The following is a 254,416-nucleotide window of genomic DNA, read 5'->3' on the forward strand; positions in this document are numbered from 1 at the left end:
AGGTCTCCTCTGGTTGATTCTTATTCTCATACAGTTTGAGCAGCTCTGCTATGGATGACCTTGGGCAATTAATTAACCTCTCTGAGTCTGATGTTCATCTGTAAAAGAAGGCAATTATAGCTAGGAGACCCTTAGATTCCCTTCAAGTACTCAAATGCCAACAAATCCAAGCAGAGTTTGATTTTTAAAAGTAACACTCTCATAGAAAATGCATTGAACTTTTAGCCCTCCTTATGCATGAACATTCTGCCTCCTGCAAACTTGACTTCCATCCATAACTGGCCATTAAAGTTATGGTTGAAGGGAGACATCTGATAGCCTAAATGTAAAAGGCATTCTTGTTAATATGTCAGTTCTGCACCTTAAGGCTAAAGCAATTTAGAGGTGCCTCAGGGTGATGTGCAAATGTGCTAGACTGGTGAAGTTGGAAAAGGAATGTGGATGAGACCTGCAAGGACTATTATCGGTTTTATCATTTAGAGAATTGCCCCTCGACAGAGAATGAAAGACTCCAGGTTAGCTGGTGTAATTTATGGCAATACTTCATTTAGATCCAGCCATCAGCAAGATAGTGAGGGTCGGGGGTCAGAGGAAGACCTGGGATTAATGTAAGATGAAAGTTTTAAGGTTGAACACCGAATTGTCATCCATCACCTTTATAAGAATCACCTGACGCCCCAGGCCCCCTCCTACACTGAAGTTTCCCAAATGATTGCAAACCCCAAAGGCCTTGAATGGTGATGGGCACCTAGAGTTTGGTATAAATAACTGCAAGTCTAAGTTCACCATCAAAAGATGTGCTCATTCTTACCCCCTCAGGGTTGGTTACCATCCACGAGCACGGCCTCACGTCCACTCACCAGCCTTCCAGACTCTCTCCCTGAAGGCTTGGCCGTTTTGTTTTTTTGTTTTGTTTCATTTGGGCAGACAACACCTCTCTACCTGCAGGCCAGGCACATCAGCAATGTGGGGACAGGGATGTAGGCAGAGGCCAGATCTGGGAGACACTTTTAATTACAACAAGGATTTGGGACTTTATCCTCAGGGCAATGGTGATCTGTCAAAGGACTTTACACAAGGCAGCGCAAAGAACACTCTGGCTAAAATATGGAGACTTGAAGAAAAATTCAGCTGGAAGACCAGTTAAGAGATCTCCAGCTTCTAGCCCAGGGCTTTTATAAAACAATGTGCTTCCTTTTGATGACCACACCCCCTCAGGGGTTGAGTTAAGCATCACACAACAGAAAGCCCATAAAAGGGTGGCTTAAACAAGGTTTGTTTCTTGCATAACTAGAAATGCAATAGCAAATGTTTGGGGGTTTGGTTTATTGGCTTGAGGATGTCAGGATGAAGTCATGGTGGGTACCTGGTTACTGTCCTCATGGCCACAAGGTATTCCAAACGGAAGCATCCTTCTACATGCCAGATAAGCAAATAAGTAAAGGAAAGTTGAAAAGTAGATACTGGGCAGCCACGGCCACTTTTAAAGGATCCTTCATAAGAGTTCAGCCAACAATTTCTGCTTGTATTAAAGTTGTCCCAAACTGTATCACATGGCCATTCCCAGTCACTGGGGAAAATGGGGCATGCAGCTAATACTCGGAGCAAACCCCCATAGTTCCGTAATAAGTAAGGAAGGGAAAATGGATGTTGGGGAAGCAATTAGCAGACTGCACCCAATCTATGTCTACGATAAAATGGTCAGATGAGATGGAGCAGCAAACCCACTAATTACAGAGAGAGAAAAACTCATAACAGTGATAATAATTCTGATACTGCCTCTGTTTGCAGAGCATTTGTACTTTTCAAAATACATTTTGTGAATTCAATTCCCCCGTTTAATATACTTAATAAAAGAATGGAGTATAAAGATACTGATGTTTCACTAAGCAGAAATAAGCCAAGAAAAACTGAAAACATGATGAATTGGAATGGCAGAGAAAACAACTCGTCACAGAGACTTAAATTGCTTCCTCAACACAAATTCTGTTGTTCTGGGCTTTGACTTACATTTGTAGTTGGTCATGTTTTCCTGAAGTGAAGGTATTTGGGGTCATTTAAAGAAATAACCAAGCCCTGGCTGGTGTAGCTCAGTGGATTGAGCGCGGGCCTGTGAACCAGACAATCGCGGTTCGATTCCCAGTCAGGGCACATGCCTGGGTTGCAGACCAGTTCCCTGCAGGCCAGTTCCTAGCAGGGGACGCACGAAAGGCAACCATACATTGATGTTTCTCTCCTTCTCTCCTTCCCTTCCCCTCTAAAGATAAATAAATAAAGTATTTAAAAAAAAGAAAAAAAAAGAAATAACCAAAGAGGTAATAAAGGGTAAAGGGAGTCAAATATATGGTAACACCAGATGGTTTGACTTTGGGGGGTGGGCACACAATGCGCTACACAGATCACGTACAATAGAAATGTACACTTGAGTCCTGACTCCTGTGGCTAGATTAGAGCATCATGCCATAGACCAGAAGTTTGTGGGTTCAGTCCTCGGTTGGGGTGTATGTGGGAGGCAACCAATTGGCATTTATCTCTCACACTGACATTCTCTCTCTCTCTCTCTCTCTCTCTCTCTCTCTCCCACCACTTCCTCTCTGTCTAAAAGTGATGAAAAAATGTCCGCTGGTGAGGATTAAAAACAAGAAATGTACACTTGAAACCTATGCAACCTTATTAACCAGTGTCACCCCAATAAACTTAATAAAATAAAAAAAAGAAAGGACTGAAGGCTTTGTGGTGCAGGAGGGCAGGAGAGACGAGGGTGGGTTCAGATCTGACCCGTCATTCCAGACTCCTGGGAAATGGGCAAGCTAGTGCTCCTTTGAGCCTCAGTTTCCCTTTTGCCAAACCCTGGTAACATGTACCTGCCTCCCAGGCTTCAAAACAGTTCCTGCCTCCGTGTATATTAAGTCTAGTGCTTGTGAATTCTCTCCTCACTGCGCTTCTGCTGTGGACTGGACCCCAGGGAGAATATTAGGGTAGCAGAGTCTCAGAGAAGCCAGGGTCAAATTCCAGGTGGCGTGGGCAGACAGGGTGGTTACGTAACCTGAAGCCCAAGCGTGGCTGCTTGGGTGTGAAGTGAGGAGGTTGGAGCTATACTCCACACACCGCAGAGTGATTGGAGCACAGCAGGGGCCAGAAAGAGAAGTGTCCTGACCCCAGCAGCCTCCTGGGGCAGAGAAGCACCGACCGGCTGCAGGGAAAGAGAGAAGGGTGGGAAAAAAGCCCCCAAAAGAGAAGGCCTCTGGCTTTTATTTTCTCATGGAATGGCATGTTTGAAGTGTTACCAAAGTCTACATTAACTAAAATAGTCTCTTTCCCTGGAAAGGGCCCTTGGGACATGCGGTTGCCACAGTGTCTCGCGGCTCCTGAGCAGAGCGTCCCCAGGGCCTGAGGGATTGGCCTGCAGGGCAGCCCCTCTGTGCATCTTCACGCTCTGGGTCCGAGGCACTTTCTCTAAACCACTGGGGCCTTGCTGCCCCCATCACATGCCTGTAGCTCTTGAAAGAGAATTAACTGGCCCGGCCCCTGCTGAGCTTGGTGGAGCTGCTCCAGTTGCAGGGAGAAGACAGAGGAGGCCCCTGGTGTGTCTCCAGCAGTTGGCGCCAGGCCGGGCAGGAGAATGGAACATTCTTTTACCAAACTTCAGGCCAGGCTCTGAAGATGAAAAACAGCAGAACCTGGGTCCTTTCTCAAGGATTCCACAGTCAAACTGGGGCAGGGGGTGCCAGGGGTCACTTAGGCAGAAAGAGGAGGTGGGGTGTGTAGTGAGAAATGCCAGCCTGAAGTATCAGGCTGGTGATGCTGCCCAAAAGCACAGAGGAGGGACAGAGCTCGGCATGGTCTGGTGGCTGGGACAATGTGACTAGGAGCCCATTTTTAGAAAGGTCTGCAGGGAGTCGATGGCACATTTTGACCAGTGATCGGGTAGGTAAAGACATTGATTAATGTTGGTAACAGCAGGGCAGAGACAGAATGAGAGAGAAGAGTTGCCTGGAGTGAGGAGGGTGCTCTGGTGAGTAACGTCAGAGTCCCAGGGAATCAGGAGGGACCTCGAGGACCCTCTGCCGGCCAGCACGGCGGGCATCAGACGGGAGCTCCTCAAGGGATGTCCACGACAAACCTATTTCCATTTCACAGATGGGCAAACGGAGGCACTGACTCCTTGCACATGGTTCCAGTTTGCCGATCCAGGGCAGCGCGCGGTCTCAAAGTCTACAAGCGAGGCAGAGCTTAATGGCAGAAGTCATAGTTGTCCCTGGAATTCCTGCCAGGTTGGTGAATATCTTGAGTGTTTTTTAAAAGGTTATACCTGGGGCTGTGCATTTTACTGTGTCTTAATTGGGGGGACCCTGGAAGATAAATTTGTTTAATTCCCCAGAATTTAAGAATCTTTACTTAGTCCCCTTCCTAAGTCACCTCTTTCTTCAACTCTAGTCTGAAGCAGATGTGTTTAGAAAGTATTAGTGATATTTGCTGGAAAACCTAATCACTTCCTAACATTTGTATTCATTTCTTTGAGCTGTCGGTTTATTTCTGGATATTAATTTTAATCCGCTCCTAATTTTAATTAGAGGTAGGATTTAACAGTGTTGAGTTTTTCTACTTCTTCTCCAAGGAAAGAGCATCAACTTCAGCCATCCAGGATTTAAAGTATCTTTACTTGGGGACGAAACAACAGTAAGTGGGGATTAACATTTGGATAGGGAATCTGGGAGTGCATTCTCCGTGCCTTTTGAAATTAATTAAAAATATTTTAAGATTTTCTAGTAGGTTATTTAGTTAAATGACTCTGAAGTAATGACGTAGTATAAGCTAAGCTTCAATATAAGTCCGAGGCATTCGAGTGTTTTTTAGGATCTGGTTCTGTCCTACCTTAATGGTCATTAACTCATTTCTCCTCCTCTCCTCTCTGGTGTAGCCCCCCACCACCGGCCTTCCCTCCCAATGCACTTGGAACAGAGCTCCCCCCCACTCACACCCTCCTTACCCACCCGCACCTCAGTCCCTCTGGTTAAAGCCCCTCTCTATGCCCTTACACAACTGGAAATCCCTGCGCGTTATTCAAGACATCCTCTTCTTGGCAACACCTTCGGTGAATCTCCCAGACAGAATTTACAACCTCTCTTCTATCATTTCTACCCTTCAAGCCACAATATTTACAGGGAGGCCTTGGATTTGGGCAGACTTGCCTGTCTCCTTTTCCAGATGATAAGCTTTTCAAGGTATCGTTTGCCTCTGCTTTCATCCCCAGTCTCAGCACGGTGTTCGGTGTTCAGAAATCGTGCTGACTCAAACACCTGGACTTGGCTCCCCCTTCTAGACACCGAAAGCCAACTCTTCTCAATCGCCCAGTAGATTATACTTTCAATTTGTCAACAGTATGGGCCGAATTCAGTCTTATGTTGGGGATTGATTTAGTACAGTTATTAAATGCCAACAGAAAGAAAGGGCAGAAAACTCTATCGATTTATAGCTTGGAGTGTACAATTTTCTGTTTTAAGGTGCACCATCGATACCAAGAACTGGAATGAAATAACAATGAAATGGTCTAATTAAACTGTGAGCCATGTTGCAGAATATTCTCTGCACTAGGAGTTTTCCCACTTTTTGCTGTGAAGGAATCAAAAGTGAGAACTTGGATGAGAAAAAGCCCCACTGTTTGCTTTCTTCTTTGGCTTCTGATTGCACCTGGGGGCCAGCCTGTCATGCACAGACAGGACAAAGTATACTTTAGACATGTAGTGAGAACTAGATCTAATCATAGGCTAAGAGGGCTTTTGCAAGCTCAGAGATATAACAAACATATCTAAAGTTTACTCCAACAGCAAAATTCCAATGAGAACCCTCATCACCAGTTTTTTTTTTTTTTGCAAACCTAGGATTTTATAAGACTTACTGTCAAAATTAGTCTCTAGACTCATAAGCATCTTTTTCACTTTCCCTATTCTCCATGGTGTTGTCCTTTACAGCATCACAGGTCACACACACCCACACACACACGAGTCCAGGTTCACTCCCGGGTCTGTTACATGTCCTAAGCTAGGTGACAGCTGGCCAGCAGCTCACCTCTCCCAGATTCTCATCACGCAATAGCTCACAGCAAGCACCTTGTGCAGTACCTCCCAGGTAGAATGTGGTACCTCCCAGGTAGAATGTGGTACCTCCCAGGTAGAATGTGGTACCTGCCGGGTAGAATGTGGTACCTCCCAGGTAGAATGTGGTACCTCCCGGGTAGAATGTGGTACCTGCCGGGTAGAATGTGGTTAAGAGAGGCCAGGTCCTTTCTCCCTCCAGCCTTCCCTTCCCCTTCCTCCCCTGAAAGGGAATCAATGTGAACTTTCCTGCTGAAGCTCTCAGTTCTAAGGAATGCCATATTCCGATTTATCTTTCCATCCCCTGTGAATTGAGAAGCCAGGTAACCAAATTTAATCTGTATAGGAGAAAAGGAAAAACAAAGTTAATGAAAACAACGGGAGAAAATTACCAGAAATTTAAAGTTGTATACCCAGAATAAGGCCAAGTGTCAGGAGAGTAGAGATGAGGCCACATTTAACAGCTATCATCTTATATAAATCAAACATTCATTCAACAAATATTATTGCTTAGCCTCCTGAGCCCTGGCTAATATACTGGGCTCTGTGGATTCAAAGATGAATAAAGAGAGAGGCACCCTCTCTGCAGCCCAAGAACTAACATCTTAGTATGGGGACCAGGCCCCCAAGTTTAGTAATCCTGCATCTTCCCACTGCTATAGTGAAGCAGCCACCCAAGTGGGACAGGAAGACAGGGGAGCACCGAAGGTCCTGTGTCTCTCAGCTGTGTTAGGGAGAAGCAGGCGAGCGTAATCAGAGAATGCTTTGCTGAGAAGCCCCTGGGGACGGGCCTTGGGAGACAGCCTGGACCAGGACCTGAAGGGAGTGACCATCACAGGGAGTAATCCACAGGGTCCAGGCTAGGGCAGGACTTCAGAGCAAGACCTGGTCCGTGTTTCAGAACTGTAATATGCAGAGTGCTGACCCTTGCGTTTTTATAAAATCTTTATAAAATCTCTATGGATAGCTGTATTGCCATTTTCTATAACTTTAGTACACAGTATGTTCTCATTACCTAAAAATAACATGAGTGTAGTGAAAGATGTCATTCTTCAAAGTGACTGCCGTCTAGCGCCCGTGAGTAAGCCTCCTGGGGAAGGAGATCCATCCTGGAAATGAGGGCAGAAGGCGTCAGAGGGTGGGAGGGGACAAAGATCTGTGGGTGGCTGAAATAAATACAAAAACCCTGCTGCTTCCAGCTTTGTAGTGAGAGAGATTTCAAACCTATCTTTCCTCAACGTTTTGTCATTTAAATAACATGTTCTGGAAATAATGTCTTTGTTATGATTTCTTGCTTTGCATGCCCTCATTTGTCTGTTCATTCATTTACTGGAAAGAAGAGAGCATTGATTAAGTGCCCACTGAGTACCAGGCACAGTGGGAAGACATTTTCATATGTTTCATTGTATTTAATGTTTCCCAAAGCCCTTTGAGGTAAATGTTGCCTTCTCCATGTTACAGATAATGAGACTGTGACTCAGAGTTCATGTTCTCTGTCAAAGTCACAGGACTGGTCAGTCTTGGTCTTCAATGACCATTCCTTCCTAGGCTGCCATGTTCGTTCAAGTGGGTTGTGAGGGGCATCCTGCAGGGCTGGGCACTGTGACAGCCCAATGTCACCCCTGTGTGACAACCACAGGCTGGTATGAAGTGCCACGCAGGATCCTTTTACACCAATGGTCATCTTCACAACAATCGCGGTTGTGTTAATTTATGGCACAAAAGTACTGGCGAAGCAACTCTGTATACTCAAAAGTCCATAGATCCACAGTAGTCATTCATTTGTTGTGGACATTTGTCTTGTTCTCATAAAAAAAAAACCATCTATGTGCAAAAACAAAGCGTAACAGCTATTTCAGGGTGTTAGTTAACAGAATCCAATCACTTGGGGTTTCATTCTATAGCTCCCGCTCATTTACCTTACCCAGAATAGCTGAAAACACAGGAAACAGCAAGTAAATCTTCAAAGCCTCCAGAATACCCTTCCGAAAGTTCACGCTCTGAAGCAAATCATCTGTAGGGCTGGCTTATGTCTCCCCTCAGTCCCTTTACTGATTTCCCACTGACTCTTGACTTAGGAAGGGTTCCAGCGTGCTTGGTTATGGATTGACCAGCCCACAGCACGGGTGGGGTGTCAGGTTAAGGGATCTCAGAGGTGCAGAAGCAGGAAGTGATGGTGGAAATAAGAGTGATGAGAAGACAGACAGACAAGACACCAGGAAGCCTGGCATCTGGCTGGCTTTCTCCTGAAGGCGACATCCACCCAGACAATGGGCCGGAGGGATTCACCGTAGAGGAGGAGTTGACCAAATCCAGCCTGAGCCTGTTTGTGCAGATAAATTTACATATTGGGTCAGGAACCAAACCCTTGATCACGGCTGCTTTCATGCTGCTGTGGAAAGGTGAAGTAGTTGTGAAAGAGACCCAGCGGCCGGTAAAGCCTCGACTATTTATTCTGCGGCTCTCGACTGAAAAGGCAGGCCCACTCTAGAATCGTCAGTGTTACAGGGGTCCCCCAGCACCAGGTGAAGCTCAGCTCCATGAGTCCCCCCAGGCCGTAACTGGGGCAGCAGTGGGGTCATCTCATACCCATGGTATTCACAACATCATTCGCTGAGCAAAGATTCCCCCAGTACAGTTAAGTCCTTAAAAACATATGGCTGCTTCAAGCAGTAACCTTCCCTTACAGGAAAACTGCCGTAAGCAATGCCAAGGGGCCTCTCCGCCTGGCAGGTTCTCTCAGAGGCCTGCGTGGCACACGGCTGCATGTCCTCTGGGGCTCTGCACAGATGCCACTGCCTCACGGGGCCCTGCCCTGCCCCTCACCCAGGTAGCCACACTGTGTCCCCATTCCCCTCACTCTGCTGTATTTTCCTTCAAGGGACCGAATACCAGCTCCCCCTGTGTTATGAAGCCTTTGTGTATACCAGCTCCCTCTCCCCCGGATCCAGGATCCCCAGGGCAGGGCCTTGTCCCCGTCCTCACTACGACACCCCAGACCCCAGGGAATTATGCCCTGTGCCCAGGACGTACGGTTGATTGAAGGGACCAGTGAATGGAGTCAGACAATGACATGAAGCAGATGAGATGTCACCTTCTTCTTACTAAGTCAGGAGGTTTGGAAAGGAAAAAAGTGTTTCTAATTAAAACATGAACTACATGTTGGATTCTATGATAAGCTTAGAAGTCTAATGAGACCATAGGGAAAAATTTTTTCTTCTATTCTACAGTGAGACCGTGAGACACAGTGGCAAATGCATGGGGCGCCAGAGGTCGGGCTTCAAATCCCAGGTCTGCTTTTAAATATTTGGCTGTTTTATGTATAAAATATTTTAATACATGCACATGTATATATACATATTTTATACAAACTTATTGTATAATATATATTTCTGTAATTATATACATATATGTCTGCTTTATATATACACATGTATAGATATGTTCAAATATTTTATATATAAATATATACATATGAAAATATACTTACATATATAATGTGATTACAACTAGCATAAGGGTTATTACGAAGGAAAAGGATTTGACATTTGTATACATAAAATACATGTCTATATGTAAATACTGTATATGTAAAATGTCCAAATGATATATGTGTATACAGCATGGTTACAATCAGTTATCACAGGTGATAGCGATCAAAGACAACAAGTGGGACGTTGCTGGCCCTCTGAGCGCCTGGTGGCGGGTTTGCTCCTGCGGCCGTGGGGGGGCTGCCTGCTGCACGAGTGAGACATTGCTGCTCAGACCTGCCTCCGCAGCATTTCTTGAGTCCTCAGTTCCTCACTTTTCATTTTGAAAGTGAAAATGAGAACCGAGTGTCACCTCCCTGGCCAGCCCTCCTTGGGTCACTGTCTCCCGCATTGGGCCGGGCAGGCCACTGTCCTCCACGGGAATTCCAGGAGGTCTCTAGACAAGGGCTGCACACTGTTCACTGTTCTCCTCAGTCCCGCCCGTTGCCAGAGCTGGACTGGAGGCCACCCGGTACCAGCTGCCCCATTAAATAAAACCGGCTCTATGCCTTCAGTGGCCAGCGGCCCAGTGTCTAAAATGGGCTGGTCACCCCCCACCTGGGACCGTGGCTGCAGTCAGAGGACACGGACCTTCAGATCAAGGGGGGGTATTTGTTTCCTATCCTCATCCCTCTGCCAAACAGAATGGTCAGTCTCAAAGGTTTTAGAAAAAAATATCTTTCAGCATAAAAGGCAAATCTTGTGCTCTAATCAAGATAACTGCCAAGTCTTTCTTTTTTCGAATGCCACAGTGAAAAGGCGTGCTGTGAAAAGGGTGCTCTGGGAGAAGGAACGAGAAGTGAAGGAATGCTCTCACCCAGACACTACCTCACTGTGGCAAGAGAAACAGAATCAAATCAAATCGAGTGAAACACTGGCTTTTCGCCACGCGGAAGGACTAGCTGGCTCAGCAGACAAAGAGCCCTTCTGAGGTTTGAAGGACTTCTAATTACGACAAATAAGTGTGGCCTCAGACAAATGTCCATCCCTAAGATTTACAACCTCCAGCTGTTTGGAGAATTTTAGTTCTTCAGTAGGATCCTTCTGGCTGATCTAGTCAATTCTTGTTTGTCCACAGTGCTGAGAAAATGGGCAGTGTCTAGTCTATTAATTAATTCAGGTCAGTAATGATGAATACAACTGGACATGGTTTCAAATCCTGGGTCTGCCACTTCACAGCTGTGTGACCTTGGACACGATCTTGACCTCTCTAAGCTCCATGTCATCATTTGTAAAATGTGCAAGATGCTGCCTAGACGTCAGGCTGGCAGGGAAAGGTAAGTAAGAACCTATTTTCAAGGTGCCTAGAACAGCATGGCTTGGAGTGATGCCATTACATTCCACGACCTCCACACATCACACCTAAGGCACATGTAGGGAAACAGTTTAGGACCATAACTTGAGAGGCTAAGGCAAATGTGATGCAAATTGAGATGCTTGATTAGCATGAGGAAGAGAAGACTTAAAAGACACATGAAAACCATTTTCAAATAAGGGCTGTTAGGTAGGAGAAGGATTGGACTTGTTTGAGCAGCAGAAAAAGAAGAAAAGATTATCAATTATAGGAGACATACTTTAATTGATAATTGGGTTCATGGAATATTAATGACAAGTACCTAGGGAAGTCATCTCTACAGTTGTCGCTGTTACATTTAAGTCTAGTTCATTTTCAGTCAGTGTTCATGTATGGTGTGAGGCAGGGAACACAGTTCCATTCTCCTGCATGTATATATTCACATGTCCCAGAACATTTGTTGGGAAGATTTATTCCTTATTCACTGAATGGTCTTGTCAAAAATCAATTGGTAATAAATACCAGGGTTTATTTTTGTATTCTTGATTCTTTTTCATTGTTCTATATATCTTTTCTTAGGCCGGTGCCTTGCTGTCTTGATTATTGTAGATTTGTAGGAAGTTTTAAAGTCAAAACATGTGGGTTCCTCAGTTTTATTGTTCTTTTGCAGGATTGTTTTGGCTAACCTGGTTTTCTTGCATTTCCATGTAAAGTTCATTATCAGTTCATCAGTTCCTTTAAAGAAACCCTCTGGGGTTTTGACAGGGATTATTACTGGATCCATCAATCAATTTTGGAAGTATTGTCATCATAACAGAATTATTTTCTGATACACAACCATAGACTTTTTCCCCTTTATTTAGATCCTTCATTTTTTAAATATTATTATATAGCTTTACAAGTCTTTTATTTCTTGTATTAAATTAATTCCTAATTATTTTAATTTTTGATGCTACTATAATTGTTTGGTTTTTTAATTTAATTGGAATTTTCTTAAATATAATTGGAATTGTTTTCTTAATTTCATTTTCACATTGTTCCATACTAGTGTATAGACATGCAATTTCTAGTTTTGTATCTTTTGTATCTTGGAAAGACATTGCCAGAGGAGACAGAAATCTCAATGATGGGTCGGAGGAGACAGGTGAGAGGAACAGCACACCCAAGGACTCGAGGCAAAAGCGAGTTTTGCTCTGCCCTCCCTGCAGTGTTACGCCGTCTTTATGGTTTTACAGGGAAAGACCATGGCACACAGAAGCAAATTACTTCCTTAACAATGGGCTGGAACAGTGAGGGAGAAATCCTGTGGTCTGAGTCAATGTATTGTCCTCAGGACAATGTCTTTCGATTCTAGTAAAAACTAAAGAAATCAATGATTTTTTGTTCAATCCGTGCTTCTTGTTTCGCTCAGTTTCAGTATTATTCTCCTCAAGCCACTTCTGCTGTTGTTCCGCAGGGATCTCATTCCATTTTCAATTTTAACACCACTCTCGTTTTCAAAATCATTCATGCAGCGCACAGAAAGAGAAATGTAGGCTGCCTGAGTCAGCCTGAAAACGTAATTACCCAGCACAACCCCACCTGTAAGTGACCCTGTGACACTCTAACACTTTGCACACCCCTCCCCTTGTAGCCCTTTGCACATGTGTCACAGCTATTGGTCCACATACCTGTCCCAGAAAAGCCCTGCAGCAAAAGGAGCTCACCTTTTACAGTGCTGTGTCCCTCAAGCATCCAGCACAATGTCCGGCCCATCATACGCACTTAGAAGATGTTTTCCAAGTTTGTGTGCAAAAGAAGTTCCTTTTGAGAGTCTCCTTTATCCTTTCTGAGTCTGAAAATGGCCTTACAAATATAGCTGCTTGGGTATACATTTTCTAGGCAGTTCTTCTGATGTTTCTTTGGGGAAATAATTTTGCCAAAAGCCAACAGAGTTATTGAGCACCTGCTATGTGGAAGACTGCCATATGTTATGGGGCACACAGAGAACAGAGCATTCTGATCTTGCTGGGGGAATGATTTACTTAGGTGACAAAAATAAGCACAACGTTAACCAAGTACTTACTACGTGCCAGGCATGGTGCTTTGATTAATGTAACTCATGCAATCCTTGCAACGAACTCCTGAGGCAGCCACAGGCAGTGTCCTCTTCAGCAGGTCAGGGGACAACACACAGGTGGACTAAGTAGCTTGCACAAGCTCTCCCAACTCATCAATGGCCAAGATCAGATCCCAGACAATCTGACTCCAGAACACATTCACTTAAAACCCAGTGCTCGCCTCTACACATACAAGGCTTCCAGTCACCACTGACAGGTAAAGTTTTCATTTCCCCAGTGATTTAGGAGAGCAGGTGACCACCATAGGCTGAGGTATTCAGTGAAAGACTCAAAGGGATGGCAGATTTGAATTGGCTGCAGAAACATGAGCCAAAATTAAAAATGAAGGCAGGGAACTCTAGGTAAGAGGGAAGTATGAGCAACACTGTAGAGGCAGTGAGGGCTGCAGCCATTCTGAATAGTAACACTTAATAGTGACCAACGCACTGTCCAGGCAATAAAAACCGAGTAAGACAAACTCCATGCTCTCCTAGGTCTTATACAATCAATAAATTAAAAAACAAATATTTATATGGGCTATAAAAAAATAGTAAAAGGGACCAAAAAGGACAAAAAAGATATTGCTGTTTCAAATAACACATGAAAGAAAAAACCTTTCTGAGAAGGTGACCGTTCGCCAGACACCCAAAGGAAAAAGAAGGAGGAACGTGTGGAAACCTAGGGATGAGCAATTTCCAGGAAAGAGGAAGAGAAAATCCAAGAGGTCTTGAGGCAGAATAGTCCCACTGAGTTTGAGGAAAGTAAGGAGGCCAGTCTGGCTGGAGTGGAACAAGTGAAGAGGAAAGAGGTCGGAAGTAAGACCCAACAGATAGCCAGGACCAGGTAGACCAACCAAAGGCTTGGCATTTTCTTCTGCCCTAGACTTTCCAGCAGCTTTCTGTCTGACTCATGAGGGCAACAAGGAAGATCTTCTATCTTATAAAGATCCCTCTGGCTGAAGTCTCCTTGGAACTAGGAGAAATGAGCAGGTAACAAGGAACAGTGGGGGAGAAATCATCTTAACATAGATGTTAACGTACAGAAGCAGTGAGGCTTGAAGGTGGAGAAAGTAGGTAGGGGCTGGTCCTGGTTGCCACTCTGGCCAATTTTGGCTTTGACCTTACAGTTATCAGACAGTATACCAAATACAGATTCACTGCTTGTACTTCCGGTCTCAAATGTCTTCCTGTTCTATGAATACCATGAGCACTGGTGATTTCCAGAATACATTTTGAAAGTATATACAACTAGATGAGACACAGGAAACCAGAGAAGCTCAGAACTAGCGAGGATATAGCCATTACCGATCCTGGAGCAGGTAAGATACATTCCAGACAATTTTAGTGTAATGATAGCAGACACCTTCCTTCCGAGCACTTTCCGTAGGTGAGGCATGCTGAAGGTTGCTGGTGTTGTATTATCTCACTGAATCTGTGCAAGACCCCAGACAACCTTGACATCACAGGTGTGGAACCTGAGACAGGAAGGGGCAGATAACATAGCCACGGCCACACAGCTAAGAAGGGGAAAGTCTGGAAGTGTGTTCACTAATATTTTATAGTCTTCTTAAATCTCTCTGTACACTAGTATAAACACTTACATTCAAGTTACTTAACCCAAGGGTTTTGGACAATTCCTGTCAATTCCTAAGAAATTGTGTGTAATAGATGAACTAACAATTTCTCTGTAACATGTAAACTGAAAACCTGTGTTAGGGTTTTGAAGAGAAAGGGTGGAGAGAAGGTGGGTTTATTGAGACACAGAGGAGACCTAAAAGAATGGAAGACCTGCATCCCTCAGTCCTTAGTGACAGTGAACCAAATTGTAAAGTCAAATGTAGAGTTTTTAAAGATAAGACAAAAAAATTAAATGCACAGTTTCCTTTACAGGAGCTTTATAAACATCCAAATAATTACTCAAAAGGAAGTTCAGTGAAGACTTAATCTTTATTCCTCACTGTCCAGACAGGAACTAAGAATGACTTGCCCAAGGTCCCACACCTGGTGAGTCTTAAACTGTGTGAACCTCAGGTGCTCCTCCATTGTCCTGGGATTTATTTTATCACCCAACTCTGAATTCCATAGCTGATTACCAGCATAGCCACTGTGAGAGGAAGAGCCAGATTCCCCATGGTAGCTTTCCTTCAAAAACCCACATTTCACTAAAGAAAACAGGATTCCTTCTAAGTTGTGTTTAGCTTTGTGGGCTAGAGATTTTTTTCTATCAAATGTGGCTACCTCAGACTTTCCATAGATGTCAGACATAAGATTAATTCCTTCACACTAATTATACAGTATATAAGCCAGGAGCAAGGTGTCCAAGGACTTTCTCTTGGTAACATATTTTATCCATCAGTTTAATGTCATTTAGTAGAAGAGACATCAAGGCTGAGGGGTCAGCCACCCCTTCCATACTTTCGGTGACCAAAATGATTCCCACTGATGAAGCTCATCTTAAGTGGATAGTGATGAATTCCGACCACCTGGACACTTAGTACGTATCCTGTCAGATATAATTGGCAAAAGCACTTTGTTTTCTAAACTAGTTCAAAGGGGGGAAAATTAGTTGTAGATGACTTTGCAAAACTGAGTGCAAGTTAAATTCAACAATAACAAAGATAGTTCTACCTTGTTCCTTTTCAAGCAGGGAGTAGAGAAGGAAACCAACTAATTCAACAAAAATAAGATGGAAGATTCTTAGAGCTTTCCTTCAGATTGAAGGAAAAGGTCGTGAAGAATGAAATTGATGAGATAAGGGAGCCACGCTGGCCTCGCATCCTTATATCATAGCTCCTCTAGCTCCCTTCTTATCATCCCCTATGTCTCCATCTGCCTGCCTACCCTCTGTCCATTTCCTGGCCATATCCATCCATCATCCACCATCATCATCTATCTATAAACTATGTTGCAGGTATCTACCCATCTATCTCTCCCTTCTTATTTTTTTTAATTTTTCTTTATTTTACCCTGAGCGCTATGGCATCTGTCAGTCACTGTATTACAAGAAATATCACAGTTAATGAAGTAAAGACCTGCCCTCAGTTAGTTTACTAACTGGAAAGTCTGACAAGTGACTATAATGACAATTCAGTGAGATAAATGCCACAAAGAAGGTTAGCACAGGTTCTCCGGGCAGTTTGAGGGATGGAGCCTGAATGAGCTCAGTGAATGGATAGGAATTAAACCATTGAGCAAGGAGGAAAAGAACGTCCCAAGATGTGCCGATATACAGAGAAGTCAAACTCGGGTCAATCCGGGAAGGGGCATGTAGGACCAACCTGTCTTCGGTTCCACTTTGAAGTTGTTCTTCAACACGGTCCACTAGTGTGACTGGAACTCTGCCCAGAGCACCTGCTATCAAAGGTAAATACTGCAGTGGGGTTGAATTCGTGTTCCCAGAAATCGGTGCCCGCTGATGTCATGTAAAACACTGTCAGTTTACATTATAAACACCTGTGTTGGGATGCCATTTGACACTATCTGGAAAACAAGTGCCTGGTAAGAGAGGAACTGGTGAGGAACAGAAGGAAAGATAACAGGGAACAGAGGAAGCATGCCCAACTCCCTGCTGTGCTGTGCACATTCCTTATCGCTGCTTGGAGAGTTTGCTTTTCCAGAAGCCCTGCTGTTATCCCAGGTGAAAACAGTTCAGCATCTCCATTGTTATCCACGTAGGATTAAGAATCCGGCTTCCACACCCACACATCAGTATCACACACTTTCCTCTTCGGATTCAGTCTTTTAAACACGGCTTATTAAAAGTTGCTTTAATTGGCATTTTGTTAGAAAGTTAACGTAAACTTACCAAAAAGAGCTAGTGAGAGAAGCAGATAAGAACCAGGGGAAAGAAGTGTTCTAACTGCACAAATTTTTCTTTTAGCCAAGCTCCTTTGCAAAGGCAGTCTTACGAATTGAGGCTCCCTGACTAGTCTTGGGGGTCTTGTGTCTCCGGCTGTCTCCATTCTTCCTTGAGGGATCTCTTTCACTCCTTGAAGGATCTTTCACTCCTGGTCTGGTCTTCTGTTCATGGATTGTTGGCGACAACACTCTCCTAGTCGCCCACCCAGTTCTGCTGATGCTGCAACACCGTGTAATTCTCCTGCCACACACAACCTCAGTAGGTTCGGCTCTTTTCTGTTTACCCCTTTGCCAAGAAGCTACGTTTTCCTGTGTGTCCTTTGAGAAGAGCTCGTAAGTCCTACATTGGAGAGGTTTCACTACAATAGACTTGCATTCCTTTCACAGCCCAAAGATTGTGCCATTGCCTATCTTGTGCCCGCTATCAAAGGTAAATTATAGAGACTCACCTCCAAGAAGTTTATTGTCCAGTGGGCAAGATAGATGAAAGGAAATTACAATAAAATTCAGTATATGCAATGTTAAAGATCTCCATGGAGACAAGGAGAAAGTGATAGAGTCCAGAGAAGAACCGAAAGAACTTTTCAGTTCCCCCTATCCAAAACATGGAAACTTCGTATGTCGCGAAATGATAGTAATCTTGCGTGTTACTGGACTTGTCCAAGGTCTCTCTAATATTCCTTTTATTTACATTCTCTTCATTTGCATACTATCTTTACGTAATATTCATGTGATTACCTTTCTCCTGAAGCCACTAAGAAGTCATTGAATATTTAGATAAAAATCTGCTTAATTTTCCTTTTTCTCTTGCGCAAGCTAGATTTCTCTTTCAGTTCTGCCTGTCACTGTTACTGACCTGTGTCTTGCTCCTTCACAAGCCTACACACCTGCTCTTCCCAGTGAGGCCCCCGATGAGGATGCGTGACTCACAGACTGCAAGAGGCCATCAAACACAGTGACTCACAGCAGCCACCACCCAGGGACCACTTAGCAAAGACTAATGCTCTTAAGAAAGCCTCGTATCAACTCCCCAAAGTTGGGGTTCTTCTCTTCATTTTGCAGTTGAGAAGTAGATGCTCAGAGAGCCCCCAACCCTTCATCACGGTCACTCGCTGATGAGAGCTGAGGCCCAGGTAGGGTCCTCAAAACCAGAGCACAGAGTCTAGCTTACAAAATGGTACGTGCAGGAATGGCCCTGGCACTACTTCAATCCCTCCTTCCTGGTTCAATTGTGAGAGTCCCAGCTGCAGCGAGGAGGGAGAGGCAGAGGGCAGGAGGCAGGTGGAACAGACAGAAGGGACAACCCTGAGTTCCCACCCCGCAGCCAGAAGGGCTGGCCTGTCGTCTGTGCTCCCCACCAGGCTCTGCACTAACCTCATCCGACACCTCAGGGCTGCTCAGCCTCTCAGGGAGTAGCCAGCTCCGTTCCACATCTCAGAGACCCAGTGCCTCTGAAGCACTTTGCCCCTGCCTGTGCCCCTTTGCCCTGCAAGGCGGCAGGCAACACACTAGCTGAAAGTACTGTGGGTCAGGTCGGCTTGTTTGGTTGCAAGGGAGTTTCTGCCCGAGTTTGGAAAACAGAGTTTTCTTGTCACTTACAAGGCCAGCTGCCCACGTGGTGGCCCAGCACTGGTGCCAGCTTCAGCCTCTTTCTCTTCCCCTTTTCATCAGGACTGAGAACTAGATTACTCTCCCCAGCCCCTGGGCCCAAGGCCTTATTAATCACCCTTGACTCTCATGATCCCAAGTGTTTTCAACAACTAAGTCCCAAACTCTCCTCTCCCTGTTTCTTTCCTTCCTCAGACAGAAGCTGCTGCTAAAGGCAGGCATGAAGCTTGGGCCCAGCTCCCTGATGTGTGGCCCAGTTCATGCCACTATCTTGCCACCTGCTCATTCTAAGCATTTCTTCCCTCTAGGTTCCTATCGCTCTGTCTTTTCCCTCGAGCTGGTTTAGTATCTTGCCCACGTCGATCCTGATGCTAACAAAAGACAGAACCAGGACCCAACACCCCACAGCCTGTGAGTCAAGTCTCAACATAGAGGGTATCCCTGGTGACCGGGACCCCAGCAACCTGCCCAGTCTCCTCTCTTACCATCACCTGCTACACCTGTGGTGAGCTGAGACCACCAGGCTGCTGGGCCTTCCCTAAGCAGGCCATTCTGTCCATCCACTCTCCAGAGACACTTCTCGAAATGGTCTGTGCTCTACTCAGTAAACTCCTGTTCATCCGTCAGGTCTAGAGCAGACATGACCTCCTCGAATAAGGTGAACTCTGCTTGCCCACCTGCCTGCCTGGGAGCGAGGATGGGTGCCTGTCCTCCGTCCACACGGAGTCTGTACTGTCCCTGCTCTTTTCAAGAATTGCTGTCATTCTACTTGCCTATCCCTGAGTGCCATCCCATTCCTCTTGCTCATTCCGGGACGATGAAATGACAGCCCCGGGGGCCCTCCTGGTTGTCAGGCATCCTTCATGGATCGTGGCGGTTTTCCTGCCGAGCCCACCCAGGTCTCAGAACCTTTTGTAAAGTGGCTCTCCAGGCAACCAGTATGAAATGGAAGATGGACCTCTGATCATCAAAAGGTTCCAGGAGAACAGGAGAAGGCGAGGCTCATCCTAGGAGAAGGCATTGGCCCTGTACATAACAAAAGGTCAGCATCCAGACCTGAGACAGAATGCTAGGGAAGGAAGGAAGGAAGGAAGGAAGGAAGGAAGGAAGGAAGGAAGGAAGGAAGGAAGGAAGGAAGGAAGGAAGGAAGGAAGGAAGGAAGGAAGGAAAGAAGGAAGGAAGGAAGGAAGGAAATGAAATTGCTCTAGGAAGGAAGAGTCCTGCCCCTCGGGTGGGAGGAGGCTGGACCCCCCTGAGCTCAGTCTTCACAAACATGAACAAAGAGCAGCATGGGGACATGTAAGTGTTTGATGTCAACAGCAGGTGTGTGTGGCCCCTCCTGGGCGCTGCTCACCTGCTTGGCCCTGATCCCGGGAACCCTGGCTCCTGTAAGCCACTCCACATCCTTGTGAAGAACCAGCGAGGACTTCAGCCCAATTCAGCTTTCCTAGACCACTGCACCCATGTACGGACAGACCAAGATCCTTGCAGGGAAGCCAGAAAGCAGGGAGCTGTCTGAATAATCACTCACATGGAACACCTTGACAGTGAAGACAATCCGATGGGTGTCTTTGTGGTGGCAGCTGGGACGTGACCATCATCTGGAAGATGTGCGGTGATCTCCCCGCGCCAGCCATTCAACCATACCTCCCGCTGAGCTGTGGCATTTTTAATGGTGAGTCCATCAAAGTTCTCTTTTGTTAAGCTTACCTCAGCTATGAAAAGGACAAAATTGTCGACGGAAGGGCCCCCCATACAAGGGGACCTGAACAGAGAGGAGGTAAAGAGTGGGCTGAGTGATAGCAGGATTCTCTCTCCTGATGGCTCAACACTATTGCTTTGCTACAAGGTCCCAAGAGGTGACACTTGGGCACAAACCCAAACAGTGGGGCCGAGGGACTGCCGGGAGACTGATAGCAACGTATGCAGAAAGAAGGCCAGGCCTCGGCATCCTCAAAAGTCCGGGGCTTGGAGATGAGTTCCTTAACTTCTCTGACCTCTAGTTAAGCCAGTTCCAAAACCAGGGGAAGGCTGTCCCTTCCAGGGTTGGTGGAGGGCAGAAAAGACACGGTGCCTCCACACCCCCCGCAGGGCGGCCCCAGGGTGGATGCCCGTGATGTGGCAGTCTGTCTCCTTCCCTCCTCGGCACTCCTAGGAAAAGAAGGAAAAGAGTGTGTTTATCTGGTGGCCTAGTCGTGAGGGCTGCTGACTCACTTTAAGGATGCACTTTGAGGAAGTAAGCATGGCCCGTGTGCGTCCGGGCGGACTGTTTAGGAGCACAGCACCCGTGTACGGTGGACACTCGGAATGTCCTCTCTCTGAGGCCCGGGACACACTAGTCACTCTCTGCATGTGTCTAGCCCCGAGCTCCTCAACAACACAAAGCTAATTTATTCTGAAAAGTGAGGAAAGCATCTCTGAACAAATGCAGCAGACGCTGGTAAAGAGCCCCCGTGAATTTCAGACCCGGCAGGAAAACGCAAGTGACAGGGTGCCTGGCACATGGCAGACACTCAGAATGAAGGAGGGAATGAACGGCTCTTTCAAAAACACGGGGATGCAGTCCAGGCAGCAGACAAGAATAGTAATCATAGGCGGTGAGATGTCATCATTAATTGATTGTGCTGGGAACTTTGAGACAACCACACCTAACCTGGACAAAATGGGGCATATTCGAATCCCCATTTCACAGATAAGAAGACTGAGGCCCAGAGAGATTGGTTTCCTAGGTTACACAGTGTCACATAATGAAGCAAGGATCTGATGTCTCCAAAGCCACTTTTCTTAAGGCTAGCCCCAACCAGGACCAATGGGGACGTCCTCCAAATGACAGGGAAGGGGACAAGGTGAGCTGTTGTCAGCAGCGTCCGGGGTGGAGGTGGCCTGGAGGATGTAATCCTGGGGGTGATGGGCTCCTGCCATGGGGGAGGTTCGAGCACCCCAAGACAGGCAGCCGTGGAGCCAGGCGGCGGTGGCAGCCACCTGGAGGGCAGGGGGCGGGTAGCACACCTGCTTTCCAGGCAGGGCCACAGACAGGCCAGGGCCACAGACAAGGCCAGGGCCTCAGCCACAGGTAAAAGGGACCCCCGGCATATCATTTTTCCCTTCTCTGTGGGGCCCTCGCCGGTTTTCTGAACCTTGGGTCATGCTTGGAAACCTCCCACACAAGGCATCTCATAAAACGAAGTGTGGCAGCATTTCCCATCTGCATCACTCCCGCCAGGAGGTAGTGGCGTAGATGATTCACATTATCCTTTTCAGGGTCCTGTCGGTGAAAATGTATCAGCAGATCTAATTGTCTGACACTTCGAGGAAGTGATGTTTCAGAAATAGAAACCCACTGAGAGAGGGGGGAGGAACACCTGACCTGCTTCGCTTCCTGTGGCTACTCACTTTAAAGATAAGCCTAATTTTTTTTTGGCCTCAGGTTGCTGGTGTATTTATATATCTATTTCTAATGTGCAAGACATCTGCTCCAGGTTCGCAAATCATCGGTTCTCACCTCTTCCATCTGTCCTCCGAAACTACCGTCTTCCTTTGACTGTCATGGAATTTCAGAAGCAAGGGGGATTTCAAGGGCACGTAGTCCCCACTCAGAGCTCAGATCCTTTCCTTGCATTTTACCCAAATTCAACCAAAGCCATTCAGGGACCATGGGATACCCCCACCCTCACTCCTCCCGCCGCAGGCCTGTGCTAAGCTGGCTGGAGTCACCTCTGCTTAGAAACCAGCAGGGAACTCACTTGTCACCAGAAGCCTCCAAGCCCTGGCCAGGCCCCCCTACCTCAGGGCCTTTGCACGTGCTGCTGCCTCTCTCTACTCCCCTTGCCTGGTTAAATCCAGGTATGGGTCCACAAGGGCCAACTTAAATATTCAAAACTGCTGTTATTAAAAAACAAAAGTACATACACTCAGGAGTAAATTCTATTGAAATGAAGGTAACAGAGTCTCATTTGTTTTGACAAACAAAATTTGTCATTTCCTGATCATTTCTCCACACGGCCCTACTTGCTGTGCTCTTTTGCTCAGCTGTACTGAGATGTAACTGACACACAACACTGTAAACTGGATGTGCTCAGCGTGGTGGTTTGGTACCCTCGTGTACTGTGAAATGACAACCACCGTAGTGAGCATTAGTGCCTCCACCCTGTCACAGGGTGACTGTCTCTTTTTTGTCCCGAGAACGTGTACAATCTAGTCTCTTAGCAACGTGCAGGTATGTAATACAGTCTTATTAACTATGATCACCATGTTGTACTTTAGCTCCCCAAATGTCTTCATCTCGTAACTGGAAATTTGTACCTTCTGACCCGCATCTCCCCATTTCCTCCATCCCCCTGTCCCTGGTATCCACTATCAACTCTCCATCTCTCTGAGTTCAATTTTTCTAGGCTTCACGTATGAGTGAGAGAACTGAAATCTACGTGCATAAGAGCAGGTCCATGTGGCAGAAACACTATACAGTGACCGCTGCTGTCCTTGTGTTTCCGACTCCTCATTCATACATGGCACACTGAGCTCCTGGAATCAGACACAGAGAGAACATTTATGCCTCCCAGCTGGTTCCCTCCCTGACCCCTCCTGCCACAGTGCCGCTGTTAAACCTTCAGCAGCACACCACAGCTTCAAAATGACCCCCATCCTCACTTCCCAGGGATTTCTTTTCTAGGTGCCTGTCTAGGGCAGAGGCTCAGGTGGTGGGATTCCATAGCCCTGAATTCCTTTCCCGAAAAATCTTCTTTTGCAACTGCACGCTAACAGTGAGCGGCACTCCGAACTCCATAGGACCCACCCTCGATGGGAACAGAGTTCTTGCTGGGCTGTGCACACAGCAATGATCTCCTAACTAGAAAACAGTGCCCAGCTCTAAAGAAGTTCTCAGTAAGTAACTATAGGATGAACCTCAGACCCAGATGATTTGAAATGCTTAACCTCAGTTGAAATCTTCAGCCCCATTGAAGGGACGACAGTAATGTATTATCCTAACACATCAAGGAGAGTTCCTCTTAGGAGGAAATGACTTCTTGTCAAAGTAACTCTGATGAACTCGCTGGGGTTAAAAGGAATGTCTGTGGACTGGGCATTAGCAGGAAATAAAGCGCACGGGTTGTGGCTCATCCCCTGGGGGACAGGAGAGGACTGGATGGCCCCAGGGCAGGAGGCTGGAGGACCAGGAGCTGGGAAGTCCCAGGTAGTTGGTGGCCGGAGAGTATTTAAGAAAAGAGATGCCTGATATTTCATTTGGAGCTTTTGTAAATGTGAGATGGACGGTTGTTGACTCTGGCCTTCCACCCTAACCAACTCTCAGTGAGATCCCTGCCCGCAGGTGCCATAGTGTCCAACGGGTGAAAGGAAGGGCCACATGGCATGTTTGAACCAGTGCCACAGTATGAGGCAGACTGTCAGAGAATTCATAAACCCACATGACAGAACATATGCAGGAGATGGAAACGAAAAGCACTGTAATCCAGGAAGGCGGGATCTAGGAAGATCTTGCTGGTTCTAGACTTCCAGGTCATCAGGGTTATGAGGCTTTGGGTGGTTTGTTTTGTTATTGGGGCTTTTCCTCAGATCCTAAGGGGCTGAAAGACTGGGGACTATTTAGCTTAGAAGTGCTTCCATTTCTAAACCTAGAAACCAGAATATACTTCCTGGGTGGCTGAAAGTTCTCTTGAGCAAGAGGAAAGGAATAGGTTGGAACCAGACAAACCTGTATTCAAATACAAGGCTAAAAAGATATGATCCCAGTTCAAGGTCATTACACCCCTCCAGCAAGAGCCAGTGAAGGCTGAATTTAATGAAGGAGGTAGGAGCAGATTTTAGATACATTTTGAAAATAGTACCACTGATAGGACTTGTTGATGGAGGATGAGGAGAACAGAGGAATCACAAAGTGACTCTCCAACTTCTGGGTAGGGTACCTGGGAGGATGGTGGTATCATTTAGGGAAAGAGGGGGAAGGTGTGGGAGCACCCTGGTCTAGCAGAAATCAGACCTGGATGACGTAGATAAGGATTGCTGTGTGTGGCAAAAAGCATGACTCCGCAGAATAAGTCATTGCTGTATGAAGAGCTCAAACTCGAATATGCTTAGTACACAATCAATGGAGAATAATGTCATGTGTACAGGTGGAAAGTATGAGAGAGGACACCAGGGGCTGCAGGGGAAAATCTGTAGCAATTAGTTGGAAGAAGTTCCTGCTAACCAAGGTGGAACCTGGACATCTTGCTTTTGGCCACAAGGTCAAAATATTTCTCAGCACTAAGGTCAACTATACAATGCATTTATACGTCATATTAAGAGACACGCACATCAGGGTAAAATTATTTCGCTGACGTTTCTTCTCCCTACTGAACACCTGATTTGAAACGAGTGGCTTATATTCTCTCACACACACTTTGGCAAACACTGGTTTGCAGGAGACCAGATTGGCTTCCTGTGGAAAATGCATCGGGGTTTCTAACATCCTCGCTCCTGACATTTAGAGCTAGATGACTCTTTGCTGTACAAAGCTGTCCCATGCATGGTGGGATGTTCAACAGCATCCCAGTCCCTACTCACGTGATGCCAGAGCCCTGCCCAGCTGTGACAACCCGACATTGTCAATGTCCTTTGGGAGGCAAGCTCTGTTGAGAGCCACTGAGCTAAACCCACGAGATGAGAAGGACTTGAGGGATGTCACCACAAGTTTCTAACCCTGTGACCTGGGGCAGGGGTCCCCAGCTGAAGGGGTCCCGGTTTCCCCATTGCTGAAGCAGGAATGGCCTGAGTAGGTATACCATGGGGCTACAGGAGGACCCAGGGAGGCGGTCCATGTGAAAGGCTGAGAACCACATCTCGCACAGGGTAAGAATTTGATCAGATCTGGGCCTCTTGTTAGTTGTCTGTCCCATGGTGTCTGTTTGTGTGTATAGAATCTTGGGTGCAGCAAGTTGAATGAAGCCCACCTCTTGGATCTTGGTACAATATCAGCACCAGTTTAGACGAGGCCAGAAGCTCCCTCCCTTCCTTGTGTCCCTCATTCCTCCTCACCCCTCCCTTCCCTTATAGAAGAACAGCGGTCTCTGTCATTAAGTATTTCTGCACATGCGCATGCCTTTCAGTTAAATAAATTCCATTGAACCATCGACCTCATTTTCTCCAATTTTTGAACCTGAGACAGTGTGTTGACGCCTACCCGTGCGTAGCTCCACTTCAGGGGTCCTCAACCTTGAGCAAACATCAGAATCTCAAGGTGGCCTTGTTAGAGGGGTTGTCACGCCCCTCCCCCAGATTTTCTGGCACATTAGGACTGGGATGGAGCCTAGGAATTTTCATTTTCTACAAGTTCACAAGTGGTGCTCAACTTCTGATCCTGCTACCACAGTCTGAGAACTGCCGCAGCTGCCCTTCCCTCCAGCTGCTTCCTAACATGTCACTGTTTGCACCCTCAGAATCTGGCCCATTCATTCTCCGAACAGTGGGTGACCTGGTATTCTCTACTCCCCTGACCCCACAAACAATGCGGCAGCTTGGATGGAAGTGGAGAGCACAGAGCTCAGTGAAATAAGCCAGGCAGTGAAAGACAAATACAGTATGATCTCACCTATAAGTGGAACTTAATCAACAAAAGAAATAAGCAAGCAAACTATAACCAGAGACAGTAAAATTAACAAACTGACAGTAACCAGAGGGAAGGTGGGAGAGGGTAATGGGGGCAGGGGGAAGGTTTTTCAGGAACTTGTGTAACGGACACGTGGATAAAACCAAAGGGGGGTAGGATCAAGGGTGGGGAGTGTGGATGGCTGGAGTTGTTGGGAGTATGGGGGGCAGGCAGGGGTAGTGGAGACAACCATACCTGAACAACAATAAAAAATATAAATATAAATAAATACATAAAATAGTGCTGCAGTCAGCATCCTCCTGCCCCTGTCCCCACACCCATGGGCTGTGACTTTCCCTGGGTCTATGGCACTGCCAGCCCATGAAGAGCACGATGCTTTAGCACCATGGGTCCTGCCTGATCACGCTGGGGAGTGGCTGAGCCTGGCTCCCCCTCCACCACCGGTGCACAATTAACTTTATCCCCATTTAACAGAGGAGGAGCTGTGAGACAGCGTGTTGATTAAGCGGACTCCCCACCCCCACCATTGCACAGCTAGGGAGTGAGGCCTCCCTGCAAACCCTAGTCTGGCTACACTCTGCTGCCTACTCACCAGGCAGACTCACAACAGCTCTGGGCTGCACCTCAGAATTCTCCAAAACTCACGGCCTGACCTTTGGTGTTCAGCTCACCTGTGAAGTGTGCCTTCTTACCCTCCCTAGACCTCCCTGTCTGAAGCTGGCAAAAGAAGCAATCATTTGATTGAGAATCTTGCCAGTCCAAGGTAAAGCGACCTGGCCTTTATGAGCTCCACACAAGATTAGGTTGCATCCCTCAGCCTGGTCAAATTCCAATCTTTTCATGGCATGAAGGTCAGGAGCTGTGACACATTCCCCGTCCCTGCTCAGGAGAGCCTCAGACTTCAGCCTTGACCTCCACAGACACGGGGCTGGGACAGGGCTGGGTCTGAGGAAACAGCTCCAGACCCGACCTGATGCTCCTCAGACCCCTGCTGCAGGCGGCTGGCTGGTCCATTGCCCAGCACCTTACAGACATCACTCTCTACTCTGTGCGGCTCCCAGAGTCAGGAAAGCATCTCCACGGAAGTGGGCCATTTGGTGTTTGCCCCCCACCCCCACTAGGCAATGCCACATAATGTCATTTCCCAGTGGAAAATAAAGCTCCGCGTGGGTGATCTGAGGTCACGTGGCTTGGAAGAGCTGGAGCTAGAGTTCTGAGGTGGGCAAGTCCATCCCCCTCTTTCTTCCTCCGCAACATCTCCAGGCTCCAGCTTTCTCCTGCACAGGGTGAGAAGGTTGGAGAACTTGTTGCTGTTTAATCTTTAATGATTTACAATTGAAATCTTTGTTACACCATCTACAAATCAAATTGTGTCTCCCAAAACCCATACATGGAAGTTCCTCAGATGGCGACCTTCCTTGGAGGTAAAATTTTTGCCGATGCATCTGGTGAGGATGAGGTCATACTAGAACAGGTGTCCTTCTACCAGGGGGAAATTGGAACACAGACACACACCCAGCACCACACAGCAGAAGGCACAAGCTCCCACAGGTGCCAGCAAACCGCCAGGAGCCCGAGAGAGGCCTCCAAGCCTCCAGCACTGCCCACAGCCCGAGGCCAGACCTCTGGTCTGCAGAATGAGGAGAGAATACAGCTCTGTTGCTGTAAGTCCCCAGTTCACGCCACTTCCTTATGGCAGCCCCAGGAAACTAACACACGCCCTAATATGTATTCACAGTACCCAGTTGGTAGGCCCCTTAATTTTAATTCTAGTTCCTATATGTTTCAGTGTCTCTTTAGCTAGCAGTGGGGGCGGGGGCCACGGAGGAAGTGAGGGTAAAGCTTTCTCTTTCTACAGCTGCAGACTAAGCAAGAGAGAGACATCTCCATGACCTCCATGAGAGATGCATGTATATAGTATATAAACCTTTATACAGTTTCCTTCCCAATTATGCTGAAAGCAGCACCCTCAGCCCCTTCATCTGCTGTTCTGAAATAACTCACAGAGAATCCTGCACTCTAATCCCAGGGTAAATGCATATATCCTATCCAAACACAAAAATGACCAACGCCATACCAACCCCCTGCTCCCTCTCTCGGTCCCTGGCCTCTGGGGCTTTCTCAGACCCCTCCACGAGCACTAGAATTTCAGTGAACATGAATTAATGCGGTGTGACTGGAAGAAATGCAAGAAGCCCAGGAATTCCGTGATTTCCAAACAGGCTGTTCCGACAAACATTTATTATGTGCTGTGTACCAGTAAGTAATATATTGGTGACAGGCATGGTTTATTATTAGCAGCATTATTACTGTACAAGAGTCCAAAAGCTGGGAATACTAAAATGAACAAGAAACAGACTCTGCATTGACTGAAAAAGGAAATGAACAGAAACACAGAGAAGATTTCTCATAACACAAAAGGAGCCAGCACATCCTGGGTGCCACCTGGTCCCAGGTAGTTTTCTGGACACTTTCCATGTGTTATCTCTCTCAACCCCCATCTCGGTTCTGAGACATGATCCTATTTGTGTCTATGAAGTCACAGGAGAAAGAGATTGTGAGAGGTTAACGAGCTTCCCCGAGTTAAGACTATCAGTAAGTGGGAAACGTGGGATTCAATCTGCTTGTTTGATCTCTCAGTATCCTGATACACCCTCCCCACATATGATTGGAACCAGTAACAATTCGTAGAATTAAGTGCTATGGGAACAGAGAGAGATAGCTGTTCACTCCCCCACCGTGGACTAACCGGAAGACACCAAAGCCACAGAAGAGTGGGGCTTTAGGTTTACAAGTGGGGGAAGGACAGTCCCACTCAGGAAACACATGCAGAGAAGGTGGAAAACATAAGGAGCCTCACCAGACTAGCAGGGGACCGGTGGGGAAGGAAGTGGGGCCATGTTATGAGAGCCTAGTGATCCCTGGTAGGGGCTTTGTCCTGGGGCTAAGTGAAATCTGTCCTGCTGGTGGAAACCGGAGGGAGGTAGGGACAGCTGGAGGGGTGGGCTGGGATGGGGGCAAAAGGCAGAAGACTGTACATGAACAACAATTCAAAGTAAATAAATAAATAAATAATGGAGAGGGGAAAAAAAAAGAAATCTGTCCTGCTGAGCATATGATCTTACTCACCCCTCTACGCAGAATTGGTGAATTGCTCCCCTTTCCTGTGCTGTACCTACCTTATTTCCTGGGCTGTCAGAAGGCTAATAGTTTGACACCCAGCTCTTAAAAAATGTTTTCTTTGTGTAGTTAATGAACAGGTATAAAATTAATGGCATACATATTCATATGTTTATGCCAAGCAACATGGCTGGGCTTGGGGATAGCATAGGCCCTTATCAATAATACTGGATGATTGGTTGGATGTTTGGCTGGTTGGTTGGGTTTGTTGTTTGGGTTGGTTGGGCTGGTAGTATATTTGCTTGATGAAATGTATAATGAATTACCGTGAACTCCCTAAATTCAGAGGCCATTTCATGCTCACTCTTCCATCGCCCCAGTGCTTAGGACCATACCTCATACACAGTAATGACAGTTGGTCTCGATAATTACTGTCTGAATGCAAGATAAGATGGACAAGTGAGTGAAATGTTTATAAATGAATGAGTGCATGAGAATATAAATGAATGGGAGGACTGAGTGCATGCACAACTGAATGAATAAACAAATTTCCATCCCATCCTTATCTTTCCCTTCAGGGTGTGGGGATTTTTACTGTACAAGCCACATTCTCATACTTCTTTCAACCCTTTTCCCCTCAAACGCGATCCAGAAGGAGCCCGTACTTCCAGAGAGAGGAATATGTCCATTGGTTCTTTTCATTTTTTTCACTGAACTTTATAAATTTGACATTACTGTAGAATCACATGCAGCTCTAAAAAACAAAGAACTGTAGTCTACTCAGTTCCTGCCAGTGGCACTGTCTTCTAAAACTGTCGTAAACCATCACAGTCAGGATGTGGACATTGACAGAGCCCAGACACAGGACATTCATCACTGCTGGGACCCCTCCTGTCACCCTTTTACAGAGACTCCCCCTCCCTGCCACCCTCAATCTCCTGCCGCTCACAGGTTCACCATTTCTATAATTTGCTCATTTCAAGAATGGTAAATAAATGGAATCATATAATAAGTAAGCTTTGGGAATTTTTTTTTACTCAATATTATTCTCTGGCCCCTCATCCAAGTTGTTGTGTGTATCAGTAATTGATTCCTTTGTGTTGCTGAGTAGCATTTGATCGCATGGATGCACCACAGGTGGTTTAATCGGTCACCCATCGAAGGGCATTTGTGCTGTTTCCAGTTGCTTTGGGTGGGGAGCGTTGACTATTACAGATAATAGCCTGTATTTGTACATGTTTATATATAAACCTAAGTTTTTATTCCCCTGGGATAAACGCACAGGAGTGCAATTGTTAGATGTTAGTGTTTTAGGAAAGTGAAGAACAGTTTTCAAAACACCCGTGCTGTTTACGTTTCCATGCGTGTGTGAGCCGGTGAGGAAGTGGAGAAACAGGATCACTCGTGCATGGCTGGTGAGATGTGACATCATACGGGGACAGTATACAGTCGCTGTGCCGTCCAGTAGCCCCTTGCAGTAGGCATGCAGTGATGTCTTACCGAGATTCTAGTTCGCATTTTTCTACTAGCTAATGATCATGAACATCTATTTTTTCACACGCTTATTGCCATCTGCGGACCCTCATCTGTGAAATGCCTGTATTTCTTACTAGCCCACTTTCTAACTAAACCTTTTTCTGATTGAGTTTCAGAGTTCTTTAAACAGTCTAGATGGTGGGTCTTTGTCAGACATGTGGTTTGCAAAACTTTCCTCTTGCCTGTAGTTTGTCTTTCATCTTTTTCACAGAATGTCACAGAGCAAAAGTTTTCCATTTTGATGAAGTTCTATTCACCAGTTTTTCTTCTTATTAATTATGCTTTGGGGTTTTTAAAATATTTTTTAACTTTCACTTTTTTATTACAATTGACATTTAATATTAATTTGTATTGGTTTCAGATGTTCAGCATAGGGTTAGACACTCATATACTTTACAAATTGTTCCCCCTGATATTTCCAGTATCCACCTGGCACCATACAGGGTTATTACAATATTATTGACAATGACGTTACCATAGTATTCCTTATGTTGTATTTTACATCCCTGTGACTATTTTATAACTAACAATTTGTACTTCTGAATCCCTAAACTTCTTTACTCAGTCCCCATCCCCACACCTCACCTTCCGGCAACTCTCAGTGTTCTCTATACCTATGAGTCTCTCTCTGTTTTTTGTTTGTTTGTTTGTTTGTTTGTTTGTTTGTTTGTTCATCTCATTCTTTAGGTTCCACATATAAGTGAAATCATACAGTGTTTGTCTTTCTCTTTCTGGCTTATTTCATTCAGCATAATACCTTCTACGTGCATCCATACTGTCACAAAAGCTAAGATTTCATTCTTTTTTTATAGTCCAGTAGCATCCCACTGTGCACATGTACCACAGTTTTCTTATCCGCTTACATGTTGATGGGCACTTGGGTTGCTTCCATGGCTTGGCTATTGTCAATAATCCTTAGGTATAAATCTAAGAAAACATGTACAGAATTTGTATGCTAAAAGCCACAAAATGCTGGTGAAAAAATGAAAAACTATCAAAATAAGCGTAGAGACATATTTGGTTCATGGATTAGAAGACTCATTGTAATTGTGAAGATATCAATTCTCTCTTCAATTTCCTTAATTCTTAACAGGGCATTTCAAATGATCTATGATACCTTGAGTGAGTGGTGGTATTTTGCATTTTTTGAGAAATTGTTCCATTTCGTCCAGGTTGGTAAAGTAATGTGTATACAGTTGTACATAGTATTTCCTTATTATCCCTTGAAGGTCTTCAGGGTCTGTCGTGACATTCCTTCTCTCCTTCCTGATAAGGGTAATTTATGTATTCTCTCTTTTTTCTTGGTTAGTGTTTCTAGAGGTTTGTAGATTTTATTGATCTCTTAAAAGAAACAGTTCTTTATTTCATTGATTTTTCTCTAATATGTCTGTTTTTCACTTCATTGATTTCTGCTTTTCTCTATTATTTCCTTCCTCCTGTTTCCATCAGGCTTAGTCTGTTTTTTGTTTGTTTGCTTATTTGTTTAGGCTCTTAAGGTTGGAGCTTAGGTTAGTGATTTGGTATTTTCCTTTCTAATGCCTGCAGTTAATGCTATCAATTTCCCTCTCAGCTGTGTTTTAGCCATGTCCTGCAAAGTCTAAATATCATACTAACATTTTTATCCAATTCAATGCATTTCTTTTGTCTCCCTTGAGACATTTCCTTTGTTTAGAAGTACATTGTTCAATTTGCAAGAGTTTGGAGCTATTCCTGTTATCTTTGTTGATAATCTCCAGTTAAATTCACATTCATCAGGGAACATATGATATATGATTTCAACTCTTAATTCATTGCTGTTTGTTTTAAAGTCCATATGTGTTTCATGAGCAAGCACTTGAACAGAATGTGTATTCTGCTACTGCTGGGTGGAGTGTCTTATAAATGCTTATTCAATTCTTTTAAGTGATTGTGTTGTCAAGTTTGTCTATGTCCTGGATGATTTTCTGTCTGGTTGTTCTTTTGGTTGTCAAAGAAGATGTTGACGTTTCCAGCTATAAATATTGATTTGCCCATTTTCCCCTTCAGTTCTATCAATTTGGGCTCATGTATTTTGCAGCTCTGTTTTTGGCTCATATACATTTAGGATTTCTGTCTTCTTAGTGGGTTGGCCCTTTTATCTATGTTCCTTTATGTCTGGTAACTTCATCTGGTATTAACATAGTCACCCCTGCTTTTCTTTGATCAGTATTTGTGAAGAAATTAAATTTAAAAATATACTTTTTCATCATATCATGGTATTTGAAGTTTTTTGTGGACAGTATAGTTGAGCCCCACTCATGAAATGAGCTTTTTTGTCTTCTCCACTAATGTCTGTCTAGATCAAATGTAAATTTGACCATCTACATAATGCAGTTATGTATGTTTGGGCTCATAAAGTGCTGTCTTATTTTTCATTGTTGCTTTCTGTTTGTTCTAATTGCATTTCTGTCTTCTTCTTCCTACCTTCTCGGGGGTTATTAGAACATTTTTTTTAGAATTGCATTTTGATTTAGCCACAACATATTTGAGTGTATCCCTCTGAATAGCCTTCCCGGCTGTTGCCCTGGTATTAACATTCAATACGTAAAACTTTCCACAGTCTACCGGTGCTGTCATTCGACCAGTGAAGGAAAGGGAAGAAACCTTTTCTTCTTTTCCATTTCTCTGCCAAACCTCATATATGACTGTTTTAAGTATTTCCTCCACATATGTTTAGAACAGAGTTACAATTTTTGCTTCAACCATCAAACATAATTTAGAAAATGTAAGAGAAAAAGGAAAGGCTGTTCTGCTTGTGTGCATTTTGGCTTACTGTGTTCTTTTGTCCTTCATGGTGTTCCAAGGTTACTTCTATTCACATTTCCATTCTGGTTAAAAAAAAAGCTGTTCCAGCTGTTTGTTACAGCAGGAATGCTAGGGGAAAATTCTGTTTTTCTTCACCTAAATGTGTCTTGATTTCCCCTGCATTCCTAAAGGATAGTTTTATTATGTATGGTATTTTGGTGTTATTGTTCTTTTTCATTTTTTCCAGCAATTAAAAAATGTACCCATGTCTCCAGGGTCACTGTGATTTCTGATAGGTGATCCCCTACCATTCAAACTGCCTCTCCCCTGTGAGGAACTAATATAATAGGTCATTTCTTCCTTGCTATTTTTGATATATTTTCTTTCTTCTCAGTTTTCTGAAGTTTGAATATGTTGTGTCTTGGTGTATCTTTTTTGGGGTTTATTCTATTTAGATTCACTCAGCTTCTTGAGTATGTAGGTTTATGTCTTTTACACTATTTGGGAGGTTGTCAATAATTATTTCTTTGACTATTTTTTCAGCCCTTCCCTCTTTCTCTTCTCTTTCTGGGAGATCTCATGGCGAAAGTGTTCTCACAGGTCTCTGGGGCTCCCTTTGTTTGTTTTTTTGGTTTACCTTCTTCACATTGTTCAGATGGAATAATTTCTATGGTTCTACTTCCGTTTCGTTGACTCTTTGCTCTTCCCCTTCTATTCTTCTATTGACCTCGTCCATTCGGGTCCTTATTAAGCTTACTGTATTTTCAGTTCTAAGATTTCCATTTGGTTCTTCATACATCATTCATTTCTTAACCAAGACTTTGCATTTCTTTGCTAAGATTCTTATTGTCTTCATTCATTTCAAGCATCTTCTTAACTGCTCACTGAAGCGTTTTTATCTGGGCTCTTTAAAATCTTTGTCAGATGACTCTAATATCTGTCATCTTGCTGATGGCATTTATTGATTGTCTTTTCCTCGTTAACAGGAACTTTTCTGCTTCCTGGTATAATGAGTGGTATTCACATTGAAAATTTACATTCTGGGTATTAGAAAACTCTGGATCTTATTGAAATCTGGTGTTTTAACTGGCTTCCTCTGACATCATCTGACAAGGGAGAGAGAGGTGCTACCTCAGCGCCCCCAGGGTGGTGTGTGTAGGTATCTAGCTTCCTTACTTGGCCTTGATGAACTCAGGCCAGGTGCTCCTTGTCATTGTAGGTGAGGGTGGGAGTTCTCTTCCCCTCTAAGCCCCATGCACAACTTCTGTATTTGGGGAGAGGGTAGGACTATCTCATTACAACTCCCCAGGAAGCCTCCTTTCACACCACCCCTATGTGGGGTAGGGAGAAAGCCCTCATTACTGTCCAGTGAGGTTGGAAATCTGGAATTGCTGTCCAATGAGTTTGGAAGCCTGTTATGAGAAAAGAGCCCATTACTGCCTGACCTGGCCAAACATTCCCGCCCCACCTTCTCTGACACCATCCAGCAGGGGGTTTGAAGACCCTCATTGTACCTGAGAGCGTGAATGTTCAGGCTCCCCGCTCAGCCCTGGTTGGTGTGGGTGGGCCCCAGTTTTTTCTAGGGTGTTCAGCTATAATAAAGCAGTTATTTTCTAGACATTTATGTCCTGCTAGCCTTCCCCTTTCCTGTTGCCCTGAGAGAAGAGGGCAGGCTTTGTTGGGGCATTTTTATTTTTGCCTATTGGTGTTTCTGTGTAGCCGACTTCCTCAGCTCCAAGTCTGGGACGTATAAAGCAGAAAAACGAACTTGGGAAACTTAATACTTTGCTGTTCTTTCCATCCAAAGGTCCCTAGGAAGTCTGCCATCTTCTTCCCACATTTTGGTGTCCTTAACGTAAAGTCTGGGGTGTTTAGTTGGACATAGTGGAAAAAATAGATCATAGTAAATCTCTGGCATTTTCCCGGAAGCACAAGTCTCAAGGTGTTCTACATGATTCTCCTGTAGAAATATGAAACTGCTCACATTTATTCTGGGCCTCAACTGAGATATGTCAGTATTTCTTATTAAACCATGTACTTGACTTTACCAGAATTCTAAACCTCAAAGCCAAAAATGTTGGAGGAAAGGGATGGGGGGAAATAAAATCATAAAAATTTGCCTGAGCCAGAGAGTGTTAATATTGCCACATAAAAAAAAAAAAAAAGAAGAAGAAATCTCTTGGGAATTGATTCTGACAGAAACTGCTTATTTTTAATTTAATATTGCTGAAGCCTCAATTCAGCAGCACACACTCAAATCCCAATTTTAAAAATAATAATCTTGCATGCTCAACTTTTGGTTAGATATCATTAAAAAAAAAAAAAAAAAACCTTCCTACCTTTTCAAGCAGCAGCAACTCAGAAAAAGAACTCCCCTCTTCTTGATGACTCAGGTCCTACCTGTGAGCTGCTGGGGCAGCTCTCTCTGCACCGGGCACTGTGAGCACCTCACCCCGGTTCCCAGGCAGCCTTCCCACCTCCCTTACTCCTGCCTCTCAGGTCTGGAGACTGGACATGAGATCGTTGCGTGAGGAGTATGCCCCACCACACGGCGAGCAGGGAACATGACTCAGTGGTTTTGATCATCTTTGTAGTGCCACTAAAGTGATATGAACTTCATTTAATGTTCTTAGTTACCCTCTGGGGGGCTGCAACTGCCAAACAGAAGTTAAAGGAGAGGAAAGCAGGAAAGAAGAAGAGTAATCCAGCATTATTTGGACAATGGCGGGTGCCCTGTGACCTGGTTGGAAGTCAGTTTGTGGAGTGCTGCGATGAGCCAGACGGGGCACAGAGCCGTTATTTTGAGTATGCCCCACTTTGCAGAGTCAGGGTAACAAATATTCTCCACAATTTTCAAATGAGAGAACCGAGCCAGGAAGTTAAGTGCATTGCCTGAGGTCCCACGCGTTGCAGACAATGTCGCTGAATTAAACTTGGTTCTGCTCTTCTCCTTTCCATTAGGGTGATGTGGGTGGGGATGCAGGGCCACGAGGTCCCCTGAAGCAGACAGACGAGAAAACCCCATGTGAGATGTGACCTCGATACCTCAGAGACTGCTTCTCCGGCCCTGCTGGGCACAGGGTTTCCAATTGGTGGGTCTGAGAAACGGGCTTGTGGTTCTGTTTCTAACAAGGCCCTAGGCCTTTCCGATGTCGCTGGTCCTGGCCCACCAACTACATTTTAAATAGCAACGATCTAAAAGATCCATTCTGATAATATGCAAAGAAAAAAACTATGGATTTGCTTTTTAATTGAAGGTATTTCAGACAACTCGTTGTTGCTGTTGTTTTATTCTATTTCAAAATGCAATGTAGTCATAGTACACTTTAGCTGTTTCATTACTGATACTGAAACTGAATGGAAATGTTGGTTTACAGAAGGGGAGAAAACCATTTAATTCATAAATGAATGAAAAGGAAGATGTCTGAATATAGGAAGAAGACCTAATTTCTTACTTATTACTAGTAGTTTCCAATATTCTTTAGCTACATTGACTGTAATTCCTAAATCAAATGTCAGAACATATGATTTGATGGTTTAAAAAAAGAATTAAAAATAAAATTAGGATTTTTTAACTGGGCTGTTTTCCACTGAGATCTGGACCACCTCACTGTTAAAATCATGGAATAAGTATGAAATAAACCACATACACACACGGAACTATGAACATGTTATCTAAAAGGCTGTAGATTAAAAGGGATCTAAGGACCTAAGGATGTTTATTTATATACCAGCTGCCATCCTGATTTTTGAATCTGTAATTGCATAAATCAAAACAATAGTCCCCTGCATACTGATCTAAAAGAAAATATTTAACCATTTGAACAACATTTACATAGTTATGCTCCAAACAGTTCCATTTTCCTTGGTCCCACCTCTAGTCTCTCTTAAGTAACACAAAATATGGCAGTTGAATTCACAGTCTTGCTTTACTATTTAAAAAGTGTATGTTTATTTTAAAAAGCATATTCTGAACCTTGATTTTGAGTCTCGGCTCTTTCTCACCCTCTGTGGGGGTCACAGTGGGCAGAGCCTCCAGACCAGGATGGGCTCTAGTGACCATCAGATCTTTCCCTTCCCTCAAACTTCCTCCCACCAACACTCCCCACTTCCCCCAGCCCAGGTCCAGAGTCTCAGGGGAAGAAGAACAGGAGAGGGTGACGGGAAAGGTTATGTTTGGCCTATGGTGTTGTGAGCTGGGAGTCTGGGCTTGGCAGTTGTAAAAACGGTTATGAAGTGTCCAAAAGAGGGACCACCTCAGAGATCCCCCTGACTGCCCCCTTGTTGGGTGGGCTCTCCCTGCAGCTCTCTGATATGGGCAGTACCATCATCTTCCTCTGACCCCCTCCACCTTCTCCTTCACCCTCTGGGTGCCATCCTGGTCAGGCAAGAAGATGACTCCTCATCAGCTCTGCCTCACTCACGGCTCTCACTTTCTATGGAAAACACTTACCCACCCCCTCTTCCCCCCAGAGACATTCTTAGAGTAAGGGACACCTGACACAGCTGCACTCTCTCACCCCTTCATCTTTGAGCTGCCAACCCGCTCATCCTTGTTGGGGAAGACTTGCAGAATGGCTGTGACCACCCCTGACCAGGTCTGAAGTGAGAAGCAGGCACCTCCTCCCTCTCTGGAAGGAATTAGGGTCTCAGAGCACTGCAAGATATTGTCCAAAAATACATACTCAAAAAACCTCTCCTGTCTCCACTCTGCTGGCCCTTTTTGATACCCTCAATGTGGGGGAGACATCTAACTAGCTCTTATCAACCACTTTGAACTTTCTGCGTGTGATCTAGCACCTCCTTTGAATCTGGATAGCCAGGTCTCCTGGTGTCTGGGCCGACATTCTGTCCAATACAGTAACGGAGCTCCCAGAATCCCCCAGGGTGTTTCTGAAATTTCCCCCAACTTGAAATCTGCTTTTCATGGAGATCACAGGATAATTGGGAAGGCTTCTTGTCCATACAGAATCCTGGCATCGGAAGGAGATTCCAAAACCACCCACTTCAGTTCCTTCTTTTGGTCGAGAAGATGATCTGGGGCCAAAAAGTTTCCCGATAAAGTCACGTCACCCGGCCTGGGTGGCAGCACTGGCCCGAAGCCAGTGGCCCCGACTGGCAGGCTCCTCCACCACTCAAGGGCCAAGAAAGAGTCAAAGGGTTCCACGTTCAATTTTTTTAACTGAATGAGAATAAAAATAGCTTTTCTTTTCTAAGCAGAACTAAACCAGTCTTTTGAAACAGAAAGACTCAGTGGAGAAAATCCAAGCCCTCTGTGTTTCCGAGACTCTCTGTTCCGATATTCTCCGAGACATTTGTTTTATGGGTGAATATCTACTTTTCTGTTTCAGATGGTTTGGAACCTGTGCACTGGGAAACGATGTTCTGTGACTCAGCAGTCTCAGGCTGAACGGTCTATGAGGTTACAGGCCCAGGTCAGAGTGCACTTGCTTTGCTCAAAGACACCAGTGGCTTGTGCCTGCGTGGGTGCCAGGTCCCACAGTGTCTTCAAGAAGCAGCTCAGTGCCCTCTCCGCCCCTAAAGCCCACATCAGCACCGCAAAGCAGTTAAGAGCAGGGATGCTTTAGTGTTCAAGACTCGCCCACTAGTTCACGCCTTTAGGGAGAGAAGAGTATATTGCTGACAAGTTCTGAATCTTCGCTTTGATGAAAGTCTAGGAACTTCACACTCTGAGTGAGAAAGGCACCCACGAGGCCAAGCCAGGCCCTTGGGCTCCGTCACTCATCTCACACTGATGGCCACAGACCGCAAGCCCAGGGGAGCATTCTCATCGCATCCGGTTTCACGGTCTAAGCCACAGGCTCTCCTGCCTGTCTCTTCTGTGCTGCTCTCTCGTGGAATCATTCCTTTGGCTTTTATGAAGAAGGCAATATGTGAAGCAGACCACACAGAAAGTTGGTAAGACAGTTTTGAGCTTAAAGTGTGATGCAGACATAATAACCTAGGGCGGTGGCTCACCCCTCTAGTGTCCAGGTGGCACCGAGGACATTCAGGAGAGAGACAGGACTCTGGCTTTGGGGGTGAACGCAACCCAGCTCCAGTTCCAAAGATGATGCGACTTGAATTCCTCAGTCAGGGTCCCTCACCTGTAAAGCCACAGTGTCCCAGACCATAAAATGGGGACCAGGGCAGTGACTGCATCCAGTTAACACTTTCAGATTAGCTGGCACAGTGCCGGGCACACAATCGGTGCCTGACAAATGTGAGCCCTGTGGTTAGGAAGGACTATGATAGGAAGGACTGGGAAGGACTGTGAGCATGTGCCCAAGAGAAAACACGCAGAAAAGGCTGGTGTCCACTCATTCCCCGGTGAGTGTTCTCTCAGCTCACTTTCATCCTCTGTGTTTTAACTGTGAGCAGCCTCACTTTGCCCCTGAAGTGTTAGGTGTTAAGGTGAGGGACGCATAAGGCTGCCGATGGAATTCAGGAGGCTAAGCGGTTGACCCTATAGAAAGGAGACTATCTGAGTGGGCCCCACGTCATCACCAGGGTCCTTAAATGTGGCAGAGGGGGCAGGAGAGAGGGTTGGAGGGACCCAATGTTACTGGATTTGAAGATGGAAGGAGAGGCCTCGGGCCAGGTATGTGGGTGTCCCTGGAAGTCAAAAAGGCAAGGAGGTGAATTCTTTCCTAGGGCCTCCAACAGGAACTCAGCCCGGCCCACACTTGAATTTGAGCCCAGTGAGAATCAGGGTGGACTTCTGACCCACAGAAACTGAAGGTAAAATATTGTGTTGTTTAAGCCACACATTTCTGGCACTTTGTTACAGCATCAAATAGAAAAGTGATGCTGTGTCTAAGGGCAACTAGTCTTTCCCAGGGTCACACCCATTGGGGAAGGACAGATGGACCTTAACCGTGTGAACACGTGTCCTGTTCCTTCCTTCTCACCTGCCGTAGAAGGAGCTTCAGCCTCGTCTCCTCGCCTCCCACCTGCCAGCACAGGTGGTCCCCAGGGGCCGCTCTACACCAGCTCATCCAGAAATGCTTATTGTGAAACGAGGCCCAGGCACACTCTTCCGACTTTCTCCTGCCTTCACCGATACCTACTCCAAAGGCACTGCCCTCTTTGCTCCATGAAGGCACTTCCCCTGTGTCCACGCCCTGCACTTGGACCAGACCATCCTGGCCCCTCTTCCCATAGATGTCACACGACCACACTTGTCCCACCGAGGCATTGCAGCCTGTGATGCCCCCAAGGGAAATGCTGCTCTGTCCAGTCTTTGAACCACTATAGCCCAGTCCTTCTTCACTAAGCCATTCATCCAGCCTGCAATGGACTCAGGTCCAGAACAAATGTGTGTGGCAAATACCACCGTCTGATGTAGGATGCTCCGCTTCCTGAAAAAATACATCTATAGATCAAGTATATACGCCTGATCCCCACTTCCATCCAGAGGAGTTTACTAGTTGTGCCCACCATTCTTCATGGGACTAAGGGGTCTTGAGTGCAGGAGACATTTGGGGCTGAATTAAAGAGAAATAAGAGACAAAGCCAGCAAGGACCAGGTTGGCTTGGATTGATATTGACTATAATCCCACCATATCTCAGGCATTTTAACAGACATTTTAGATAATTGCGTCATTTATTTTTTCCTGTTCAGGGCTCTGAGCTTCAGAGAATTCACACTCTCACAATGGCACAACCAAGAAGCAGCGTCAGGCACCTGGAGGCTCAACTCCGTGGGTACAGGTGCTCCTCCTGCACCAGCCACCCTGGGCAGAGATGCCACACCCTAGAGCCAGGGGCCAATGTGCTGTCCTGGCAGCCCCACCCAGCCCCACCTGGGGGCAGGTGCACACCTCCTCCTGCAAATGGTTGATGAGAGGAGAGGGAGGGAGGGGCGTTAGGGCAGCACCGTCCCCAGGGACTCAGGGTAGACAGCTGACATTAGCCAAAGAGGAAAAAATCACTTTTAAAATATCATAAGAAAAGTTAAACTTGCAGTTCTATCATTTCATATTTTAAAAAATCAAGCAGGAAAATAAAAATGATTCCAAGTTATTTTATTCTGAATTTATTTTTGGTGGCAATAACAACAAAATAGCTCTTTTGCATGAGTCATCTCACGAAACAGAAACAGGACTTCCTGAAATGGCTGCAGAGCTTGAAGAAAGCCACTGTTTGACATGAGAAAGGTGGGCTGCAACGAGCAGTGGGGTCTCCCTGCCCCCCCAGTGCTCTCCCCCTCGCCTCTAGCTGTCTCCCTGTTCTCCCTGCACATCCTGTTCAAGCTGTCACTTGGCGGGGGCGGGGGGGTCTGGCCCACTTGAAATGAGCGCCCGTCAGGTGGCCTCAAAGCACATTGCCATTTCTTCGTTGCAGGTCCTGCAAGTGCACTGATTAACCCACACGGTTCACGTGTCAGGCGCGTAGGACACAACCAAGTGCAGACCCAGACACGCCCCTCCTCCCTGGGAACTTACCATCTGAGGCGGGGCTGGAGGGCTTCTGTGTGCCATGTCAGCCAGTTATTCTAAAAAACACAGAATTCCGGAAAACACATGGCCCAAAGGCAAGACTGATGGGCTCCCGCCTCGGAGGACAAACGCAAATGGTGCTTAGCCATTAAAAAAAAAACACCCAAACACCTGTTTCCCACCAGTCATTGTCTATTTTGTTCATCCTGTTTTCACTCTACGCATGTCCCCCATTTGCTGGACCCAGTGCTGGGCACATAGTAGGTGCTCGACGAGTGATGATTGAAACATTTAATGAAGTGGAAAGTGGCCCCTTCTGACCTGTGATTAGTGGTGTCTTTAATGCCCATGGCTACTGGTTCAAAGCTAAGTGCAACAGATGACCAAAGATGAGCATTAGGACTGTCATCACTGACAATCCTGCGAAACGCAGGCCACCTCTCGTCCCTGAGGTGGATTTCAAACATAATGGTGCGTTCTCCTCTGGGATCAGGCTCTGTCGATGTCACCTCTGTGTGGGATGGGCTTTTCTCTCCCTCCAGCTGGCCAACCAGCCCTGTCCCACTGATCACTGGCTAAGACAATGTCAAAGGGCAGCAGAGCGAAGCATATGGACAGGACAGCCAGGCCCCTGGGTTCAGATCTCAGAGCACTCATGCTACTCACCTTTCTGTGCCTCAGTTTCCTCATCTGTAAAATGGGGACAATAGGAATCCACCTCACAGAGCTAATACATATGAAGCCCTTGTTACAATGGCCCCTGGCAAGTGGTACGTCAATGTTTACTATAATAGACCCGCTCCTGAAGATTACCACATTCATTGCTGAGCCCTTACACACGTCTCAAATTTTCACTCACCAAGCATCATGTCTGTTTATCAGCCTCCCACCTCACAGTCAGCTCCGGGAGAGCAGGAACTGGGATTTGTCTGTCCTTCTAGCATTTACCAGAGACCTGGCACAAACCGGACATTCAGTAAAGGTTTGTGGTAGTGACAGAATGTTCTCATAGGACCTGACACTGAGGGCCAGGACATACACACTTGATATAGACCATTCAGCTGCTCTGGTTAGGAGAGCGGCCAGGCGAAGAGCGGCGTTAAGGAGACTTTGGTTTGTAACCACAGGCAATAGAGGCAACTGAAATATACAACGTCTGCTTGCGACATCTCTGGCCCCATGTTAAGCATTTCCTCGTCAAATCATGACAAAGAAGTGAAACAGTTGTATCTTACTCATGGCCAGGAAAGCTGGCCGGGGACAGCCCCGTGGATGCCTTAATAGAAGAAGTGAAGGACTGAACTGAGGGCTCGGAGGAAGTTCAGCTGGGCCAAGGGTACCGCTGCTAAGACCTTGCAGACCGCAGGGAGGATCGCCATGTTCCAGCAAGCTGAGATCATCCCGGTTTGCTGGGGAGTTTGAAGCAGCAAGAGAGCTGAAGGGTTTAATTTCTAAATCCAAAGCCTCCGCGTAATTGTATAGACATCATTGCATATATTCTGCGAATATACTGCATAGTCCCCTTTGCCCCTGTTCACACAAAACCCTATTTCCTTTACTTTATGAAAGACAGATTTGCCCAGGTAAGTTTCCCCGCCCACGCTTGCTGCTTTACCTGCTCACGTGAGAACCTGAAGTCTGTTAAGAGCCAAGGCAACCGGGGAAGGGGTGAGGCTCACAGCCTGCGGCCTGAGCCCCAGCTTGACCCCTGCATTCAAGCTGCGAGGTTCACAGCCCTTTTCGCTCCTCTGAGTCTCCAGCTTCCTCACCTGTCAAATTAAACGCAGTGCCCACCTCACAAGTCAGCTTCCAAGGTTCAAAGGAGGTAATGAGCGCTACATTTTTATAGACTGAGAAGCACTGTGAACGTATAATAGAAACCCACCTAAGTCTCTCGTGTAAAATAATGGAAAACCCCTGTAAGGGTCCCCCCCCACGGACATTTGTGGGGCTCGGAGTCCTCTTCAGGCCCCGCACACGGAGATCCTTCTAACCACAGTGACCGTCAGCGCCCGGGAGCACAGCCACATCAACACCCGGGCACGCACTGAACAGTGGCCATGTCCAAGGCGTCACACAGGCCTTCTCATGTCATCGCTGCTGGAATTCTCACTTTCCTCAACCCCAAAGTCGGCACCTCTGCCTCCTTCTCGTGCCTAAACTTTCATAACTGGACGTCTCCTGTTTGCCAAACCTGTTTCTTCTCTAATCCCTGTTGCACTGTAAGCATGAGTGCGTTAGTTAGGGCTCTTCGAAGATAGGTAGGTAGACGGTAGATGTTAGATAGATGATAGATGATAGATAGACAGAGAATTAGCTCACGTGATTAGGAAGGCCAAGAAGAGTCCCAGGACTGTCTGTCAGCAAGAGGGAGACTCAGAGAGTCAGTGCGTCATTCCAGTCAAGTCCAAAGGCCTGAGGAACAGGAGCACATTTGAAGAATGGAAAACCAACTGGCCTCCGCAGGCGACCTGGAGGGTACAGACCCAGGCTTGTCCTTGCTCGGTGATCCACCAGCCGTGGATCCAGAAGGGACCTGAAACTTGACTTCTTTGAGTCTCAAAATTACCCTGAAGGGTTGGTACCTGACAGACTCAGAGCAAATGAAGAAAATTTTCAGGAAAAGAATCTGAAAATGGTTAAGTGACTCTACCTATACTATAATAGTATTATCCCTATTTGCCTTAAAGAGAGGGAAGTTGTTTTGGTTTCCTTCTCCTTCCTCCCATGAAAAACAAAACTAAAAAGAGACAGACAGAAAGAGTGGAAGAGAGAGGTTAACAGCCAAGGCCCTTACTCCATGTTGGGTGTTAAACTTGGCTTCCTTCCTCCCGTCTACTATTCTGAGTCCTGCCAGTCCCACTGTCTCCCCCACAGATTACTTGTTAATGAAGGGCTCCTTAGTGCTGTGGGTGCTGTTTTCTTTTTCCCTAATCTGATTCTCACTGCAAGACCTACATTCAGCCGATGTGAGGACAGATGGGGCCCTTTGCCCTGCCAATTTAGCGACCCTGGCAAGGATTCAGCCCCTGTGAGGAGAGGGAGAGATCTTGCCCACATGGTTTAAAAATATTACAGTGTTTTTAACCTCCGGGAAAAAATGTTTGGCAAACAACTGATAGCAGATTTGTGTGTGTGAATGATGTCACATTTCTGGCCAGATCTGTCTAAACAGGGCTCTGCTCAAGAGAAATGGCTCACGATGGCTGCCATTGAAATGCAGGATCGGGAGACAGATAGTGCTGGTCTGGAAAGAGATTTGCTTAAGAGTCTGAACTTGCACCACTGTCTTGGTTCTTCTCTCCCCTCCCGAGCACGGCGGCTCACTTCGCCTTGGTGGGGTTCCACATCCTCATTTGAGAATCAGAGGCTGAGGGCACAGCCAGGGCCATGCCCCTTGTGCTGGTGGTGCACCGTGCGCTCTTGGTATGGCCATGACTTCCAAGACGAGAAACGACTCCAGCCACCCTCAGGAATTTGTACTTTAGCAGATCTGTATACCTCCAAGTTCATCCCTCTCTTGGGACTCTGTCACGGGGTTACCTCTACTCAGAAATCTCTTCCCTCAAGATATACACCTGGCTGGGGCCTTTCCATCTACCACCAGCATGGTAAGAAGTTGGTGACTCTGAGAATCCGGTGACTCTGCTTTTCCGAATGGTTGATAGTACTAATGGCATCGACTGGGAAGCATCATTGTGATGATTAAATCATGCACTTACACAAAATGCCTAGAATAATGTCTGGCATATACTGAGGCCCTTCTGGGGAAAAAGTGTGAGCTGAGCAATGAACTTGTATTTAATGGATACTTACTCACTGGTAAACCAGCTATCACTTCTGTGAATAAAGAATTAAAGTATACCAAGGAAGCAGAGCAGAAATTTTAGGGAAAAGCCCTGCCTGCAATTTACCTATCACCACCCAGAGATTCCCAGAGGACTTGGTATGAATGCAAAAAAACTTGGCCAGGACATATGTCCAACATCAAGAGCCAAGCTCAGAAAGATGGCCCTGTCCCTCGGACCAGCTTTACACGGAGTCCTGGGCTTACCCATGTTGGGGTCTGGCTTGCTGTGGAAGGTATTAGTGCAATTGGGCTGGCCATTGGCCGGCCCCTGAAGAAGCTTCCTAGAGAGAATGAACCTCTACGCGAACAACCCCACCTGCGATAGTTCCCCAGACACGACCAGATGTGTTTGAATGCCAGCTGGGTTTACGTTAGCTTTTCCCCAGAAAGCTACTTCTTGGGAGTCACAGAGTTGACCGCCTGGTGGCACGGGCCCCACTGAAACGGAGCACATCTGAAATCCAGCAGAGGGCACAACTTCGGCTCATGCCCAACTTCCCCTTTCAGATGGAAAGGGCTCTCGTGATGCAGAGGAGACCACAGCTGATGGGGGAGGCTCAGACAGGTTTCCTGAAGGAGCCAGAGATGAGGTCAGAAGGATAAAGCAATTAGTGTGAGGTGAGCACTCTCAGGGGGCCTGGAGTCACACTGCCCAAGGCGCCACAGAAACAGGTGCTCCACTACAATCGATCAGAAATGCAGGTGCTAATGAGCCCACCTTTCCACCCAGGAGCTCTGCTTTCAGGCAACTGGCAAAGAAAAAATTAAATACGTGGACTTTGGTCCATTGCAGGAGACATTCCCCTCAAATAGGAATCTATAAAACAGACAACATGCCCACCAGGGTGGGGGGCAGACAGTCCCCCAGTTCATTCTGCAGTGTAAGGATGTGAACTTGAACAGTGCAACCCTGGCCTCAATTCCATCCCAGGATGAGCTGAGCATTGGGAGCCTGACCTTGGGAGTCACATCCACCGAAAGGATGAAGCCAAGTGCCACATGGTGTCATAACACTTCCTGAGGTCAGCAATTTTTTTTATCACCTAAATTTGTTTTGTTCAAAAAAACTGCAAAAGAAAACTGAGGAGAGAGCAAGAATAGCAGGAAAGTGGTAACATTAGGGCAGGCTTTGCCATCTCTTTTTTTCTCCTCCAACACATTGTCTCAGTTTTAAAGAGAAAGGAATTAAATTGAAAATCACATCCGTTTCTGCATACAATGTTTGCTCACAAGAAGTCGGTTCCTCTGGGGTGGGGAAGGGCCTGGGTGACGGGTGGGTACTCCCGGGACCTCTCTTTACTGTTTCTGCCATCTCAGGTGAGTCAATAATTATTTCAAAATAAAAATGTTTTAAGAATAAGAAAATAATGTTTAAAGTGTGGATAAAAATATTAGTTTCTCCTCCCGAGCATTACATCCATAAAAGTTGAAAAAACATTTAGAGATCTGTTTGAATGGGTTCCAGGCAGCTGACCTGCAGTTACGCCTGTAGCTCCGTGTCTGCCTGCACATGCAGGATAAGGTGGTCAATCGTGCGCTTGGAAAATGCTGTGAGGTTGGCGGGGCCACACTTCTTTGTGCAGGTGAGAAACGAGAGACTCGGTTACCTTAGATGACCTGCGACCACTCACTCACGAGCGAGGCCGGTGTCACCGAGAAACCTGACCCCCTCTCCACATGGCCCTCAAGAGCTGCCCCAGGACCCCAGTCCTACTTCAACATGAATGGGCCTTAAAAGTCATGCTCTTTATTTTCCTGGTGTTTTGTTTTTTCCTGTCATTCTTCACGCAACCTACCCAAAGGCTTCCTGTGAGTGGACCAGCCAGAAAGTGAAAACTCAGCAGCCTCACTGTGTCAGGCGCTGACCCAGAAATATCCCATCCGGGCCCAGGCAGCTTGGCACGCAGCTTTGTTCACACATGTGGTGCATCGCTGACCATCCGCTAGTACCTGGGGGTCCCAGAGCATGCTCCAGGGCAGGTGAGGGGGGGCCTGGGGAAAACCAAGGGAACTGAGGTTAATTAGGCACCAGGAACCATATGGACACGTCTGCAGGAGATAAGCGATTGAACCCTCATAGTCACTCCTCCAAGTAAGCATCCTCATTTCCATTTTATGAAGGAAACTCAGAACCGTCAAGTCCTTTGCCCAAAGCCAGGCAGCCTTTCAGTGGTACGTCTGGGTAATTTCGACCTGGCTGTCAAAACACCAACCCCTCTGGATTTTCCCAATACCCTGGAGTAGGACGCAGGGCCTCTGGACCCCATAAACTGTGCAGGCAGGGCATGGAGCGCAGAGAGCAAGAGATAAGAACTCAGGAAGCAATTAACACAAAATGAATTGTCACCCAAAGGGATGATTAATAGACTGTGAAATATAGGACAGGCAGGAAGAGGACAATGTGGGCTGGACTTGTGGGCGGCTGGGCTCAGACTAAGGGGAGCATAGCCTGTCTTTGTAGATATTTGGTGTCATGCTCTCCCTTGTTCTCTCCACATTCCAGCTGACTTTCGAGCTGGTGAGCTTCACTGTCTTCCATCCGGGCATCTAGACAGATGACCCCTCTGGCCTTGAACGTTCTTCCTAACGCTATCTTTAGTCCTCCCTCCTCTCTTCCTTCTCTTCCTCCCTTCCCTCCTCCTCCCCCTCTTCTTCTTTCCCTCCCTCTCCCCTCCCCTTTTCCTCTCTTTCAGTCCAGTGAAAGGCAGCTCATCATAAAGGCCTCTCAAGGCAAGTCTTTCCCGAACCCTCAGAGTGGAACATACTTCCTCTCGTGCACTGTGGGTCCTCTTCCTTCCTGTCTCGGAGCACACATCATTCTGAGCATTTCCTAGTGCCTTTCTACTCCTCTAGAGTATGCACTCTGCCAGGGTCGGGTCCAGGCTTTGCTTGCTCCCCTCTGTATCCCCACATCCAGACCAGCACCCGACAGGTGGCGGGTAGGGGACATCAATAACTGTTCCAGAGGAGTGAATGTCTGACCAAATGCTCATCATTGCATTTATCGCATATTATAGTTCTGTTGTTATTTGTGAAGTCCCTTCATTTATTTTTCCTCCCCTAGACTTTAGGCTCCATGAGGACAAGGATTAGGTGTCTTTCACCTAATTGTACTTTCAGCACCTAATAGAGTGCTTGGTACTTAATAAATATTCAATAGATAATTAATTAATTAATTAATTAATTCCAGGGAAAAAGCTGTAAACATTACCTACACTATTAACCACATTCTCATGATACCAAACTATCTGCATTTCTTCTTTGGTAACACACAGGGTTGTCATCCCATGAGGCCTGGGTCGCATTGCAGTCCAGCCACTACGTAGATGCCAACTTGGGTATTAGACCACTTGCCAACAAAGGCTACCACAGCTCCCTTCCTGGAATCCACCCCTTGAGTGAGCTCCCACATTCACACTGGACTTGGCTGTGGGATTTCTTTCAGCTAGTGGGATTGTAGCAAGCCAGATGTAAGCAGAGACTGGACAAGGCTGGTGCACTGGGGTTTTCCTCTCGGGCTGTGTCCGAAGCCCCCAGCCTGTCATATGAATGAGCCCGGTCTAGCCTGCTGGATGGTGAAAAGCCATGCTGGCTGACTTCCTGCCAATCAACAGACACATGAATCTGCCACTCTCAGGTCACCAGCTGCCTGTCAACCCACAGCAGACACCAGACGACCAGGTCCCATAATAGGCTGAACTGTGCCCCACCAACACCACCGAACTAAAACACCAGCTCCTCAGAGTGTTGCCCCAGTGGAGATAGGGTCTTTAAAGGGGTGCTCACGTTAAAATAAGGTCATTGGAGGGGCCCCAACCCAAGGTGACTGTTTCCTTCAAAGAGAGTGGACACAGACACAAGGAAAATGCCACATAAAGGTGAAGAGTACCATGTACCAGCCAGGAGAGACCTGGAACAGATCCTTCCTCAGAAGGAACCAATTCTGCCAACACCTGGATTCGGACTCCTACCCACCAAAACTCTGAGACGGGACATTTCTAGGGTTTGAGCCACGACTCTGCAAAACTTCATCGTGGGACCCAGGAAACCAACATAGGTCCAGGTCCGTGAACCACGCAACAGTGAACCGCACAATAGTGAACTAAGGAAAATGATGAGCTGAAGTTTTAAGCCCCTACTGCAGCCAAAGCTAATCGACAAAGTGGGTACATCACTTGAACCTCTCTAGGCGATCCACTGTTTCAAAATGGGATCAGGCATGTTATCCTCTCGTGATCATTGCTAAGTGTTAGTGAGATGAGGCCCGCGTACGGCTGGGCACAGTGCCGGGCACGCAGTTCACGTGCGATGAGTGCCACGCTGGTGTTACTGGGAGAGTGCAGGTTCGGTCAAAACCCAAGTTATTTACCCAGGAAAATAGAAACCTCTGCCCTTGAATGTAAGTGATATTGGTGTTTATCGTGGAATCCAACATCAGTTGATGTAAAACCAGAGTGTCAAGTGGCAAGGACCGGAGGGGGACCACAGGCACCTGCGAGGACTCGTGCCAGCCCCAGTGAACTGGGTGAAGGAGGACAGGAATCACACGGAGCTCCTGACAGATGAAACATCGCAGCATGTCTTTATTTACATGATGTTCATTTCTTGGAGTATCTCTAATACGTATATATCATGTCTCCATCACAGAATGGAAATTAGTTGAAAAAGAAACCAACACTTGCCCAAGATCACATCACTAATAATTAATACAGCAGGAACGACAGCCAGACCTCTCTCATCCCCGTCCCCACGTTCTCCTCGTAACACCTGATGGATCTGGTCCATGTGTCTTGGCTGGGCTCAGGAAGCCATTGGCAAGGTCAAGTCACAAGATAATTTGTGTTCTGTGTGCCTGCGAAATGAGTCCAGCAAAGCCCACCTTTTGTGTGTGAATGTTATTCAGCAGACTGTGTTGGGGTGTTCTGAAAATTGCAAAGTGCCCCATGAGGATACTGTGTGTCTTTAAGGACATCCCTCAGGTTGGGAGCCCTCGGCCTCCTGCAGCTTCACTGCATTTCAAGGCACGAGGAGGAAGTCCTACCCCAACATGGGTCACACCAGCAAAGGTCTGTGGCTGCTCTGCACAGGAAACCAAACCCACAGCCGACCTAGGAGGAGCCTCCTGCTGACAGACACAGCTCCGCACTGAGAATAACTCAGCCCATCGGCGGACCGGCGAGCAGCTCCCGGAGCCTCTCCGCGATGCCGGCACAGCTGCCCCGGCAGGAGACCATCACCTCAGCCTGGGGCCTCTTGCACTCGCCACACTGTTCAGGTAAACCAGGTAGGCCAGCTCCATCTGAGTGGCCACCTCACCATCACCAACGGTCATTAGGAAAGAGCTGCCCCCAAGTAAAACGGATTTTTCTAGCGTGGAATGCTACGCTTCTTCTAAAGCCTCCACCAGCATTAAAAAAGCCAGCTTCCTTAATGCGGTGTTTAGCGGTCCTTCATTCCGCTGGGAAAAAGGACTCTAGATATCTACGCGTAAAACATGAAAAGACGAAATGCTTTCAATTTTCTTTCTCAGGAGCCGGGGCTCCCTGGCTGATTGCCACAAAAACCCGGAGGCCAGCCTGGGTGCCGGCTTTCTTCTCTGACCTTTATGCGACAGCCCCCTAAAGGGCAGCCTCCACTCCAGTAGGTCATTGAAAGTAGATGTTAACTCCTGGAGTCCCCATGGATATATAAATATTTTTTTAACTTTTCCGAATTGAGATGCTTTTCTTTCTGCTTTGGTGTGATTTTCGAATCACGCAGACCAGGCAAGGTGCCCGAGGTGAGAAAAGTTGGGGTAAAATGCTCACCTCCAAGCATGCCAGGAGGTATCCCTGCCAGGTTGCTCTTGGCAAGAACAAACAATAAACTAGAGTGAGACAGGAAAGAGAAGGAGTGTCATCAAAGTGTCTGTAATTTATAGGCCCACACTGGCCATGAAACTGATGAGTGTGGGTAAACGTATGAAGATTTTATTTTAGTAATCTCGTTAGAGAACAGTAATATTCCCACAGCCTCGTAGAACTGACAGAACCTTTGGACGCAGCTTCTTAGTCAATGATCTTAACAACGTAATGGCATTGGCAGGGCAGTATTGGCTCATTTAAAAGATGTTGAAGCTGAGGCTCAGACAAATAGTGGGTAAACATCATCATGGAGAAATGGAAAGAGAGGAGGCTTTGTGGTCAGTTGACACCAAATGCAAAAGTCGTGTGTGACTTCATGTGTGTCTTGGGCTCAGTAGCTGAGACCTCTCCTAGCTTCGGCTTGCTGTTGGCGGTGTACTGTGATTTGAAACTGGGTAGATTTGGTGGCTTGCTATGAGGATGAGAGTGAGGGACTGTATGCACACGCAGTGTCTGACAAGGAAGAGACCCTCGGGAAATGGATCGATGGTGGCCGTGCAGGGTTGTTGCCAAGGTCACACAGTGAGTAGCACAGCTGGAACTAGAAGCGCCTTTTCACGAATACCGCTGCACAAAGCAGGGACGCCCACCATCCCAGGCACCTGCCGAGGCCCACCAAGACCTAAGTTCTGGAGCTGCTCCAGGCCGAGCGCCCCACCCTGGTATGAAAGAGATAGAATGGCCAAAGAGATTCAGTTGTTGAGTAAAGGCAGGTCCTTGAATCTCAATTAGGTTTAAGATCTTGAACAGATTGAACTAAAATTTCTAGTAACTTTGCCAAGTAAGTTATCAATAAGACTGAGACAGGATATATTGGTTCCATATGAGCACTTAATAAAGAAAAAGAACCATGAATAACAAACTGTGGGGAGCAGCCAACATGGAAATGAGTAATACGTTCCATATCCCAGTGTCTAGCTATGATTCAGTGCACTGTTAATGATAGTATCTCTTATCATGTTTAGCACAATTATCATCAGCTTTTTTTACCTTCAGACAGACCACCATGAGATTCTTCGGCCTTTTGCTCCTTGTAAAGAATTTTGATCTAAAGAAGTCTTATTTTGAGGTGATTCTCAGAAGTATAACCTCATCGTTTTTATATTTATTTTAATATATTATCTATCAAAGCCTTGGTAGTATCTTACAACTCCCCAAATGTACCAATCCTCTGAAGATATTAAGATTTAATGACAATCGATAAAAATTTCTTTAGAATACTCCTCGTCAATTCCATACCCCCAGGGTTCTTCACGTGGCAGTGGCGCTGAGAAACTAACTGTTCAGTAAGTGCCTGGTGAACTGTACTTGCATAACAGCTTCAAGTTCACAGAGCACTTTCACTTCCATGACCTCATTTGGTGTTCACAGGAGGATGCTGGTGTCCCGGCATCAGAACACAGACACTAAGACTCAGGCTGTGGGATTCAGCGTTCCTGGGCTGAAAGACCTGCCTCCCACACAGCTTGCTAGGGGCTTCTTAAAAGAATCAAAGAAAGGACAAAGGAAGAGTTAATTATTGGGGGGAGTTCAATTCAGGAATTAAATTCTGAAGGTACAAATTAGGTGTTGAGCTCATCCGAATCCATACTGTGCGTTTGTTCCCAACACAGATTTGGCTCAAGAGGACTCTCACTGAACAAAATGATGAAATTATTTAATACTGAAAAATATGAGTCACTTGGATTGCTGCGTTACAGTGGAGTCTAAATTAAACAGGATGTCCTACATAGGCTCCTGGCATTATTCAGTAAAGGGCATTATTATTAGTAGTATTAATTAGTAGTATTCTTAGCCCAGTCTTACTCCAGTCTTGGTTAGATTCCCTGGCTTTTCACTCCCTGTCTTTGGACTTGAAGTTTCTCTCAAACTTTTTTGAGACCCTTTTTGATCCTGAAAGAGCTCCTGGGAAAGTGACTAGTATACAACAGGTGCCTAGTAAGTGTTTAGAGAAGGACAGTGCCTCCACCCCTGGGCCTGCCCTGTGGGCCCCGCCCATGGACGCAGGGGGGGCCTGGGAGCTGTGGCACCTGCGGGTCTCAGTCCCTGAGTCAGACTTCGTTTCCTCCTATCTTTCTTTTTCTAAACTGTGGCTCCGTACTCCCCCCCAGGCATGAGTCTGTCAGTGGAGCATCCATCACAGGTGGGGGATGGTGGGATTCTAGGCTGGCAGTGCCCACCCCCCAGCTGAAAGGAGGGGTGCGGTAACGAGGTAAACTTTATAATAGAGGAAACGTGTCATGAGGCTCTTGATCATCTCTTTTTTTTGTTACAGTCCCATTTTATCTGAACAGTAAAACAAATTTAATGATAGGAGAACAAAAAAAGCAAGAAAGGAAAGAGGGGGAGGAAAATCAGGGAAGAAAGGAGAAAGGGTAGAGGAAAAAAAGGAAGGTAAAGAAGCAGAAAGAGCAAATGAGAAAAGTTGAGGAAAAAGAGACTATTTACTACAAAATGGAATGAAAAAGGTAGAGAAAAAATTCTCACCCCAGAAGGGAACTGTTTCTGCAAAACAGAAATAGCTTTTGAAAACAAGAAGCACCAGGAGTACGAAATTCTGAAACTATCTATACACCGGTTCATTAGCGTCCTTTCAAAATAATTTAAAGATGAAAAGCAAATGCACTTTGCTTTGAGAGACTTAAGGAAATTTACTTGTTACCAAGATAGTTGAAAGTTTTTTATTAAAAAATATATATGCCAATATATAATAGCAGAAAAATGAGGAGAGCAATCTCCCTTATTCCTCAAAAAAATCTATAATAACAATCCATTTGACTTTAAATGCCTCCACTTATTGGAAATCCAATAAAATTAAGTGTTATATTTAATTCAATTTAGCTGATTGCCCTGACCAGGGTATGGAGTTAGAAATCCAATCAGCATACATCTTTTTCCAAGTAGAAGCATCCCTAAAATGTAACTTTCTCATTTTTATATGAAAACAGGAGAAAATTACATAAAATTGAGAGCAAATTAATTAAGAGCTGCATCTGAGAAATCTTGGTTTGAACATGTTTACTCAAGGTTCGTGCATGCTATTCCCTCTCTCTCTCTCTTCACATCCCCAAACCCTCTCCCCCAAATACGAATACATTACTCCCTCCCTTGAGTCCGGATCACATCCACCACTCTGGATACACTAGATGTGAAGGTGCCGAAAGAGTCAGATGTATGCTTTATGTATTTTATATTCAGTCCTTTTCTTGTTTTCCTGTTTTAATGAGGAAAAGCATCAAGCCCTAATTTGGACCTTCTCCTCCAGCCTTGACCCAGTTTGAGCGGCACAGCCGCATCTGACCCTCCCGGCTGATTTTTGTATCCTCTCCAGCGATCCACACCCGTCTCTATTTGGGCACATCATCATTATTAAAAGAAGGGTGCTTAAATTTTGACGCAGACAGAGGCCAGCATTTTTATAAGCTTTATCTTCAAGGAATAAGTGAGAAATGTTTGGGAACAAAAATATTTCTTTACTGTATAAGCATTGTTTTTCCTTCATGAAATATTAATTTTGGATCTGGTGAAATGCGGCAGAAATATGGATGAACCCATGTCCCTGTGTGAGCTCCCTCAGTAGCACCAGGGAACCCCCACTGGAGAACAAGGCTTCCCCAGGACAGTGGGGACCATGCTGTGTGGGTCACCCCAGTTGTTTAACGCATTTATACCATAAGGGTACTAATTATCTTCGGATTAAGATCTGCACCCAAATGCAATCTATTTATAAAACATATCTTGGCTCTGAGCACATTCGCTGAGACCCCCAGGCGGATTTTGAGCTCAGAAGCAGGCATCCTGGCTTCATGCCCAAGTTTAATGCACATCTTTTGGAAATCTGAAAGATGCTCCCAATCTGAATAGTCTCGTTTCCTTTATTTTCATTTTCCGAAATGTTTATGTGTTTTGACCATCACATCTATTGTCTTTGCAAAACACCTTTCCACCCCAAAGTACTCAGTGAGCTACTCAAATGTAATCAATAGGACCATCCCTTCCGAACAGTGGAATTATTTGGCTAAAATGGGTGGTTGGGGCAGGAACCCCTTGACTGTCGGGACTGCAGCTGTGCTGTGCGCCTCTTTCCCACGGCCCCCTTCTCCCTGGAGGGGAGTGGTGAGGCTGACGGGGAGGCAGTGCAGGACAGAGCAGTGTTTCTCAAACTGGGGTTCGTTTTGGATGCCCAACAATCTCCAGCTCCTCCGGGGTCCAGAAATCCCACGGGAACTCGGTTACTAAAATGACAGCACAGATTTCTTAGTCAAACAAAGTTAATTATGAGCATCTTCCAGCTCTCCAGCCCGTGCTGTAGAACCTGGTACACAGTCAGGCAGCTTGCTTCCCAGTTGGCGTTTATGTTTGATTTGCAGGTGGTGTCTAAGTTGTAACCGTGTTGGCATTTTCCCTCACCAGAGGAATAAACCGGCGTCATGAAAAAAGGCAGCCTCCCCCTGTGGACTCGCCAGGGCCCAGGGCATCCTCTGGTCGGGTCCCTCTCTGACCACGGGCCCCTGAAGGCAGGACTCAGTCTCTTCTTGAGACCCCCAGGGGCAGAGCCAGTGCTGGACAGATTAGCACGGTGTGCACCAAGTGCCCTGCTGTGACTGACCGATGGCACTTGAATGTCACTTCAACAGCAAAAGCCACCCTTACACCCTATTTCTGTGGTGAATTAGGAAGAAAAGCTGAAATGAATGCCCTGGTTCCTCCAGAGAGTGAAGGAGCAAACCATGGCAAGATTTTCCCTGTTGACTGGGGCACAGCAGCCTCTTGGGGTCCCTGAGCCAAGGCCACGACAGAAAGCACCCCACAGAGCCCTTTGATCTTAGATTTCCATTCAGGACGAGCTTCATGGTTATCTGTTACCCTCCCCAAGAATGAGAAAACGTCCGTGAGTGGAACCACAGAGGCGGGGACAACAAGCGCTGACGCTCTGCCGGCCACTCCCTTCTGCCTTCCTGCCCATTAAAATACCTGCCCGCTCTCAGAAGCATCTTAGACATTTGGCGCTGAGCAGAGGGCTGTGCACTGGGCCAGTGTCATGCATTCCGTCCTGCCGCCAACGCCGCTGGGCTGACTCACACTCTGACGTGGGTCCCTGAGACCCTGTAACTCTGCGTTTTAGATGCCAGAGAACTCTGGGCTTCTAGAGGAGGTTTTCAACTTCTTTCTGTATAATGGACTGCTCCCATCGCCCAAAAGATATTGGTAAAATATCCTTTTAGAACTTATATTAAAATTTCAAACTGCAAGCTGCTTGAGCACTCATGTTCCAGATCAAATGATTCACGAAGGTTTCAGTTAGCAACTCCCTCCCACCGCGCACCCCACACCCCCACCCCCTTCCACCCGCCTGTCCTATGTGCCAGTGCTTGGCAAGCTTCCTGCATTTGCACTCTGTGAGGAAATTAGAGAAAACAATAAAAAAGAAACATAACACATTTCCAACTTTTGAAGATCATTTTTGTCACCAAATATGAATAGATTGTGGTTTCCTTAAATGGAAGCTTTCTATGGAATCTTTGAGCTGGAAGAGACCTATTGGGACCAACTAGCTCATTTTCCAGGTGAAAAACTGAGGCCCAGAGCATTGTGATGCCTCGTACAAGGCCACCCAGAGGCGGACAGGGACAGGGACAGGGCCAGAAAGCAGCTGCCCTGGCCACCTCCCCAGGCCTCTGACCCAAGGCAGTAAGCCTTGGAGGGGACTGTGCTACCCCCTGTGGTTCCTTCACTCTGGACATGAGAGCTGGCCGAGAGCCAAGCATACGGGGGGCCCTTGGTGAGCACAGACCTACTTCACCCCAATTGAAGCTGCTTCCGCACTGCTGATTAATGCTGTCAAAGGCAGGGCAGGACTATGGGACATTTAAGTGATGGAGGCTCCTAAAGTGAGGAAGGCAAAGGAAAATTTGTCCTGTGTCCCCATAAGCTAGTAATGGAACCTCTGTAACTCCTGATATCCAGAGACCCCATCAGTGACCCTAGACACCCAAATACACCGGGACTGGTGTTGAAACTGCACACTTTACTTTGTCATACACGGAGTTATATATCCCTATTTCCATGTCACTTTATAGTTTGTAAGACATTTCCATGCACGTCAGCTTACTTCACACTTAATACCATAAGAGAAAGATGGATGCTACCATTTATAAACGAGGGGAGGCCAAGTGTTCCTACGAAGTCACACAGCTAGTTAGTGACAGCAGCAGCATTGAACAGAGTCCCTCAACTTCCAGTCCAGAACGCCTCCAGGATTTGACGTGCATTGTTCGTGGTGTATTGACGGAGGCTCAGGTCCTCTTCTCCAGCACCACGGAGGGACAGCTTCCCAAGGAGGCCGTGAACTAGATGCTGCACACACCTTCCAGAGAACCCCGAAGCTGCCTCCCCTTTTCCTGCGTCATTCACCCACCTAGTGGCACACGACAGAGGATGTGGGTGTGGGGTCATGCGCAGCATGTCTGAGGACCTGGAGCTCAGTCCTAGTTCCTTAATAACTTTCCTGCAGTTACTGGTCCAAGATCACTGGGCTCAAATCCAAATCTCAGCCCTTGGCATGCATGGTCTTTGACGAGGGGAATCCAGTGGACCTCCCCAAATTCCTTTCCCTTCTCTACCAACATCCAAGCTGCTGTCCTCTGGGGTCTCACCGAGCTGTGTATGGCCCCTCAGGCCATACTGTGCTTTCAAACACCTTCACACCATTGCGTGTGGCGTTTGTTCCATTTGTCCAAATGCCTTCCCTAATTCTAAGCCTAAAAAAACAGAGTTACTCTGCGAGAACCAACTCAAGTACTATTTCCTCTGGAAAGACTTCCCTGGCTCTGTGAGGCAGAGCTGGGATTCCTTCTGTCTTGCTTTACACACACTGGTTTTTACAAAGAAGGTTGAGTACAGCCACCATGGAGGGATGCAGGGGCTGTGTTACACTGAGTTTCAGGAGTGCCGTAAGGGCAGGGACCGTGTTTTATTGGGCACAACATTTGCACAAAGCAAGTGTTCAGTAGGCTGCGTTTGGATGAATGGATGCATGGATAGACGGATGGCAGAATAAACTGGAAATGCCTGAAGCTCATTGGGGTGCAATACAGTGACTGGCTAAGAAACGGAGCTTCTGAATCTGGTGAAGCTGGGTTGCTGGTGCAGATGGGTGCTCTTGGGCACGTAGTTTAACCTCCATGGGCTTCATTCTCTTTAACTGCAAGGTCTGCTCTGTACCCCACTGCCCTCAGCTGGGAGCCCAGATGGCTGGATGGATAGAAACCATGTCCATGGATTCCTACCCCTGGCTGCCTGTTGAGTTTAGCTAACAGGGGACAGCAGCAGGAGACTCAGGGCAGGAGGGGCGTGAAAAGCGATTTTTATCCTGCCCACTGCCCATGGCAGCTCCCTGCCTCAGGTCCTGCAGCTGAAGCCACAGCCCTCTTCCCATGTGCCTGTCTGTCTCCGGGTCCCACCAGCTACACACAGACCCGGGCATGGTAGCATCACCACCAGGCACTTCCCTGTGCTTTGGGGTTCCCTTTGCCCTGTCCACACCTTTTAAACGGGCTCATTGAACTTCTCAAGTTATCTAATTTGGGAGTGTCATCTGTGTTTTGCCTGAACCCCAACTGATACAGTGGGCAATATCCTTTATACCTCCCAGGGTCTTTGTGTCCATAACATATGATTGTTGATGTAATGCCCTTGCCAACTACTCCCAGGGTCTCTGCGGCTGACGTACCAATACATGAGAAATGGGGCTAACGACCTCCCCCGGGTGGGTGAATACAAGCCCCAAATAAAACGCTGCATCCTATGGGAAACGGTATATAAATGCAACTCCCAATCAATATTTCATGGCAAAGTTACACCGTAAAAGGCAAAACGCTCCTTCTCCCACAGGCTCACAGATGCCCCAGAGCAGAGCCCGCCAAGCCGAGGCAGACGTTCCCGGGGTGCCCAGGGGAGGCACGCGATTGCACGCCTGGGACCGCCGGGCCCAGGACGCGTCCGCACCACTCCCCCGGGCAGACGGGATGACTGCTGACAGAAAGGGGACAGCCTGTCAGGGAAGAAGTCCCCGCCCCCACCCCGCTCCCGAAATAAACCAATTACCAACCTGGATTGATTTGCTTTCTGCCGGCTCCTCCAAGCCGACACCTGTATCCCATTTTAACGAGAATCAACAGTAGCACGTTCACCAGAATTAAAACGTGGTGTGTGAGGCCCCCTAACAGGTCTGCTGTTGTCTCCACAGGCTGAGTCGAAGGTCCCTCTCACGTGCCCGGTGCCAAGAGCTATGAACAAGCAGTAAGTACCTCTGCGTGGCTGTGAGCCCGAACCTCCCCCATCCCAGAATATGAACTAAGGAAGGATGCCAAGGTATCCCCCGGCCCACGGGAAGGTCATGGCCAGTGCCCAGGTCGAGCCTGACAGGCGTGGTTGAGGATGCGTGCGTCAGGGTTCGGTGCATACCTTTCCCGGTCACAGCGAGGTTTTTGTGCGCGGGCCACTTGTTGCCCAGCACAGGTGTGTGGTGGGGGCAGGGACGAGGGGCCCCAGAAATACCCTCTGTCGCTTCACCCCCTACCCCGTGGGAAGGTAGAGCTAAAAGAAGAGAGGTTCGCACACTTGTTCCCACAGCAGAGAACCTGGAATCGGCTTCCTCCTTGGGGACCCTCAGAGTGGTGACGTGGTCAGTTGAAGATTTCCAAGTGTGTATGCGATCCGGCCAAAAACCCATTCCTTCCCGCTGTCTATGATTGTAGTGATACATATGACCAGACCTCCAAATTGTGAGAAATATTAATAATGAAAAGAAGACCTTTCAACTGAGAAAAACTGGTGCACTCATTTTATTTTGAAATCAATCTGCTTATCTATTGATCTGCTTGATTTTGCCAACGGGAAGGATAGCTCAGTTGCTCGCCTCGGTGGAACAAGAGAGGCAGAGGGCACGTGCGAGACAGAACACAAGTTTCCGAGTCCGGCAGAGCTGGGGCCATCCCTGCTCCGTCACTTTGGGGTTGGACCACATTCGGAAGTTACCTAACTAACCCTCTGGATACTGGAGAGGTTGCTTTACCCTCCCTCCGGAAATCAGGATCTGCCCTGGGCGAGGAGGGCCACCTGGTGTCCAGGGAGATCCCAGGCCCAGAGGGAGCTGAGGGGCAGCACAGGGCACCCAGCCAATGCCTGGGTCTCACAGGTGGGCACTGGGCACAGAGGCGGTGGGTGTCCAGCGTGACAAGGAGGCAGCAGCATCAGGGCTGTGTCAGCAATGAACTTGGCACCTCTGTTATAAAGAGGAATGAGATCCAGCCCTGGCCTCCAAGAGTGTGTGCTGTATGTGAAGCAAATCTGTTAAGTATCCTGTAAAGAGACGAGAAAGCTTCCCAAAAGCTAAGGAATCCGATGTCATTGGTGCTGTATGACCTCTGAAGTTAGCAGGCCCCTTTACATTCCCTCTGCCTGCAGATCCACTGAAACCCAGAAGCCTGGCTCCACTCCTCTGGCACATGCATCCAGTGTAAGGGGGACAGATGGAGATGCGCGAGGTCCCATTAACCCTCAGGGCCGGGTCAGCGGGTGGGGCATCTCTTCATCACTCCGGACAGACCTGATAAGAACCGTGGTGCTGCAGTCCTGAGGGTTCTGGAAGAGCCCGCTTCTGGGCCTTTCCAGGAAGCAGGTGCCCTTCACCAGCCAGGCTGCTTCCTGACTGGGGACCCACGGCAGAGCTAGCGCCCCCCAAAGTGTCCATGGTGAAATGCGTGGAAAAGGTCTAACAGGAAACCATACAGGTTTTAGGTCGCTTTTCCTCTATCTTTGTGTAATACTTTAAAATTTCAGGACTTTGAAAATTCCTACTGTTTCCAGTCACTCACCCAATAATACTCTTATGTTATAAGCATCTCCCCATATTATTAAATCTCCTTCAAAGTCCCCGGGTTTGAAGGCTCGTCCTTAAATAAGCTTCATGATCCCTTATCCATAATTCTAACATCCAAAGGCTCCAAAATACTGAAAGCTTTTTGTAGCTAATTTGCAGCAAAACTTGACCCGTAATGATGTGAGGTTGTGTATGCTGTTTATGTGTCCTATGTAGTGTGACTGTCCACACGTTTCACCACAGAAACGTTAGCATGGTTGGTGACCGAGCGTTGCTCCGGAACACACGGGGCATACTAACTACATGGTACTCCATACATGCACGGTATTGCTTTTCTAAGGCCCAGAATGTCCTGGATCCCCGGCCCTGTGGAAGTTGGATAGAGAATGGCGGGCCTGCATTTCATCCAGTGGCTTATTTTATCTTGACCTTGGTGTTGGACAATGCTGTTGTGACCTATAAAGTTTTATGACGCAGTTTTATCACCAAGATTAAACGTAATACTCTCCACCCTACAAGTAGTGAAGGACACTGTGTCATCAGGGTACCCCGCAGGCCGTGCTACGTGTCCCGTGTAGCATGATCACACTGGGATGTGTCAACCAAAGTATCTGATGATGACCTAGTATTTCTTTTCTGGCATCAGGGAACTGGTCTTTCATATTTGGTTGTTTTGGAACAAGTTTGGATGGTAAAGAAAACATAATAAAATAGAATTGGGGAGCTGGGAGAGCTTCAGCGGCACGGAGTTCGTGCTTCCCTGCGTGGTTGTGACCCTCCCCACACCCAGTGCGGGAGACAGAACTGAGGCCCTCCTTGAAAACCCCGACCACGGGCTCACGACCTTCTGAGACAGGGAGTTAGGAACGTGTACCTTCCCCTCTCGGTTTCAAGTTGGTGGTAACCATGGACCCTACCCATTTTGCTAAGTGAAAAATAAGGAGACTTCCCTGAAACACTTTCACACTCGAATTCAGTGTCTAGTTATGAAAATGGAAGAGGAAAAACAACAAGATAGTTTCCAGGCCAGGCACTCTGCCTGGGAATTGGTGCCGCGCTGTCTCCCTGCTCGGCGCCCACACTCTCTTCCCTTGTCACCACACGAGACCCCGCCTTGGGGTGACACTGTCTCACATTCAGAGCCACATCTCTCTGACTCCCAAAGCCATGTCTGGTCCCATATTGACCTGCTTCACGATGACTAAAACACCATCCATGTGTACTTCTCATCAGAGAGGCATCTCCGATCTGAATGACTGTTTTGTTCATGCCAGGCCTGGTTCCTCTGTGACAAATCCACTTGGTTGCTGGGCAGGGTGGGGATTAGCCCTCCTCAGAAGGGCCCAGCTCAGTGTCTGGCACACAAGAGAAACCCAATAAACACTACCTTCAACATGTCTGCATGACCAGACTCCTTGTAAACGTGGGTCATTATTTTCCTTCATAATATATGTGAACCACCACTGCCTTGGACTCACGGAGTGTGACTTCAGTTTGATTTGCAGCAATTAAAAAGTATAAATACCATGGAATCTTGGGGAGACGAGAAGCACAGATTTTGGCATCCTGAGATCAGAGGCTCGCTCCCAGCAGAGTTGTCCATGTGCCTACCTCCCAAGTTACCCAGAAGTCATTATGAACCAGCTCTGAGTGAGTCCAAGCAGGCCTGTCCTCGGGTACTATCAAAGTCCCCTTGCTAGTCTCGGCCCCGTGGTTGGCTGGTCATTAAAAAGCAACAAGCTGAGAGAAAACGTAGCCGAGACACAGGGCGAACACTGGCAGGGCTGCAGACGTGGCCAGGGTACCTCTGCACAGCTGCAGGTGTGCTCAGCCCGGGGAACTCAGGCAGAGGGGTGGCCATGAGGGAGGGGCAGTTTTAAAATAGCCCTCCTTCTCTCTCTGCAGCAGAACTGCCAGTGGGGGGGTGCAACTAGCTGGCTTCACTCACCTGCTCCTTGGGAAACTTCCCACTGCAAACCTCATCTCCTGTTGGCTGTCCACAAGGTTGGACTTTTCATAATTATGGCCTTTCACAATGTCACAAAGAATAAGGAAGACTGTGACTTCCTTTAGCGCTTGAGTTTGTTACCATACATTTAATTCATTGTAGAAATTTAAAACATAGAAAAAATATACAGTGAACAACTACCACTAATCAAAGCACTGAAAAGCAGTCAACATTATAGGATGTTTCCTCTTTACAATTTCTTATCCAACTGGTACCTCCTATTTTGTCTTCAACTTGAACACATCATAAGTATTTTCCAATGTTACACAAGTCATTTCTCTAGCCGTGCAGTCTCCCATCATTTAGGCATCTCCTGTTTTATGTTCTTCCACTGCTCGGATGCAACACAACCCCTGAAATAATTTGACAAGTTCACTAATACAGGCATGCCTAAATGTTAAGGTGCTGTGTTTTATTACCTGGTAAGAGGTAACACCAAGCACCCTAGGGAATCTTTCTCACAAACCAAACCAGTGCTTGGAGAACCCAGCCCACAATGCCAATTCATGAGGGTAGCATCATATTTGATGATGCAAATGAGCAGAGAAATTGGAAATGGGGTCTAATGTGTATGGTTGGGGGTCCCCACGAGGGCTGTTCTACCTCCCGTGTACCCCACTCTCTCCCACTATAGAATATAAGAAGAGTTGATGTCATGAAAACCTTTGGTCATGTCCCAATACACCTGAAACCAAAAGGTGAAAAGATGCCAAAAGTTTGGGATGGATATAATTTGGGACCACAGTCAGGAAGTCCTGGACACTGTAGCCCTTGGGAAGAGAAGAGGAAATTTCCTGGAGGCCCATCTGCCTGGAATTTCAGAATTCCAAGTGTAGAACACAAGGTTACACACAGGAGCCAAGGAGATGTGGTCCCAAGCTAAATACTCAGCCGCCAACTCCTGGTCCTCTCCTGGACAGTTCTCCATCCTGGCCTTCCATTCTTCTCCATTCTTTTTGGGGGGAATGTCTTTTTAAGATACATATTTCAAGAGCTCGAAAAGAACTGTGTTAGTTAACCCAAGAAGGAAGGTATTAAAGTCCAACATTTGTTTAACTCCCTTGGCAAGGACGCCACATACTCGGTGTTGATGGCCATGAGCTTGAGGGTGATCCAATGAGAATTGCAGCTCGGCCGCTTACCAGCTGCGACATATTAGGCACTTATTTAGCTTCTCTGGGCTTCATTCCCCATCCCTATAAAATGGAAATCATCATAGCAATCATCTCAGAAAGTCACTGAGAAGATGCAGTGAGGACAAGAACAGTGTCTTTAGCTCCATGTCCGGCACCCAGGTAGCTCTGCGCAAGTGTTGGGGCAGAGCACGCCCTCTAAAAATGGCACAATGATGCCCCCCATCCCAATGCTCAGTGCCCTGGGACCTGGACATTCCCCATTTGGAGGAGAGTCTATTTCTCCACCTCCATGAGTTTGACCAATGGAACACGACAGAAGGGACACTGTGGCAAGTCTGGGCAGAGGCTGTAGCAACCAGGCAGCTCTGCTTCCTGCCTTGGGAAGCCAGTTTCCACCAGACTTATGCTGTGACCTCCATGCTGTGAGAAGCCCAAGGCACGTGGAGAAGCCCAGGAGACTTTCTCCTCGTGGGGAGACAAGGAAGCTGAAGGGCACCAGGCACCAGATGGGCGGGTCAAGAGCCATCTGGGCATTCATCCCCGTCCAGCTTGGAGACAACCATTGGAATGCAATAGCACTGGAGAACCTTAGAAGGACCAATCCAGATGAAAACCAGGAGAGATCAAAATAAACAGTTGTTCCCGAACCAGTGTTTTGGAGTAGTACATTGTTCAACAAAAGACAACTAAAGCCAATACTGTCTGCGATTTTTATCATCATCTCAGTTATTATTTTTTACAGGATTTTTGCCATCAGGTAGTCAGTAAACAAATTAAAGGCTCTTATGACTTGATATTCCACCTTGAAAAACATTCGTTGTAGATGAGAATGGCAATAAAGAAAGAACTAAAAGTGGGCAAGCAGGAGGATCATCGGGGGATAATCAGGGCACTAATCCGGGCTACTTTGTTCCAAGTGTGAGCAACTCGCTAAGGGGAACCAGAGGAGTGAGTGTTTCTTCTCCTTGGGGACAAATCTTGGGGAAGGGCATGGTGGTCTTAAAAAAGACAGCTTCTCAAGGGAGGTGACAGCTGAGCTGAGCTGAGCTGAGCTGAGCTCGGGGAACGATGACATGTTCCCAAGGAGCAAATGGAGGGGGAGAGCAGGAACAGACTTCCTTAAGGAATCACTGCAGCTGGAAAGACTGTCAGGACTCATGTGAAGGGTAGCACCAAACTGGCTGATAACTTGAATTTTGTGGCTTAAAAACTGAAGACATCGTTCCTTGACAACTGCTGATGGCTGGTGGCATTTAATTAGCAAAATCTCATCATGGCCCCGGAAAGAGAAGGAGCTGCAATCCTTTGTCAGAAGGAGGATGAAGGCCTGAACTGGGTGGCAACATTTCAAATCCGGTGTCAATGGGCGGGTGGTGCTGCCCTGTAATGCCGCTGTTTGGATCGGTGGCAGTTGGTGGCGTTTGTTGCCATTGTTTGTCTGCACAAGAGTTCCCCGAATCCCACACCAAGATCGGCTTCTGTGGTGTCATCTCGAGATTCTATCAGCAAAGACCCAAGAAACTTGATGAGAAAAAAACAGGAAGTCTTTCTCTGCCATCATCGGCAATGTTTTCTTTTCTCCCTTTGTTTCCTTCAGTTGCTATAAATATTGGTTAGAAACTAAAGAGTCCTCATAGAATATGCATAAGACATAAAGAACAATGAAACAGTTCAGGTTCTTAAATGACCCCGAAGTGTTAGTGTTGAAGTTCTCACTCTGCAGGGGGATTTGAGCTGAATCGTGTTTGTCATTCACTCACTTGTACTTTTCACTTTACCACATATGTTCGTATCACTAAAAATAATTTGTTTGGTTTTGCTTGGTTTAGAACTTTGGGCCAAAAGCATCATGCTGCCAGGATAGATTCTGCGCCCAGACAACCTGGGTTCGGACGACTGGTTCCACCAGTTACAAGCTGGGACATCTTCGCATCACCATGGTGCCTGTTTCCCCAGCTGCAAAGCAGGAGTAATGACATTGCCTTCCCGTGTCAGCGATTATCGTTCTGCAATCTGTTCAAAGACAGTCTGTGGTGTTGTGGACCACCACACCCCTTCAGTTTCACGGCTAACTACCATTTCCTTGCGTGCCTATGATACAATCTATCTCTCCACTGTCCAGACGTTTGGGCTGTTTTCCAGGTTTTGCTTATATCTGTGCTAAGAACATTCTAGCTTGCGTCTTGGAGCATGTATTCCAGAGCATCCATATATGCAGGTGTGTTCTCAGGACTGAAATTTCTGGGGCATAGTGTACATACCTTCGACTTTGCTAGACGGCGCCACAGTTTCCAGGGTGCCAGCTCCCTTCACACTTCCACGGTGTGTGTAAGTGACCCAGTTGCTTCTCCACCTTGTTGACCCTCCATACTGGCAGTTTTCATTCTTCTCCAGCTGATGGGTGGTTTCCATTTACTTTTTCTTGACTATGGGTGAGTGTAAGCATCTTTTCAGGGTTTTATTAGCCATTATACTTTTTTCATCTAAACACAGTGCTTGTCAATACCTTTTGCCCACTTTTCTGTCAGGTTCTATGTCTTTTTCACAGTGATTTACATAAGTTGTTTATTTATTCTGTACACTTTTCTCAGTGTGTGACTTGGGTTTTCATTCTCTTTTGATGTTTTCTTGGGCGATCGTAATTTTGAGGCTGCTGAGCGTATCCAACTTTTCTTTATGATTTGTTGATTTTGTGTATTGTTGAAAGAAATGTTCCTTCTTACCCTGAAGATTGTTAAGATAGCTTCCTATATTGAATTCCAAACATCATAAAATTTGCCTCTGACTCGTAGGCCTTTAATCAGCCTGGAGTTGATTAATTTGTGTATGGGTATGAACTAGGGAGGATCAATTTTTTTAATACAGATAAACAATTTACTCAGTGTCATATATCAAAAAGTCTATTTCTTCTACACAGATCTGCAGGGTCAGTTATAAGCCGAGTTTTCCTACCAAGGAGGACCATTTCTGGGCTTTCTGTTCTGCAGCAGGCTTACAGTATCTAGCCCAAGTTAATTACATGGAACCTAATTAGTATAAAGAGTAAATCATGGTACCTAGAAACTTACATTTCCCACCTTGCACTTCATCAGTGAATTGGCTTTTCAATGTTTATTCTTTAATGTAAATATTAGGATCAGCTTGTTGATATACAGAACATACCACTTTGGGGGTATTTTATTGGAACAACTTTGGATCTATGGATAACTTTGTACAGAATTGGCATCTTTTTGGTATTGTGTTTCCCATTTCCTGAAAATATTCGAGAGAGAGAGAGACAGAGAGGGAAAACTTCACCGTAATTCCATAATGTTTTATCATCTCCTTCCCAAAGGAACCTGGAACCTGACATACTTTGAGAGATTTGTTTGGGGGCATTTCACGTATTTTAAAGACATTGAATATGTTAAGACATCAAAGTTTTATTTTTTCATGTTTGTTGTTGTTTATATGTTTTTACACATGATGTGTGCAGCAGACCTGCTGAAAGTTTTACTAGTTCTAATGATCTGCCAGTTTATTCTTTGGGGTTTGCTATGCACATAAGAATGTCATCTGTAAATAATTGAATTTTATTTTCTTCTACACAAGTGAATTAAAGTAGTGATAGCAAGCAGCCCAGCTTATCTTAAATGGGCTGCTTTTGGTATCTCAGCACAAAGCATGAAGCTTGTTTTCCAATTTTGGTAGGCTTCAAATATTGGGGTGAAGACGCTAGGTTACCAAGAGCATCTTTTGTACACATTGCATTAAATGTAATCCATATTTTCTCTGTATTTATTGAGATGATTATATATACATTTTCCTGCCCTGCCTGCTAATGCAATGACATATCAATGGGTATTTTTTATGAACAATAATTCTTAATTTATTATTTAATACTAAGTCCATATTCAAAATTCTCTTAACATTTCTTAATTGTCTTTTTTATGCATGTTTATTGTATTTCTTTCATCAGTATTCAGTCCCCTTACACCCTCTCCCTGCCCAACCCGACAATCACTGCACTGTTGCCCATGTCCAGTGATGTGTATCAACAGACTTTCTAATGCTAAACAAAATTTGCATTTCTACAATAGATACGACTTGGTCGTGCCATATTCGTTCTTAGTATATTGGTGCAATGAATTGTTAAGGAATATTAGGGAACTACATTTTTTTTCTCCTGCTCTCCTGGCTCAATGTTGGCATCAAGAATGGGCTGGCCTCATCAAACGAGTTAGGGACCATTTCCCAACATTCTACTCTCAACGAGCAGTTGTGTGATGGGGAGTAGTGGGTTCCTTTACCAATAATGCTGCCTGGGACTGCTGCTTCCTTGGGGGGAGATTTTCAACTATTGACCCACTATTGTGGTTGGTTGCAGAAAGATGTTCAGTTTTACTACTCCTTCATGAGTAATTTTTGTTGTATATTTTTTCTAAGTATTTCTTTATTCACTAATATTCTCTTACTATTTTAACCTCTGTTGGTTAAACCTCAGGGTTAACCTCTGTTTAACCTAGTTATGTCTCCTTTTTTAATTTCTAATTTTGCTTGTTCGTGCCTCCCCTTTATTCTTGATCAAGTTTTCCAGAGGTTATAGCTGTTATCAGTCCTCTCTACTACAATTTCATGTTCTAGTTCAGCAACTTGCTTTTATCTTCATTATTTCCTTCTGTCTATGTTCTTGACATTATGCTTTTATTATTTTGCTGATTTATGGCTAGATGCTTTAGTAGTTTTTAGCTTTTCTCCTTTTCTATTATAAATATTTCAGTTATATATTTCTGCATTATTCTTTATATGTAAATATTTTATTCCCATTATCATTTATTTTTGACTCATGATATAATTTCTAATAAATTCATATTTTAATTACTTTTTTGTCACTGATTTCTAACCTAACTGAATGGTAGCCACAGGAAATAGTCTACGTGATATTATTTTGTGAAATTTTTGAGAACTTGCTTTATGTTCAAATATTAGGTGATCTTTTTTGCAGTGTTCCCTGTGTGCTTGAAAGGTACATACCACTATCACTGCATGTAGTGATTTAAAAATCCATAAGGATAATTTTGTTAATTATGTTATTTCTGTCTTCTTTATCCTAGTGGGTCTTTTGTATTTTGTCTTATCAGTTAAAAATATCTCATGTGATGGTGATTTTATCTTGTTCTTAATAGTAATTACAAATACATTTGTTATTAGAAACCAAGAGTTTTCCAATTATTGCACTTCCTGGTGAACTAATTCTTTTGTCATTATATAGTAACCTTCTTAAGAGAAATGCTTTTGCATAAGAACTTATAGTCAAGCCAGCTTTCTTTTAGTTAGTAATTTAATGGTATATTCTACCTCATGTTATGTTCTAACTTCTCTATCCTTATATTTTAATTGTGTCTCTTGTAAAAGGTGGAAAGCTGCACTGTGAACTGTTCAACTCAGTAAAATGGTCTTTGAATTAAAGAATTGACTCCCTTTAAAATGACTATAAGTACTGAAATTTTTAAATTTATCTCTATAATTTATTTTGTGCTGTTTGCCTATCCTTTTTGGTTTCAGTCTCTGGATCTGTTTTCCTTCTTTTAGTTTGGTGTTTGCACATGTTTACGTATTTTTTCTCATTTCACTAGATTGCTGTGAGTTTATCAGTTATGCCTCTAAGTGATTTTCTTAGGTAATTTTTAAAGAAATTATCAGTATATAACATTATTCACCCTCTTTTAGAACAATACAGGGACATTTAAGCCTTGTTTTCTGATCACCACTCCCACTTTATATGCTCCTGCAGCCAAATATTTTAATTCTGTGCTATTTTTTAAACCCTTCAGACAATATTATTTTTGTTTTAAACAGTCAATCTCAAACCTATTAAAGATCACTTCCTTTCAACATGAAGAACACAGTTTGGGATTTTCTCTAGAGTTGAGCCCTAAGTAAGAAAACATTTTTAAGTGCCAGAAAGAGCCCTTTATTTCACACTTAGGTTGAGAATTATGTTCTCTCTGAACCATAAAGTTATTTTTCTACACTCTTGCTACCCACTGCTGTTGTTGACAAATCAGTTACCCATCTACCTGCTGTTCTTCTGAAGGTAATATTTCTTTCCTCTGGGCGTTTTTTCCATCTTCTCTTTGTCTTTGGTTTTCTGCAGTTTCATTATGTTGTGCCAGGGACGTGTTTCTTCTTAATTATTCTGCACCGAACACCCTGATTCTCTGTTTCGATATTTTCTGAAAAATTTCTATCTTAATGCCTTTTTGTCAATTTAAACATAAATTTGGTTTGTCCAAATTTATGGTTTGTCCACTTTGATAAATGTAACACCGAAAGACAGAGCAGCTGATTCCTTTGTCTATTGTTTCTCCCATCTCTTAACTTTGGTGCTTCGTTATCTTAATGGTGTTCTGATGTGGTCGGTATGCGCATTTTTCTCAGCAATTACCCTGTGGAGTTCTTTGTGGCCTGAGTTGAAACGGATCCCCTCCAGGCAGGATTGAGTTGGCTCTTATCAGGGACTGAAATGAAAAACAGGATTCATTTACTCCAAATTCCCCAGTTAAAGGTTTTTAGATAATCTAGGATTTAAAAAAAACATGCGTATTTGTAAATTCTCAGAGCAAAAATTGTCCTTGGTGTTTGAGAGCGAGGAGGGTAGGCTGACGCTAGTTTGCTCGCACTATCAGCCCAGTTTTATTTGGGGCCAAGTCTCCTGCTAGACTCCAGACGTTAGAATGCTTGAGCCCTGTGTGCAAGTCCACCATGTTCTATGAGGCCAAAAATAGCAAAGACTGTTTTTCCCTGTGTTACCAGTGCCACCAAGGAGAGAGCTGAGCTCAGTGGCCTACTTTCGTCTCTGGGTTCTCACCTTTGCTTTAATTCTGGGCTCTCTCTGAGCTGTCCTTACTTTGGCCAGCAATGGATGGCAGAACAAGTTGATATTTTAAAACTGTTTTCTACAGAAGTTTCAGCCAGGGAATGTAGTTCATTTAGCTGCAAGAAATAAAAGACATTGTCCCTATGGAATTCAATGTTTGTATTATATTTAGAAAAGATTTTAATTAAAAATAGGATAGAAATTTTTCCAGGTTGTCAGTTTCATGAATGATGTTCTTATTTTTACATTAAGGGAAGTAACACATCCCTAGGACTGGTGTGTTCTGTGCTCAATGTGAGTCATTGAAGTTTTGCAAACACTTATTCAATGAACATGAGTTAAGCTCTTACCATATGCCAGACTGTGTGCTCTTTATATTTATTTACATCATCTTATTAGATTTAGAGATAAAGGGATATCTTTATCCCAGAGATAAAGGGTTCAAGGGCTAGCCTATACATTAATGTGAAAAAACAGTATCAGTCAGCAGTCTGTGCAAAGCTATTACCGCTTGTCCTGTGCCCCCACAATATTAATAGGTCCGTATATGTACCACCAATTAATCTTTACATGCATGAGTGAGCAGACAAATAAACACATCAATAAATAAATGTAAAATACACCAACAGCCTCATGTGCTGTTATGGAGTGACTGTGGAGTTCGAGCCCTAATTTGGGTTATGCCAGGTATTATGATTAAAAGGCTGGATGACTAATCATCTCTGTGCCAGTGTCTGAGGTCTGCAGGAAAAAACAAAACTCTGCCTCATGGAATATAAAGAGGCATTAATTGAGATAATATATATAAAAACCACCTCTGTAGACCTCTCCTCCCTCTTAATCAGTCAAGTTACCTTCGGTGATTTATCATCTGTGTGCCCTTAGGTTATAGGACTTCGAAATGCCTCAGTTTCTTCATCTATACAATGTAGAAAATAATAATACTAATCTTACCAAGTTTCCCACACTACTACATGACTTAATACCATAAAGTGCTTAGAGTATTGTCTTGAACATAGTGATCCTTCATAGGTTTTAGCTATTCTCAGCCATTATTATCTCAGTTTAAGAGAAAACCTTTAAAAAGGTACTAACTACCCTTTTTAGTATAAGAAATAAGTTCTCTTTTATTTTTGTTTTCTCTGATGGTGAAATAGAGAGACATTTCTATAAAATACAAAGTTAAAAGTAAAGAAAAAAGCAAGCCCAAATGCAATTCATATTACAGATCACTGTATCACTTTAGCTATAAAAAATCCTGGAAGGGGATACACTAAAATTTTAGCAGTGACCTCTGCGTGTGGGATCAGGGTGATTTTTAACTTTATGTAGGTGGATAATGTTGATATAAACAAGTATCATTCTAAATATAAGTATATTCAAACTATAATATACATCTGTAAATATATCCAATTGTCTGTCTACTTACACTTCAGTCACTGAAATAGGCCCAGGTAGCAGTGTCTAAATTAAAATTTTAGTCAATTCAATCCTCTATTACCTCTTTCATCTATATGTTAATTCAATTCAGCTCTATTTAAGTTTATTCATTTGTGCATCCACTCATCCATTTATTTCCCACGAGGAAAGCCCTATGCTGGCTGCTAGGGCCCTGACTTAATAACCCAATGGAGCAAGTAGAGTAATGCACCAGTAAGCAAGGAGTTCCTAAGTAATGAGACATGCTAAGTACTTGTAGAACATACAAGGAAACACAGAAGTGTGGAAGCAAGGGCACCTATGTCTGTCCCCATAGAAGTTACAGGTGGGAGGCAGAGAGACAGGTGAGAAGCACAGGTTTGCTTGAGAGCTTAGAAGTTCCTCACTGCTGGTCATCCTGGCTGTTGAAGACAAGTAGGCGCTTTCCATTGTACATGGAAGGATAATTCCCTCCTGGTGTGAAAAGGGTTAGTGAGCTCTGGAAAATAGGCTTCTTTGTGTACCAGTGAAGGTCATGGGCCTCGTCCTTCCAGAACAGCCAGACCTGCCTTGTTTGAGGGGTAAGCGGGAGGTTAGTAAACATAACCCATTACACCTCTGACCTGAAGGAAGCACATCTCCCTGAGCCTGCAGTGTGGAAGGTCTTAAAGGAGACGGGAAGCCTGAGATGTGTGAGCTCTTTGGCAAGACGAGTGCCCATACCGAGCTGCTTTGTTTTCTCGAGCTGTGGAGCCAGGGCCCAGGAGGCCAGAGCACTGGACAGAGGCAGACGCAGACCCAAGAGGCCTGGAGCCTCATCCTCTGCCTGCCACTCACAGGCTCCTCGAACCCCGGCATAGCCTTCACTCTGTGAGTCTTGGACTCCTTACCTAAGAAAGAAAAGTGATAGCAACCATTGTCTCCACCACCTTCCATGTGCCAGGTGCTTAAAATGGCAGCTCTGTTTGATCAGAAAGAGAAAGGACAGTGGCTGCTGTTAAGAGAGATCATATGAAGGGCGACTAAGCCTGGAAATCAACCTCAATTCCCTTCTCTCCCCCATCACTTGATAGATAAGAGTTACGTGCTATAATGTATGTAAAATACATGGGAAATGCCTGGCATCAGGTATCTCGTGATTGTTAGCTCTTTGAACTTGGAGACATAATACAGCATGAGCTCCAGCATTTAGTAACATTTAATAAATTGCTCAATATCCTCATTTGTAAAGCAGAGATGTCTCACAAGATGGTGGTCCCAGGATGTCCCCTGAGATAAAATGGGGACTGTCTTTATCAGTTTAGTAAGACTGAAAGGGTGTAACATCTCATTGCACAGTAATTTGTATGATGAGATGGGTTGCTGAGAAGATCGGGAACAAGGTGAGGAGCAAGTGAGATGCAGAGCTTGGCGATGTCCAGAGGGGGTCCCAGCAGAACAAGTGGATGCGGTATGACGGATGTAGCAAGATCATCACTGACTTAGGATCTGGAGCCCCAGGTACCCATTTGGAACCTGACCATGCCAGCCTTCTGAGGATCACAGCGGGGGCACCTATGGGCTTTGGGGCAGCTAAGGGGTCTGTGCTCATCAACCTTGCCTGCATTGCCAGCATGTAGAATGTGTCTCAAGTGAGTTGGCTGAATGCATACATGAAATCTCTTGTTAGAGGGAGTATTTTTCATACATGAAATCCCTGCTCTGTAAATGGTGATTATGGTAACTATCTTTCAGAATTAGTGGGATTGACAGGAAAGACCTCACCTAGGACATAGCAGGTGCTTGATAGAGTACTTCTCTCCCTGCACTGCTAATAATAAGAGTCTCACCTGTGCATTATAGGTGACTTTGGTGTGGCCTTTCTTAGGAGTCCCACCATAAACTAAGTGGCCTCTTTCCAACTTCTGAAAGGTCTTGTCTTAAATTGCCATCTCCTCTTGCTCCTCCCCCTTCACCCTCCTGCACCTCCTTCTCCTCCTCCTCTTCCTCCTCCTCTTCTTTCTCACTGGAATTAATAATAACAACAAAATAAAAACAAATAGTGTCTGTTAATAAAACTCAGGTTACAAAGGAGACAGTTGTCCAGAGATTCCCCAGCCCTAAAAAATTTCCAATTCATAATCCACCAGCTCAGATGCCCTCTATAAAATAATAGAATAGGAGAAAAGAATGGAAGACTTGGGAGGTTTCTCCACAAAATTGAGACTGTAACTGTAGTTGCTGAGTTTCCACTTTCGCCAAAGAGTCACAGAGAGAAATTGTTGAGAAAAGAAATGATCTCTTGTTGGGCTGGAAGTTTTCTGCGGTAAATTCAAGGTCAGCCTAGGGTAAGCCATGTCTCCCATGCGTCACACAGAACCTGGACCCACCCGGTAGGTGCCGATGAAGTAAGACTCAGTCAGCCCCTGACTAAAGTCCAGATGCTCTGTGACAAGCCTTTGAGGCACACAAATGACAAGTCCACCTGAGAAATGCTGCCATCAACGATGTTCAGTGATGGGAACAAAAATAATGTAGAAAAATCTGCCTGAGGATAGGGAGAAAGGTCTGGGAAGGCTGCCCTGAGGACACTGTTCTTCAGTGTATTATTGACAACAAGAACCTTAATCCAGACATTTCTTCATGTTGCCAAACCCATGGCCCTGCAAGTAATGCTGGGGTTTACCCAGTTCCTCTAGAAGCATCTTCATAAAGTTGATCCTGGGGGACAATAAATAGAAATAATGGTTTGACTGTGGGCTCTTTGGGCTCCTGTGAGTCATAGAGAGTTTCAGTTGCCCATGAAGTGACTCAGAGTTTTATATGCAAAAAGTTGGAAGAAGCTGGGAAGAGGAGGCAGCCTTCCTCCCTGTCTAGTGCGGCCCAGGGGGACAGACCCTCTCAAGCTTGACCATTGGAGGGTAGATGGGAGTCATGCTCCGCCCCCCCCCCCAGAAGCACTCAGCTTCTGCCGGCTCCACTATGACTTCCATCGCCCAGGTTCACTGTCGGGGAAGAACGTTGACAAAATGACTTGTGTGGGCACATCTGCTATAAAGCTGATGATGTGTCCTGGAAACCCATCATTGGAACATGTCACATTGCACCTCAAGTCTGGGCTCTATTTCCCAAGCTGACACATGGCTGCAAAGAGACAACACTCTCTGGTTATAAAAATAAACCTGAACCTTGCAGAGTTCAACCTCTAAGTCTCTTTGGGTTGTGTTTTACTTTAAGAAAGCATGAAAGTCAGCAGAAATGCAATTAGAATTTGAAAGTTTCAAAATGGATATCTATACGTGGAACTGTAATGTGTGGAGGGGGCTGTGCGTGGGAGGGTGTCCACAGGTGTGCCACTTTATTTTATTATTTTAATCCTCACCCAAGGATATGTTCATTGATTATAGAGAGAAAGGAAGGGCGAGAGGCAAGAGAGAGACATTGATCTGCTGCCCCCTGTACGCGTCCTGACCAGAGACAGAAACTTTCTGTGTACTGGACGACACTCCAACCAACTCAGCCACCTGGCCGGGGCATGTGTGCCACTTTTAAATTGCCCAATATGTCCCTGGTACAACTATTCTGTGAGAGGATCATCCTAAGGATTAAATAAGGATTATTTAATCTCCAGAGTTAGACTGTTAAATATGAACTCAGTTACAGCTGACTTAAACACTTGTGTCACTTGCACTTGACCATGCTGATTTACAAGGTTTTCACCCTCAGAAAGGGGGGGAATTGGTATTTCAAGAGGCATGCAGAATCACAGCAGAGTTCAAGGTCCCCTGGAGGCATGACATTCATTTGCAGGCATTTAGTGAACCCTCTGTTCTAGGCTGAGCACTGGCCAGATGCTGGAGACAGTGATGTGAGCGCACTGCCCGTCACCCCTTCAGTGTGTCCCTATGTAGCATTCTTCACTGTCAGAGGAAGCAGGTGCCATGACAGAGGACAGCACAGAGTGCCTGGCATCAGGGAGGAGACCACCCACTGCAGGCTGGAGCCAGAGAAGAGAGGAGGGGAGTGGGGGAAGGGGTGGTTTGGAGAAAGTTTTTGTTATTACCATTTACCCAGTCCCTTTCATGACCAAAGTCTTGCAGCACTAGTCACAATAGTCAAGATGTGGGGACAACCTAATGTCCACTGATGGACAGACGGATGGATGGATGGATGGGTGGATGAGGGAAATTCTGTGGTGGTAAATACCCACCACAGAATTCATTCATCACATCCTCCATCCTCTCAGCAGAGTTTGGCCATGGGGGCCCCCTGCAGGGAGGCTGGCATCTGCACTTGGTTCACCCTCCATCAGTGGAAACTTACAGACACCATGCTGAGCCCCTGGGGGAGACCCAGATTCAATCAGCGATCCCAACGTGGGGATCCATCTGGTCATCTGTGCCTGCCTGAGTCTTCCGCTCCAATCACTGTGATGTCAGTAATGCCTTGCAACTGCGCAAGTCCCCACTCTGTCCTCCACCTGCAGGGGGCCTCTGGAACCCCACTGTGAGCTCAGCCACGTGCCCCCAGCAAAGCTCCCGGGTTCCCCCAACCCAGCTGTGCCTCAGAAGCCAATTCCTCTTTCCTTACGAGTCTAAATCAGGCTTGAAAGCACTATCTTATTCCCCTATAGCTTTAAGACACCCAAGGCAAAAACCATACATTTTGATCTCCTACTTGATTTTATTTTCCACATGAAAAATAGCCCTGACATGCTCAGAGGTTGCGGGGAGAAGGGGTGGGCAAGCTTCCAGAGGCAGCTGCCACATCCCCCTCTCCACTCTAGTGAAGGTCTGCCTCTGAAGCTCGAATCACAGGCTCCCAGGCGAGTGCTTCCTGCTGGCTTCAAGCATCTGCTTTTCATCTGCCTGTAAGTAGGTTTCACGTTGCTGTTTATAGTTCTTGCTACAAGGACAGGTCTTGGGGAAGCAGAAGCCTGCAGTGCTGGGGAGAGGCAGACTCATGAGGATAGAAGAAGAGGAACAATAGTAACGGCTCACGCTTGTAGCACACACTACGTAGTCAACATCGCCGGTCTCCTGACATGAACTAATAGCCAAGCAACAGGGTTCCGGTTTCATGAAGGGAGTAGAAGTGAATGATGTTTATGCAGCTTGTGTAAGGGGGCCCAGTGGTTAGCAATAGGGGAAGAATTATGATGCATGAGGGGAGGGTATATGTAAGGTAAAGACAGAGAGAGACAGAGAGGCAGAGAGAGACCTCTAAGAACTCTTCTAAAAACTTCTGTCCAGCCTCCTGCTCATGCCAGTGTCCTGGACCACCGCCTTGGCAGAGGTTCCAGAAGCCAGAAGCTTGATCATTGCCTTGTGGATTCCAGCATTGTTGATGCTAATGAATGAAGGAAAGATTCCATTCAGCTGTGAATGGGAGGCAGCATGTGAATAGGAGCTGGTGGAACAGATTCCAGAATCCAACTGTGGAACTGGGCAGTTCTGGAGCTGGGTCTCAGTTATGCCATTTTAGATGTCACATCACTGCTCCTCACTCACTCACCTGTGCAGTGATTGTGACCTTCAGGAAAGAAGATACAGAAAGGCCCCTGGGTAGCACCGTCCGGCAGAACGCTCTGCGCTGGTGGGAGTGTTCTCTCCATCCAGTACAGCCGCCATTCGCCACCTGTGGATATCGGGCATTTACAACGTGCCTGGTGCAACTGGAAAACTGAGTTTTTTGTTTTCAATTAACTTTAATTTTAATTTAAGGAGTCACATGGGTTTGTGACTGCTGGTGGATAGAGAAGACCCAGAATCTTCCAATTCATAGTCTCATGTGTTCTCCATGACAACCTTGAGTTACAGGATGCAGGAAGCCTTCTCTCACTTAATTGATGAGTTCACTGGGTCTCACAGGGGATCCCGGTAGCTCTCGCAGGGCACTCACACCATCAGCTGGCTCCTAAGCTGGGGAGCTGCAACCATGAGAGGGAGGCAGCCCTCACCCACCCAGGCCGGCAGGACCCAGCAAGCCCCAAGGCGAGTTGAGCACTGGCTGAGCAGAAAAAGTGCTTTGCACAATAAGTCAAAGCTACTGACACAGTATTATTCATTGTGTCAGCGCTAAGGCATTCTGTCCAAACCATTTCCCATCACCAACAGGGAGGGCTGGCTAGGTAACAGGCTTCGAGTCCCTCAATCACTTTCAAGTGACCTCATTTGGCAGTGCAAGAAGGAGCCTGCATTTTGTGTGTGTGTGTGTGTGTGTGTGTGTGTGTGTGTGTGTGTGTCTCATGGGTACTCAGGAAATGCCTCTTTTATAAAAAGCTATCTTCCAGTTACAGTTGACAATGTTAAATTCATTTCAGAGGTACAGTTAGTGGCCAGAGCCTGAAATTTAATGTTAGACTGTTCTGCATTGGCCAGAGTTGACTTAAACCAGAGCAAGAGCTGGAAATTTCTTCAATGCAAAGGAGTTTTGCCTTGAAATATACCAGCATTTCTGTGGGCAGGGAAGGCATCTGTTACGGGCTGAATTGTGTCTCCCTACCCCCAAATTCATATGTTGAAGTCTTAACCCCCAGCACTGCAAAATGTCACTGCATTTAGAGGGCAGGTCATTAAAGAGGTCATGAAGGTCAAATGAGGTCATTGGAAAGGACTGGTGTCCTTACTTAAGGGGTGATATGGACACAGATGTCCAGAGGGATGGCCATGCACAGATGGTCCAAGAGGGAGATGACCAACTGTCAGGCAAAGAAAGGGGTCTGAGAAGAAAGAACCCTGCCGGCACCTTGACCTCAAACTTCCAGCCTCCGACACTGTGAGAAAATAAACTTGCGGTGTTTTAGTCCCTCTATTTGTGGTTCTCTGTTACAGCAGTCCACGCAAACTAACCCAGCGTTTATCTGATAAATCTTCCCAGATGATTCCAGCAAGCAGCACAGGTGGAAAACCCCAGCTTTAATTCACCAGGGAATCACAATCAATACCAACACCAATGTCAACAGCAAGGATGATAATAATGAGTTAAAGCATTATAGTTTTAAACAATCAATATGCCCCTTCCACATACATTTTTACACAGTCATTGTGAGGAGTAATCCTTCTCCCCAGTGTACAGATGAACCTCCGGAACTTCAAACATGAAGGAGTTTGTTCGAGTTCACAGAGCCTATAATTAACACAGCCAGTGCACAGACACAAACTCCAGGATGCCTCGACCCTCAATTTCATTTCATCGTATCACTTGCTTTTCACCAAAACCGCCTCTGAGCTGGGTCACCGTGTGTCCAAATCTGGCTAAGACAACCCAAATCTGCACTCTTCCCAGAGTAATTATGAATTGTGCCCCCTTCCACTGCCCAGAGCATCTGGATTTATACAACTTATTATACGGCCCCCCTAGGTAGAAGCCATGTTTGCTAGAGAAAGTATTCCCAGCGCAGTTACAAATCCTCCGGAAAGCACTGCAGCTGTCGGCGTGGTAAGGGGCTGTCTTTGTGTGATCAGTGGTCTCATGGGCAGCACCAGAGGGACAACCAGTGTGCTCCGGGCCTTTTGGAGAGCTAGGACCTCTGTGCCATTCTCATGTTTTGCCCCCAAACATTTGAAATATGCATTGGCTAATTTGTTACAGCAATAACCAAACCCCAGGAAGATCAGTTGCCTCCTAGAGATTCATTATTTTGTCCACACACAGTGGGTTGTGAGTGAGCCCATCTCCAAGGCAGATCCCTGTCATGCAGTGGTCTCGGACCTGGGCTCATACCTGGAGCAGGTCTCTGAGACAGGGAGACAGAGGTAGGTGATGATGATATGATGATACCCTCCCCTTTAGCTCACACTATATTGTCCAGAACAATTGCATGGCCCAGCCTAGCTGCAAGCTTACCTGATCAACTCCGCCCTTCAAAGTTGGGTCCCAATCCAGCGCCTTGACCTCATGGCCTGCCCTCTCCTGCCTGCACACCCATGCATGATAGAGAAGCTGCCTCCATGCCTTCAAGTGCAGTCCCCTCCTGCCACACCACTCCCCTGCCCTCCTCTCAGCGCCGGTCAGGCCCCAGTGTCCATTTAGGTGGCAGATGCTCCTTATATCAGTGTTCTGGGGCTGACGGAACACAGACCACTAATTGGATGGCTTCACGCAACAGAAATTGATTCTCTCACAGTTCTGGAAGCAGGAAGTCTGAAATCAAAGGTGTCAAAGGGGCCAGTTGCGGGCAATTCTTGGCATTCCTGGACTTGCAGTTACATCACCCATCTCTGCCCCCACCATTGCATGGCCATCTCCTCTCTGTGTGTCTGTCCCTGCTTTTCATCTCCTCCTCTGGGAAGGACACTACTCATAGTGGATGAAGGGCCAGCCCTCTGAACTCAGCTTACACCGTAACATCTGCAAGGACTTGACACATCTTCTTGGAGGACACAACCCAACTCATATCGCTGCTTGAGAAGCCTCCCCAGAGGTTCCAGGGGTTCTCCTGGATCTCATGCCGCGTACCACAGGGATGGTCTTCACTCCAGCATGGTTTGCACGCCTCTCTCTCCACTCTGTGAGCAGGGAGTGTCTTATGAACCCATAGCATTGCCCTAGCAGCATCTCCCAATCCCTGATGCTGTTCACAGCAGCCTAGTCTGGAAGAAAGAACTTGGACTTCAGAGAGAGGTATTCCTTTGAACTCCAATCCTGCTGTAACAGTGGGAAATTATAACCCACCCATGATTCCTTTGACATTGTTTCTGTAAGTGCAGACCCTGACTAATATGCAGCTTATAGATGAACAGCCTGTTTGTGTAAGAGTCTTAGGAACTAATTTCAAAAGGTACAGATCTGAACCTTCGTCCATTCCAGCTGTGGGACATTTGCTGATCTCTGACGGTGGAGCCAGGATGACAATGAAGTCAGGATGACCATGGAGCCAGGATGACATGGAGCCAGGGTGACATGAAGCCAGGACGACCAAACCAGGACAATACACACCAGACCATCACTCTCCTTATCGGAATGAATGCACCCATCGACACGTAGAGAGCTTTTCAACCCCCTCCCTGGATCTCTTTATTCTCTTCCCTCTCCCTCCTTATCAAATCCTCTGCCCCCACCGAGAGGGGGAGATGGGCTTTGAGACATGAGTCCCCTATCTTCCAAGGTGGCCAGCACCCGAAAATAAACCACCTTTCTTTACATCAGCACCTGCCTCTCGAGTACTGGCTTTTGTAGCAGCTGGACCTGCACTGGGTTACACTGCCACCTCTAGCCGTGTGACTTTGGGTAAGGTATTTAGCCTGTAATATTTCCAGTTTCTTCATCTTTAGGATGGTTATGATAACCCAACCAACCCACCTGTAAGCCACAAAAGGAACGCATTCCCCTCTATAGAATGTTCAGCCCAACTGTGCATTTTATCCAAGTCCCTTCCAGCAATTACATTTCGGAGCTTCCCTCATCTCTAAAGACTCGCGCTACCAGGAGCGAACCTGAAGGAAAGGTCACATTGTTCTCCAGAGCTCTGGGTGGGAGCCGGAGGGCTGCAGAAGGCTGAGCGGTGACAGGCATTTCACAGAAGCAAGTTGGATCGGGAAGGCTGGAAACACAGAGGTGCCTCTGAGCAGCGGTGGGGCAGCTAAATGCACTTAAAGTAATTGGCTCTAAAAAATGACTGGCAATATGCAGAGCAGCGCGGCTCAGTAGGCAGAACACGGGCCGAGCGTATCTCCTCTTCCATTCCATCAAAGGTGGAGAGGCAGGAGCATCGAGCTTGAGTGACTGGGGAAATGACAGGCACGTGCAGCAAATAGAACTAATTGAGTTCGGCCTCACTCCCCTGGTTACGCAGGGCTGGGTGTGTGCAGCAAGCTGGCAGGGAACCTGGGGGTCCCTGCACCTGCCCACTGACCCGGGGACAACTTGTGAGACGTCCCCCACGGTGACTGTCTGCCATTTCCTTCTCTAGCGAAAGCCTCCCATGGCCACTTTTTCAGGGCAAATGTTTCAGTCCTCCTTCCTTAGTCTCCTCACTGTCCTCTCTGTACTTAGAGGACTTCCCTGGAGGTTCTATTGGCTTCTATCCCCCTTCTCTGAAGTCTGGCACCTTCAAGAAACCAGTGCCACATGACAGTTAGGGCAGGGCCCAGGCTGAGACCGTCAGTCTGGACCCAGCTCCACCTGTGTCCCTGGGGAAGGCGGCCTGACCGCTCTGTGTCTCATTTCCCTCGTCAGTTATGCAGGAGTTCTCATTCTAACCTCGCTGGTCATCTAAGCACTCACGGAGACACATACACAGGTACAGAGCCATCATCTGTGTGACAGAGCACCGGACGCTGCTTAGTCTGTCCCGTCACAACCAACCTCGGAGGGCCTGCGCGGGAGCAGATGAAAGGCTGCACGAGGAAGCGCATAGCACCGTCTAGCCCTCCTCCTAGTGAGATCGAGATCCCATTACCGTGATGTGGGGGGGGGGGGTTCTCTCTGCTCCTTGTCTCTGCCTCTTCCCGCCCAGTCCCAGACCCGGCGTTCGGTGTGGTGTGGAGCCGCTGCCAGAGCAGGGAGCAGAAAGGGAACCTGGTCCTCGAGAACTGGCAGACACCCTAGAGGGCATCGTGGCACAGAGGAAGGAGAACACAGTGGGGTCAGATGTTCCTGGACGACTTGCACCCTCTCCACCAAATTGCTAATCTCATCTCCCCACCGTGACAGTCAAAATTCCCATGTAGGAATGAGAATTAAAGGAGAGAGTGCAGGCAAAGTGTTAACGTATCACTGGAGCATAACTAGTCCTCTCAGTAAAGGCCAGTGTTCCTCGGATCCTCCGAGGAAACTGCAGCCCCCAGCAAAGACAAGGAGGGTGGTAACCACACTTAACAGCACAAATGATAACGCCCTCACTCTGAGAGAACGCCCATGTCCATGCTTCGACTGAAGGGTGTAGCTTTAACTCAGCTTTAACTCCGTGAATGAAAAGGCGTTCCAGATTTAAATGCTTCTGTTGTGAGTGGCCTTGCTGTACTTGCTGATCTGGACCCAAGCGCAGGTATTTTTAAAATATCATTTAGCTCATGATGTGTGATGAGTGCAGAAATAGTGGCAGCCCCGAACGTGGTGGGAATAAAGATGGATCGTTTTTAAGGGCAGAGTGAATAAAAATGACAAATGTCGCCAGGTGTACATACATGGCATGACTTTTTCAATAGTGGCAACATTTCAGAAGACAAACAGTAAATCTGTTGTGTTTGAAAGGTGTGGCCAGCGTGAGTCAACAGCATTTGTCGTAAGAAGAGGAATGTGGTTGTCCAGTGTTGGGCCAGACCCAGGGATACACACCCAGAGCCCCTGTCATTGTGGCATCACAGACTGACTGGTGGAGGGAACAAACAGTCCCCAGGGTCATACAAAGGGTAGACACGCCAGACCAAAGTCATATGTTGTGATGGGCATGAAATGCTTTGCAGATCGCCAGGGAAAAATCCGAAGTCTCTAATCTTCTTGTATATGGCTTCACACGGAGCTCTGCCACACGCGGGCCCTTGTTGGACTGGAAGACAGGTGCAGGTGATAGTGGGTGTGGCAGAGGTCGGAGTGAAAGGAAGTGTAGAGAGTCAACAGGCAGTCTTGAGGGAAAGCCTCCAAGGTTGGTGATGGTTCTCCTGGGGGGACTGGGTGGTCAAGGACGACCCCTGGACTCCTCTACTGCCCAACTGAGTGAAAGAAGGGGCCACTTACAGACCCGAGGAAGCCCAGGGAGATGGTGATGTGAATATGTTGATTTTTAGCTGCTGGTCAGGCATCCGGTTGGAGACGTCAGGCGGCCACCCGATACCAGGCCAGCCCAAGCTCTCAAGCACCATGAACACAGCAACTCATCTGTGACTCGGGTGACATGCATAGTTAGCTCTCTCTTCACAAAAAGAAGCTGAAGGTTCCATGAAAAAGCAGAAGCAGCCACAGTGGACTCCTCATTCTATTGTCCACTCGCTGTGTGACATCTAAAGGACAGTTGGAAAAGTCCTTTTGTGGTCTGAGCTTCACTAAAAAGTAGAAATAATTTTGATGTCACTGAATGACTTTGAGAAGAATGAAAAGAGATAGAAAACTTTCCAACTGCCTGACACTAGAGTTCAGCTCTGTCTCTTTTCTGTGTTCCACTTCCCTTCCTCTCCTCGGACCGGGGTGGGCCAGCAGCTCCCAAAGCACCAGATGGGGGTACTTTATTTACAAAGTTTTTGTGGAATATTTCTGAAGCTTTGGGGAAAAGGAGTCCCTGGACCTCCCTCATGGAGGCTCTAATCCCAAAGTCTTAAGGGTTCCTGAGACCATCCACAAAAAGCCCTCCCGACAAATAGCCAGGGCAAGAACCACTGTCCCCGTCACCAAGTTGCCTCACCCCCCATTAGCCCTACAGTTTGGAAGATGTTGCCTCAAACCTACTTGGGCTTGTGAGACACTGGCCTGGCACAGGGTCGGGGTACACTCTCTATACAGTAAAGGGTAAAGGGAAAAACCCTCTGAAGTTGGCTAAAACTCGAAACCTTGAGGTGAGATTTTTCTAGGTCTGGATCTTAGCTCCACCTCCCCACCACGGGTCCGTGGTCACTTCCAGTTTCCAGGACATGTGAAATGTCATTGCCTCCCAGGTGGATGCTCTGTTGCCTTGGAGCTCAGATTGCTGGTCTGTCTTGGGAAGGTGAACCTACCTCCTCCCTCTTCCTTAAAGCACAGGCCAGGCTAGAGCATCGCACAAGCCTGAGAGGGGGACAGGTGCCGTTGCCTTCCCTGAAGGGCGAGGACACTGTTCGTCCCTGGGAGCTAGGAGGCGAGCCCATCCCCACCTGCCTTCGGAGCTCCTCCTCCCCTCTGGGTCCTCTCCGTGGTGTCCCCAGCATCTTTCAGGGCCTGTCACATCCTGGGGAGCAATTGAGAAACAGGCCTTGTCTTTTACAAACTTATCGTTGATTGAGAGAGAAAATAAAGTGAACAACCTCACAAATACGCATTTGCGAACTGTGATAAATCCCGGGGGAGCTGGGAGAAGAGGCGCTGAGGCCATTGTAGTTACTGGAACCTTGAGTGGAAATCGGAAGGGCGGTTGCAAAACTAGGCAGAGAATAAAAGATAAATGAACTTCTGAGAGAATCACGTAGAGAGAGACCCTGACTCTGAAGAGACAGTGGCCTTTTTGTAGAACTATCAGGTGGTCAGTATGGCCTGAGCAAGGAGGGAGAGCAGGGCAAATGGGCAAAGGCTGCCCAAAGCCACACGGGCACATGTGGCCTTTGCTCTGAGAACAAGAAGATGCTGAAAGTTTTCACACGTAAGACAAACATGTATTCATCCAAGAGGTTTCCATAAGCTGCTGTCTGGAAACAGGTGGGGTGGGGGACAGAAAGAGGCTGTCACCCAGGTCAGAGGTGGTGGCCGCTCACTCCCCGTCACTGTCTAAGACCCCAGGCCACACCTCGTTGCTCAGAAGCAGAGCCTGAGATGACGGATCTGGAGCCAGTGGCTGGGGGAGGAGTGTCGGCAGGCGAGCGGGATTGGGAAGGAGCCTTCTGGGGTGGTCTGGCCTGGCCCCCCAGGGAGCGCCAGAGCCTGAGTTTTGTTACAGGGGTTGTTCAACCCAGACTTGGGGACAGAGTCAATCAGGGGTTCAGGATGCCTGAGGTGGGTGAGTGGGAGACCCAACCTTTCAGGTATCACCACACCAGGCCAGGTGGCTCCCCTTTGTCCAAGGCCGTCCCCCCAGAAAAGGTGCAGGTATGGGCCATTAGCGGTCACCCACGGCATCTGCTCCAACACCAACCATGGACACAGTGGTTACATTGTTTGAGTAAATGAATCAAGCCCAGCTCCGTACTGTATGCTAGCAAACAGCAGACTAGGTAGATGCTGGGCAATGGAACTGCACAGAGTACCAGGAGTGAACAGGACATCAACGGAGCCGGGTCTCAGCACTATTGCTATGAAGGAATGCAGTGCAGTGCAGAGCTCACCCTGCCGTGCAGGTGAGGACACAGCACAGAGAGGTCAAGTACGTGGGTGGTGAGTGATAAGCCCTCAAGCCTGAGCAGGTCATTAAAGCATCCACCCATAGCCATGAATTTGAAAAATTGTTAAAATACGGTGTAAGAGCCAGAATGTGAAATGTTATGTGGCTGTCAAATATGATTTCGTGGAGGTATATTTAATGATGCACACATTGTTACCAAAAAAGTATCATTTATATGTGTGCTTTAAACCAGAATATGTCCAAATTTGTATCACATATTTTTTTCTCATATTTATTTTCTCAATTTTTAAAAATGTCCACTTATTGCAATTAATGTTATATAAGTAAAAACTTTTTTTTTTAATTTAAGGAAGAGGCAAGGAGAAGAAAGAGGAGCTGACTCTCCAGCTGTTGGGGAGAAAAGAATTTTGTGCAAATAAATTAAAGGCCATTCAAGAGAATCAGAGGAAATAAAGGTGGGCTGGTTCGGGTCAGGGAAATTTAAAAAGAAGAAGAAGAGGAAAGGAGAAGGAGGGAGAGGAGGAGGAGAAGGGAAATAATGAATGAGAAACAGAGAGATGGAGGCAGAAACTACCTGTCCATAATCTATGCCTCTTGGAGATAAAAATAATAAGAAGAATAATGCTCTTGTCCTCAGAGAAATCCTCATCTTATAGGTATGAGTGCTGAGGCTCCGTGGCTACTTCCCTGAGATAGCAGGGAATGAGACAATGCTGGCCCTAAGGAACCCACAATGGCACAGGTGAGCTGTGAGAAGCCTGAGTTTGAAGATGGCACTGTTACCTACCAGGAAGAGTGCACAGACCAATCAATAATGTGCCCCCAGATTCAGTCACTACAGTTGGAGGATGAGAATGCCCGTGTCCATGCCCAAGTATTTTCATGAATATGCAATCAAATGAGCCAGTAAAGTGAATGTGCCCAGTGCAGAGCAGGTCACAAATGTCCACTTTCTTTCCTAATAGATGACCCCCTCCCCTGAGCCAGCTCAGCTCTCAAATACATCACGGGAGTTTAAACAGTGACAGACCTGCTGCAGAGTTAATGAAAAGAGAGCTTGATTTGGGCACCTCTCTCTGTGTCTCTGTCCCTCTCTCGGTGACATAAACACAGACACACACACATACAATCCTCAGTACAACCCATGCCAGCACTCTTCATTTCCAAGTTCATAAGTGATCTCACTGGGTCTGCAGGGAACAGTCTGTTGCGAAGAAAGAGGTGAGCCCAGAAGAGCCAAAGCTCAGTGTAGAAGCAGTGAGAAAAGCAAACACGAAGTGTTAGAACAACCTCACATGGTGTCAGCCAGCCAGCTTTGCCTGCACGCTCTCCCTTTATAGCCGGCACACTTCCCTCTGCCAGTACAGGGCAGCGCTGCTTCCAATCACACAGGTTAGGGCTTCCCCATAAAGAAATTCTCACACGTTGGATGGTTCTACAGCTCCACACGCAGGAAATCTGCATGTCCAAGGCATCTCGGAGCTGGGTTCTTAGTGTACCTGGAGCTCTTGGGATGAAAGACATATTCACATTCACAAAATTGTGATGGTTACAATCCTACTGCCCAGTAAAAACTAGTGCAACATGTTCTTCTGAAAACTGCCGAGACACACATGGTGGACTCTTCACCCTGTAATCAGTGCGGTGAGCCCAGGGAGGCGTCAGTCCAGCATGGGCTTGCCACCAGCTGGTTGGAGACGTTGAGATGGTCACTTCCTGTCCCCTTCTTTAGGGAAGTTTCCTCAACCCTAACTCAAGGAGTTTGGACCATGTGTTTTCTTTTGAACTATAGTCACCAAGATTCTGCAGAAGAATGAGTAGGTTGTTTCATAACCAGATAATATGGGAAGTGGGACAAACTCTCTGTTTCAAGTTGCATGGTGCTTATGAGAACATCAAAGGTGCAGAGAAGCCCTGTAGGAAATATATCTGCTAAGTTTAATACTCGGTGGGTTAAACGAAGCCATTGCACACTGGGTCACTTCTCTTCATGGAACATGTTTTTAAATATGTCTTGAAATTAGGGTCCAGCATAGCGCATGAGTGTTTACCTGTTCCAGTATTCACTAATGCATCCACAGCACTAAGGCTCTGAATTGTTTAAGTGATATAACCCTAACCCTCTCAGGCTATTTACTCTTCCGCCCAGGGATGGGGAAGAGACAGCTCTCCGAAAGGCCGGGTTGCTGCAATCGCTGTGACTTCATGTCTCACAAGAACTCAGGTCTTAGGCATGTCTCAGGGCTTCGGCTTAAATGCCTACCTTGCTAAGTGTGACTTTCAACCCTTCCTCCCCTCATCACCATCCACCTTGTCCTCTCAGTCCAGACATCGCCATCCTGACTTGAGGTTCTACGGAAGGTTTACTAGGGCTGGTTCCCCCCTGGAGCAGCCATAGATTCCACATTGTAGCCCTTCATGCACACCTGAGAGATCCTGGGAGTCAGGGCACAAATTTTTTATGTATTGTATCACTGTGTGCCTGACACTTAAAAACAATAATATCTAAAATTCACCAAGCACTTATAATGTGTGCGATACCATCTTACATAGTCTTTTCAAGTCTGCAATTAAGCAGATACTGCTGCCACACCTGATTTATAGACGAGGAAACCGAGGCTTAGAAATGCGCACTGAGTTTTCCAAAGTCCACACAACTACAAGGTTAGAGGCTGACATGTGAACCCAGACAGCTGGACCCCAGAACTCTTACTCTGACCACCACATTACACAGCCCAAGGGCACTGAGCCATTGCTCAACAAGTGTTTATTGAAAGGAATGAGTGAAGCTTTACTAACGGAAGTCTCTGTCAGGGGGCTGCGTCTCTGAGTTTGCATGCTCTGAACCTTGGCACTAATGCTTTTCTACCCTCTCCAACCTGGGCATCCATCTAAAACCCCTTGAAGTGATTTGTTCAGTCAGGAACTCATTAAATCTACTGATGAGTTAATGGAGTTAAGGAGGATTCATTCTCTGGGATGAGAAGTCTATAGAGTATAGATTTCTAAAAAACATTTTAATTGAGGTATTATTGATATAGAGTGGAACTACACATAGGTCAACACACATCAAATTGTGCCCTTTAACATATGAATACACCCTTGAAACCGCCACCACAATTAAGGTAATAAGCACATCGTTCCCCAAATTTCCTAGCACTTTTTGTCACCCTCCCTCCCATTCTGCTCCACCCTACCCCCCACACCCATTCCTAGGTGATCACTGATTTGCTTTCTGTCATTATAAATTAATTTGTGATTTTCTAAAGTTTTATACAAATGGAATCAGACATTATGTATTCTTTTCCATCTGTCATTTTTTCTTTCTTTACAGATTTTCAAAATAATATTATAACAACTTTACTGAGGTATAACATACCTAATAAAAATCATTAAGTTGTATGCTGAAAATAGATAAATTTCATGGTACAGAATTTTTTGTGCATTTGTACTACGGTTTCCTCAACCACACCAGGACAAGGTGTGGACTTGCTAGCGAAGTCCTGTGGTTTCTCAGTAAAGAGCTGGTGAACACCTCCAGCCCCTGAGTGCAGACACACTGGCTGTTCTCTGAGGGCTCCTGTTTTGTCCCCATGTTATCCTGACCAAGTGTTGTGCCAAGACCAGCTTTTGCTGGGTCAGAGCCCCTACGCTGTGGTCACAGTCAGCCATGAGCCATGGCAGCTACCATATCAGGTGACCCAAGTTTGCTTTCCAGCACCACCTCTTTTAAGTGGGGAGAACCCCAGCCTCAATTTCCCCAGCTGTACAATAGATATTCATCTATTTCAAGCCGGGGCTATACACTGGCTATGCCCCTTATAGTCAATAGGGCATTTATCGAATAAAGGGGTAGAGCCCAAAGACATTTAAGGACTTTTAACTCCTTGGAATGTTTCCAGGCCTGGGATTGAGGACTCAAATCTCTAAACAAAAACTTTCTTTCTCTTGATCTCTAAAGCAGCTATTGTTCCCAAACCACTCACTTTTTTACCCTGACTCCCAATTCCAAGTCCTGTTTTGCCCGGATGACAGTGATTGGAGAAGCACTTAAGGTTGTAAATTTTCTCAGCATCACAATCACAGAAACACCCGGGCTCAGTGGCTCAGGGCTGATCCTCCGTGAACGCTGATGGAGTGTTCAATTACCCTGAGATTGCTCGTCTCCTACCTGCGGAGCCTCGGCATCTCAGCACCAGACAACAGGCTCGAGTCAGGAAGTTTTTTGCTGCGCACAAAGAGAGTTCGCTGAGAAGCCTCAAGCCCCAAGCCTCAAGTGGAAAGTGACTTTTTCTTCACTTTTCAATACATGCATCTTCTTTCTCTTAACATTTCATTCTTCACATCTTCCTGGTGAAGACAGAATCATAACAACTAATCTGACATTGGCTTGGAGAATCTAAGGACAGCATGATTTCAAGGGCTAAAGATTCCAATGGTCAGTGTGCATGGGTCTTCCCTGGACGAGCTTGGTCCACTTCTGACCTGCGGCCCGTTGCTGGGAGCAGCCCTGTGTACCACAGAGGCATTATGCCCCTGACTCAAAAGACCCTGAGATAAACGGTCCCAAGGACACTCAGCTTTCTCGGATTAAGTTGTAGACTTACTCACCCATTCCTTATCCCACAGATGTCTAATAAACATCAATTTTGTGCCAGGAACTGTGCTTGGGACTAAGAATTAGAAGCCAAATGACACACAGTCCCTGCCCTCATGAGTCCCCCATCTCAAGACACATTGCTACTCTTCTGCCCTCCCCAGCAAGTGCCCCCACTTTCTCTCAAGGGACAGACACAGAAGCAGGCTGGCAGTCACAGTCACATGTGATCAACATGATGAGCAGAGTCAGCTCCAAGATCATGGGGACCAGAAGACAGCCACCTGAGGGGATGGGCAGGCAAGGTGCATTCCAGAAGGCAGAGCCGGATCCTGGTTTCGAAAGATGAGCACTCACTAACTTGCTGAGGATGTGCAGGGAGCCCTGCAGCCTGAGCAGAAGAAGCCTGACGGGTCTGAGCTGGTAGCCCCCGGGTGCAGGGGACGGGGCGCCTTTATGGGAGAAGAAAAGGGGAAGACAGCGAGGTTAGGGAGAGCCTTGCCAGGCAGCTCCCAATGAGATCAATGACAATTTCCAGACAGTTAAGTCAGTGCCTGAGTGAGTGACTTCACGACATCAGTGTTAATGTGGACATTCTGGGAATAAAACAACTTGCTGAAAAGGATAAAGCCATTCCCGCCACCCCCAGGAAAAAAAACACAGACTTCTAGTAACACAGGGTTGCCTAGGTATCTCTGGCTCCTGCCATGGAGTGACTTGGGGACGGAGTCTTCCATTTCTGCATTGCAGGCTCTGGCTTCCGTGACGATGCCTGGTGAGCTCTGAGGCTCTGAGAAAGGGGGCCAGTGAAAGAAGACGGGAGGCACGCCCGGTCCCTTCCCTCTATCCTGATACGCACAATGTCCCAGCTGGCCGCGAAGACCTAGGAGGAAGGAGGGTTCAGGCTACAGATGTCTTGCATTCTTGTGTGAAAAGGAAACCAGGGCTCGTGTTGAAGCCCCCTCTTTTCATACCACTTAGAACCCCTTAGCGACTATTCAGTCAGGGCTTTGTGGGAAGAATCTCAGGCTTGGCCCAAGCAGGAATAGTCCCAGCCTGCAATTCCTGTTTATCACGGTGGGGAGGCTGCCTCACGCCCCTTAGCCTCGGCTTCCTCATCTGCACAATGGGGATAAGAACACCTGTTTCTGGGAGATTACCTGAGACTCCATATGTAAGGCACACAGCACACTGCCGTTGGACATCCTTCTGTTTGTGTTTTGTTTTTCGTGAGGATCATAGCACTCTATTTTAACCCAGTCATAATGCTGAGGACGTTATGCGCCTTCCTTTTGTTTGTATTTGCTCTCCTTTTTCCTAGTTATGCTCCACCCCCACCTCACACACGCCTGTGTTTCCTGCATGAGTGAAGCTAATCCTGAAAACCAGTTAGAAGCCATTGTCACACAGAGAGCTCTGAGAGGGGTGGTAGTCGTAAAACTGAGTTCTGTTTCCAACAAGGCAGCGACCACGCCATTATTACCCAAACACGGCACCCTGCAGGTTCCGCTAGTGGACTGACCCACAGGGGCTTCCAGCCCAGGGGAGGGCTGGCACAGAGCACTGCCCTGCGGCTGCCCTGTGGCCGAGGACAGAGCCTGGGACCAACACCCATGGCTGGTCCAAGCTAAGGGATGCCGGCAATGTATCATTTTCTGGATCTTTTTGAAAAACAAGTGTATTTAAGCATTCTTTACATGTCATAAAGGTCACCCATTTCAAGAATACGATCACTTTTTAGTAAACTTACCAGGTTGTGTAACTATCGCTATAAATCCCTTTTGGAACAATTCCTTCCTCTCAGTAAGATTTCTCACGGCCATTTACCGTGAATGGCAGGCCGCCGACCTCCTCACTCCGACCCCGGCACCGCCGATCTACTCTGCGTCCCCACACCCTTGCCTTCTCCGGACCCTTCAGGTGAATGGAATCGTGCAGCCCGTAGTCTCTCGTACCTGGCTCCTTCCCATTAACCTCTTTCTGAGGTTGGTCCAAGGCGTAGCACATGTGACAGCTCCTTCCTCTGTGTTGCTAACTAGCGTCCCATTCACGGCTCCACCCCGTGCTCTGGACCACTCACCTGTCCCTGGACGTGGAGGTCGTGTTCCATTTTTGGCTCGAATGACTACTAGTACTGCAAAGAACGTCCGAGTGCCACTCTTTCCGTGGACATCTGTCTTGGTCTCCGCCGGGCCCGCAGCTGGCTGTGGGGCTGCTGGGTCGTGGGGCAAATCTGTGTTTAGGAAACTGCCTCCAGCATCTTGACTCTCGCACAAGCTCATTGGCTCTTTCCTTCATGACTAAAATGCTGGTGATCCCAACACAAGGGACACAGCCTGCTCACCCGCCATCCCCGTTCGCCACTCTCCTTACCACCTGGGACTGGAAACACAAAAAGTGTTGCCCACGTATGGGAGAGATGTTCAGGGTGTTCAAACCACAAAGGGGGCCTGCCAGAGAAGTAATGAAGTCTCTCTCTTCCTCTCTTTCTCTTTTCTGGCTCTATGGTTTGAGGTAAACAAAATAACATAGGAGGGGGTACTGGGGAATCAGATCCTAAGCTTTAGACAGTTGGCTCAGCTCATGAATCATTTGTTAAAGTCTTTCTTTTTAATGCTCTGAGCAAATGTCAACTATTATCTATCTAATTATTTAAATGACAGGAGAGTTTGGGGCACCTACTAAGTGCCTAGCACTAGCACAGAAAACAAGGAGCATAGGATGGCCACAGCCAATGAGCACCTCTGCTGGGCAGCCGCTGACAGTCCCCTGGTTAAAGCCAGACCTTCGCATTTCAGCTCATAGGGGGATCCGGATATGTTCCTCTCTCGCTCACATCATCCCTATTAACAAAGATTTCTGGTTTTTAAGGGAAAAAAGAAAAGGGTATTGGAACATGGATCTGCCCTGGGTTTACGCTCCTCCAGCAATAAACAATTGATGCTGGGAGTGGTCTTGCAGAACCTGGAACGGGAAGCACACTGAACTTATTAGTACCCCAGGGAGGCCAGAGAGGCGTGGGAGGGGCCAGGCGGCCTCGGGCTAGGGGCTGTGCCCCTTTTGTGCTCCTGCCCTTGAAACGTGAACGGAATGGACTTTCACTGGGCACCGGTCCTCGCCCGTCGACTGAGACGTTTCTAAGGGTTCCGGCTTTGGAGAGCAGGAACAGGAGGCTCAGGGCAGTGAGAGCTCCGCCCCGGTCAGGGACCCAGAGTCCAATCACGCATGTGCGGTGCACCGGCAGTTTCGGGCACCTAGGCTGAGCTCATTCTGGGCACCGTGAATGGCCAGGGCTGCGGGTAGGTTAGCTGGAGGTGTTCTGGTTAATGTTACAAATGTTTAGCAAACAACTCTCTGGGAGAAAACTGTATATATGCATGGATGAATATATGTACATAAGTTTGTGATAAATTTTACAGATATAAAGGGCATATAGTATATAATTTATAAATAATAGTAAAATATACCTTTTTATTGTTGTTCTATTTTTTAAGGTTTTATTTATTCATTTTTAGAGAGAGGGGAAGAGAAGGAGAAAGAGAAATATCAATGTGTGGTTGCCTCTCGAGCACCCCCTACTGGGGACTGGGCCCACAACCCAGGCCTGTGCCCTGACTGGGAATGGAACCGGTGACCCTTTGGTTCACAGCCCGCACTCAAACCACTGAGCCACACCAGTCAGGACTATTGTTCTGTTACAGTTGTCCCAATCTTCCCCCATGACTCTCCCCTGCCCCCCCCACCCCACAGTCAATCCCCACCCTGTTGTCCAGGTCCGTGGGTCATTTATACCTGTGCATTGATTAGACCCTTCCCCTTCTTGCCCCCTTTTCCCCTCCCCCCTCCCCTCTAGTCGCTGTCAGTCTGTTCCTTGTTCCCACGCCTCTGGCTTTATTTTGCTCATTTGTTTGTTTTGTTCATTGGTCCCTCCTATAGGTGAGATCATATGAAATGTATCATATTTTTATTGTATGTTTCCCTATAGCTCATTGATTCAGGAAAAATGATTTCATGGATTTTTGCTGAACTTTTACACCCCTGGCCAACCTAGGGTTGAAAGTGACAGATAAGTACAGTCCTAACATCAATAGTGACTGATATTTTCCTTTACATTAATGAGCAAAACAAAGGAAAACAGCAAAGAAGTATGCCAGATCTCACTGGTTTGTCACTGAGATGAGCAGCTTCTTTGCTGGTCAGAAAATACTCAGAATACTGGAAAAATGTTTCCTCGGTATTTGTGCTGTTCACAACATTACAGCTATGGACACAATACACAGTTTTAGAATAAATCTGCTTTATTAACATTCTCTCCATCACTTTCAGTTAGTCTATCAACAAAGCAAAAATTATACCCCGATCCAGGCATCTGCCAAGGAGAAAACTTTGCCACTGAACCCACCGAAATTTGAGCCAGAAGAACCTCCGTGCTCAGCTAATCCGCATTCTCATTTTACGGCTGGAGGAACTAGACTGGAGACAGCAAGCAGAGCGTGGGGCAGAGGCTGCCTGAGGGCACCTGGGCATTCAGGCCACCCGTCAGCCCCGGCTCCCGGCCTCCTCTGGAATCCTACGTACAACCTGGTCTGTGCTCCAGTGGAGCAGACCGTTGGAGACAGAGCCAAGCCGTCAGCTAAACAATTTGAGAGGGAACAGGGGAAACATAAAATGTTGGGAAACTTGCTTCTTTATTACTGGTAAAGTATAGCCCACATACAATGTAATATTCGCTTCAGGTGCACAACATAGCGATTCTACATTTACATAACTTATGAAGTGATCACTGTGACGTCCAGTAACCATCTGTCTCCATACAGACTTATTACAATACTGTGGACCTTTTTCCCCGGGCCGTACATGACCTCCCTCTGACACACCGACTTTGTAACTGGAAGCGTGTGCCTCTCACTCGCCTTTAGGCTTTTTGCGCACCCCCCACTCCCCCCTCCACAGGCAGCTGTCACTCGCCTTTCCGTATCTATGATTCTGTTTCTGGTTCATTTGTTCATTTGTTTGGTTTTTGGAATTCAACATGTAAGTGAAATCATACTGCATTTGTCTTTTTCTGTCTGACTTATTTCACTCAGCAGAATACCCTCTAGGTCCATCTACGCTGTCACAAATGACAAGATTTCTGTGTTTTTATGTCTGATGCATATCTCTTTGTGGATATGGGCCACGTCTTCTTTATCTTTTAATGATTTCCAAGGGAACCCACATTAAGGAGAGATTAATTCTGAGAGCGGGTTTGAGAGAGGAAACTGCCAGTCTCAGACATTGTTCCGAGGATAATAGCGCCTCCCCTGGGGCTCTCTCCCTCCCCCGGGGAGGTCCCTCCCCGGGGCCCCGGGGCCCAGCCAGCATCATTCCTTCCCGAGGTATCACAGAACTTCCCACCAGGTCTCCCTGCTTCTACCCAATCCCCAAAGGTCCACGTCTTCTCCAACCAGCACTCGGAGAGAGCCAGTGGTGCCAGTGGGTCCCTCTGTCTGACACCCTGCCATAGATTCACGTTCTTTAGAGCCAAAGGCCTCCCAGTGACTGCAGGACCTTACCCCATTTGTCCTCGCTCCCCCACAAGTTCCTGGGTGGTCTTCCCAATCCATCCCTGCACTCGCTGCTGTTCAGCCATGCCTGCCTCCTCCCCCGATTCAACTCCCCAGGTTTGCACCTGCTTCTCAGCTTTGCCCAGCCCCCTCCCACCACCCACCTGCAGGCATGGGCCTGAGTGACCCTCCTGCAGACGCCTGTAGCTGGCCCTGCAGTACCTCCTCCCAGCTGCCACCAGCCCAGGGAGGCCCACCTTGACCACCCCTTGGAACAGTCACCTGCCCACGCACCTGTCTGCTGATTGTGATTGTCGTCTTTCTCCTTCCAAAGACCAGGATCCTTTTGTGCTTTGTTCCAGGCAAGAATCTCTGTGATGGTCACTGAAATGCTCCAACCACTGAACTAATTGTGATTAAGATTTCCAGCCAGAATATCATTGAGGACTCAGTAAATTCCAAACACTGTTCTTAGCATTTTGCACACAGTATCTCATTTAATTCTCACCATGCTCTCAAAATACAGCAAAATCTAAACACCCCCAGGGTCAGGTGATGCTGCCACAGAGACCCTGAGAAGCACAGAGAGGAGAGGATGCGTTGTAAGGATTAGCTCTCCGGGGTTGATTGATTTTTGGTAACTGCTTTGCAAACCAGGCAATATGTTCAGAGAGTTGTGCTGTGGCCCACAGCTCAGCACGGTGGGAAAGCAACTGGGTACTAGGGCCTGCATCTAAGCCCTGGGGTTAGTCTGGGACCCTGGCCACTCTCCGTTGCCATGCCACCCAGCATGATGCAGTAAAAAGCAATGGTCTGAGTCAGACAGGCCTGATATGAAATACTTGCTCCAGCACTTAGCTGTGTGGCCACAGGCAATGCATTTGGCCTGTCTGGGCTTCTCTTCCTCCTTCTGTTAAGTATAATGTATCAGCAGGAACAATTGAGAAGAGTGTTGACAAGCAAATAGCAGCATGGTTTGATTTGTGCATTACCCCTGAGTCTTAGGGGCTCATTTCAAACTCACGCTTCTTCCTCAGACCGTGATGTTGGACAGATCTGGTGTTAAACCTCAGCTCTATCTCATCACGTCTGTGTTGAGCCCCCTCCCGCCACCCACCATCCTCTTGTTCCTGTGGCCCGGAACGAGAGCCGGAAATGCAGAAACGCACTAACTGTCGTATTTTTCAATGAGGGACGTAGGCAGGGTACTTGAGCTCTCTCAGTACTCAGTTGCTGAGAAGGAAAAACAAGATGCTTGGAAACAAGAAAGGCTGTGTTTGGTGTTAACCTATGGACCTCTTCATCGTGGAAATTTGGGGACATGGCAGGGGGTGGTATTATTATGCTGCCTTCTCTGCTTACAGACAGAGATCTGAGGGGCCGGGTCCTTCCAGGGACAGGCCAATTGCTCGTGACAGCTGTCACTGAGTGGGGGCTGTGAAGAGGCAGATTTTAGAGCACAGACCATGGCTGCTACGTGGTAGACGGACTGCAGACAGTGAGACATGATGGGACCTAAGTGAAGAGACTCCTGCAGACGGTGCTCGACGTTCCCAGAGAAATGACAGCTTGGCCGAGCCAGCAGCTGGCACGTTGCAGACCTGCCCCCCTCCCCTCAGTTCCTGCCCCTCAGTTTCCTCCCTCCCTGTCTCTGGACCCTCTGGTGGCAGAGGTGTTGGACTAAGAGATGGAGGACAGGATATGGCCTTGGGGGCTCATCCTCTGGAAGCCCCTCCTGCATATAAGCATGAGTCCCCTCCCGGGCCACCGCGGACCACAAAGCAGACCCACTCCGTCCCTTTGACTCTTGCGTTTCCATTGCGTGTGTGCTAACCAGGCACACGTCGAGTTTTCATCTCGAGAGTTTTCTTAAAAATGCACACATTGCTTTCTCATGTCGTCTTCTATCAGTCTTCCAGAATCTTTCAGGCATGACCATCTATAAATTAAATTCCACCGTGAACACAACTCCGGACCTATAACGAGGGTAATTCACTGTTGTCATTGCATTTGCTCTTTACGCGCACCGATGGTCTCTTAGGAGCCATATCCCCTGATGGTCACGTCAGGGAAAGGCATTGGAAAAGGCGAGGTGCAGGCTTCTTTTTCTTGTTTTGTTTTGGTTTTTTTTAATTCATTTTCTTTTGCAGAATCAAAATTTAAACAGGAAAAAAAGGGGGAGAGTAACTAGACTTTGGGGGGGGGTGATCACTTTGGGGTGTATATAGGTATCGAATTATAACATCGTCTGCCTGAAATGGATAATAAAAAGAAATTAACAAAGGAAAGAGGAAAGAAGTCTTATGGGGCTTCTTGAAATCCAGACAGAAAGGATTCGGGATTACTTTCTGGTTTGCTAAATTAGATTATCTTTGTCTTTCTTTTTCTCCTCAAGAAGATGAAGGGGAAGGAGGAGAATTTATTTAGAAGGCACATAGGAAGACCCAATTAGAAGGCAGGCACCGGGGAGGCAAGGCTAAGTGACAGGGACCTTGGGCCCCACGCAGAGCCAGGAGCTGTGCCAGAATCTCCTCTGTAATCATCTGCTTAGCACAAGCAGCTTGTCGTACTTCTCTGGGCCCGAGTTGCCTCCTCTATAGAAGTAACAGGTTCAAGCAGATGACGTCTCTCTTGCCATCGAGCCCCAAACTCTGAGAACCTCTGAAGCTACAACTTTGGCAAAGGAAGGAGCTAAATTCAGACACCACCCCCCACTCTGCTTCGGCAACCCGTAGGCAGAGCTGGTCTATTCTAGCACATTCCAGATCCATTTTCTGCCTTCATGAACAAGAATTAGCAATTCTCTCAAGAGATTCTTGACCCCATCCACAGATCTTCCTGTGCACAGACATTTCCTGGGCTGTTCTTCCATGAGAGGGGAATGACAGGAGCTCAGAGTTTGGGTGGGACAGATGCCCACCAAGAATGATGATGCAGGGGAAAGCCCTGAAAACTGAAGCTGTCCCATTTCAGTAGAGAAGCTAGAGCCTCTTCCTGAATCCAGAGGAGGGAGCCAAATGGCCTGAGGGAGGGTCAGTGAGGGGCTATCTCCTGGCCAGGTGTCAACACAACAGGCAGCTGTCAGAGCTGAGCCCAAGGGAAAATCAGGCCAGGTGGACAGGTAGCCAGTCACATCGGCAGTGAACAAAGCTGTGAGAGAGGGGTGAGCTCCTTGCTCACTAGCTTGGTTCCCTCTCACATGGCTGCCAGCTCCGTGAGGGTGGGACCTTTTGTGTCTCATCCACCTGTGTCCCCAGTCCTAATACAATACCCAGTACAAGAACTACTCAATAGCTATTTGATCTGAGGATGGCACCAGAGTCTGCTTCCCAATGTCAAGTCAGTTCAACAAAGGACTCGAACCAGAGGGCTCTGCTGCCACGCCCAGAGATAGCCTTTCAGGAGGAGCTGACGAGAATGTAGAAGAAAAGGGGTCCAGGATGGGGCTGGGGGCTCAGGAAACAAGCTGTCACCCAAAACACCCAGGCACCATAGCCTCGCCTAGTTGACACATAAAATTAACCAGCCCAAAGATGTGGCTGGGTGGGGAATAGTAATCAACACATCGCATTGTGGTCAACTCATTATTGAGTAGATATTCCTTTCGAGCTTCTCTGGGGAGAATCACCAGCTCAAACCTTCAGGGGCCAGTAAAAACTGTGAGATGGCAAGGAGCGAATGGCGGGGCCGTGTGAGCTTGAGAGAAAAGGCCATAGGTAAATATATTCAAATCCGAGCTTTTAAAAAAATCCGGAGGCAAGAAGGCTGTGCGCACCCTTCAGTTTTTCGCGGGTTCAGCAGTGCAAACATGTACAACGTGCCCAGCACCCAGGCGGCAATGCATCCAACCCCCGAGAAACTGAGCTGCGCTCGGGTGCCCAGGGAGAGGGCAGTGGACAGGCACGCAGCCACCCACACAGCGAAGGGACCAAAGGAAATGAACAAAGCGGTGTCAATCACTCGGAGAAAGTCGTATGTGACCATTCATGTGGTGACTATTTTAAGGGGGCTGGAGGTATGGCATTCTGCTGTAGGAAATTATTACAATGGCCTCTCACAGGCCAGAGTTGGAGAACCAGTTTATTCTGGTATTGGCTGGAGTCTTCTAGAATTAGCTGGAAAACTTTTGAAAATTGGCCTGACATTTTCAGGAGTCATAGAAGGCTTTTAAACAATAGGCTGCAAAAAAGATTCTAGCTGATTTGGTTTGTAAATTTGCACACACACACACAGCCTCCTGGGTATTATAAAAGGGTCATCTCTACTCATACTTCCACACTGAGTGTGTGCTGATGTGTGTGGTCCCCAATTGTCTCATGTCGTGGTGCTCATGTCCCTCCCTGTGTACTCTCCTCCCCTCATTGTGAGCAAGCCTGAGACAGCTTCCAGACAATCGGGTGTGTCCAAATTGATGGGACATCACTTCCATGGCTGCATTTCATGAGATTGTAACTTTCCTCTTGTCTTCTTGCTGTGCACATTTCAGTGAAGCAAGCGGCCATGTGAGGGAGGCCCATGTGACAAGGAACTGGGCACAGCCTCCCACCCACTGACACCAAAGAACTGAGGCTCTCAGTCCAACCGGCCCTGAGAATCTGAATCCTACCAACAGTCCCGTGTTCTTAGACTCAGCCCTTCTCCGGGCAAGATTCAGATGAGACCCCAACCTTGGCTGACACCTTGACGGCAGCCTTAACAGAAACCCTGAAACAGAGGACCCGGGAAAGCCTTCCCTAGATTCCTGACCCACACAATCTGTGGGATAAAAAGTGTATGTGGTTTATGTTTGTGATGACACTGACACACAGCAAAGGGCGGCTAATACAGTGCGGCACCATGTTTGAGGAAGAAACAACAGTTCATGTGACGACTCTGAAGATGCTAACACAGCCGTGTCTTCTTGTCCTTCTGAGGGCGTGACAACAGAAACTAAGAGAAGCGATAATCATAGAAGAATTGATAAATCATGTCAGGGAGGAAAAGTCCTGTGGATTTATAAGGAAGAAAAAAATCCATGAAGTTTAAGTCTCCTGGATTGTATAAAGGAAAAGGAAATCTTATGGACGCCCAAGTTAAAGTTCACAGTGAGGCTGAAACAAAAGTGACAGGTGGCAGAGTAGAGGTCATGGCCTTGGAGGACCCTGCAAATAAATACGGTATCATGTTGGCTAGGCTGGACTCAAACCAGTGTCCCAGGAGACTCTTGAACACTCAGCTGGGGCCACCACACTTCTCAGACCGACCACACCTATTGTTGAGGACCCTGGCCTTCGGGTGGGGTTCCTCCTCAAGAGGCCAAGAAAGGAAGATGGTGTCTTTTCTACAGAAGTGAGAAACCTGGCTCTCCAGTCAACCTGGTGATCATACAGGACACGCAGCAGGGGACAGTGTCAATGTTTTCCAAGTTCTCGAGAGGGACCAACATCCTGTGCTTGGATTGGAGGAGGGGACATCAACGACTGGGTTGAAGAGATCAAAGCGCACAGGAAGACAGGGCTGGCTCTTCAGCTGGGTGTTACGCAGAAGTGTGCTGGAGCACTCAGCCATTCCGGCAGCCACTCTGGCGTTCAGGCCGATGGCGTGACTCCGAGGCTTAGGAAGTACTGGGTTAGATAATGAGGTTGAAGCTCCAGAAGTGGCTGAGGATTTTCCAGCGGGAGGTGACTGATAGTGTTCTGCTCATGAGAAAGGGGTTCGTGCTGCAGTTTGGTGGATGGGGTGGAGGTCAAGAGGCCAGGAGCCTGGACCGAGGCCAGGCTGGAAACAAATGAGAAGAGAACTCAGACTGTGTGTTGTTCATGGGAGTGAAGGGCGGAGACAGAACAAGAGACATTTAGGAACAGACTGTTAGGACCTGGCGATGATGCAGGGGAAGACGCCCAGGGTGCTAGTTAGGAAACTAACTGGGCGATGGAGCCGCCCACTGGAGGAAGGGCCTTGGTCCGCTGGAGGACAACCAGCTGGAACGGCCCAGCAGACAGACATTCACATCTAGAACTTAGAATCAGAATGCAGATACAGATTTATAAATCATATTCTCCCTGGGTATAACAACAGTTAAATAATGAAATACATGAAGTAACACAATTAAGTAATTTTGAAATCAGAAAATAATGAAAAAGTAAAGTGAGAAATAATGAAATAGTGCAATCATTTACAATGACAAAATATATTCAAACAGCATGGCCAGTGTGGCTCAGTTGGTTGGACATCGTCCCACAAAGCAGAAGGTCACCAGTTCAATCCCCAGTCAGGGCACTCGCCTGGGTTGCAGGTTTGGTCCCTGACTGGGGCATGTGTAAGAGGCAACTTATTGATGTTTCTCTCTCCCACTGATGTTTCTCTATCTCCCATCCAAGTACTAACCAGGCCCGACCCTGCTTAGCTTCCAAGATCAGACAAGATCAGTCACGTTCAGGGTGGTATGGCCATAGACCAGTGTTTCTCACATCAATGTTTCTCTCCCTCTCTTCCTCCCTTCCTCTCTCTCATAGATAGGTGATTGAATGAGAGGGAGAGAGAGAGAGAGAGATACACACACAAGTTACTCAATTTTCTATTCATCACATTGCAGCCAACAGGCTACACACAAAATCCTGGATGGAAAGAGAGGTGTGGCCATGGTTAGGCAGCTCCCGGAGCCCTTTCTTCAGGTGTACCATCGCGCATGTCCACCTGAGCTCACTGTGGTCCAGGCACTGACCGAGGTCCCCGGGGGGCCGAGTTCTGCAAAGCTCTCCTCATCGAGAGGTAGACCAGTAGGCTCATCGGACATGATTACAAATGCAAGTTATAATGAAAGTTTGATTTCAACTCAGACGAGTGCTATAAGAAGCCAGTCTCCCATCTAAGAGGTTTCTCTGAGGAGGCGACATAACGGGGCTTAGCACCAGTGACAGGGAAGGACAAGATGACAGCGGGTGTCTGAGAAGAGAAAGGTGCCTGAAAGAACCCCAGGGGAGTAAGTAGAGAAAGTCCAGGGTCCCAGAAGAAGTTTGTCCCAAGGTGAGAACACCTGGGAGCAATGAGTCACAGGCGCTCACCAGGTGGAAGGCACTGGGGACAAGAGTATGTCAGTAAAGCAGCGACGATGCTCATGAAGCACCTGCAAAAGAAAAGAAGGTATATTCTGCGTGGCTCCTTCAATAAGGTATAACACACATAGTCTGTGATAACATAGGCCTTAATGAATTTTAACAAATCAACTCCATTTACAATAATTTCATCTCTTCATAGAAAATGCCACAGCTAAGTGCCTAAACTACACAGGAGTTCAATCAATATTACCTGCATCCAATATGCTGTTGTTAAATCAATAGTCTGCCTTCCTCCCCTGGTGACATTTGCTAGTTTGGGGTAGAACTCAGCTGAGGTAGAAAAACATCTAGAACATTTGTTGGCCTGTGGGTGCTGTCCCTGTCTGTCCGTGTGCTGAGGGGGTGACGCCCTTCACCTCACAGAGCAACGTCATGGAGACGTGTAGAGTCTAGGCAGGTCCCACAGCGACGCTGCCGACATCAGGGAGCCAGCCACATGCTCATCCTGACTGGGGCACCTCTCTCCCCCACTGCTGCCCCTTGTAATATAAAGCTCTTATGTTTAAAAAATAATAATAATAGTCCAAAGCAATTGAGTTATTTAAAACACGGATTTTTTTTAACCCTAACGGAACTGCACAAAGACAAATTTGGGAAATGCGTGTGACTGGGCAGTTGTTTCTATGAACGAAGGCACTTACTCAATTGTTTTGCCCTGGCCCTCGCTCTTTCCTGACCACACTCTCCTTCCTTTCACCCCAGGGACAACGGAAGGGAGAGGAAAGAAGGGTCCGGAGACCTGAAATTCCCGAGCACCGCCACTGTGCCAAAAACTAGGTGAGAACATTTTCTTGACAATTAATAGAGAAGTGAAATATTTGGTTCTATGGGAAATAAGCTGACCATCTCACACACGCGTGCACATGGTCAGTGTGATAGAATAGCATTGCCGATCAGGCCGCAAGTCCACGCCCAGTTCTGGTGGGCAAGGAGACTGCGGGGAGTCACCTGCCTGTGTGGTTTCTTTCCTTTGTCCACTGAGCAAGAAGCTGACTGAGCAACTATGACATCAAGCTTACAGAGGTCACCAAGAGTGCAGAGGTGCAAGACCGAGCCCTGGCAGCAGGAGCTCACGGCCATGTCTGGGAGCTCGGAATTGGGGTGGACGTGGTAAAATCCCTAACAAGAGGCCAATCCCGATCAGGTCCAGCTGTGTCACTGACCAGCAATCTGATCCTGGGCAACACCCCGATGCCTACAGGGGGTGGGGATCTCCCTGTACCAGACAGAACCCCCCCCATCAGGACCTGCAGGAGCAATCTCTGTGCCTGAGGGTCTCTGAGTGCCGTACCAGACCTTGAATCCCAATCTACTTCAACCCAAGTTGATCGCCAAGCATCCGTTCAATTCCCACTATGGGCCAGGCAGAAGGAGCGTTCTTGGGACCCTAAAATCTACGTGAAGAAATATTTTTCCTAAGCAGAGTAAATGAATGCCTCTGAAACAGAACACTTGAAATATTTCCAAGACCACATTTAAGCAAAGGAAAATTTGTGGCTGTTCGTCAATGTTTACATTAAATCCATTTAAATAATGCATTTTAAATCCATTTTTCTTATTTCTTGACAATAGCGAAAGAAGGGAGATGGAAGGGTTAGAAGCCTTCCTTCAAATGGAGATGGTTGCGGCAATTACATACATCAAAGTAATATTTACACTTGCATTTGGGGGAGAAAGAGAGAGCAGGCTTTTTTTCCTGAAGCAAATTATTTCCGGATGTGTCATAGCACGCTCAAGATATATTAAAAAGAGCAACAGACGATGTTTCTGCAACCTGCCAAACCACTTATAAACTCAAGTTTTTAAAAAATCCCCATATACATACAAGTCTCTCTACCACTGCATTTGTATAATGAAAGTATTTTGTGAATATAAATTAGTATTTGAGACACAGAAATCAAACCTAAGTGTCTGAAAACTATAGATTCAGGTCTACTATCCTACTCCATAACTATTAAACCAACGTTCTCCTTATCCATACAAATTAGAATTATCAGCATTTGATGATGAGGAAGGTCAGGGCAGAGGGTACTATGGACAGGCAGAGCACTGAGTCCATCCAGACTGGATCGAAGTCTCTGCTGACCGCTCATGAGCGGGGCCACCCTCCCAGACAAGCCCGTCTCCACTGCGCACCTCGTGAATTTCAGGAACGCGCAGAATGAATCGCAGGCTGTCCTGCCCACCACCGACTCCCTGTACCTGAAGCGTTCTCGCACTTGAGGACCCGGGCAGGGACCTCTGTCATGGGCCTGGAGCGCAGTAGGTTCTCGACAAATAACAAAAACAACTAGCAGGCACTGAGCACTCACCATGCTCCGGGCATTGCTGCAAGTGCTCACATGTGGTATCTCACGGGGTCCTAACAATTGCCGGACTCATTTCCCCTCTTCGGAGGGAAGGATGTGGCCGGAGAGGGTAAACAATCTCCCCAGGCTGAGGACTAGGTCGGGGCGTGGTAACCGGAGGCATTCAGATCTTACCACTGATACCTGAGGCCACCCTGGAGCTCCATTTTGCTGCCCTGGCTGCTGTCTTCCCTCCCCAGGATGCAGGCCCCGGCTCTCCCCACAGGCACAGAGGGCCGTCCACTCCCACCCAGTGCCAAACTCAAAGAGACAATGCAAAATGCTGAGCTGAGTGCTAGGGCCCCACCCAAACGCTACGGCCCTGAATTATCCAAGGAAATTACAGGGTCACACCTGCATCCCTTACCCATGACCCGTGCACAGCATGGAGATGAACGTGTCCTCGAACGTCCCATGGAATTCATCTGCCCACACCCCAGCACCCCGCTCCCCCCCACCCCGTAGACAGAAACAGACACAGGCTGATGGACGTTTTCCGGTGGAGTTCAAACTCGAATCAGCAGCTGAACACCTAACGAGCACCAGACACCGTGAGAAGAGCATCAACATGTACTCCTCAGGATGGTGCTCCGGAGAAGGTGTTACTGTCCCCATTTTACAGATGAGGAAAGAGAGTCTGAGACAGGTGACAATCCCAGAGCAGCAAACTGGCCGCAGTGGGATGGGAATTCGGAATCTAAAACTTGGATTCGGTGCCACTCCAGGGGCTCTAAGCTCCCTGGGCCCCCTTTGCTGTCAGGACACACCGTGGGAATTCCATTTGCACTCGGTCCTCTGCGTCCCAGGGTGCCCGTGCCCAGACTCTCCACTGGGAGGAGGGGCAGGTGCGCTGCCCTCCTGAGAAGACTGTCCGCATCCGCGGCCAGGAGCCTCGCAGTGCCGGCTCCTACAGTGTGGGCCCTGAACCAGCATCCCCTGGGAACGTCTTAAAATGCAGGTTCTCAGGCCCCGCCTTCCAATCAGAAACTCACGTGTTGGGGCCCAGGAACCCACGCTTAATTAAATAAGCCTTCCCGTTCGAGTCGGAGAAGCTTGGCTGTGAGCCTCGTTACTGAGAGTACGAGCTCTGGAGCTGGAATCGGAGGCCTCTGGGCCCGGCACTCGCCCGGCACCTCCCCACCAGCCACAGTAACCGGGATGCAGAGAAGAAGGGAGAAGATGGGGACCAGGTGGGAGAGGTCTGAAGGAGGTGGGGGAGAACGGCCTCCCCACCTGGGAGAGGCCCCAGCACTAGGGACGGGGAACATTGGAGAGGAAGAAGCTCAGTCCACGGTGGGGGGAGGGGACAGACAAAGAGTGTGTAACAGGTTCCGAGACGCTGTGCTGTGAGCGGAGACACAGGCAGACGCAGGCCCTGCGGGAGCGCGGGCCAGGCTAAGGGCTGGCCCAAGTTCGCGATTAGCCGGTAGCTGAGTCAAGGTTCCCGGGCACGTCCTCACATTCCAAGGGCCAGTCTGTTTCCTTTCCCATCCTCGGTTGTTCTGTTACTGACAGCGTCACTTGCACTTTGCACACGCAGATCCTTCCCCACGTATCACCTCGCTGACTATCAGTTTTTCCCTTCTGCCACTAACACCTGTAGCAGAGTTAATTCCAGGGGGACAAGGTGCAGGTGGCTGTAGTTCCCCAGGGCCCTCGAGGGCCTCCTGCTCCGGGAGCAGCTGCCCTGTTCTATTCTTTGCACCAGGAGGCCCCCTGCCGGGGCTTCGGGGAGACCAGAGGGAGGTCCACAGCAGCTTGTCTGCTCTTGGCCTCTCTGGCTCTGTCCCCTGTTCTCCAGCTGCCCTGGGAACCCGTGGCCCTGAGGCGCCCGTGAGAAGCACTCATGCCCCCTCTCGCCCCCCTCCCTGGGCAGGAAGTGGAGCGTCTCCTGAGGGTCTGGAGCTGGCAGCTGTATGGAGGGTCCCAAGGGCTTTCATCAAGGCTGCACCAAGTATCGCGTGGGGTCCCACCAGCTTTCCTGTGGTTGTCACCAGGAGCTGTGACACAACAGGTGCTCAGTGCGGAGCCCCCTTCCCTCCATCTGCAAAGTCAGAGGTTCAATTCCTGGTCCAACTTGGGGCTAATGTTCTGTAGTGTCGTAAACCTGCCATGAAGCTACTGCCCACAAGAGTCGCCAGGAGGTGTGGGTAGAATCACTCAGTGCAAACACTCAAACGCAGGGAAGAGGGGAATGAAATCACGAGCACTGAGTTCGGCAGCTCTCCCAAACAGCAGCTGCCTTCCAAACACGAGAGACCTTTATTCTATAGCAGTCTTTCTAGTGCAGGGACCAGACTTCAGGCGAGAGGTAGAGCTGAGCCGGTTCATCTGGGAGATTTGGGGGAGGGTGAAGTCACCCAACAGTTTCCCAAGGGCTTTGCTGGTGCATCCTGGACCAGCGTGGGTGCCTGGGGAGACCCACACACGCCACAAGCAAGGGGGTGACAAGGAATTAGTCTCCATGCCAGGAGTGTGACCCTGGAGACCGGACCAAGTCCCCTCCCCATGGAACTGGAATAACAAACTTTGTCCCCATGGATGAGTAGGACGCAAGGGCCCCCCCCCCAGCCTGCTTCATGGGAGTCGGTTCTTTTAGGAAGCAATGGGGGAGGGGGAGTTTAATTTAGGAACCTTTAAAAATTAAAAATGATTAAACATATTAAATTATTAAGAAATGTAAAAAATTTTAAATAATTCAGAAATTAAAAAGCCTTTGTTTGTGAGGAGCCTTAAATATTGAAAACCACCAGCCTCTGGAGGTCAGCCTGGTCATTTTGCATTGGGCGAACCCCCGAGACGAGGTACGCACGCACCTGGACCGGCCAGGGATGGAGGGGAGGAGCGGCCTCCCTCAGGCACACCTGTGGGGGGGAGGGGGGAGAGCAGAGGGCAGCTGCCAAGCCTTAACACTTCCCAGCTGTGGCCCGTGTGCAGGCTGCGGAGCATGGATGCAGTTGGAGCCTGGAAACCGGGTGCATGGCTGTAATTCCCGAGCAGGAGGCAGCTTGCTCACTCGTGGGCCTTGCCTGAGCCCAGAGAAAACACATCAAATCTCCATGAAGTTTGCAAGCAGCCCCTTTCATTAATCATCCTGGGCTGTCAAGCTCCACGAGTGTTAACACAGGAGGCTTTTCAGAGAGCTCTCGGCGGCTCTCCAGCCAGACAGGACCGTGGAGTCCAGGACACCTCCCGGACCGGACCGTCCTTCCCAGACCCTGGGCCGCTAGGCTCAGCCATCCCCCTCCCTCCCCCTTTGCGGGCCCAGCTGCAACCATACCACTGTCCCTGCTCTGCTGACGCTTCCTCTGCTAACTCCCTGGGCGTGCACTGACGCGCACAGAGCCCTGGGGTGCAGGGTCCCCCAGGACAGGGCATGTGCACCTTCGCTGTGGGACCCTGCCGAGTGGCAGAGCGGATCTGACAGGCCGCTTCCAGGCAGCCCTGTGAGTCAGAATCTTCCGGATGCAGAGCTCGCAGTCTAAGGGGCTGCTCTGGCCTGGTGAATAATAAGGGATTTGGGGTTAGACAAATCCAGCCGTGGCCAGAGCTCACCGTGCACTTTAGGGAAGTGGCTTCGTTTGTTCAAGTGTTGGCCACCCCCGCAGTGTGCGGAAGCCGCCCAGGAGTCCAGCCTGGCACCCACGGGTGCTCTCCCCTGGGAGCCACTGTCCAGACCTCGCTTCCCCCCGCCCAGGAGTCTAAAAGTGGGAGCAATGACCTGGGCCACATTATCTCCAAGGCACTTTCTGGCATAATGATCTTTGATTCTAAAAGCCAGGGGAGGCCAAGATAGGAAACGAGACGCAATCCTGATTTAAAGGCGGAAGTTCTCTCTAGGAGACAGAGAAGGCCGTGCCTGGCATTCCAGAACCGGGGCGCAGGCTCGCACGCCGCTCACACCTGGCCCGCTGCCTCCCGTCCGTCCGTGGCCACACTCACATGAAGCTCACTGTACAGCCTCAAACACACCATTTGCATTTCACATGCCATGAGGGGCCACCCGGGGAGCCTTCCGAGGCCTTCATCAAAGACCGAGATGTCACAGGAGTGGCCGTGTGTTGAAAGTGTCAGAGCGCTCCCAGGCTCCAGAGAAATAATCAGCTCCTTGCTGGCTGGTTTACTGTTGATTTCTGCAGAATCTCAGGCAACTTGAAAGGGTGCCAAGAACTAACCACAAGGGTTCTGAGAGCTCGCAGCTGCGAGGTTCCTGCAAAGCCTGACTCACCTTCTGGGTAGGGTGGGGGAGTGGGGGGCTGGTGGCCTGGATTCCTGGGCAGGCAGACTGGTGTCAAATCCCTCACCCTCTGCAGGACTGGGCAGGTGATGGGTCCTCTGAGTCCCTTGTTCCTTGTCGGTAAACTTGGGACAGGAGTTTACCTGTCCCAAGGTAAACTCTACCCCACAGGGCCACTTTGAGTATAGAATGGCGAGCAGAAGGCAACAGCGTGAGCTGGAAGCTGGACTCACAGGCTGAGGTCTCCTGGTTACCAGCATCTCCCGGCTTCACGATTCTGTACCCAAAGTCCCCGCCACCAACCGAGCCTCATAAATATTTACATCTGGCGTGTGTTGCGATGCTCAATTAATTGCTCCTGTGACGCACTTGGAGAGCCTCGGAGGAAGGCTGCACGGCCAGGGCCCAGGTTATTAACAGCACAAACAAGGTAGCTCACAGAAGCGACATCCTTCAGAGCTTCCCATCACCCCAGGGCTTTCCAGATCATCGCCCCAAGCCAGGGAGAAGGTGCTGCCAGGGGACACTGTTGGAGGGTGGACGTGCTGGCCAACCGCAGGCCTCCCTGGGCAATGGCAAAGCCGTGTACCTGTAACTCACCGCAGGAGAAATGCAAATGGCCCCAAACCATTTGAAAATAATAACGACAATAATACGGATAATTCAGTCTGGCTAGTCATCAAGGACATGAGGCTAGAGAGGAGTGCCAAGTGGGCAAAGTCGTCTCCAAGGACGGGTTTCAGGGTGGTGAGATACAGGGAGACAGCCACTTCTCGCCTGCGGGTGGGACTAGGAATGAATGCAGCCCGGACGGAAAGCGCCCGGTGATTGACGTGAACAAGGGGTTAGGGGGCCCGTGTCACCTGACCCCTTCGCTGCACTTGATGGAGTGTCTCCGTGGAGCGATTGGACAATGAGGCTGAAAACATGGGCAGGGAGGCACAGCGCGGTTCCCCACAGGAAAAACTCGCCAGAACCCAGCTGCCCCTCCAGAAGTCACACAGCCGTGAATACATTTTTGAATGACAGCTAAGGATGTGCGAACATATTTTAACAGGGGGTCCTACCCATTCTCTCACGCTACGTTTATGCAGCTGCGTATCCGGGTGTCCGCATGCGTCCTGACACACGGGCACCCCTGAGCAGGTGGGGTGTCCAAATGTTACCTGTGGTGCTGTTATTTTCTTCTACACGTGCTTGTCTGTTTTCTATACTCTCTGTCACGAGCTGTCACGTTAGTTCTAGAACAACACAAATATTGAGCCATAGTTCCAGAGGTTGACCCGTGAAACGGCCTTTGACGGCCACTGGCTCTTTTGGGAAGGCGAGTGAAGGACATGATGGACTGAGCTCACCTTGCTTCTCTGTTCTGCCCTAGGTCGTGGCCTCGAGCCTGCAGCGCCAACGGTGAGTCCCGGGCCTCTGTCTCCAAGCGGTGGGAACCCTGGTCTGTTAGACTCTTCCTTTCGTTCTTTTCTTTCTCTGTTTCCCTTTGATAAAGCCATTGGCCTGTTCGAAATGACGGGAGCACCTGATAGCCTTTCCCTCTGCTGGCTCCTGGAGGGCGGCCTGGCCTGGGGCTTCCTCGGGTGCTGGGACCTAGCCAAGCCTGGGGGAGCCCTGTCTGTCCTCCAGGGAGCTGTGCAGCCTTGGGTGGGGCACAGCCCCCTCGGGCCTGTGTTTCTTCCTCTGCAGAGTGGGTAGAAGTGGCTACTCCTGAGTGTTTGCTCCACTCAGTTCAGTGTAATGGGTTTTCCCCAAAACACTCGTCGAGTGAGTGAATGGATCAGAAATCAGTTTATGCTTCCCCGCATCTCTTCTCAAAGCCTAGTCCCGGGTACCCAGCACTCCCCCAGTGCCCCTCAAGTGTGACTAAGAGGGTGTGTCGTTCGTCTTGGAGTACTGAAATTTCAAGGAGAGTTCCACAGAACTTCCCTAGAAAGCTCGTGGTTAGAGACAGCGAGTGGAATGAGAGGAAAAGGAGAAGCGGACGGGAGGAAGGGGGCCTCCAAGGGGGAATCGTGGGGAGTGATGCGCTCCAGGAGGGGAGGTGAAAGGCGGTGCCCACTGGAGCTCGGCGCCAGCACCTGGCATGCCCCAGGCAGCCGGGAGGAGAGTGCGGGAGACCCAAAGAAAAATCGCAAGTGTGCACCTACGTAAAAAGCACCAGCTCCAAGCCCACCTACAGAACATGCTTTCATCAAGCTTCCAAGTCTGGTCCTAACAGAGGTTGTGGCCCCTCAAGGGCAGTTCCCTCCAGGTGGTCTCAGAGACACCCCCTCCCACCATCCACTCCAATTCCTGGGGTGCCGTGGCTGGTGAATTACAAACCACGGGACCCGCACCCCTCTCCCCTGGCTTTGCTGTTCCCCTGCCTCACGGTGGAGAGAAGCAGATGGGTGGGTTCCCTTCCATCCGCAACATTCTAGAGACACAGCCAAGGAAAATGAAACAAATCAAAACCCCAAGAATGCCCGTTGAGATACGGCTGCCAGGGCCTGCCCATACCCACTTGAGTCCAAGCCCTGCCGAAATACTCAACAGTGAGGCGCACCACCCCCCCTCCGCAGGCTCACAGACCCCCACACCCCCCACCCCAGCCCCGCAGAACACTCGTAACTGAAGACACACCTGCCAGGGGACATAGGATTCTGCAGTCACGGGGATATTTATAACATTCCGAGGTGCTTTGAATTGTCTGTGTTGTTTTGTTTTGTTTTGTTGTTTTGTTTTGTTTTGTTTTGTTGCCATGGGAATAGCTGAAAATATGGTGGGGCATCCATAGGAGAGAACACTATACAGCCCTTAAAAATGATGGTGCCGAATGGACTTGCTGCCAGGGCTCTGTTACAGCGTGTGATTCTGTGAGTGAGCGGACAGGAAAACAGCACACGTGGCGCGACCACGTGTACACAGACAGTATCTCATGTGTGTGTGTGTGTTTACAATGGCTGCCTCAGTGTGCAGAATTAGGGTGACCTTCCTTTTTTCCTTTTTGCTTATCTGTATCAATTTTATACAGAATATAATTTATATACTAAAAACTAGCATATATTTTTTTAAAGATTTTATTTATTTATTTGTTTGTTTATTTATTTATTTTTTAGAGAGAGGGGAAGGGAGGAGAAAGAGAGGGAAACATCAATGACTGGTTGCCTCTGGCATGCCCCCTACTGGGGACCTGGCTCACAACCCAGGCATGTGCCCTGAGTGGGAATTGAACTGGCGACCCTTTGGTTTGCAGGCTGGCACTCAATCCACTGAGCCACACCAGCCAGGGCAAACGTATATTCTCATACACTAAAAACTATCTATCCAGAAATAAAGAATACTCCTGACCTAGGGAAGACAGCTGGTAATTCAAATATGACAATCTCGTCAACACCGATATCTCTGTGAGGCTGATATATATATATATATATGGAATGATTCCATGCGTTTCCGTAAAATAAAATCAGGAGTTTTACTTCTTCCACTGAATAAAGACTAAAATTGGAGAAAATAGGTCTAATGAGAAAGTAGGAAGTCACCATACACAATAAAAACCCTGATAATATTGATTCAATTAAACAGAGGACAAATTTTATTTTGTCCAGAAACTCTTGTTCTGTTTTGCTTTTTAGTTTTCTAAAGAAAGCAGTCCTAAAGGTTGTCTGGATGGTTTTCTTTTTTCCTTTCCACTTTTAAAACAAAAATTAGCAAGGATTTTAGAACTAAAAGCAGACCGTTGGGTATGAAATATGTGAGGAGCTAATGCCCCCTACTGGCCCTTTCTGGATATTGCAACACCTGCAATCAATTTAGCAGAGGCCGGTTCTCTCCAAGATGTAGCAGAAATTGGTGGACAAAAACCAACAGAAAAAAAATTGGCTGTTGAAGTGCTAGGAAAAGGTGTTTACCCAATTCTGGTAGGCACAGGCAAAGATTTCAAATCATCTGAGATTGGTAAACCCGAGCATTAAGAATTGTCTTCAAAATTCAGTGTGTATCAGAATTACACAGTTAAAAACACATGTTCTCACACCCAAGCCATGCCAGGCTTGTCCTGAGACCAGGAATCTGTAATTTAACAAGACAGTCCCAGCTCAGGTAGCTCAAAGGTAGTCTTTTACAAATCACGGTTTGAAGCCAAAAGGAATGATCAAGATCGTCCCCGCCAAGAAGCTGCAGTCCAGCCTCTGGACAATGGTCTCAGGGTATTTCATTTGAATTCCTGGAGATCCCCCCCAAAAAAAACAGAATGAAAAGCAGCTGCTGTAGATCTCACCACTCATTCATTCATCTACCCATTCACTCCAGCTGGTGGTAGTAGTTCTTCATGAGACCGATACTGTAACTAGCTTTGGGTACAGCTGCTTAAACAAAAATGAAGGTAAAAAGTCCCAAGAACTCAGCAATCTGAGATGCTAAGACCAGACTTCACAGGTGAGGAGACAGGAACTAGAGAAGGGAACTGAATTTCCAAGGGCCACCCAGGGAGAACATTAAGCCTGTTCTCCCAACTCACCAAGAAATGTTTCCCATGTAGCTATTTCCGTGAGTTCGGACTATTTGTGTTTAAAATGTACAACTCACAGTGTTCAGATCAGGAGACTGGGGCTCAGTGAATAAAACTGAAATAAAACCCCAAAAGGGCTAGGTAAGTAGGTAGACAGACAGACAGACAAAATATATACAGGGGTTGGCAAAAGTAGGTTTACAATTGCGAGTGCCCAAAACGCAGAGTTTATTTTTGTATTATTACTTATTATTGTGTTGTTTTCTATATGAATAACCGTAAGCCTACTTTTGCCCCCCTCGTTTATGCATATAGGTTTTAATACATACAACAGACATACTATACACATATGTGTAATCTGTATCTATCTCCATTTCTATCTCTTTCTCTCCCCCTCCTTCCTTCTCTTCCCCACTCCCATTTCTCTTCCTCCCACGGAGAAGTCATACAGCCAAGGTTCACTGGATTTCACCGCACTTTAGTCAGAGGCAGTGAACCTGAACATGAAGAAGTTTGTTCCTGCCTTTCCCTACAGCCGTAGACCAACAGTCTGATTTTCGAGGCCCGCCGGGCACAGGGCATGGACTGGCCTGTTGCTTGGCATGGTGGACACCTCTGTCCCCAGACACCTTCGTGTGCCAGAAAGGCAGAAATGGGGGAAGGCGGCCCAGGGGGCAGCAAGGCCCCAGGCCTGTGTGTCTGGAGCCCAGGAGTTGAAGGCTGTTCTCTCCTGACATCAGCGAGTTCTGGGACCTGAGGATGAGAGAGAACCACGGATAGGAGCTGACGTGTATGGAGTCAAGTCCCTGGGCTGGGCCGGGCCTTTGACAGATGAGTGTGATTTAGCGGCAGGGACGGGATTCTACTCCACTCACCGTACATAGTAGGTAAAACTGAGCCCAAGAGGAGTCCGGGAACACGTGAAGCCACTGGTAGAGGGGGACCCAAACCTGTCACATGGCACTTGGTGCTGTGTGCCGAACACTCGGCCTCGGGTTTTTGTTCTTGTTTTTCATCTTTCAGATGAGGTCAGGCAGATGGTGACAGTCCCTGAGTCCCTAAGCCTCACAGCTGGAAGGGACTCCAGCTTGACTGACCCTCTTGAAGAGGTGACAGGTGCCTGTCAGCAAAGGTGAACGTTGAAAGAACATGTTTTGTTTTTAAAACAAGCACTACATCATGAACAGTTTCCTGCTACAGATATGAGAGCAGAGCGTACTAAGGATCTGGATTGAGTGAAATAGGCTTCGTCATGACATTGAACTTGGAAAGACATAAAACACAGAATGCAGCAATTCATTAGTGGGACACTGAGCCCGGGAGTTACATTTTTTAACTTCTCAACAGCTCTTTGGGGCAGATACCATCACTCCCCCAAGTTCATCTCCGTTAAGCCAGGCTTACAGGCTTGCCCAAGGTCCCCGGGCCGGAAAGGGACAAGGCCAGGACTGGAACCTAGAACTTCTCACTCAGCGTCCAAGAAATACAGGCTCGTGCCTTTGACCTGGTATGGTCAAAGGCTCTGTCTGCCATGGTAACTGGTGAACTCCGAAGCTGATAGAACGGGAAAGGCTGCAGACACTTTTTAAAGAGAAACCCTGAGTGCTAAACACGACAGAAGTCTATTTTCCTCTCAGCGGTCAAGTCCGGAGGCAAGCGGTTCTTGGGCTCCCACCCCTCCCAACTCGCTCCCTCACCTGCCTTGTGCACTCGGGGGATGTTGACCCACCACCTAAAGGAGTGACACCTGTGATGTGGCCGGCAGGTGAGGCAAAGGGAAGACAAAGGGGTCAACAGCACACAGCTGTGTCCCTTAAGGAACTTGAGTTGACTTTTCAGCTCTTTCCTCCACCAAACCCTGGACTCACAGCCCCGTGGCCCCGTGCCGCTACCAGGACGACGAGGAGGCGTCATAAGTACTTTCCCTCGGCCGCCCTGTGCCCAGCTGACCATCGGGGGTCTAGTACCGAGAAGAAGGGGGAAATGCGCGGGGGAGACACACAGCTGCCTCTGCCACCCAGCACTCGGCGATGGGCTCACCCGCCTCTCGCTCTTCACTGCAAACTCCTGAGTGGGTCCAGCTGGTAGCCCCAGAGTTGGAGGTGACTCGAACCCTCTCCGTATGTGACTATCCCCTGGCAACAGAGTTTGGGGCCTGGCCAGCTCCCCTGTGCCTGTAAGGGCAGCAAACAGGGCAGAGACCAGGCACCTGTCTGGTGGCTCCGGGGGCTAAAGTTCGAGGAGTATTTATGAGTGGAAATAGCCCCAGTGTCTCTGCCTCCACGGCCCACCTTCCGATGGAGCTGGAGCTCCCGGATCGCAGCTCCCAAACCACAGTGTGAACAAACAGATGGAGCTCGGGAAGGCCGCAGCGGGTTTATCCTGGGGTTGCTTTTTCTTATCGCCTTCCTTTTCCACACCCAAGATGAACATGACCAGGGGACCTTAACTGGATGGGAGCTGGCCGCATGCCACTGTCATGCCGCATGCCTCTGTGGGCATGGGAAGAGGTGTCCAAGGTGATGGCCAAAGTCTGGGCTAATTTCTCTCTGCCTGTCAAGAGAGCCCCTGAGCTTCTACAGGACACACATCACCTTCACTTCCCTCTAAGAAAGCCCACTCGAGGGACCGCTATCTCTCGGAAAAGACTCGGCCTCAAGCAGCGTGAAGGCGGCGCTCTCTGAGCTCCCCGGGGCCGGTGCTGACGGATGACCTGCCACCGTCCCCTGAGCAGAATTCCTGCAGGACAGCCGTGTGAAGGGCAGCTTCGGAAAACCTTTCCAACAACAGCTCTCTCTCCAAGAAGCCCACCTGTCCTTCAGTTCCAGAGGACTCAAAGACTTGGAAGCATTGGGGGCGCCCAGTTGAGGGGACAAGGGGTCCGGCAAGAGGAGGGTCCCTCTCCAGTTCACTCAGCAAGGGAGGAGGTCAGGTGCTCCCCGTCCCAGGTGCTTCTGCGGCACCCCTCGCTGGGATTCGCAGCCACAGTTCATTGACTGTGCACTTCTGATGCACAGGAGCCTGGAACCTCACCACTGCGGGGGGAGCCAGCACCCAGTCTGCAGAGAGGCACTTACTGGCCTGCTTTGCTCCCACATGCTATGGAGAAACTAAACGACTCTATTAATCAGAAAAGGCTCACATCTGTCATGGGTGAACTACGAACGTTAGTAGTTCTAATAAAATAAAGGCTGGTTCTCGCCCACATCACGATCCAATGCGGACCAGAAGAGGTCTTTTTCCAAACAGCCTGCTGTTGCCCAGTGCCTTCTGTTATTCCTGAGGTCCCCTCTCTCTCCGGCCAGCCCCTGAGAAAAGGAGAGCGTCCAGCGGGCCGGCCTGGAGTGGACTCTGCCACATATGCCCCATCCCAGCAGCCCCAGCGCCCACCACAGCCAGTGCAAGCCGCTGGGATGTGGGTGCCCACTCGGGGCTGGTGAGCACACAGCACCCTCACCACCATGGCAGGAACTTGAGGTGGTGAGGACTGGGCCCCAGAGATGCTCCTCTTTGATTTTCACCTGAGATCGGTAGCCAGGGATAGTCTCCTGGGGGAGACCACACGTGAAATACACTCTGACAGCAAGGGCAGGGCTGAGGGGCACACATTCCAGGCTGAGGAACAGCACAGACCAAGTCTCCAGGATGGAAGGAGCTCAGTGTCCCCGAGGGACTGGGAGAGGCTGGCTGCCTCCAGCTCTGTGAGGAAGGGACTGGAAAGACAGGGGACTGGGGAGGGGACAGATTGGGCCGGGCTGGGCTCAGGGCCACTGCAGGGAATCTGGACTGTATTCACGGGCCATGAGTGATGGGAACAGACTGGCAGGATTAAAGCAGGCCTTTTGCAATGCCACGTCCCAGACACCTGCAGGAGAAAGAGGCAGAAGGCGACGCCTGCCTCCCAGACTGACAGAGTCCTTCCATCATGTCACAGAAGATGGCAGTGGTCAGGGGAAGTCCCAGGGGGTCCAGGTGGGATGACCCAAAGACCCAGATGGGCAGGGGGCGGCCCATGAGAGTCTTGGGCAGCGCGGTGCTGGCTTTGGCTGGGAGAGGAGACCCCATGGGGTGTCCATCCAATGACCACACTGCATGAGGACAGTCCCCTGAGCTGATATTCTGTTACACCCTGAATTCCTCGGGGGAGCCGCTGTCCCAGCTCACCAGGGCCGGGGCAGGTCCCCATAAACCCGGGACTGTTTCCTCCTTTTCGTCCAGCTGGTGTGGAACAAACAGGGGGTCTTACTGCTCCAGCCCGGCTCATGCACTGGTACGGATCGCTGCTCTGAAGGGCCTGAGGAACCAGAGGGCTTCTTCTTCCCGGGTCTCAGGGCCGGTGTAATTGTGCTGGGACAGGCAGGCATCCTTTAGTCACCCAGGGTGGTGACAGCTGCTAGTCCCACCACCAGGGGGCGCCGGGACTGGTGCCCGGCAGGGTTCTGCTTCTCCTGGCTCTGCATTGCCCGACAGTAGTGCGGCTGCTGAGCACTCCCCAGGCACAGGTCCGGCATATTCCAGAGCTGGGTTTCCACCGAGTCCGACTCTTGTTCACTTACACTCCACACCCTACAGAAGACTTGGGCACACCCACAACTAGGGACTTCGTGTTTCAGCATGGTGAGAGAATTCAGGGTAAAAGGAAAGAGGTTTTAAAGAATGATGAAGCCAGACCAAGATGGAGAAAAACACCTGTGTCGTGTTTCTCTGACGCGCCCTGGCCGCAGGCCTGACCTGTGCGCTGAGACTCAGCAGCCACAGGAGGAGCGGGAGCATAATGTCTCACGGGACTGGTGTTTTCCATCAGATCAGAGCAAACCAGTTGCGGAGAAGGGGAAGCACGCAGCTTCTGGTCCTGAAACCTGCGGGAAACCTCTCACGTGTGCTAATGAAGAGAAAGTGATAAGAACATTTTCCGCTTATAATGGTCCTCATGCAGACTAACAGCATGAAACTGCAGAGCAATTAAAGAAAATTAGTCTACGCAGAAGGAAAAAGCAGACACTGCAGGCCACGGGAGCAGGCCTCTGCCGGTCTGACAACTGGGGCAGAGCACAAACCAGGACACGGTGCACTGGACCACCTCTGGGCCGCCCGGCATAGAACAGGTCCAGGAGACGGAGTGGAGTGTCCAGAAGCTTTAACTGAACTATGTTCATTCAACAAACGCCCACTGAGAACTCATCTGGCCCTGGCTGGTGTGGCTCAGTTGTTTGGGGCAAAGTCCTGTGGACCACAAGGTCACAGGTGCAATTCCCAAGGGCGCGTGACCAGGTTGCAGGGCTGGTCTCCGGCCGGGGCGTGTACAAGAAGGCAACCAAACATCTCAGGCAGATGAGGGTTTTTTAAATAAAAATAAAAGAATAAAGGACTCCTCTGGTCAATATGGAGGCTGGTGCCTGGATCTGGGGGTAGATGGGTGACTAGAAGGGACCCCCCTCAGTGTGTTCAGGGAGACAGATGTGCGGGCAGGTAGTTGCCCGTGCAACCAACCCGAGTGCCATCAGGGGAGGGGGGCGAGGAGACAGGCCTCCTCATTGGCTGATGCTGCCGGTGCACTAGGTTCCTGGTTGCCGGGGAGGAGTCTTCTCTTCCCGTGAGAATGTTGACCCGCTGTGAAAAGGCTGAGGCTTCTTGGTTTGCGTTTGATTGTCTTGCTTTCCTTCCATGGCCCCGTTTTGCGAGAACAGCAGAGAGTGAGAAGTGTAGGAAGATGCGCTTCATTTTCAGCAGTTACAGTCCAGAAAAATTAAGTGAAATGAGCGCAAGATTTCTGGAGAAAAACAAGGGCGCAGTCTTTGCAATGTTTTGCATTAACATTTTGGTCTATTTTTTGTTGGCAGGCCAGTTCCAGGCTGTGGATGAGTCTCTCCTCAATTACGTAAGTCAGCCACTCCCCTAACCTATTTTCTCAGCCTTGGATATGTACAGAAAGACTGGCTTTTTGTCAAGGGGTTTGGTGGATTAAAAACAAAAAAAAAAAAATTTGAAATGACTGATTTCCTGGCAGGGCAAATTGCATTTCGAATCTTGAATATAAAATGGTGTGTCAATTCCTCAGCTATCAAAGAGAGATAGAAACTCTTCCCCACGGCCAAGGTGAAGATAGGGTGAGGTGGCAGCACCCACACAGGGTGCCGGGACGTGCGTGATGAGCAGGCACGCACCGTGACGTGCCGCAGGGGGACGGGCTTTCTGGAAAGCAGTCTCACGATATTAGCTAAGCAACAGAAAAATGTCCATTTCCTTCGGCCCCATAATACAACGGTTGGAAATTTAAACTAAGGAACCAGCCTAAAATTTGGATTAATATTTAAACACACTCATTTATATTTCATAAATACTATATCTTAAACGGCGGCACACTGGAATCATACTAAATATTCAATAACATAAAAACAGTTGAATACGTTACACTCACATTATGAAGCCATTGACAATATCGGCAGAATTTTAATGACTTTTAATGAGAAAATGTATAACAGAATTCAATTATCCAATATTTATAATTTTATTAAACTGTGTGTATGTTATTTAAATAGTTTTAACTATTTAAACTGTGTGTGTATATTATTTAAATAGTTTTAACGAGCATATCTGTAGATGACAGATGGATAGAATAGATTGGATGGGCGGATGGATAGACAGAATTTGCCTGTAAAATAATTGGATCTTTCCTGTTTGAAAGTCTTCTTTTAAAATCTAATTAAAGCTGTGGGACTTCACTTCAAGACACACACAGTCAGTCAATCACCAACTATTTTATTAATTTTGAGTTTTATGGGTAAAGAATACTGGATTTTTGTTAAGAACCTCTGAGGTAAGCAGAAGGTAATAAATAGGTTAATAAATAAATAGATGTAACTGATTATAATTGAAACAAAACTCTGTCTCTTTCCCTTCCTGGAAAGTAATACACTCAACTATTTCTATCCCGTCCTGTGGGCCGACTGCAGGGTCCGGCCTGGCTTCCCTTGGTGAGGGCAGGCAGGGGCGGGGGTGGGGAGGCTGGTGGCCGCTGTCCCTCCGGGCACCCCCATGCCCTGCCCCGTGAAACCTGGCTGGGCAGTTGCATGGAAGAGCCTCTGCTCTCGCTTTCCCAGTTCTTCCAGCAGGTCCGAGGCTTTCCCAAAGCATCCGCACTAGGGGGTGTCTTGGCATTGACCGTAACAGTGTATCAATGGCATCCTTGCCACTGACGTCCATCCGTCAGAGCCCCAAAGGCACGGCGCACCTGTGCTCCAGCTCAGAACTCACTTCTGCGTGCACTGTGCGAGCAGAACAGCTGCTCCTCTCCCCCTTTCACAGGGGCCAACTGTGAACCCCCAGCCAGCTTAGCGTTGCCCCTGGTCCCTGCTCTCCTCACACCAGGCACGTGGATTGTCGATTGGAGGTTGTCGATTGGAGGGAAGAGATCTAACGCATCGCGGGCAGAGGCCTGGGCAGAACCTTCACGTGCATTTTGCTCAGTTAATCCCCGAATACAACCAAGCATGGTGGGTTTGGCCATCCCCAATCTGCAGACTCAGTGTCCGAGTCCGGGAGGTCATGAAACGGGTCCCCAGTTTAGATGTCAGAGGGGCGGCGCCAGTCTCACCTGGTGCCCACCCAGCACTCCCTGTCTGGGCCCCGCCTCCCTCCGAGACCAGACAGCGGAGGAGGAGGAGGAGGAGGAGGAGGAAGAGGAGGAAGAGGGGGAGGGGGAGGAGTTTCACGCTGCAGGGCCCAGTGCAAGGGACACAGCATCAAGGTGACCGTGCAAAGAGCCCTTCTCCGCTTTACCAAGGGGTGACTTGACTTCTCCCCTTCTGCTCCTGGGACACCGTGTGGGTTCATGGTCTCATACACCTCGATGTTAATAAACGTGCCCCCCAAGGCTTGCCTGACTCCTCGGTTCATGGAAGACTCAAGGCTTGCTTTGCCTGCTTGGGGAGCACCCGGGTGGCCATCAAGATGAGCTCCTTGAAAGCCAAGGGGCTTGCAGTCTGCAGGGGCCACCGCCTCTTTCAGTTCTCCACGGGACACTGTTAAGGTGTCCCGTGGAGAACTGAACTGCATTCCGCGCCCCTGCATTGCATGGGTGGAGTTGCTTTCAACCCAAAGTGGAACCCCAAAGGCCTTCCAGATGGGGGCCTGGTGAATAACCCCCCCCCAACACACACCATGCTGTTGGGTACCTGGAAATCAGACCCTTCGCGTAACTAGCAGGGAACCGCATCGATGGAATGACACCCCTTGTGGGCTTGGGGATAGGAACCAAGGCACCCAAGTTCCTTAGAGAACTAGAAAAGTGCAGAAGAGGCAGAATTTAAACTCAAGCCTGTCTGATCTCAGGTCCTTCCACTATAACAAAATCCCCTTCGAGATTTTCCTGCTTACGCAAATGACATAAGGTACCCGAAGCCCCTGGCATGGACAAAGTGCTTAACCAGAGTGAAGGGAACTTTAAGAGCAGGAGAGAAATGCAGGACCGGAGGCCTCCCCTTTCCTGCCACTGTCTTTAACAGTAGACCCTGCCCGTGGTGGTCTCAGCTATGATATTTGCAGCTAAAGGTCACCAGGTGCTAAAGGTCACCAGGTGCTGCCATCGGCATTTTGCTGAAAACGTGACGTGTGTGGTCTCATGTAAGACACCCCTGGCTGTCGAAGTCACGCCGTGACTGCAAGTGATGCTATTCACTCTAGTGGGTGTGTGTCCATCCCATTCAAAAGTAAATTTGAAGGGGCCCTTGATAAAGACATCTCTATCGCTAGATGAATTACAGCATAAGTTTAAAATTTTAATTATATGCACGGAAAGGATCACACCCTAAACTTAGTGATTCAACAAACACAGGTGAAGAATCTACTGTTTATGCAAAAGACCCAGATCTGGTTAAGGCTACAAAGCAGTCACTCTGATTTTAGGTTTTCAGCTGCTGACTGGAAAGTAAACTGGGAGTCCAGGGGCGGAGCTCACGTGTCCCCGGCCATGCTGGGTGAGGAGAAGGAAACTGTCTCCGCAGAGTGGGTGCCTCCACACAAGGAGCACCCCAAACACTCTGCCCTCCACTCTCGGGGTGCAGGACAATCAGACATGCCTGGCGCTGGATTCCAGTGCGGGCAGGGCGCTACCCAACTGTGGCACCTGCGCCCTGCTTCTGTACGTGTTAAAGAAGAGAAAAGTCCGTTACTCCGAGGGCCACACTGGGGAACGTGCGTGAGAGCCCCCTGGAACGGGGCCTGTCGTTCCCGGCCGCGCGGTTGGGAATCTTGGGCGGTTGGGCCCAAGCGGATAATCCAGGACGATCTCTGTTTCAAAGACACTTAACTACTCCTCTTAATTACGTCTGCAAGGTCCCCTCACAGCACCACCTGGGCAGTTTTTTGACTGAACAAAGGATGGGACTATTTGGGGACGTCATTAGAATTCCACCTACCGCAAGACCTTCACCACCCCAGGCCCCAGACTCTTACCTCTCACCTAAGAGGACCTGTGTCACTCTCTGAGCGAGCACCCTCGCCTGCGATCTTAACGGTCACAGCACCTTCCCTTGACTCACTCGAATGTTCCCTCCTGCGTAGGAAATGAGCCTCCCTGAAGCCCTGGACGCGGCCAGAGACCCCGGGGATGACGACTATGAAGCCCCCAGGCTTCCCGTGGCAAGCACGTGGCAACTGATGAAAATTCTACCCGCCAGGCCTCTAAAGGAGTCTGAATACGCAGGTAACCGCTGGGGTCTGAGATCCGCAAGTGCACGAGCTGCCACGCTGCCCAGCAGCAAAGCCGCAGGTGCTGATTCAGATAACTCTAGGGTGCAGTCCCGCCTGCAGGGCTTTCTGGAGGTGGAGGTGACCGGAACCAAAAGCAGGGTTCGTAATCACTGACCTGAACCCTGAGAGTTTCTCTAAGGGTGCCGTGTATGAGGAAGGTCCAGCTCCCACCAGGCGACTGCGGGCGGCAGAGCTGTGTGATGGCTGGTTACCAACTGTCACGATGACCTCTGTGAGCCCTAGGAGCAAGTGCTGAGCACCACAGAGGGGAGGCGGGGGGTGGCGCGGGGGTGCAGAAGATGTTCAGACAGTTTGCAGTGAGGGGCAGAGAGCAAAAGGTAGACCATCCACTTGGCCAACCCATTTTGCAGGTAGGCAGCGTGTGAGTGGCAGGAGGGTGAGGCAGAAAAGCTCAGCTTCTCACCAGGGAGGGAGGGCTAAGTCCACACCCGCTTCCTCTGTCTGGCGGGGGGCACATCGGGCAGCTGCAGGGGTTCCCAGAACCTGAGATGGAGCCCACTTCTGAGCAGCGGAGAGGGGGGGTCTGGGCTGCCTGAGGCCTGACCCCCTGAAGTGAATCCACAGGCGTCTCTTGAAGAGAATCGCCTGTGAAAGCGATGATATTCCTTAGAGTCCATTCACTCCACAGGCACTTCCCAAGTGTCCACGTGTGCTGGGCATCTCGTGTTGGGGCTGATGGAGGGACACGCGGGTCCATGAATCCTGATTCCTGTTCCCAGGAAGGTCACAGTCAGGCGACCAAGAGAGAGAGAGAGAGAGAGAGAGAGAGAGAAGCAGATAAACATGGTAGAAGGTGTCCACTGTATAAAATAGAAAGGAGAGCCAGGGTGGGTGTGAGAGCGTGCGGACCAGGAGGGTTTCCAACGGTGAGACACAGCCCGGCCCTGGCAGGAGGAGAAGCATCCCCCAGGGGCTGAGAATGAGGATGTTCCAGTGCAGACGTGGGCACTTCCGTGCACGGACCGGAGGGGGTGTTTCTCTTCTCTGCCCCACAGTCTCCCCCCCTGGGAAGCGGGTATGACTCTCATTTTTGCTCTTTTCCCAGACACGCGCTGTTTTGAGGATGTAGGGGGCCCTCCCCTCCCCTTAGATGGCACGAGGTCGCTCCCGACAGAGCGGCAAACCTGGAACATGCAGGTGAGGCTGGACTGCGTGAGTGAAGGCTCGGCTGTGTGAGCGAACACGTGGCAGGTGGTTCCCGGCAGCCAGGAGACCCCACCTCCCACTGTGAGGCGTGTCCTCAGGGACCAAGCCGTCAAGCCCCCCGTGATGGGTGGAGGGGAGGGGAGAATTATCGTGAACCAGCTTCCACCTGCCTCTCATCCACAGCTCATCCCATTCTCCATAAGCAGAACTCGAACTCAGGTTACTGTGATAATAAATACACATATCATTTGGCCCAGATTCCAGGCCCAATGCTGATTGGCTACAGCCAACTGTGACCACATCCACAAAACAGAAATGAAAGTCCCCGCCACACTTACCTCCACGGCTGATTGGAGACTACAAAGACTATCTTACGAAATATCTCGCAAATGCAAATGCTCTAAACACGTATATAGAACTTTATTTTTAACAACACTTTTGCTAATGCTTAATTGTCTTAATGCATAAACACATAAACTAGAAATTAATCACCCCTGGGGTTGCAGGGCTCTCGGTCTTAAGGTTTAGTTGGGTTTATTTCCCACCGACATTTTCTACACAGACATAGTTTATGGAAGGGAGTCTTGTTGTATAATGCATGCCTGATTGTCTTTTCCTTTCACGTTACCGGTATATTCTGGTTAGAAATCAATTTCCCATGTGATAAACATTAATAAGCAGAATCTTTACAGATACACCCCATTATGGAATTTTTAATTATTTTCCTTAACCATGGAGTGAAAATACTGTAAAGGCCTCTGGTGCATATTGAGAAATTTCTATCCTCAACACTTATTTAATGTACCACCCTGGCTGCTGTGGCTCAGTGGATTGAGTGCTGGCCTGCGAACCAAAGTGTTGGGGGTTCGATTCCCAGTCATGGCACACACCTGGGTTGCAGGCCAGGTCCCCAGTGGGGAGCGTGTGAGAGGAACACACACTGATGTCTCTCTCCCTCTCTTTCTCCCTCCCTTCCCCTCTCTAAAAATCAATAAAACATCTTTTAAAAACTTATTTAATTTACCCACACAGAAGCCCTGTGTGGGAAAGTCTTCCACATCCAACCAAGACTGGCTATTATTTTTTAAGTCATTTTTAACTGATTTCACTGTTCTTTTTTTTTAAATTTGTTCCACATTTATCAGTAAATATGAACACGCTTTTGCACATAGCACATTCTCCCTTTTGCATTATTTTTTCATATTCTCTGTTTAACTTGAGGGCTTCTGTTAATGTTGACAAGGACAGGAAGTTACAGATTCTACCCAACAATGTCCCTGACACGGGACACACCCAGGAGAGGCTGGGAGAGCAAGGCGGGGGTGAAATAGTCACCACCTCTCCCTTACCCGGCACCACACTGAACTCTGCAACCATTTACTCAACAAATTCACTGAAGAAATAAGTGCCAAGGGCCGGACATGGTGATGGGCTGGTACGCGTGTGCCCGCTCTTGTGCTGATCTGCCAGCTCAGCTGCTTTCAGTGAACTTGATCCTGTACAGTCATCTTTGTCATAACTCAACGACATGAATCGACTAAATGTTTTCCCTCCCTATTGTAAAATGAAAAATCTAAGGCTCAAAGTAGGCTAAATGCCTTTCCAAAGTTTCACAGCAACAAGAGACGGGGTGGATCTCAAATCCAAGTGTTTTTATGACAAATACCACCCAAGGCCACCATGCTCATCACCACCACATGGTACACACATCTGCACATAACGACTGACTGCCAACCATGCACACTCAGAATGAATGATGGGTCTCTATGAATGATGGGTCCAGATGCCTTTATCCTTGGGGACCTGACCACACGGAGCAGTGGGACCTCGGACGGTGTCACAGTCACAACTTCAGGGATAATGGTGCCCTGTTTTCTTCTACAGGTGGACAGACCCATTTCCAAGGACGTCAGGAGCCAGCATGTTCAAGGTACAGTCAGTCACAAGCTTTGACATAGCAGTATAGTTCTTTGCTTCCGAAATCTGCCTGCATTTTTGTTTCTGGCCGCGGAGTTTCTTAAACAAGGTGATCTACCGAACTTTCATCTTTGGTGAAATAACTAATTTTAGTAAGATTGTCATACATCTTAGGCTTTTTTATCACCTTACTGTACTGATGAAGACATTGTGGAAACTCATATTTCGTGATGTGCAATTTCAGAAAGAAATGGTTTGAAAACATATGGATTGTGTTAGACATACAACTAAGATAGTTTTCTAAGCATACTGCCAATAAAATCACCGCGAGATAAAAATCTAATTTTAAATTGTTGATTAATTAATATGAAAACAGATATTAAAGCTTGAGGCAAAGCAACTCAATTTAGAGATAAAGATACAGGTATGAGGCAGAAAAGAAATAATCAATTTTGGTATTGCCAGAAGCACAGAGGACAGTGAAGAAACTCAATAGGATTGTATCCACTATAGCTCCTCCCATTGTTTTCCTCCCTCCCCCATCTTCTCTGACTGTGTCCAATCAGAAAAGACGGAAATCCTATCATTTACATTCCCTGCCCATTGAAACCAGTTTCTTTCATAGGCGATGGTAACCGTCAGAGTCTTAAAAGGAAACAGATGGCACAGTCCAATTGGGGCAATTTAAGGACGTTTATTTACGCAGGACCGGTTCCCCGAGATGCACAGGCATCGGGGAAGGACAGGGACGGGGCTCAGAGCAGGGGCACTGACGCCACCCCCAGGCCCAGAGCGTGTTTGCTTTTACAGTTTGCTGTGGAGGCCCGTCTGTACCTCGATTACAGAGGCTTCTTTGACCATTAATTTGCCCATCAATGTGTCTGTTTAATGACTAAGACAGTTCTGATCCCAACTTCAACATGTGGTTTGGGGGTTTTGCCCCCGACACCACCAAGCTATATCGGACACCAGCTGAGTGAGCTACATGTTGGCTCAGTTGTGACCCTACCTCCCCAGATATGACCTGAGCTTGTGCAGGTAAGGGGCCCAGTCCCACAAGGCCACCTCCACCCCCTCCAGTCTCATGTCCGGGTTGTCACCCATGCTTCTGACCCCCTGGCTATAGATTGGAGGACCCCACGCCCCCGCTCCTTGGGCTTGATTAATTTTCTAGAATGGTTCACAGAGCTTAGAGAAATATTTCACTTACTAGATTACTGGTTTATGATAAAAGGATGTAACTCAGGAACAGACAGATGGAAGAGATGCCTAAGTCGAGGTCCGAGGGAAGGGTAAAGAGGTTCCATGCTTCCTGAATTTCCACCAGTTCACCAAAGCCAGAAGCTCTCCTAATCTCACCCTTTGGTGTTTTTATGGAGGCTTCTTACAAGAGAAAAATTCTGTATTTTGCCCTTCGTAATGGGTCTGGTACCTAACGCACACCCACATTTTTGGCTCAAACTTTCAGGAAAAAAATCTTCCATTTAATTTTTTAATTCATTTTCTTTATTTCTTTGTTTCTTTCTTTCTTTCTTTCTTTCTTTATTTATATTGAAAAACAAAACCACTGATCATATTCCGAGCTATTATTTTGCATAGGTATCATTATTGCTTTCTACAGTTACACTTTTAATGCATAAGCATAAATAAAAGAATTTAAGATGTTTTTATAGATATGGAATTAGCCCTACCCATGTATAATGTGCATTCTTATTTTACCCCCCAAAATTTGGGCCTAAAGTGCTCCTTATACATGGCAAAATACAGTAATTAAATTATTGGCCATTGGTGACTGAACTTTACCTCCAGCCCCTCTGCCCTTCCCAACTTCAGTTGGATTGAAATTTCCAACCCTCCCATCACGTGGGCAGCTCCGCAGACAACCAGCCCCCATCCTTAAGTGAGGCCTAAAATTCACCTCATTAACATAACAATAGACACCTCTTTGTTCTCATCACTCAGGACATTTCAGGGGATTTAGGAGCACTTTCCCAGATACAGAGACAAAGACCAAATGTGTACTTATTGTAAGTCACAATATCACAAGTGTCCATTCATCTATTTATCTACCCCTCGCCTAGTCACATAAAGATTTTGGAGGAGTTAACAAAAACTTGCACAGTAAAATAGAAGAAAATTAAAATAAAAATTGTAGAAAAATCTAGATAGACTATATGACAAAGATAAAATTCAGGATCCTCAGGCACACATCTCTCCATCCTATTAAGATTAAGATATCGAATTGCCTCCAAGCTTCTCGGTGGTCTTAGCAAAAAAGGGACCCTGCTTCTTTATGTACATCAATTGCCCACAGCACAAAAAGCAAACAAGTTTCCAGGGAGAGCAACAAGGACCTGGCTTTCAGAGTTAAGGTAGTGCTACCAGTTTTGTAGGAGATGTTGGCTGGTATATGGGTAACACGGCTACAGAAATAGACCCCAATGTAAACTGAGGCCATAACCACAAACAGGAACTTAATGAAAACAGGGCTTACAGACCTGGAGGCTCGTGGGGAGAGCTTGGGTGGAAAACCTCGATAGGAATAGTTCTCTTTATCTCCTCCTAATCTTCCATAATCAATGGCTCTTCATCACCACCCAGAGCTTTGAAGCGCTACACAGAAGAGGAGGCTGAGAAGGGGGAAGTTAATATGAGTTCCCTCTGTTTTTAAGATCAGGCATCTTCCTAGAAAATGCTTCAATGATTTATGTGTTTATCACAAACTTCTGTGGTTTTGATGCAAACACATTCTCAGATAATTTATTCATTCTCATAAAATGTCGTAGAAAAAACATATCTGGTGACTCAGTAATGGCAGAACTTTATGGTGATATTTTCCATCAAGTTGAGCAGTTATAGACTTATGTTAATGTACATTTCATGTTAGTTTTCTTATAATCATATTCTGACATTATCTGGAAACCATCAGATTTCAAGAACTTATCTTCCCTGAAGCTTGACTTTATTTTCATCTCCAAAAATGGATAAAAGTTTTCCTTGAGGGGAGAATATATACACAGTGTAAGTTGTTTGTGACGAGCCATTAGCATTAACCACAGATTGAAAAGAAGCCGGCTTCTTTTCAGATGAGGGCGCAGTCATATTCAAAGGTGGTGTGGTTTTGCTTCCTAAACTGCAAATAGGAGGCTGAAAGGAATCTCTCTCTGCCTTAGACGTGAACCAGGCAGAAACTCTAAACCGATTTCCTCCGAGGTATTGAGCACATCATACACGAGAATGGATGTAGAACAAAATACAATAAACTACCCAAGAAAAGACCGAGAACTACACAGATGGGACTGAGCAGCGTTGATGTGTCTCTGAAAACATGAGCTTGGCTGAAACGCAGCAAAATGGAACTGCACAGAATGCCATCGAAGGGCCCTTCCGCTAGTTGGCTTTCAGACGAATTTAGATGCCGAAGGAATTAGAGTCAGAGATGACGTTGTCATCAGTGTGGTTCCACTCCTTCGTGCTACGCAAGGAGGTCTAGCAAGGGCAGTGACTTGCTCAAGGTCACCAGGCAAGTGGTCACAGCCAAGTCCAGAGAGCCCAGTGTTTTGTCAACCACAGCAACGATTCCAGAGTCTTACTATATGTGCTAGGGCCCAAATTTTTTCCGCCAAGTCCTCCTACCTTCTGCTTCCTAGCTGATACACCATAGCCCACTGACACACACAGCGCCAAGGTCAATGCCAAAGACACAAACTGATGGCTCATGCTATCACCCCCTAGTGATGGAACACAGCAACACAAAATACTGCAAAAATGATGCCATTTAACAGACTGACATTTGTTTCAGACACAACCCCTGGCTCAAAAGCAACAGAGGCGTTAATACAATATTCAGTTCAAAGTTAATGCTATAAACTCTGTAAGACCACTCATGAATGAGGCCACAGAGCAGGGCTTGGTCTCATAGCCACACGGACAGAACTATAAATGATAAGGCTCCAGAAAGAAGAAAGGCCTCTGGTGAACTGCTTGGCGTAGTAAATGCACTTTCCAATAGAGAAATTTAAAGTGACTACAAGTAGAATTTTAAAAAGTAAGCAGTCAGGACACTCCGTGATAATCGCCAGGGTAGAAGGTCACTTTGTCCAAAATCTCTTTGTGCCAGGGTGTCGAGTTACAGAAGGCCACGGGCCACAAGGAGCCCACAGTCTGGCTGGTTCTGTGTTAGGTATTGTGGGAACTCAAAAAAAAAAAAAAAAAAAAGAGGGCAGGAAGGCTTCACAGAACAAGGGACATGGGACTGAGGAGTGAGAGCGTGACCTCAGGAGACGTTCGGCAGGATTCCTGACGCCCAGAAGCAGCCAAGACGTACATGTGTGAACGGTGGACTTGGGTCAAATCCCAGCTGCACCACTTTCCAACCATGAAATCTACAAGCACCTTTCTTCCCCAAGGTTAGGTTTCCATATCTCCAAAACAGAGAAAATAGCGCCCACATCCTAAGGTATCTGTCTGCTTTCAAGGTGACAACCGGTGCAAAGCACTGTCTCCAGCACAGTCCCTGGGACGCGGTGGACCCTCGACAAAGGGACATTGAACCAGTGACTCCCAGAACCCTCCCCTCCCTCTCCACCCTCTGCCCTTGGCCCAGCCCAGGGCTGTCTCCCACCTCTCTCTGTAGACTGAGTCTGTCTGGACGTTTAGCATACAGAATAGATCTGTTGTAGACAAATTCTACAACCGGCTGGACTCCGCGCCCACAGGGGCCAGCTCACGGGACACTGTTTTCCCTACAGTATGTGCACAGGGCCGTGTCGGGCACGTGTGGATGCACAGTAAACGCTTATTAGACTAACTCTAAAGTGCAGCGCATTTGGATTATGTATTAGGTGAGCTCTGCCAGGTGTCACTGGACCAGGAGAGACGAGCCTGGGGCCCTCGGTCACACAGGCCCATGAGGTGGGGGGGGCCTCCAGAGGGGTAGGTCAAGTAGCCTGGGCTGCTTCTGGCTCCATCTCGGCTCCAGTTTTAAACTTAGCAAATCCCATTCCCTCCCTGGGCCTTCCCCGCACCCCTGTAAAACACAGGGGACACAACAGTCTAGAGTTTTGCGAATCCATGGATGCAGTTCGTGTGCACAAAGCCACCCCTTCCGTACCCCGTGCCACCGCCCTCGGTCTCCACCCTTCACTGCGCCCTGACTGCCCAGCCCTCCTCCAGTTCCCGAGACACCCGGTCAGCAGGGAAGACGTCTCCCTAGGCTCATTTCGGAAAGACATTTTTATCCCATGTTCCTCCCTAATCCCAGCATAAAGCTGTTCAAGTACATGGTCAAGTGCACGATCCTAAAAATTGTACTCTGACCTTCTTTGAGGAGTTGTCAAAGCAGGTAGGCCCCTCCCACATCCTTGACTTTGCTTAACTTAATTGTTCCCCCCTCGACCCAGTGACTGACTTCAGCAACTTACCGCTGGAATTTCCCAAAGTTCAACAGAGTTGGAGAGTTTTCTCAAACAGGCCTTGTCACGTATCCATTACCTGCTTGGACCCTAAGTTGCTTCCTCTTACTCTTCCATGTCGAGTCCTTAGGACCTCAGGGCCCAGTGGTTCCCTCTCACAGATCGCGGAACTCAGATGGAACAAATCCTGTGACCGAGGCCAAGTTTTACACGATCTTGTCCTGACGCTGTTTCTCCTCTTATACTGCTGGTCTCTTTCTAAAAGTGCTGTTCTTCATGATCACAGATAAAGGGTATTACATATATTTCACACCAACTGAATGGTAGCTAAGAGAAAAACAAGCATTATTTTATTTAACCCTCACCATCTAAGGAATTACACTTTGTTATCTGCACTTTAAAGACTGAAATGAAACTGACATAGCAACTGAACTCCACACATTTAAATAACGTGCCCAGAGTCACTCAGTAAGGGACAGAGGAGCAATCAGCACCCACAGGAATGACTTCGAGGACCCTATTTGCGACCATTCTACTGGGCCATTGTCCCTTTTGTGAAGAAACAAAGTCTTTGACCTTATATGTCTTCTTGTGCAACTGTTTAAATCACAGATAAGGAAACCAAGGCTCAGAGAGGCCAGGCGACTTCTATTAAGTCACTCAGCTCAGTGGTAGTAGCGCCGAGCACGTCAGAAGCAGGTAAATGTTTCATGACCAAGTCTCTGAAAATAACGTTTAAGAACAAAGTTGGAGGACTGACGTTTCCCAACTCCACGACTTACTGTAAACTGCAGTAATCAAGACAGTGACCACGAAAGAACAAAGAGATGAAAGAAACACGACAGAGACCAGAAACAGACAGATATATATGTCCAATTGCTGTTTGACGAAGAAGCGAAGACAATAAAATGTGTCAAAGATTTTTTTTTTAACAAACAGCACCTGGAACAACTGGATAATCACATGCAGGAGAGAAAAAAATTCTAAACACAGACCTTACACCCTTTATGAAAGTTAACTCCAAATGGCGCATAGCCTTAAATGAAAATCAAAACCAAAAAACTCCTAGAAGACAACACGGAGGAATCCTAGATAACTTTAGGCCTGGTGACGACTTCGTAGATGTAACACCAAAGAGACTATCCATAAAAGAAATGATTGGTAAGCTGGACTTCATTACAACAAAAACTGCTCTGTGAAAGAATATGCCAAGAGAATTAGGAGACAAACCTCAGGCTGGGAGAAAATATTTTCAAAAGACACATCCGCTAAAGGACTATAATCCAAAATCTACAAAGAATTCTCAAAATTCGACAATAAGAAAACGTGCGCCCTGTTTAAAAAAATGGGTCAAAGATCTTAATGGATGGCAAATAAGCACATGAAAAGACACTCCTCATCACCCGTCATCAGGGAAATGCTAGTAAAACAAGCAGCTACCACCCCAGACCTACGAGAAGGGCCAAACAGAAAGCCCTGGCAACTGCAAGTGCAGACAGTGTGTGGGGCAACAGGAACTCTCAGCTCCCCGATTATCCTCTTGTCACAATGGATATAGACGCAGCACACTTTTAAATTTCATTTGCTATATTGACTCTCCATCACTATCTCTGTCTAGACAAGCAGCAAAATACTAAATCAAACCCTGATTTGTACTATCTGCCAGTTTCCATGGTGTAAATAAATATTTCCACGATGGCAACTTCAAGCTACCAACAGGATCTTTGAAGCATGGTGTTGGGAAGAAATGCCCTTTCCCAGTATTTGCAGTATAGACACAGTATCAGTAAACAACTTCGACAGCCAGGATAACAGTAAAATGTAGTGGGATAATTAGGCAGTCACAGTTTTGAGCATGTGTTACCTTTTTTTGTGCTATAGCTCCAGTGTACATTGATATATAGTTTACTTCCAAATAATGACTGTGTTCAACGACTGCATTGCAAAACCACCTGAAAATGTAACAACCAGCCTTTGGTGTTACAAGCTGCTCCAGACACACAGAAAGTCTCGCGATACTTGCTTCTTCTCTGGGAGGTTTCTCTTTAACTTCCCAGCCCCTCTAAGGTTAAAAAATTCGTCATGGTTTCACCCTGATAATTTTCAGAGGTAATGGTCAGACTGGGTCCAGCAGAATCTACAGCTCTGTGGGGCTCACCTCGGCACATTACCTCCCAAGAAGCAATAAACTTGGCAGCCGGAAGGAAATCTATCGCGTCTCAGACGGGAAGAGCCAATGAGGACACTGGTGGGAGGCTGCTAGTTACACACTTGGCCGCCAGGTGGCGCGCGTGCCGGCCTCGTCCCAGTGAAACTGCTTTATTCAATTTCAAGATGGGAAAGACCTGGAAGGAGAAATATTTGAGTCTCCTTGTGTGACAGACATGCAACTTTCCATATAACTTGAGAATGTGCATTTCTTCATAAGGGGAAATTGCTATATTCCCGCTAATTTCCCACTCCACAACAACTAGAAACAGTGGGTGTGCAATAGAGACCACGCCCTTGAAGTGCCTTTGGCCATGCATTTCACGTGCGAGCGTCCGCCAGGTGAGTAACCACCCCTCCCTTTCCCAGATGAGAAAGTCCAGCCGTTCTGCAGTCCATCCGTTCATTTCACGAGCATTAACTGAGCACCTGCTCTGATTCTGCCCATAGGAAGCAGCAGCAGCAAGATTCAAATTCAAGAAATTCAACTCCGATCTTAATCCTCTTCTGTTGTCCCAAATGCCTGAGATGGTATCACTTTACTTAAAAAGCCCCCTCAAAAAAAAAAAAAAACTGGCTGTATTTTACCTGGATTCCCTTCAAAGCTGTAAGGCAATATGACCCACTGATTCCCCTGTGTGGCCCGGTTTTCTTACCAGTGGAGTCCCTGCAGTTCATCGCTAACTCTTAGTTTGTAGGATTTCAGTTACCTAAGTGACAAATAAGAGAAAGAGAAGCTCAATGGCGTAAACTACTTCGAGGAGGCACGTTTGGCGGAGCTGAAACCTCAGGGGCACTGCTGTTGCTGATGGTGTCGTGCGCAGATTTGTAAGGGAGAGGAGGACTGGGTGATGGCAGGGAAAACTTTGCGTTGCAATGAAGACACAACACTCTGGCCTGTGTGTCCAAAAGATGAACGGTGGCTGAGTCCTTACATAGCCTGTGAGACCCCTGTGGTCAGGGCACCCCCACCTCTGAGGTCAACCCCCAACCCCACCCTTCACTTCTACCACCAGCTCCCCTCCCTCACCAACTCCCCTCCCCCACAGGCACTCACCTCACTTCAGGGCCCTTGCGCTTACTGTTCCCTCTGCCAGGAATCCTCTCGCCCAAATAGACCCTCACCTGGTTTGCTCCCTCACAGTCCTCTGGCCTCTGTGCTCCTCACCCATCCCGGAGGCCTCCTGGGGTCTGCCTAAAAGACAGCAGCCCCAGCCTGCTCTCTCCCTCTCCAGGCCCCGGGGTCTCCCGCATCCTGCTTCACCTTTGTAGCATCACCTGTCCTCAGGTGCTTTCGTTTGTTTGTTCTCTATCTCTTGCCACTGAAATGTAGGTTATGTGGGAAGAGCATTAATAATAATAATAATATTACATTCCCCAACAACTGCATCAGTATATGCATCGAATATGAACCCATGCCAGACACAAGCTCAATAACAAATCAGTGAGTGAAAGGAAGGCAGACACCCTTCCCTCAGCTCCCAGTCCCTGAAGCAAACGAGACAGGTGTCCTGAGATGACAAATGGGATGTTCCTGTCGGATTCCGGACACTCGGTCTCCCTGTTGATTTTTTGCCAGTGAATTGAATTGACCCCCCATCGATGTAGCAGCAGCTATGAAAAAAGTCCTCCTGGAAAGCTAGCGTCTAGTCCAGCGGGAAACTCACCACCATGAGCCACCAGGGAGCTCCCCTGGTTGCTCGGTTGCTCCAAAGGGGACGCCAAACCCCAAGAAAACAAGGGCAAGTTAATTCTACATTTTCTAATTTTGTGCCTTAAGAAAACATCATGGGGTGTAAGCTTTTTGGTAATATCATTAAAATAGCCAAAGATCCAAATTAACTATGTTGCTGCTATTGCTGAAATACGTGCTAGGTCATATTTTTGTTTTTATGATGTCAAGAACATGTATGACTCCTGTTTATCTCATGCAGAGAAGTCTATTGTAGTTATTTAAGACATTTTTCCAAAACAAAAACAAAACAGGGAGAATGTAGATTTTGTTCAATGAGGAAGTTCTTTTAGATCTGGAAGACCCCAGACCAGCATGCATTGCATCTCGCTGGGTTGGGTTAAATAGGGTTGGATGGTGCTGTTTTGGCAGCTGAGTCTTCACCCAAACGAAATCTTAAGAGGAGACCCAATGGGAAGTAGATAGAGTGGGGACCCCCCAATGGCATGGGTGATGAGCCAGAAGTGGCCCCCAGCTGCCTGGGCTTCTCAGGAGTCCCCAGGGTGCGCCCAGGGGGTCTGTAGAGCACAGCTAAAGCCCACTGTCTCACAAGCAAGGAGGCAAGGCCGCCCAGGCCGTCCTGGGTTGAGGCATGAACCTCATATAACAGGAGACACTCGCTGTCTCCAAACAACACCACGTCACCTCCATGTTCACGGAGAAGTGAACACCACCTCCTCCAGGAAGCTTTTCTGATGCCCCAGACAAATTTAGGTCCCCCATATCTTCCATCAATTCCACCCTTTGCTCCTTACAATTCCCATCACATTTTAAACAACGTTTCCAGTGCCTGTCCACCCACTTCCGTGTCCAAGTCGCAGCCACAGGAGCCGGGCCTTTCCCCTTCCGCCTTACATTGGCCTGGAAACAGAACTGTGACCGCCTTGAGAGGAAGGATTGACCTATTTGTCTTTTCACTCCCCGCACCTGGTAGGTACTAGGCTTAGCTCAGAGTAGCAGCTCAATAATTGTCTTTGAGTTGAGTTGAGTTATGGAAATAAAACTCCCTAAAAGGCAGGAAGACCTTTCCCGGCCCGCACTCGGGCTTCAAGGGTTGGGTGGTCTTCAGCAACTGTCCCACCTAGTTTGTCCTTAGTTGCGTTGTCCATAAAATAAAACACTTACATTCTGAGGTCTTTAAAACCCTTCTTTCTAGAAAATTCTACGATGCAATACTCCCTTGTTCAGAAATGTCCAGTGAAGGTGTTAGGCCAGAACTTGAATTAATGAGATTACTATATATAAAAGAATGTTAACTCTAACCGAGAACTAGTGGTTAAGACAGGATGCGAAATCTTGTCCTACCACTTACTAACTGTAGGGGTCACTAGAAGCAAGATGCTTGCCCATGCCTCGGTTTCCTCATCAGCCGCAGACAGGTGAGGACTGAGTGAAGTTACATAACTAAAGTATTTAGCTTGGTGCTGGGTACCTAATTAGATATCAAAAAATGTTCATTTATATATTTTTACCAAGATTATTCACATGGGAATGGTTTCCATTTAAATAGGTATAAAAATAGCTTGATGATATTTTCTGTCGACTCACTACTGGTCCCTCTTATGTTTTAGGAGACAAACCCACCAAGAGAAACAAGGTAAGAAGAGCCCCTAAAACACATCTGTTACCCTGCCCTTAGTTTATTGGCTTAGGATGTGCCCACCGTGAAGATATCACTTGAACATTATATCCTGGAATTGAGTTGGGATCTATAATTTTCGTTTGGAAATCAACCAACTCTCAGCAAATTTAACAGTAAGTTTAATTTCTGACTCTCTTTCTTTTTGCAGATCCCTCCACCACCTCCTCGGTAAGACACTGAAAACAGTGGGGTTTTTTTCTGCTATACACTAAATTATAACTTCCAGAACTTGAAAAGCTCCAGAATTTAAAAAGGGGAAACACAGAAGTTTGACATGGAAAAATTAACATGAGTTGGCCAACAACCAGGATGAAACAAGCCTTCACTCACCACGTACTCGCTCCTTCACTCACGGCCGTCTGCTCAGCGGGCCCTTCCCCCACCGCTGCTCCCCATCCCTTCCTGTGCTCCCCCCCTTCTCCTGGTCCAGAAACCCGCCCAATGGGACTGGACCTGGGAAATGCCTTCAAGGGACTCAGGCCATATCAGCACACAGTCAAACCAGCACAGATAGTATCACTTTCGCACACAGATATGGAGGCGAGAGAGACAGACGGTCTCTTCGGCTTTGAGGGGCAGCCACATTTGTTCCCCCTGGGCCCAGTGGGCGCCTGGATCGTTACCCTGGCCGGGAATCTGCTCATCACTCTGCTCTCTGCCCTCCTAGAGGGAAGTGTCCGGGCCAGCAACCGAGCCTTCTTCCTCCCTGCAATCCCAGCCCCTGCCGACAGTGCCCTATACACTTGACAATGAGCGACTGAGGAAGGAGTGGGTGAGGCGGTCATCAACTGTCAAACATCTCCCCACTTCTCTGGGGAGTTTCAACAACTCAGATCCTCCAGTCTGTGGTAAAGGGGAGGCTACCATGGTACTATGTCCCTGGGCCTCCTACCGCTTGAGCCGGTGGTGGCCTGAAGAACCTAAGACACCTTGTAGAACATTCCATCAGAAAACAGAACCAAACCAAAGAGCAGGGGGGCAGGAAGGCAGAGTTGGGACTGCCCTCGTGCCCGCACCCGTCTGAGTCAGGCCGAGCTATGGAGTCTGGACGCCCAGAAACTGACACTCCCGCCCGACGCCAGGGCCTCTGAGGGCCGGGCTGTCCGAGGGGCCGCCCGTGCAACACAGCGTCTCAGCTCCCCCCTTGACCCTCCACGCAGGCTGCCCGTGCTCCCTCCGAAGAAGTACCAGCCCCTGCCACCCGAGCCCGAGAGCGGCAGGTCGCCCCTGCCTCAGAGGCACACCTTCCCCGAAGTCCAGAGAGGGCCCAGGTGAGAGATGGGCCATGGGGGGTGGCCAGGGAGACGGGTGGGCCGGGGAGGGTGACCAGGACCACCCAACCAAGAGTCACTGCTCACAACAGACTCCTTAACAGGGTGGCGGTGGGGGAGAGCTTAGAAACTTGCAGTTTCATTCTTTAACAGAAAACACAGCTTTATTTTTTTTGGGGGGGGAGGGGGTAATGATATGAGTTGTTGAAAGAATGGCTCACTTGAGACCTGAATTAGTTATTAGAGAAAATGTTAAATAGCAGAGCAGCATTGGAACCTTTTATGTAAAAACAAAAGGTGGTTCGGGCTACTCAGGGGCCAGTATCGGTCCCCGCTCCCCATCACCCAGGCTGGACGAATACAACCGCATGTGAAAACCGTTTGTCAAAAGCATCCTTACCTCGGTGACTAACAAGCATCACCAAACCAGCCCTACGGTGTTAGGTGCTGATGAGGGACGCTCACCTGCCAGCGTTCGGGGCACTTGGCAGCCATCTCCAACCACAAAACGTGGCAAACCGGAATGGGCATATTTTTCCCCCAAATAGCTCGAATGTCCAAAATTCCCTTATTCTAGGAGTTGGAGCAGAGATTAGCGTTTCCCTCGTGTTCCTGCCCAGAGCGAGTGATGCTTCCTTGCTGCCGGCCAGAACCAGCAGGTTGGGGCGCCGGGCGTCATTCATGAGTGGGCATTTCTCAGGGGCACAGTCATTCAGAATATCAGGCCCACTTGGAGCTTCCATGGAAAACCCACTTATCACTGGTTCTGATGGGGGCTGTTAAAGCCCCTAAAATGTCATCTCTCCTCTTAATTTTGTGGAGGGTCTCTTCACCTGTTCATCCTTCACAGCTTCACACAGACGAACCTCTTCCAGGCCACAAGGCGCGTCCCTCCCCCGGGGCCGTTTCCTGCCGGCTCCGTGCCCTGCTCCGTGGGCCCAGGGTGTGGGCAGGGGGAAGAGTGACCCCCCGGGCCAAAGTTTAGGTTCCCCTGCCTACCAGCTGGCAGACTGGGGGACTTCTACTAGAGCGACTATCTCCAAAGGAGTTAGCAGTGTCTGGGGACGGGACATTCCGGTTGTGACAACGTGGGTGCTTTGGGCACCCAGTGGGCAGAAGGCCAGGGATGCTGCTGGGCCTCCCACCGCACACGGGTGGGCCCCACAGCAAGGCCTAATGCCACTGGCGAGGCTCATAGTACGAGGCTGAGAAACTCCACCTTCGGGCAGAGGCCTACCCTTCTCCAGGCCAAGGCTTTGCTCCCCAGGGAGGTGGGGACGCCGCTGTCGCCACCACCACCTGCCTCCTGGGCTCACGTGCCAACAAAGCGATTCCTGACAGGCCCTTAACGCACGTGTTTAGAGCCACCGCTGAGTGCACTGCCGTCACCGTGCGCCCTTTTGTCCGGGTGCCTCTGCCTTCTCACGGTATGTGCTTGGCTCCACGCCCATCTCTCCCAGCCCGCACGAGGGCCCGCTCAGCCCGGTGCATGTTCCCTGCCCTGCACAGAGCACGCAGCTCATAGACATGTATTTCCTTCTGCCGCTTCCAAAGGGCCTGAGGCAGACGAGGAGTCGTCAGCTGGGCTCCGTTTGGTTTCTGTTCTCAGAGACAGACCAGGAGGCAGCAGCAACAGGAGGCCTCAAATCCGTGAAGTGTGTCATCCCAATCGGAAATGTGAGATGTAGCGCCCCTAACTCTCCCAAGCAAGTAGGCTAAGATGGCCCAGCTGGAACCCAGAGAGGCGGGGAGACAGAGATGGGAGGAATAAAACCCCAAAGGCGATGAGCTTGGTTAGTGTGGAGAAGAGAGAGAGGGTGGTACCATGTTTTGTCATGTATAATGCACATGTTTTTGCCCAAATTATTGAGGGAAAATAAGGATGTGCATTATACAAGGGCAGTACTAATTCCATACTTGTATAAATTTTTTTTATTTTTTTATTTATGCTTATGCATTAAAAATGTAACTCTAGAAAGCAGTAATGATGTCTGTATGCAAAATAACACCCTGGAATACGATAATCAGCTTTATATGTAAGTTAAAAATTGAATTAAAAAATTTAAATGAAAGGTCTTGCCCCCCGAACGCTTGGGCTAAAAAAAAAGTTGCGCGTTATACATGGCAAAATTAGTACCTTCTTTGGGGTGAGGGGTTTCCCTGCTGGGGACACACCAGGCATTGGGACCCAGAGGGTGCCGGTCTGGATCCCGGTCCGGATCCCGGTCCAGCCCCTTCCCGCGGGAAGATTTCAGGAAGCTCTGAAACGGCTCTGAGAACTGCTTCCCCTAACTGTACAAAGAAAATAGCCACCCCACGTGACAGAATGTGGTGGAGAGGGACGTGATTTTTCTGAAGTGTGGAGGACAGTGTCTGTAGCACACAGGGAAGAAGAAAAACACTTAAACAGCATCTCCTGCCGTCCCCAACAGAATTAGGCCCCCAGAATCCTATTTTCCTGAAAACACAGCCTAGATTTATTTTTTAATTTTACTTACTCATTTTTAGAAAGGAGAAGGGAGAGAGAGAAACATCAGTGTGTGGTTGCCTCTCAAGCGCCCCCTACTGGGGAACTGGCCCATAACCCAGGCATGTGTCCCAACTGGGAATTGAACCAGCGACCCTCTAGTCTACAGGTTGGTGCTCAATCCACTGAGCCACACCAACCAGGGCCAGAGCCTAGATATTCTAGTGCAAAATTTCTCATCCTGGCTTCACATTAAATTGATCAGGAAAGCCTTTTGAAAAGTACTATTCCCCAGTATCAGCTTTAATTGCTCCCAGAGATGAGACCCAGGTGTCCCTGTTTTTTTAAACCTCCCTCAGGTGAACCTGATGGGCAGCCAGAGTCAAGCAGGCCCCTTGGGACACTCCTGCCTGCACCCCAACTTCTAGTGTCTGCCAGAGCACTCCCTTGAACTCCGCCGAGCGAGCCCCACTCCTGTCTGGTCTCACCGTTGGCGGGGCAGCCCACTGGTGGCGTCAGAATCATTAGAGGCTTGCATCTGGCATCACGAGTGTTTCTGCCGTTCTAGCTGGCACGGGTTCACTCCGTTTCAGGCGTGGTAGCAATGGGGCCAGGTCTCTCCGTCGCAGATGCCCCCAGAGGGCAATGACATTTCGTCTCATGGAACCCTCCCAGTGGCTGGAAAAGCACGGTTCTCTAAGGATCTGAAGGGCAAAGGGCCTGGCCCCATGGGGGGCACACAGTAGGTGCCTGGTCAAACATCTCTCCTCTACCCACTGTGCTCGCACACACTCGGGCTCAGCCAGACTCGGAGAAGCCAGGTGACCAGGTAAAGTGCCAGGGCTGGTCTGTGACTAGTGAGCAGGCAAAAATGTGAGGGGCCCTGTGAGGGACCCTGGGAATGACACCACACACAAGAAAGGGCTGGGCCTCCTGTGGGTCATCAGGTAGCCATCACTGGGGATTCTGGTCCCCAGGAGGTGGCTGCCGGGTTCACTTTCTCTGAACAGAAGGGACACAGGCGATGGAGCTACTTCCACCAAAGCGGGAGGAAGAGCCCGGCTCCTTCCTAACAGCGGCTCCAGGCCCCAGAGGTGACTTGCCCCGCCCCTCCCTGTCCCCCAGAACAGGAGGCTGTGATTTACGTCTGGCAATCCCCCAGTCAGAGGCCGGCAGTGGGCAGCTGGGGCCTCCACAATGGGCTCTCCTCCCAGGGATGTCGGCGGGGCTCCAGCTATTGTGTTCTGCTCGCCATTCTCTCCTGCAAAGCTGAGTGGCGGGTTCCCAGAACAATTGCTGCAGGGAAGCCCTTCAGATAAGGAAATGCCATTGAAATCATTCCCTGAAGACTTGAAACTAGAAGCGAACTTTGAAGTGGGGGGATGGTCAGCTACACGTTCTCCACCATTGCAGCCCATTGTCACCACTTGTACAATATCCATGTACTTAATGCTTTTTGCTCAGCTCCTTTTTTTTTTTTTACTGAAGTAAATTAATGTAAAAAGGAAACATATTGCCATTAGTTAACAGCCACACAGACAATTTCAGACCAAAACTGAGCCTGGGGAGTTTTCTCTCTGCTCACAGGGACGTCCCTGTGTGGGAGGGTGTGGGCTGCATGAACTGTCACACGAGACTGTCCCGGACATGATGAGAAAGGGAGTGACCGTCTAACTAGTCTCCATTGTCATTTCAAGACCACGGCACGTGCACCAAACTGAACCATCCTGACAATCGCAGAGTAAAGGGCATTTGCCGAGCTCTCGGGCTGACTTCAGAGTCTTTGGGGTGCGTCAACTGCGTCCCAGTCCCCAGCTTACCGAGACGGACACAAGAAAGGCGCAGACGTCACAGAGCCACGGTGCCTCCTTTCTGCTTCCACAGACTCAGTGGCCCACAGCGCAGGTTCTGCTACAGGATAATTTCGATGAAGTACCTGATTTTAACAAGCAAAACACCCCCTTGCCCAACCATGGGCTTCCCTTTTCAACCAGCCACACGGGCACGTGTCAGTCACAGCAATTTCAGTGGCCAAAAAAAAAAGTACCTTTTGATGATTTGAGAAGTGAAAAAAATGAATATAGATTTCAGGAAACCATGGGCCTTTAAAAGAGAGAATCTATAGATTATGAAGATAAGCACATTTTTATTTACGAATGGGACCAATGCACTGGTTTTAGAGTGTGAACTTTATTGTTATGAGAGTTTTGCACAATGTCACCAGGGAAGGACACTCGGCGTCTCTCTGATCTGCCATTTCTTGCAACAGCCTGAGACCTACGCTTATCTCGGCAGAAAAAGTTTAATTCAAAAAGAAGTTTGACTGTTAACAGCATTCTGCAGATATCAGGTGGTCTTTTATTTCAAGTGACTCCCATACGTACTCTTCGTGAGAATGTTAATCAACTTTCTTTGTACCGTCTGGATTCACCCATTTCACAGAGGGGAAAACGAGGCCTCAGAGAGGAGGTTTTGCTTGGCCAGGGTGACGCAGCTCATGGACAGCAGAGCGCGGATCCGGACCTAATCAATCTAAAACAGAACCGAAAACTAAGGGAGGTTCGAGAAAGGCTATTTTTATAGTAAGAAGTGTTGTAGGCAACAGATGAGTCAATGCACGCTCTCGGAGACGAAGATAGGTTTCAAAGATCTCTAATTTTATTGATTACAAAATAATAGTCTAATTATAAATTTGGTGGCCAAGCTTTACCTGCGCAGGGGCGAACTTCCCCAGATGTGAACTGAGTCACATTAGCCTTAAAGCTACAGATGAAGTCGCGCGTGGCTCACAGACTACGGGGTTCTTATAGGGCAGAGCAAGCGAATGCGGGGTTACAGAAGCAGATGTGGCAGTTAGCTATTAGCCAGGTTGCTAAGTTAAAAAAACGAAAGTCTCTAATTGGTGGTTGGGAGCTGGGGGTCTCATCCGCGGGCCTTGGTCAGTTACCTTATTTGGCTAGGAATTTTAACCCAGCCATTCCCTGACATTTATTTATTACCCAGTCTCAGGAACTGCAGATGCCTAACGGCTGTTTGTATGTTTCTACTACTAATGGCTAGTAAGAAGTACTGTCCTCCGGGACACTCTGAGCGCCCGCTACACATGGGAAGAATGTGGCAAAGCTTATTCCACACAGTTGATGACCACATTTTATTAGCTGTCTCCAGCCGCAAAATGTGGCAAACAGGAGTGAAAGATGCTCCGGAGAGGCCAGGCGGCACTGTGGGGGAGAGAGCAGACCTTGCTCCTCCCTCTGAGACTGTGGCTCTGTCTCATGAATCTACTTTAAGAGAGAGCCCAGCCCCCGAAGCCAGGCGCCTTTGTTCTAACCAGGTGGGGAGCAACCAACTTGGGAGTCTGGTCAACTCGGGCACTTCGATGTCCAGGGACGGCTGTTGGTCACTGCAGGGATCTCTTGCAATTACTGGGGTTTTCGCTTAACAATCCAATATTTAAAGTAACCGGTTCCAAAGCCTCGCTTTCCTGAAGCCTCCAACTCCATCTATCAAGTGGTTGCTCTGTGTGTAAATCCAGTGATTTTTACTTAAACCCAGGAACCAACACCCTGCTGGAAGCCTTAGAGAGTTTAAGGAATCTTAAGGAATAAGACTCATTGACAAACAAAGGGAGCGAAATCTCCTTAAGTACTTCTGCTGCTGTGCCGGCAGGTTGAAACCCTGACGAGCAAACTTTAACAATTAATTTTTATAAATCTAATACAGTCCATGTATAAATATAAAAAATTCAAGTTCTCATAAACTGCTCAGACATTTCACAGATGGAGTCAAATGTAGGTTGACTCTTGAAACTTCAAATCACACAACTAAAAGCAATTATACACTTGAACTTGAAGCCACATGGCTGAGCTGTCAGAGATTAGCCTGTTTAACTCAAAAGCAATCCGTACGTTGGGTATTTGTTCTACTTTATGACTTCTAATCCTATTTATTTTGTCTTCTCATCGGCCCCATTAAAAGGGAGAGGTGGGGTGTTGCTGTAACTCTCTTCCAGGAGCTGATGAACCAGGTTAAAAACTGTGGGGCCCCAGAATGGACGCTTTGAGGTCAGAGACCAGGACAGGGCCTCGGAGTGCGGGGCACTTCTGAGATTATCTCATCTGCTACAGACAAACTTTAGAACACAGGCCAACACCCTCCACTGAGGGGGTGTCTCAGCCTCAGCCCCCTGGGGCTTCCTCAGGCCCAGCCTTTCCACCCACAGACCAGGGTGAACCAAGTGCACCCACCTCCGTTCCCAGCCGAGCCTCCTTTGCTGACGTGGAGCACGTCCTGGTCACAGAGCCCTCTGAGGGTCCAACACGTCCGTTTTTATCTCCACCAAGGCTCGCAGTGACCCTCTGCAGACGGACACCCTCACAGCCATTTTGCAGATGAGAAAAATGAGGGTGAGGACTGGTCATTGACTTGTCGACACCAACGGAAGGCTCGGAGTTTCTTCTGAGACTGGTCCAATGTCCCCATTAGCAGACCCCGGACTGGACCGTTCCCCTCCCGTTCAGTTTCATGGTTTTCCCATCTCCAGGCTCCATTTGTTACCAGCACCCTCTCTCTCACACTTGCTTCCTGGGGTCCCACCATCCCTGACAATTTCATGTTTAAAACCCTTTACACGTCCTCAGAGCCAAAAACTAAGAGCTTTAGAATCAAGGCAATAGCAGGTCTGACAGTGTGAATGAAACCTGGCACAGAAAACCAAGTGTCGGGGGGAATGGTCACGTTACCGAAATTCTCCTAAAACAAGAAGCCAGTTCATTCATGCCCTTTCTGCCACCACCTTTCCTATTGGCTCGTCACTGCTTCTTTTGCTTAGAAAATTACGAGAAAAATAACCTGACTTTAGTTCTACACAACAGTGATAAAGATCGCACTGGACGGTGGGCGGCTGCTCTGGCAATAAAATGTAATCAGAGGTTTGTAAGGGCTCAGAATGATTTTATTTTGATGGTTATGAACTGCTCTTTATGTGACACTGTGTTTCTTTTCCCTGCAGACAGATAAGCTTAAAGAACTTAAGTGAGGTAAGTAGCAACATTGTCCTCGGAAAAAAGGGGGATTTTTGTGCATTAAGTGTCTGCAACGGGCAAGATACCATTGGCTTTAAATGTTCTACTACATTTAGTCAGCGTAACAGCCATGCTGTGTGTTTAAAACAGGGATAACAGCTATTACTCTCCCTGTTTTAAAGGTGGGAAAACTAAAACAAAACAAGTTAAGATCCAGCTTTTAAAACAAGATCCTACTCGCCACCACATTCAGAGTTTAGGGGACAGTGACGAGAGGAACAGGCCTAGTTCCCGTGGAAGCCTTAGGGTCTCCACCCATGGCCTCCGGGCTCTGCATCACAGAAATAAGATGTTGGAAACTGTATTACACGTTGCCGTGTGTCCTTCACAAGAAAGGGCTACAAGTGGAAGATGCACAAGACACAGTCACACAGACTTGGGCTTGAAACCTGTTCTGCCGCCTTCTGTGACCTTGGGCAAATGTCCCCACCCCCACTCCACCGCCCCCAACCCTATTTCTGTTTTCCTGTCCATAAAAGAGAGATCAGTGCACCCAACTTAGCAAAGCTGTGGTAAAGTCAAAGTAAGCAGGTAAACGACCAGGGGGGCTGTAGAGGCTCAATAAACAGTGCGACAGTCAGCAAAGATGGAGCTGTCATGGGGTCCCCTTGGATGTTTGCGTCCATAAGTCCCCGAAGAGGAGGTTCCTTAACAGGCCGGTGGTAAGTGCAGTGCGACTGATGGAAGTCTCCGTACAGCGACAGGAGCGTCCTCACGTCCCTCCCCCTAGCCTCCTGAGGGACTTGGTTCTTGTCTTAATATGGGCCGATGCTCTCATATCTAGACCGCAGGGGTCAGCTTTTTTTCCTTCCTTCCTTGCGTCCTTATTTCTTTCTTTATTGGCATTAGAAGAACATTAAAATCAAGTCACATTTCCAGCGTGTGACTCCAACGAGAGATTTATTCCCTGTAATCTGTAAGATAATCAAGTCGAGGGGAACGACGAAAGAGCTGCTGAAGGAGAGGCCGGCCCTGGTTCTACTCCTGACTTCATCCACTCGCCCTCTTCTGGGACTGAGCTTCCAGGTGCTACCAGGAAGGAGGGAGTCAGGGGTGGTACCCACACCCCAGAGGGACTCCACCCCTTTCTTCCTCTGAGTCGCATTTGTGTGTCCCGAGCAGCAAATGGCTGCCACTCACAGTGACCTACATAACTTGTTGGCCCGTCTAAAAAGACAACAGGCCCCAGTCGAGAACAAACCAGGACGTGAAAAGTCGGCCTTGGAGAGCAGGAGGGCGTTCTCCTTGCAACATCGGTTGACATTTTGCTAGACGCTGATATCATCTAAAGAACAGCACTGCCTGGAAGAAAAACACATTCTTCCACCTTGTCTGCCTCATCTTGTGCCAAGATATTTCCCCCTTGTTTGTGTGGGGCCAGCATCTGGGTCCTTTCTTCCTCGCTGAAGCTTATTTCATAGGACAAATGTCATGCTTGTGTGTATGTGTGGGATCAGAATCTTGGGGGCCAGAAATGATGGGTACCCACCCCAACTCAGATACATACAGCACTTTTTGGGTTTCAAATGAAGAAGAGGCGCATGGTCTCATCTAATTCTCATAAAATCCTAAGAGAAAAAGAAGCCCCAGCGAGGTGGAGAGACTTGGGGGAGCCCCCACAGCTGGCAGGAGCCAAGCCCAGGGTTCTCCCAACCTGAGACTGCACTAGGAAACGTAGATACCTGTGAGCTAAAATGGAAAAAAAAAAAAGGAAGAGGGAGAAGGAGAGCTTGAATGTTTACTTTGAATATGTTTATTTTCTAACAATGACAACAAAAAGTTAACAGAAATTTCACCCCACCCTCTAATCTCATTAAATTTAATCTTGGGCCCTCCAGCTAACTGTAACTGGGTCTCAATTAGATAAAACATCTGTGCCCCCGGGCTCCTAGGAAGGCAATGCTCCCAGCTCAGCACCCCTCTCCTTTGACAAGCCCGAGAACCACAGCTGCATCTGATTGAGCACTTTGAACTGCCAGGTTCAAAGTCCTGGGGAAGACTCAATGGGAGACTTGCAAACCGCTCATTAGAATGGATTCATTGCCCTTTTTACTTAGCCTCTAGATTGGCCTGGATTTGCTGTTCCTGATGAAATGCGTGTCCCCTTTCCAGAGCCCAGGGCCGCAGGGGTCTTTGAAACAAAAGAGCTGTTCTGTGGGCCAGTGCGCCTCTGTGAGCTGTTTGTTGCTGAAGGTTCCTTGTCTGTGAAGCAAATGGGAGTTAGGAGACCAGGCTCCCAGGTCAGCTCAGCCACAAGGAAATGGGGGCTCTGGGTCCACGGCCCCGCTCTCCGAGCCTCCTCTGCAGACCCTGGCTTTGACTTCTCGTGGACCTCAGCCCCTTTTGAAAATGTGATGAAAGGTGTAAGAAACCTAACCCTCAGCGGTGGGAGGGAGGGGAGTGTGCACCTTTGTGGAGGAAAGAAAATAGTTTTTCATTTCAGAAGGTTCACGGACCCCACAGGCCACAGACGGACATCTTCCATCCCCCAGGTTAGGACTCTCTTGTCTGAATTGTCGCTGCAGACAAGAGCTCCTCCCCAGCAGCAGGACACAGGCTGCAGGAGTCTTTGCTCTAACACTGCGCCTCTTGTGAGGCTTTTGGCTTCGCCTCTTGTGAGACAAGAGGAGAGCAGAGCCCAGGGATGCAATCCACGAAGCACGTAGATTTTCAGTACAAAGCATGATCGGGAATTCCACTACCGCTAAGGGAAGAAAGAGAAAGCAAATGTTTCGGAAGATAAATGGCTACATTTAAAAAGAATAATGGGAATATGTTCATGCGTAGTTTTTAAATATAAAGAAAACGATAGCCTCAGCTCTTAGTCACTTAAACACAATCTCTATTACTATTTTGTCATGTCTCTTCAAATCCTTTTATACACACACACACACACACACACACACACACACACACCGTACATGGAATATGCCATGAGTCCAGCTTTCATTCTGGACTTTTTACGTAACGTTGAGGCCTACTTAGAGTACAGTCTAGTTCCACGCTCTGCATAGATGAGTGACTAATTAACAGTCCCCACTTAGAAGGGCACATAAATCGTGTCCAGGGCTCTGACACTTGGACAGACGACCGACGTGCTGAACATCTCCGGACGTGGAACTGGGTCGGATTTTAGGTCGTTTTCTTAGGAAACAGAGTCTGATCAATGGAACTACTGGGGTACAAATAATAGTATTTCTAAGGCTCTCGACAGCTATGGTGACAGTGTTCTCTGAAGAGTCAAACAATTTACGGTCCCATCAGCAGACTGTGCCTGCCTGTGACATCACGCAGAGTGTAAAACTGATTTTTGTCTAATATAGGCCAATGCTGCTTCTTATCTTTGGAGTCTCTGGCCTCCACCGAGTCTTTGGAATAATATTTGTAGATTTTTTAAATCTGCATACTAACAAAAATTTTGCCCAATTCTACTAACCAATTGCTCTAAAATCACATAGTGTGAAGTTTTGTATCGCCAAGACTCATTCGACATCTTTTTTTTTTTTTTTCATTTAATACAGGTCCTTGGAACAGAGAAAGGTAAACTGTCTACCTTTGTTTTCATGTCCTAATATGGTCAGGTTAAGTTCTGTTTCCACGTTAGTCCTCTGTTAAAATGATCGGTCGTTTCAGGGCCTGGGATGTATGAGTATGTGTGTGTATCAGCATGGGGGTGGGGGGTGAGGGGTGGGGTGACATGATCCAGGGCTTCACAGCCTGGCTGTTCAAGAACCCCCTGGTCCAAACAGTGTGGTTCAAGTTGGGGCCAGGCTCCTGGTCTTTCTGCAGCCATGGGCCACTGACAAGGAGGCACAAGGTTGCCCCCTGGCCCTGGGGTCACCCCCAGAGAAGCTCTTGGTCTCCCCATCTTTGATGTCACCTGTACACACACACACTCCCTCACTATCTGGCAGGATGCTGACTAGGCAATGACTTCCTGTCCACCTTAGAAACACTGTTCACATTCATTTGGAACCATGACTGATACCCAGAGTCAAGGGCCCGAGCCTTGGCCCAAAGGGTGAACATGGGCAGCTTGTCAACCAAGCCACAGGGGCCTCCACCGACGCACAGTGCTTTTGCCCCAACAGGGCTCTGCGCTCTTCTTCACACTGAGGACATTAGACTGGGGCGAAGCCTAATCTGGGTTTGCAGGTTCCCTCGGCCCCTGACAGAGGAGTGGGCATCTGCTGGCAATCTCAAAATATGCAAACCCTAAAGGAAGCCAGAGCTCAGCACCCTCACTGATACCTTCAGGCGTTGCTGCCCCGGGCTACAGTGATTGTCGTTGCAACGGGATGACGTCCTTCAGCTCACAAGGGGCACATGCTCTGGGTGGCTGTTGACATGAGACACTTTTATACCATGTGTGACTTGTGGACTAGGCGCTAACTCCACGTGTCAGGTGATTACAGCCCCTCAATCAGTGGGGTCCATTCGGTGCTCAGCCTTAGAGCACAGAGTAACAATCAGACTGACACACACAGGTGTCTCCGTGCTTCCTTAGCTTCCTTCCTTTCAGCTGGAAGCTTCAGTACCTCCAGCTGAAACTGAGAGCGCCTTATGGGACATCTTATCACGGTCGTGCTGTGTGCCCGGGGTAACTCTGGATGGCAGGTTGAAGTCTGTTCACAATGGGAAGGAAGTGAAAAGTGGTAGCAGCGGTGGCTTATGCAATTACTAAGTAACTCCAGTGCGTGTGGTTGGCAAAACTTATCAGAACTTGAAGATCAAAGGGGAAATTCTGAGACATGTGTGCCTGGGACACCAGACGGGAACTGCTGGTCCACCTTGGACTCCCAGGGGCCCTCCCGCCCTGTCTCAGTAGGGTATGAGGATTCGGGTGTGGGGGCAGCTCTGGGCATTTCTGTGCCCTGCGCTGCTCAGAACTGCTCTTGGATTTAACATTTTGTTTATGTTCCTACAAAGTTTCCATTTGAATACAGAATTCCAGTTCAGTTCTCGTCCACACCGAACACCTCCAACGTAATGTTCTGTATTTTGGGGAGTTCAACGATGAGTTCCAGATTCAATATTCTCAATAACAGTATTGAAATTTCAATATTCAAAGCACTTTTAATAGCATCAAGGAGAAGCCACTCCCAGAAGCCTGGGTTGGTGTAGAACACGTGGGTTACCATCTCCGCTGACTACCTGCCACCCGCTCCCAATCATCAGAGATTGTGGGGCAGAATCACAGCAGTTCCTGCAGGCCTCTGAGGGTCTCGAGTCATTTTCCTTTTGCATCCTGACCACATTTTGTGACTTCTTTATCCAGTGCCTTATCACCAGATGAAGCCTCAAGCATCTCACCTGTCACAAAATCAGAGCTCTCCAGAGGTCCCTCACGCCATCCCCAGGTAAGGAGCCCGGAGCCCCAGCCGGGTCTCAGCTGGGGGCATTGGGCCACGTGTCGTACGGGGTAGTGACTCACCAAGGTTCCTCAGAAATGAGAGGGAAGTCTTTGGCCTGTGATAAGGAAGCCTAGAACTACAGTATTATTGAAGCTGGTAGTGACACTCTTCCTGGACCTTGTACTTGACTGAGTGAGGCTGGGGAAGGGGGAGAGATTCCAAGACCTACATATTAACTCAGTCGAACCAAATGGAACTGATGCTGAGTGTCTGGGAAGAAAAGCTGGCCTTTCTAACCAGATTCCGTTGATAACCCCATGGAAGCTTAAAGTTACTTCTGAATTTCACTTTATAGATGGCCAGGGCCTAAACGTACCGTTATCTGATGAAATACTTTCCTAACCAGGTTATTGTAGCAACTGTCATCTCAACTACAAAGTCGAGGAAGCTATGGCTTGGCTGCAAACTGCTGTAAATTAGTGCTGGCTTCCTTCAAACCACTTCCAGGGCCCCCAAAATTAGTGCTGTGAGGCACTCATGACCCCAGTCTGACCACTGGCCTCAGCCTCAGTTTGTGCCATTCACCCATGTTCCCACTCGCCACTGTCACCTACTGCAGGACATTTGTACCCGCTAGTTCTCTGCCTGCCACACTTGCCCCCGCAGCTCCCCCGTTCCACTCTCTTTGCACTGGGAAAGCTTCTCTGCACCCATCAGACCCCAGCATAAAGCCACAGAATCCACTCCCCAGAGGGAATAAATGAGGCCCTTCCCACTGAGGTCAAGTCCAAGTTCACACTGCATCAGCATGCAATGTCTATCCTGACTTGGTTCTAAAAAGGCAGCCCATGAGTCCTGACTTTCCCAGATACCTGCCTGCCCAGGGTAAAGATGCTTTCATCTGTCTCTAATAAACAGTCATGGAGCATACCCCTCTGTGGTGCACAGTAGTGGATAGGAGGGACTTACTGGGATCTGACTGCCCAGCTTCAGCATTAGCCAGCCACAAGACAATGGGCAACATCCCTCATCTCCCATGGGCAGCTGAGCAGAGCCAGGCCTGTGGCAGGAGCCCAGGACACATGAGCACTCATCGCCATGGCCCGCCCTGTCCACCGGGGTGTTATCCCCTCCTGCACTTTACTGCCCTGCCCGGCTTCACACCTTCAGTAGCTTGGCCTGTGGGTATCAGGACTTCATGATTCTTGTGAGGCTTTTTCCCATTTAAGTCTCACTCTGACACAAAATTCTTGCCCAGAGCACAACAGCATAGCCTTTCATAATGTAATTTTTTCAATGGAAAGCAAAAATCACCATATCGCTGTGGAAAGATAATGAGCTCGCAGCCACGCCCGCATGCGCACAAACAGTTGTCTGGTGCGGTTGGGCTTCTTTTGTTTAATTTACTGAGCAAAGTCTCCCGATTTTCCTTCCTCTATTAACTGGCTGCTTTTTCTCAGCCCCCTTTTGGGACTTTTTCCCAAGCTGGCCTGTACATGGCGGTGTTCCGCAGGGTCCGTTGGGGTCTGGTTTTCTCTCTGAGGCGGTGTCACACGTCTGACAGAGCTGAACGTCAGCCCTGTGCTGAGATGCAGGGATGATCTCTGCACCCCCGTCTTCGCAGCGGGCACTGTCTTAGCTCCGTGCCTGATGGGCAGCTCTTCTTACAGAGATGACAGGCATCTTGAACAATGTTGATACTGAACTCCTCATTTCTCCTTTCCTCCCCAAGCCAACACCACCCCCTGCAAACCTTCCAATGCTGGTAAATGCCGCCTTCTCTTTCCCACCTTCACTCTCCCTGTCCCATCCGTTTCCGCCTCCCCAAATTCTGTCTCCAAAACAAGTCTTAGTCTCCTGCTTCTCCTCATGGACCCAGGTCCCAGGCTGGGCCAGCCACCATCAGTCTCGCCTGGACAGTTAAGCAGCCATTTACTGTAATGACACTAATCATCTGCACGCTTTCCCTCCTTCCTTTCTATCCAGAAGGAACTACTCTCTGGTTGGTTGCAGAAGAAGCCCTGCTCTCCTGCTTCCGAGCCTTTGCACCTGCTGTTCCCTCTGCCAGGAGCCCGCCTTCACTCATCACCCCTCTCCTATTCATCTTTCAGAAGTCATTAGCATGTCTCCCAGGAAGCCTTGCAAAGCTACTGTGTCTGGGTTAAGTGACCGTCTGCGCAGGCGCAGATCCCCCTGCCGTGCACTCGCCTGTGGTGGCGCACAGATTGCGTATGGAGGCGCGCCGGAAAAGTGGGACTGCTTCCGGGTTGCAAAGCAATTGTGTCTGGGTTAAGTGACCACAGCAGGCGCAGGAACGCCGGATGTGCCAACGCCTGTGGTGGCGCGCGAACCACGTTGCAGTAACGGCCAGCGTCTGCCCCCCGGAAAGGCGGGGCTGCTTCCGGGCGAGGTCACATCTCACTCATTTCATTTCCGGAAACCTCCCACGTGCCCCGGAAGTTCTCAATACACATTGGCAAAGTGAAAGCCACTTGTTTCGTTTTCATCTAGTTATTTTTTGCTTCAACCCTTACTAAAAACTCCTAAAATATTAAGGCAGGGACTTGTCGCTATAGAAGATTTCTTTTCCCCAGACCCTTCTCAAAACTGTATGCTGGCTTCCCGTAAAAAAATCCTGGTGTTAAGGGTCAAAGTCTGGGGCACCGAGGGGGGGTGGGCGGGGAGTCCGCCTGAGCAGGATTACAGCTCGGTGCAGTGGTTGGTTGGACAGAGCAGAGCAGACCTCAAGATCCCAGGCTCTGGGGAGACCGCAGACAGCGGACGTGCTCTTGGGTGAGGTCCGTGGTGGTAAAGCAGAGCCACATTCCATCTGACTCACCGGAGCCTTCGGTCCCTGGCCCAGCCCCTGGGGCAGAGCAGGACCCTTGTACTCAGATTTCGCTGCAGTAGCACCTGGCTCTCATGATGATGGTGCTGGCCACACTGCAAAGCGAACCAGAACATCAGAGCCAAGTGTTAAGTAAGGCTACCCATTAAGTAAAGTGCTAAGCGGAGCCCTTGGTAAAGTCTGGATAACACCATTATTATTGTGCTTAGAAGTGCGTATTGGATTTTCTATTGTCCTTTATTGTATGTGTTATACTCCCTTCCCCTTTATGGATTTCTTTACAATAATCCACACAGTAAAATAATTTACTCACATTATTTTACTGTGTGGATTAATCCAGCTCACATTTCAAGAAGGAATACGTTATTTTCTATCCTCTCCTTCAGTTGGTAACTAGTGATAATGGAAGAGAAGCCCCTCCCGGCCGCATGTTATTCTCTAGAGTCTCTCTGCAGCTCGAAGGCAGGTCCAAATCTGTGGCCTCTAAAAGTAAAGAAGTGTGACAAGCGCTCAGTGAAATGCCATGAAAGGAGCTGGGGTGGGTCCCTGTGTTCCGTGTCAAACGCTCCCCAGTCTTGGGAAAGGAGACAAGGGATCAACCTCCTCCTGCCTTACAGAGTTCTTCCAGCTCAGCCAGGAGAATGCAAAGTGCTTTACAAATGTAACTTAACCATAGACCCTTGGCATTGATTGCCCTTGCCTTTGAGTGTAACCAGATGCAGCCTGGGAAATACTCACTTCTTCCTCTCTGACACTTCCTTTAGCTCTTCATTCATGACGAGCAGCCACAGTACGCAAAACCGAGGTAAGAGCACATTACCCATGAATTGCAAAGCACACAGGTAAGTAAGCCCTCACCCCGCACTGTTCCTGTCCTATGACTCAGTTTTGTGAGCCTCACAGTCGCCAAGTTGATGTGTCTGCAGGCAATCGGCTTGTTCCCATTGACAGAGCGCATTCCACTGTGGTAACATAAGTTTTTACCCATGATTAAACAAGACCATTTAGATGGTTTCCATTTCTCCTCCCTTAGGAGCATTATAATGTTATGAATAATAATATTGGTGTCTTCTCACATGCACTAATACGTACATGTTTACCCATGTGCAAAGTGTAAATTCTCCCAGAGTAAAATGTATAGATCTTAGGATCTTGTAGGACGTGGATTTCCAAAGCAGGTATCCTCTGGTCTCACTAACAGTTCAGGGGTCTTTTGGGTGCCCCATCTCCTCCAACAGTCATTTTAGACAAAACTCTAAGTTTTTGCCAACTCATTGGGTGTAAATAGATTTCTCTTAAGAAAATCTGACGAATGGAGAAACTAAAACCGGCCCCTCTTACTAATTGCTCACAAAGATAAAAATCCAAAGGTTGCCTGTCTGTGTGTGTGTGGGGGGGGGGGTGCTGCAGCACAGGATTACTGCAGGTGATGGGTTTTGACATCAGTAGCATTGTTTTGCCCAAGCTTGAGCTGTCCTGTTCTTTTGTCTTCTCCCTAAATGCCAGGGAGATTCTGTGTTTAGGTCCAATCTTGTGTTCTTTCTCTCTCTTTCTCTCTCTCTCTCTCTCTCTCTCTCTCCCTCTCTCTCCCTCTCTCTCCCTGTAAGAAGGGGCATAGGGCTAGATACTGGGGAAGGGCCGAGTGCTCTACTGACCATGGTCTTCATTCTGCCTGTCTCCCTAAAGGAGGGTCAGCCTCATCAGGTTCCTTCTTGGAACTTCACCCTCCCCCCTCCACACAACTCAAATAGGAGTTAACTCACAGCTCTCTGCTAGATATGTAATAGACAGCTGACACATTTTAACATTTCTCATTTTTTCCTGTATTCCTCTTCCTTCTCCAGGGATTCCCTGCCCAATGAACCCCCTTCCCCCCAACCTCCATCATGTCCTTGTTTCTCCTCTGTCCTCTGCCCTTTGGGCCTTAAGTTGGAAAACCAACCTGGAAAACTCATTTTCCGGAGGTACATACTGCTAACAAGAGTTTCCCAACAGGGTTGCTTTTCTTAGGGAAGTTGGCTGAAGGAGGCAATGATTTACTGCAGGGACTCAAAGCCTTGGAATCCAAGGGCAGGAGTCCCGGAGGCAGAATGCAGGATATGAAGATAAGGTTTCCACCAGGTGGAAGGTCCAGGCCCGCATAGGCCCAGGAAGGGCCTTACCTGTGGGGTTTTGAGAATACAACTCTAGGATGAGGAAACCGGATCTTAGCTTACACAGGAATGCAGAGGCCTGCCTTGAAAGACAGAGTCTTGACAAATGACAAATAGAGAGCAAATGAAGAATGGAACAGTAGTTGGTGACGTGGGTGGCAGCCTGAACAGACCAGAGCCCTGCCGGGCCCCACAGGGCTGGGTGTGGGTCGTTTGTACTGGGCTCTTGTACATGCTTCTCTGTGCAGTTGGTAGGAAACAAGGTTGCTTAAAGGAACAGTGGGGGAAATGTTGTGTCCTTCAGGGCCTTCAAACATAATTCACCCCTCTTTCTGTCAGCAAATACACACCAAGCATACGATTCGTACCCAAGATTGGGCTGGGCCCTAAAAATACTAAAGAGAGACAGCTTTAACTAACCAGCACTTAAGCAGTTAGTTTAAGCAGTTAGTTAAAACTAACCTGCCCTGCCCCTCCATCAGTTCACTGAGCCATGGTCGTTCACTGGGTCAAGTTTCACCTCTGGGCTGGGTGACAGTACTTGGTAGAAATTAGGTGCACAGCTAACAACCCGCAGTGCAGGCTCTCACAGCGCCCTCGGCCTCCGAGCTCCCTGCAGCTTCCCAGTTTACTTTGAGCACCTCCGGGGAGGGAGGCGGCCCTCTTCACGTCCAACAGTGAAATCCACCCCTCTATCCTTGTACACATTCTCATCTTTCTTTTTTTTTACAAGTCAGAAAAGATTTTGGAAATGTTCAGTTATTCTTGATAGTTCAGCTACTACCTGATAAGTAGCCTTCGCTCAATTCTCTGATAAATGAATTCAAGCTGAGCTATTAGGAGCCTAAGCAGATGAATCTCAGGACAAGAAAAAAGGTTACTTTGAGATATCAGAAGGGGACCCAGATGAGTTTGGTTCCACTTCACAGTAGGAACATCACTCTGTAAGTTCAGGATGTGGATGGTCTGTTTTGTTTTTAGTTTTCATTTCCAAATGTTTTCTTTTTCTGCCTTTTGTTTTATTAACTACATGGCTTTTTTCTTATACGGTTATTTTTTAAATTGCTGTAGTAGTAAGTGAAAATTTGCTAATAAGTATATATAGATGTTTGGTTAAAATAAAATGCTTTTTTTATAAGTTAGAAAAGAACAGCCAGAGCCATGTCCCCCAAAGTGCAAACATTTGCAGTGGCAATGACTGAGCTCCTGATCCGGGTCAGGCGCTGCGCTGCCCCAGACTTCACTGAACGCTTACCCAGTGTCCTCCCCAATGTTCCTCCACCTACTCTGAGTCAACCTCTTCATCTCTGTGACCCTCCATTCCCCCCGTAGGGGATCCTGCGTATTAGGACAGAGACCCATGTCCCATGTCACGAGGGTATAAAACTCAAAGGCAATGTTTTATGTAGAGAAGGTTTTCCAGAGATTAGTTGTCATGGTTTTAGAACAAAATCAGTTAAACAGTTGTAGGGCATTATAAGCTCCGAATTTTATTTATTCATTAAGCAAAGATCCAACCAGGCCATGGGGAAAATTGCACGGCCAAGTTGTTTTTCTGTTTGTTTTCTTTTATTTAACTCATTCTCTGAATAGACCACAAGTGCACGTAGCTGTTTCCCAGCACTCTTTTCAAGTAGAACTTTTTAAATATTCAAGCAAGGCACTCAAGAGTTGAAATATAATAAATCAGTTGCCACAATATAATGAAAAATTCATAATCACCAAAGACTATTATGTGTGCTACACAACAAACAGGAAATGCCGATAATGGTTATTTTCCTCTCTCAAGTTTGTTCTTATTGTTTCAATCCACGTTGGAAAGATAGCTGTGGCCATTTCAGTAATAGGTCTCTATGTCTTGCTTTACTATATTTTCAATAAATTTTTAAAGTCTTTTTTTAATACTGCCAGAGCTCTGTTAGCTTCTTTGTGGTTAGGATTCACGGGGTTCATGTTATAGGAAAATGAAGCAACCAGACACCGAGGGATTCTGGAGTACGAGGTTTATTAACGTGCATGGGTCCAGAGGAGTCAGTCTCCAAATTCTGAGCCCTGAACAAAGGATTCTTGGGGGTTTATATAGCCTAGGGGTCTTCCTGTCTACATGGCAAAGCGGGATACAGAAGCAGAATGCAGTAATTAGTTCCATCTACAGGGCAGAAGCAGAGTACAAAGGCTAAATGTGAAAATTGGTTCTATCTGCGGGGATGCTAGCCCCAGTCCTTGTGACTGTCCCGCTATTTGCTTTTCCCAGACGGCCTTATCGTCCTCCCATGGTGCCTGGGGTCTTGGGTGAGCAAAGGTCTCCTAGGGCTTCTCCCTTCATTCACACATCTCCATTCTCTCATTAGTGATCCTTCTGTGTCCTGAAATTATAGAGGTGTAATTAGCACATAATTGGAACATTTAAATCCATTTGCATCTAATTTTGTTTTTGGGGGGTTTCTGACATTAAATTTTTTATTACAATTTACTTTTATTATTTTTATTCATGATTTTAATGTTATTTTGTATTAGTTTCAGGTATACAGCATAGTGGTTTACAGCTCATTTTAAAATGCTGTTTACATCTTTGATATTTATTGTGATTACTAATGTTTTTTATTTGTTTTTACATTACTTTGTGCCTCCTATTTGCCCTGCTTTTCACTGATTTTTTTGTTTCTTTTCCTGCCAGATACTGGGTCCATCTCTTCTTCATTACCCTTTCTCCTTCTTGGAAATTATACTATTCTTCCATTAGTTTTAACATTTTAAATGAAAGCATGATTGAATTTTAAAACTCTAGAGTTTCCATCCTCTTTCCAAACAATACAGGAAACTTTTAAAATAAAATTAAAAGAAGAAATATCTTTAGCATTATTCCTATTTTCAGGACCTTACATGGGTGAGAGAAATTAACTCACTATCATGAATATACTTTAAACTTTAAGTGATCCAACAGTTCTCTATGACAAATATTTTAATACATGTAATTCCCTCTACCAAGCATTCTTGGGCTCAATGTTTTATTTAACATGCTAATATTAATGCTAATGTTTTATTTAATATTTTGCCCCAAAAATGTGCTGTATCAAAAGGGCCCTATTCTTAAATGGTGATGGAAGGAGGCTTAACTTGGGGTGGTGAACACACAATACAATATACAGATGATGTAATATAGAATGGTACGTCTGAAACCTATATAATTTTATTAACCAGTGTCACCCCAATAAATTCAATTAAAAATTAATTTGAAAAAGTGTCCTATTGTCTCAAAATTCTCATCAAGCTATTCACCAAGACTATAACTTTGGTTATATTTTCCAGACTGAATGAAGACTATATAGTTTATAATTCTTGTCTAGTATCTTATCTTCATATTGTTTTTATGCCCTCAAGTCTTTATGAAATTTTTGTGGTTATTTCTTGCTTGAAATTACTAAATTATTTATAAATATTTGCTTAGTATTCTTCATTAGCGCCTCGCTTTTTTCTTATAGCCTTAATTTCCTGAAATTAATATTTTATTATTATTTACTGAAGTGAAATTACATGTCATGAAGATGTTATTTTCATTGAAGTATGTTAAGAAAATACCACATCAAAACTTGACAAGTAGTGGAATCTTTGAACTTAGGTACCACGTGAAATTAAAACCCTTTCAATGATTTTTAAAAATACTTTAACCTCTATTGTTCTGTCTTTTTTAAAAAGCCTTTTACTCAGGCCTGATTCTGTGGCTTCACACATTTGTCACTTGGAAAATAATGATCCACAGGCCTGAGCGGATCTTTTCAATGTTAACATGCCTCATTATAAAATACTTTTTTAAATCACATTTCTAAGCACCACTACCGACCTCGGGAGAAAAGTCTTTTAAGGTGCTATTATGTCAAGATGGCAGGTACAAGTTTTTTCCAATCTGCATTTCAAAACTCTAACTTTTTAATTCACAGCAAATGCTGCAGTTGTTTTTCGTGAATTAATGAGCTCACTTTGTTCATTTCTAATAAAATATCTGCTAAACTCCTGAGTCTGAATAACCATAATTTGTCAGTCTTTCAGATTTCAAAAAGTGAGATTCCATTAAGACAAAATGTCCTTCTTTGAGTTTTTGTTTTTGTTTTTTAAATAGTGTTTCCTGAGTTGGGAGCAAGCTTGGCTTGTGTAGGAAACGGAACAAAATTCATTACAGACAGAGCAGAGGCAACAGTGGGGGATGGGTGGGTAGCCGCTGGGGGGGTGGATGGATGGAACGCTGGGTCGGGGCATGGAAGGATGGGTGGGGGGCTGGCGGGATAGAGAAATCAGAAGAGAATGATTATCGATGGCCTTACTGACAGAAGTAAAACACCTGGGTTTTCTTCCGCATGTGAAGGAAACCATGGAAGGGTTTTCACCACAGGACTAGCAAAGTCAGAATCGCAGTTTTGAAAGATTATTCTGGCCTTAGAGAGGGAGGGGCAAAAGCGGAGGCAAGGGAAAGGTCCAGAGGAGACGGCCGTCCAGAGAGGGAGACCACCACACCACGTGGGCCGCGGGCGGTGTGGGCCGCGGGTACCACGGACGGAGGGAGGGGTGACCGGCCCCATCCAGCCCCTTGTTGGAGGAAGGCACAGTAACAGAAGCACATCTGAAGGTGAATTTACTCTTCCCAGATCATAAAGGGAGCACACAGTCTCTCCCTCCTCAGAGATGCCAGTCTCCAGCCGACTTCAGCCCTTGGGAACATTCTGTCCCCGCCAGCGCCAGGAGCGGGAAGAAGCCTCTCCCCACAAGGCCTGATGGAAAGGTAGGCTCGCCCTTCCAGCACACTGAGCGTCTTGGCAGAGCTTCACTGGACGCGCCTCCAAGGGGTATCCTGACCGACTTTCATTTTTCCTCAATATTACTGGCTTTTAGAACTTCAGAGTGCTTTGCTGTATAACCAAAAGAGCAATTTTGTATTGCTCTTTCACCAGATTCTCTAATTTGCAAACCGTCACCCCCCCATTCACCGAGGCCTTGTTCCAAGACCCCCAGTGGGTGCCTAACACCACAGATAGCACCGCACCGTATACTTAGTGTTCCACACACACACACCTGCGACAAAGCTTCGTTAGGCAGCCAAGGATTAACCACAGCAGCTAATAATAAAATAGAACATTATAACAACACACTGTGATAAAAGGTAAAGGACCACATTCCAAGGGACGCCTCCAATAAGAGGTGAGTTTGAGCCCTGGCTGGTGCGGCTCGGTGGATTGAGTGCCGGCCTGTGAACCAAAGGGTCGCTGGTTCGATTCCCAATCTGGCTACATGCCTGGGTTGCGGGTCAGGTCCCCAGTGCAGGGTGCAAGAGACGCAGCCACACATTGATGTTTCTCTCCTTCCTTCTCCCTTCCCTTCTATCTAAAATAAATAAATAAAATCTTTAAAGAGAGAGAGAGGAGTTTCACCCCAATCCTGAGAGAAGAGAATGACAGCTGGGCGGGAGGGCACATGGGGAGCAGGAGGGATTCCAGGCTGCAGGGCCAGCTCGCGCCGAGTCCTGACGCCATGTGCCCACGGAATGGCAAGCACTCTGGCTGGCCGGACCCATGTGCTCAGGCTGGGGGTGGCAGGAAGCAAGGCCAAGGGGTTATCGGGGAGCTGCTCACAAATGCCTGTCATGGAAAGACCGGGTTTGTACTGAGAGGACTGGAAACTCAGACCGAGAGACCAGAGACCGGAGGTCACATCCCTAGCACTTGCCAACCAGGTGACAGGTGTTGACCTCCTGAGGCCCCGTGTCCTGACATGCCCCCTTACAGGGCTGTCACAGGGATGAACTGGGGCAGTGGATGCGGAGGGGTCGTCAACGTGCCGGCTTCACGCAGGGGATGGTTTGACGTGAGGCTCCTGGGGACCTGCAGGTCTATGGTGCCTCTCTGACTGCCCCTTCTCCTCTCTGTTGTGCTGCATTTTATAATCCAAAGAAGTCAATTCGTATAAATAAGGGAGCATGGCACAGGGCAAAAGCCAGGCAGACGAGGGTTTGAATCCCAGTTCCACCACACGTGACTTTAGCGAGGGGCCTAAAGGTGCTCTCAGTCTGCACCTGTCTTGCCCCCCCCCTGCTGTTTCCATAGTGACCAGGGCTCCACAGACAATACACATCCCGCTTGGTCGGCTCAGCACGGCAGCTGGAGGGCTCACCGTCCACCCTGAGTGTGGTGCCGCCGGGCCCCGCTCAGCAGATGCGGTGAAACTCCAGTTACTCTGTCACACCGATCGCACGATTCCTAAGCTGCAGAGACTCCTGCGGCACCCAGGCCCAGGGACAGAATGTTTGTACCGCGTCTCGACTGTCCGTCAGACTGTGATTTGGCACTGCTAGAGCGAAAGTACATTTCCATCAATTAATGAATCATGTGTGCTGCCCTTTGGCCCGTCCCGCAGGCTGCCCAGCACAGCAGGTGGTACGTCGGAGAGTGCAGTCGCCAGGAGGTGGAGGAGGCCTTGCTCAAGGAGAACAAGGTGAGGCCCGGCAGCCAATGGCTTTCTGCCCGCAGTCAGGGCACCTACGGAGCAGTGTGCTTCCACGGGGCGGGGCTGGCTCCTGTGTCACCTCGTCTTTCTCAGTTCTGGGGAGGGTGTGACCGGATAGAGGACCTCAACCAGAGTGGAAATGGGAGACTCGCGAGCCTTGCGACTTTCTCAAGTTTATAAATATCTTTCAGTGTAGGTTTCTTCATTTATTAAGTGAAAATAGTAAAACCCACCCTAAGGAACGATTTGGGAGACCAACTGCAGAAGCTGGGGTATAAATGGGGTGTAAGTGGAGATCAGGAGAAAGCACCTTCCTTTCACTTCCTTCAAGTTTCATCTCCTTACTGAGGCTCTGCTCGGGATGCAGCAGGGTCTCTATGTCTCGCTTCTTCGGGGAAGGAGCAGAGGCCGTGAATGCTGTGGTAGTCAGGATGTGGTAGGTCATGCTGCAGTAACGAACACCCCTAAGACCTCAGTGGCTTAGCAGCACAAAACTGTTTTTCTTGCTCACGCCCCATGTTCCAGAAGGGTCTGGGGGGGAAGCGGACTGCTGCAGGCTGCATCTCAATGTGTGGTCACACCGGTCACACACTGGCTCTTAACCTAGCCTCTCAAAAGTACCACATTCCACATCTGCTCACGTTGTGCCAGCCAAAGTCACACGGCCAGACCCAGCTTCTGGGGGAAGTACAAAGTGACTGGCTGACCAAAAGGAGAGGAAAACTGAAGTATTTTGCAATGGGCTCAAATAATTACTATAACCGTTACCACAAAGAGCAAACGGTTATGAAGCAACTGTTCTCCCTTGTGCAAAAAACAACATGAGATTGTTTAGAAGTGATAGAAAGGCTCCCAAGACCCACATGACATCAAAATCCGTCTCCAGGTAACCAGTACAGTGGTCACTGTGGAGTGGGTTCCCTAAATTCACTCATCTCAAGAAAGATGAATGAATTCATTCATTAGTGGATGGGTGAGCAAATGATAGGACCCCAGCAAATTTTAACAAAACCTAGGTCTCGGAACTGATATTATAAGATTAAGTAAGATAAATTACACATAAATTGGGATGGAAAGCAGAATAACGCCCCCCACCCCAAGACGGCCATTCCCTAATACCCAGAGCCTATGACTGTGTCACCTCCCATGGAAAAAGGAATTTGCAGATGTGCCCAAGAATCTTAAGATGGAAAAATTACCCTGGATTATCCGGGTGGAGTCAATGGGATCAGAAGAATCCCTGTAAGAGGCAGGCAGGGGTGTAAGAGTCAGGTGTGGGGGCGGGGGGGGGGGTCCAGTCACTAGCAGCTGGAGGCCTCTGGAAGCTGGGAAGGGCCAGGGAAGGGGTTCTCCCCCCCCCCGAGGGAGAACTGTCCCTCTGGACACAGCCCTGCCCGCACCTTGGTTCTGGCCCAGGGAGATTCATGTGGGAGTTCACCCTCCAAAACTGTAAGAGAATAAACTTGTGTTTTAGTCTACTAAGCTTATGGTAATGTGTCATAGCATAATAGGAAATGAATACAGTCATGAACAAAGTGTCTTGAACATATTAGGCATAAATGGAAATATCTTATTTTGAGATGAGAAAAATGAAGCTAAGTCAAGGTCTCAGTCACAGATGGAGAAGGTGGCAGACCTGTAATCCAGAGGAGCTCTTCCTTCTCAAAATCTGCCTGGGTCCATGCCCCCTCCCCACCCCCTCTGCGCCCAGTTCCGCCTTCTCTCCCCGCAAACGCCGAGAAGACCAAATCTCAGGTGAATGGCCGCCTTCTCTGCTAGTCTCAGTGCAGTCAAAGTGCGTCTTCCACTTATCGAAGATGATTCCAACTGCGGGGTCACTCAGACTCGTGGTGACAAACACACTTCGGACTTTAAGGGGGTGAACCCCGAAGTCAGCCATGCATCTTGACTCCTCCCCTTTCTGATCTTTGGCAAGGTTCCGTGCTTGAGTCTTAAGGCTTCCATTACAGCTGAACATCTAGGCAAAAGAAGAAAATTTCTCAGTCCCACTTGTACTCAGAGGCTAGTATGTTTAAAGAGCAAGAAATCGGGCTTGACTCTTAGGCATTCCATTGACCAGGTAGGATGCTTTAGGAAACGCACTTAAACTCTTGGATCCTAACTTCCTTACATGTAAAATGGGGATAAAACACCTCCTCAAATTCTATGTGAAGATCAAATAGAATAATGTATGTGAAGTGCTTCATACCTCGAGGGCAATTCTCAATGAACCTTAGCCGCCAGCACCATCAGAAGATCACTGCAGTTTATAATATTATTCATAGATGTGATATGTTTAAAGTATTACTCTACATTATAGGCATTATATAAATCCATATCTATATTATAAATATAGATTACACATATGCTGTAGTTACGCATAAATACAGATATTAAACACAGTTGAGATAAATGCATATGACAATATAAGTATTATCCTATTTTTATAGAACCTTTATAATGATCTCTGTGATCATAGTCAGCATTTTCAGCACGTAAATGACACACTGGGGCCACAGAACTAAGCCTTGCAGGCAGGCGTGCTCACCTTCGGGGGTCTTGCCCCATTCCTAGGCCTTCTACGTGGGACCTCCGTCCGCAGCCCTTCCCAGGGGTGCCTGGCGGGTTCTGCTCCGTATCAGGTGCCTGTTCACAGCCTGAGGACCATTCCACACTGTTGACCTTTGGGACCCTCACTCTCTGCCCATCGCCTTGGCTTCTGTCGTGCACGTATCCGGGTTTCCTTCTCCCTCCGGGACTCTGGGGACACCGTCACAGGGCCCTTTCTTGTCTCCCCCCACTTGCCCTGCATCTGCCCCCCCCCACCTGGCTGTAATTTCTCCCCGCTCTGCAGCCTCTACACTCACTCTGACCTCTGTGACCTGGAAGCCCCACATCTTCCCTGGGCACCCTACTCTTCTGCTGATGTCTCCCCACACAGAGGCCCAAGTTATCGAGCTAGAGGCCTCTTCTGCTTAACGCCTGCGGTGGCCGCCACCAGCTCTGGGACAAAACCGAGTGCCAGGCAAAACCAGAAATACCTGAACCCTGGCAGGCGAAGGACAGGCAGGGGGAGGGGGAGGGGTACTCCGTGTAGCCCAAGAGCCAGATGGGGCCTTCGGCAAATGGTGGCTTGACTGGAGACAGGACCCAGACAGAGACCACAGGAGTGACAGGACATAAACCCACAAGATGGGCTGGTGCGTTTACCCACGAAGGTCAGGCTGAGGTCGTGGGAAGGATGCTGAGGACAGTGGTGGGGGTGGAAGATCTGGAAGAAGGGGTGTCATGACCTGACTGGTTGATGTCTCAGAAAATGAAGAGGACCCCGATACATAAGGTCACTCATTAAGTACTTACTGGGTTAAATCCAATAAAGAACTAGTTTACCAAAAACTAAAGCGGTTGGGGAATCTCACGTAAGCAGCACTGTTTCCACGCTGGGAGGGTGGGACGCTCGCTGGGTTGCCTGAGAGGATAACCAGTCTTCCTCTTCCTTCAGGATGGTACTTTCTTGGTCCGAGACTGTTCCGTGAAGTCCCGGACAGAACCCTACGTTTTGGTGGTCTTTTACGGGAACAGAGTCTACAATGTGAAAATCCGCTTCCTGGAGAGGAGTCAGCAGTTTGTTCTGGGGACAGGACGCAGAGGCAGCGAAGTGGGTATAATTTCACACCTTTCCTTTTTCCACGCTAAAGCAAAATGAGAGGAGAACGTGGGGATGCAGGGTGGGGACAAAGGCTGCCGCCCTACAGGTGCAGGATGCAGTTAATCTTTCCAGCCCCTTCCACCAGCGTCCCTGCACAAGGCTTACCCACGCAGACAGTGCTGACCGTTCCGCATACCCTCTATCCTGCTCTGCCTGTGAAAGAAAACTCATTCTGCCAGACGTCTAATTTCTGCCTCCCAGGGTCCTGCACTGCAGCCCCCGTTAATGCCACATGCCCCCTGCCCCAGCACTAACTCCCAGGCATCTCTGACAACATCTGTTAGCAGTAGGAATCGGCAGGTTTGTGTCCCCACACTGAAGGTGAGCTTAATCACAGGGCCCAGGGGTGCCCGTCCCCAGCCCCGATCGGCTGTTGGGTGGCCAGGTGAAAGCGGATCCATAACTCAGCGAGAAAGGGGAAAGGAGGCTGACTGTCCCTGAGTATGTTTATGACAGGCCTGCTCCGCCTGCATTATCTCATGTCGTCTCTCAACAGCTCTGTGACATAACAACTGCTTCTGTGTCAGATGGAGGGAAACTGAGGCTCAGAGAACTAAGCCAGTGGCTGGAAACACACAGGTAGTAAGCGAGAGGACAAGGAGAGGCTGCACGTTCACCTCTTCGTGTCGGGGAGAGGAAGCGAGAACGGGGCGCGGGGGGAGATGGGGGCTCGATTTCTCGGCCACCACTGACGAAGTGTGTGAGCTCAGGCCACTCGCCCGACTTCTCTGGGCTTCAGTTTCCTCTCGTGTAAATGACCTTTTTAAGTCTAGATTTCTAGAGTTCAGTGGTTCCCGAGTGGTATCGCCAGACCTCAGTTTTATTAGTTGGTGTGTATTACGGACTGAGTTGTGCCTGCCTCCCTAATTCACGTGCTGAGGCCCCGGGACTGCAGAATGTGACAGTATTCGGAAATAGTGATTTTCAAAGAGGTGATTAAGGTCAAGTGAGGTCAGTAAGGCAGGTCCTAATCCAATCTGACTAGCGTCCTTATAAGAAGAGATTAGGACACGGACACACTCAGGGGGACGACCACGTGAGGGTGCCGAGGGGAGAGGCCCCCGAAGAGACCAGCCTGCCGACCGCCGGACCTGGGAGTCCAGCCTCCAGGACTGTGAGGAAACAGGTGCCTGCTGTTGAAGCCACCATCGTCCCCAACCTGCGGCGCAGTGTTACAAGGCCGAGCAAACTAATACGGTGACGAGCCAGCACTTGCACAGACATCCACTGTTCCTCAGTAGGTATCAAAGGAAGGAGCGCGGCCAGGCTGTCAAAATGCTCCGGGTGGGCACATGTGGGAAGCTCCTCTCAGCGGAGCCCGGAGAGTCCAGCATGCACCGCATCGGACCCAGAGCCCTTGTCTGGGAGTCACGCGTGGACTAGAGAGACTGGCCAGCACCAGCCAGGCTGCGTGGGGCCTGTTCACCAGCCTTCGCTACAGCCCGGACCAGCCCTGGCGTCGGCGAGAGCACAGAGAACAAGCAGATGAATACACGACCCCGCCAGTCACAGCCAGGCCCGGGAAGTGGTGCGTCCAAACGGAAGTAGCCGGTGCTCCCCACCCTCTGTGCGGAGGGTTAGCAAGTGAGTGGAACACACTCGGAACACTGCCCGGAACGTGGTGAGCCCACGATGAATGTGAGTTATTCCGTGTTCACAACCAAGACTGACTCGTTGTAATAGCCAGGCTGTTGTTGCCTCAGCTAGACTTCCAGGGCTAGCGGACTGGCCAGCTCAATATTCCTTTATCCTTCTAGTATCTTCTTTCAGCTCATAACATTTCTCATTTAAATACAGTTAATGATGTTCACATGGTTGAGGTTGAGGATTCCTTTTCCTTAGAGAAGATAGAACACAGAAATCACGCACCGTAACATGGACCGCGGAGCCCTCTGAGGGGTGCTATTTAAGTTGTTTTCTCGTGCGGTCCTTGAAAACCTCTGGGAAGGACCCACCTCTGGGTATTGAACCCCTTGTACCAGTGAGGAGACTGGGACCTGAAGAGCTTACAGTGTTTCCCCACCGAAGCCACACCGCTAACAAGAGAGCGGCAACAGACACACCGGGGCGTCCCCGAGAACATCAGAGAGTGACATGGCACCTGATGGCCTCGGCGGGTACGCAGGCCGGCTTCCAGCTGAGGCCCCTGGACTTGGCCAGCCAGGGCCCCTGAAGGAGTCCATGCCTGTGTGAAGAAGACCCTTTTTATGTGATTACGGATTTTCTTCTTCTTGCCTCTTCCAAGCAAGAGTTTCCTCTCCACGACTTCACCGGACACTTCTATACCTTTATATGCACAGGCATTGTTCTGTGCAGTTAACAGTTAGGAACTCATTGATGGATATTGTTCTCACAGCAGCCCTGTGAGGTAGGTGCTGCCAATATCTCCATTCAACAGACAGTGAAACTGAGGCACAGGAATGTTAAGTACCTGGCCCACGGTCACAGCTAGTGCCTGGCAAAGCTGGGGTCCCATGTAGTCTGCAAAAGATCGACGTCCTCCTGCAATCTAAGACATCACAACCACACACAAACAATCCCCAGCCTGCTTGGAAACAGCCCAGAACGTTGGTTGAAGAAGAGTTCACACTTACGTGGAGCCTACTGTGCACCAGGCACTGGTTCTTTCTACCTGCCCCGGCCCAGGACTGGGACAGCTGTAGACCGCTCTCACTCCCCTCTCCACGGACACAGCGTGAGCCCTTCCCCTGCCGAGGAAGGCTCGCCCACCCTTAGAACGAGGGAGAAGTCTTGGATACAGCCAGGCTCTGCTACACGCCAGCCAGCTACCAGCTACCAGCTACTTCATCGGTGCTTCAGGGAACGTTAATGAGGCACAGGGTTTTCAAAAATCATTTTGATTGCGTGTGGCTTTTTGGAGCTCTTACACACTTTAGAATTTAACCACACATACAGTGCGGCAACTGTCTCGAGAGATTTATTTCAAGTCTAAGAAGAGATGATGTCAAAAGAGTACCAAACACATAGGAGCTGGTATGTAGTAACCACCAGATTCCATCTTAAATGAGCCGCGAAGGCCCTTTCGTTAGCTCTGTGCACCGGGGCACAGGCCCAGCGCATCGACGCCGCTCACAGCACGGGAGGCCAGCACCCAGTATACACCTGCACAGAATAAGTCAGTGAGGTCGTTTCCTGCTTATCAGGTATTTGGGTCATTCTGTTAGCCATGTGGCCAGAAAGTCACGTCTGACTTCAGAGTTAGGGAGTAGCTAGTGTATTCCTTTCCTGGGGCGCTGGGACAAAGGCCCCACAAACTTGGTGGCTTAAAACAACAGAATTGTATTCTCTCCCAGTTCTGAAGGCCAGAATTCCAAAGTCAAGGTGTGCGCTGGGCCACACCCCTTCTGGAGGCTCCCAGGAGGGACCCTCCCTGCCTCCTTGGGTGCTGTCAGCAACACGCCGCTCCCTTGGCTCGTGGCCACCTCCCTTACTCTCTGGGTCCCAGGTCACACTGCCTCCCCCCCTCCCCTGCGTGAGTCTCCCCGAATTTCTGTCTTATAAGGATACACATGATTACCCTCAGGGGTAACTCAGGATATGCTCTTCTCCCAAGATCCTCAACTTACTCCCAACTTTTGTGATGTGAATTTGCAGTCACTCCTTGATAGATAAGGTAATATTCAGATTCCAGGTATTAGGACATATTTTGGCCTATTTTGGGGGGACCACCCTTCAGTCCACTGCACCCACTTGCTCAGTCACCGGCCAAGTAGTAATTTTCTGCCTGCGCTATGTGAGAGTCAGCGCTCTGTTCTGGAGACACGGGGCAGAGTCAGGCGGAGTCCCTGCCACCCAGGGGACACTGGTGAGTCTGTGAGTCTCTACACGTGCACTCGAGCAGGGGCAAGCGTGGGGATGCTGAGCAACTGGTAGGACACCAGCCCTGCTGGCAGGACGGACACCGGCCACCCCAACCTTCGGGGCTTCACTGCTACAGCCCTCAGTGCTGCACCCGAGTTCAGAAGTCACGGGTCAGCGTTTCTGGGATAGCTCGTAGGAGAGAGCAGTTTCAGTCCTCAGACCTTACATTGCCGATTGATCAGTGGCTGAAAATCAGGACAGCTGTCTACTTGATGGATTAAACACAGAAGCCCAGACGACACAGACCATTAGCCCGTGGGTTTATTTCTCACCTGCCCTGTCTGCTTCTCGCCTCCCTCCCTCTTTGCTTCTGTCTCTCTGTCCCTCTTTCCTGCTTTCACTTGCTCGTGTCGGCACAGACTGATTGACCCGCCTGGCAGTGAAATATCACCCGTGGCTGATATGCGGGGCAAACCCAAAAGGTTTAAACAAATTTTAAGATCCAACAGTAAGATGACTTTTGCTGTTCTCCTAAAAAAAAGTCATTTAATATAAAAACAAGAGCTTAATTATAATCTTTCAAAAGTCTCTTCAGGGTAATACATCAGTTGCAGGCTTATCGTTGGGTGTCACTAAGAAGGAACAACAGTGTCATTCATAGCCCCTGCCTTGCCCGCTCCCTATTACTTGTTGAAATGACAATTTCATATCAAATGTCATCCATGTAACTATTAAACAATTCATATTGAATTCACTATTTCGGGACAATCCTGAAAAAAACAGGAATGCGAATGCAGAGCAAGCACCCCCCACACTGAAGATTCATACCAGGAAAGGGGACCGCTGTGGTGCCAGGTGAGGGACTCATCACTCCACATCTCTGTCCCAAAGTCCCCCTCCCCCCACCCAGTGACACCCTCCTCACACCCTTCTTAGTGGCAGGAGGGAGGACAGAGCCCCAGCAGTTATAGGTCTCTACATTGCAAGCAGTGCTCCCCCGGGGAAAAGCAAGTCCCCTCCCAACAGCCCCACGCAGCCCCAAGGGCAGGGCCCTGCGTGGCCTGGTGAGGGTCTGAGCCCACAGCAGACTGTTTTCACAGCACATCACCCCAAATGCAAGGACCTCTTCGTATAGGAGCTTATTTTGTCCCCACCAGGTGTGATCTCCATGAGGACAGTGACCTTGACAATCTCATTTTCTATTGGCTGTCCCTGAGGTCTGCACACATTTCTGGTGTATGGGGAGGGGAGGAGACACAGAACTAAAGCAGAATCAGATTGTCCCCGCTGGGACATACCTTCCTCCAGGCAGTGGCCTCTCGCCCCGGTCTGCCGGAATGCCAGGGCCACAGCTACAGGCAACGCTGTACCAGGAAAAAACTGACAGGCATCCAGAAAAACCAGGTTCCATTCCTGGTCCTGGCCCTGCACGGCGTGACCTCTGGGCCAGTCAATCCACTGCTCTAAACTGCAGCTTCTTTGGCTCTTCAAGGAAGGTCATTGCTCACCTCACAGTGCTGCTGAGGAAGATCGATGTCTCCGTCAAGTTTAGAAGCCGGTGGGGCACGCTCTTCCTGATCATCTCCCAATGTTCCGAGAGCTCGTCCAAACCCAGCAAATCAGATGCTCTCTCTGCCCACGTGCTCGCGACCCCTGCCCTGCTTCTTCCCTGCCTTTACTTTCTCCAAACCCTCCTTGTCTGCTGCCCTGGGATCACCCAGAACGCACAGCCCATTTCAACTCTGTGTGTTCCACAAAGCACTTCCTGATTCCCCTGAACTTGAAATAACCTTACTTCCCATCAAATCACCTCAGGACTCTATCTGTACATCTCTAGAAACACCACGTGAAATGCTCTTTTTTTTTTTTCCACACAAAGCCCAGGGAAGGAAGGGAAATTGGCTGAGAACAGTGGGCAGCCCCAGGGTCATCAGAGGGTTTCTGACCACACCAGAAGCCGTTAGATAAGGGGGTACAGGAGAGAGAGTTCGCCGCAGGCCTTTCCCACCAATTTCCTAAGTGAAGGTCGATCCTTGGCCCACTACATGTTGGTCACAGGGAGTGGAGATGTAAAGGACACCGCAAATTCCGAAGAGTCCCTGGGGCTGACGGCTGTGAAGCCAGCTCATCTCTCAGGAACTCACCTGGATGCTCTGGACAGGAACCTGTGAAAACAGAGAAGCCTGACCAGGTGATCTGATTCTCGTAGATCAGAATCAGGAGATGCCTTAGTTCACCTTTGTCTCCCCAAGTGCCTTTATTCTCCGCATTATAGCATTCTTCTCACTCACCCTCCAGAGAACGGGTGGCCACACCCAGTGTTTTAAACGACTTTCCAACACACTCTTCCAACAACCCACCTCTCCCCCCGCAAAAAGTGTTCATGAGTCCATCTCTTTTCCGAGGGAAACTCCACATCTGTACTTGAACCTGCAGACACACAGGCAGGGAAGCTTCCACTCACTTTCTTGTCTGTGTCTCAGCAGTTTGACTCGGTGGAAGACATCATTGAACACTACAGGTATTTTCCTATTGTGCTCATCGATGGGAAAGACAAGACTGGCGCCCACAGGGAGCAGTGCTACCTGACTCGTCCCCTCCCGCTCAGCAGACTGGCCTCACCTTGCTAACCTGTCTAGCCTGCGGTCCCCACAGCCAAGGCCTCTGTTACCTGTCACTTCCTTCCAAAGATTATTCTCTGTGCCTTTAAGGAATGACATTTTTGACATTGTAGAAAAGAAGGGATACGTAAAAGAGGCAACAGTCAAACCCAACTTTTAAAAACCTGTCTTGTGGAGAAGCGACTATGAAGATGGCCGCTACGGTCCTGTTACAAAGGATTGTGGCCACAGAGACTACAAAACTCTTGCTTAAGTTTGCAGCTGGCACATGGCAGGTCTGGGTGAGACTCCCAAGTCTGTGCTCATTATGGGTCCTCACACGGCCTTTCTTCATTTCGGAAATGCTTGGACTTGTGAGTTTACAATGTTTTCATGGCTCCTTATGCTGGAGGTGCTGGGGAACACCAGCTCTATGCCATTATTGGTCCTGGAAATTCAGTTCTAGGGGAGAAGTGTATTAGGAGAGAGAGAGCACCCATGATTATCCCTTGAAAGACAGGAATCAGAAATGCATTTACAAGGCTGTGAAGTGGCTGGTCTCCAGAATAGGCTGTTTAGAGTCACTTAAAGACAAGTGGAAGGAGCAGATTCATAGCAAGGGCGTGAGCTTACGTCTGAACAGAAGTATCATTATTTTTAAAAACTCCAACTGTGGACTTCCATTCAAAGGAAGCGCCATCCCAAGTTAGTGCTATGTTGCAGGAACATGGTTCACGTCCCCGCTCAGGGCTAAGAGGGTGTCCTTTTATTCTCGTTGCACAGTTCAGGTGAGGAAATGGAGGCTCCGGGGGTTACTGACCTTCCTTAGTGTAAGAGGGGAGCCCCGATTTTCATCCATTTTTGCCTGGCTCCCTCCCAGCACATCTTCCCAGGTTGGCTTCCTGCCCAATGAAAGAGAAACGACTCGAGAACAGAGATGGACCCACCTTTAAATATATAAATAAATAAACTCCTGTAGCAAACTTTAAAAAAAGAGAAGAGTTTTGGTTGAAATTATTAGTACACAATGACTTCAAATGTGACCAAAGCCTACATGTGAAAATTATTAGAGTATTTATGTACTTGTAGCTACAACGCAGAAGTAAAACCAAAATACATGAAAAGGCAAGAGATATCAGGGAAAATAATACACACAGTGCCCAGGCTCGCCTCTTGTCCGAAACTGCCACCAGTGATCACCAAGCAGAGTTCTGAGTGTACCAGCCACCGGCACAGGCGCATGGGCCCCTCCTTTCACAAGGTCAGCGTGACATCATGCCTCAAGGTCAGCTCAGCAGCACTGTGAGTGAAGCTAGGACTGCTGACACCCCCGAGCCCGCCCTGGAGTGTGCCTGCACAGGGTAACGAGGGACCCCCAAGACCAGAGGGTTTAAACTGAAGCGTGGCTACTAAGGAACAGACCGACCCGAGCTAAAGGCGGTGTGGCAGCTGGTCATGCTCAGCGGGGCTTTAGCAAACCCAGGCCCGTGTGGGAAACACACTTGGCAGAGAGACCACAAGTTCATGTGCGGGCGCAATCTACTGCTCATTCTAAAAAGCTCTGGGGAGATTTTACCCAGAACTCTGAGTCACTTACTCTCTAGGCCCATGCCACTCCAGACCATGCTCTCAAGAAATTTCTGCTTCTCCTCGAGCTCGTTCTCATTAAAACAGGTGGACATCAGGGAGTGGCTAGCAGTTTTATCAGGCTTCTGTTTTTGAAATGTTTTAGCAGCTCCTACTCATAAATGCATGATAAGAGGCTATGAGGAAAAAGTAGACATTGACCATCTTAAAATAAAATGCCCACAATACCTACACATATGCAAATCTCCAAAAGTAGAAGGAAACTCAAGATTCTGACAGGGGTGGCTTGGATGACTGAGATTTGAGGGGCCAGGTTAGGCGGGTCCTCTGGAACTCAGATGTCGAGACAGGGGTTGGGAGAAGTGCACACGTTTATGGAAAGCAATGCGTGGAATGCTGAAGGGGAGAAGGAACAGAGAGGTGAGGAGGACGAGCATCCGACTGAGCTGCAGCACGGGGAGGGCCTTAGCCAGCCCATCAGTAAGATCCAGAGCAAAGACTGCCCGTGGAGGAGAGTCCTATGTGGGGCAGAATGGGCAGGTGTGAGGACACCTCACAGGCTAACTCATTGCCAGGGCTGTCCCGGAAAACTAGACCTTCGAATGTTGAGGGACGTCCAGAAGGCACTGTGGCTGGAGGCTGTCAGAGAACTTGGTGATCGGCAAGTTCTTCTTTCGAGGAACACCCAAGTGGCCCATCTCCAAGTCTGCCAAAGGGGCATCGGGTTCCCCGCACAGACTGTAGCGACATTGTGCTTGGAATAGATCACTAAAGGGTGGAGATGTGTCCGTTTTCATCGTACTGCCTCATCACAGCAGTTCCGTAAAGAGGGCTGGGTGGGTGCTCTGAACCCATCTTATGGTTGAGGGAATGAACGGGCCTCCCCAGCCACACTGTGCCAGTGACATAGTCACAGCTGGAACCGAGGTTTTCCTACACGAAGCTCCACCCAGGGTCCAGCCTCTCATGGGACCTGTCATTCCAAGCCCGGTGACCTGCACGTGGCATGCCCACAATTCCAGAGTTTCCACTCAACTCTTCAACTCAACTCTTCAACTATTATTTCACTTCCAGTTGAGAAGTGTCTCTTCACACCTCACCTGGGGGGAGCGGAGGAATTTTGGCTTTACCTGATTATAGCACCTACGCATTCACAAATACTTCTTTTTGATCGAATCATTGCTATTTGGCTCAATTTATACCTTCCTCATCTTTAATAATACCTTGTTATAAGCGCTTGTTTGTACGAAATGTATTTGTTGCTAGGCAATCTTGCATATATTGGAATTATAGCAGTGAATGAAGTAGGAGAAACAGCAAACAAGTGTCCAGTGAGTAAGATCGTCCGAGCTGGCTTCCCATTACGTTGCTGTGTCTCCGTTTTAACACTCCCCTGAGTGCTGGTAGTGAGGCCTATACATTCTTGCTGAAGCCTATTTAAAAAGTTCTCAAATTTACTTAATGGAAAACTCCTCTTTGGGGGTATACATGTGTATATATGTGGGGGGAGGGGTGGGTAACAACAGCACACCTGAAATCAATGAACTATTCCATTCAATAACTATAGAAAAATCCAATGTTACCCCACTGTTACCCCAATAATAGCTCTGCTTTTTGTGTGTTCACATACACACACGTTTTACACAATGGTCTGCATTATGTATGAGTAGCATTATATTTGGGAATCTGTTTTTTTCATCTTGAGTAACATTTGTTCTATCTAAGCACATTTACTATTTTTTAAACATCCATGATTTACAGCTGTACTAACTTAAATGAAACAAATATGTAATTAAATGTCCTAACATCTCTGTAATTGAGTATTAGAAAAAAGAATTCAAAATATAGTTTAATTTTGTTTTTTCCACGCCCTATTGTTCCTGAAGCCCTTTTGAAATCACATGGAGGATACATTTATGACATTTTGTAGAATAACTTTTGACCTATGAGCATTAATAAATGCTAGATTTGGGGATATAAAGATGAAAAAGACTTAACCCCTGTGGCTGCAGGCAACGAGCTTGGCATTACAGCACATGCAACTAAAAGCAGGCAATGCCAAATAAGACAGAGGTCTGGCCATTCTCGCCCTGGTACCACCGCTGTCCTGGCAGGCAGAGACCGTGTGTGGAGGAGGGTGCAGTCCCGGAAGGCTGCCTGGGGGCGGGGGCGGGAGGGGTATATTCAAGCAGAGAGCTGACGAATGCCCCGAGAACAGAGTACAAGCTTTAGAACTACAAACGCTTTGTCAGACTATTTTGAGTGCTCCCATTTTAAAGGGCACTAGTCTAGGCCATTCCAGTCCCTGGTCACGCCGTGGCCACATATTAAGCAGACACGTGAACCCAGGGGAAACGGCCTCCGTGGGGAAAGGGCAGGTGACTGACTGCCTGCTTCTGGGGAAACCGGCTTGCTGTACAGGAGGAAAAAACCCACACTTATGTCGTGCTTCAAATCATACCCAAAAATAAACTCCACGGATCAAACAGCTAAACGGGAAAAGCAAACGTGAAATTGAGTTCTTACGTTTTCTTCTAATAATTTTTATGGCTTTGGGGTAGGCAAAGACTTCTCAAAACTGAAACATGAATCATAAAGGGAAAGATTGATAGATTCATTACACCGAATTTAAAATGTTTGCAGAAGTCCAAGTCGCAAGGCACGGAAGCCATCTAATAGAAGTGTGAGCAAAGGATACAAACAAGCAGTTCAAATATATATATATACATGTAATATTATATATATTCAAAACCTCTTAGTCCTGTTAAGATGTTCAGATGCGCAGCTTGCTGTCACAAGCAGGGAGCAGTGGGTGCAGGAACACAAGTGCCACCACCACACAGATGCTGTCATGGCATCTTCAAGAAGCTGTCTTCAAGGACAGATAGCAAGGAGCAGGGCAGGAGAGGGAAGTACCTGTCTACCCTGATCCCCAGCCCTACCGAGCTCGACAGGGGACCCGCAGAGAGACAGACTTCAGCCAGAAAAATTCAAAAGAGGCCGGGAGAGTGAGCAGCCCCCATGGGAATGGCAGGTGGGCTTCCGATCCGTCTGTGAGGAGAAAGCAAAACAGGCGGGTGGCCTCCGCCGTTCCCCAGTGCTTCCTGAGAGGCTTGCTGGGGCGCAGAGGCCCCAGCACACCCGGCTCCGGGCGTCCCTGATGGCTGCCTCGGCCAGAGAAGCGCTAATTAAAATGAGACCTGCACAGCACGTTGCACCCATCCGCTTGGTCAAAATTAAGGATTCAGAGCATATCTTCAACTGGTGAGGATGTGTGGAGGCCTGACAACTCGCTTTCCCATTGTAATGTAAATACCTGACTTTCAGCTTGTTTCTGCTGAGGCATCCATTCCAAAGACATGCCTTGCTAACTACAAAACTAGACAGAGATCCGGCCACCTCACTTGTGAGGTTCCCCCTTCAGAAAGCCCCAGTGACCTCGGAGACTGACACCTCCATGACTCTGCCTCTCCCCTCTCCTGCTTCAACTGCCCATCCTAGGTTTTAAATTCATCAATAAGGAGTGACCCCAAAAAGCCTAGCCTCCCCACGCTCAACCCCAAAAAAGGCAAAACCCCAGGTCTCCCCACCCCCACCTCTGTCTGAGACATCTGTGTGCTGCCCACCAGGGTTTCTAACAAACCTCGTTTTCCCAGAGTTCCCGGTGCTGGGTACCAGGTGTGTCTAACAGGAAAAACACAACACCGCAATGAGAGCTGGGGATTTTAATACATCTCTCTCAGAAATAACAAGGTGAGCAAGCAAAAATGAATGAAACTATAGAAAATTTGAACACCACCAATAAGCACGAATAGTTATTTGCAGACCAGGTCACACAGTAAACACAGAACACATGTTTTTCCTAGTCCAGATAGAACACTCACCAAGAAGGACCACCTTTTGGCCTAAAACGAGTCTTGGTAAATTTTAAAGTGTTAGAAAATATGTAGATTATACTCTTTAAGCAAAATAAATAACAATATGATGTCTAGAAAAATGTCTCCAAATATTTGGAAATTAAGCAACACATTTTTTTAAGTTTTATTTTCTCACTCTCCTTTGATCTGTGGAACGTTTTTTCTTCACTTTTTCCTTTATTGTATTTTATCGATTATACCTTTGCACTTGTCCCATTTCACCCCCTTCATTCCCCTCCACCCCGCACACCCCTTCTCCCCAACATTCCCCCCTTTAGTTCATGTCCATGTATCATAAGTTCTTTAGCTTCTACATTTCCCACACTACTCTTGCCCTCCCCCCGTTCATTTTCTCCCCACCATCTATGCTACTTATTCTCTGTACCTTCTCCCCCTCTGTCTTCCTCCCACTCCCATTGCTAAACCCTCCACGTGATCTCCATTTCTGTGGCTCTGCTCCTGTTTTAGGTATCTGCTTAGTTTGCTTTTGTTTTAGGTGTGGTTGTTAATAACTGAGTTTGCTGTCCTTTCACTGTTCATATTTTTATCTTCTTTTTCTTAGATAAGCCCCTTTAACATTTCATAAAATAAGGGCTTGGTGATGATGAACTCCTATAACTTGACCTTATCTGAGAAGCACTTTATCTGCCCTTCCATTCTAAATGAAAGCTTTGCTGGATAGAGCAATCTTAGATGTAGGTCCTTGCCTCTCATGACTTGGAATACTTCTTTCTAGCCCCTTCTTGCCTGTAAGGTCTCTTTTGAGAAATCCGCTGACAGTCTGATGGGAAGTCCTTTGTAGGTGACTGTCCCCTTATCTCTTGCTGCTTCTAGGATTCTCTCCTTCATTTTAATCTTGGCTAATGTAATCAGTATGTGCCTTGGTGTGTTCCTTCTTGGGTCCAACTTCTTTGGGACTCTCTGAGCTTCCTGGATTTCCTGGAAGTCTATTTCCTTTGCCGGATTGGGGAAATTCTCCTTTATTATTTGTTCAAATAAGTTTTCTATTGGTGGCTGTTCCTTTCCCCCTTCTGGTACCCCTATAATTCGGATGTTGTAGCGTTTAAAGATGTCCTGGAGGTTCCTAATCCTCTCCCCTTTTTTTTGAATTCTTGTTTCTTCATTCTTTTCTGTTTGCTTGTTTCTTTCTTCCTTCTGGTCCACATCATTGATTTGAGTCCCAGTTTCCTTCCCATCACTATTGGTTCCCTGTGCATTTTCCTTTATTTCATTTAGAGTAGCCTTCATTTTTTCATCTAATTTGTGACCAAAATCAACCAATTCTGTGAGCATCCCGATCACCAGTGTTTTGAACTGTGCATCTGATTGGTTTGCTATCTCTTGGTCTCTTGGTTGCTTAAAAATATTGGCTCTGAGGCTTTGATTTGTTCTTTCGTTCGAGCCATAATTTTTTGGTCTGGTCGCACCTGTTACGTAGTGAGGGGCGGAGCCTTAGGTGTTCACCAGAGCAGGGCAACCCCGTGTCGCTGGATTATGACAATGTATGTGGGGGCGGGGTCAGAAAGGGAAACAATGGCGCTTGCTCCTCTCTCGGATTTTGGTCTCCTCTGCCACTTCCCACAAGCAAATTGGGCTCTTCTGGTGCTGGTTCCCAGGTGGGTGAGCTTGTGTACATTCTAGGACCCTGTAGGTCTCTCCAATGAACTCTCCTGTGCGGCTGCGAGTCTCTCCGGCACCTCAACCCCCGCAAGCTTTTTCAGTCGGTGCTTTCAGGCTTTATTTCCCGTTGCTGGGGCTCTGAGTTGCGCGGTCTGTCTCACTGCCTCTTTCCGCCTGGTTTCTCTGCACTGGGATGTGTGTCCACGGTCAGGGAGTCGCCTTGAGCGCCTCACTGGGTTTGCTGGTTTCCTCCCGCACCCGGGGTCTGCTAGCCCCCTGCCTCCTGCGCATCTGGGTCTGCCAGCCACTGCCTCCTCCTGCCGGGACCCCTCTCCACCAGCCTCCGACTCCACCCCTCTTACCGGTCTGGATGAATGGTTCGTTGTCGGACTTCCGTACAGTTCAATTTTCTATCTGTTCTGGTTGTATTTTTGTTTCTAAATCTTCATTGTCCTTAAATCTGGTTATGTGAGGGGGCTCAGTATTTCCATCTTGGAAATGGGGTATTTCCATCTATGAAGGGTGCTCCATCTTGGCTGGAAGAAGCAACACATTTTTAAATGACTAATAATCAAAGGAAAAAAGAACAAGAAGAGTCTAAAAGTATTTCAAAATGAGTAATGAAACACTGCAATTTGAGGGATACAGCTATCCTTTAAATATGATTTAATATAAGCATTTATAGATTAAAAGCTTTAAAGAAAAGATACTTCCATAATCAAGTACTAAGTTTCCATGTGAAGATACAAAGAAAGCATAAAGTACAAAGTAAGCAGAAAGGAGAAACCATTAAGGGTAAGAGCGGAAATCAAGGAAATAAACAAAAAGCAACCCAACAAAGCCAAAACTTGGTTCTTTGAATTGTTATGGGAGAAACTCCCAGAAACTCAGTTCTTCTCACCGATGCAGTAAATAAAGACCAGCCAGTCCAGTGGCGTGCAAGCAGGGTTTAGTGGTGATCCATTCTCATGGAAGAGAACTGGCCTAGTTAAAATGGGGGGGGGGGGGGGCTGAAAGGCATGGGGTCAGGGTGAAGCAGTGAAGGTAAGAACAGCCGAAGTCCAGGGTAGTGAACACAGGGGTGGTAAGGGCCTAGGTGGCAGTGGCCTGAGGCCCAGTGGCCTGGCCTTACTGTCAGAGAGCCAAGCCCTGAGTTCTCTGTCCTGAGGACTTACATAGTTGGTGGGAGGAGGAGTGAGGGAGTTCCATATTGATCGACAGGTAAAGGTGGTCCTAGCTTTCCAGAACAGGGGCGTGAATACCCAAAGGTATTACTGGGCTTCTTCCTTTAGGTACGATGGGCCCTTTTCAGCCTTTCAGGACTTGAGATGAAGCAGTTTCAAAGGCTTTCTTTCCCAGATCGTGGAAGAGATACAAAGAATTTCAAGGACCGCTGAGTCAGTGGGCAGGACGTGCAGCTCGCCTCCTCCCCACCTTTGTTTCCCCTCTGGCCGCTCATTCCACTGTAACATTCCCCCCTCAAGCAATAGGAACCCAAATCTTTGCGGACTTTGGGCTCAGGATGGCTGGGTTAGTGGGTGAGACATGCCTGCCTCCTCCTCCTTGTGTTGGTTTGTTATCTATCCTAAAGAATGATTAAAATTAATAAACAGCTAACTAAAGTAGTCAAAAACATAAGCAAAGAAAAAATACTAAGAAGAAAGGAAGGGAAAACACAACAGATCCTACAGACATTGAAAGGCTATTATCATAACCACCCTTATTCTGGTTAGGTTGAAAACTATAATTCCAAACATATAATACTAACATCAGAAGAAAACAGAAAATCCGAACAGCACCTGATTTTTAAAGCAAATTAGAAACTTTCCCACACACACACAAAAGCTCTAGATCATGATGGATCTTATCAAAAATATTAAAGTTATAATACCATCCTCGGCTGGTGTGGCTCAGTGAATTAAGTGCCAGCCTGCAAACCAAAAGGTCACTGATTCAATTCCTGGTCAGGGCACATGCTTGAGTTGCAGGCCAAGTTCCCAGTTAAAGGCGTGTGAGAGACAACCAATCAATATATCTCTCACACATTGATGTTTGATGTTTCTCTCCCTCTCTTTCTCTCCCCATTCCTCTCTCTAAAAAAATAAAATCTTTAAAAAATAAAGTTATAGTACCAAAATTATAAATTTTTTAAGTAAATCAAGAAAGAGGGAACACTTCCGAACTCTTCATAGGGCAAATAAGCACATCACCCTGACAGACAATACAAAGGAAGAAAATTCTAGACTATGTGCCATAAGCATAGCTCAAAAAATCCTTAGCAAAATATTAGCAAATCAGTGGGGAGAAGATGCCTGACCTAAGTCACTCTGGAAGTGAGTGGAGACTGTGAGACCACAGAGAAGAGGAACTTTCTGTATATAGTCACCTGATACTCCAGTCGGTAAAGTTTTTTCTGACACGGGTACATGTAAACATCGCACCCTGGGACTGAATAAATAAGACAACGAATGGTGCACAGGGAAGCCAGGCTTCTCTCTGTGTGAGCGGGAGGTTCCTGACAAGTGAAAAGGCCAGGCCACAATGAGCCCTAACACTGCGTAGGGTTAGAGACATGTTTTGCTTAATATAGAGATACATGGTCAAACACAGAAATCACTGCATGTATACGCGTGTGTACACATTAGTATACGCACATCCAGTTCCAGGCTCTGTTCACTTAGGGGGCCTAGAGGCAATGATACTCTGGTAGAAAAAAACAATAGTGGGAGGAGGTGAGGAGGCAATGTTGCCTTGCGGCTTTAAAACATAAAGCCACTGAAACATACTGGAAATTCACAAACAGGAAAGCGAAGGTGTGATAAAGGTGGTCCTACAAGTCAGTGGGCAGAAGGTGGTTTCTTTAAGCTTTGCTGGAAACACAACTGCCTGTCGTGTGAGAAGGGAAAAATATATCTACATTAAAAAAATCCCATGGCTATTAAATATTTAAAGATAAAAATATATAACAATAACTACTTAGAAGAAAATCTACGGAAATATTTGCATGGTGGCATTATGTGTATTGGGGAAACTTCTTCAGCAACACAGAAAACCAAACCAAAAAGCAGGCAAAAGCCAAAACACTTGACTATGTAAAGGTTTTAAATACAACAAAGACTAAACAAAATCAGAAAACAAAGAATAGGACTCAAAAAAACCTTTCAAGCACATACATCAGAGAAATGATTCCTACATATACTACATCAGTAACTCCCACAAGTTAGTAATATAAGAACAAATAGTCCAACAGAAAAATTCCCAAAGAGAGACTTCTGGCCAAGATGGAGGCGTAGGTAGACACACTGTGCCTCCTTGCACAACTAAAATAAGGACAACGAAAATTTAGAAACAAAAAAACAACCGAACTGACAGAAAATGGAACTGTACGGAAGTCTAACAGCCAAGGAGTACAAACAGACACATTTATCCACACTGGTAGGAGGGGCGAGGCTGGTCAGAGTCTGGGGGCCAGCCAAGAGAGGTCACAGCAAAAAAAAAAAAAAAAAAGCGATGGCTGGTGGACCCCAGGCTTGGGGTGGCAGCTGGCAGACCCAGAAAGGAGGCAGATTTTGGAGGGGCGCTGCAGGCAAGGCAGCTGGTGGATTGGACAGTCTCACATTTGCGGGCAGATAAACCAGGCAAAACTGGGGAGTGAGACAGACCGCACAACCCAGGGTTCCAGCATGGGGAAATAAAGCCTCAAAACACTGATTGAAAACACCTGTGGGGGTTGAGGTGCCAGGAGAGACTCCCAGCTTCACAGGAGAGTTTGTTGGAGAGACCCACAGGGTCTTAGAACTACACAAACCCACCTACTCGGGAACCAACACCAAAAGGCCCAATATGCTTGTGGGAAGTGGCAGAGGGGACTGAAATCTGAGAGAGTGTGGAGCGCCATTGTTTCCTCTCTGAACCCACCCCCACATACAGTGTCATGACCCAGCGACATGGGGTTGCCCTGCCCTGGTGAACACCTAAGGCTCCGCCCCTCACTACGTAACAGGCACGACCAGACCAAAAAATTATGGCTCAAACGAAAGAACAAATCAAAGCCCCAGAGACAATATTTTTAAGCAACCAAGAGATAGCAAACCTATCAGATGCACAGTTCAAAGCACTGGTGATCAGGATGCTCATAGAACTGGTTGAATTTGGTCTCAAATTAGATGAAAAAATAAAGGTTATGCTAAGGGAAATAAAAGAAAATGCACAGGGAATCAATAGTGATGGGAAGGAAACTGGGACTCAAATCAGTGGAGTGGACCAGAAGAAAGAAACATCCAACCAGAAAAGAGTGAAGAAACAAGAATTCAAAAAAATGAGAGGATTAGGAACCTCCAGGACATCTTTAAATGTTCCAACATCTGAATCATAGGGGTACCAGAAGGGGAAGAAGAAGAGCAACAAGTAGAAAAGTTATTTGAACAAATAATGAAGGAGAACTTCCCCAATCTGGCAAAGGAAATAGACTTACAGGAAGTCCTGGAAGCCCAGAGTCCCCAAAGAAGGTGGACCCAAGGAGGAACACACCAAGGCACATCCTAATTACATTAGCCAAGATTAAAATGAAGGAGAGAATCCGAGAAGCAGCAAGAGATAAGGGGACAGTCACGTACAAAGGAGTGCCCATCAGACTGTCAGCTGATTTCTCAGAAGAGACCTTGTAGACAAGATGGGGCTGGAAAGAAGTATACCAAGTCATGAAAGGTAAGGGCCTACACCCAAGATTACTCCATCCAGCAAAGCTTTCATTTAGAATGGAAGGGCAGATAAAGTGCTTCTCAGATAAGATCAAATTAAAGGAGTTCATTATCACCAAGCCCTTATCTTATGAAATATTAAAGGGACTTATCTAAGAAAAAGAAGATCAAAACCATGTATAGTAAAATGACAGCAAATTCACAAGTAATAACAACCACACCTGAAAAAACAACTAAGCAAACAACTGTAACAGGAACTGAACCACAGAAATGGCGATCACATGGAGGGTTAGCAACAGGGCAGTGGGAGGAGGGGGGGAGAAGGTACAGAGAATAAGTAGCATAGATGGTAGGTAGAAAGTAGACAGGGGAAGGGCAAGAATAGGAGAGAGATGTAGAAGCTAAAGAACTTATGACACATGGACAAGAACTAAAGCGGGGAAATGTGAGCGGGAGAGGGTATGCAGGGTAGAAGGGAATAAAGTTGGGAAAATGGGACAACTGTAATAGCATCAATAAAATATTTTTTAAAATAATAATAAGAGAAAAATACCCAAAGGATAAAGATAGCCATTTTATCGTAGGAGAGACCCTGATGCTCATCGACACATGCAATGGAGCTCAAGTTCACGACTGTCAGGGAAATGTCAACTAAAGTAAAAGAGACTTTTTTTCACCCAGCTGGTAGCAAAAAGTTCAAAAGAATGCTGCACCCAGTGCTGGCTGAGGGCTGAGGGGAGGGCAAGCCAGGTCTGTACAAGTTATTAGTGACAATGGCACTGGAATCACTGTGAGTCTGAAAACTGATCTGGCAAACTGTGAAAATGAAAAATGTGTCCTTGTCATCGATTCTAGTTCTGGAAGTTTGTCCCATAGAATTTTTACTGAAAATATATATATATATCATATAAGGGGGTGTCTCTTGAAGCCTGGTCTGCCAAGTAACACAACAAAACAATTACAATTCAGCAATAAAAAGATGGTGAATTAAGCGTATCCCTGCTGTGAAATGGTGTGCAACTCTCTAAAAGAATTCTCTGGCACTGCATCAGTTCTCCTGTGGAATTGCTCATCATAGGCTGTAAGGGATCAACCACCTTGCAGAGAAATAAATGCACACAGAATTGGTCTATGTTTATAAAAACAACCATACCCCGCAACATACATCTTACTATTTTTTTATATTATAGTTATAGAAGAATATGCTAAGTGTTTCAAGTTTGTTCTGGTGGGACAGGGACCCATTGGAGAAAGGAGAGAGAGAGGGTCTGGAGACAGGGGAGGGGCAGTGACTGAGCAGAGATGTGTAAACCACTCAGCGTCAGGGAAGAGGAGGAGGAGACCAGAACATTCTGTTACTACACCAGCAAATGGGTAACACCAAACATGTGTGCAAACTTGATGAGAGAGCAGCATGGGAAAATGGAAACACCTTAACTGGCTGTACAAAAGAAAAACTATATATTGTTTCTGGGTTCCAAGCTGCACAATGCATCCCTCCAGGATGATGTCATTTACAAAACGCAGTTCACTAAGTCAGCTGCTCTGCGCAGTTTCTGTGTTTGCGAGCAACATTCGTCACGTCTTGAGTCCCTTCCCAAATATATACACAACTCAAGTGCCCCATTTTACCTTCTCTTTTAAAAAAATGGACCTTTTCTCTAGGGAAAGAGGGGAGATCGTGTGCACAGGGGAGGGGCAGAGGTGGCCCCAGGGGGGTCTGCCGCATTTATGCTGCATTCTGGAGGAGGAAACCTGAGTAACACAGTCAAGCATCAGGATTCCCTAAAGCTGGGTGAAGAGTGTGTTTATGTTTGCGAACTACTCTGACAATATTTTTAAATGCCCCATAATCCAAAGCAAGAGGCAGAACACCCCAAGAAGAGAGAAATCCACATTCTGGGTCTGAGGAGTCTCACACCATGAACAATGGCACCTAGAAAACTGACCCAGAGTCCTCAGTCCTGCCATGCACCTGAGTCCTCGCCTTAGAGAATAAAGTGGTCCTCAAAAAAACTCCCTAAAATTCTGACCCCCGGAGAGACTAGAGAATACATAAAATACCATAGAAAAACTTTATACATCTCTTGGAATATGAAATCAAGGAAATCTGCCAGAAAATAAGGAGAACAGAGAAAACAGTAGAAAATGAGAGAAGAGATTGAGAGGCAAAGATCAGTCAAGACGTTTCATTATTGGAATGATAATTTAATGATGATGAGGATGATGATAAAAACAGGTACTGTAATAAAAATATGAATAAAAAAATCCAGAATTGAAGGACAATAGTTTCATTACCGAAACTATTAACTGCACAGACCGATAGATACATAGATACATAGATATATAGATACATAGTAAAGAGATCGATAGATCCACCACCAAGAAGGATAAAGAGGAAAATCTAAGGGATCCAGAGAGATGGGGCGGGGGGGGGGGGGGGGGGGGGCACTTTACAGTAAAAGAAAGAGAAGCAGTACCACATCAGCATTCTCACCCACACCAAAACCAAGAAAACGGTAGAGCTTCACCTCCAAAGGTTTGAGAAAATGCTGTTTCAACCTTGAATGACCCCATCCACATAAGGGATGAAAAAGACATTGTAGACATTCAAGGCTTCCAAAAACTTACCTCTAACACTCTTCTTAGTAAGTTATTTGAGATAATCTCTGGCAAAAAAAATAAAATAAAAAAGGCACACAAACAAGCAAGCAAACAGCAAATCTAAGGGATTCCAGCATCCAGGGGTTTTAACACAGACAAGAGAAGAAAAGTGCAGCCAGTCCAGTGGGGGCAGGTAAGACACCAGCACAGGTGAGAACTGGAGGTCCAAGCATGTCAGGGAGGAGATTTGCGAGCTGGGAGGAGGGAAGGGAATTTTTAGAACATCCCATTGAACAGAGAGGCTGCTGAAGTTTAAAGATACAGTCATTTCTTGGTATCTGTGGGGATTGTTTCTAGGACCCCCGCAGACACCCAGATTTGTAGATGCTGAAGTCCCTTATAAACAATGGTACAGCCCTGGCTGCTGTGGCTCAGTGGATTGAGCGCCAGCCTGCAAACCAGAGGGTCACTGGTTCAATTCCCAGTCAGGGCACATGCCTGGGTTGTGGACCAAGTACCCAGTAAGGGGCAACCACACATTGATGTCTCTCTCCCTCTCTTTCTCCCTTTCTTCCCCTCTCTCTAAAAATCAACTTAAAAACATTTTTTAAAGCAATGGTGCAGTATTTACATATATAACCTTTGCATATCCTCCTGCACACTTTAAAACTCTAGGTTACTTATTATATCTAATACAGTGTAAATGCCATATAAATAGCTGTTATATTGTTTAGGGAATAATAACAATAAAGTGTTTAATATACTATCTACAAATCTAGATCATACACACCTGCCACTCAGGTCATTAGGAAATCTGTGAGGCTCAAAGATGCTGCAAAAATTAGAAATCTTAACTCCCATTTTCCTGCATTGCAACATCATCATTCTTTTTGCCTTCTCAGTTTGCCTATCACTCGTTATGGGTATTCATTAAATAATACAGGATTACAAAGAAATGGTTCAAAACTTCATACCGATCGCGTCCTGCGGGAGAGCGTTGCTCAGCTGAGGGAATGACGTGCGCCTCACTCTTCATGTGCTCCTCTGAGCCCCACGAGCCATACTATGCACTGAGAGCTTTGTTTATTTTAAAGGAGCGAGAAGACACACCGTCCTTCATGCTGAGAGTCCAATAAAAATGGTAAAAGCCTTCCATTTGTATAATAGGAAATGCAATGGTCCTGGCTTTATATCTGGGGGTTTCTGCAGGGGGCAGGGTAGGAAGAGAAAGAATACTTCCATTTCTTCTGCAGACTTCTTAGATTTTGCTTCTGCTGAATTACACAAGTTCATAAATCATTCAACAAACTGTTAATTTTTCATATCACGTTGGCTCATGCTTTGCCCCTTCCCACTCTTCACTTTCCCAAACACCACCGGACCGGTTCCTGTGAGGTTTTGCAATGACAGGAAATCCAAAATAGCTTATTTCTCTCTTAAGTAAATTAAGTCAGGGGATAAGCGGTGGAAGTCAGTTATTACTAGAGGCTCTAATTATTAGGGACTCAGGCATTTTCCACCTTGTTGCTCTACCATCCTCAGCGAGTTATAGTCACTTCATGGTTTATGTGGCTGCTCAAGCTCCAGACATCTCCTCTCTATCCCCTTATTCAAGCCAAGAATGAAGAATCCCTTCATTCTTCCTCAAGAATGAGGAAAGTGTCAAAATTTGCATGTCCCTTCCATTAAGGACACTTCTGGATGTTATGTATACTCTCTCTCGTTCTACTTACTTCCTCTTGACTAGCCCTTAGTAATATAATCACCCCTAGCTACAAGCAGGACTTGAAAGTAGTCTTTTTTCTGAGCAGCAAGAAATTGGAGAAGGGTTATTTCTAAGAGGGGAAAAAAAGGAGAAACAGGTTTGGGGAAGCAATCCCAAAAACTCTGCTAGCACTGCCATCTACAAACTGGCGATAAGTGCTGGTGGGTCCTCTATCGAGCATAGAGGACAGGAGAGGTCTAGTGCCCAGGGTAGGCAGAGAGAGAGTGCCTGAGTGGCAAAGAGCAGAGGCTGAGGAGGAGGCAGGGCGGGGCAGAAGGGATTGCGTTGACGGACTAGGTCTTCCCCCTCCCCTATCCCTTTTCAACCTGCACGCGGCTATTTCTGGAGGCAAGGACACTGCCTGAGCCAGGAGAGACCACCAGGAGCATCTGTACACTCTACCCATGTTCCGCTACTTGCTCTGCGGATCCCGCAGTCCTGTCCAATTGCTGTGAAAGTTTCTAAACGCTCATTTCCCCTTCTGTACCCCTTCCCTCCCTGGGGAACTGGTCCCCGCCACACTCTGCCTAGCCCTGGTCTAGGCAAGGGACGCTGACGGCTCGGACCAGCTTGGACCTGGAAGCCAGCAGGCCCGTTCCGTGCCTGGCACTGTGGATCCTCCAGGGTGACCATTGCACTTAATTAAATGCAAGCGTTGCAAGAGTTGCAAAGCGTTGCAAGAGTTGCAAACGTTGCAAATCGATTGGTTTAAACCGATTTAAACCTCCCCTTGCGCAATCAACTCTTGCGCAAGGGGAGGTTTAAATCGGGTGCCCAGAACGGAGTCCTTGGTAATCTCACCAGTGCCGATGTCCAGCCCCCACAGCTCCTGCTCCCGTCCGCAGCACAAACGAAACCAAAGCAAAGCAGCCCATCGAGATTCTCACAGAAGCAAGGGCGGCGGGCCACGGGTTAGGGGAGCCCAAGCTGCAGCCGGAAAACCCAGATGAGCGCAGGGCAGGCAGCCAGCAGTGCCGGCTGACGCACAGTAGAGTTCTACGAGGGAGCGCAGGACGGGCAGCTGCGCAGCGACACCGCGCGCCACAGAGGGTACTGCAGTGCTACGCTGGCGGGTGGGGCCAGCGTCTTGGTGACCTCCGAGAGGTTCTACTAGCTGCGCATGCTCAGTGCGCTCCTCAAAGCTCCCGGCCAGCGCCCGTAGGTGGTGGAGCAAAGAGGGAGCCATCTGGAGAACCAGGGAAGGACGCAGGACGCAGGACCCGGGGGGCACCTGGAAGTGGAGCTGAGCCGAGCGTCAGGTGCTCTGTTCTTCCCGACACCCTTCACTGACAGTTCCTCCACTTGACTCCCTTTGGCTTTTGAGAAAGGAATCCCAGAGACTGGCAGTTATTTGCCCTAGGTCACACAGCTGGCACAGATAAGTAATAGAAGCAGGATCGGACTCTGCCGCCCCTGTTCCCTGCACCACAGGGCTGAGAGAGCTGAATTTTAGTAGGAGGGCATCTTATGTGAACTCGGGGACCCCAGACAAACAGGCATTCATTCCTTTCACAGAGGAGCAACCCGAGGTCAAAGAAATGACTGGAAATTTCTGAAATGTTTTAAACAATAACAAAACATCAATGTCCTCGGGTGTCCTATTTATGCTTTGTCTTGAAGTGCCTAAGATTTACACGTCAGCCTCCCCTCCTCCCAAAGCTAGCCCGAAGTTCCAGAGTGGCTACTAGAGATCCAGCCCTTAGAGATCTGATCCTTTTCCAAGGCGCCAGGTCCTTCCTCACTGGCAGAATCTGGAGAAATGACTCGCAAAGATCACACACTTCGTGAGTAGCTAGGATAACCCAAAACTGCCCTTCCTTCTCTTTCTCGGTCATGCCCAACTGGGTCCACCTCAGGGCCTTTGCCCATGCTCTTCTCCCCATGTGTCAAGTTCTTTTCCATCTTCATGGGCTGGTTCTTACTCATGACTTAGAGTTTATCTTCAGAGTCCCCTTCACTGAACCTTTCAGGTCATCCTTTCTCTTGCTTTGCACTATGTCCACATCAAACTACCCAGTTTTATTTTCTCCCTCGCCTCTAGCACTCCCTAATTACATACTCCTTTACTTGCTCAAGCTCTACAACCCCCAACGAAACAAATGCTCCCAGAGGGCAGAGCCTCATCTTGTTCATCCTGTCATCATCTAACCTGTGCCAGCAAGAAAAAAAAGCACTCAAATGTTTGTCAAGTGAATAACTGAAGGAACGAACGTCAGCTCCCAGCCCTTACACGCAATGACTGGTTTTGTCCATGTATCTTCCCTCTTTTCTCTTGTATGTTAGGCAGTCATACCTGGGAGCTTGTATCGGTTTCTTAGGGTTGCTATAACAAATTTATTATTTTAAGTTCTAAAGGCTAGAGGCTAGAAATCTAAAATCAACTGTAGCAGGTCCTTGCTCCCTCCAAAACCTCCAGGAAAGTCTCCCTTCTTGACTTTTCCAGCTTCTGATCGCCCCAGGTGTTCCTGGCTTGTGGCAATTATCACTCCAATCTTGACCTTTGTCTTCACGTGCCCCCTTTCTCTGAGTCTTGACAAGGCTTTCTCCTCCCCTAATCTGTTTCTTCTTTAAAGATGCCAATCATGGGATTAGGATCCCACCTAACGATCTTATCTCTCTAATCTCGGCTATGTCTGCCAGACCCTATTTCCAAATAAGTGCACGTTCTCAGGTGTGAATTTGCATCCCCATTCACTGGGGATTTAGGGCCCTAACATATCCTTTGAGGGGGACATAATTCAACTAACAGAGGTAATCCATGGAATGCTAAGAAAACATTTAGCCAAACTAAGCTGGAAGGTGGACAGACACGAAGGGCTGTCCTAAGTGTAAGAAAGGTTACTGGTTGAATGTCTAGAAATAACATTTCTGGGTGAAGCCTCCATGCATCCAGACTTTTAGGGAATACTTCAATTTTAAGGGTTTCTAAAGGAGTGGTTTGGATCCCAGCTCCACCCTTTTGCAGGCTGTAAACACCCCATTTCCTAACCCTTCGTGAAACATTTACGTCACTAAACTCCAGCTCCTGGGAAATGCAAAAGAATAACAGCTATTGGGCACTTCTTATCTGCCAGGGACTGTGCTGAGCCCTGACCTGCTTTCCCTTGTTCAATGCTGAGGGCTCCTCTGTGAGGCTGGTCCTATTACTCACTGAACTTCACATGAGAAACAAGGTTCAGACAGGTTAGAGAGCAGGCTCAAAGCTTCTCGCCCTGCTGGGATTTATAATGAGTTCTAACAGCAGAGAAACTTCCAGGAAACCCAGAGGGACTTTCATCAGTTCTACTTAAGAGGGCAGAGCTCTCTGTGGTGCATGAGTGGCAGTCACAAGGCAACATTTTAGGGAAAAAACAAATATTAATACTCAGACTAGGGATTCTCCAATACCTAAAATTAACAGTTTTTCCTGATGTGGCTCCTTTTGCCACTAGAAATTGCCAGGCAGGGGCCAGTTTAAATTCTCAGTGCCCTCCCAAGCCCACCCCACTCTGGAGGGTGACTTTGAACTCTGCCCTACTCTCTCTGATATGAACTCTTTGGGTTTCTGAGGAGATCCACCTGCTGACCTGAGCCCCAGGGGACAGAAGGGGCAATGAGGCAATGAGGTCAATTTTTGCAGCATAGAGTGAGGGAAGGACCTGCTGTTGGTGAGCCATCTCCAGGTCGACATTCTCTGCGCCCAACCTTTGCTATTTCAGTTTGGGACATTTTTATCCTGGTGCTGACATTTCATCCTGCAGCTGACATTGTGTCCCGAATTCCACTTCTCCGTGTCGAAGAACTGCCCTGCGTCTCCTCCCTGCTCTGGCATGATGTCAGTGCACCCTGACCTCTGGCCTCCAACAGGAAAGTGCTGGAAGCCAGTCTGGCTAGTTCCGGAGCTTTGAAACAAAGGTTCAGCTGTAACTGCTGGAGAAACTGTGCTTCCCAGTTGACGCTGCTTCCCTGCTACCATCTGCCCTTACTAAGGAGCAATTTTATTTGGTAGGGAGATGCACCTGTGGCACTGCTTGTGGGGACTCTAGCAATATGGCCGCATTCTTCCTTCTGGGAGGGGTGTATTCTAATTACACCTTCCTTTGGGAAGGACAGAAGTGAGCACATGCCTGGGTGGGGGTGGAGGGAAGTTCACAGAAAAGGTGCTGAAGTCCAGGAAGCAAGGGGGGGGGGGGGACGCCAGCATCTTCGGACTCGCCCAAAATCTTTGTCTTGTCTGACCCTCACAACTACCTCCGTAACAGATGAGGCTTCAGGTTTGAGACTCAGAGAGGTCAGGGGACTTCTTCGCCCAAGGCTCCGGCGCTAGGATATAAAGCAGCTGGGTTTCGAACCTGAGCCTTCTAGACCATCTCATTCACTGTTGCTCTAAAGAGAGGAAGAATTGGGAGAGTGAAGACCTCACTTATTTCTCTCGCCTTTACTCGCCGGCTGCTGGGCCTCAAGCTCCACGAGGGCAGGGGACAAAGGCACCCTCAGCTTGGACCCAGCCCGGCACGGAGCGGGTGAGCAGAATCAGCTCTGCTTTCGCAAGAAGGCTCCTGGAGCATGTGGATATCCAGGCTAAGCAGGGACACTCACTACACGTCGTGAATGTGGACGCATTGGGTCTAGCTCTCGGCCGGGGAACAGGGCCCCGTTGTGCCTTCGCCTTTGCGCAGCGCTGAAACCAGACAAGGAGCAGCATAGCCTCAGGGACAGCCGGGGGCGCCCGCGCCAGCCGAGCTTCTCTCTGCACTGCGCAGGCGCCGCGTGGACCCGGGCTCCGCCCCCGAGTAGGGATCTACAGCGGACCGGACCTACCGCGGGTGTGGGGCGCGGCAGCGGCGGTGGCGGTGGCAGCAACGGCCTGTGGCCTCGTTGTAGACGCTCTCTCTGGACCCAGACCGGCTGGTGAGTAGCTGAGCTGGAGGGCCAGGGCTCCAGGTTCGAATGCGCGGGGCAGGTGGGGTCTGGGTGCGGAGGAGGGCTGCGGGGGGTCGCGCCGAGGGGAGGGTGGGACCGGCAGTGCAGGCCGGCTTCTGCGTGCCCCCCCCCAAGTCTCTGCGGCTTTCTGGTCTGGTGGTCCCCAAGGCAGGCTGGCTGCAGGCTTAGAACTGGGGGAGGGGCGGATGGCAAGGGGGATTGGGTACTCGGGAGGGGAGGAGGGAAGAGAGGGGTGTTGGGGGGCAGACGGACAGAGGGACGAAAGGTGCAGAGAGAGCACAAACCCAGGGGGACTGGATGGCGGTGGGTTGAGGGTCCAGCGTCCCCTGCCTGCCCGCCTGCCTTTGTGCCGCGGAGACCCGCAGGCTCTCCCCAAACGCGCCAGGTCGCGACCCTGAAAGGCTGCGGCGTCCGGTCTGCGGTTGCTGGTGTGGAGCCTCCAAGCTGGCCTCCGGTGCCGCCCCATGTGTTTTAAATGATGCATCTCCTGGGAGAATTTCTACCGGTTGGCCGGAGCAGGAAGTGTCGTCAGGAGGCCATTTTTAAAGCCTCGGAGGTAAGCGCTGACGTGTTTTGATTTTCAGTAGTTACAAGCATCCCCCGCGATATCTCAAGGGGGGGGCAGACTGCCCCCAGAAACCACGGTGTAACTGCTGGGTACTGCGCCGTCCCTCCCAGCACCCATGCTGTTAGAGGTGGACTTGCTTCGGATAATGTGGACCGTCGCTGTGATTGTGCCAACAATAAACATGAAAACCAGTCTGGCATCGTCTTTCCTTGGGCGTTTTGGGGCATGTCCAGGGGCCGGCTTGACCACTGAGGACCGGGGCACCTCTTGCTGGGGAAGGTCTGCTTTGTTTCAGGTGCTGATGTCACTCTCCGTGGGACCTCCCCCATCCTAGCCTGCCCTTTTATCTCGTTGCCTTAGGGTTGTTGGGCACTTTCTGGCCAGGGAAGCAATACAAAAGAATGAACATTTTTAAACCAAAAAGGAAAAGCCAAAGGAGAGAATTAAAGAAAACGTTTAAGTTACTCATGTATGTTGGGTATTTAACGTCTCCCCATTAAAGTACCTCCTACTTAGAAAAACTGGCATAATGAACAATTTCTCAACCTACCATTATAAAATGAAGTGCGAAATGCTGAGCACTTTGCCTTGTTTAAAAATAAAGTCTACATGTCTAAACTGTAATGTTGTGTTAGAACCCTTAAACACTGTCCCCCAAATGTAGAATTAGAGTCACCTGGAATAAGATAGAACTTGCTCTCCAAAAGGTCAAAGGACTTTCCTACATACAGAAGAGCAGAGAGAGTAGAAGGAGTGTTTATCTCTCTGAGTCACACATGCAAAGTTCACCCCCCACCCCCGGCTGTGATGTGTGTACACACAACAGGAAATACTGGCTGGGGTTCTCGAAGCCCAGCAAATGGTGGTTTAGAAACCAGCATCGAATTGTCTCTAGGAAGAATGCAAGTAGAGTGTTCGCCTTTTTAAATTGCATGATATTGATGGATATTATCTTTAATCTAGGATGCATTTTTTAAATTATTTTTCATCTTGGATCTAAACATAGTTTAGAAAAGTAACACTTTTGTATGTATCCAGTTTTGTTACGCTGATGACATTTCTCGCAAGTGCAAGGGCAGTATTTTATTTATTGAGCTTCCTCCCTGATGTGTTATGCTAAACCAATGTAGATTTTTTAAAATCTGGTAATAGCAATTAGAAAAAAAAAGTCTATTTGCTTCTAAGGAAGAGGATCTGGGCCAGTTTTTGTGCAGAGGAAGAACAAAGAACATTTTTATCAATGCCACCAGCCAGGCCAACAGTTCTCTCTCTCATTGACTCATCCATCTATCCATCCATTCAGTGTGTATTAAGTGCCTTCCGTGGTCCAATGCTATGCTGCTGACTGTGACAAACAAGCCCCTTGCCAGTGAGGTTTTCCCAGTCTCAGTTGTTCTCTAGCTGCCTGGCAAAGATGGCCTTTCCTTCATTTGCAGATACACACACCGCCCACTGCAGTTTCCAAGATCCATTCTTAGAGTCGAAGGTGGCTAGAGATCCTCTAATCCCAACATCATCGTCATGGGGCAGTGTAGGGTGGGGAGCCATTGGACTCACCCAGGAAGAATTTTAAACGACTTGCCTGAGGCCACCCCAGGCAAAGGACATTCCGATTCATTGGGTCCTGGGGGTCCTGGGAACCCTCCCCACTGCCCCCTCCCCCTCCCCCTGCTCCAATTTACGCTCCTGTGTGACACTTTGCCCAACACCCTGCTTAAAGAAGCATTTTGGGGTACTATCCCCTTCTTTTCTGGAAGAAAAGTGCCTGTAGAAACCAAGGTTGCACAAGCCTGGGACTTTCAGTCCATGCATCTGGCTTCTGTTTGCAGGGCCGGTGGAGCAGCGCTTGCTGATGGCCCCAGGGTTCTGAGTGTGGAAGCCAGGGCCTGGAGCAGAGGCTGCATGGGCCTGGGTGCCTGAGAAGACGAGGAGGAGCCCCTGCGACCTGCTCTTGATTCTCATCGGTAGCCTGGTGGCTCCAGGCCAGAAGTTAGAACCACCTGGCACAGCAGCACCTGTGACTGCAGTTCTCGGCCTCACAGCGACTGGCAGAACACAAAGGATTTAGATTAGACACCAGCTGACCAACTCCCTGACCTTAGAAAAGCCAAGCAGCTTCTCCAGATCTGTTTTCTTACAAGAAACAGGTGATCAAGGGTGAACCTGGAGGAGTATCCAGGTAATGTATTAATCTGCCTTTGCAGACACTTTTCTGCCTGATTTAGGCCAAGATGCTTTTAAGGTTGGCGAACACAGCCGGCCACTGGGCATGCTGATCGGATCACTGGGGTTAGCAGTTACTTTCCCCCACCTCTTGTTGTTATGCTCCTTAAAGACAGCAGCCCCTGGCAGGTGTAGGGGTGAAACAGTCCTGGTGTGTGCTCATTGTGTTCACCACACCAGCCAGTGTCGGGAACACTGAGGTTTTCAGGAATCTACAAAGTCGTTACTGTGATTACGCACTTTACAGAGAGCATCAGTGATCATGTTTCCAAGGTCACGAGGCTAAGCAAGGGTAGGACCCAGAGTCTCGTTGCCTGATCACCTCATTACAGTCCAAGGCAGTGGCCTTGACCTGCATCCAAGCACCCACGGGTGGGTTAGTCATCTAAAAGACTGCCCATGGTGTTGATATTCTTGCCACTGCTGCACACTTCTCCGCACCTGTCATGTCAGGTGGTGGTTCTCAGCCTCCGCTGCACATCAGAAGCACATGGCGGGGCCCAGGCAGCCTCAGTTTGCAAGCCTCCCAGGTGATCCTGGCATCAGTGGGGTGAGCATCCATCCCGGGGACCTCTTTAAAAAGGAAGGTTAACACTCTGGACGTAGGAGAAGTGGGCACCCTAATGCAGATGGGGTTAATAATGATCGGTTTTCTGGAAGGCGTTTCTGCCATGCTTGATTATACTTTATTATGCTTTTAATCCTTTTCTTTTATGAAACTTTATTTTTCCTAAAGGCAAGAAAAGGAAATACTAGAATGTATCACGTCTTTTTTTTTATGCCAGCAAGAGCGTACTTGCTTAACTTGCTCATTTTTCCACACATAGAACTGTAAGTTTTAGACTTTAAGAACTCCAACATTGGTCGTCTTCTTTCTTTTGAAAGAAGTCAAAAAGATGCTTTCTTTCTCTTCAACTTTTTAACTGTCTAGTAGCTTTCCTTCTTTTCTGAGGTAGCCTCAGTTGACGTCCTGGACAATGTCAAGTGGAACCCAGAGTAACTCCTTTATAGACTGGGGAGGGGCGTGAGTCTTCGCCCCCCGCCACAGAGCTGCCGCCACACTGCAGACCTTGGTATTGTCGAGTCCCTTTGTTAAGCTAGGAGTTTTCTGTTTCTTTGGAGATTACTAGACTCTTCCATGTTCCAAGGGATCTTCCAAAAATATGTTGACTTATTCACAAAACACGTCCTGATTGCCGAGTGTAAGGTTACCTGCTCTTTGCATGTTTACCTTTTCCTCACATCAGCCCTGGAAATCAGGCATCACTTATTTCCTTTTTACAAATGAGAAAACTCAGGCTCAGAGAAGTTAACACATCCAGCATCACAAAGCTCTGGCATCAAAAACCCAAGTTTTGGAGCTTGTTCTGGCTGTTCCAAGGTCATCGCTCTGCCCGTGGTCACACTTCTCATGTGGACAGCAGAGGCATCAGAACAGGGACTTGCCCAGCCTTGTGCTCTGAGCTGTGCTCCAAGGGAGCCACCTGGTTCCGGAAGGAAAGCCAGGGCCCCAAGGGGATACGTTTGTCAGCAGCATTGAAACGAATAAGATCATTCATTGCTGTCCTTCCTCCTTTAGAGCCATGTACTGTTCAGTTCAATTCCGATTCTGCGTAACAGTCTGAAAAGGGTTTTGTGGAGAGAGGCAAGTTTCTTCCTGAACTTCATCCTGTGAGGAAAGTACTAAGGGTTTATGTACCTAACGTTGGATTCCCCGTGTGCCACCCCCACCCCCAGTCAGGGGTACCTGTCCATGTGCTTCTGGGCACTTTGGGTAGAATGTTTTAGAAACACACTAGCCTTTGCGAAGGCTCCATATGCAAAAGGAGCAGATGCCATTTGCGAGCGCAGACTCTGCCACCAGGCGGGGCGCTTTGCCTACATTATCCGGTTTGTTTTTCCTAATTACCTGTTAAATTTGAAGGCATCAAAGCCTGTTTCCTTGCCTGGCAGTGGACAGAGAAATTACTTGCTTAAGTAAGCAGCAAAGGGACAGGTTCGGAGTTTGGACTACAAACCTTGGACTTCATCCCCGTTGTTCTTCATGGGCACACACAGCTGCAGCCCAGCCGCTGCAGCAAATGAGGCAGAAGCCGCAGTGAAAGGCTTTCTGGGAAGAGCTTCCTAAATTTGCTTCTCTGTCCAAAAAGAATGCAGTCGGCCACACATACTGACTTTGGTAGGCATCTCTCACAAACAGAAGTGCATGTGGTGATGCATGTACCGGGCACAGGATGCTATTGGCCAGCTGCCTTTCACATGGACTTGGAGCATGGAAACCCATTGGTTTGCTACATGGGCATTGCATAGTTCACTGGGCTTGGAGAAAAGGTAATTTAGTAACGAGCTTCGGTGCATCTTCTCCGTGTCGTTCTGAGCACCTGCCAGCCACTGTGCCAGCCAGGCAGGTGGGCAGTTTTGCCCCAGAGGTAGATTACCTTTTAGGCTGTACAACCAAGGAAATAGAATTAAAATTATGAAATGAGATGCAGTGTATGTTCTGGAGAGAGCAATTGCCAGGCAGCTAAGAAGCCTGTTAGTTCGCCCGTTTGACTGTTTTTGTGATTGGCATCATTCCTTCTCTTTTTTACTAAAAAAATGGAAAATATTTTGAACAATTTATGGTGCATGCGTAACTTAGAGCTAGGCACTTTCAGCCACATTATCACAGGTAATCCTCAGGACAACCCTGCAAGGCACAGGTGCCATTGATGCCTCTGACAGCAGCGGAAGGGGACAGTTTGCCCCCATTGCCCGGGGAGCAGTGGGGTTGGGCTGTAAAGCCCTGTAATCTGACTCTGGACTCTGTAGCTTTAGACGCCATTGGACTGATTTTCTTCTAATTCTGCCAACATTGGACGTTTTCAGTATTGAGAAGTCAGATGCTTCCTTTTTAATAAGAACTTACACGTCCAGTTCTCAAAGTTGTATTTCTCTCCACAAGTTCCCATGATAAATCGTTACAAGACCAGGGCAGGCAAACGCAGTCAGAAGGGAGAGAAAGCCACCAGCAGCGATTGCTGCACTCGGGCCTCCCCCCAGGAAGACAGGACAGCCTGTGGGCAGCGTTTGGGACGCACACCCTGTGTGTGGCAGTTGTCAGGCTGAGGGCGCAGGTGACTGCACTGAAGAGCTCACTCTGTGTGTGCCGTTCCAGAACAGGCAACTTACTGCGCGCGGCCATCTTCATGTGTTAAAGTTAATAATACTGGGTGTTTCCTGTGTTTTTCAGAGCCCTCCTGCCCTATTTAAAAGAATGTCAGATTCTAGTCCTAGGAGGTAGATGCAGGGGCTTTGCGTCCACAGTGCTGTGAGTCTGGAGGGCAGATGAAGTGGTGGTGACAGTCATTTATCGGGTGCCTTCTCCATGTCAGGCACACGCGGGCACAGCCCTTCATCTGCAGTGTGTTGTAGAATCCCCAGCCTTCAGCCTGTGGGGCAGTAGGTTTGCCAGGAAGACCCAGCTGGTTGTACTTGAATGTGAACCAGATAGAGGAAGTTGGTGGAGGGATCGGGGGACAAAGGGGACATTGCCCAGGTCTGCTGTGGCCTCAGGTGCTGTCCTCTTGGTCCATTTACCTTTGACTTGGGGTGTTACATCTGAGATCTCACCTCTGCTTGACTAGCCACACAAGTTACAAAGAGCAAAGAGAATGTGTCGTCTTGTTTTAAGGAAGCCTGACATCTGTTTCAGCTGGACTAAGGGAAATGTCAGTGTAGAAACATGGAATTACTTCGAGAATGGTTCGGTGGTCAGGAAGCTACTTTCTCCCAGGCGATGTAATACAGTCGTGACCTAGATGTCTGGCCTTCCCCATGAACTGTGTTTGCTGGTCACAGCTGCAAGCTGCGCATTGGCCCCCGTCCCCGTGGACTTCTAATTCCACATCACTGCTGAGGGGATTTTGCAAAAGTGCCTCCAAGGGGACTGCGTGCCTCGGGCTCTCTGGGCGGCATGGTTCACTGTCCAGGGGCCCTCCTCCTCGGCACGTTCTGCCTGCCTTGCTGAGGTACCCGGTCATATCGTCCAGTAGCTCAGGATGGTAAGTCTTCAGTTTTAGGAGGAGTGGCAGCCCACGTTCTAAAAGGCTCAGGGGGGGAAGATGGCAGAACTGTCTGTGACTTTTGAAGACTTGGAGGCCAGAAACGGCGCTAGGAAGCCGGCCGTGCCCAAGTGGAATCCTGGTCCAGACGATGCTCCCAGCAGAGCACCTCGTGGCGTGGTTTGTTTGAGTTTCTTAGGGCTGACAGCTAACACATCAGGTGTTGGTTGGAAGAGCTGGGGAGCCAGCCATGCCGGGCAGCCTGTGACTGTTGCCTGTCCCGTTTTCTTCCCCCCCGCACCCCCCCGGAACTGGTAGCATTGGGAGGCTGGTCCGTGAGAGGTGTGCAGGTCTGTGAGCGACATTGGGAACTGAGGACCGGGTGGGGGGAGGTGTGCAGGGAGCAGCCACTCTGTCCAGAGAGACTGGGTTGTTTGCAGCTCCAGAGGGCGGTTTCGTTTTTCATGCAGGGTCAGCTCCTCACCATGAGAACTGTGGCAAAATGCGCTGCCCAGAGACAGAAGGAGTTTTATTTGTGGCTGCATGGCAGCTGGTGCAGATGTTTTAAAGGGCTCTGATGGTGCTGGAAGTTGCAACCAGCGACTTCTCGTGCTCTCATCAGACTAACACAGTGTGCGTTTACTGCCCACAGGTGTCCCCTCCCTCCCACCTCCACCACCACGGGGTGGGGGGGAGCCCCGCCCCACCTGGGATTGACGTTCACTAGCTAAGGGTTGGAGCCCAGGAACAGCTGTGTTAGCTGTGTTCCTGAGGCACGTCCAGATTCAGGAATCCCTGGACCGGTCCCCTTTCAGCCCTTCCATTCCTGGGGCCTGTGGCTCCGTTGGGCTCTGGCTGCAGCCATGGTGTGCCCTGTTGAGGCAGGGTGAAGACGCTGAAGGGAACTGTCGATGTTAGTGGAATTCTTAGATGACAGGAAGTGTGTGATTTCAGGGACCAGCAGCATCAGACTGGGCTTGGAAGTAACCTAGGTGAGCGTAGACCAGCAGGCGGGGGAGGGGGAAGTCCCCGCAGTGCTCTGCTCCCTCCGCTCCGCCAGCTGATGACATCTGGAATGTTAAATTGTGTCGCCTTCTAGGGGCTGCTCCGGAAGTTCTGCCTGCTGTGTGTAGCAGGAGTGCAGAGGAGAACAGAAGTCCTGGTCTTGGACTGCGCTTACCAGTTCGCCAGTAAGTGTGTCCCGCCCTACAAGGCATGTTTGAGCTCGGAGGGGGCAGACAGCAGCCGCCAGGCCGCCATGCACTTGACCGGTCCTGTTACTTGCACACTGGCGGTGGTGCTCTTCGGAGGGAGTCCCTGCATGCCCTTGGGCTCCATGGCCAGTGAGAACGGCTGCTCAGAGGAGATAACTATTGTTTGCAAAAGCAACAGAGGGGAAGATGACACTCTAAGAACAATCAAGCTTTGTGTCCATTGTGGTACGTTCTTAGGAAGTTTTCCAAAAATGCTTGAGAAGGGCAGATTTTAATGCGAGGTCTGGACCTGCCTCAATTGTTTCTCTCGACCCTGTAGAGCAACCTGCTCCCTCAGACCAGCTTTCCAGTCTCTTCTATGGCTCCTGGCCAGCCAGTGTGCCCCAAGGAAGCCGCCAGCCTTCCCGCAGTGCTGTCCTCGCGCAGCCGACACTGTGCACCCCGGGGGGGGGGGGGGAGCTCTGCGCACCTGGATGAGCCCAGGGAACCTCAGAGGCGCCCCTGTGTGCTCCACCTCTGCGGTGGGAGTGGTGGGCAGCTCTCCCCAGTTCTCCTTGCCAGGTGAAAACATTGAAGCTCAGAAGGTTTAAGTGAATTTTTAAGGTCATTAAAAAAAGGCTTTGAACACATCCCAAACCGCACTGGTTTGTGCATAGTGCTAGTTGTGAATTCTGGGGGAAGAAAGTGTCCTTACTGGTACTTAATAATAATTAACTACTGTATTTTGCTGTGTATGATTGCGCCCACATTTTTGTGCACATTATGGACAGATTATACCCATTATTGTACCCATGCTATGTAATCATTATACCCATGTATAATGCACATCTGTATTTTTCCCTCAAAACTGGAGGCAAAAAAGTGCGCATTTTACATGGCAAACTACAGACTTTCTATGTGCACTACTCGCTGTGTTACTGGTGGCACTCACCCCATCAAAATAGCTCTGCCTCCACCGCCACCGTCGGGGCCACTTCCCATCCCTCAGGTCTCTCCGCTGCCGTTGTTTCTCCCCCAGCCGCTGGAGGCTGGCACTAGCATCTGCTGCCCCCATCCCGTCCCGCGGCTGCTGCAGCCACTCCCTGGCTCTTTCTCACGGAGAGGAGAGGCCGAGTCCCAGGACCCCGTGTTGTAGGTCCTGCCTCGGCCAGCCCCCAGTCCCTGGTTCTCTGCCATTCACACCTCGCTCCCCCGCCTGGCTCCTTCCCGTCCCTCTGCTGCTCCAGGCCCCGTTCCACAGACCTTTGCTCCTCCTGCCTGACACTCCTTCCCCCAAACTACCACGTGCTCGCTCCCCGGCTGCTCTGGGGTCTCTGCTCAGAGTCCCGCCTATCTGGAGGCCTTCGCTGGCTGTCCTCGCCTCCACGCCCAGCCCTGCAGCTTTATCACAGAGTTACTCCCTACCCCTGCCATCTGTTGTGGTATTTTGTTCCCAGATATATAACCTACCCACTCCCCGCCGTGTACCCTCACGGGCATAGGGACTAGTTTGCTTTGCTCACTCCCCTGCAGCCTTAGAACAGTGCCCGGCCTACGACAGAGATGTCGAGGGAGGAAGACGTGTCCACCCCACACTGTCGGTGTTGACCCACCGCTTGAGAGCGAACGGAGTGTGCGTGACCATAGCAAGTGCAGTGCCGGGGTCCACACTGGGCGTCGGCTGTGCTGCAGAGACAGTCGGACTCTTGTTCCGGGGCCCTGGCTGCTCCGCTGGGCAACTCGAATGTGTGAGAGCGGAAACAATGTGTGGCACTAGCTGCTAGTGAGGCGAGCGTGAAAGTACACCTGTGACTCCGCTAGGACCCACTCGGTGACATTTAAAAATAACCGTCCCTGACAGAGGCTGTTTGAATGATGGCTGTGACTTCCTTATTGCCGTTGATGTTCAAAGCTGGTCTAAATTGACGAGTTTGAAGCTAGTTTCAGTTTGTTTCTTATTTGCCAGCTCGGTTGTGTTATGTGTTACTCACATGCGTCTAAGGTACTATGTCAAGATACAGCATAAATCCCCAAGGTCATTTACAGAGTAAGTTTGGAAATAGCTCGGCTAACCCTTTTGTTCATACGTTCATCACGCTCTCTGATTTCTTTTCTCCCCTTTAGGGTGGCCTGGAATGCCAGAGACTCGGACACAGTCATGTTTCAGGGCCACGCACCTGCATGGTGGTATTTAAAAACAGATAACTAAGTATGCTTCCGGGAAGTAACCACATGTCCGCCAGCCACTGTTTGTTGAAGGGTGCCTCTGAAGGATTCTATCATGCCAAGTCTTTCTGGATCTCAGCGGACTCTGTTAAGAAATGCAAATAAAGAAGATGAAGGATATTGGACAGCAGTTGTTCAGTTCACAAGTGAATGATGGACACAGTTCTTTGACCATGTCGCCTAGACAGCCTAACGCTAATAGAGCCACTCGGCCAGACAGACAGGAAGCCCAGTCACCTCTGTACCAGGGCTCGGAGGCGGAGGCCGCCCTGCTGGCCACCGCCACGTGTGCCAAGTGCAAGAGTGTTCACCAGATCCCTCCCCAGGATCTGAGGAAGGGGCCCGGGCAGGGCCCAAAGGAAGACAGATATGTCTGCTTCCAGTGCAGCCTCGGGGTGGCTTCGCCCCACCTGCCTTTTGGAAGCAGTAATCCCAGTGCTGCTCATCTTGGAAATAAAGCCGAAACCATCGCAAGCCCCAGCAATAACAAGTTCAAGGTAAGGAACTTTAAACCAGGCAAGTACTATTGTGATAAATGTCGCTTTTCCACAAAGGATCCTCTGCAGTACAGGAAGCACACACTTCAACACGAAGAGATCAAGTTCATTTGCTCTCACTGCAGCCACATCTCCTACACGAAGGGGGAGTTTCAGAGGCACCTGGTGAAACACACAGGCATCTTCCCATACCGGTGTGAGTACTGCGATTACGGTGCTATTCGAAATGACTACATCGTCAAACACAGGAAGAGGGTTCACGAGAAGGCTGGCGGGAAACGGCCGCCCAAAGCTGTCACCAGGCCAGAGCCAAAAAGGACCAGCATGTCGAGACAAAGTGCAGAGCTTTCAAAAGCCTCTGATCCAGGCTCCACACTACAGAGCAAGTTGTCCGATCAACTTTCAAGGTTCTCCTTACAGACTAACAAGGACAAAATGCACAGCATCACGTTGGTACCCGAATTGAAAGAATACCAGAAAGATGTGGTGTGTGTCCCCAATAAGGGGCCCCTGCCAGAGCCCAGTGAAGTCGGGGTGTTGGAGAACAGAAGTGTGGAAGTGGAAGTGCTCTCCCCGGCCACAGAGCCTGTTCAGCCCGGAATGCCGCTGACCGTGGTGGCACCAGCGGAGCTCGTCGTCCCTGCCAACTGTTTAGCTCAGCTGGTGGATGTGAAGGTTGTCAATGGAACACAACAGCTTGTTCTGAAACTGTTTCCTCTGGAAGAAAATAACCGCCTAGAGGCTGGTGGGAGTGTTAGAGGTCATTCTGGGCGTACGAGTAAAGAGAAGGGTTCAGATGGACGAGAAAAAACGGCTTCTGCAGAACAAACCAAGTCCCTGATGATCGAAGGGAAAGTTGGAGAACTCGGAGGCCTGGATAACCTCCGGTCAGTTCAGAAGCAAGTTAAAAATGTGAAATGGATAAGGTCTTACGATATGTTCATGTCCAATTCTAGTGTGTACAGCTGTGCGGAGTCCCTTCTCAACTCGGCTAGAGCTGGGGACTTGCAGAAAAGAAGCCCTATGTACCCTCACAGAACTGCCCTTCCTCCCGCTGCCCTGAAAGACCACTCTCCGTTATCTATAGTGAAAAACAGTGTTTTGCGTAGTCTCGGCACTACATCACATCCTTTCCCCTACAAAGCTGCTGTTCCTTTTACAGACGGCAGGAAACGCTTGCACAGTGACCCACGACAGTGTTTTCCTCTCACGGCATCACCTACTACCATCTCCTTCTCTGGAGAAAACGGCTTTCTGCCCATGAGTAAAAATGACTTGGAACCTAGACGTGAGATCAGTATACCTGTAAGAATGGTTCCATCTGCTAGGAAGCTGAAGGACAGCCAGACAGAGGACTACAAAGCAGTTTCAAACACAGGCCAGATTTCCTCTCAATATAGGAGTGAGTATTTACACATAAACATAACAGGAGAAGATAGAACCAGATCTCAACAGCCTGGGGAGGAGCCTTTGGTGTTGAAGAATTCTGAAAGAACTAATGACCCTTTTGACGGTCCAGTCATCTCATCGGTGTTTTCCCTGAGCTCTGGATCTGAAGACGTCCCGGAGAGTGTTAAGTGGAATAGTTCAACTTCCAAAATAAAGTCAATTGAACTCTTGCGCAGAAAGATTGCTCAGTTAATTGAATCCTGTGGCAAGCCTTCATCTCTGGCTGCAAGTAATGCACAACGTCGTTCTGTAGGGCAGGCAACAAAGGGAACTTCGAAAGCTACCCCTGAAGAAATTAATGTGCCATTTACTGGTAGTGGCTATTCTGCAGGTACTCTCTCAAAACCTCGGGATGATGGTGGTATTAGTGGGCGACAAATATATCCACCATTTGTAGAAGGCAGCAATGGGAAAACCGAAAGCCGAATAACCAGGAAGGCTCCTGCTGCTACTCCAGTGTTGATCCCCAAAGGGGCAGTGTTGAGGGTTCTCAATTCCTCCAAGGATGCCCACATTATAGAGGCCACGTGTGAAGCTCCTGTCAGCATCCCTTGCAGTGAGACCCAGTTAATAAAACCCATCCCGCTCTGCCCAGTGAAACCAGTAGACTTGGACTTACAGGCTTCGACAAGTGAGAGCAGGCCAATAGACATGTCTCATAGCCTTGACCCATCACTTCGGCCTAAACCAAGAAAAGAGAGTGCTGTTTATAGTGCTACCCTGAAAAAAATTGGCCCCGTGCACAGTCAGCAAGGAAGCAGTGAATTGAGTAAGCAAGGGAAAGTGCTTTCTAGACGTCTTCCAATAAATAAAAATAAAGCCAAGCATGTCAATCCCTCCAAGAAGAAAAGCAAAATTCAGGCTGATCCCAGCCACTGTCTCAAGGAGCCTTCGATTTTTCAGGTTGCAAGACAGCTTCGACTGATAGCAGCCAAGCCGGACCAGTTGATTAAATGCCCCCGTCGGAACCAGCCTGTCATCGTGTTAAACCATCCTGATGTCGACTCACCGGAAGTGACCAATGTGATGAAGGTAATAAACAAGTACAAAGGCAATGTCCTCAAAGTCGTCCTGTCGGAGAGGACCAGGTGTCAGCTGGGCATCAGGCGGCATCACGTCCGGCTGACCTACCAGAACATGGAGGAGGCCAATCAGATAAAAAGACAAATGATGCTGAAAATGAAACTGAAAAAAGTCCACAAAAACAACTACCAGGTGGTGGATTCCTTGCCCGATGACTCGCAGTGCACATTCAAGTGCTGGTTTTGTGGACGGCTCTACGAAGACCAGGAGGAGTGGATGAGTCACGGCCAACGGCATTTGATAGAAGCAACTAGAGATTGGGATGTTCTTTATTCCAAGGGCAAATAAGGGAAAAGTTGGTGTTTGAAGCAAATTGTTTTTCTTTTAGTTTATTCTGGTTAGGGTTGGGTGTTGTTTTGTTTCGTTTTGGTTTTTTTCTCTCATCCTTGACTCAGTAGGAGAAACACAGGTTGTGGGAATGTGAGCATCGTTCGTTCTTCAGATCCCTGCTTAGGGGTGTTGAGAACCAGGAGTCGGGCTCAGCCAGATACGTGACCGGAACTTGGAAGGTGTTTGAAGCCTCTGCAGGTGTACGCACAAGTATGTGGACATACTTTTTCCTGGAGAGAAGGGAAACTTTCAGCAGATTTCCATGGGATCTGAGATTTCTTTGTTTGGCACCCTTTTCCTAAGTAGATGCAAAGCTCTCGTGACCCATTTGGGGCTGAGCTGAGAGTGTTTTACGTGCCCTTGTAACAGAAGCTACTGATGAATTAAACCCATGTCTGGTGTGCACACACATACCCCCCTTTTTTGCCATAATTTGTCTGAATATTTGGTACTTAATAGAAATTATATTTTCTACAGTTGTTTTAAATTTGGTGACAAAGTGGCCATTTTTTAAAAATCCCTCATCCCTCTAGGATCCTTGATAAGTGTTCTTTGTAGCAGAGAGAACTGTGCATTTTCAAAAAATGTTTGAGAGTCATTGTAAGGGTTTGCCTGAATTTGCTGTTTCAACAGCAAGTGTTAGGGAAGAAAAATCATTTTCAAGCTTTTGCATTCTTTTTAAGTACAGTTTTTCAGTTTGTGATGATTGGAGCGGGAACGTGCCTTTTTGCAAAACAGAAAGGGTCACGGAGGGAAAGTGTCTGAAGTCGTCTCCTGTCCGCCCTTGGCCCTCTCGCAAAAGCAGCCAATTAAAAATGGGAACCAACAGGCTTCTTACCACAGCGATTAGACCTGGGAAGGTAACTCGAGGTTGGCATGCAGAGACCGTTTGGCGTCAATGCGGCAGAGCTGTCCTTTGGAGACCGTCCGCAGACAGGGCTGAAGACCGCGTGCCGGCCAGCGCTGCAGACGCTGCCCCCAGGCTGTGCTGCCTTTCTGAACGGGCCCACCTGTGGGACAGAATCACTCCCCACTCCCCTCCCCTCCTGTCCCTTTTTTCCTTGTGCCTTTGAGGCCCATAAAGCTTTCCCTCGGAAAAATAACTAAAAACTGCCAGGAATCCACTAAATGGAAACATGCCACCACCTCTGCTGTGGTTACAGGAACACTGTCCCAGGTTTTCACCAACCACAACAGTCCCCTTCTAGTTGACCTTAGCCACAGTCACACTGTCTCCGTTGCTCAATTTTCCTAGGAAGCAACTCCCAAGAACATTCCTGCTCCCTCTGTCCCATCAGATGTCAGGACCCATGCTGAGCAGCACTCACAGCACCTTCGTGTGCGTCAGGAACAGCCCACCCCTTGCACCGTGGGGCCTCTTGGGCAGACAGTCGGTGGGCAGGTGGGGCTCAGACTGCAGCTGGGCTCCAGCTGCCCTGCAGAACGACACTGGCTGAGCCACAAGGAGCCCAGCGCCTGAGTGCTCCTCACCGCAAGCACCTCCATCAGGGCCGTGCTGGCGAAATGAGCGCAGCTGGGGACTCGCGCCTGGGTGATGTTTGTGTGGCTCTGGGGAGTCGGAGACTGTTTTCCCCCATGTGGGAAAGTCTTCGATTACCCTCTTGTAGGTGGGATTGCAGTTGTTCTTGGTGATCATTTCTTATTACAGGCAGTTAGTATGTCTTGTGTGATTCAGGACATCATTGAGTTGATTGGTTGCTTTTTTGTTGAAATTTGGATTTTTATATGTGTATATATGTGTATGTACACATACCAATATTTTTTACCATATGAGAACTGTAGTAGCTAATTTTCTGATTTCCTATTTTATAATGAAATTAGATGGGTTAGAAAATATAAAACATTTTGTATTCTAGAAATAATTTATTTTGGGAGTACCTTTTTATAATAGTCTGGTCTCACTTTTAGAAAATGGAAGCACAGTGAATGTGGGTCTGATCTGTAGGGACGAGCGGGAGTGGACACCCCGCAATCCCGGTCCTGGCAGTATCCGGTCCCCGGCATTTCCGGTCGGTGCTCTTTGGGAAATGGAACTGTGGGCAACTCCACTACACAAAGGAGGCCGTTCTGTGCCCCTCCAGCATGAGAGGGGCCTCCAGAGACAGTACAAGGAGGAGAAGAAAAGGCGGTGACTTATTTTTCCCCTCCTATACCTCACTACTTAGTAGCATCTCTTCTGAAAGCTTCCGCTACAGCCCATCAGGAGAGAGGACCTCAACAGGTCAGAGTGTTCAGTGTCGACGTGAAATACTCACACTTGGCAGCATCAACTCCTTTTCAAGTATTACCTACAGCAGTCAGTGTACTTGTACAGAGCTAACTTTCGTGGGTAGGATGTGTAGCTCAGCTTTGGGGGGGGTGGGGTTTCCGAGTGACCAGTACTTGTAAGGAATTAAGAGGGCCCCTGGGAGGCACAAAAAGAGAGAGCAGACAGTGGCCGTCTCCCCTGGGGAACAGACGTTAGGAAGTGGCTTGTTGACATGCAGCTAAGTGTCCTGAAGTGAGTCGCGGCAGCGTCTCTGACAGTCGGAGAAGGTAGCAGAACTGTGTTGAGTATTTGTACTCGTTGCAATGATTTCGAAGGACCTGTGTTCACTAAATGGTATTAATTGCACTTACTAATGAAAACATGTTATGCTTATTTTTTTAAAGTAGATTTTCTTTGGGGGAGCAGAAATGAGATGCTCTTGTTATATTTATGATATGACAAAGAGTGAAAGTTTTTAAAAAATAACTAGTAGGTTATACTTCACTCACATTGTGATCTGCAGCCCCAAACAGTGTTGTGAAGCCCTCTGCCGAGCCGAGTGCTGTGGAAGGAAACCCGTGTGTGAGCCCCCGAAAGCCCCGCCCCCCTGCTCTGGGACGAGCCGCCGAAGCCATCGTCCCGGAGAGTGAGCGTGTAATGCTGCTCGGCCTTTCAGATGATATTTGAATCTGTCCGTGTCAACGTGAGCAAAAACTGAAACATTTCATAACTGTTCTAAGCGTTATTAGAGATCCTGTGTTAACAGTTTGTGTGCCCGCTGCTCTGTTTTGGAAACACATTTATATAGAGAAGCTGGAGTAAATTTTGTTAAATAAAGCGACTGTCAAATGGTCTCTACCTTTTCATTTCTAATGTCAAGCGGTGTGGCTGTTTGGTGCATTTCAGAACCACGTAAAGTCCAGCTGGCGTCACTGGGTGTGCGGGGGCCTTGCCTTTCCTGGGGCCTGTCACGAACGTGATGCCCTGTGGGTTGACCCTGAGACCAGGCCAGTGCAGTGTCGGTCTGTTCCGGTGGAACTCCACGAGGTGCTGGCTTGGACCAGTTTGCAGTTTGCCCAGCTGTGTCTGTAGCCTCATCAGCCAAGTCTGGGGCACTGCCTGCGCAGCTCCACCGGGAGGGACCTGCTGGGCCACAAGGGTAGCTTCACCGTGGACGCCAACAGCACCTGAACGCAGCCGGCCCACACGTGCGGGAGGGTGGGTGTGAGGATGTTTGCAGAGGCCTTAAGGAGTCAAAAAGGGAGGAGAGATTGGGACTTGAGGTGACCATCGGCAGACTCCTGGGGAAAACAGTTGGGAGTTGCTTAAAAACAGCGGTTTGGCTGATTGTCACCTACGTTGAAATGAGTCGTCCTCTAATCCTACAGATGGAGTCTAATAAATTGTCACCTCTGGCTATTTAAGGAGGAGTAGGGGTCAAATGTGGCAGGAAAGGCCTGAATGGGCTTTGTATCAGGCATGGGCCACCAAGGAGGCTACAGTGGGACTAGGAGAGGACTGGGGCAGAAATTAACTTCAAGGCCATAAAGGTAGCAAGGGGCAGCCACTGATCCGCCTTTCATCACCAAGAAAACAGGTCAGTGGTGCCCAATTCCCTGGGTGTACGTGCTGAAGCCTGCAGAAGCACCGTGGTACCCCCCACACCTGTAATACGTACGGTTTTGCGACATAGCCCTTGGCCACAGGCTGCAGTCGGGGCAGGGACTGACTGCCTTAAGGCACCAGCGTGTATGAGACGCTGGTTGGGATGAGAGCTGCGCTAAGGGGCGCGGGCCGGTCTGGAGCAGAGCTATTCAATCGAAATGCATTGTGGGCCACATGCGTGATCATGGCTTTTGAGCAGCTACATTTGAAAGAGTGAAGAGGGCAGCTAAAGTTAAACATATTTGACCCTATACATCTAAAGTGTTACTTGAACTTTTTAATCAACATAAAATTAAAATATTTTATGTGTACACAAATCAATACGGTGTTTACTAAAGATACTCTATACATTTTTTTTAAGCCTTCAGACCAGCAAGATGACAGCTAGTGTGGACAGGAGAGGAGAGTGGACAGATTGAGGAAAAGGGAAAAGGACTCCTGGACAGCAGTGGTGATTGTAGGGGGGAGGGTGTAAGGGGACTAAATGGTAACAGAAGAGAGTACAATGAAGATTGTGTTCAAAAAACTCAGTTTTTCAGTAACCCTAGCCTCATCTCAAAGTCTAGTGGCTACCGTGTGAGACAGCAATGACAAGGGGGACATGCTGCATTGTGGACGTTACTGTCCGAGCTCCTCGATTGGAAGGAGGCGTGTTGATTTGGGAAACTCAGAAACTTGGGTGGGCTGGGTCCCATTAACTGCCGCCGGGGAACTGCCGGTTCTGTGCCAGGCTGTGTGTTCGTGTCCCGCGGTTCTATTTTTAGGTCTATACCTTAGAGAGTTGTTACACCTGTGACTTTGAGGTTCTTTCTTTCCCAGCCCTAGTTGGTCAGCCCTACAAATGTTTCTCATGCACACCGAAAGCCCACAGTCTGGCAGGAACTCCTCATCTGACGGTGGGGGTGGGCCTCATCTTGTCGCTGAACCATCGGAACCACCCGCACTTGGTCACCATAGCAGGGAAAGAGCAAGAAGCGAGGGACACAGGGAACACTTCCTACAGCCTCCTTCCAGAACAGGTCACAGACCCAAGGGGCTCTGCAGCGCCGCCTGCGTGTGCAGGACAAAAGGGCAGTGAATCGGCCACCAGGGGCCTCGGACCCTCTGGCCCCCACCTGGGCTGTTAGTGGCAGTTGCCGTGTGGAGGGCAGCTGGCCAACCTCCCTGTTGGGAAACGACAGTCGGCCCAGAGCTGGTGACGACGCGGAGAAGCAGGAACTTCGATGCGCTGGGGCCACGGCGAGACTGGGTGCGGCGGTGCATCGCCCCGCTCTGGTTTCCCTGACCCCCAGGCACGGCCCTGTGCTTCTGCACGTGTTGAATGGACATTTTCCTCTTCTGTGCACAGCCTGCCGGTATTTTGCCCATTTTACTATTGAAGTATGTACTTTAAAAAGAAAATATAGTCATTTCAAAAATCCGTAAGGAAAAAAGTTTTCCTTTAGGTTTGAGGCTTATGCTTTTTCTTTTATTTTCATTTTTAGAGAGGGGAAGGGAGGTAGAAAGGGAGAGAAACATCAATGTGTGATTCTCGCATGCTCCCTACTGGGGACCTGGTCCACAGCCCAGGCATGTGCCCTGATTGGGATTGAACCAGTGACCCTGTGGCTCACAGGCCGGCACTCGGTCCACGGAACCACACCAGCCAGAGCCATTGTGCTTTATTTTAGAAGTCCATTCCTACCTTTGGGTCGCAGAGATAGTCTTTGTTAAAAATGAACTTCCATAGACCAGTGGACACCATAATAAGTTACAAGCTGTCAGTTACAGGCATCAGAATCTATCTCAAAAGGATCTCAGACTAAATTCTTTAATATAGAAAATGCCTAAAGCAGATTAGGTTCATATCCTCACTAAAGTCAGTCACAAGTGGATTAGTCACTCCGTTGTCCGAACACCCGTTTTGGAGAGACCCAGGCTCTGCTCCCTGGTTCCAGGGTGCGGCAGGTCTGTGTGGGTTCATGGCCGAGTCCTGGGGCTGCTGCATTGCCCTGCTTATTGGGATTCTCCTTCCAAGTGGACCCTAAGAGGCAGTTTGCCATTGGCAGAGGTGCCTGTAAAGCAGGGAGACTTTCCCTAGCAGGAATTTTAAAGCTACAGTAATGCTCTTGGCTCTTCCAGATGCATCTTTAAACCAGCTTGTTGATCCCCGTTGAGATTTTGACTGCAAGAGCATTTAACTCACAGATGCACTTGAAAAAGACTGGCGTCCAGGGGAACACGTTAGTACTGTTTAGGCCAGCAATTGGTTTGGAAATAGAACAGAAATAAAGTGTTAGACCAAGCATGTTTTACCATTTATCCCTTTTTTGGGGAAAAGATCTCATTCATAGTAACAATAAAAACTGTAGGTTGCATGATCGATCAACGCCGTGAAGAAGGAAGAACTTGAGACCATATAATTTGCAAATAGACAGTTCAGCAAATTGCCAAGTGCAAATGCAGTGTTTTAAAAATCAGTTGAATTCATAAACATTGGCAATGGAAATAGCTCTAAGAAGAATGCTCCTACCACCTCTTTAGCAGTTTAGTAAAAGTCCTAACCAATGAAATATGAAATTAAAAATAAAAATAGGCATTCTTGTATTTTCTATGGAAGAAAAGATTATCATTTACAAGAAGTCAGTATTGGAAGAGACAAAAGTTCTTAGAGTTTCACCATTTCAACATCGTTTCTGCCATAGATTTTGTGAAGGTAGATTTTATCACCTTAAGGCAATTCCTTTGCATCCATAGCTGCTTAGATTTTTTTTCTTAACCACATTCATTACATTTATATAACAGAGTGACTTTTAAAAAACTAATGTAGCATATCACTCAAATAGATTTCTTACGTTTAATCTCATATGCTGGCGTAAACCTTACTTTGCCATGCTCTGTTTATATGTGTGTATGAGGGAGTTTGCAGACCTAATATTAGACTCTTAATGTAAGTGACATCACACTGTGATTTTCTCTTTTTAGCCCTGATACTGTTTCGCTAACAGCTCGCTGGGCTGTGGCGTGTTCAGGCCTCGCACTGGTGAAACAACACGGGGCTGGCACCTTCCGCAGAGGACGAGAAACTCGGGGAGGGGAGGGGAGGGGAGGGGCGGCTGGAAGGTCTCAAATACCAGTTTGATTTCTTTGGTTACTTTTTTTTCAGTTTTTAAAAAATCTATGTTCGTTGTGCTACATCATCTATTCTGCTTGACTCCTTTGCCCTAGAAAAATGTAGTCATGTCCTTTCGATGTTCACAGGCAGGTAGGACGATGCAGATGTTGCTCTGTGGGCACAGGCAACTCCATGTCCCCTGAGTCAATTAACAGAGGTGGCAGAGCGGTCACTTGAGTCGGGTGACTAATAAGGTTCGAAACATAAGATTTCACTCAGTTTGCGAGTGGAGCCCAGAGAACCTCCGAAAGCACAGGGTTCTTCATCTCGGCCACACTTGAAGACACACCTCTGTGTGGACCAGACAGACCAGAAAGCAGGTGGTGCTGGTCAGAGAATGAACCTGGACCACCCCGGCGGCTGGTTTCATGCCAGGCCCCCAGGTGTGTCTCAGGACACTGGTCATTTTTCACAGCCCCGGGGCTGGACATCACTGGGACTTGGCCCACGGGCAGGACTGTGGCGTGCCTGATCTGGACTGCATGGGGGTGCGCCCCCCTTTGGGGGGCCTGGGGCCCAGATAAAAAGCCCCTTGCACAAAGAACTGTCTGTTAGCCACAGTGAGCCCATACTAGTCAGGACAGTCTGCTAACAAAACTCAGACTTGTAGTGGTTCAAGTTCGGTGACGATTCCATACAGTGCTCCTGCTAACCTTACTTTGGGGGCCACGTCTCAGGTGGCTGAGTCCGTAACAGTAAAGAGAAGCCTGGAGAAGAAGGGTGGCTGGCTCTTAAATGGCCTCAGCTAGGAGGTGATACCTGCCACATCCCCAGCAGCCCCTTGGCTGGAATTATGAAGCTGTTGGGTTAGGAAATGGAGGGGAAGCACATGAACTATTGGGGAATCAACAACGTGCCACAATAACTGTATGACTCTGAGTGAGAGTCTCAGCCTCCCAGTGGCCCCAGTGCTCGGAGGATTGGCCTCAGTTTTACAGCATCAGCATATCGGGCATTTGTAGGAACTACAGAGTCTCGGGTCTGATGGTACATTTCTGGGTGGCTGTGTGCTCAGGGCAGCCTGAGCAGCACTGTCTAAACACTACTGCCCCGTCCCTTCCTCCTCCGAATTGTTCCCTTTCTCCGAACACCTGCTCTGATTTCCTCCCCCACCGCCCCTCCACACCCGAGGTGAGGGATTAGACGTTGCCATGGCATTGCTCTTACACTTAGCAAGTGAAAGGGATGAAAGAGCACTCCGGGTCCAGGGTGGAAGCAGCAGATGCAGAGCCATGGGCTATAATTACTGGCACGAGAAGCAGGGTGAAGTGGGGGTGGGGGTGGGGGAGGGGCAAGCAGGGAGGGAGAAAGGAAGAACTGAAGGAGTGTCCTCCCGCTGGACAAGCTGGCCCCAGTCAAAGAAAGAAGTTCAGCTGGAAAAGGCATGAGCCAGCATGCTGCTGCGGTGCCGTGGCTGAGGACTCGCTCCGATCACACCTCTGGAAAGTGGGGCGCCTCAGGCCAGCTTCCAGGGAGCTGGCATGAGGGCCAAGCGTCCCAGGGTCCGCTGCACAGGACACCCATGACTTGAACTCGGAAGCTTGAGAAGCACTGGCTTCCCTGGGCACGCAAATCACCGAGGGTCTCCCTGAGACAGCTTCGGATTCAGGACATGGGAGGACGCGGCCGGAGAGGTTCCAGGGACCACCCTTTGAAGTCTTCATGTTCCCTTAGCTAAAAACAGGTCAAGCAACAGCTCTTGGGTCAAGTCACCTAGAGCCTTCTCTCCAAACATCTCAGTTATTCTGTGAACTGACATGGAAAGTGGTGATTGTGTTTTGCAGTTGACCTTTGAGCACAAAACATCCAGCTGTACACCGCTCAGTCTGGCCTCTGAAGGGCGCAGAGCGCATCACCGGTGGAGCAGCCAGCTCCCGGCGTCTGCATCTCGGACAAGGCTGACCCTACCAGGGCGGCACCCCACTCCTCCGGACGTGGCCCCCCCAGTGTCATCCCTAAGGATTTTGGTCCTGAGGCCCTAAAAGTCATTTGAAGCATGGGAACAAATATCCCAAGGGGGTCTAGAGTAATAATTCATAATGAACTTTGGGAACTAGCCATTGTGTGGGTGGCCCCTGGGGAGCCCCACGCTGGCCTCAGCTTCAGCGATCACTCGGGAATCTGTCCGGCAGGTGTATCTGAGGCAGGCAGCTGGCACTGAGACCCCTGTCCCCCGCCCCCCACACTCCCGCCACAACCTGCCTGTTGCTATTGTTGTTCTCAGCTTGTCTTGACACCTTTCTGAGGAACAGAAGCCACCTGAGCCTTGGGGAAACTCCTTGTCTAGCCTTTCTCCTTTGTTTTAGAAATCAGACCCTGGCCCGCAGCTTCCCGGCGTCCAGTCTCAATGTTGTATACACAGACTGGTCTTGTAAAGGCTTGTGCGCTGTGCAGAGACGGAAAGGGGTTCTTTCCCGTTTTTATTCACTCTGGCGGAAATTTCTTCAAGAAATCCATAAGGGAAATTATCTTTTAGAACTCAGGTTTCTCCAATAAAAGAAGATCACCATTGGTGGTTACATTTGCTGGGGACTCACACAACTGTTCTCTAGAACTGGGAGTTATCTGCGTGATAAAATACGGTTAGACTTGAAATTTGTAAAAGAGCTAGAATTATAAAGAGCTCAGCCATGGTAAACATTTTAATGGGGCATCTGTTTTAAGAGCAAAATACATGCTGAACCTGTAAGACGGGCTGGGACTCTCTGTCGTCATCACCACCAGGCAGCGCAGGCAGGGCCTCCTTCCGCGTCTACAGCTTCTCGGATGTGCTTCCTTCCAGCAGGAAGACGGGCACCGGCCGGGAAACCCAGGCAGCCCCGAACGGTGTGGGGAGGAGCGGAGCTCGCAGTGGCCGTGGAGCTAACTTCGCGTGACACACAGAAAGCTGACGGCAATGCACTCCGCCCACGAGAATCACAGCTGTCTGTTCAGCCTAAAATTCTGGCCTGTGGCTTTGGCTAAGAACCAGTAGAAACGGAGACGTCCATCGACATCTGGTTTGTGACGCGGGAAAGATGTGCCCATTTGGGAAGAAGCCTTAACCGAAGCTCAGACACTCATCCCACGATCTTCGCACCAGCCACACTTTGTCGAGGGGTGGCTGCTCCAGCCCCGGCCGGGAAGGTCCCCTGCAGAGCATCACCGAGCTCCTGCTTACTGGTCCTCGTCTGCCCGACCCTCCGTCTGCCCGTCGGAAGTGACAGCTGCTCGCTGGTGAGCAGTGGGGAAACAGGCTCTTCGGCCCACCCGCTGCTGCTGGAGTCACTTCCGACCTCTGCCCACTTCCGCAGCTGAGCCCAAAGCCTTGATCCTGCACCTTATTGGGTTCATCCCCAGCCACCGGAAATTGTCTCAAAGTCCCTGTCCAATCAAGATCACAGTTATCCGTTGGCCTTCCTAAAACCCTTTTATCCACTCCCAAATTCGGAATCTGCCAGGAGACGACATAGAAGTCAGTGGATGGTGAGACACGTCTACCCGGCTGCCGACACAGTCGGACCAGAGAGCCTGGGTCATGCCCGTGGTCACACGAACCTCCTGATGGCTTGCGTCCACAGAGACCTGACGCCCAGCCACTGACCAGCTGGGATGACTGTCCTTACAAGTGTCCCAAAAAGAGGGAAGAGAAGACAGCATGCACCCTGGGAGCCGGGCGAATCCAGAAGAGGATGAGCAGCAAGGTGGCCACCAAGGTGCTCAGGTCACTAAACAGAACACTACAGGGCTGCCCTTGTCCTGCTCTGTCTACTGGGAAGGTCACGGGGAAGAGGGCTGGAGGTGTCCTTGCACACGTCTAGGGAAGGGAGTGGAAAATCCCTCACACCAGTGGAAACAGGAGGAGTGCGGCAGCAGTGACAGGACATCCGTCACAGGGAAGACAGGTGAAAAGGGGACTGTCGGGGACATTTTAGGACCAGTTTGTCCAGGGACCAGGCACGGTGGTAGGCTCTCCTGGGTGCCAGCACCCTACTGGGTGTTACACATTTTCTTTCCTCACAACAGCACCCATGGAAGATAAATATTCACATTTGCTACCTGAGTGATGCCGGGAAGATCAGCCTGCCTGAGTCATGATTTCTTCACCTATAGCACAGATAGACATTCAGAATCACTTCCAAACCCTCTGCTTTCCTCATTACAAAACCCAGGCAGCCTCTATGGGTCTGATTTGGGCAACACAGCAAGCTCACAAGCCTGTCACCCTGGCCATGCTAGCTCCAGCTCAAACTGTAATGACCTGGGACCAGTATGCGGACATCCATTCACTGGGCGTTGGGGGGGGGGGAGCAGGGAGGCTGCCAGGAACCAGTCTGCAACATTCCCCTGGACTTGCTTTTCTTGCAGAGGGTGTTAGGGTCCTTGACAGGACCTAGTAAATGCGCCATAATAAAAGGTGTTGATTCAATGTTCACAATCATCATTCCAAGGCTGATGAACAATGGAAAAAGAGCTGCTCTTTTTGGAAGGAAAAGAGAAGTTCTGCCAGGTTATTTCCATCCATTAGTCATCAGCCCCGTCTCTCCTAATGCATCACCTGTCCAGCCCGAAAGGAGAGAAACAGGAAGTGTAATAGCTCCAAATGGCGTGGACGGGAAGACAAAGGAAGAGCAGCAAGTGAGAGGGTCCGGGAAATGAGCAGGGCCACTGCTGGGCTCTCACGCTCCCTGTCGGAGGCTGAGGAGGAAGACGACTCTCACCTCCGTTCGACGCAGGCCCAGGAGCTGTCAGGTGCTGGAGATGCAAAGAGGAACCACCACCTGGGCCCCCAAGGGGCTCGGACGAGGGGAGTCTGACGAGGTGGCACCGAGAGAGCAGGGTTCCGGGGACGCGGAGGCAGCCGCCCTCGGCCCCCCAGTCCAAGGGGTCTCGGCGGCCCTGCTCCCACATGAAGATACATAAAGAAAGAAGCTCTTGAGCTGCATCGAAGGTTTTGCAGGGCAGAGTCAGTGGTGGGAGAACTCCAGGCAGAGGGAGACCATGTCTGGTGCCTGCCAGATCTTACTGCCTTCCCGTGTGGCACTGCCTGCTCTTCCCAAAGTGAAGGCGGCAATATGAATTTTAGTAAGAAATATGTATTTGGTGTTCGTTCGTTTCTGGCAGAGCTCCTAAAACCCCGAGACTGTCCTAAGTGATGTGAGTGTCATTGTCATGTGAATGAAGTGGCGGGGCCCACCACTACTCAGCCCCACCCAGACCGCCAGGAATTGGGGAGGGGCCATCCGCTGAATGCAACTACCAACGGCAATGAGTTGATCGATCATGCCTGGGTGATGAGGTCTTCGCAAAATCCCCAAAGGACTGAGTTCGGAGAGCTTCTAGATTTGTGAACGTGTCGGGTGCTGGGAGAGGGGCTCACTTGGAGAGGGCATGGAACCCCGCACCCTTGCCCCCGCCCCCACCATCTCTTCCACGTGGTGCTCCTGAGTCCTGGCCTTTTACAATGAATCAGTGATCTAGTCAGTGACATCCTTCCCTGAGTTCTGTGAGCCACTCCAGCAAATTAACTGTTGGAGCCCAAAGAGGGGTTGTTGGAACCTCCAGTCCACAGCCAGTTGGTCCGAAGCAGGTGACAACACAGGCCCGGAAGTGGGGTGTGTATGGAGAGGGGCAGTTTCGTAGGACTAAGCCCGTGGAATTTGATGTTATCCCTGGGGACACAGCGTAAAAACTGAATTGAACCGTAGGACACCCATTGGTGTCAGAGAACAGCTGTTGGTGTGGAAACACCCCCCACCACACACACACACACACACACACACACACACACACACACACACACGAGAACTCGGCCCAGAACCGTCCAACTCTCACAGCAGCATGCTCATGGAAAGCCACCCTTAGCATCCCCATTGTTCAAACAGGGCAGCTGGGGCTGGACAAGCAGCCAACCCACGGAGCGGTCAGCACGCAAGGATCCCAACCTGGGCTGGTGCCATCCCGGAGCCTGGTGTTCAGCAGAGACAACCTATGCTGCCTTCCCAAGGTGATGAGCAAAGGCCCCAATGCAGGGGTCGGAGTCCTGTCCCTGGGGACCTACAAAGAGGGTGGTTTCTGGACAGTAATATGGGGAGCAGAGAAGAGCAACGCCATCACTTGGAAGATTTTATGTACCACATGAAGGCAACCTTGGGTGTTGTCCTGGGGTCCGAGGATCTCAGAGGGGTTTAAGCAGAGAAATGTCATGGGCAGATGTGTTTTAAATAAATCCTTTGCTTTGGTCCCACCAAAGTAACACAGAATAAGACCAGAGACAGAAAGACCAGTCAAGAAACGCTCGGGGCCACCCAGAGAGAAGGTGCCGGTGCGCAGCCTGGGGGGAGCCAAGATGGAGAGCGGCGGGACGATGGGAGCGGCCGAGGAGAGAGAAGGCTGGCATGGGTGACGCGGCAGCAGGAGAGACGACACCAGGCCTTTGGCTGGAGGGACCGGGTGGAGGTTAATGTCTCCAACTGCAACCAGAACACAAGGAGGACTGTCTGGGAGGAGCCAACCTGTTGGTCCCGGTGGCTTGAGACCATGAGTCCTGTCTAATGCAATGGATCCCAGGGGCCTTCTGGTGTCTCTGGGCCACACTGGAAGACGCAGTGTTGTCTTGGGCCACACGTTAAATACACAAACACTAATGGAAACTGATGAGCCAAAAACCCCAGTTTTAAGTAAATTTACGATTTTGTGTCGGGCCACACTCATAGCCGTCCTTGGCTGCGTGCGGCTCCCCTGAGGCTGTTTAACATTTTCACGGAAGCTCATTTGAATTGGCTTTGAAGTGCCTCAGTTATATCTGTCACAGCTCAACCAACTCACAAACAATTCTTCTTCCAATCTCTTGGCTCAAATGTCCCCTTAGCTCCCTGTCAGGTTCTTTCTTCATGACGGTGATAACAGCACTCACTCCAGGCCGTGCTGTCTGCCTACTCATCATCCTCTTTTGAAACCATGTCAGCTTTTGGAAAGGACCTCCAAGCAGCCCCCGCTAGGGTGACATGTCCGCTCTGGCAAAGCCCTGAGTGACGGGGAGGAGATACTTTCGACACCAATTGTGGATTCTGTGTCCTTCCCCTCTCGTGAAGGAGGTAGGGTCGGGGAACCCCCTCAAAGGAAAAGGGGTCCCAGGAGCAAAAGCAGTCCACCTGGTGGGCAGGTCAAAGCAACAGTAACCCTGTCCATGGGAAAGTGGCTGTCCCAGGGTTGCCGTGAGACTGAACGGGGGGGGGGGGGGTCGGGTTTGGGGTGAACTGCTGGGCGACCCATGTGGCTCCAGCCCCAGGAGAGCACAGACCCTCAGGTCCAGGACGAAGGGCTCGGGAAACACCGCCCTTTGAGAGGGACGAGGAAGAACACAAACTGGAGATGAAAACAGAAGGATTATGTACCGAGAACGGGTGTGCATTGTCTCATTTAATTTTCACTACAATGCTATAGGAAGGCTGAAGGCTTTTTTTCCATTTTAAAGAGGAAGAATTAAATGTAAGCTATTTGTCTTGCCCGTGGCCAGACACAAACCTGACGAGTTACAGAGCTGAGAACTGGAAGCTTTGGTCGTGCGGTTCCAAACTTTGCTTTTCTGGGGAAGAGCACGGCGGTTCCCCAGTGAGGACGGGGGCCAGAGTGTGTGCTTCGAACACCTTCTGGGCAGCAAATAACATCTTTGCTACACACATACACACCCCAAATTAAAAGTAATCTGATTACTCTTGCTTCAGAAGAATGTCAATCTATCCGTCCTTGATTAAGTGGATCTGTTTCAGGCTTGAGAAAAGTTGTAAACATAGAATGTGGCAGTCTGTGGCAGAATGTGGCAGATGATTAGAAATCACCAGTCAGGGAGCTGGTGATGGGTTTTCACAGAATCAGAAACACCTGACCTAGGATACAAAATGATAGTCAGGCAGAGGAGCCGCTGCTCCTCCGGGAAGCGGATCCGTAACTTTCCCACGCAATGGGGAAGGGAACACCCCTTCCACAGGTGGTGCTGGGAGAGGTGAACAGCCACAGGCAGAGTGAAACTGGACCGCTGTCTCACCTGCACACAAAAATTAACTCGAGATGGATCAGGGACGTAAGCACAAGACCTCAGACTCCTAGGAGAAAACACAGGGGAAGAGCTCCTTGACCTCGGTCCTGGCGATCACTTTTTGGACATGACGCCAAAAGCACAGACAAAAGAAGATAAAAGCAAACATGAACAATGGGACTGCAAACTAAAAAGCATCAGTACGGCAAAGGAATCATGACCAAAATTAAAAGAAAATGTATAGAAAAAGGAGAAAATACAGGTGTGATAACTTATAGTTTTAATTTGAACACTTTGCCTAAAATGTCACAGGGTGTGCTTGAGTGTGATATTGTTGTTTTACAGAATTCTAGGCCTATGATTTTTGTAATAAAAGATTTTGTAATAAAAAGGGATGTTATTTGTGCTGGACCCTGTATTTGCAAACCATGTATCTGATAAGGGTTAATATTCAGACTATATAAGGAAACCATACTGCAGAAACAACAACAAATCCCAGGGGCAAAGAACTGAAGAGACTTTTCCAAAGAAGACACACAGGTCAACACCAGGGCCATGAAAGAGCGCTCCCCATACTAGTCACCAGGGACGGGAGCCCTCGTGCACCATCACCGTAACTTTGGTTGTTCTAACACTTCCTTCTGGGACTGAATCCCTGCTGTGGCCGGCTCACGTACACCAGATGGCAGTGTTTGATTGGACAGGAGAAAAGTCCCGGGCTCTGGGCTGAGGCAGAGAAAAAGGCATTCACCTGATTCTAAATGCTCTTAGTCCCTCACGGCTTCTTGGAGGTACAGCGGTCCCCACTTATCTGCAGGGGATACCTTCTCCAAGACACCCCGTGGAGGCCCAAAACCACCGAGAGTCCCGACCCCTGGGTTTCTTTCTGCACGCACACTTCGGGGCTTCCCTGGGATGTACCCAGACTGCCCACATCACCGCTCCTGCACTGCAGGGCCACCACGAAGCAGTGCAATGGCCAGGACAGTAGGCAGGGCAGCCTGGGTACGCTGGACGGGTGACTCATGTCCCCAGTGGGGCGGAGGACTGTGAGACCGCATCAGGCTACTCCAAGCAGTGCGCTTACTTAGAAAATTCCAGAAACAATTTGTAAGTTTTGCTATTTAATATTTTTGGACCCTGGTTGACTGGAGGTAACCGAAACCATGGATAGACAGTGACACCACGGGAAAGGGGGGACCACTGTACCTGGTAAACCAACAACAACCGTAAGTGACGCGGCTACTCTGACAGCAATCCTGAGGGCTGGGGAGACTCGGCCAGGGCAAGTGCAAAGGGAAGGTCATGGGCATGTGAGAGGCTGCTGGCCCAGGACTCGAACCCAGGTCTCCTGGCTTATAGTTCAGTGTCCATAACATTCCACTGATGTGAACTGAAGGAATATTAAAGATGCGTTTCATCTTCCAGTCTTCCTTCCTCTCAGACAGGAAATCCTGCCCGTTGGCCCATGTCCCGCCCAGCCTTCCCCGCCTTCACCGCACGGCCAGTGTTTCTAGGGTGTCTCCAATCGCCCTTCTGAAGGCAGTCGGCTGAGGCCTGGTGGGCTCCAGGGGGAGGAGCAAACAAGAACCGGAACCAGAGGGAAGTCAAGTCCGGGGATGCTGCTGATTTTCAAGGGTTATTTTTGAGAGTTCGAGGGCTCCCTTTGGGAAGTGAACTCTATTTTATCTATTGGCCTTTTCACTTTTTACATTTTCAAATTTTTGCTCTAGGATTACCATATCCACCCTTGGCTTTTCACACTCTCGAGTTGATATTACGCCACTATTACAAAATGTGCATCACCCCATTTCCTGTTTACTCCATGTATCACATCAACACATGCCACTAGCCCCAGACGTCACGGCCTAGTGTTGGCTTTGAGCAACATTATGACTTTGAGGAAAAACCACGCAGAACCAGTCTGAGGATGTGCCTACACGCTCAGCATCACTCAGGGCGCGCTCCTGCCCTCCCTGCAGACTTCGCCTGTGACCTCCCCGCCACGGGACCAGCTCGCGGAGGCGGTGCTCGCGCCATGGTGGTGCGGAAACGCTGACAGCAAAGTCTCTTAATTTCCTTTTACCTGAAAGTATCTTTTGTTCTTCCTCCTCGAAGGACTGTTTTTCTCACTGTGGAATTCTAGTTGTTTTTGCCACGATTTAAGTGTTGTTCCCCGGCCCCCGGTCTCCGATTCTAATAGGTCCGTGATCATTTGAACTGTCGGTTCCTGTGCACATTTTCTCTGTGTGCCTGTAGCATTCTCTTCACAGTGCGGTGGTCTGAGATGCACTCGGCCAGGCCCACCCGGGACCCATCCCCAAGGGGCAGTGGACTTCTCAGACCCATGGGGGCTCCTCCAACCTCACTGCCCAAGGAGTGAAGTGCTTCTACCCGGAGTCGGTCAGCGAGGTCTCCGCCGCATGTCCTCCAATGGTCAGCAGCAAACGGCGAGCCTGTCTCACACATCCCAGAAATTAGCTCTTTCCTCCCACGGCGTCCACTCTCTAGGACCTCGGAAACCTGTTCCCCGGAAAAAATGTCACCAAGCACAACCAGGAAAGACTTACGCCTGGGAAGACAGAAACCTAGCACCTGCCCCAACCCAGAAAACACCACCTCACGTTTCCCAACATGAGACTTTTTGAAGGCATCAGCCAACTGCCTTCAGAAGTGCGACTGGAGACATCCTAGAAACACTGGCCATGCGGTGAAGGCGGGGAAGGCTGGGCGGGACGTGGGCCAACGGGCAGGATTTCCTGTCTGAGAGGAAGGAAGACTGGAAGATGAAACGCATCTTTAATATTCCTTCAGTTCACATCAGTGGAATGTTATGGACCCTGAACTATAAGCCAGGAGACCTGGGTTTGAGTCCTGGGCCAGCCTCTCACATGCCCATGACCTTCCCTTTGCACTTGCCCTGGCTGAGTCTCCCCTCACTCGTGTGAAATTAACTCAGGTATCCCCAGGTACATGGAAGCCCAAGCAGGGAGTCACTGCGGTGGCTGAACAGTTTTGGAATCCTGCTCCCACTCCCCCCTGGGGCCCTGGGCGCCCAGAGCAGAAGGTGCTGCAGCTGACCAGGGGAGGAGGGACCCACAGCCCGCTGGGTCAGTCATGCGGCAGGTGGTGACAAGAGCAGGAAGGTGGAGGGACATCTGGCTGCAGCCGTCTTGCGCTCAGCTGGCACTTCCTACGTGCACCTCCCAGCAGCCATGCCTGCTCTCTACAGTCAAGAACAGCCACCAGCTTGGCAAAGGGTTACACTCCATCCCTTGTCAATAGCACAGGGAGCCGCACATGGGCCAGGAGAGCTCTGCCCCAGCCCCGGATATATTTTCGGACAGAGTAACTAAAACCGATGGAAAAGGAACCCACAGTGACAGAGGCGCATCACCCGAAGGTCCCACCATAGTCCACACCAGGGCAGCCGTCTTTGGGAGCACCCAGGGCAGTGTGAAGGTCACGGTGTGCAAGCTGGGAAGACAGCAGGACCCAGGCCATGGCGAGCAACTTGGAGTGCATCTCATTTCATGTTCTGAACCCGTCCATTCTCATCTTTTTTATTTGTGATAGAAAAGACAGTTTTTAAAAGGTGGTTCATCCTTTGAATACAACAGCATTAGTCTCCCATTTTTGGTGACCGAAGGGACACCAGGAGGCACTGCGGAAGACAGAGGTGGGCGCAACGCTGAGTGGGACTGGGGCCTGTGTCTCGAGGCTGTTCCCAGGGAGAGGGAGGGAGTCTCAGTCACGGGAAGGTGGACGCCGAGCACCTTGCTTCCCGAGGCACTGGGCCTGTCCCACCACCAGCGGGGAAACCCGCAGGTTGGACACTGCTCCAGGGAGGGGCTGCCTCGCGCAGGTGCCACCCGGTCTGGGTCTGCTTGTCTGCAGCAGAGCCATGTCTCAGCTGCTCAGGGAAAAGGCGCCTTTGAGGAGGACAGTGACTGCAAGCAACGTGGCTGCCGGAGTGGGTAACTGCCAGACTCGGTCCTTCAGTGGAGTCAGCCTGAGACGCACTGCACCTGTTCCTAGGACAGTCAGTCCCCGGGGGGCCCGAGCCCCGTCACCTCCACCAGGAACCAGCTCATTAACAGCCAGTGTGGAGGCTGCTCCCACCACCCCATCTCTGGCCCAGCACTTCCGCATAAAATACCAGACAGTTACAAAGACGTTCATATTCTCGGACTCTTGCATGCATCTTGTTATGGCAAGGGGGAGTGAAGGCACAGATGGAATGGAGCTGGCTCATCAGCTGACCTTAAATTAAGGAGATTATCCTGCATTGTGCACAAGGGTGAGTAAAGAGATAGATGCAAGAGGGACTCGGAGGTGAGAGGCAGACTTCAGGATTCCGGGGCGCCCTTGAAGAGGAGAGAAGTCTGACTGTGAAGGTCAAAGACGGCATCCTCGACCAGGAGAGCAGGAACCTCTAGAAGTGGAGATGCATGAACACAGGACATAGATGGTCACTTAGGAAACCAGAAAGAAGCAAAACCTGTGAACACCTGGCTCAATCCAAGCGACACCCACTTTGCACTGTGATGTCCAAAACTGAGATAAAACACTGATTTAATCTGAAACTTAGTGGCTATTACACAGCAATAGGCAATAGATACAAATACATGCCCAGATATTTCAGACTCTACACTCAGGAGAGTCTATACCGACTCTAAATATTCTGTATTTCAAGAAATAGGCTTCACAGATATTCCTTCTCCAGCAGTGCTTACCCAGAAGATAGTCATAAAAATAGCAACATATCCTCTTAGTGTCCCACCCGGTAGTACTGAAAGACATTAACAGTGTTCATTTCATTGAAATGTCAAGTGTAGAAGCAAGCGTAAATGCCTTCAGGGACTTAAATTATAAAACCTACCCAAGAAGAAATAGATATCAGTATCCAGGTTTCCTATGAAGGAACTAAATATACGAGGTCTGTCTGGGAAAAGTCTAGCTATTGTTAACAAAATGAGAACAGTTCGCACATCAGTGTAACTTGGCAGCCAAGGAGAGTGGACTGGAACACGCATGTGTGAACAATGACGACTTCACTGTACTAGTCAGTGGGGGTGATAGACACCATTGAGTGTATGTAGTGTGGCCATTGCATTCAAAGTTACTGAGCAAGTAGAGCAACGAATCTGCACCAAATTTTGCATTAAGTTTGAACTTTCCTCCACAGAAACTATTCAGAGGATTCAGAAGGCTGAAGTTGTGGCAATTGGTGATTGGCAGCAACTTTATGACAATGTGCCCGCTCATGCATCACGTCTCATGCAGAGGTTTTTGGCAGAACATCAAATCACCCAGGTGACTCAGCCCCCCTACAGCCCAGATTTGGTGCCCTGTGACTTCTGGCTTTTCCCAAAGCTAAAATCACCTTTGAAAGGGAAGAGATTTCAGACCATCGATGAGATTCAGGAAAATACAATGGGGCAGGTGATGGTGATCGGGAAAACTGTGAGGTCCCAAGGTGCCTACTTCGCAGGGGACTGGGGCATCACTGACCTATGTACAGTGTCTCTGGTATTGTGTATCTTCAACAAATGCTTCTATTTTTCATACTGCATGGCTGGATACCTTCTGGACAGACCTCGTGTATGTGAAATCTTTCCATAAAGTATTCTCTGAATGTAGACAATGTCCTTTCTGCCACAGTTCAGAAGAAATGTACTAATCATGCACAAATATTTCCTTTCAACAGAAAGGCCTAAAACTTTTTCCAAAGGGTGCTCTCCCCTGTCAATCAGTTGGTTGACAAAGATGCTGATCACACTCATCTGCTCCAGCAAGTTCTTCCAGAGAACCCAGCCCTGCACCTCTTCTCCCTTCCCCTAGGACAACTGTCCTCGGTGCCACCTTCCCCAAAACATCAGCAGACGCAACACAAAGGGGCTAAGATCGGTAAACCAAGGCCAGCAGAAGTCGGTGCTGACTCGCACTAACCCCCACTGGCCCAGGGGCCAGGGACCCCAACCCTGGGATGAGGCGCTGACTTCAGAACCCTGCTCACGGCACTGGAGAACACGGAATCCTTCCTGTCTGGGTGTTGGTCACCGTCAGCACTGCCCCCGCACTTCCTGGAACATGTTTCCGTTGGTTCCAAAGGCAGCAAGGAGAAAAACAGGAGTCTCCCTCCAAGCTCCCTGCCGTCACCCCAGCTGGGGAATTCCCAAGACACAGCACCTCCTAGCCACCAATCTGAGAAACTGCTGGGCCGATTTAAATTTGTCCTTTGAGAAGGGGCGGGCTGCTCACAGGGTGAGCTGTCCTCACCACCCAGGCACTGGCCCTGAGCAGGTCTGCCTCAGGCCAGCCTGCAGAATGGGGGTTTTTGATTTCGTGTAGAAAAGACTTCCCAACAGGAGTCTAGGTGATTTGAGAGTGTTTGGTTAAGTAACAAAGGAAAGACTCAGGAAGTAACGGGAGGGGCGAGGTTCTGCTTTGGCTCCCCGGAGATGCGTAGGAAAGGAGTGGGCCTTGGCAGGGCCGCTGTTAGCCTTCCGCAAAGTCAGAGGAAAGGGGCCCTGGAGGCAGGATCTGGGCGGGGCGGGGCGGGGCAGGGCGTGGGAGGGGGGGTGGTGAGCCTGGGATGAGTTGCCGCTGCCCACCACTCCCCTGGCTGCAGTCTCATAGGAGGAAATAATGGGCTCCAGCCTGAGAAGGGGCGCAGGGGCGCCCTGGAGCGAGCCGCACCGGGCCCATCTTCCTTTTGTGGGTGGGAACCTTAGGGGGGTGTTCAGAAGACTGCCAGCTTTCCAGGTGCATTTTTAACACGCTGATGTGTGGAAATGCACACCTGGGGGCTTGGGGAATATTCGGTCTCCTGTAGTGTTTCACTCTTTCCTGGGTCTGTCTGGCTTTTCATTGCGTTTTGTTCTTTGTTCCCCTGACTTCACTCTTCCTTGGGTTTAGCTGGCACGGATGACATCAGCTGGGCCTCTGTTCTCTCTCTCCCAACCAGGGAGAAGTGAGCTGTGTGTTCTCCGCTCAGGGAGGGGAGGTCCAAGCCGTTCGCCCTCCAGTGTCCTCAATTCGGGGAGATAAGGCCTTGAGGTTGAGCAGTTGGCTGTAAGTCATTCACTGTCCCTTGTTTAATTCTCTTGACTCAGTTTCCCCATTCTGCTCTCCCAGGAGTTCTAGCTTCCTACTGTCCTGCGACTCTGCAACTAGGGGCATCGTGGTCTGCTTACAGCCCAAGGGAAAGAAACAGCACCAGGGACCCGGTCCAGTGGCCTCATGGTTTGTGCAATGATCACCAACGACATCAGCTCCCAGGTGCCAGGAGAACAGGCCCCGCCTCTCTGGGGTCGCTAAGTAGAAATAGGGAAACAATTCCTAGCGCTCCCTGAACCTCGGATGCTGGAGAGCCGGGCTCCACGTGGGACTGGGGTCAGCCCCAGCCCTGCTGTAACTGACAAGGAGGCTGTCATCTACCCACTAAAACACCAGGGGCTTGGCTTCAGGTCTGTCCCTGTATAGCCACTTCCCCCAAGTCTCGATGAAGTGGATGGTAGGCTGTGGGTCAGGGGACAGGATGACAGGTTACAGTGGACGTGGTCTGCTCCGGGGCTGCAGAGAAGTGTGTGACCACGAGAGCCCCTGGGGAGTGAATGTCAGGCACCAAGAAACTGGAGGAAGCCCCTCTCAGAACAGAGCTGCCCCTTGGAGGTTGGCAGTGACTATGTCAGGATCCCACAGGATGCCCCATCGGGGCAGCACCAAGTCACCCGTCCCTGTGAGAGTCAGCCCGTGTCACCAGCAGTTGCAACGTAGACAGGATACTTTAGCTCGTGTGACCGGAGTGCCTTTTATGTCTACAGTGGTGTACAGTATCTGATTCTGTTGAGGATTTCTTACTATATTAATGAGCTTGACAGTTCTCGTGGCCTGGACCAAAGTCCCACGGCCCACTGCACAGCCACGAACTCAAGACACGTATGGAATTCAAGACCATTGTCCAGCCCGACACCACACTCACCGTGTGCAGATACATTGTCTGTGGCAACCAGAATCACGGCTGCAGCCACCCCTGGCTGGGACATCACTTCCTGCATTGAATGCAGGGCAGGAGGGAGAGACTCAGATCTGGGGTAAGGGGGCCTCCGGTGGGCCTGGCCTCATGAAGGGCTGGACTCCTCGTCAACCTGGGGGGTACACTCTGGAGCATTGGGTTATGAAGAACACTTGTAATACCTCTTAAGCTTCCATTATCTGCGTAATTACTGGGAAAATAGAGGACAGGGGACAGAATGTCTTCATGTCAATCATTCAAACACCCCCGTCTCAGGGGCCCCCCAAGGGCGTGAACAGTCTCCAGGCTGTTGGGCTTGAGTCATGAGTGCTTCACATCCCTGAAAGGGGACCCACATCCTCAGAGCCACCGTGACCAGTAGAAAGGGGCACATACAGATCAGAGCCTGCTGCCTGAAGTGCCTCCCCTTGGAGATACTTAGTGTCCCGAAGACAAACATTGGCTTGGAAGGAGGACCCCACGGCAGAAAGAGGAGGAGCCAAGATCTGAGTCCGAGTGGGCTGGCCTTGCAGGGAAGCCTGCAGTGGCCCGAGACCCCAGCACACAACCCCCTGTTGTGTGTGTAAGCAACCCCCCCGCCCCGTGCAGGCCTGGAGCTCAGTCAGAGCTAACGTCTTGTTCAAGCCTCCGGTCGGCGAGAAACCTCGCCTGGGCCCCCTCAGATACTCCAGGAAGGGAAAGACTCCCGTCCTGACACCTAAGAAACGCGAGAGTGTTCTCAGTGTGACCTGGGGGGTTGGCAGGGTGAGGACACACAAAGACGTCAGCTTCCACTGACGTCTTGGGAAAGTCAGAGCCAGTCCTCCCTGCTCCCTCCTCGCCCAGGCTGGGCTGAGCTCAAGGAGAGCATCAGGGGCAAAGTCGGTGCGACTTAAGAATACCTGCTCCCAAACCACGTGCAATGCCAGCCGTAATTAAAAGTCCTTTGAAAAAAAACCCCCAAATAAAAACTCCTGCTCCCATATTTATCTCTTTTTTATATGTGGAGATTGTATTTTTTCCTCAGTGCAGTTATTTTGACACATGGGCGAACACCCGTGAAAAAGAGGCACAACCGAGTGTTACAGGTCTCAGGGCCGGAAACACGGAAATCAGCACTCCCCTCCTTCCTCATCTTCAACGGAATCCACAGCAGCTTCCTCAGAACCCTCCTCAAGGGCAGCCGCGTCCAGACGGGCCCCTTTTACTGTTACACACATGTAGGTTGTTACCTGCCGAGACTGCTCTCGGGAGCCGGGAGCCTAGGGGACTGAGTGTCCCAGGAGCACCCACAGAGTGTTCCCCCACTGTTCACTCCCATTTCTCCATTATCTGCTCACCCCAACCAGCAGAGGCAGGCTGGCCCCACGAAGGGGACAAACTGTGAAGATCAACAGGCGGCCACATGCAAAGCTCAACCTAAGACCTGGGCCAGGGCAGAGGGGACATGCTTTGTCAGGGGAGGACCCAGCAGTGGGTCAGCCCTGCACACACATGTCCTGGGCTCCGAGCTGCAGTCATTTGCTGCCCCAGGGTAAGCCCATGGCACAGAAGGCTGGACACCTGTGCCCAGAGAGCCATGGGTGTGGATCTGACTCGGGCCAACAGAAATACTGCCCGTGTAATCATTATTCATGGAGTTTTCTGGACATAAATTAGAGCATTTCTCTTCCAGGGAAGTACAGTAAGACAACTTAACCAGGAGCATCCCAAATGTGCAGGGAAGGGAGGACTCCTTTTTGAGATGTGGGAACAAGAATACTGAACAAAGGTTGAAGACCAAGGTATGTCCATCAAAGTCCTGGGTGGTGGACATCACACCCTCCTCCCTCTCCCCACCCACAGATGTGGCAGAAGTGAAAGCAACATGGCTTTGGAAGGGACCGCTTAGTACGTCAGTGCAGGGCACAGTTAGCTCGCGCCCGTGGAGGGCTCTGCGCAGACTGCATGTGAGAGGGGAATCTCAGTCCCCCTTCCAACCCAGTCGTGGGAGCTTCAGATGGGAAGGCAGGTCGGCCTCGCTAGAGATGATGGGAGCGAGAGAGGTCAAGTGTCAGGACAGCTGGCAATGTCCCCTTTCAAGTTGCACACATTGTTCAAATGCCAATAGTTCAAATACAATTTAGTTCCAGCGAGAAAACAAGACGACATGTTCCACTCCCTGTGTGGTTGTTTCTCTTCTTAACATGGCATAGAGCTGCCTTCATTTCCTGCTTGCAGGTGGCATCTGAAAACCGTACATTTGGGGTACATGATAATGAGTGGGTGCTCTGGAAGGACCAACATGAAGAGACTGTTGTGTTTCCCCAACCTTCAGGTGACAAGCACTCTACTCCACCCCCGGGACCCTCTTCTCCCATCAAACGCAGCTCAGAGCCATGAAGAACAGGCAGCTCTGTGCTGGGGCGTGCCAGCCCATGGACATCGTACAGTATGCGCCAGCAAGAACACGCAAGGACACACCTCCGCCTTCGCTGTGCCACTTGGTGGCTTCACCCTTGTGCTGAGTCAATAACTAGGCTAATGGGAGAAGGAGGGGAGACACGAGAGGATCTCGTGGAGCTTCCAGTCCTGCCCAAGGGCCAGGAGGCACTAATGTGCCAACAACTAACAAACAAACCAGGCGCATTTTCTTCAAGTCGACTCATGAGGAGCTCTGGTGGCCCAGTGAGAGAAGTCACTGGAATGCAAGCACCTTCTCTCAGGGTCCCGCCTTAGGGGAGTGGCCTGTCCCGTAAGTCCAGGATCGGGCAGCACAGGGAAGGTCACCGGCAAGGCACTCAGAGGAGAACTCCGACTCTCAGCAGACACACACCGGCCACCCCCTCTCCAGACCTGCCCGAGTTTCACACCCACTCACACCCACTCACAGGGATGCTGTAATGCGCACTTTTTTTGCCCAAGTCTTTGAGGGGAAAAATAAGGAAGCACATTATACATGGAGTACTAACTCCATACCTATATGTTTTTCATTCCCTTATTCATGCTTATGCATTAACAGTGTAACTCTAGAAAGAATATCTGTGTGCAAAATACTACCCTGGAATACCATAATAGGTTTTGTTTCTAAATATAAAGTTTTTCCTGAAAGTTTGAGCCAAAAACATGAGTGTGCATTACACACAGCAAAATACAGTACATACACATTTAAAACCTCCCCACAAAGTGTTCTCAGGGCCCAGACAACTCTCCCCCTTCCTGGGTTCTTCAGGAGTTCAGAGAGAAGCCAGTCGCGTGCCAGTTATCCCAGAGCCCGGATGTCAGAAAACCTCTCCAGGACTCTCTCCCCTGCTGGCCCAGGGAACTGAGCACAATGCTGGTCGCGCGCTCAACTTCTCCAGCAAGGTCTTCTGAGATCCGGCTCTGCACACCCTGCCTGGGTGGCGGTCGCATCCTGGAGTGGGGTTCTCTCAGTCAGGGCTCTTCTGCGGGAGCTGGGGTGCTGCACTCCTGCTGCTTTTGCCTCACGGCCCCGCACAGAGCCCACTTCCACATACGCAACTCAGCCTCCCCGCAGCAAGCCTCATGGAAATCCAAACCATTTCTCTTTTCAGTACACAAAAGAGGATGGCATTCGACTGGACTGAAGGTCAAGTGCCCAGTGAAAGATGCCTGAGGCCCTGTACTCGGGAAAGCCCAGACCTGTATAAACCCCAGACCTGTATAAACCCCGTATACACCAGGTGAGATCAGCCGTTCTTCTGCCACAGAAGAGCCCCTTGGGGCCACCAGGGCCACGGAGTCAGGAGTATCATCAGGGCAGACTCAGTGCTCAGCCCAGGAATTAAAAGCAGGTGCCACACAGCCCTGAGAACACTGTCCTGAACACTCTTGAGGCATGGGGTCCCAGGGGTGACAGAGGCTGCACTCATGCTGCAGGACGGTGGAGCCGGTGGAGCCAGGGGACCCAGCTCTGTGAGCCCCCGCTGTGCTGCAGACAAGGGGACCCCAGTTGGACCTCACAATCCCACACACTTCTAAGCATCAAGAGAGGGGACACTTGAGCCTGGATTTTGGGGAGCAGCACTTCAACCCCTCCGGTTGTGACCCTCCTGGATCATTACGCAAGGAAAACAGAAGACAAGTTAACGTGACAGTGTTCATTCTGAATTCTCAGTTCCCCTTCCCGCCCCAGAGGGCGCCACAGTTAGGATAACAGGTGCTTCAGGACCTTCCAACCCTTGGGTTGTCGGGTCCCCTCCAGGGCCCCGGGCAGGCAGCGGACACCTATGGGCCCTGCTGTGCATGGGCTCCTCACCTGACTCTCTGGGTCAGAGAACTTTGTGTGGCAGAAGCAGGAGATAACTGCACAGTTCCTAGTTTATAGATTCAGAAAATGATGTATACCATCAGCATAAGATACCGTCCTTAATTTTGCAGTTCTGATCAAAATGTAGTCATGAATCAAAGGCTGATTGGGCCTCACTTTGAACCCAGGAGTGTACTTCAGGATCTCTGGCTACTGTGAGCCCAAAAAAGAGAAAGAGCTGAAGTATCCAGTCGTAAGTTACTGATCTGTGCCACGTCCACAGTTGGATCCCTTCCCTGACAAAGTCAGGAGGGGAGGTCCAAGACTTCAAGGAAGCGTTTTCCAACCTGGTGGACGTCGTGGCATGGAGGGCCCTGCTATAACCATTGTGATTGTTCTTGCTTTGGGGATTTTGACCTCTTCCGCCCTGATTATTTTGAATACCACTGCTGTGATCCAAATAGTACAAGCAGATCTTTCCCTGTTCACTGAACAAAGTAATAATATTTCAGAAAGTACATCGACCCTGTTACTAAACAAAGTAATAATACTTTAGAAAGTACATTGAGTGATGTGACTCCAGATGATTTAGAGAGTTCTTGGAACAAAGAAAGTAACCATAGTAACACACCAGAAGAAATCAGGAAGCAAAATATGAGTATTGGAGAATAGAAAAGTTAGAAAAGATCACCCTTGAAAGCCCCCTACTACGACAGGATAGCCCCATGAGACAAAGGGTTCTCCCAAAACCTACAAAAACACCGAGAAAAATCCCACCTATTAAAACTCCACGGAGACCTGCTTATTTTATTAAGGCCAGACCTTGGTATCCCCCTAAGGGACAGCAAAGTCTCCAGCCTGTCCCAACGCCACCTAAACCTACAGTTCCTTATTATGGAGTCTGGGATGAGAACGGAGTTAAATGGGTTTCTAAAAACAGTAAAAATATAACGGCAAGAAGCCTACCCTTCTTAGAGAGACTTGCAAGAAGTGATAGCACACCACAAAAATGCATGACAGCACAAAGAAAACTAGAAGTTAGAAAAAGCCTCATAAGATATTTTTCCGGGCCATGTTACCTTACATACTGGCCTGAGAAGAGAGAACAAATATTAAAAGAAATAAAAGAATTAGAACCCCTAGCAAAAGAGGAAATAAGGAAGGGCATAGACAAGTACACAGGTCAACCAGGAGGGCATGTTTACCCCCCGAGTCAATTTTAGACATACCTAATACGCAGAATAAGAATAGGCCCCCTGCGACAGCCTAACCAAGGCAGACAGCCAAGTTCCTGTTCAGACCAAGAAGCATAGCAACAGTAACTGCAAAAGCCAACGAATCCGAAATCGCTTGCCAGCTAGAATAGTATAAAAGCTTCAACCTTACTTTCAATAAAGGTCTTCAGAGCATCACCTGCCTTGAGCTGCGTAGTTGCCTGATTTCCGCGCCAACTCCTACCTTCACCTCGAGGGGACCCTTACACCCACTGCGGCCGGACCGCGGCAGATCTGGTCACTCCTCAGAAAAGATCAGAAAACCCTTTAAAAATCCCTTTTCTGAAACAATACAAGCTGTTATTCCTCAAGAAAAGCTGAACAGCAGCTTTTACGCACAGCGCCTTCTACAGGGAGCTCACCCGCTCGTCCAGAGCTGCCTTCTCACCAAGGAGCGCCCAGCACCACGCGATCCGCACGGCTTCCAGCGGCCAACGGGCTGCAGGACTTGTTTCCCCGCAGGAGGAAAAATCGGGCGGAGACTTTCCCTCACTTCATCTCCACTCTGTAGTCCCTCCAGCCACTGCCACACTAAGCGGTGTCAGAGCCAGGGTTCTGTGGGGAGACCACCCATGGCAGCTGGGGGATGTGGGGGAATGTCAGCAGAGAGAAATTCTCCCCGACCAACAGCGCATGATACTCATTCAAATGAAAAGTAGACCGACTGGGAAATCAAGGCATAAAGAAGAGGGTATTGTTCAAATTCTAAATGGAAACAAAATGAAACCTGCGGACTGTATTTTTCCCTAAGCACTCAGAAAGTGAGACATGTGTCATCAGAAACGCAGTAACTGCCATTCAAACCATCTACAAACCTAAAGATTTCTTTCAATGCAATGTACGAAAATCTCGTGGCAGCAAAGGCCAATCTAGTTATTATTTTAAACAATGCACATCCATCTTACAGTGTTTAAGAGACATGAGACTTAAAGTAAACCAATCCTTGGAATCCAAAGGAAGTAAAGGATTCTCTGATTATCGGGGTTCTGGGAGTTTGTTGCTGGCAGGTATCCCTGGGAAGCAGAAACAGGGCCAGGCTGCATGGGATACTTGGTCTAAAGACTCTTAGGAGAGAGGAAAAGCCACCACCACAGTAGGGTGGCTGTTGGGGACTCAGCGCTGGGATCCCGGCAGCCTTTCTCTACTCATCCTGAACCACGTCCCTCCTCTCCTGAGAGAAGAGCCCAGGAGGTCTGGCGTCCTTCTGGAGTGACTTGGCAAGTGTTGCAGAGGTGAGGCTTAGCTCCATGATGCACTCATTGCTTCCGCTTGTATTGAGCACAGCTGAGAGGACGGCCACAGTCCTATAGCCTGCATCCCAGCACGAGGTCCTTCTTCGATCCATTTCTCAGCCTTGGGTTTTCACCCAAATCTGAGATGGTTGCACAACCTCAGGCACAAAGCACAACCCTTTGGACCAGCTTTGATGGGAGCCCCGTTGATAGGAGCTGCCGACAAGTCATCAGGGACACCACCCGCCATTGAGGAAGACTTGGTTTGTAGCTGTGCTTTCTGAGGAAGGAAGAAATTCGGAATCAATGTGAGGAGCCCATTTCAACCTCAGAAATCTCATCCTCTGGTGCTAAACAGCAACCCCAGTCTCCTTGGGATGCAGACAGTCCTGTGAGGCAGTCAGGACACAGAGCACCCTGGAAATACACGGATCTTATCCCCAAGGACCAAGAGGATGTACAACCACAGGTGACATTCTCGGTGTCAGGGTTCCTGACCCACTGAAGTGGGATACCATGGTGGCTGACATGGTTTCAGAACTACCTGGCTCATGTCTTTCAGATCAGGCCCCCTTCTTCTCGGACAAGGCCGGGCACTGTCCACAGCTTATCTGGGACAACCCTATTTCTGCAGAAAGCATCCATTAAAAAATATAAATGAGGACACCATGAAAGTCCTAGAGGAGAAAATAGGCAGGAAAATCTCAATTCATGCAATATTTTCACCAATATGTCCCCTAGAGCAAGGGACATAAAAAAAATAAATGGGACTTCATCAAAATAAAAAGCTTCCTCATGGCTAAAGAAAACATCAGCAAAATGAAAAGGGAACCAACCATGTGGGAAAATATATTTGTCAATGATACCTTCGACAAAGGTTTGATCTTCAAAATATATAAAGACTCACACGACTCCACTCCAGGAAGACAAAAAAACCCAATTAAAAAATGGGCAAAGGACCTGAACAGACACTTCTCCAAAGAGGACATACAGAGGGTCCAGGGACATATGAAGGGATGCTCAGCATCACTAGCCATCAGAGAGGTGCAAATGAAAACCACAATGAGATACCACTTCACACCGATGAGAATGGCCATCATAACCAAGTCAACAAACAACAAGTGCCAACAAGGTTGTAAAGAAAAGGGAACCCCAGTGCACTGTTGGTGGGAATGCAGACTGGTGCAGCCACTGTGGAAAACAGTAAGGAATTTCCTCAGAAAACTAAAATGGAACTGCCTTTTGATGCAGCAATTCCACTTCCAGGGTTATACCCTAAGAACCCTGAAACACCAATTCATAAGAACCTATGCACCCAATGTTCATAGTAGCACCATTTACAATAGCCAAGTGCTGGAAGCAACTTAAGTGTCCGGCAGTAAATGAATGGGTCAAAAAACTATGACACATTTACACAATGGAATTCTACACAGCAGAAAGAACTCTTACACTTCTACAGCATGGATGGATCTGGAGAACATTATGCTAAGTGAAAGAAGCCAGGAAGTAAAAGACAAGTACCATATGATCTCACCTATAAGTGGAGCCTAATTGACAAAACAAACCAAGCAAAATAGAACCAGAGACTTGGAAATAAAGAGCTGATGGTACCCAGAGGGAAGTGGGGAGGAGGGAGGGAGACAAAAAAGGAAAGAAGGTGAAGGGCCATCAAGGAACATGTGTGAAGGACGCATGGACAAAACCAAAGTGGCTTAGAATCTAGGGTGGGAGGTGAGGATGGATAGGGCAGTGGGAGTGATGGGGGAAATGGAGACAACTGTACTTGAAAAAAAAATATTCAAAATAAAATCAAAGAATTATCTTTAAAAAATATTGCAGAAGATACTTGATTTCAAACTTTCTGCATTCAGGTTTGTGTTTTTAGTTTTGTTTTGTTTTTTGCTTCCTTTGTGTGAATTTAAGATGCTACCTTCTTCAGATATCACGGCACCCTCAGGTCTAATTGCCAAGTGTGTGAGAACCCTGAAGAGAAGACTCAACTACCCCAAGTCAGCAGTATTTCCTTGAGTAATCAGTATCCAGTGACAATAGTCTACAGTCACATGGGGGTGCTAACCTCTTCCTGGGCAGCCGTAAAATGGAAAAGGTCACCTTGACCATCTCAAGTATCTAGAGGTAGAAAGGAACCCCTTTCTGAGACAAAGGACTAAGAATGTCAGGTAGATGAGGGCAAAACATCACCCTGTGCTGTACCCAGCAGGGTCTTATGATGCACATCACACACAAATCAGGAGTCAAAGCAATGGAGCTTTGGAAGAATGACACTGCTGTGTCGGTACGGAGGAGGTGTCTCCAGAATGGCAGGGAAGGGCCTCCAAAAATCTGTTTCTACATAAAAGCAGTGGGAACAGTGACAATGCATTGTCAAAGTTAACTTTTCCAGTACTCTGGAAATCAACCGAATGATTGCAACAACTCAAAGACTGTTTAGTCAAGAAAAATGTGGATGATACTTAGAACAGTAAGCTTTCTGGTACTTTTAACTTGTCTTATTCTCCCCCCAGCTCTGCAGCAGAGCCTCACAACCATGGTAGCTACAGATATGGCAGCCCATCGGCCATCTTTAAAGGCAATGGGTCATCATGAAAAAGCCCTGGCCCCAGAAATAGTAACTACTGGACCCTCTGGCACTTTTCAGTAAAAGCCCTATTTCTTGAAGACAATCTTTATTGTATTTTCCCCTTACAATCACATTGTCTGCACCCATGAGTTTGTCTTTTTTTGCTCGAAATTTCCACACCCCCAACCCTTTGCCCCTAGAGCTGTCAGCCTGCTCAGAGTCTGTTTCTGTTTTGCTTGCTATTTCAGTTTGCCTTCAGTTGCCCTTACCTAGAGTTGGCTCTCTAGAAAAGAGTCCCATGCCCCTCTGTGCTTGTCAAAAAAAAAAAAGTGAACAGTAATTGTTTAATTCAAATGTCTGAGACAGCATTATTACCTGGGGTAAACAGGAGGCTAATCAAAAACTTGAAAGACTAGGGAATGAGATGCTCATAGGGAACTTTGAAAAGATCCAACATATTTCTGGAACTTTAGAAGGCCAAGTATGTTGGAAACCATCCTGCCTGGTTTCAGAAGCTGTAAACCCCCCATGGCTAAGGCTGAGAGAGTGACCTTCAGACCATAAGCCGCTAAGGAGACAAAGCCTATCTCCCTGCCAGGAGTACTGCTTCTGCTCCTTTTATTTCATCCATAATTGGCCCCCAATGCTTAATCAATTAGCCAATGACAGGTAAGATTCCTCAAGGGAGAAATGCCATAAGACAGGCACGATCATGGGGAACCCCCAGGGAAGGAATTAGTGGGCTATAGCAAAATGGGGTGATGGACCCTTGCCCCTTGGCTTTGACATAGCCTGAGTCCTCATTCTATCTGCAAGAAGTCTCCTAATTTCTTGGCTGCCTTACTTCCCCTGCCTGAAGCAATGACAGAGGGTGGTGCAGCCCCATGCTGGAAAGGGCCAGTTCCCCGGGAGATCAGGCCTGAGAAAGAATATGTAAAATCCTGTGAAACCTGCTTTGCTAAGAATGCTCTCCATTAAATGATAAGGGTCCAAGTTTACCAAACAAACTTATTTACCAAAGTTTTGCAGCCCTTTAGCTAACGGACCCTGACTCAGAATAATCCTCATAGTTTTTTGTGTGCTATCTATTGTTTGATCCTTACTGCCTGACAATGATTAATGAGCTTTACCTATATTCCTGTGCAAGTTGAAAGCCAATAAAAGCCTGCCAAGGCAAGGGTTGGGGCACCCTCCTCTTGAGAGAGTGGGTAGGGCACTCAGTGGCGCTCTCTCCTGGAGAGAGTAGCCATGCTGTCTGTTTTCCTCCACAGGACTTGGTAGTCTGTGCAAATTTGTCTCATATCCCATCCACAATGCCACAGACACTGCAGGCCAGTGTCCATATCACAAGTACATGTGCATGGCTGTGCACACCCCCAGGAAAGATCCAGGAAATCTCCAATCTCATAAAGCTCCAACTTCATACTTCGTGATGACCTTGTGGCTCTTAGAGTAGATAGTATGGACTAAGGCAGAGTTGAAACTGCTAGATAATTAAAGTTGTGCCCCCGACACAATCAGAATTCTTTATCCACAATTAAGAGACTTATTGTTCCAAACTAAGAAAAAGCTGTCCAATCTTTAGGGATTATTAAGATAACTCAGCAGAGTTCAATGGCTGAGAATGGTAAAGAATAATGACTTTACATAATTAGAAAAGTCACAAACAACAATCACAAGTAGTGCTGGGGGTAGAGGAATCTTATCTCCATAGTTGCCAATAATTCATCCAGTTTGACAAAAAAGTTTGAGGCATATTAAAAACAGACCCATACATGAGGAAAACTTCAGTTAGTGGACACTACCCCTGAGGAAGTCTAGATGGTATACTTACTATACAGAAAACTTAAATTAGCTATCTTAGATGTCTTCAGAATGGTAAAGAACTAAAAAGCATGAGAACAATGTCTCGTCAAGTAGCAAATATCAATAGAGATTTTTTTAAAAGTTGGAAATTCTGGAGTTGAAATATACTAACAAATACAAATTCAATATAATAAAGTTCCTTGAAGGATGCAATAGCAGATACGAGTTTGCAGAAGAATGAATCAGTAAACTTGAAAATAAATTGAGATTATAGTCTGAGGAACAGAATAAAAGTGAACAGAGCCTCAGACATCTGTGGGACACCACCAAGCATATAACAGTATGTACATAGTGGTAGTCCAAGGAGAGGACAGAGAAAGGGAAGAATAGAAGGAATGGATGTAAACATTCCAAATTTGATTACACACATTTACAACACACCCAAGAAGATCAAAAAAACTTCAAAGAGTATAAACGCAAAGATACCTACAGCTAAATGCATTTAACTGTTGAAAGACTGAGAATCTTAAAAAGCAGTAAGAAAAGTGACTCATCACACACAAGGGATTCCATGTACAATTAACAGCTGATTTCCCATCAGAAATCATTGGGCACAAGAGGCAATAGAAACATCAAAAATGTTGAAGACCTTCAAGCAAGAATTCCTTATCCAATAAAACTATTCTCCAAAAAAAAGGAAAAGAAATGAAGACACTTCTAGATAAATAAAAACTGAGATAACTGAGGTGACAATATCCTCTCTCATCCCACTTTCCCATCCTTGGCCAGACCAGCTGTGGTATAAAACAGGATGGGATTCAAGATCCCACATCTCACCTATGACTTCCTCATCAAACAGAGATAGGATAGCTTATCCCTTGAATCTATGGTCCCCTCAATCAGACTCTAGTTTATTGCTTCACGGAAAGAAATGCCAGAACAAGTAGAATGAACATGAACTCAGGCTGGACCTGCTCTGCTAACCATTCCTAAAGAAAAGGTGGCATAGGTATTCACATCTCAGGGGATGAGCAAGTTGTGGTGGGTGTGACAGTGTGAAAAACTGTTTTCTCTGAATGTCCCTTCCTCAGGATTCCTCCAGTAAGAGGCGTGAAAGCAGCCCATTGGCACTGTTTAAGTAGTGAGGCATCTGTTCCTGGGTTAATATACCAGAGATCAGATTTCAATGTACTCCAAATGGAGCACACATGTACCCAGCCACGATGCACTTGAAGAGGAGACATTCTCCTGGCCAGGCATTGCAAAAACTGAGCACCAGAGAGCAGGAATTGCAAAAACTGAGCACCAGAGAGCAGGAATGAGGGTCATTTCTAGAATAGATTCATAACTAAACACTTCTTTTGGATGTAGCTCCTCTCTTGTGGAACAAGGCCATCAAGTTCCTCCTCGTTCAAAGTCTGACCACTTTGTGTCATTTGACTATTCACTCCCAAAGAGCATGCTGAAGAAATGCCAGTGCAAACACCATAGAACACCTGTTTAGAAATGCTCAGCAGAAACTGGTATATATATATATGTGTATATATATACACATATATGTGTGTATGTGTGTATATATATATTTGGATCTCAGAGGAACACATGTGAATAGAGCTGCTCCCCACCAATCCCGAGGCCTTTGAGGATGAGAATGAGCACTTCCAGAAAATGGGGGGGCGGGGGCGGAATGAAGACTTCCTGTTATAGACCACCTAGGTCTGAGCATTGTTTGCCATCAGACTCAGAAGCTATCTGCTAGAGCAGATTATCATTCAAGCACGGCTACTCTGAGTTGTGGTTCATCCTCAAGTACTGGTTTAAAGGAAGCTGGCTGGCACCCTACACAGCCATTCCTGGACAATATAGCCTGGCACACAAGCCCTTTGGACTTGACTGCCAGACTCCACATATTCCCTGGGAAGCATGTGGGAATCTACAGCATTCTTTCACCCAAGCCCCAAGGACGAAGCTGACAGCTAAACAGACAAGTTTCTTCTGATAGACCATTTTAGCTCTTCACTTTGTATGTCATGTTAAAGTACTGATTCTGGGAATAAACACAAAGGTTATTTACTATATGTGATCATGAATATCCAGTAAATATGTTCTTTGTTGTTTTTAGTTACTTATAGCAATAGAGGACTGGGGGATTTCCTAAGATCTCTCAGCTAGTAAGGTTTTTCTCTATAGTAGGAGCCTTTCACGTGGAAATGCCACTCTGGGGACCTATGATGGGATCACGGACAGGACAGGTTCCACTGGGCACTTTAGCTAGTTTACTGCCTGTGAGAGAAGCGAGGAATAACAGCCCTCCTGAGAAATGGATCTCTTTACAGAGACAAAGGATGACCCATGAATGTGAGTGAGCAGCTTAACTTCCCCCTCTTCACAGCCTCTATAGCCAGGGTCAAAGTCATTGGCACACTGTAGCCCTGGAATGCCAGGGCAGATGAGACAGATCTCTCCCCATACATGAACTGAGGCCATGGTAGGCTGAAAAACGTCTTTAAGATACAACCTCAAGTTTTGACATTCAGCTAAGGGATTATGGGTAGCCACTCGCCTTCCCACGACAAGCAGAAACAACAACAAAACCCCCAGCGGTCAGGTAATAAAGGTCCCAGTCAGCAGTGCAGCCTATTTTGTGTTAACACCACACAACTTGACAACCCATGTGGACCTCAGTTTTTACCTTCGGGCAAGACAGTGTGAAAGACATTCTAGGAAGGAGCAAGAAAAACCTGGGATGCAATAAGTAAGCCACCCACCAAGGGCCAGCCAAAAGATTGAGGAAATACAGAATTGACCTTATCTGACTGCAAGGGAAAACTCCTTCCCCTGGTAATTGCGTTTTCTGTGGTCTGAGGAGACTCCCGCACCTGCCACAGTTCACCCCCTCCTCAAAGAGCCCCACCCTGTGGTCCAGTTTTTCCTGGGGCACGACCAACGAGATCCAGTCATTTATTTGTATCCCACAACTCAAGGTGAATGTTAGGCTTCTAGCAAGGGACTTTCATGAGATAACTTCTTGGCAACATCTACTATTTAGTTACTCGTACCCATCACCTAAATAATTCTGACTAGGCAGGGTGATTTTACCCAAATCTGCATTGACTGCATTGATTGGCCAGTGGATGACATGTCAGGCGAGTCTGGCTCAAGAAGACCCAAGCGTTTTTTCCGTGCAGAACTCTGCGAACACATCCCATTGCATCAGCCCTCAATACTAGGCTGCACTTTAACGAGGTAATGCTATCTCTCCTCTGCCCTTTATCAACTTTAGTTTCAAAAGCCACAGATGATACACTGAGGATACAACCAAAATGATTAGCCCTTTGTTTTAAAACAGATAGTCTCACCAGAGCTTTTCTGCTACACGCAGGTGCCTAGGTAACCTCAAACAGCCCAGGAGCAAGTGATTAAATGATTACAACTCAAAGCAAGATAAATGTTAGGAGTCCATTCATCAGAAGTCCATCTAATTGCAGCTGAAGGCAAGCTGGGCAGCCCCTCCCCCTGATTCCGGAAGATGAGGTCTCCCCTCCAGGGGTGGGAGCAGGGGCACAAGAGGCATCTGACTCCAAGGCACTGCGCATTCAAGGAACCAAATTCCTAGTGTCTACCCTGCACAGATCAATAGCAATTTAAAGGCCCCTCCTGCTGGTGAAAGCTGGCAATCTCACACCAGGAAAATGGGCCACCCTTTGAACTTTCAAGGTCACTTATGTCATAAGTGACATGGACTCAGTCCTGAGGGCTGGTTTTTATCATTGAAGAATACAGTGACCAGGTGGGTGTTCTGAGCGGATCACGTCAAACGCGTGGAATGGCCTCCTCAGGCGCCCCCTGGTTCACTGCTACTACACCCAGGTAAGTGTCAGTTTGAGGCTCTTCATTCTTCGCATGGCCACCTTGTCCTCGCATGGCCACCTTGTCCTCAAGTTCAAAGAAATTATCCAGGGGAGGATGACACAGAATATTCTCTCTGGGCTGGTCACCTGGACAGAAAATCCTGGGTTCTGGGCTATGAGCACAGAGGGACCTGCGGTCCAGCAGCAGCACCCAGGGGCTGTAGTCAGTGCAGGGCAGAGCAGAGCTGGGAGCCCAGAGCTGTGGGGCAGCGTTAGCATTCCCGCTCTGCCGCTGAAGGGAGGGAGACGATGGGTACACACTCCCTGTAGCTCCATGGCAGATGGAAAACCGAAGTATCCTAAATGCTCTGGAAGTTTAAGAAATCAAGTCCCCATGGCCTCAGCAACCACCTGAGTGCACACCTATGTGTCGGCTTCTCCATCCCTGGTTCCCTGTCCCCAGACTCTGCTCCTCTCACTGGGGACCATCTGCAGAGTCCTTGGGGTCAAGGCTCTGATTTTAGGGATGTGCTTTGGTAGAATAGTTCACAACCTTAATCTTTTAAAAGTCCCTCTAGCTGTGAAAAACCTCCAGAGGCCCCCTTGGAGATGTGTGGGCTGCCTCCCAACTCAAGTAGATAGATGGGTGCAGTCTAGCTGAAAGACAGAGGACCCTGCCAGGAGCTGAGCACCTCCAACTCTTGCCACCACCACCACCACCGCATCTTCACAGTCTGGCCTCTCCCAGACCAGGAACTCCCTGACCCAGGATTGGGGATAAGCCACAGTGAGGGGTGCTGGCACAGTGACCTCCCCCTAAGGCCAGGGGCCAGGGGCCAGGGGCCGGGGCCGGGGCCGGGGCCGGGGCCGGGGCCTAGAGCCTGGGTTCTCCCAGCACACACTGACTTTCCCCCTAATAAAGTGTCCTTTGCCCATAAGCTCCCAGTGCCTGCGTCACCAAGACCTGCCTTGCCTGAGGAACGGTTGAGGCTGCACCGTGGTCCAAAATATTAAATGGAAAACTCCAGAAACACACAAGAAGCTTAAGTCACATGCTGTTCTGAGGAGCGTGATGAAATTGTGCCTTTATCAAACTGTATAAACTCCCTGCTCATTAATCACTCAGTAGCTACATTCATCATTAGACCAACAAGTCACGCTCATTTTACTTCGTAACAGCCCCAGGGTGCAAGAGTCATGAGGCTGCCGACTCTCACGATTGTGTTAGAAAACTTAGCTTTCATCACAGGGAATAAGAGGGAGAGAAGCTGAAGACAAGGCAGCTGCCCAGAGCCCACGTGTCTCCATGCTCCGTCTGAAACGAGCGCAGGACACCAACAGGTGACACCACACACAAGTCACCCTGAAAGAAGTCCATGTTTGTAAGGTCACTGGACCTCCCCTTCTTAGGCGACAGGACCTGCCAAGGGTTCCGGTCATTCATTCTGCCTAGGACCTAGAAGTTAGCAAGGGCCAGAGAGAAGAGGGGCAACTCATTGCATTTTGCTGAGGAGAAAATGCTGCAGCCCCCAGTGCTCGTTCAGGATTCATGGCACATGTGAGAGCCGTGCCACCACCCCGCAGGAGCAAACGCCTCCATCGTCGCTTGCTCGCCACTTGGCCCCCTCTGTTGCAGTGAAACAGAGGGCGACACGTCAGTCTCACAGCAGCTCATGAACAGTGCAGAGCCCCCCACATATTCATCGCTACTGTCTTGCATTTTGTGCATTTTAAGTGCTAATCGTGGGTCAGAAAAAGGTCAAGAGCAACACCACCAAGCCTAACAGGCAGTAAGAACCATAATCGGAAAGAAAGAGATCGGAGCTAAGTGTGAGAGTGCTGACCGACACCACTCTTACGTTCAGGACGCCGAGAACAGTGATCTCGACGACAGTGGGGAGGGAGGAAGTGACTGAAGCAGCACGTGTTGCTGAAAGTGTCACGTCTGTGAGCAAGCGACGTTCACAGACACTGGAAGAGGTTGAGAAATTGCTTCACATCTGGATTAGTGAAAATCAGTTGGCAGGCGACAGCACGTCTGAGGCAATCGTCAGCGAGAAAGCCGGGCAGTTGCTCGCTGATCTGTTCACAGACAAGCGGGGACAAGGGGCGGGGGCACTGAAGTGCTCAGAGCCAGACATGGACGGTTCGGTACACCTGAAAGAGCTGGCACTCCCAGTGTGGTGAGGCCACCAGCGCCGACGAAGGAGCTGCCGAAAGCTGTGTCACCGAGATTGGGGAGTATGCAGAGACCGGGGCGGCTTTTGTTTGTTCTGGAAGAAAATGCCTCACTCAAGAAGAGAGGGCATTGCCGGGCACAAGCCCGGGAAGGGCGGGCCAGCTCTGTTGTGTGTGGGCACACTAGTGGGGAGTGAGAACCCACGGCCCTGCTGGTGCATCTCAGTGACACCCTGGAGTGTTCTGGAGTGTGATGTGGAGGGCCAGTACTAATGCTCAGGTGACGAGGCAGCTCTTTATACAGTGGATGAATGAAGCTGGTGGCCCAGTGTGAGAACGGCTTCACAGGAAACAAAGTGCCTACGAGGCCGTTAGTCACGGGCAGTGCCCCTGCTCCCCCCAGGCTGGGCGGGCGGCTGCCGGAGGAGGAGCTGGGTCCACGGCCGGGAAGTCCCTGCCCCTACCACAGCTCCTCCACTCCAGCCCATGGACCAGCAGGTCATTTCCGACTTTCCAAAAACCCTATACGGCGGTCCTTTTCCAGAGGTGTTTTGACGTAAGCTGGGATACCCAGCTGGTACTTAGAGAACTCAGGAAGGACCATTTTAACATCCTCCACTGTGTTACTCTCCTGGATGAGGCCTGGCATGAAGTCTATTTCAACACCACGAACTCACGATTTTCCTGGAAGGAAATCGTGGCCAGAAGCTGTACCTCCAAGGGACTTCGAAGGCTTTGAGGATGATCCTGGTAGCCCCACCGTGGGGCATACTGTGTCTCTGGGCAAGTCCACGGGCCTGCAGGTCAGTGATGAGGGTGTCAAAGAGCTGGTGGGGGAGCAAGGAGCAGAGCTCAGTCCAGAGGGGCTGCCGGAACTTCAGACGGAGCAGCAGCAGCAGAGGGTGGCCGAGGGAATGCCTGCCAGTGAGGAGGGGGAGGGGGAGGGGGAGGGGGAGGAGGAGGGAGGAAGTGCTGCTGCACTGATGGAAGGAATGGGAGGAAAATGTGCTGAAGTACCAGACTCCGGGGAGAAGTGTCCCCGACACAAAGGTGTGGCAAGTGGGGACGTGGGCCTCTTTAACACACAGACCATGTCACACTCAAACATTTTGAAACAGATAGGAACAAGTTTCTCGATAGGTTTTTAGTGAAACTCCCTAAATTAGAGTCTTCAACAGTGTGCAGTGAAGGCAAGAGACAAGACAGAAGAAATCCCCAGAAGTGCCCGAGTGTCTCGGAAGGACTCCTCTTCCCGCGGAGTCAGCCCCTCCCTCCTCCGCCTCACAGCATCCCGGTGTGCGGGACCCTTCTCAGTAGAGCGATGTGTTACTTTTACGTAATTGCTTTTTCTGTTCGCATCTGCTTAGTGTTACGTTCTGTATTACAAAACCACCTCTAATTATTTCTTGTATTAAATCTTATGGGAAAAGTTCGGGGGGTGTCGGTTTTGGCACTCCTCACGAATCCCGGAACGAACTGACAATGAGCGCCCAGGTACCACTGTACCCTAGTCACCTGGTCTTTGGCCCAGCACAGTAAAGGAATATAAGGGAAAAAAGTCAAAAGGATGTTCACTTCCTGCAAAAGACATTCATGTGGAAAACAGTTCCAAGTGCTGGGCAGGGCTCTGACCTGTTACGGAACAATCACAAACCTAACAAGGCTCATTCTCCATCATCCCTCACAGGTCCTTGTATCACGACCAAATATTTCCAGAGCTGGGCAAACGAGCAGGCCCCCCCTTGCCTGCGGGGAGCAGGAACGCAACTGAGGGAGGCAGTCAAAAGCCCCAGGAAGTGTGAGGCCGTGGGCACCAGTTTCAGGGAGGGAGACTGAGGCGGGAGCTAGTCCTCAGGTTTAAAGCCAGACTGCAAGAGGAACCACCTCACACGAGGGAGAATTGAGTCTTGAAGACATTCATAGCAATGAGACTTTCTGAACTCCACCCACCACCCCCACCTTACACTGGACTGTGTTCAACACCAAAAACAAAACCTCATTGGAACACGTCACAAAGTCACCGACTTTCATCTGGGTCAGGGGGCATCGTTATCCCATGGTCCACCTGTTCCATGCAGCCCAGTCCACCACCGACAAAGCAGAGGCCCCGCCGACAGCTTCCTTGCTCCTCCTCTCTGGTTCTGCAGAAGCTGTGAGGCTCCCACTCCCGTGAGCCAGCCCTGCTGCCCAGGTCCCCAGACCCCACAGCTGCGGTGCCGCTCACCTAGCCATACCTACTTCCTGTGGGCCCCTGGGTTCTGTCTGGGGCGTTGTAGGGCATGGACCAGCCCATGTGGCAGAATTGTCTTTGAGGGCAGAGATCTCCCACGTCCACCTGTCTCAAAAACTATGGGTCCCCCCTTTTTTCATCTGGTCCTTCCAGCATGGGCAAGGATTTGGGGGATCCGGATGAATCAGGTATTAGGGATTTCTGACTTAGGCCCTGAGAAAAACATCTGGCTGATGAATGATACCTGGATGTTTAAGAATGACTGCACAGTGGCCCATGGTGGAAGTCAGGGGGAAAAAAATACGTGTTTTTGCACAATTAACTGTACTTTTCTAAGATTTCAAACCAGGGATTGAGAATCCAAGTCTCCATCAATGTCCAAAGTGTGCTCACAAGTCATTCAGGAACAGCTGCAAGCAATGCAGGGGTTGTGGTTAGGGGCAGTCGTCTCTGCCACCCCTGGGGACGCCCATCATGCGGCATTGACAGGATAAACGTGTTTCTCATTCAGCATCTGCCGGCCGAGCTGAATACGACCGCACAGTTTTGCACAGAAGTGAGTCTGAGCTCCGTCCTCAGGGACTAGGAGTGCGTGCTGGCCAGGAGCACACGATGACTCTGGGCTCAAGTCAGCAGGACAGAACTCAAGAGGCAGAGGGATTTCCCAAAGCGAGAGGGGTCAGGGAAGTCACTTATGAACCGAATTTAGGGAACCTGTCCAAGGAAGTAGAGAGCCTGTTCTCTTGGGGAACTCTCCTGGCCTTTGACCAAGGGCATCCACACTCTCCCCAACTTTCTGGAATCAATGGAAATTTCAGTTTACCAGCATTCAACACCCCACTCCTTGTATGATCAGCAGAGACTGCATGTGAAGCTCTGTCTTAATGTTCCTGGGAAAGACTTAGCTCAGTGGTCCTCAATGGGGGGCAACGGTGCCCCAACCAAGCTATCTTTTCTTCCACTGCACCACTTTTGTACAGTGATGCCAAAGACATAGAATAAGATGCTCATGTTCTCTGAACCACACAGCCATTTGCAGACTCAGCCAGTACTGGGGACAGCATATACAGATGCAATGACAACACAGAAGTCATAGAGCATTTTTTCAGAAACCAAGAAGGCCATCGTACTGATTTTAAAAGAGACCAATTTTTTTTTCACCTACCCATTCATTCATTGGTTGATCGATCTCTCTGTGCACAGGATACAGAGATCTGGTTAAGATAACTCAGATCACTCACTGGGGAGAAGTGGGGAGAGGCCGTGGGAGGAGTTTGCTGAGGCAGTTGTGGGCAGTCTAGGGCGGGATTGGCTGAGAAGCTGAATGCCTCCAGAGCCAATGGAAATAAAGAGAGCTACATTCTTCCAGCGTTGTGTACTTTTCATATATTGCGTTGTTTTTAGTGTGTAAATTAACCCTATAGAAGAAGCAAGATAACTAAAAACAAAAAACTCAGGTGTTAGATTTTAGCCTTAACTGATAGGCTTAAGTGATTAAAGCTGTGACTTGATAGGCTTAAGTAACTGCCTTTGAGTACAGACACCTTTCCTTTATCACCAACCCTTTGCCCCTAGAACTTTTGCCTGGAGGGCAGTGCCAGGCAGAACCCCCAGTCCGTTCAGTGACACCCCGACTAGGGATCAGAGCTGCGACCTTGGCATAACGGAACGATGCTCTGACCATCTGAGCTACTCTGCCAGGGCAAAAAAAATTATATATATAATTTCCAAGGAAAAAGAGTTAATATAAATACACACTTCTTTAAAATAAAATGACAGACAAATCTCTTGGTCTACTATCACCCGCCTCAAGCCAGACCAGGCACTCTGCCGGGTTTGGGGGGCTCCTGAGAACAAACATATATGGACACTCAGGAAACAGACCTGGGGGAGAGGTGGACTCTGTGCAGCCTGGGGCCACCAGGGGCAGCACAGACCTGCAGGGAGGAGGAGAGCCTGTGCTACGGAAACTAAGTTGAGAAAACTCCGAGAACAGCCTGCAGCCTTTCCCGCGGACCTCCGGTCTCACCGCGTGCCGGCTTCTCACCCATCAAGTCTAAAGCACAACGCAAGGTTTGGCTGCTCTTTGATCTTCACCATGAGCCTGTGTTGACCAATACTTTTCCTTAAGAACCTAAGAAAGCCTGGGGAATTGGGGAGGAATTTGTCTGCAGACACGGCAGCCTCTTTCTCCAGCCCCGGTGCATAAAGGAATGAAGGAGAGAGGAACAAAGAGCCATCCCACACTGGATAACCCTAGTGA

At 48.4% G+C, this 254,416-nt stretch overlaps 2 protein-coding genes and 1 long non-coding RNA gene across 9 annotated transcripts; 2 read left to right on the plus strand and 1 right to left on the minus strand.

Annotated features, from left to right (window-relative positions):
• The first annotated feature begins 50,942 nt into the window (after positions 1 to 50,942).
• On the plus strand, positions 50,943 to 175,034 carry CLNK (cytokine dependent hematopoietic cell linker). Of its 4 annotated transcripts, none has more exons than XM_053672461.1 (19): positions 50,943 to 51,071; positions 59,948 to 60,000; positions 104,889 to 104,963; positions 112,150 to 112,178; positions 121,110 to 121,147; positions 124,831 to 124,972; positions 126,086 to 126,177; positions 128,071 to 128,116; positions 139,029 to 139,054; positions 139,248 to 139,267; positions 140,260 to 140,370; positions 147,849 to 147,876; positions 151,443 to 151,461; positions 153,200 to 153,281; positions 156,888 to 156,928; positions 162,917 to 163,050; positions 164,679 to 164,756; positions 168,271 to 168,426; positions 174,783 to 175,034. In XM_053672461.1, exons 2-19 carry the CDS (start codon positions 59,990 to 59,992, stop codon positions 174,927 to 174,929), a joined length of 1,275 nt encoding a protein of 424 aa, XP_053528436.1. In that variant the 5' UTR covers positions 50,943 to 51,071; positions 59,948 to 59,989; the 3' UTR covers positions 174,930 to 175,034. The 4 variants fall into 4 exon arrangements, with proteins under 4 accessions (XP_053528436.1, XP_053528437.1, XP_053528439.1 ...); XM_053672462.1 differs by having other exon boundaries at positions 174,786 to 175,034; XM_053672464.1 differs by having other exon boundaries at positions 168,271 to 168,430; positions 174,783 to 174,864.
• Positions 166,325 to 192,070, minus strand: LOC119035559 (uncharacterized). The gene is made up of 6 exons (XR_008392852.1): positions 191,894 to 192,070; positions 189,355 to 190,530; positions 182,386 to 182,559; positions 168,188 to 168,460; positions 167,317 to 167,528; positions 166,325 to 166,746 (listed from the first exon to the last, which is right to left on the minus strand). It is a non-coding gene; the product is annotated as an uncharacterized LOC119035559 (long non-coding RNA).
• Positions 192,071 to 195,873: 3,803 nt separating this feature from the next.
• Positions 195,874 to 212,762, plus strand: ZNF518B (zinc finger protein 518B). 4 transcript variants are annotated; one of them, XM_037126859.2, is made up of 5 exons: positions 195,874 to 195,982; positions 196,401 to 196,571; positions 198,413 to 198,762; positions 203,949 to 204,039; positions 206,167 to 212,762. In XM_037126859.2, the coding sequence occupies exon 5, from the start codon at positions 206,364 to 206,366 to the stop codon at positions 209,583 to 209,585; it is 3,222 nt and encodes a 1,073-aa protein (XP_036982754.2). In that variant the 5' UTR covers positions 195,874 to 195,982; positions 196,401 to 196,571; positions 198,413 to 198,762; positions 203,949 to 204,039; positions 206,167 to 206,363; the 3' UTR covers positions 209,586 to 212,762. The 4 variants fall into 4 exon arrangements, with proteins under 4 accessions (XP_036982754.2, XP_053528386.1, XP_036982753.2 ...); XM_053672411.1 differs by lacking the exon at positions 196,401 to 196,571 and having other exon boundaries at positions 206,167 to 206,765; positions 209,118 to 212,762; XM_037126858.2 differs by lacking the exon at positions 196,401 to 196,571.
• The last annotated feature ends 41,654 nt before the right edge of the window (positions 212,763 to 254,416 follow it).

The sequence above is a fragment of the Artibeus jamaicensis genome, unplaced genomic scaffold (assembly GCF_021234435.1).
Source record: "Artibeus jamaicensis isolate MK-2021 breed Jamaican fruit bat unplaced genomic scaffold, CSHL_Jam_final contig_76, whole genome shotgun sequence".
NCBI classification, from domain to species: domain Eukaryota; kingdom Metazoa; phylum Chordata; class Mammalia; order Chiroptera; family Phyllostomidae; genus Artibeus; species Artibeus jamaicensis.

What these genes read in the sequence shown, in the direction of transcription:
- CLNK (XM_053672461.1), top strand. An exon ending in CAGGAGCCAGCATGTTCAAG is followed by an intron (nt 128,117 to 139,028) that starts GTACAGTCAGTC and finishes CTTATGTTTTAG; the next exon opens with GAGACAAACCCACCAAGAGA. An exon ending in ATCCCTCCACCACCTCCTCG is followed by an intron (nt 139,268 to 140,259) that starts GTAAGACACTGA and finishes CCCTCCACGCAG; the next exon opens with GCTGCCCGTGCTCCCTCCGA.
- ZNF518B (XM_037126859.2), top strand. Translation starts at nt 206,364, where the DNA reads ATGCAAATAAAGAAGATGAAGGATATTGGACAGCAGTTGTTCAGTTCA.